This window comes from Suillus subalutaceus (assembly GCF_016647625.1).
Source record: "Suillus subalutaceus strain FC151 chromosome Unknown DFJ58scaffold_25, whole genome shotgun sequence".
NCBI lineage: Eukaryota > Fungi > Basidiomycota > Agaricomycetes > Boletales > Suillaceae > Suillus > Suillus subalutaceus.
The window spans coordinates 1-253,127 of record NW_024540274.1 but is presented as its reverse complement, the minus strand read 5'-3'; the positions used below and the strand labels follow the sequence as shown (position 1 = coordinate 253,127).

The window sequence follows — 253,127 nt, the reverse complement described above, 5'->3', positions numbered from 1 at the left end:
GCTGAGCTCCGCAATAAGTTCCTTGCTTCGTGCAATGTACTGTTCAAGCTTCAGCTGCTTCTGAAACATCTCCTGTCGTGTATTTAAGGGTGCCGCGGGTTTGAGCACCGTCGGTTTGATGCTATCTATTGCCTCGGAAATGAACGTGACAGCAAGTTCTTCCAAGCTCCTAGTCGAAAATCAGTGTCAATAAAATTCTAAAAAAGGCAGAACAAACGTTGCTGACGAAACGGTGGGACTGGGTTGCGCAGGGGCAACATCACCGTTGACAGCAGATGGGGCAGGGGGAAGTGTGGCAGGATCAGTGAACATGGAAGAGGAGGAGGTTACGCCACGAGCATTCGCCTTGTTCTGCTTACTTTCATGAACGAGCCTTCGCAAGTTCATTTCATGTGCGATCTTGTCCACCGATGGTTCGTGTATCGATGGTTCGCGTGGCAAGGGTACTGGTAGTTGTAAGGGGGAGCCGGAATCGGTGGAAGTAGATGCGAGAGGATTGACCATGTCGAAATGTTCCATATTTTGTGTAGTTGCACTAGAATCAATATTTTCTCCGAGTTCCTTTTGGGGAGCGAGTGACACAACCGTGGCTGAGTGTGAATGTTCTACTGATTTGCCGGGGGGTGCTTCTGTAGACAAGAGAGACGATGATATGTTAGAATGTAAAGTGGAATCGGAGCAGATAGGTTGCGGCTCGGGAGGTATTGACGAGGTAGTTGTTAGGACCTCTGCAGGCTTTCTATCGTGTTGTTGAGAACGTGCGGCCTCTGAATTCAACGCAGAAAGTGGACCATTGTCCATTGAAACAAAAGCCGCTGCAGAATCCAAGTTCACATCCGTAGGGTCCACCGTCGCACTTTTGTCTCCAGAGACTTCACTTGCCGATAGCAAATCGCCGGGCATGCCGCTCGCCACTACTGGCGAGGACATTTCCACATCCTCCCCTCGGTCATCGTGATATATGACGAGCTGAGTGGAGTGTGGCCGTGAAGATGCAATAGACAAATGATCCTCGTCATCGTCCTCTTGGATAAAATGACCAACCCCAACATCAACCTGCGAGCCACTAGACACCTCAAAACGCACAGAAAAATCATCGAACGAGAACCGACGTCCACGAGGGGCTGGCACATCGATGGATGCCTCTTCCCGCTCAGTAGATGGTACGCGTCCTTGTTCCTCGACAGTGGTATTTCCACTCGCTGCAACTTGTGCGCCACTCGAACCTGCCTGAGGATTCGACTCAACCAGCTGCTTCCGCTGCAGCTTCTTCTTCTGCTTCTTGCTCAACTGAGCAATAGGCTCGTTTATCTTTCTGCTCCCATCCTCCACTTCGCCCTCCTCGATCTCGCCAACGCCAGCGTTAGAGCCTACCCCCGTAACCCTATACCACCACGCCCGAATCGCATGCTTTCCCTTCCCCTTTAGCTGCTTACTCTGAAATGCCCTCCGCGCAGACGCAGAATCCACAAATTCCACCAACGACTTCCCGTTCTTCGTATCCACATCGATACACACTGGCTCTGCTTCCCCTGCATTCACCGCCCACTTGTGCACCCACGACGGGTTACGGAACCGCGTCGGGATGCTGTCTAGCACAAGCGTACATGAGGGGTTCGGCTGCGAGGCGAGGTGCTTCACATACGTCCCCGTTTTACTGTTTGGGTCTACCTCCGGTGCATGCCCGATGTGGAGGAGCTTTGGCTTTCGCATTCGCTCTGGGAGCAGCTTCTTGGAAGAAGGCGGTTCAGGCGTTGAAGAGTCCGAGCGATCGTGGTCATGGTCAGCATCGGTGGCTGATATGGCTTGATATCCGTTGGACTGGCTGATACCAGCAGCAGTCATGGATGCATCAGCAGTTGTGGAAACATCGGCAGCCACAGGAGCAAGCCCACTGGACGATGTCGGAACTGTAGCACCTCCAGCTGCTGCAGCGGCGTATGGATCGACAGGAGTAGGTGCTGATGCTGGTGCATATCCAGCGGGAACAGTCGGGACGGGTACGTACGTATATGCTCCCGGGTTCGAATAGTCAGGATACGCTATGACATAGGTGGGTAGAGGCGGAGGTGGTGCAACAGCCATCGTCCCATACTGCGTGTGCCACGGCTCGGACGGTTCTGCTCCAGTATAATAAGGAACCGGAGCGCCTGCGAATGCAGGATTGTACGTGGCGCCCTGTGACTGTTGCTGCTGCATTTGCGGAAACGATTGTGGGGCAGGCGGAATGGATGTAGGCTGCCCGTCAGCGTAATTGTTAGCTGGCTGTGTTTGCATCTGGGGATGACCAGGCTGCGGTACAGATGATGCAATAGTGGAAGGCCCGGCATATCCATTGCTCGCAAGTTGCTGCTGCTGTTGCTGCATGGCCCGTGGCGCAGTCGGTAGTGTCCGTGGTGCAATGGGTGGAGTTTGAGGAGCCAGGGTCGGGGACCGAGCTTGAGCTTTAGACGCGAGCCAGCTACGAGGTCCTTTAGGGGGACACGCGGCAGGCAATGGAGGACTGTACGGAAGGTTCGACCTAGGACCTTGAGGAAGTGCAGGCAGCCGCACCGGGCTTTGTGATGGCTTCGGAGGCAACGGGGCGGTAAGGCGTTCCCGTTCTTTGCCTTTCCTACTTGAAGCGAGCGCTGCCCAAGGCCCTTGGCTGATATTCGCAGGGCCGGTCGGGGGTGACGAGCGATTTGGGTTGCAACGCACAATGCTGCTGGGACCTGAAACCTCGCTGAGGAGCTCCAAACGTATGCTGTTCTTTTCTCCATTTCTTGTTTAGCTTACTATCACCTTTGCTCGGTGGCCAGCCAGTCGCGTAATGCTGGGATCGCTGAAATCCAATACCACTGTCCACCCGTTTGCGTTTCTGACCAACCTCAAGACACACAGGTTCCACTCGACCTAGAGCGAAGACTATCTGGGTGAGTGAAGGACGCACGCTACAACGGCACTCACCGTCGAGGCCGCGTCCTAGACCGCGGCCTGGGCGATAGCCCATATTCAGGGCCATAGCGTAGCCCTTGCTCGCCGTGGAAAGCTCCTCTGAATTACCATCTGGTGGAGTACGCGGTCGATCATTCTGGTCACTGTCCACAGAATCCGAATCAACTCGCAGCTGGAGGTCTATCATAGCTTCGTCCTCATCGTCTGAGATGACGATGGGAGAACTGATAGAACCGACACCTTGAGTGACCATGGTACGGTCAGTGGCCTGAAAGGTAGATGAACTGTTTGGTGGTCGGGAACCAAGATGTATCGAACTAAGAAACGTTCTGAGAGTCGATCTCATGGGTTCGTTTAAAGTCCGCTACTGAGGGAGGCACAAGCTCAACGGCGAGCACAAAACGCAGATAACATGCAAGAAACACGTTGTTTGGAATATTATAATCACTACAGTCAGCCGCAAGCAGGACCTCCGAAAACGTGACTTCCATTCGGATTACAGTAACTGATCGGCTTAAAGCTCCGTCAGACAGCCGCAAGGCAGCTAAAAATGCGGAAGGATGGAACAGTGCCGCGCAAGTCGAACCAGCGACAAAGGGTATTTCAGTACACTACTTGTGCTTGCCTTCCCCTTGGTCTCGTTGTATCAGCCCCACTCCGACAATCACACCGTCTGCGAGAACATCAGCCACTTTACGACCTTCTTTGGCATGATGCTCTGCTTGTTTAATAAATTCGGCCTTCACAGCCTTTGCGCGCGCAATCTGCATAAAAATAACATGAGTTAAAATACGGCAGACACCACGAATACTCACCTCTTTCGTATGGTGGAGGCACTCTAGGTAATCATCCGCCTGCAGACGGCATTGACTAGGCGCGTCAGCTTCAGCGTAACACTGTGAATATCAACTGTAAGAAGTCAATTTCAAGAACGGGTACTCTCGGGTATTACTTTCGAGAATTCTTGCCAGTAAGCAAAACACCGCGAGCGGCCTAAACACGATATTGTTCAGCATTCGACATAACCGACTGCGAATAATGCACACCTCCAGTGTAACTGAAACCTGACTGTATGCAAATAAAATGTTAGGGGAAAAGCTTGTCATTACCAGACGACACACATACCGCCATCGAACTTGGGGAGGAGAAACGAGCGTGACTCGAATGGATTCCGGGTCACGGTCACAAGCACCTACGCAGTCACAAATTCTATCATTGCACCGCCACGGCCCACGCTACATACTAGCCCAAAGTTGAAAGCACTGCTCTTTGTTTCAATCCACAAACAATGGCTGATCAAGCAGAATTGGTTTTTGTCAGGAGCTTTGTGAAAGTTATCGGAGCTCAGCCGATTGTGTACAGTGACGACTACAATCAGCCCCCACAAAATTCACTAAAGAAAGTCCCTATCCTATCAGTGCGTGTTGGACTCGAGGGTCGTGTTTCATGGCATGTTCTTACGCGAAACTTATTTCAGGTTGAGCTCCCCCCTGTTCCAGAACGTAAAGGAGAGCCTTCTACACCGCCAGGTAGATTATCTTCACGTCATCATTGATGGCCATCTAACCAGAGATCGCTAGCTGCATCAATCAGCATTACGTTCAAGTCGACAAAGCCTCCGCAGTCGTTCACGCTTGCCGTGCAGCCAACAGATACTGTGTCCGAAGTTAAAGCCTTGCTTGCCTCTCAAGCGAACGCACCGCCCGCAGAAGCACAACGGCTTTTACTCAAAGGAAAGGCACTTGCTGACGCAAAGCTCCTCAAGGAATACGGCGTGAAAGAAGGGGACACTATAAATTTAATGCTTAAACCCGGGTTCGAGTGGGATCCTACTAAATCTCCATTCCCGTCCAACACTTCACCAGTAAACATGAAACCTTCCAATATTCCCGAAATACAAACACCGCAACCGAAACTAGCAACAGGGCATAGACATACACGCACGCCCTCCATCGTATTGTCGCCATCACCATCAATCGTGTCTCTCGAGCAGGAGGGCAAACCTCACGACATTGATCTGACTCTTGACACGTCTATACCCACCGCTTCAATATCGCGCGCAGCGCGGTCAAGTTATCAGACTGTTATCTCCGAGCCACCATTTTGGGATCGCCTGTACTCTTTCTTGAGGTGAGTCAAATGATTGTGTATACGCAGATCGTACCTAAACATATATCATCAGAACGGAATTCAGTAACGATAGTGATTCGCTCATCGCTTTTGAGGACTTCCTCCGAGCAAGCAAGGGAGGGTTGACAGCCAGTGAAATCGCGAAAATCCGTGATCATGTGGGCGTTGTCGGGATGGCGGGCACGTAGAGTAACAAGCATCTCTCGAAAAGTTAGTTGGGCTTCCGCATTGCGTACTTGTCTCGATAATTCGCCTTGATCGCGGCTTACCATGAATGTTTTACCATAAGTTGGGAGGAAATCCCAATGGGCGGCGCAATATCAATTGTGGATAATGGAAATTTGCCAGAAATTTGCCAGAAAAGGTAATTTTCCCCGACCTACTAACTTGTCTCGACAACCTCCGGCTAATGCGAATTGAGCTGCTATTGTTCTAGTAGCTTCGCGCTTGTAATCGACGTTTCACGGACTTGTAGAACGTGAACTTCCTCCCAGTATGATGATGGTTGCCTTTCAAAAGCCCACCCGCAGCTTGAGCGTAAGTACGTTCATATCCGAGTCGCACCCAGGCAAGGCCGCCAACCTCCATAATCTGCGACAGTGCTGCACAGCCTTACATTTACATATCATCATGTAAGGCAACGTTCAACGTTCAGCCACGGTGGCATATATACCCTAGAGAACGCAAGCAGGGTTTTGACAAATGTGATCTTCGAGTCAAACTGCCAAAAATTAGCGGAACATCCGAAAGCATGCTCTGAGACACATGAAGACAGGTCACCATTCAGTCCGACTAGAACCACCCGTATATTCGAAGGAACATAACTTTAATCACAACGGCTTTGCTCGAACAAGAACATCTGTAGGTGGTACAATCCCACGTATTCATACGTCACGCTTTACAAAATCAACGATAAGGGAATTTGATTCAGGCGTCAAGTAATGCCGCAGTAAGTCCAGCATGGGCTCATATAGACAGATTGCATCCCTTTTTTGCAGGGAAGAGGGGTATCGGCGCAAACCTCCAAGCAGATCTGAGCGTCATCGGCGGGAATTGCGTTCAACCCGGCGAAAGCGGCAAGAACGGCGAAGTAGATGAACTGAATAGGGTTCATGGTACCTGTCATAACCATGCTTTAGTGATGGTGATGAGTACTAGGAAACTATCCACCGACAAAAGCTTGGTTGTGTGAAATACGCAGAGTTGCTATGGCAGGTACTAGAAGAGCTCTATGTCGATTTCAGTGATATGCGAATAATGTAGTCGCTCACTGTAACGAGGTGTTCGTTTCCGAGGCTGTTGAAACTCAACCACGTTGAATTTATATTGTTGGTGCTAGAGCGACGGGGCAGACCTCCGGAGGAAGTTGGCACCCTACAGTAGGACATTTGCGAATTCAGTGATATCACTGATATGACACAATGCACCGGCTTTAGACTAGATAGTACTGACCGACATAGTTTGGCGTAGTACGACATACTACTACATAGTCGCACCTGGATCTTGATCTCTGACACTACGTTGCCAGAGGAGCCGCTTGTAAAAGGGTTTCGTAAGCTGAGGGTCCCTCTTTTATAGTACTCGTGTCCACTAGAAAGGCTGGTCATAACGGTTCATGGCTGTCTCGGTTTCTTTGGAATGGCTCTCTCTGACAGAGAGAAAAACTATGTCGGAGGGTGAGCAAAGCACATCGGTCAAAGCATGATATTACTGTTTACCGTATGTAGTGGGGAGGCCAGTAGCTTGACTGGTCAGTGGTGGATGGTCCTGGTCAACAGTGCCTGGCATTGTGTGACAGTAACGTGACCATTATGTGACTTTCGAGTGTCACGGTGCGATCGCGAAAGATTTGTCGTCTATTATGCACATTGCGCAATGCGCACGCTATTCTAGCTATATGGACTCGATCATGAAATCCCGAAGACCAGTCGAAAGACTCGTAGTCTGGTCGGTTTCTTTGTCATCTCGGGGCATCGGGCCTAGACTCACAAGACTTGTTCGTCTACGGTAAGGATTACCCTCAATCTACAAAACTTCTCCATCGATGGGTCATAGATAGTGCAAGGATCGCCGTATCCCACGGAACATCGTTTCGCCCGATTTATTAACTCCCATTGAACAAAGGCTTAAGGAGAGACTTTCTAAGTAGAACTCAGACTCCTACCGGCATCGGCGGGTGTGTACTAAGAGAACCCCCGGCATCCGACCAAACACAACCAAGCTTTGTTTCCCCGAAGCCCAACAAATTTCGGTAAATCGTCGGCTTGGTTGTATTTGGTCTGTGACTGTCGGATGTCGGGGGCTATCTTACACACCCGCCGATGGGTAGGAGTCTGAGTAGAACTCCTAGAGGAGTACAAGCGGTAGGGGTAGCGGCAGCCCCCTGACGAGAGCTTTCGCAGGCTCGAAACCGCTGCCGATCCGCTTTACTAACCCATGTTAACAGCGCCCTACCCAAGGTGCGAAAAGGGTGGTCAGTCTAGAGCCATTCCGCGCAGATTAAATTCTATGCCGCCTTGTTCCTCGGCGACTTAGAAACCCATTTTCGTGATCATGCATTGATGGCCGACCGACCTGTTACCACTCCGCCACCATTCGGCTGCCAAGCCGCAGTACCATCGTCAGCAATGTAACGTAAAAAGACCTCGGAAACCTCGTCGTCTCTGAGCATCACCGTCTCGCCACTCGACTTGTCCGTGGACCGTGGTATAGTAAGTATAAGCCAAGCTGCTTACTTAGTTCCTTTTCCATGCATGGCTCTAGGCTTTTGGTGCTTATAAACCACTCCAAACCCCTGAATTTGACTCCTTCTCCACGACCATCATCTCATTCATTACTCTACCGCATACGAACCATGACCTCTACAAAAGACACATCGGGCCAGAGTGACATCAGTAAATTGAAGACGGAGTCAGACGGTTCCTTCAAAAGAGCTCCGTCAAGCTTCAGGAACTTCATTGAGAACGATGGCAAGTTCCCGCCGGAGAAAGGTAAATGACGACAGTATATTTGTCTTGTTGACAAGCTCAGTCGACATACAGGAAGATATCATCTCTATGTATCTTATGCATGCCGTCAGTGATAAGATTGTGATATCATGCAGTCTCATCTTGACTGAACATTCCTCAGCTTGGGCTACGAGAGCTCTTATCACTCGGAAGCTGAAAGGACTCGAGGATTTCATCCGTCTGTTGTCATCAATTTCGTGCACTTCATGAGTTTATACTACCATTTTGTAGCTTTTTCTGCGGTGTCCCCTCACATGGGTGCGCAAGGCTGGCCGTTCAAGAATGCAGATCCAAGTTGGGCGGATGCAGATAACGACCCAGAACACCCCAATTTCCAGCATATCAGAGATCTTTACTTCCTTGCTGATTCGAACTATGGTGGAAGGCATGTCTATTCCCGTCTCATTTGTCACTGCTTGCTACACTGTGATCAGATTTACGGTCCCGGTCCTGTGGGACAAGAAGCTCAACACTGTTGTCAACAACGAAAGCTCTGAAATCATTCGCATGTTCAATACCGCCTTTAATCACTTGCTTCCTGCTGACAAAGCGGCGATTGATATCTATCCCGAGGCACACCGCCAGGAGATCGATAGTATCAACGAGTGGGTATATGACACCGTAAACAGTGCGTCTGAGTCCGTGGGTATGGCTTGTATTGATAGCATCGTGCACTGCAGATGGCGTGTACAAATCTGGGTTTGCACAATCCCAGTCAGCGTATGAGAACGCCGTTTATCCCCTATTCAAATCCCTCGACCGACTCGAGGAGATACTCAAAGGCAAGGATTACCTCGTAGGCAACACTCTCACCGAAGCGGATATCAGGTTATTTGTCACTACCGTACGTTCGATCTTAAACGCGCCTATCCTGCTCTAAACCTTCTATTTCGCTTCAGATCCGCTTTGATCCCGTGTACGTAGGCCACTTCAAATGCAACTTGCGCGACATCCGTCACGGGTACCCTAACATCGATCTGTGAGGTTTCATACATCTTCGTAGGATTCCCGACAGACTCATGTTCTATAGCTGGATGAGGAAGTTGTACTGGAATAACGATGCTTTCAAGTCGAGCACCAAGTTCGATCACATCAAAGAGCATTACTACTGGTCCCAGACAACGGTGCGTTGTGCTGTAGGTTCTTTTGCGTACCCATATTCACACACAGCAGGTAAACCCCTCCAGGGTAGTTGCCGTTGGCCCAGTCCCAGACATCGAGCCTCTGTAAAGTTTTATTGCAGCGATAGTCTTAAAGAAAGACTCCATGTAGCACAACAAAGTCTATGTAACAGTGTCCTGAAACTGAGTACTAGTGTATGTATCGTAATGGCCGCGCGTTTTGGTTCGCCAATATGAAGTGATAGACGACAAGTAGAACAAGGGAATGAAGAATGTGAATCGCACAACTGACATAGCCAGTCCAAAAGTTCCCAATCAGTATGATTGTAGTGAAGTGTCAATAAGCAAATTCGCTAGAAAACCACAATGATGCCCATGGAGAACCCTATCACAATTGTCGAAAAAATGACAGTCAGGTGTTGACAGCCTACAGGAGGTGCCGTCGGTAGGGCAGCTGAAGAACCTGTCGATTTTGTCGCGCCCGTTCCTGACGATCCGGAAGCACCCTGTACAAAAAGAGGACATTGCTGTGAGCTATTCTGACCACTTAATATTGAGGACGATTGTGATGCGGAGAAAGTTGCAAGGCTAAGTGCGGAGGGGGAGGTGGAGGGGGAGGGGGAAGAGGGGGAAGCGGATGAAGTAGAGGAAGTGGAAGTGGAGAATGAAGCATTTATAGACAACGACGACGAAGTTTGAAGAGACGAAGAAGTCGTTGGAAGAAACGAGGAATTCGGAAGAGAGGATGAGTATGCACTCGCAGAACTCGACGAAGAAAGCATGGAACTTGAAAAGTTCGGTGAAATTGAAGTGGGCGTCACAGACGCCGGAACATCTGAAGATGTGATGCTTGTAGCAAAAGAAGTACAAAAAACACTACCATGGTGCCCGAAGCACGAGTGATGATAGTGGGAAGTGTGATTAGTACCCACAGTTGATGCTGGCATGCTTGCTGTGGATGTGATCCCTCCAATCAAAACACCCTGGCCGTTACTGATTGTGCTAAAGAGAGTGCAGCTGGAAGAAGAGGGTATTGGATGCGCAGATGGTGTGACAGGCTCCCCTTGGTAAAACGTGGACGTCCCGTAGACACCCATAGGCTTCGGAAATGTTCAACTATAGAAATACGCATGAACGAAATTGACACTGACCTCAGCCGAGTCCCCCAAGCACTGCTCAAACACCCCCGCAGAGTAATTAGCAGGCATATTCCACTCGCACCCCATGACGTCATATATATGCTGGCACATTGTCGGTGCATTTACCGCGGGCTTGCAAGCGCGGAAGCAGAACTGATCAGCCGACACGAAATTCTGGGTGCGTAAAGTAAGAACTTAATCAGGACGCTGTGGCGGTCTGTCCGAGCGATCGTTAAATTACCGTCCACTCGTGAATTTGCTCCAACGCGCCGAATGCGCTAGAGAACACGAGACCGCCAATAGGATTGCCGTTACCATCTGCACCGTGGGGGTCAAGCTCTCCGCCAGCGTCGCCGGCAGGAATGTTGATGTTCGTGAGATTGCCAACACCTGGGTTTACGTTGGAGTTGTGGATGATTAGTTTGTAGTATAAAATGTACCCACCTGTGACCTGAATGTAGTCTGGAGTGACTACGACGTGCGCACCAGTGATGGAACCGTCTGGGATCAGTCGTGTTCCGTATCCACTCTGAGAGAAAATTACTATGTCGTTTGGAAGACTAAATATAGTAGCAAATCACCTGCATGCACCATGCTACTTCGATTTGCTGCGGGGGTTACACGTTTTTTCTTCGCAGTCACTGAACAAAGAAGTGAAGCATACGTACCTCGGTGTTCCCGATGACCGAGTCAGGGCCTGGCTGAGGAGGCGCCCAGACACACCAATCCTGAACAGTGTTAACTGGCGACATGCTAAGTCAAGGTCAAGGTCAGCAATTGGTGGCGCACGATAGGCATTCTGGCACTCCGACGTCTGATTGTAGCCAGTAGTGCAGTTGTTGTAGCCTGTCTCCCCCTGCTCGCTCTGATAGGGAGCGTTTGAAGGCAAATAAGTTGCCGAATACGTAGGACTTTGAGCATAGCCTGACAGGGTCAAAGACAGTGCCACGAATGAGACAGAATGAAACATGGAGGACGACACTCCTGGCGAACAAACGGGAGAGAAGGAAAAGAGAGAAGTTGGACTGAGCGTTATCCTGCAAGCATGGTAATAAAACGCCTGCTTCTCACCTATACTGGGCAGGGACGTCTTCGAAGTACACCACGTTCAGGCGTGTTTTTGACATGACGTGAGGCTGGCGCCTATACAAGCACGTTAGTACATGACCGAGTGACATCACGAACATTGCGAGCTTTGACCTTGGCCAATCATTAATCGAGTTCAACCTTGAATTGGTCATTGTCAGGCGCGCAGCTTGTCACGGTGGTCTGGGCTAGTCTGGGCTAGACAAACAAGGTAAAAAAAAACTGTTGTCGAGCAGTAGATCTGACCATCATTGAAGGCACTCAACTGTCTAAAACAGGGCCCGGATTGACTTGTTCGAACTTCGACAAGACCAAGATCCGTGACGCATGTAAGTTCAAACACAAGTTGAAATGGTCACTGTACCTGCTAGCCCGGGTGCGGTGTACGGCTATTTCTAAGTTGAGTTTTGGGATGTCATTATACGGCATGGGTAGCAGTATTCAATGAAAAAGCTTCTAAAATAGCACCTCCAGAACGAGCCGCTGATTTTCGACCATGTAAGTATGTCACGGTGCGGCCCGATTCTGAATTTCTGATTACATTGCAGCGTGTGCTCAAGAAACGCCGAATAAGTACTATCCGATGGTTCCGGTGGTTCCGGTTAACCATGTAACCGATAGTAGAACTTTAATTATCCCGACATCTTTCGCCCTCTTACTAGTTTGACATTAACTACCTTCTGCCATCCGAGTCTGCCAGGCAGAGCCGGTTCTACCTGGCAGACCCTCAAAATGCCGAGCGGACGAAATAGGCGAATGTAACGAGATATTGTACTGGTGGTAACCAATGCCGGTACTGTACATGTCAGCGTCTGTAAATTTAGAGAGCTTACACGGATTAGATTGTTAGTATTTGGGTATTTGAGACTGAGCGATAGGCGAAATTTATTCTATTCTGCCCGCGGAAAGTCTTCCATGACATCGGGATCAATAATATTGTCGGTTTGAATAAAGAACTTGCACTCGGGCACTGCAATTGAAGAGAGTTTACTAGTAGGCCGAGGCTCCAAATTACTGCTCGGGGGTACCTGCAATGGCTCGGAGAGCCTCACTAGAGTCCATATAACTGAATCCTACAATCTGCATACTCGGCGCTCGCTATCGCAGCGTCTAGTAAGATCCGGTACGTAGTAATTATACTTTGTTAGTACTAGATCCCATGACCGGCCCTAGGCCTCACTCTCTCTCACCGATATTCAGCTGCAGTGTAACGTAAGAACATAATGTTATTCAATGGTCTTTTGCATAGTTCTAATAGTTATCATGATCAATGACACGACTTTGCGTAGCGAATGTATTACAGTTGACAAAAAGGGAGGTACTACCAGGCGACGAGTACGGTACCATTTAACCCCCCTCTCTATATGGTGTTAGGTTGGCGTGGCGGCAATATGATATAAAAGACACTAAATTTCAACATTCCATCATTCAGCGTAAATAGGGTCCTTTATTCGTCTCGTCATCGTTACTCAGTCTCCATCACTGGTTCAATTCTAGGCTTACCGTCAGAAATGTCGTCCAATCTACTCAATGCTATCAAATCCCTCGTGCCCCTTCAGTTTGAAGACCTCAACTACCTCTCGGCTCTGCTCCTTATACCAGTACCCATCTTGTTGGCCCATGTAATTCCTTATCTCAGGGATCCTTACAACCAACGGAGCATACAAGGGCCATTCCTTGCGCGCTTTTCAGATATCTGGCTAGGTTGGGTAGCGAGTCAAGGTCATCGCTCAGACGTTGTACATCAGTTGCATAGCAAACACGGTATGCGCATCTGACACTCGAGCCACATGAGCTTTAGCTCATCTTCCTGCCCATAGGAACCTTCGTACGTCTTGCACCAAATCACGTCTCTATTGCCGACCCGGATGCGCTGCAAATTGTATATGCCCATGGCAATGGCAGCCTGAAATCCAACTTTTATGACGCCTTCGTTTCCATTCACCGTGGTTTGTTCAATACTAGGGACCGCGCTGACCATGCCCGTAAGCGTAAGATTGTCTCTCACGTCTTTTCGCAAAAGAATGTTTTGGAGTTCGAGCCTTCTGTTCGTCTCTATGTTGGCCAGTTCATGAACCAGTGGGATCGTTTGTTCGACGAAGCCCTGAAAAATCAATCTGGCGCCGAGGGAGAGGGTGGTTGGTTTGGTAAGGGAGGCCGTTTGTGGCTTGATTGCCTTCCATGTAAGTAGTAGCTGCTGCGTCTCAATTTCCAATATCAGTGACTTATGTTACGTCAGGGTACAACTATCTGGCGTTCGATATCATCGGCGACTTGGCATTCGGATCACCGTTCGGAATGGTCCTGAACGCCAAGGACTCTGCGCCTGTTGCTGTTTCACAGAAAGATGTCATGAACTCCTATGGGTCGCAGAATGAGTGTGCATACGTCGATATCCCTGCCGTTCAGATCCTTAACGATCGTGGAGAGTTCTCGGCTTCTATGGGCGTTCTACCTCCCGCGTGGCGATCATGGGTTCGTCTGCTTCCCTGGTACCGCAAAGGTGGAATAGCTGTCAAGAATTTGGCTGGTCTGGCAGTCGCTGCCGTCGCCAAACGTTTCACCACTCCAACGGACCGCGTCGATCTCTTGAGTAAGCTGCAAGAGGGACGCGATGATGAGGGAAATCTCATGGGCAGAGAAGAGCTCACCGCAGAGGCCCTTACTCAGCTTATTGCCGGTTCCGACACTACTTCCAAGTAAGTCTTCCAGCTAATCATGGTCGACCATCTTCCCCATTCATTTCAGCTCGTCATGTGCTATCACATATTACCTTGCTGCCAATCCTCCTGTACAACATAAGCTCCAGAAGGAGCTTGACGACGCCCTTGGCAGTGAAGATGAATACGTTTCGACATACGAACAGGTCAAACGTCTACCTTATCTGGAAGCTGTTATCAATGAAGCCTTGCGTCTTCATTCGACATCTTCCTTGGGTCTCCCTCGCATAGTTCCTGAAGGAGGTTTGACCATCCAAGGCATTCATTTCCCACAGGGCGCTGTTTTGAGCGTTCCAAGTTACACGATTCATAGGGACACCAAAGTGTGGGGAGAAGATGCGGGTGTATTCCGCCCAGAGAGGTGGTTTGAGCGTGATCATGCCACTCTGCAAAAAGCCTTCAATCCGTTTTCCTATGGGCCCAGGTACGTGATGTTTAATGTCATGCGATCACTGTCCGCTGATGTTGACCACCTAATCCTCAGAGCATGTGTGGGACGCAACCTTGCGTCCATGGAGCTATTAATTATCATCTCCTCTATTCTCCGGCGCTACGAATTCGTCCTGGCTGACCCGGATAAAGTGGCACGTTCCTTCCATGCTAGCCCTCTCACACGAACTAACTTCATGACCTAGTTTGACACGCGGGAAGGTTTTCTGCGAAAGCCTGTGGAGTGCCGGGTGGGAATCAAGCGTCGGCAGTGATGAAAGGAAAGGTAGTATACTCACGCTTTCTTTACCTGTTTTGAGAGTTTATCCGCAGCTCTTTGTTTGTTGTTGTTCGCTGCTTCCTTGTACGATATCCTCCAACTGCAGCTGTAATTAGGCTTCTTCCACGGTACACTTGAGCAAACTTTCAGTTATGGGCTGATTCTATTCTTGTTTTGTTGGTCCGCTCTTAGCCTGATAGCGACATCGGAGTGGAGTACATATATATCACAGACCCCTCCCATCACCCTCGTTCCGCGCTCTCGCCCTCCACCTGTGAGACCATCGTCTCCAAGGCAGTGGCGGCCAAGGTGGGACGCATGTCTGCAGATACTTATATAACTGAGCCTATAGTATATCTTGAACATATCACATCTAATCCCGCCTCAAGGCTGCGTGCAGTGCCCCACTTTATCTGACTGATAGCCTCGCGCCATGCGACGGCACCATGGCCTCAACTAGTCAAACAAGCACGTCCCCACAACCTTCTAGCACCACCAATTCTTACAACAATAATCAAACGATGAGTATTTTCACCTCAAATGGATCGCCAACGCTAGTAGTCGCGTTTCTGGTGATCGGGCTGGCTATGGTGACCATGGGGGCATTGTTTGGGTGGAGAAGGATGCGTAGAGAGAGACTCTCCGTACAACCTGCCAGGCCAGCTCGGGTTCGCCTAGGGAAGAAACCGAATGTGTTAGGAGAGAAACCCACACTTTGGGATATGTGGACGAGAAGAGAAGAGGTGATGATCGATTTAAAATGGGAAAATCTAACGGTGCGTCAAGCTCCGCAGTCAGTGTAGAACATGGTGCTCATTTGCTATTGGCTCGCTGGTGGCTAGCCCTTTTGCGCCACGCTATTCCGTCCGACAGAAGAGCCTCCTCGGCCGGTCTTGAAAGCCGTCGAGCCACAACATCAAAATCCACCCCGTTCATCTTCTGTGAGGCCTCCGAGGGTGTCTCCTTTTAGATGGCAATACTGTCGACCCACGGGTTCTCCACTTCTGCCCCTGCCAGAGTCACAAGCGCGTGAACTTGGTGACATGTCTGGACGGCCAGGGTCAGGGGCTCCCTCGCTGACTCGGGCAAAGGGCCCATCCGTCGTGATGGCATTCACGATTGCTATGCCGTCGCCTAGTAGGAAGCGCGACAACATGACCGCAAGCTCTGAAGCATTAGACCGGGCGTCTACGCCAGAGCTACTCCATGATACAGAGCTGGGAGAGTACTGCATTGGATCAGTGGAGGTGTCGTGCAGTGAAGATAAATGACAGGGTTGTCATAGGACTGCTTGGCTTTATCTTTTTTTTGATACCTGATCGTATGCTGTAACTTATGAATGTATGACACTTACCCTTACCTACCTATCTGAGCCATAGGGTTTATTGTTGCTGTATCGTTAGCACAGACTTTATGTAAGAGGGATTTAGAACTTGCTTAACGGAAATAGCGGCTGTTGAAGGTTGCATACTAAGCCCTGCAGATTCTACACGAGTTGTCTTCGTGTCTTAAAGGTGTCAGTGAAGTTGTGAAAGCTAAATAGCACAGCCCCAAGTTGTTTCAGGGAATTGGCTTCAGAATCGGAGAATCACTGTGGTCAAGAAACAAATCATATCTGATTTCAAATTCCTATCGTCAATCATACCAGTGTCGACAAACTACAGTAAAAGTACTACTTCAACGTTCTACGTTGACTCGGGGAACAATACAAGGCTATAAGTGCAGAGGCTATAAGTACAGAATTCGAAAGTGATACACGCGCGCGATAACGCTAACGCATACGTAGAACAAAATATACACGATGCTGGGACACTAACAACACACACCTGACGAGTCGAGGAGGAGTCTGGCATAGTAAGATAAAACTGCAGGTCAGCAAATTAGTTCATAATTGAATCTCCATAAATCAATTCGCCACGCTCTCATCAGCGCTGCTGAGAGAATATGCTAATTGGGGACGCGGGGTCTGAAATCGCGTGACAGCGTGAGGACCACCTGCCACTGCTCTCTCCTCCTGACCAACGAGGTCAGTCCAGCGAACATGGTCGTTGAGAGCAGACAGTCCGCTCGGCGGACACCCGCTGAACGTGTGTATTCGGGGTATAAAGACGCCCTGCATCGCACGCGGTGTATATCTTCAATCCGGCTGCGCTGCTTGAGCGACATGCCCTCCCACTCATGCACCCGCAGAAGCTGGTGGAGTGTCTCATAAATCGCTTCGAGCACATCCTGCACTGTCACCCCGGTTGGGTTACGGGCTACTATCTCCCATTCAGGGAACAATAAGTCACAGACAAGGCGCAACTTTGGAATAGGGGGATTAGTTGCAAATTGTGACAGGTGGGATGACAACAGAGGCGTGTTTCTTATTTCTGCGGAACGCGTTGGACGGTAGCGCACATCCCATTCTATGGGGACTTGTGCATGATAGCGCTCCCCGCTGGAAGAACCAGTAAAGAGGGGGTTGAGCTTGACACCGTGCGTACGAGTTATGGGGGTAGTCATGGTGGGTGAAATGTGAAATGAAGTTTGGAGGGCTGCGGGCAGGACAGAAGTAAGAGGTCGAGTTTTATACATGATGAAATATTCCATACCTGGCATTGATGCCTCGCGGCAGTGATGATTAGGGCTCCACCGCAAAATGCCTTCAGATCCCACAGTCAATACCAACAAAAGATAACTTACTTGCCTCTTCGAAGAGCGCGCCGCGCATTTCGCTAGAAAGAGGCGACGCGTATGCGCCTTGTCCAAGTTTGATGTCTCTATATACCAGAAAGAGAAATCGTGATTAATAGCCACACGGCGTTCTTGTTGTAATCACATTAGCCACAACACGTTGTGATCTTAAGTGTGTGAAATGGTGATGACAGACTGCGGGGAAGAAGGGGGAAGAACATGCTGTATTGCTATGAAAATGAAGAAGGCAGAAGCCGCTGCCTTCTAGAAAGCGATGTCGGGCATAAACCGAGCCGAGCCGAGCGGAGGGGACACAAATTCTCCGCGAATGCAAGACTTTGTAAATGTCAGAGCCTAGCATGAAACTTGCGAAGCCATCTGAGATGCAGAAGAAGATAGATTGAATCCAAATACAGTTAAGGATGACGCACGTATACATCACAGATATGTCGGCTTTGTCGGGCACAATCACACAAGGACGGCAGGACAGAGGAATCGAGTCAATGGGGCGCGGGTCCGATGAGTATTGTGACTCCGAAAACATGAGTCATTTGTGGAGAGATAAGTTGGATTAAATTGTACTATGAATGTCGGGCGGCGCCGTTTTTAAATAGGGGGAGGCGCGATCACCGTGGAGAAAGGAGGGAATGTTGAGTTCAGGGCAGAGTTGCCAGTTCGAGAGGGCACACGACCCTGGATTATTAGCAGGATCTATCGGATGGTACCGACTTGCTGTATGCTCCAGCTGATGAGGACGTAAACACAAGGCATCAAAGTTGTCAGATCAAAAAAAGACCATGTGATTACCCTTGAAAGACGCTCGACAGTGATAGCTCAACATCGACCCATGTAACTGTGCGAACGAATGGCTAGCATTTGCGCCTCATATTTCAAGCATTGCAAAGTGGACAAAACACAGTCCAGAATAGCAAAGAGTCCAAGACTATAATGGTGCAACAATTAATACACCCTTGTAAGGCACGTCAAAGTAGAAAGATAGCACGAGACACGTAGCAGTCGTAAAAATCAGAACAAGCGCCACGGCTACTGCGAGTCCAAGTCATGATAGTACACGTTCGATGTCCCAATAACGATCTCATACAATGATCCGTGCTTCTTCAATCCCACACCTTTCGACGAAGGTGAAAACAGGTCTGGCGGTCGCGGCATGGCTATCAAGACCGAAACCTGAAGGAGAGATTGATCCACCGGGAGCTCTACCCTTGAATGATTCAAAAGTGGGGGAACAATCACTTCGGGTAAGGTGGGAGGAGAAAAGAGATAGGTTATCTCAGGTGGTATGCGGCCGATAACTTGACGTTTCCAGAAAGAAGGTCTCGGCGTTTGGCTGTGCGGCGGCGGTGGCAATGGCATGTCGTACTTTTCCGTTGCCAGCGGCTGTGAAGGTGAGAGATGATCAGAAGGACATAGGCACCAACAAGTAACGGGTGTTACCTGGGTGTCCCTCCATTGTAAACAGCCCTGACCCAGCGAAGCCCATACATCCCACAGTGGAGGCTTCCGCATATGCCTCCTCTGCGAGGGGATGTCAACCTGCAACATCTCATCGATCGCCTGGCGCCGTATGACCAGACGATGCCATACGAGTCCACTAATCATGAACAAGCCGAAGATTGACAAGATACTGACAAGAAAGCCAAAGAGTAGAGAACCGCTATACGACGTGTCTCCATTGCTTGTCGAACTTGAGGTCGAGGTGGGAGCGGATGATAACGTCGATGAAAGCAACGAGGAGTACTGGCTCGTCGACGACGCAGTCATGGTTTTCTTCAACGACGACACCTAAGCGTGGGGGGCATTCCCAAGGCGAACGGATGCATAAGTATGTAACATACGATGCTGAGCGTGAGCACGACAGTGCCTCCCAGAAATCGGGTACTTTTGTCTCAAACTGATCGATCGACCCACGTGACATGATGCTTGCCACCAAGACTTGACCAGGACAGTCTGAGACGAACGTTCTGGTTCAACTAATGAGATGACGAAAAGAACAGGAGGCGTAATAGAATACAACAGGGTAATATTGTTTACAATTTTACGATGCCGTAAAATAAGATAAAAATGAAACCTTCCATCACCAGTTGAGATCTGGAGCGAAAATGCCAGTAAACCCGAATGACCCTAAAATACACTAAAACCCACGCACCGTGTTGAAGCACAGCTCTTGCCCGTTCTCTCCTCCGGACATCATCCAGAATCCCCGCAACGTGTCTGTCTAGCATGTCGACGTATGGCTTGAGACTTGTATGTTCCCAGTCTGAATCAAAATATGAGTGAAAACAACTGGCACAGTGACAAGTAGAGCACTCACTTGCACCCTCGCCTGCCTTGTCGAGTTCTTGAAGAAGCTGCATAACTGTGGGAACTGCATTGGGGTCGAAATTTTCCACGCGGTTCGGGTCAACGGGGACGCAAACTCGGCCGGTTTTAGGATGCACACAGAATGGCGCTTTGAGAAGATGGTTTCGGTGCTTGGATACTTCGGCATCTAGGCGTGGATATGTATATTGCAGAATAATGTCTTCCAGAGCGGCCAGATTTCGGGCCTGTGAGGCGTCAAGAATGGCATGGATAGCGGGAGTAAAGCACATACACCCGTACCCTTCACCTCAGCCTTCAGCTCGTCCCATTTCTTCGACGATTCGATACCGGGCTGATTCTCCCACCGCTTCTCAAGGGTCTCGACAATTTTCTTGTCCGGAACCAGTTTAAGCAGCGTTCGCCAGCCGTCCTCGGATAGGAAGCATTCTTGGTCATCCAACAAGGGATACCATATCCTACTCCCTTCATCGCGCGCATGCCACAGAGAAGGTGGCAGATCTCCTGGGTGGCTCTTCGTGCTCATGCCTCTTACATTCACCTTCTTCGCCATCTCCTTACCTCCTTCGATCACAGTGAGCGCCCCAACCACAGCTCTACGTAGTTCGTCGGTAAGCCCCATGGCCTCGTCGTCGCTGACCCACAAATGGATACCACGACGGCCCGAGTATACCCATAACAATTGATGATATCCAAATTGTGTGCGCAAGGCCGAGTCAAGGACGCGTACAGCGTTGGCGATGAATGCCCAGCAGCGCTTGCATATTCCTGCTGAGGTGCAGCATGTGCGCACGCCATCATAATCAGTCATATCGATATCAAACACCAGCTCGCGCTTCAATGGGGTGAAGAGCTTCCCCGACTTTACAGACCGTGCCAATTTCCGTTCGCTTGGCTTGCGTGTTGTTAGCGTGAAAGCCAGGGAGATCGAAAGATAACTCACCCGAGATGAGTACATGGGTCCGATCTCGAAGCGCGTTGGATTGAGTGCGCACACCTGCTTTTTGAGTTCTTCTGCGTTCGAAAAGCAGTTATAACGTAGATACACGTCTCCCTGGAGAGTAAATGCGAATTCGCGGTTTGTAAATAAATCCTTTGGCGTGTGTTCCTGGTTGAGCCATGTGAAGATGGATTTGAAAGGGTACAGCATGCGGTAGAACTGGAGCATCACTTCCGGCGAGGTCTCCGCAGAGTCGGCCATTGTTGAACGAAGGAATAGCAAATCAAGGTGTGCACTGTTAACCGTCGATACTTACATGTTGAGTGACAAAGAGCACGTGAGGAAGCGTCACGCGTGCAAGTCACACACACTCAAACCTTTGGAAACAAAACACCAGCTACTAGTAGTGTACCGTGCCATGACTATTTCAAGTCTCGGTTTTTCCATACGCAACACAACGAAAATTTGCATATCATATGAACTGACTGCGAATTTCGAAACGAATGGATCAAATCAATATTATGACTTATACTTACATGCACTCCACATATGTGCGAGATACCGAGCAAGTAACAGAGCCGCAAGTTACCCAGTCAATATTGAATCTACTATAGAGGCAGAAGTCAATATTCGCAATCACGATCGGAATGTGCATTCATAATCGTCCAGCTTTCAGTGCATAAATAGCTTCCATGTCGCTTATGAATGCATGACAAGCTGAAGATCGAGTGTCCAAGGACTCATTAATTTCATTATCATTCCACCATCTGCTAGCATGTCATTGCCAGAAATCGGGATTAGACTCGTTGGATTGAATCGAAGATACTGAGTGACGAGTGTCTGCAGCCTTTCACGGTGCTACTGTCGAACACGACGTAGTATGTGTTTTGGACCTCCAAGTTGCAGTAACGCAGGATCACAACATAAACCACACTCCTTGGAGCACTGTCGGTGGCCTTGCATCATAAGGAGTAGGGGCAATCCTTGTCCAGAACTTTTGTGGCGATGAAATGACATAGAAAGGTCATAGCGATGATCCTAGGAAGTTGTGCTGCCAATTAAATGCACTGACCTATACCAACTCTTTGAGGCAACGACGTACCCTTGTATACCCAAAGTTTATCATTCAAGCTTCTACTAGAGTATGGTGTTGGCATATAAAATAACACCCACTAAACGTTGTGTGCAATACAGAGTCAGAGGCATGCCCAGTGGCATCGCTTGCCGACTTGAACATCAAAGATCACAGCGTGGGTCCTAGGTTGATTTGCACCTCTTTCGAATAAGGAAGTAGAGTCCGTAGGAAAGACAACAGAGCCTCGATGACTGAAGGGTGTAATCTGGCATCAACGCGAGAAAAGGGATGACTCTAAGCATTGAACATCAAGGACAGAGGAAAGAGGCTAGCCGAGAGGATTTGGAGTCGGGGTAGCTGGAGCTTGTCGATCTAGTCCTATTTTCGATGCTCCTTGAAGAATTGATCCCAGCAGAAGTTGGAGAATTTCTTGTTGACGGTGCGGGGCAAGTGCGTTGGACGCAAATATGTCGCTCTAACTCTTCTACTTCCGGGCGTGTATGTCTGTGTATGTGGCTGAGTTTGACCTTCAGCTTGGACCACTGAATGCCACCACTGATCAATAATGACCGTCTCTGAAGCGCAAACACGGCAAGATGACTTGAAATTCACGGAAGATACACAGAGCGTAGAGGTTATCGATGAAGAGCCCGGAGACGATACGAACTTAGATGCGACGACCAAGAAACAGAAAGAGAAGGAGCCGCAGCGCGAGCGCGAGCTGGGGAAGTCAATCTTACCATTCTCGAGAGTGCAGAAGATAATCAAAGCGGACAAGGTACGTGTTAATGGATCCTACTGAGGTGTTGTACAGCGTCATGCAGCATTCCAGGAACTTCCAATAGTCGCACGCGACGCGACTTTCTTAGTCTCACTTGCCACCGAGGAATTCATAAAAAGACTTTCAGAGGCATGCCAGAAACTCGCGGAGCGGGAGAAACGAACAACTGTGCAGCAGAAGGACGTTGGTATGTCTGGAGCGTGCCATGTCAATATTTCATTTCTCAGTTTCATTCTCTCACAGCAAGTGTAGTGCGGCGAGCAGAGGAATTTATGTTCCTTGAGGGTACGTTCCTCCCGGGCTTGACCATCTCCTTCTCTTTTCATAGCTTCGCATATAGAGATCATCGCTTTTCAACGCACAGAACCTCCACAGAAACGCAAACCTAAAGCATTACAGAATGCGGAGAGCCAGAGTGAACCAACAATGCTCGATAAGTTTGTTGCTAGAGGAGAGGAGAGTCAGGAACTGGATAATACACCCCCTCCGGATGTTGTCATGGATGAAGATGGGACAATGTATGCAGGATAAATGCGTAATCTATGAGGGTAAGAATCCTCGGCCCGATTCTTTTTGAAGACATGACTACCCAGGAGCGGCTGACGATGGTAAGTACATTCCCTCACATTACATGATCAAGGAGGGGTGTGTAAGTGTGATTCCTTGTAGTTGATGGAGTACTTGACTACTGTTGATGTTTCTCAAAAGCATGTGCAACCACCAGGGCCGTATAGCCTCTTGCATGGGCGTGCCGGAGCGATCCTCATCACGGCGTCACTCAAACGCTGTGCGCGTCCGCCATGGTCATGATCAAACAAGTTCGCATTCACACCGTGCACTAGTCCATTGACACGCTCAGTGACTACCGTTCTCATCACTGATTTGCATCTATATATACCATACGATGATTCTTTCCTCCTCAAGACCTTCTCGTTTTTCTGCTCGTTCTGATTGTTCTGGTTCCCTTTCGCAAAATTACAACTATCTTTCCATATCTCTCCTACTGTAAACCATATAAAATGTCTATTGTACTTACCCCCTACTGGTCGCCAGATGAGGGCATCCAGAAGCTCAAGATGGAAGCACGGGGTGCGTTTGGTCTACTCCATTGATACCCATACCTCATACGTGAATTTTTACTGCCTTTAGCTAAAACCCCAGCTGCGCCAGGCCTTACGCCACCAGTTTTCAGTATGAAAGCTCAGATGGATCGTACCCTTCTCCAATTACGCGCCAGGACATCCCCTATTGAGAAATATACCTTCCTCGCGCAAGTCAAGCAAGCAGATGTCGAGGCCTTTTACAAGCTATGCCTCGAAACACATGCCGGTATGAGGACAATTGGTGTCAGAATCTTTGGGAACTACAATCAACTATTTATCCTCAGGAAATCACACCTATAATTTACACCCCAACTGTCGGTGATGCATGCCTACAGTACTCGAAAATCTACAGAAACCCCGAGGGTTTGGTAATGAATACAAATGCCTCATGGGTCTCCTTCGCTTAATGAGTGCTACAGTTCATCTCTCTCAAGGACAAAGGCAGAATTGGGAACATTCTGCGCAATTGGCCCCTTGCGAATGAGGCTCGGATCAGCGTTGTCACGGATGGTTCGTGTAATACTATTTGGTTAGATGATCAGTACTTGATAACATGCACCAGGTTCACGTATACTTGGGCTTGGTGACCTTGGTGTAAATGGGATGCCCATTGCCGTTGGAAAACTCTCTCTTTACGTCGCCGGTGCTGGGTGCGTCTACCCCTAGTTTTATTTGTGTGACCGTCCGACTAATTGACTTTAGTATTCGCCCATCAGTCCACTCTCCCCATCACGCTTGACCTTGGAACTAACAACTCCTCTAATCTTTCCGACCCCTTGTATCTTGGGCTGCGCCAGCTCAGGCCCTCTGACGCGGAATATGATGCCTTCATGGATGAGTTCATCACCGAGATGAGACGCGTCTACCCTAAACTCTTGGTGCAATTCGAGGTTCGTTCATATTCTTCAAATTTCTATTCTAGAGACATGGACATTCTCATGGGCGATAGGATTTCTCCACTGACCATGCATTTTCCTACCTTGAGCGTTTCCGTAATAGTCTCCCACTGTTCAACGACGATATCCAAGGTACAGGTGCTGTTGTCCTCGCAGGGTTGCTTTCCGCTGCACGACTGGTCCCCATCCCGCGCAACGAACATAGAATCTTGCTATTTGGCGCGGGAAGCGCTAGTGTAGGTGTTGCTAAGCAGCTTATGAGCTTTTTCACAATCGCTGGGATGAGCGAGGAAGCGGCCAGGAGTCAAATCTGGCTTGTAGATTCGAAGGGACTCGTTTACTGTCGGCAGGGAAGGGGTTGCTGACTACAAAATGTGTATGTCCCTCTTTTCTTTGGAGATGGTTCACACCTAACGAGCTACTGCCAGCAGATTTCGCAAGGAGGCATTACACAGGTCCTCCAATGAAGGACCTTGCAGAGATCATCAAGTATGTGAAGCCAACTGTGCTCCTTGGTCTCCTCGACAATCACGGTATGATTCAAACATATATTCTGTATTCATCGTCGCGCTCACTCTCTTTCAGGGTGCTTTTACCCCGGAAGTCATCCGTCAGATGTCGCAGAACACATCTCGCCCCATCATCTTCCCTCTCTCCAACCCTGTCCGTCTCTCAGAGTGCACATTCACTGAGGCTCTCATACATAGCAACGGCACCGCAATCTTCGCAAGTGGCTCACCATTTGGAAGCGAGGTCATTGGTGGCGTCAGGAGGGAAGCGGGCCAGGGTAATAATATGTACATCTTCCCTGGTAGGCTCTCTCTCGTTCTATGCCTGTATCTAAGCTGACTGTTGGATCTCAGGGCTTGGTTTGGGTGCGATACTGTGCCGCGCCAAGAGTGTGACAGATAGTATGGTAGAAGCGTCTGCGCTCGGATTGGCGGGCTCTCTTTCGTGGGATGAACGGGCCCTAGAGCTCGTGTACCCCCGTGTCGAGCGCATCAGGGAGATCAGTGCACACATCGCTGTCAAAGTGATACGGGCAGCACAGAAGGCGGTATGTCTAGTCATCGTATGATCCTCGAAAGCAGTCAAAAGTTTACCCCCATTTTTAGGGCGTGGACAACTCGACAGATCTGAAGAGAATGGATGATACCCTTTTATTAGAGTTTGTCAAGGGCAAGATGTGGAACCCCTAAATGTTTCAAGAAGCTGTAATACTTGGTATTCTGTGAATAGATTGTCAGGACGGTTTTTTGGGTCAGTGAGCAGCTTTTGAATTCAACAACACTAAATACACAAGTTGCGATCACGCCTTCGATGTGCCCCCAGTCGAAGGTTGCCTTGTGGCACTTGCCTCGCGACCGATGACGCGACCGGATTTTATAAAAACAGCTTCTTATTGGTCCCTAGATCGATGATCCGCCACTGGCAGGCTTGGGGTAAAATCGAAGAACAGTTACGTCCCATGACATATTATTATGATGGACTTGGCAAGTTCAGGTGATCAGCCTCGTGCAGAATTCCGTTCGGTGATCTCATAGGCGAGAGTGGCATGGCAAGCTCTTCTCGAGTTGGGGCTGGTATAGGTAATCGGGATGTTTCACTGTAGATAGTGACTGATGTTGATTTCCCCTTCAAGGCCCCATAAGTCATGAAAGTTGTCGTGTAACAGGTTGCGTGCAATGCAAAACACCTCTTAAGTGCGTTCTGGTATACCACGCGCCGTGCACAGCAACTGAGTTTTGTTGCTAGATTTCGTATCAAGTTGTCGTTCACTGATCAGATTAGAATGCCATGAGGGAAACTGGTAGCAGGCTTGAGAAGATCCGTTACAAACCTTACTACAGTCTTCCAAAGTCTCGAAGAAACCAACGGAAGACTACTCCAAGAACCAATCCAACCTAGGAATGCTGATCTATGACATAGGTAATACCCGGGAACACAATTGAATGAAACTTACTCCAGGGCGGATCTAAAAAATGTTCTGTAGGAGTCTGGAGAACATCGGGGTCCGGGAGATCGAGGTACTGGGCGGTTGATGAAAACACATACATAAATTTTGGGAATCAACAACCACTGCATTTGATTATAAGAGCTTCACAGTATTCATGACCTATAGGGCCAGAGGACAAATCTAAATTAGCCGATCACCTAGTAGGCCAAGCTCACCAAATAGAACCGCATAGTCAATCATACACTTACCACTGTGGTACAAAACCCCCACATTACTCGGTCCGTCAGCCTTTCCTCGAGGCTTCAGATACCATTGCCAGGCCGCAGGGAAGATGTAGATCCGATGCCCAATCAGATTAACGACAATTATTATAACAAACCTACTCACATAAACTTGTCTCCACATTACACAAGCCTAATCAGATCAGCCGCTGCTCTAATTTCGGCAAATTCGCCTTCCTTGATATCGCCTACAAATTGACGACAGAGCAGCGACTCAAATGTCACTGTCAACAATAAATCTTTCGGAATGTTCGCAAATGACAAATAGTGTCAGTGAGGATGTTCAGCTGTGGGTATGAAGATTGGGACCTGCGAATGAAAATAAATTAAAAAGGAATCTACATGTGCGTGGGGCGGAATCATCCTGAGTCTACTGGGTGCGTGTTTTTCTAGGCTGATGCTCCATGACATCACTGGCTACTTGAACAGCAGACCCGGGGCCCATGTCATCCCTCGCACACCCGTGAGAAATCGGAGTGTATGTCCGGTAATGAAGATAATGGTTATGATGGCGACAGTTGTACGACATACGACTTTCTACGAGGCCAGTAGCAGCCCTGAATACTAGGAATAAGATTTAGTTGGGGTTTATTCAATGGAATGGGAGAAATTCGGGTTAGTTGATCAGCCTGAGAGTGGAGGAAATGTAATTTCCCAAAAAGGAGAATGACGTAGGCTTGTGGCGCGGAGGGTACCCTGTTTTTGTTCGTGTGGAGCTCATCTGTAAAATGAACGAAACAGATCCAAGCGCACAGCTCAGAAACGTTAGCCGTTGTTCTTGTTCCTAATTTACAATACCCTTAAATTTTACTTTTCAGATCTTCTCGCAGGTCGAGCTCACTGTTCTCTGCGTCCTCCGGTATACTTACTAACCTGGCAAAACACTTCAGCACCATCAATTTTGTAGCAACCGACGCGTTACGCGGGCGATAAAGCCGCGACGCATCGCGAAGCCCATACCCTAAAATAAATATAAACCCAAGCCAACCATACCCTTGCAGCCGTAATACCAGCGCCTTCCGCTCCAGATGGCGTCAGCCCCGCCTCTTTCTGTGCGTTCATCCCCTTACCTTTTCTCTTTCTCTTCCTCTATTGTCTAGGTGCTAATGCCTTTTTTATCTTCCTCTTCTCTTCACCTATCGCAACAGGGTTTTTCTGCTCCTCATTCTTCTGAGTTCCTGGGTCCCACAAATGATGACATTGAGGCTGTCATTCAAATGGCCACATCATCTAGCAATTCTCAGGATTCCCGCCAGCTAGTCCCACTACGAGATACCCGCGCTCAGTTGTTCATTGGCAATGTATGGTCGTCTGTAGACCCTCCTGAATGCTGTTCGGCTCTAACCGAATATTGCAGCTCCCGTATCGAGTCCGTTGGCAGGACCTCAAAGATCTTTTTCGTCGCGCAGGCACTGTCTTGCGTGCTGATGTGTCACTAGGTCCTGACAATCGCTCACGAGGCTATGGTACTGTCCTTCTGGCCACCGCGGAGGATGCAGGAAGGGCAATTGACATGTTAAATGGTTATTGCTGGCAGACCAGAGTCCTGGAGGTGCGCCCCGACAGGCTTGGCGCAAGTGTCGATGAAATGGGCGCCACCCTCGCAACCAGAGGCGCGAATGGGCACCCCTCAGGGTTCCCATCTTCAGCCAATCCATATGATGAAAACACGTTTGGACAGGATGTGGTAGGTGGCACTGGAATGAAAAATCTCTTTGTGGGTAACGTGAGTCTGTCAATCTTCTTCCCTCTTTTCCTCTTTCATCGATACTCCCCCCTTGTGTATGATCATCATGTGAGATTCGAGTTTGTACAAGTGGCCTTCTACCATTACCACCTCTGGATATTACTTTCTTGGGTCATCTTTTGCTTGCGGTGCCACAAGTGTCTATTTGCTCACCTTTCTTCCACTTCAGCTTCCCTTCCATATCCAATGGCAGGATTTGAAGGACCTGTTTCGTGCCGCTGGTGCTGTTGCTCGAGCAGATGTCACCGTTGGGCCTGATGGGCGCTCTCGCGGGTTCGGAACAGTCAGCTTCGTTACGGAAGACGGTGCTGAGCGCGCGCGCAGGATGTTTGATGGGTGCGTTGCTGCCTTCTTCATGACGTACGATGCGCCTTCCGGGTTCATGTGCACATCCCTCTTGTTCACATTTTGACCATAAAATATTTTCGCTGTGTAGTGATGTGGCATGTCGCGGCACTACACTCGATATGAACCCTTCGATGCTTTCGTGTTTTGTTAATCGATTCTGGCTCATGTGCTGATTGTTCGTGATTATTGATTATGATCTATTCCAGGTATGAATTCAATGGACGACCATTGAAGGTCCACTACGATAAATTCTCGCCGTCTGCAGCTCCGGTACCTCTTGTTGGCGCACAAATACCAGTCCCATCCACTCTATCACAGTATGCTCTTGCATCTCACTTGCAATCCCTACAACTAGAGTCCCATCGGTTGGGACGCCAACAAAACGAACATCTATCTCAGCTCAAACTCGATGGGGTGTTGCATCCGCAATTAGATTCTTTAATGCACCCACAGTTGGATTCGCTTAGACGTGCTGATCTAGACCCCATAACATCATCTCAGCTGGAAGTCCTGTTGACTCACTCAATCGCGCCATCAAGTTCTCGATCCTCCGACCCTTCTCTCGGTTCAAGTCCCCTTACCCCCGCCCCCCTCACTTCTCCTACACTCATGCACACTCAGTCCCTTGCGCCATCAGCAGCCCATTCACTAGCACCTACACCCACCCATCCGCATTCGTTGACAAGCTCGCCTCATCTAGGGTTCTCAAACAATAGCTCGACAAACTTCGCTCCCCTCGGCCTATCTCTGGGTGCCGACGCGCTTACCGCCAAGTTGCCCCCACATTCGGGTGTCGCTGATTCCCTCAGCTTGAAGCTAAACACAGACATGAAGCTCGGGAGCGATATACATCTGCTATCATCAAATAAATCACGGACATCGAGCTCCAGCTCGCAGCGTCCAAGCGTCTCTGCGGGCTCTTCGCAAGCGCAAAGCTATACCACATCGACTTCATCGGGGTCGTCACGGCCAAGCTTTAGTACAGCCTCATCATTGACTGATGGTACAAACTTCTCCCAGCGGCTCTCGTTCGGTGCGTCGCAATCCCAGCGACCGTCGTTCAGCTCTTCGACATCCCAACGCCCCACCTTTAGCTCCACGTCTCAGCGCCCGTCCTTTAGTGGCGGTTCTGCGCGGCGCCCTACATTCAGTGCGAGCTCGCTATTGAACGAGCCATTCTTCGATGGCGAGCAAGAGGGGCAGGGGTCTGTGGGCCATCCTGTCAGTATGGGCACGTCGCGGGAGAACTCGGGCTCGAGTTTGAGCTCGACATTTTCCCTACCTTATACACTGACTCGTCCTAAGTCGGATATAGGCAGTGATACCGCGTCAACGTCCCCTCCGGCGAGCGGGGGATGGCCAAGTATAGCGAGTCCCCGGCAGAACTCGCCTAAATCTGTCATGCTTGCGCATCCGATCCTCAGTTCAGACTTGTCGAACAAGTCTCAATCTATGTGGGGTGCTTCAGAGGTTGAGCCAAGCCAAGGATCCACGCCAGCCAAGTTTGAGGGGCCAGGAAACACCGACGTCACCACGACCGCACTTGGATCTCTGTGTTTGCGAAGGTCCAAGGCACTGGCTTCCAAGGCTGCAGAGAAAAACAAAACATCTTCACTAAATCTGAAGTCTACATCTCCACCTCCGCAGAAGCCATCTCAGGCATCCTCCCGCCGACAACCTGGACCTATTGCGCTGCCTCCTCCATGTACATTTACACTCCCACATCCACCGGTGCTGTCCCCATACCTTCCGCCCCACCCACAGAGTCCAATGTATCACGCTGGCTACATGCCATCTCATCCCATGAGTCCGTTGCATCATCCGGGTGTGCGCAGCCCTATACATCACCCCCGCGATAAGCCCGCTCCATTCCCCTTACCATATGCACTATGGTGTCATAACACCACACGGCCTGCCTCCCATCACACCAAGCATGCCGCCATTTACATTCTTGCAGCCAACAAACGGGCGTGCCAATACCACAGAGCAGCAGAGCTCAAATAATGGGAATCACCAGGACCAGGCAATAGAAGGCCGAACAGAGGCTCCCCCACCATCATCCCCATACCACCTTCCGCCGCACTCCCAAGTTCCGTACACGTCGCACCTGCCTTCGCACATGTTCTCCCCCGGAATTCCTCTTTCACCTGGGATCATGGTGCCCATATCCACCGGGCACCCGTCATCAGTGACAATGGTGCCGTTGACGCCTGGTGGAGTACCGATGACGCCCGGCGTGACGATAACACCTGGTGCTTTTTGGCCGCAGGCACCGTGGATAAACCCGGCTCCGGGAGCCCCTGTGCATGCAGACGAACAATGGCACAATCATGGTCATCCCCCGAACTCTGGGGGCGATTACTTCCCTCCGCAGGGTGGCCCGGATGATGATACAGGTTACTTCCCACCCGTTTACAGCATCGCGAAAGAGATATTTAAAGAGGGAAGTGAATTCCATTCCACTGAGCAGGAGGGAGAGAGTCAGTCGAAGGATTCCTCGCCTTCAAGGATGGTTTCTCCTGTGCCTAAATCGGTGCAGGAGGGACAACATGTTGAGAGCGACCGCAGGTACAGGGAAGCGCGGCGGACGGTGTCACCCCAACCAAATCGGGTTGCAACAACAGAAGGGGGCCATGTACCCCGAAGGGTGGGCCTAACTCATCGGTCGGATTCAGACCCCTAGCAACGGGAAGGGGCAGAGCTGAATCAATTTGCACTGCGGGATTCTCATTTATTTGTAGGTTGCAAGTCGGGGCAACCTGGGTTTCATTTGTTTTTGCATTGTAGTACATCTTTAGCATCATATCTACTGGAACATCTGTGCATACCTATATTTTCTTGATTGTTGATATCGTTTCCTAATTCATAACCTTGTACTATCACCTTGTACTACAAGTACTACAAGGTCAATATCACCCCGTACGATTCCTCCATGAGAATTATTAGTTATCAGCGCCACGCTTATTCCTGGCATGTCCTGTGTCAAACTAGTCTTTATTTCATCTTGCGTTGGCAAATAACTGCTAGTCCTCTGTGACTTCAACCCGTCCCCGCTCACCATATCGGCGTGGATGTTCATGCCCAGCGTCGCAGTCAAATCTCATCTGGTACACCATTCCGGGTATCAGTGGATGTGAGTGGACCAGATCGAGGTGTCAATGTGCAGAGGTGGAATCTGGCTTTTGTCACTGTAGCTGTTGTCCAGGGACAGTTGACACTTGAGCTGTACTGATCGGAGTCGAAGGCTTAACTTCGTTCAAGATGAAAGACAGTGGAAAAGGACAACCAGAAGCGGAGGACTTCAAGCGACGGCGATCCCGCTGAAGCAGGTTTCCGCTGATCCGTGTCGTTTGGTGCTTTTCTTCGCGAAGCCTCTACTAAGTGAGTCATTCTCGTCTAAACCTTTTTTATATGTGTTATTAAACAATATTATTAATGTTATAGACTGGACGTTCGGGCTTTCATTGTGGCTGACAATGAGTCAATCCTAGCGGTCCAGATATTATCCACGCAGGTTCTAGTTATGGGGCTCCAATAGAATTCATCCTAAACCATCCGTTGTGAAGTTCTGCCATCCAGGCGCGACCAATCTGCCAAATCAATAGAGCTTCAAGTTTCTGCCCACAATAATGTTTTCAGGATATAAAAGCAAGCTCTGTCTACCTCAGTAGTTCAGAGTTTCCTCTGCGAAGCTTTTATCACTTTGTATACATCATGCACATCTCCTTCAAGTTTCTCGTCGTCGTTACTACTTTGGCAGCATGCATGTCTGTCACTGCCGCACAGTGCAAACCTACCTTAAAGATCTGCGATACGAACAATAATTGCTGCAGTCACAACTGTGCTCCAGTGAAAGTGAGTATGAGTAGCTTGCTTTGCATCCAGTATCCGACCCTGTTGCTCACCCCTTGCACCTCGCAATATCAATAGCCCGGCGGTCAGAAAATCTGCCAGTGAGACTGCTTACCGATGGGCTGGCAGCCCGTCCATGAGCACATCTGGACAGTGAGTCGTGTTTCCGCTTTCGCATTGGTGCTGTGGCTGATGGCACAATATGTAGTTCGTTGCTGAATCGGTCGATATTAATGTGGTTGTTCTTGGAGTCTGTTGTTTCCCCTGCTTCGTGGGCAATAGAGGCGCCTTTTTGATTAATCTGAACACTCAATATTGACTTACTTTACGTGGGGAGCGATTTCAACGTCCAGAATTGTGCTGCATCATTCAGAGATTCAGAGCTTGAATATTCATCGGCGAAGTCTGCATTATGTGTATAGCGGCTGTAGCAGTCGAGGCGGGAATTTTGACCGCCGCTGATGGGCGCGTCAAACTTTGGACATTTTTAATGTCCATTCGACATCGTCTCACCACCCAACTTTGTTTGCGGGAAAAGTTCAGTTTTCACGGTTGTTCTTGCTGAGCATTCGCTCATGGATGAATTCTTCAAGGTCCATCTTAAGTAGTCATAGCCAACTGGCACCAGAACATATTAGAAATGTTGATGGTGCGGATTCAAAACCTGCCGACAAATGTCTTATCGCAGCCTTGACATTCACGCATGGACAGTTCTTTGGAAGTTCATCTCAACCTGTGAAGCGTACTGGCCTAAGTGATTACCACAACAGAACCGAAATCTGTTTCTCTTGGACTCCGCAGGTTCGAAACCTGCCGACAAGTTATTTTTCTCTCAAAACACCCTGATATTCATTCATAGATGGTGTCGTCGGAGGTTCTTCTAACCGGTCTTAGCTAAGTGGCTTCCACAACAGAATCAAAATCTGTTGCTCTTGAGCTGCGCAGATTCGAAACCTGCCGACAAGTTATTTTTCTCTCGGAACACCCTGACATTCACTCATGGATGGTTTCGTCAGAGATTCATCTATGATCTAACTGGTCACCAGAAGGGGACTTCAAGCGACGACAATCCTGCTGACGCAGGTTTTCACTGGTTCGCGTCGTTTTGTGCTTTTCTTCGCGAAGCCTCTACTGAGTCATTCTCGTCTAGCCTTTATATATATATATATATATATATATATATTATTAAACAATATTATTAACAAGGACTCGCCTTCGGTCGGCTTTTGTACGATACACTGTGTTCACGGTAATGAGATGGGAGCGATGTCAATTGAGTTATGTGAATAGATACATGTATCTCTTCGCGTTCTCACTCTCGACAATGCTGTATACAATGACTGTGAGCAAAAGGATCCGTTCGCAAGTCGAGCACAGTCCTTCCTAGCGTCAGTCCTTGACAATCATTAAAAGTAGTTGCATATGCGAGTCGCAGAGGAAATTGTCTTCAATTTACTGTCCAGGATGAACGGTTTGGATGGAATGAGAAGTTGATGCGGGGAATGCAGTGGCTTTCCATTGTATTGAGTAGTTGGACTTCGACGAACCGACGATGCAGTGCAATCACGCGCACGCGCGCGTTTCTGACCAATCCCTTTTCTACCGAGAGGTTTCGTTGAATGGCGCAAATGCAGTTTTCTTTGAGATCCATGCGATGAGGAGGTACTCCAGGATGGGTCAACAATGCGAGATAGTCCGGGGTGTGTTCTGGTGCATTAAATGGTGTGTGGTCGGCTTCTTTCAGGCTGTCCGAGCTGAAATAAGATTCTATGTCCCATCAGTGGAATGTGTGGATGATGTCTGTCTGGGATACTTACCAAAATCGCCGGGCAATTTCTCTAGAATTTTGTCGTTGAATTCGTCGACATAGATATTGAGAGGGGAGAGGAATGCGCGCTAAAGACACGTCTCGGCGTCCTCGAGCATGTGGCGGGAAGAGGAAGTTAGTAGTATCCTCGAATTTTGTGGTCGCTACTATGAGTGCGAGATTCTGTCGATTTCCGGAGCAGTCTTCACCAATCCCGTCCACGAAAGCTGTGAATTGCGGGTCACCCATGCTTCGAATTGCAGTGTTGAGAGTCAAGATGCGAATGCTATTCCATAACGCTGATGACTTTGCTGACGCTGCGAGAGTGGCTGTCTCTCCTGCTCCACTGACAATGGGGCCTACTTGCCGAAAATCTCCCAAACCTATGAAGGTAATTCCTCCGAATGGTATTGCTGGTCCAACCACGCCATGATGGCAATGAGCAAAGAGCAGTAAAAAGGAGACAGAATCATGAGCGCAGAACAACACAACATGACGTGATGGACACTATAGGACCCGATGCCGGCGGTATCTCGTGCTTAATACATGTAATATATAAATAGATAAGGACTCCCCTGCGGTCCGCTCCATGGGTCGACCGGTCAATCATAACGCTCAGCAGGTCCAACTCTTATCTAAACCTTGTTAAGTAGCAATGTAGAATCAATTGATTCCATTTTTGAGTGAGATGATTAGATTATATTCACGAACATACTACTAGTACGTATATATGATCTACTCTATGGAAAGAGGGAAAAAGAAAGGCGGTGAACGAATGGCCAGTCGCCCACTAAAAATATTCTTTTACCGCTGTGCTTGATCGGAGGACGAGCTCGAGTATACTATGGTTGAGTAGGTTCAAGTGCTTGTTTTCTTGGTGGCTTCTTTGTCTTGGCTCGAAACTGTATAAATGACCTTGTTGTCTTAGTACAAATAAGTATCTGCAAATCATATTTTGTCTGTCTTCTTGTGGAGTCGGGGATTGGCGCTTACGCCGCTACGATCATCTTACAGTCCGAGGTATGTAACAATAAACAAGGTACATACACAGACTCATTTAACCACCGCAATTCGCTGCATTCATATGATAAGAGGATCTTCCCGCTTTTGTGAATTTGAATTCCGAAGGGAATGACCCTGCGCGAATGCCTCCTCCAACCTCAACTCCTCCGTATCCTTGGGACTATTCGTCGGAGGGGCATCGACGGCTTTAAGCTCCTCCATGGAGACAGCACGGCGTTTCCCAACAAAGATCCTGCCCCCAGGTGCATCTTCCAACGAGCGAACAATGATATCCTTCTCGAAGAGATATTTGATGTCTTCCAGTGGATACCCAGTCGTCTCGGGTATGAAGATATATACCCATGCTGCCATTATAAATGAAGCAACACCGAACACGAGATAAGTCCCATAGGTTATGCGGTTCAGCATGATAGGCGTGATTTGGGCGATGACGTAGGTAAACAGCCAGGTAGTCGCAGTTGCGAGGGACATGGCGGCTGTACGGAGATGGCCTGGGACAACTTCAGAGCCGAGGACAACGGGAGTAAAACCCCAGCCTATGCAGAAGAAGACGCCGAAGAGATATGTGGCGACAATGGAAACGTACGTCCCTGGCACAATGCCATGGTTGGGGTGAGCACCAGCGTACCCGCCAATCCATAGCATCATCAAGCCCTGCGCCAGACCACCATAAATCAGGGACCTCTTCCTACCCCAACTTTCGATGACGAAAGCAAGAGTTACCCATGACACGACGAAATTTACGACACCGTATACTCCAGTAGCAAATAGCGTTGAAGAAGTAGATGAGAAACCGAGGCCGGCAAATATTTCAGGGGCATAGCAATTAATTGCGTTCGTGCCAGACCACTGCTGGAAGAAGGTGGCAAGAGATGGGATAATGCAGCGCAGAAATATGATTTTCGACTCTCCCATCTTGCGGAATTGTGTGAGCAGCGGCAGTCTGTGCTTCCCGATGAAATCGGCGCGAATCTTGCTGAGAGTCAACACGACAGCATCATCATCCCGATCCTTCCTCGCAATATATGCGAGGGCTGCAGCCGCTTCCTCATAGCGGCCGCGTTCCACAAGCCAACGGGGAGACTCGGGTTGAAAAGGCATAAAAAATAGCAAAAGTGCCCCAGGTACAATCTGGGCGATAATGGGCAACCGCCACTGCATTTGTCCTGGTGAGATATTGAGAGAAACGCTGTAGTTGACCCAAACTATACACGATCAATTCAAATTGTCACAGGTCTGGAAGTGACACCCACAAGCCAGCATATTTCCAAGTTGCACAGCAACCTCGATGCTGCCGGTGCATCGACCACGTATGGCTCTCGGGGCACATTCAGATACGTATGTTGGCACCAAAGCTGACGTCAAACCCACTCCCACACCGCCGAAGAAACGGGAGAAATACAAAACTTTCAATCCGACAGCCGGGGACGTTCCAATTCCAGCTGTTGACTGGATGATGCTTGCAATGAGGTAGATAACTCCCGAAGCCAATAGAACAGGCTTTCTCCCAAATCTACTTGCAAAGTAACTCGAAAATAATGCCCCAAAGCTAAATATATGAGTCTGATTGTGGTAAGCGGGAAACTGAACTGCACTCACAATCCGCCCCCTTGCAGGACCGAAGCTATATTCGCGCTCAAGCTAGCGCGTGCAGAGGCTGATTCCGATGACAGACCGAAATATTCTTGAAATGATGGCAATGCGAGCACGCTGCCTATTAGATCAATCTCCCAACCAAAGCGGACAAATCCCATGGTTGCTGAGAACGCAAGAAAGTAGGCATTGCGGTACTGAACGATATCCTGAAGCTCCCTTTTCAAAGTCGTAGCCATATAGAGCAGAGAGCGTAATGTCATGAACAGGAGGGTGTGCGTATCTCACCCAAAGGAGAGCGTGCAATGCCCCATATCATAGTGTGAATGGCTGTCTTAAGGGATGCCAGCTTCGAACTGGCAAACCCCATTTGTACACTGGCTGCACTCGGTATTGCTACCTGCGTGCGGACTGTCCGGACATGCAAAATCGACAGCTATGGTTAGCTTCCCCACAACTTTCTGAAAGGACCTTAGTAACCATGCCTTACGCATGATTAGACTATTTGAAGACGAACGAAGCTTCATTTGAGCTGGCGATAACAGTCCTTGTGACCCCAAAATTTGGCCGGTCATTAAAATAGCGCCTAAAGTCATGAAAAATAGCGCAATCGACTTCTTCTACAACCTCAAATATGATTCTGGTATTAAAAATGAGAAAGGTATAAAGTTCAACTCCGAAAAAACATTAACTCTCACCTGCTCGTGGCGCGCTCGAAAAAGACCCAAGCGAAGCACTCCGTTGTCAGACCATGACAATTCCGAAAATGAAGACCTAAAGGGTGAAGCTTCGGAGAACAACTAGTCTGCTTGAAACGCAGCCCCACCAACTGCGAGGATCTCCCCACATATAAAATGTCGAAGCTCCAAGCAGGTGATGACGCTGCAACTCCAATTTTAGGCACTTACAATATTGATGTTTCTGGGAGAATATCAACAGTGTTCAAACGATCATCCAATCAAGCCAAGGTACGAGCCTGGAGAGTGGAGCTTTGAAGAACAACTCTACGTTCTGTTCGAAACGCAGCGCCGCCACCTGCAAGGAATTCCTCATATTTGACATGATACAACTAAGAGCAGGTGATGACGCCGTGGGTCCGATGTCAGGAACTGCCAATAGGAATATTGATGTGTCTGGAGAGCATTAACCGCGTCTCTGAGGTGCGAACCTGGAGAGTGAAGCTTTGAAGAGCGATCCTGCGATCTGCTCGGAACGCAGTGCTGCAACCTGCCAGGACTTCCTACATTTCAATCGTCTGAAGTTCCTGGAGGTGATGATGTTGCGACGCCGATTTCGGGCATTACCGAAAGGAATGGGAGAACATTAACAACGAGCATTCAACAAGTACAAGGTGCGAACCTGGAGAGTGAAACTTTGAAGAGCATCCCTGTGATCTGCTCGAAACGCAGCGAAGCCAACTGTAAGAATATCTAGAACAGCCTTCTAGAGACTATCAGAGGTAATGACGCTGTGACTCCAATTTCAGTCATTAATACCTTGGTGACCTTTCTCGGAGAACATTAATATAAACAGCAAATACCCAACTAAGTAGAGCTTCGGAGCACGATCCAGCGATCTGTTCGAAATGGGGCATCATTTGAAAACAATGGTAGGCGATGATGCTGCAACCTCGATGAACGCCCGATATTATGCGCTGCCCAAAGGAGTAGGATTTGGGGCAGCAGGCGATGTCGGAGGCACTGCATTGAGTGAGTGAAGTTTGGAAGGCACCGATGTCATCTGCACGGATCTCTTGAAACAAACTTGTTGCTGGGCATCAGTTGCGAGCCTACGACTCCAATGGAGTGATTACGAGGGTGACAAAGATAGCGGAACTGACAAGGATACATGGTCTGTACGTTTGTTGACTAGATCTGTATTCTGGGAATGGCGCACACCGCAGACTCAGATGTGTAAATCTTCAATAAATGGAAGACACTGAGACGCACCAATAACGAACTAGATCCACTCAGCACTGGTGTCATATACGGGCAAAGGCGACGAGACGCTTCCGTGAATAGGAATCAAATAACTCCCCCATCATAGCCTTTTCGTTGTTTGCCCCGCTCTTTAGACTTCGCATCACGTCCCTGTCTCCGTTTGGATGGACCTGACTGTATCAGTGATCAATTCAGTTGATTCGTTTAAATCAGAGAAAACAGAACGTACTTCAGATATACCGGTAGCATTTATCACAAACTCGCCAATCTCTCGCGAGACAAAACTGAAAACATTTGAAAGTATCACTGGTTCGTTGAAATGGCCCATTAGCTAGGGTTTATCGATGGGCCGGGTATGAGGAGGTTTGTGTTGAAACGAATGTAGAATCAACAAACGTAAATAACACGCTTGTCGCGTCTTGTTTAGTTGGTCCACATTTCAATCTGCCCCAGTCATCGTCTTTTCTAGCCTTTGTCAATTCATATATCTTTTCAATACTTCCTCCTGGTACACTGGAGAACGAAGGTGCTTCATTTCCATCTGGGAGTGCTCCAGCTGCCCCATCCCTCATCCCCTCTTAAGTTGTGCAAGTCCTATCGTCACCGACAACGCAATCCGTCCAAACTCTTCCCTTCCCACCCACATCATATCAGTGTCCACTGCCGCCAAGGCACCTCCCTTCCTTGCGGCTACTCCGAGCATCTGCACAGTAGCTATTTCCAAGGGCAGCTCGATATGGCAAATCATGGGGAGAACAGATTGATGAACTTGTTCAGCGCTGCCTCTATTCCCACGCATTATCATTGTTTGATAATTTAGACAAAGTTCTTTTACCAAACAAAGTTTGTTTTCAATTATACATCGAGTGACAGACATAACGCCATCTACCTTCTGAAGGATCAACAACGAACCCACATTCGCATCTTCACGCCGTGTCCCAGTTCCGATTAGGAAAGTTCGATGACGCAATAAATTCTTTCATTGAGCTTGATCGACGTCGCGGCAAATACTGCAGCGGTGGCGCAGCATTTTCCTAGTGTCCTGTTTGTTTGCGTCGGTCAGATTTGTGTTACGTTCTTTGCTTTCGGCTCTCTTCGTGATCGTCAGTGACAATGCGCCTAGCAACGTTTAACGTGTCGAGGCACTTGTTTCTACCATGTCCTCAACGCATACTTCCATCCGCTGTCGTGCTGAGACGCACGCTCCCAGTCCTTGCTCGCCGTGCTAATATTTCTACTGCCGATGAACGAACACTTATCCAGGATGCAGTGTTACTTGACTCTCTAATAGGGCCTTTATCAGGCCCCGACTTGAAGACTTCATCGCTATCAGATATATTACCTCCCCCCCATGCCCCCAATTCAGAATTCAACTCTAGACGCTTCACAAATGCTCATTCCGCCAGCATCCGATCCCCTTCTTTATTTCCTCGGATCTTTCCTGCTTAACCAAGAAAAGCGTGCAAGGGCAGAGCGCATCGTCCCCGTCCCCTCCTTTATATTCACGCTCTTACCCGCACGCCGCCGCTACCTATCCTTCGCCATGCTCTCATCACTGCTTCTCCCGCTGTCAGGTGGATATCACAGAAGCGCTCAGGAAAGAACGACGTGAGACCTGCTGTGCTTCCAAAAAAAAACAGCATATAAGGGCAATTGTTCGTGCTGTACTAGTCACCAGCAAAAACAAGAGTGGGAGGACGGTGGAGGAGCGTTTAGCACGAGAAATCATTGCTGTTGTTAACGGAGACAGCAAAGCTAATACTGACAAAGAGCTGGCACACAAACAAACTGTGGTCAATAGGTATGTGCAACATCAACGTCGGGTAACTCTCATTGACACATGAGGCGGCCATCATGCAGGGGCAATGCGCTCGTGAAGTGAGGATCTTGTATGCTCACCGTATTTCCCCCCTTACTGTAATGGACTGCCGAATCCAACGCAGTCTAATAGCATGGCTCCCCAGCTTCTTTAATATGACGCAGCGAGTATCATACCATTTCAGCAATTCTGATTTGGTACCAGGCAGAAGCGCTGGGCGATAAGGAGATGAACGTGTCGGGAAATCGTGTACTAGCTGCGCTTTAGAGCTCATTGAATGCCAGTAGTCATCCCACGTGAGTTTGCAGATTATTCAAGCAAGGGTTGACTAACATCACAGACTAGGTATTGATGAGAACAAGTGAAGGCAAGTGATCGGCCGCGATTATCAGTGCACTGGCATGCGGGTGACGGCTCAATGATTATCAATGTCGTTCAAAGCCAGCTCGACCTAACCATGGAATCTTAATATTCTGAAAGTTTGCTGAAGAGAAACAAATTTATCGCGCCTGTGATGCATCAATTAATCAGTTTGACATTTTACCACCTTGAGGTGAGTGTTTTTGAAGTCGCATTTGCGCAATTTACTTACGTGCAGCTGTTATGCCGGATATCACTGCTACTTCTCGATGATTCATACCTGCAGACTCGCTTGACTCCTGATCATGTTTCTCGCTGGCCTTGCTTAATTGGCAGACAATGACCGGTCTGTGCGATACGTGTGCAGTACAAGGACTTTGACTCGATATTATCTGATGCGAAGTCCACTAATACTAGAACCGATTTCTATGACCGCAGTCTGATGAGTCGCAGATATGTCGGAGTGGCATGCTCAAGTATCTTCAGCTGCTCATGCATTGTTGCAGGCATCGTCACTTTAGCCAATCACGGAGTTTCGGGAGTAACTGTCACCACATATGAAGGGACTCAGTTGCACTTACAGGGGGAGATATTGGCCCTGACACTCAACTTAATCGTCACGATATGCACCGAGTCCATAAGCTTCGTACACGGTATCTCATTGCGCTCTGCGCTAGCCTCAGAGTCTCAGCTTCGTTTCAATACCAATCTGCGCCTTGCTTAATGGTGTCTCGGTTATCCTCTTCATTATATCCTACAGCTCAGCCTCATTCGTCGTATGTGTCGACCTTCAAACGACGTCACACACATGTGGAGCAAGGTATTGCTTACCTCTCCTCTTTTTAAGCGTCGCACTCGTGCGAGCAGTCAAGCCTTGACAACCATTAAATGTAGTTGCAAACGTGAGTCACAAAGGAAACTGTCTTCGATTCACCGTCCATGACGAACGGTTTGGATGAAACGCAGAGTTAATGCGGAGAATGCTATGGCTTTCGAAAGTATTGATGAGTTAGACTTCAATAAATCGACGATGCAGAGTAATTATCCGCACGCGCGCGTTTCTGACCAAGCCTTTTTCCACCGAGAGGTTTCGTTGAATGGTGTAAATGCAGTTCTGGTAGAGATCCAGGCGATGAGGAGATACTCCGGGATGGGTCAACATTGCAAAGTAATCAGGTATGTGTTCTGGTGCACTCAATGGTGCGTGATCGGCCTCTGATGGGACCGATATTTTTCCGCGCATTCAATAAATGGATTCCGTCTTCCGCAGAAGCCGTGTTAGCGCCAAATGTGAATACATTTACACGAATATCTCCGATTTCTGGAGTGGCGATGAATCCGTCATAGGGCCAGAAATTAATTTTATCGATCTGATATCTGCTTCCGTTTTGAAGACCAAGAACGCCGTGAAATGAAGCAGAGGTCGCCATAGTACTGAGCAAAGAGCTGCAAAAAGGAGACGGAGCATGATAGATGCGTAACAACACAGCACGTCGCAGCAGACGGAAAGAGCTGTCGGAAAGAGACAGAACGCAACAACTTGAACACAGCATGACGTGATGGACGTCATCGCCGGCGGGATCTCGTGCTGATATATGTTGTAGATAGACCAATGGACGTTCGGGCTTTCATTCTTTTTGTGTAACGTGGCTGACAATGAGTCAATCTTAGTGTTCTTCAAGTTATCATCCACGCAGGTTCTGATTCTGGGGCTCCAATAGATTCATCCTCAACTTTGTTTGCGGGAAAAGTTCAGTTTTCACGCTTGTTCTTGCTGAACATTCACTCATGGATGTATCCTTCAAGGTCTATCTTAAGTTGTCACAGCCGACTGGCACCAGAATATATTAGAAATATTGGTGGTACGCACTGCGGATTCAATGCCGACAAATGTCTTATCGCACCCTTGATGTTCACTCATGGACAGTTCTTCGAAGGTTCATCTCAACCTCTGAAGTGCACTGGCCAAAGTGATCACACCAACAGAATCCAAATCTGTTTCTCTTGGACTGTGCAGGTTCGAAACCTGTCGACAAGTTATTTTTCTCTCAAAACACGGTAACACCCTGATATTCACTCATGGATGGTTTCGTTGGAGGTTCATCTAACTGGTCTTAGCTTAGTGGTTCCCACAACAGAATGGAAATCTGTTTCTCTTGGACTGTGCAGGTTCGAAACTTGCTGTTCAACAGGTTCGTTTTTTTATTGGAACACACCTTCAAGATACGCTCATGGATTGTTTCCTCGGAGGTCCATCTCAACTACGTCCTGGCCATAGTGGTTACCACGACAGAATCTAAATCTGACAGTGCCGGCGCAGGTTCGAAACCTGCCGATGACAAGGTTTCCCTCGCTATCTTGAAGGTTTCCCATCTTAACTGGTCTTATGAGCCAGGTGGTTTCCACAACAGAATCAAAATCTGTCAAACCTGCCGACGGCAAGGTAGTTTTTCCCTACCAGAACATACTTTAACATTCGCTCATGCACAGTTTCATTGGATGTTCATCTCAGCTGGTCTTAGCCAAGTAGTTACTGTCAATGCAACAGAATCAAAATCTGTTCCTCTTCGACTGCACAGGTTCGAAACCTGCCGAATGAGCCGTCTTTTTCTATCGGAACACACCTTGACGTTGACTCATGGATGGTTTCCTCAGAGGTCCATCTAACTGGTCTTAGCCAAGTGGTTACCGCAACATAGTCAAAATCTGCTTCTCTTGGAGTTGGTTCGAAACCTACTGACAATATTTTTGTGGTGTATAGATCCTCGGAGGTCTATCTTAACTTAGTAGGCCCAGTCATTGCGCCGAAACCTCTTTTATGTGATAGTCTGTCGATGGCTTCAGCTTTTCTTCAGAAAGTTTTCATCCATAACTTATAGGCGTTCAAAGATAATTCGACCAGAATGCGATGCCGAGAACTTAAACACCATTCATATGCTGTAGGTGTTGATTCCATCAAGCTTTTTGGCTGTTTATTCGCTGTAAGTTATTCTTTGTTCATCGCTCTCAATTGTTAATGCACTCACGACCCCAGATCTGACCAACCTTTGCAAGTTACGACCACTGGTAAACATGTATTGCCCGAGCTTTCCACTTCACTAAGATTCAGATGATGTGAACTTGGCAGTGGCCCTTCATCGGACAAACCTCTCGACGGAAAGGAATGTCATCTTCCGACTACTAGTAAATCCAGCCCTCTAAGTTCAACAGTTGTGCTTATATCCATTGTCAGAACCTGTCTACTCATTCTCATCACACATGTAGCACATTGTCCGACAGCAGATTTTCCGCAACTTTCTCGATTGTTGCCCTAGCTCGCTGATGATGCACAATTAGTATAACTTTGATGCATTCTCCGAATGATAGTACGTGACATTAGTACTTGTGGGACAAGGTTGCTGCGCTCGGCCTTGATCTAGTACTGTTCGTCTACTTGATCTTTCTGTACACGGCCATCGCCAGGAGCTGGCTTGCCGCCTCCTACTGGCATCGTGTGTGCAATCGAGACCCGTCATTATTGCATCGGTCTCAGCACAAGTTGATCTTGCGTCGACGCAGACTAATATTTAGACATTGACGCGCCTAGTACATTCCAATTTGATACTACTACATACTTCGTCCGCATGTTTCGAGTCCTTCATTGCACGGGTCCAGGGTTCAGCGCTACGTTCCACAGATCAATCTCGCTTTGACACGCTGTCCTGAAGATCCTGGTCAACTTCTTATAAGAAATGTACCTCCAGCTCTCATAATTATTCTTGAAGAAATCTACGTAGAGATAGCGTCAGTTGAGTAGAGTTACATGGCACAGTAATTCCTTACTGATTTGTTCGGTTGTGGACTTGTAGTGCTTGGCGTTCTCGACAACCCAGAGTTTGTACCATGTAGTGTCTGGAAGCATGGTTGGATCAGTTGGAGGCTCGTGCACTGCTGGAAGATGTTACTGACCTTGGTGGATAGCATTCTGCTGAAGGTCACGAGCGATCGCATAGTACGACTAACGATCGAGTCAGCGATTGGTATAAATTGACCTCATGTAGGATACCCCTCACGAACCTGAATGCCAGGGACTTGAGCGAGCAAAGAGACGACCCAGTTCTCATCCTCCGCAGTGTCAGAGATGAACTTTGTGTACCTTTCAGTCGCCTTTTCCCGCTTGGCAGCGAAGACGACTGTGTCTGGGATGTTCAGCTTATCAGCATCGGTACAGGTTTGGAGGGCGTTAGGAGCCCATTGCGTCAGTGTGTTGTTGAGAGTCCTGGTCAATTTCCCGTATATCGTTGGGTTGGGGGCTTTTGCTGCGCGATCGGCATTGTATGCTATGAGTTGCACGCAGTAGAAGAAGTCTTGCTGTGTGTAGAGAGTGGTGAATCACGGTGTGAAGCATCGACAGGTATCAAGTAACGTACGATCATGTACCATTTGAAACCATCGAGAACGGACTGGTTGTCTGCGCTTGCAACACGCATGTTCTCGACGAAATCATTGTGAAGCAATTGGTTCCAAAGGTCTTGGTTGTCCCGAATGAGACGATTGACGAGGTCCCTGTGGATATGAGGTGAGCACGGTGAGCCGATATAAAGTGCGAGGACATGCTCTTCGGGGATATCGTCATTGAGACCTGCATTGAGTTGGCCATCGTGGCTAAGGTCTTGCGCGGCAACATCATGGTTAGTCGCTGACTCGTTGAGACGGTGGTTTGCTAGGGCGGGATAATCTGACATGGTGATAGAGTTTTTGGGAGTGGATTGAAAGCGAAAATTCCTAGGGCATTTATACGTGCATGAAGATCGCGGGGGCGAATAACTTGCTACTATCCATCAGAGGTTAGGCTACCTTGAACCTGGTTCATCAGATGATCCGGATAGAAACGAAGTTCATAACTGCTGGATAAGTCACTCAATCCGAGACCAAACCCTGCATGAGGTATCTCCCTGCCGGGAAGCCTGTCATTTGGGAGTAAATGTGCCTGGCCGGCATCGGGGTATGGGGGGACCGTAAACCGCGTTGGATGACATTTTACGTCTGTTGACACACAGGGGAGTATATTGCCGTTCAACGAACCGAATATGAGATTGTAATGCACCGCGAAGTATCTACCTGCAGGTGCAGGGAAGCTCAAGTGGCAAATGAACCTTGTTATCCGAGTATGGCCTCCGAATTACCAGGGTCTGGGATCATGAGCCGAATGTGGGGTTATATTTTGCAATAGCGGGGATTAATGTGCCCATTGTCCAGGGAACCGAATGAACGATGTAATGATCACCTCGTGCCCAAGCCAGAACTAAGGACGGCTTTTGATATCACCCTTACTCGATAGATCTGATTGACTTTTCATGAGGGACGTGACTAGTATGCAAGATCCTGATAGAGACTAACCGATCACTACTGCCAGACTCCAGTGAGGGAGCAAAATTGGGTAGTCGGATGGGTTTTGGTCCGTGCGCGGGCGCCTATTATTGCATTGTTGCCCAAAAGCTCACTGCGTCCCCACAGACCTGTGCACGTATCCACCGTGTTAGTGTACCATCATCGATTAAGATCTGAGTCACAGAACCCTGCTGAACATCGGATGAGGATACTAAGTACTAATAGCAGTGGCATACTATGTTTAAACATGAGAGTCGTAGTAGATGACACGGATCTGAGTATCTTCGAGTTAACCCACATACTTCCAGTTGGCATCCGACGTCCATAGTGAATCATGCCAATGCATTATTATCCTTGCATCATTTGACTGTCATCTCGGATAACACTATCACCAAGGATGTACTGCATACCGCTGGCCACTAGTGACGCTCACCATGGAACTCAGTACTCATGAGGTTCACGCACTTGACAGGTTCCCGATCGAAGAGTAGATTAAAATAATGTAAATGATACACCTAAAATACAACAGCCCATGCTGTCCAGCGAGACAACAGTAGTAGAACAATCAAGGATAAGCCTACTTCGCTGATGAGCTCGAGAACTGCAGATGTAATGGTGAGTAAGAGAGATAGACGATATGAAGGTGGAAAGATCTGACCTTGGTGACACTCTTTGTGCCTTCCGAGATGGCGTGCTTGGCAGTTCACCAGGTAGAATAAGTCGTACAGATGTTTGGATCTCCCGAGAAGATATCGTCGATTTTTTGGAGTAAGCGGCGAGTTCTGGAGGGAAGGAGTTAGGAATGATCAATAGGATGATCGGAGAGTACATACTAGATGCTTCAGTTTGCGATGCGCTCGAAATGTCGTTGACAAAGGAGTTGAGGATAGCATGGCCTTGTTGGAGATACCGGTATCAGGGTGCACTTGTCTCAACACTGGGACCAAAGTCAGACTGGAAGAGTAAGAGATGTCGATGGAACATACCCTTGTAGATGTAACTGGAGTAGGTCTCCTTGCGAACTTTACGGCGCTTCTTCTTCTCACCATCAGCCCCCGCAGCGGCGGCAGCAGAAGTCTTGGTAGCCTTCTTAGCCTTGTCGGTAGTCTTTGCGGGTGCCTTTGAGGCAGCAGTGGAAGCAGGGGCCTTGGAGGCGGTGGTTGAGACTGGTTTAGGTGCCATTTGATGAAGTTGGTGGTGGTGGGAGGTTGTTGTTGAGATGTGAGGTAGTGTGAATGATTATCAAAACTCGTTGGGCGTTTGTATTTATCGTTTGTGACGCGTGTGGTCTTATTTGGTAACCCGATCAACGCGTCCAAAAATCTTTGTTGATCGCTGAACCTTATTTTATAAAATCACGTGTGCCCAGTATAAATACAAGCGGCCATTGATCGCGGCTCCCCTATTTTATCCTCGTCCTTCATCATCGCCGTCGTCGTACTCTGTACATACACTCTCAAAACACTTTAACAACCCTCTTCAATCAATCTATCATGTCTGGCAAAGTCGGCGGAAAGGCAAAGTCTGGTGGCAAAGCCTCTGGTGAATCTTCATCCAAGTCTCAATCGCGTTCCGCCAAAGCCGGTCTCCAATTCCCCGTCGGTCGTGTTCACCGTCTCTTGAAGAAGGGCAACTACGCACAGCGTGTTGGTGCTGGAGCACCTGGTAAGTCCATCACTAAATTCAATCCCTCACGCGTTTGTTCTAACTTGGTTCAAAGTCTACCTTGCAGCCGTATTAGAGTACCTCGCCGCTGAGATCCTGGAGCTCGCCGGTAACGCAGCCCGCGACAACAAGAAGCAGCGTATCGTTCCTAGACATTTGCAACTCGCCATCCGAAACGACGAAGAGTACGCAAACATTTCTCAGTCATTCCGCAGTGTCTAACTCGCTTTTTCCATAGGCTGAACAAGCTCCTTGGAGACGTTGTCATTTCACAGGGTGGTGTCGTTCCTTTCATCAACCCTGAACTTCTGCCCAGTAAAAGTGCAAAGGGCAAGAAGGAGAGCCAGGAAGTATAATCTTATTCGATTTATTTTCGTTCTTCGGTGTAGGATGTATTTGTATTTTTTTTATAGTACTCGGTCTTATATATCATTTTCTCACTCTGGAACAGCATCTCGTTGATCCTGTTCTCCTAATACGTGGGATGTGTACATGGCACCAGCGCGTCTGATTTCCGTGGCAGTCACGTGCCCGTTTCTCGTACCACAATGAAAAGTCTGGGCTTAAAAGAGTCTTTTAATCCACGTCGTCCACCGCAGTGGCTGCCGTTGCAATTTCCAGGTCGTTTCTCTCATTCTGTCCCAAGTCACAAGGAAACGTCCAAATAACATAGAATTCGCAATGGGAAAGACACGATCAGGAAGCGCGGATGCAGCTCCCGAGCAGCCCTCACCAAAGCCACAAAACAACTTCACGAAATGGATGACACGCATAGTTGCATTGCTGCTTCTTGGTGCAACATTTACCTGGCTTGATGGCAATAAAGGTCAGTCACTACTCCAACTCTTCTACCGCATCAAGTGACCTCGACTACAGGACCGGTGGTATGTCCTAGAGCCCAAGTTCCTCCACGAGCTTGCCCAAGAAGCCGTCCTCGTCTCACCGAATGACCCCCAAGGCATGATCACCCACATTCTCACCAACCTCACCTCTACATACCCACAACTCGACTCCCCTGCCATCTCCCTTAACATGAACGCCTCTGAGTGGGTATTCAGCAACGCTGGAGGCGCAATGGGCGCAATGTACATCATCCACGCGTCTATCACTGAGTACCTCATTATTTTCGGTACCCCCTCTAGGCACGGAAGGACACACGGGGTTGCACACTGCAGATGACTACTTCCATATTTTAGTCGGCGAGCAGTGGGCGTTCAAACCAGGTGCGTTGGAAATGGAGAGGTACGGCCCTGGGGACATGCATTTCCTCCCGAGGGGTACTGCGAAGCAATATAAGATGCATGAGGGGTGCTTTGCGCTTGAGTATGCTCGGGGTACGTGGTATTTCGAGATGGCATTGTCGTTTTGTCTCAATTTTTTTTTGGAGGCTGGATCCCGTTGATGATGCCCTTTGGTCTTGCGGATACTTTCACGTCTACCCTAGATCTTCCGACGTTATACCACACCGTTCGCATCACGGGCCGGGAGATGATCAAGAACTTGCTTGTTGGCAAGATATGATTGATATAAGCTATATGAGACATGTTGGTTTCTGATGACATCTGTGATATGTTATAATACCCCTAGACAGAGATCTTGTGCTGGTCGTTCTACCACGCGGTAATGCCATTTATTAGGAACCTCGTATATACTTATTGTTCGCTGGCAGAATTGTGCGAGCCCTTGGTATCCGATGTCTAATCATCCATCCTGCTTTTTATTGTAAGGTGCACCTGAGACATTGAATAAGCCCCGACTTCGATTGGTGAGCATGCCTGTAGTTGAGGTTGCTTTAAGTGCAGATGTATTTAAAGAAGAATCATTGGAAGGTAACGAGTCGACTAGTGACTTCGCAACAACTTACGTGAGAGAGGTATATACGAGAGCATGATTACACCACAAGAATATCAGGGTAATATCTACAACAGCTTGATGTACAGTGAGGGTATAGAATCCACGATCAACGACTTGTAAAACCAAAGCAGACGACAGAAATACAACATAGCAGAACTACACACCAATATGAATGAAAACTATCCTCTGCTCAAGCGGCACTTTTTTCCTCACAGCGTTGGTAGCCCGGTTGAGTGCCCAGGCCGCCTTCGTACAGTCCATCACACCATCCTTGAACATCTTCTCGTAGAAAGCTTCGACAACGTGTTTTGCGACAGCGTCATCGACCACCCACAGCGTGCCAATGACACTCTTGAACCCAGAAAATTGTAGTCCAGCTGCGAGGTGGATGACTTCGTCGGGTGTCTTCTCATCACCAACAGCGGTATGACAAGCCGACAAGAATGCGAACTCAGCATGAGGAATGTCTCTCTCCATGATATCAAGCAGCGTCAGAGGTTTGTCTCTCATGGCGAAACGTGAATAGTAAGGCTGCTCGCAGTCCTGCTTCCCATGACAAGCGAGGTGAATCCAAGTGTTGCGTTGCAAAGCGTCGAGTACACCTGCTCTCGTGGCGTCGTCGCCAGAGACAGTGATGGGGTTGGCCGTCGTGGGAACGAGCTTGCGGACGAGCTCGAGCTCGCTGTCGATAGTAACGAGCGCCTTGCCTTGCCCTGCGCCGGGCTCACTTTGTCCAATCACAGCGAAGGACGGAGTGACACTTGTCTTCATCATCTGTCTAGATCTGATTAGAGCCGAAAGTGTCGGCGTGTAAGAACAGATGTAGACGTCTTCCAGGCATAGTTCCCGCCCACGTCCGTCTGCCTTCTTTCGAAAGGGGTGAGCTGCGTGGAGAGGAATAGAAGTGAAGGTTCCAGTTGGACACAGCCAGATTCGAGAGCCGCTCTTACTTTGAGATCGCGTTGGAGAACGATGACGATGAGCAGCATAATGTCGTCCCATACTGTCTGCAAGAGGACTTGCAATTCCTTCCTCGTCTCCTCTGGACGCATACAAGATGCAATCCGTATTTTCCTGGCAAAGTCATTCTTGAGCTTCTCCAGATGTGTGAGAGTGATGCGCGGGAAGCTAATGTGGTGGGGCTCTCCTGACGTCGGGACAATGATGGCGCTGCAGGAGTATTGACTCGCAATGAGGATGATGACTGGGCCATGACGCGCTGCGGCTTGCAAGTCTTCGTATGAAGGCGGGAGCAGGAACCGCGAGAAATCTTGAAGATCACGGATTTCAGCTACCGCTGCACCCCACTCCTCCTGAAGTCTCCTGTACTGTACTGCTGCTCGATCGGCAGCAGCTCTGTCAGCACTGCCGACGGAACCCTGAGCATCAGACAGGTGCTCGTTGATCTCTGAGAGCCTGAGAGCTAGTTCCGGACTCGCAAGCTTTAGGTCTTCCAGCGGTGTCCTGAGTCGAGAGGCCAGCGACCACTGTAGGCCGCGACCCTGCTCCAGGAGCTCAACTGCTCGTCGCAGATCGTCACGACGTATGGCACAAGAGGCTGCATCGACTGGCAATGATTGTGCACCGCAGAAAGTGGTTGCAGCCTCACGCCGTGAGATAACTGATGATCGCGTCATCATGTGGTTGTCGAAAAGCTCCAAGCATATTTGGTATGCTTCAAGCGTAGAGTCATGTTGAGAATTTTCAGCTGCGTCAACCCAGCACAGAGCTATTGCAATCCGGTGGGGAAAGCCTTGAGTAGGGTGTCTCGCTCCCAGTCTGAAGTTATCTACAGCAAGCGATAAATCAGCAGGGTTGTTCTGTATCCGGTAACGAGCCACATATGCATTCTTCAGCACCATGTAGCTGAAATATCTATCTGGGTGCAATGAGGGTAAAACCACCAATGACTTTTGGCAGAGTCGAATGGCCTCCTCGATATCTTCATTCTTCCCAGTTTGGTTGAAACGAGAACGGAGCCCCGAGCTCATATTGAAAAGAGCTACATGGTGAAGTGGGTGGCCATGTTGCTGTAACTGAGTCCCGGAACAGGTCGATGGCCTCGTTGAGATACTCGTTGGCATCCAATTCATTATATATAGTTCTGAGTGTGCTGGCAAGGTTGTTAAGCGTGTAATTACGATTTGGATTCCCGGGCGGGCACAACGTCAGTGCCTCGCGCTGGAGGTTGATGGTTCTATCACGATGGTTGTGCCCAACAGGGTGCAGGCGCAGCACTTCTTCGTACAAATATATGGCCTGGTTGAGGTCATTGGAATGGCCTTGGTGATTGAAGCGATGATAGAGTGACACGGCCAAGTTATTCAAGTAGAAATCATGTCTAGAATGTTCCTCAGAGCACAGAGAAACAGCTTCATGACCACGTTCTATGCACTCGTCTAGATCATCAATGGTGCCGCGTTGTTGAAAGCGTACCATGAGAACCCATGCAAGCTTGTGGAGTGCTTCTGGACGGTGTTCGTTGCCCAAAGGACAGAGCTCGAGCACATTTCGTCGAAGGCGAATGCCTTCATCAGATGCGTCAATTGGAAATCCGTTGCATAGGCGGACCACACGATCAACGTTATGCATGATGCTACGAAGGTAGGTGCCCTCTGGACAGAGGGCCAATAGCTTGCAGAACAGTTGCACGTATTCATGGATATATACGGCAGTGTTATCCTTGCCGTAGCGCCAGATCAACGCTTTAGTGAGGTGGTATATAGACAATGGATGATCGGGATGGCCCTGCGGACGCAAGACAAGGGCTTCGCGGAACAGAGAAGTGATAGACTCAATGTCTTGAAAATCCTCGTGTATGTAGCCTTTAAGGCGGGCCCACGCGAGGTTGGTGAGAGCCGCTGCCTGGTCAGGATGGCCGATCAGACATTGGTCTAAGACCAACTGAAAATGCTGTACGGCATCGTTCAGGTGAGAGACCGTCTTGCTTGTCACGTATGTGGCAAATTGTTCATGGCCCGCATCCGTGTTTCGAGAAAGCTCACATTCAACGATGGACTGTAGCAGGTGTTCCGTTGACAAAACCAACAGCACAGAGGCTGATGTCACTCACGTCAAGCAGTGCGCTGTCCTGATTGTCGCAAGGATGTAAAACAGCGGCCTTCAGAGTAAGGGAAGAGTGATCGCCACAAACGGGCGGGAAGGAGATGTCTACGAGTTGTGAATATATGCGCGTGAGGGAGGAGGGTTACTTACCGAAAGGCTCATTTCCATGATCGAGCAGCTCATCCCACGATGTTTTGACTTTTCCAACGACTTCTCCATTGCCTAGCATTCGACCGAGCTCGTATGAAACCCTGATCTCCAGCGATAACTCAAGCACCTCGAGCAATGATCTACAAATAGATGATCAGTCCTAAATCGCATATGAAAATCATTATAAACTTTACAAAATTACGATATCGTCCAATACTCCAGATTTGTCGGATGATACTACTCGGATGGCTGATTTCCAGCGCCTCCTCGAATCGACATTAATGGACACGTAAAAGCCTGCAGGTATGCGCTCGGAAGGAAGTGGAAGATTGTTTATCCTGATGACTGTAGTAGGGCGAGGATAAGGCACAAAACGCATACGAAGGTGATGTGACCCACGTTCAAGTCTGATATAGTGGCCTTCCCAGCTACCGGGCATGATGGTGGAATGGCGCATAATGACAAGGAGGACAGAGGGTGGGCAGAGTGGTGGGTGGAATGCTAGTGGTATGGGGGTAGGGATATGGGAACTGTAAATGAAGTTCAGGTGAGGAGTGGTTGAGAGTTCAGGTCATGCTGCACGTGTATTTCCATATTGTCGAGGGCTGTTCGGCACAATAGACGCTTGTATGATTGCACTTATAAGCACGGAGGCTGAAATATCACCGGTCACCAACCAGCATTGCCATTAGCGGGGTGCAAAAGAAGTAGACAATAATGTCAAGGTCAATCAACAGCGAAAGCGGTAAATCGTCGTTGAAGAGGACATGCGAATCTCAGAGCATCTCTCGAACCAGATCTGTTTATCAGACGTATGATATATCGAGCACAAGGCTAAGGCAAAATGCAGAACCCGGTGTGTTTCATAGTGCAAACAACATTGAAAAACGACAGATCTAGACAGAAAACCCGATGCATTCTATAAGAGTTGAGTCTTAATGCCATGGGGGAGAATGTTCGAATACCAGGTGTGTACACGGGACGCACTTGAGTGCTTAGCCGCATCAGCTCATGATGAAGCACTTTAAGCGGACTTTGAAATCCACGGCACTGGCCATCAGTGAATTCATGCTTGAGATTGTAGGCGTGTGAACTATAGAAGAATTTAATTCTGCTCCTGCTAAATATAACTATTTACACTGAGAATTTTGACTTCTTGGTACAGCCATGGATACCAGCGGATGTAGACTATGATGAAGAGTTTTTGACAAGATCATGACATTGGGTCATCATGCATCATGCCTGGCTAGGGATAATAGAGTACTTACGTCAATGTTTCAACCTTGTGGGGTAATATCATTTTCTGTTATCAGTGCCATGGAGCAAGAAGGCCACATTCCGTTGCACAGCAGCTAATTGAAAGCGAAGGTGCTCAATCTAGAAGGAAATCATGGTAAGTGAATGGTAACATGTAGATGTATTGAACACCGACTTTCACAGGCGTTACGGGCCTCACTTAAGGTCGAAATTTGAATATGTTTGATAAGAATGTCCTACATACTGTCAAATGGAGGAAAACAAAAAAAAATGGTACTGGACAAGTACAAAAATTGAAATTTAGTTACGGTAGTGCAGTAACATATCACGATCATGCTGTTTCAGTATAAACCCATGTCCTCACACACCATCTGGCCAATCAATACCAGGAGATATGGAGGTAGGATACCTGACCTCGCCTTTGTGTCCAGCCCAGTCAAAATCGATCAATTGGACTTTGCCGTCCTTTGTAATCATGATGTCTGGCTTCCAAATATCACCAAAAACAAATCCCTGCTCATGACTGTAATCAATCGCTTTTGTGAGGTAGTGGTGAAAATTTTGAGGCAGTTTCGATACACTATAGGCTGTCATTCCGTCCACGTATTCCATGACCACCATCCGCAGTGTGCCATATGATGGCATGTCAGATGAGATATTGATTAGTCCATAGTACAAGAGCTTCAGCGCGAACCCTGCTTCAGCCATCACATTGTGGATGTCCTCACCATACCTGCTGACAAACTTCACGACGACATTGATAGGGTACGCCCCAACTGTCTTTGCCAGGTAAGTCACACAGGAATAGAGTTTAAAAGTCTGGTTAAGTCCGGTCTTTTGCCTTATTTGGAGGCAACCGGACCAGGACTGATAAAGACCGATATTTTAGTCTTTTTCGGTCCTGCAACCGGTTTTGAACCGGTTGCAACCTCAATAAGTCCAATAATAGTGTAGTACCTTTCAGGACCTTTCCAACAGTGGTCTGATCATGTAAAACAGTTAAGATTTGAGAGAGATATGAGCATTTTAAGAATACACCGCCCTAGAGCATGAGGCAAATATGAAATGTGTTGTGATTGCTTAAGTGGCTTAACAAAAGTTGTGCTTGAAGTCTAGACGAGTCTAGGACTAATCTTATCTTTTCAATAGGTTCACACATAAGCAAGGTATAAGCTTAACAAAAATCATTATCAGGCTTGTATTTGAAATATGAAAAATATGAAAGTCATTATAAGGCTTAGGTATCCCAACACTAATTGTAGTCCTAGTCTAAATGACTCTATTGCTAGTCTCATCTTGTCAAACATTCAAGGTTTGGGCAAGTTATAAGCCAATCTTTAATTTTTATGCCAACATCCTTCAATTTTGTGAGCCTTTCTGGTAATGCTCATATCTTTTTCAGATCTTAACTGTTTGACATGACCAAACCACCATTGGAATTGCCTGATTGACTACTATAACCCTACAACCCTAACCCTAACCCTAATACCGGTCGCAACTGGTTTTTATCGGTTTTCAAATTTTCATAAAGGTAGGCAACCTGCAACTGGACTTTTTCTGAAACCAGGCAACTGCAACTGAAGTCCAGTCTTTCATCAGGGAATTGACCCAAAAACGACATAGCATTATAAAGCTCCATCTAATATAAAATTCATATAATCTCTAATAATCTCTATCATAATTGCACTCAGCCTGACAAAGCTTTAGATAGGCAAGGTTCCGCTGGGGAAAACCACCAATGATACAATTATGATACACATTGCAAATATCTGTCATCCTTGACAAAGGTTTATAATGTCAGGCTGCCTCAAACAAAACTGTCATGAAATTGCCAAAAGTCTTAACACTGACACTCATTTTATCATTTTATATATCAAATCAAATTTTAATTGGGGTTGGGTGTGTACATATGTGGTATTGATACAGGAGAGAAGAGAGACATAGTAGAATAGAAGGTAGAGAGACATAGAAACATATCAGTTACCTGCCTCAAGAGAGAAAAGAAGAACCACCAGGAAAGGCCAGGAAGACCAGAGAGGAGGACCAGAGAAGGCCAGGGAGGAGGAGGGCCAGGGAGGAGCCATGAAGGGCCAAGGAGGGTCAGCCTGAGGGAGGAAGGCCAGGGAGGAGCCAGGGAGGGCCAGAGAGGGTCCAGGTAAGGTCAAGGAGGAGCCATGAAGGGCCAAGGGGGAGAACCAGGGAGCAGGAGGCCATGGAGGAGCCATGAAGGGCCAGGGAGGACCAGGGAGGACCAGGGAGGACCAGGGAGGACCAGGGAGGACCAGGGAGGACTAGGAAGGACCAGGAAGGAACCATGAAGGGCCAGGAAGGAGGGCCAGGAAGGAGGAGGGCCAGGAAGGAGTCATGAAATGCTAGGGATGAGTCATAAATAGTAGGGAGAGAAGGATGTTGGCCTGAAGGGCTAGAAGAGGTGCATAGTTAGAGTGTGAATGAGATGAGAGAAGACAAGTGTCGAAAAATGTGAACCACAACTTACATAAGCATCATGTGACATGGCTCCTGTAGTGCAATGTCATGCAAGCAGTGGTAGTAAAGATCAATTGGTAGAAAATTGTTGATACAATTATAAGACATGACATATCTACATCAGAATGTTGGTTTTTTTTGTAATCCTTGTTCATTTAATACCAATTTGTCATACTTATTAACAAGCTTTATCTTTGTATATAACCTTATATAATTCAATGGATTTTTGATTTGATTTTACCAACTAAATCTAGGGAAAGCAAGTTTGTGCCAATTTTAAGATGGCCAAGACACATCAAGGTGATATGTCTGACATAGTCATATCTTAATTCATATATGTGTGGCACCATGATAATGATATCTAAGGCTAAAACATGACATGTAATAATGATTATTGATTACCAATTATATCCAGTCATATCAACTTCAGGTTGATTTCCTGATGTTTAAAGTCCAGTTTTGGTCCAGTTGCCAGTCTTTTTCAGTCCAGCAACTGGACTTTAAAACACTACACAGGAAGGGCAACTTTCAAGGGGCTCTTGATATGTGAATCCCACAGAATTTCCATCACATATGTAGGTATTTGGGGTAGGGAAAAAGTGAGAGTGTCGAACAGGATGTGATATGTCATAGAGCGGCTCCTGGAGCTTGAAGATATCGTCATACCATTCTTTGAGCATGGTAACTGATTGTTCGAGTGTATGAATGATGCGAGCAACTCAAAGGCATTGATCGTGGTCGATTACAGAATGGGCCGGGATCCAGATGAGATCTGTAAGCTGTTGAATGATGCATTTCTCTGTAAGAACGGCGCCCAGAATTGCTAGCCAGGGTCCAGCATGAGCAACCAAGAATGTAGGACAATTGCATCTTAAATGAAGTTCCGAATTCTATGTAACAATTAGTAAAGTGAGCTTCAGAGTGTTGAATTGTTGTACCTGCTGACTTGAGATGCACAAAAAGGAGAAAGAGGCCTGGACCGCAGGGTCCGAACCTCCATCTCTGATCCCGTTCTTCTCCTCATTTACAATCAAGCATATCAAGGTATGCTGATGAGAAGTAAGAACCGAAGCATCGGGAATGCATTTGCCATCATGAGTGCACGCATGAATGAAAGGCTCTCCGATTACCTTCTCCAGTAGAGAAGTAAGATTCAAGTTTCATGCATGCTCATTTGAGTGTATGGTTGCAAATCTACACATGAGCTCTTGAACGGAAAGTAGTGTCTCCTCAGGTACGTCATATGTAGGATTAAATGCTTTGCTTGAGAAGTAAGTGAATGCTGGGTTGAATAACTCAATCGGTAGCACATGCATGTCAGCCGGGTTGTGTTCAGTGCAGCGGCCGTCATATATTTTGGTAAACCCAGACCTGGCCTGGATCTCGCGATATTGCGTGGATTTGGCAGCTGTTGAAGGGTTGGGACCAATGGTTCCTAGGTCAAGAACGTTCTTGAACTCTTTTAGTGGGCTATATTGTGAGCGGGTCAACTTCAAGAACAAGTCAGTATAATCTTACCTGTGTTAAGCCGCACTACAATGTTGGTTGCGTCTTCAATCATGGTAACACCAGCACCCCCAAACTCGAGTAACTGCACTGAATGTTATGATAATATGGATATGCTCATACTCTGATCCATCCATAAACACTTTGGATAGTTGAACCATCAAATTCAGCCGTACGCCACCCTTGACTTGATCCCCAATCGTGTTGAGTAAGTGCAGGTCGTTCATGTTGATCTTAACCTTTCACAGTATCAAATCATCAGTATCAAATATTCAGCATCAACGACTCACCTGCCATAACACAAGAGAATCAGTATCAATACAATCAAGTTGATTCTTCTTCTTGTCCTTGATAGCATCCGAAGCCATACAGCTAGAATGATACATCCAAACTGGACTATAGCCCTAAAACTGGGATACATCATTCAGTCTAACTATCCATGATCCACATGGATATATCCCTTGGTAGATCCCAAATGCTAGCATACACAGCCGCATTTTGCGCATTTTTGAAACTCAGCCATACTGTGCCTACATCAGTTAAAAATACATTGCTTCTCATATTAGGGCCTTCCCATTATCCCCACACCGCATTTTTGGCCACCTACTGTGGGAATTTCCCCACTACACCAAAAACATCACCTATTTTGGGAATCTCCACAATATCAATTATTCCCACACCCTTTCCACTTCACTGCAGCTTCACCACCACACCACAATAGGTCCCTGTGCATATATAAGTAGTAGTTTAGTATATATGTGTATAATATAATGTAATAGACCGCTTTTTTGTCTATTTGTGTGCCTACTCCTACTCTAGAGTCCTTTCAACATAGGATAGGATACAAAACAATTTCGCATTTTTGCCCCTTTGATAGGGAAGTGTTCTGGAATGTTCAGAATATGTTTATGAGGATATATGAGTAGTTTTCCATCTTTATTTGACCCCCTGAAGTGTCCTACATCAATAGATATAGCACATATGCAAGAAATCACAGAATATCTTTCCATTTCATTATTTCTAGGTGAACATATTCGGAAAAATGATTCCTCGGATCTATTCAACAATAGAAACAATGTATCAGGAGCCCAGGACTACAGGATAATCCTCTGTTGCATAGTGTGCCCTCCTTCTCCTGGTGGTCTACCTTGTGTGAAATTTTTTCCTGTAGAAGCGGACCTAAATTGAGGTGAGGGGTCTATTTCTATGTATATCTAGAGTAGATCTATCATATAGCTAGCCCAGGACACCCATAGGATCTCTCTACAGGAACAAAAAGATAGAAAATCGCATTTTTGACATTTTTGATGTTTTCAGTATCTTACCCTTGCATCTATGATCCAACCTGTTCATATATCATTAGAATAGTGTATATACTTACTTGTATGATGGAGATCAGTTCAAAATAGGTTGTAGGTTTGAGATGCTGCATATGCTTGCTATTTCTACTGATAAGGGGTCAATACCTTCAAAACATCGAACTTTAATAATCAGAAACTTGGAGTACATTTCAAATATATTCAGTATCATACACATAAATTTACAGAACAATCCAATAAGAATTGAGTGCTGAGGAAGCGAAATAGATAAGAAATTGAGTGTGGGAAACTTCAAAGACCCAAAACATCGAAAATGGTCAGTTGAGTAGTAGTCAGACTTTAATCCTAGGTCAACACACATTTACACTACATCCCTTCCACCCATCCTCTACCCTCAGGGCAATATGTAGTATAGCTTCCTTAGGTAGTTTACTATCCATCCTACATAATTTTAATGAAATCTTCGACCTGTATCAGCTATAAATGTAACTTTGTGTCAAAAATGACAATTGTCACTTTTCACACATATGTTCTTTTGCCTGTCATTCAGTCAATCATTCATGGATCTTTATAAAATATTAATCATATCATGAGGGACATATATGAGAGGTATCCCAGGTCTCTGATCACTTATCACAGGCTTTGCTATCATATAGGCATCTAATCAATAGAAAAGCCCCGTTACATTATATCTCAAATTTCCACCCTATATCTAGCTGATCCTTAACATGAAACACATATTTGAATGTACTACTGATTATATATGAACATGGCTGACCAGATGTGCAAGGGTAAGATACTGAAAAACATCAAAAATGTCAAAAATGCGATTTTCCATCTTTTTGTTCCTGTAAAGAGATACTATGGGTATCCTGGGCTAGCTATATGATACATCTACTCCAAATATACATAGACATGGACTCCCTGCCTCAATTGAGATCCGGTCCTACAGGAAAAAATTTCACAGGGGGTAAACCACCAGGAGAGGAGGGATGCACTACACAAGAAGATCTTTCTCTATGGTCCTGAGCTCCTGATACATTCTTACTACTATTGAATAGATGTTGGGGACAATTTATCCAAGTTAAGATAGCTAGAAACCAAAATGCGAACCTGTTTTGTGTTTTCCAATATATACACTGTACCTATTGATGTAGGGTGCTTCAGGGGGTCAAACAAAGATGGGAATCTCTTCATATATGCTTCTAAACATGTTCTGAATATACTGGGATACTTCTATATCAAAGGGGCAAAAATGCGAGGGTGTTCTTTACCCTATCCTATGTTGAATGGTCCCTAGAGGAGGAGCAGGCCCATAAATGAATCGAAAAAGCGGTCTATTATATTATATTGTACATATATATACTAAACTACTACTTAGATACAAGGGGGGGCTATTGTAGTGTAGTGGTGAAGCTGCAGTGGGGTGGGGAGAGTGTGGTGATAATTGATATTGTGTAGATTCCCAAAATAGGTGATGTTTTTGGTGTAGTGGGGAAATTCCCACAGTAGGCGGCCAAAAATGCGGTGTGGGGATAATGGGAAGGCCCTAATATGAGAAGCAATGTATTTTTAACTGATGTAGGCACAGTATGGCTAAAAATACAAAAATGCGGAGTGTGGGAATGATGTGGAAGACTGCAGTCCACCAAAGTGGGTATGTTTTTTGAATTACCACATGGAATATATCCTGGAATGACAAAAGGCTGAGTTTCAAAAATGCGAAAAAATGCGGCTGTGTATGCTAGCATTTGGGATCCACCAAGGGATATATCCATGTGGATCATGGATAATTAGACTGAATGATGTATCCCAGTTTTAGGGCTATAGTCCAAAAGGATATATCCATCCACCTACATGAGGTGAGCGTCCTTCAAATGGCCCACAGTGTTCGTGCTTTCAATATCGACAGGACAGACTTATTGTGGGTCATCCCCAAGGACCCAACAATTGAGTGAGAGTGTCTTGGACATGAATGTTTGAACAGAGAGATGAACTGTAGCTACGAACACTTGTTAGCTGCTGAGTTTATGGCCGATGTGTTCAACCATGCGCGTTGGTCACGTGATTTGAAAGTAATTACACTTCGTACTAGTTGGCTACTCTCACAAATAAAAATCCACGAGAGTCCAATTGTTTGGAACTCATGGTGGGCCCAGTGGTGGCCTGGAAGTGAGTGATCGGCAGAGAGCGATTTGACTGGGGCACCGCTACAACCGTGGCCCGCGGGCCAGGGTGTATCCTGACCACAGCATAACTTAGGAACTGTTGTGAAGACAAAAATAAATGACTACAGACACACATATGCGGTCCGCAGCATGATCTGTGAGATGGAATGCCACTGCAGTATGCCTCCAGATGGCCATAATGGACGTCGTACAGGACACGAGGTAGAAACGAACATGCTTCTACCACATGGCGTAGTCCTTCAATATGGGGTGAACATTCATTACTTTGCAACCAAAACGACCATGGACATGTCAACCTGCGTGTTATTATCATCTGAAGGCTCCACTGCATACACAGCTCTTGTCAATGCTGGCCTATCTCCACGTCTCTTCCTCGAAGTTGAGGCAAAAGAACGACTTCTTGAGTGGAAGAAGAAATGGGAGGAGGGGGAGAGGAACCGCGTGTCACTAGAGGATAAGCTGAAGAAACTTCAAGTTGAGGCGGAGCAGCAAATTTCCGCCCCAGACAAGGACACGAAAATTATCTGGCTTATGAACACACTGAAAAAAGCCAGCAAGGAAGCCGATGAAATCCAGATCAGGTTACTACTGGAGCAAAGCGAGAGAGAAAAGGTTCAGCAAGAACGCTCCAAGCTTGAAGATGCGGTTCAGAAGCTGCAGCAAGATCTCAGCTCATATCAGCAGCAGCTGCTGATGCGAGAGAGTGAGAATAGAACCATGAGGAACGAGCTGCAGGCCCTGCAGACCAAATTCAACGACCAAACAGTCCTTCTTAACGACTGCACACGGAAGCTACAGGGTGCGCAGGGATTCCTGAGCAAAGCCGATACGCTGGCAGAGCAAAGTCGTGCTTATTCAGGTATGTCTAGTCCTTCGGTTTGCAATTCACGAGAACATCATACGGTTACATACGCAATGGTTAACTCCAAAACATATGCATAATTCAAATTTTGACGAACATGAACTGATAATTGCCTCTTTGCAGGCGTGCACCTTTGATAATCTCTTCATGTATCTAATTCGTGATTTGTGTCCTATTTAATTCTTTCCAAATCACACCTAATGCTTTTCTACACACCGAACACTCCCAACCACCACCAAACCTTCAGAAAGGACGAATTCTACGTGCTGTTGAGCTCTGCAGGCCCCGGAGTGATTACACCTCAGGGACGGAATCAACACCTCCATGGAGTCCGTGATCACGCAAGAGCACATAAAGTGCTCGCGGCTCGTTTTAAGGGGATCAGCCAACATATGGCTGATGCGCTCCTGGTGAACCCTTGAGATCTTGGAGTGCGTAGGGTCTCAACATTTCGAACGTATTTGTGTGATTGATGGATGTGTTGTGCCATGCGTAGTATGTAGCAGCTGCGATGAATTGCAGGTTGGCTCTTTTAGAGTAGGAGAAAGCTTCAAGGCACGCTGCGTTACACAAGGTCGTGGCGGCTCACACCTCTCACAGGTAGACTGTAGTCCTTGCCGGGATACTGCTCTAGCAGGTCAATGGCCAAAACGCCGTATGTCAGAGCCTATACATCCCCAAAGATAAGCACAAGGAGCTGCATGACAACGCCCGGAAGCGTTTCTTCTTGGATGTGAGTGGTGGATGAGGGATATGGTACCGACAAAGACATCCCTGCTCCTATTCTCGCCTCCCTCGATTGACAAAGCTGCAAAGGAGCATGGCGACGTCAAGCTTGCGGTGTACCCAGAAGTTATTCTCACGACTGCCATTGGACGTGGCAGCCAAGCAACGCTTGCAGTTAGCAGGTAACGTCAGGGGAGGAGTCGAAGAGGTATTTGTGAGTCACGGCATAGAACATGTTTCACCTTGAGATGCTGTCGTGGAATAGGTGTCGAGAACATTGATCTACTCGTGCCTTAGAGTTTCTATAGACCAACTTGAATAGTTATTGTTTTGTCAATGCTGGGAATTTGGAGCAAAGCGAGCTCGATCCGTACTTGCCTTGCCACTCAGGACACGGCCGAATCCTCGGTTTATAGGAATAAAATACGTCAAATACTCGAGCAATTAACGAAGTTGCAAAGACTCTTCTAAGCGTACTAGATATAAAGAGGGGATGCTTGGGGTATGCCTCACAAAGTAAATACAATATCAAGGTAATCTTACAACAGCCTTTAACAGGTACACCGATGGGATGAAAGAGAGAAAATCAACAACTCGAAAGCCTATACCAGACGAAAGTGACACGACATAGTATAACTACACACCAATATGAATGAAAAGTATCCTCTGCTCGAGCGACACTTTCGTCTTCACGGCGTGTGTAGCACAATTGAGTGCCCAGGCCGCCTTCGTGCAGTCCATGACACCACCGTCCTCCAAATCCTTGAACATATACTTGTAGAAAGCTTCGATAACGTGTTTTGCGACAGCGTCGTCGACCTCCCACAGTGTGCCAATGACGCTCTTGAACCCTGAAAATTGCAATCCAGCTGCGAGGTGAATGACTTCGTCGGGCATCTCTTCATCGCCCACGGCGGTATGACTCGCTGATAAGAACGCAAACTCGGCGTGCGGAATATCTTTCTCCATAATGTCGAGCAGCGTCAGAGGTTTGTCTTTCATGGCGAAACGTGAATAGTAAGGCTGCTCACGGTCCTGCTTCCCATGACAAGCGAGATGCACCCAGGTGTTGCATTGCAAAGCGTCGAGTGCACCTGCTCGCGTGGCGTCGTCGCCGGAAAGAGTGGTGGGGTTGGCAGTCGTGGGGACGAGTTTGCGGACGAGCTCAAGCTCACTGTCAACAGTCAAGAGAGCCTTGCCTTGCCCCGCACCCGGGGAACTTTGCCCAATTACAACAAATGACGAAGTCGCACGTTTCTTCATCATCTGCCTAGATCTGATCAGAGCTGAAAGTGTCGGCGTGTAAGAACAGATATAGACGTCCTCCAGGCATAGTTCACGCCGTCCGTCTGCCTTCGTTCGAAAGGGGTGAGCTGCGTGGAGAGGAATGGAAGTGAATGTTGCAGTTGGACACAGCCAGATTCGAGAGCCGTTCGTTACTCTGAGATCACGCTGGAGGACGATGACGATGGGGAGCATGATCTCGTCCCATACTGTCCGCAAGAGGACTTGCAATTCCTTCCTCGTCTCCTCTGGGCGCATAAAAGATGCAAGTCGTATCTCCCTCACAAAGTCATTCTTGAGCTTCTCCAGATGTGTGAGAGTAATACGCGGGAATTGAACGTTGTGTGGCTCTCCTGACGTCGGGACAACGATGGCGCTTGCATGAGTATCGACTCGCAACGAGGATAATGACTGGGCCATGACGCGCTGCCACTTGCAAGTCTTCATATGAAGGAGGGAGTAGGAACCGCGAGAAATCTTGAAGATTGCGAATTTCAGCTACCACTGCTCCCCACTGCTCCTGAAGCCTCCTGTATTGTATCGCTGCTTGGTCAGCAACAGCTGGGTCAGCGCTGTCGGCAGAACCCTGAGCATCAGACAGGTGCTTTTTGATATCTGAGAGCTTGTGAGCTAGTTCCGGACTTGCAAGCTTCAGACCCTCCAACGGAGTCCTGAGTCGAGAGGCCAGTAACCACTGCCGGCCACGGCCCTGCTCCACGAGTTCAACCGCCTGTCGTAGATTGCCACGACGTACGGCACACGAAGCTGCATCTATTGGCAGTGATTTTGCACCACGAAAAGCGGCTGCAGCCTCGCGGCGAGAGATAATCGATGACTGCGTCATCACATGGTTGTCGAATAGCTCCAAGGACATTTGGTATGCTTCGAGGACAGAGTCATGTTGATGTACCTCAGCCTCCTCAACCCAGTGCAGAGCTGTTTCCAGTCGACACGGAAAGTCTTGAGTGGGATATCTCGATGCCAGTCTGAAGTTCTCTACGGCCAGCGACAGATCGGCGAGGTTGTGTTGCACTCGGTAACGAGACAGGTAGGCATTCTTCAGCCACGTGTAACTGAAATACCTGTCAGGGTGCAGTGAAGGAAAAGCCAACAAGGACTCTTGGCAGAGTTGAATGGCCTGCTCGACGTCTTCATTCTTCCGAGTGTGCGTGAAATGAGAGCAGAGGGTCGAGATCAAATTGTGAAGAATTTTGTGGCACTCTGGATCAACATGCTGTCTTAACCGAAGCGATTCGCGATAAAGATCAATGGCCTCGTTGATATCTTCGCTGGCTTTCAATTTGTCGGATCTAATTTTGAGCGCGAGGGTAAGGTTGTTGAGCGTGACGTCACAACGTGGATGCCCAGGGGGGCATAAAATCAGTGCCTCGCGATGCAGGCTGATTCCTCTGTTTATGTCATCAATGTCACCACTTCTATTGAAACGGGTGAGGAGAGCGCCCCCTAGGTTGTTCAACGAGTAATCACGAGATTCGTGCCCAACAGGGCGCAGGCGCAGTGCTTCTTCGTACAAAGAGATAGCTTCGTCGAGGTTGTGAGAGATGCCTAGATGATCAAAGCGGGACCGGAGTGAATAAGCCAGGTCATTCAGGTAGGAATCGCGTTCAGAATGTCCTTCAGGGCATAGAGAAACAGCTTCACGATGACATTGTATGCACTCTTCTAGATCAACAATGCTGCCGCGTTGTCGAAAGCGTGTTATGAGAGCCCATGCAAGCTTGTCAAGGGCTCTGGGACGGTCCTGATGGCCCAGAGGACAGAGATGGAGCACGACTCGCCGAAGGTGGAGGCCTTCATCGGATGCGTCTATTGGAAGGTTGTTGCATTCACAGATCACATAATCAACACCATCTGCCCCTGCCGCGATGCTACGAAGGTGGGAGCCCTCTGGACAGAGAGGCAGCAGATTGAAGTACAGTTGCGCGCATTCCTGGATATAGACGGCGGTGCACTCTTTCCTGTAGCGCAAGATCAACGCTTTAAGGAGGTGATAGATGGATAGTGGATGATCAGGGTGACCCTGCGGACGCAATGCAAGGGCTTCACGGAAGAGGGCAGTCGTAGAGTCGATGTCTTGAATATCCTTTAGACGATAACCCTCAAAGCGGGAACACGCGAGGTTAGTGAGAGCCACTGCGCGGTCAAGATGGCCGATCGGACACCGGTCCAGAACCAACTGAAAATGCTCCACAGCATCTACCAGGTGAGAGACGGTCTTGTTTATCACGTATGTGGCAAATCGTGCGTGGCCTGCATCCGTGTGTCGAGCAATCGAGCATTCATCAATGGACTACGGTTGGTGTTCCGTCACATAAGCCAACGGCACAGAGGCTACTGTCACTCACATCAAACAGTGCACCGTCCTGATTGTCAGAAACATGTACGACAGCGGTCTTTAGTGTGAGGGAAGGGCGAACATCACGGACAGGTGGGAAGGAAATATCTGCAACATGTTAATAGGTGTTCATGAGCGAGAAGCAAATCACTTACCGAAAGGCTCGTCTCCAGAATCGAGCAAGTCCTTCCATGGTGTTTCAAGTTGTCCGATGACTTCACCATTGCCTAGCATTCGATCGGCCTCAAAGGACGCCCTGATTTCCACTGATAATTCGGGTGATTCGTGTGACGATCTACAAACGGATAATCAGTCCTCACATCGCATCCAAAAGTCTCCACTTTACAGGGCCACAGCCTCAGTGTCGTCCCACACTATAGATTTGTCGGATGCTAAGACTCTGATGGTTGATTTCCAACATTGAGTCGAGTCCACATTGATGGATACGTAAATGCCTGCAGGAATGCGCTCAGAAGGGACTTGAAGATTGTTTCCGCCGACGACTGTGGATAGAGCGTGAGGATCACAAAGCGGATACGAAGATATGGAGTGAGTGGCGCACCTTCAAGTCTGATATACTGGCCTTCCAAATTACCAGACATGATGGTGCGATGAAGCAAAACAACAAGGATCGAGGATAGGTTGAGTGGTAGGTGGAGAAGATGGGGGTTAGAGATATCGCGGTTGTGAGTGAAGCTTGGTGGAGAAGTTGAATGTCCACGTGTATTTCTATGTTGAGGTCAGTTCGGCACGATAGACTTGCGATAGACGCTGGTAGCCTGGTATGATTGCACTAAAGTTCTTCTTGAGTATTTTAACTTCGCTTCTTGGCACAAATGCAGATCAGCGATATTTACTATTCGTCTGAGCCCAGAAGTGTCTCATTGATTGTATACACTACACAAGTGCAGTATATGGATCTGTTCGTTGCCGAAGGTCGAGAAAGTACTGATGCGGGCAGCTATGTGGCACATGGTCAAGACAAGGTGGACGCAGTGACAAAGGCCGTGGAGAATATGGACATAGTTATAAAATATAAGGAGATGCTTGATTGTCTGATCCTCATGCGGGATGTGTTTGTGTGTCGAGAACTAGCGAACTTGGACGGTGACAATGAAGAGAGCTAAAAGCAAAGATACGTATGCTGCACCTGTATTAAAACTAATGATCATTGGCGTGTGGGAGGGATGTACAGCAAAGAAAGAGCACGAGACGAGCCAACAACGGAAGTAGGTTTATCCGTACGCTTGTTGTACCTGGTGTGGCAGTATTGGTATCAGGAGCAGGAGGTGTCGTGGACGTCGGTGCGGCAGCATGCTGGGATTGCGATGGTAATGACTGAGCCTGGCCTTGTGATTGGCCGTGTGGCTGCTGTGTTTGTGTTACCGTCCGCGGAGGTAGCGACTACTAGTGTCTGTATAGAAATCATCGAACTCCAGTTATTGGAAATAAACCCGAATAGATACATACCCGTTTGTCCCGCGTTGCAGCAACTTCAACGACACGAGAGAAAACAGATCGCCTTGGACGCTGCTGGAGTTCGGTTGCTTCATGAATATTAGAGGGAGTGCGGCGAAATAGCGTCGAAAGGTGGGCAATGAGCACACTTGCATTCCCAAAAGATGGTGCGAGAGGGCGGCGGTGGCGGGAATTGTGGCGGGGATGGGTAGAGGAACGGTTACCGTTTGTTGCGGAGGACTGAGATCAAGAGGTCAAAACAAGAAGTGATTTTGAAACGCTACTAGTGACGCACATGGTTATATCGCACATTAGTACTATCAAAAAAGCCAGATTGATAATCCTCTTCGTCACGTGTGGCATCGGTCTAGAAAGCCGATGCTTACAGCAATAGAACAGGCCGAGAAATACGCCACGTACGTCTATCAACTCTACAGCCTGCGAGGACATTAGCATTGTGTTATCAAAAAGTCTCGGGATTTAAACGCACATCAGGAATGGGCAGTAATAGGTCTTTGAGACCAGCTTCTTTGAGGACGGCGAGAACGTCCCAGACGTACACATTGTTGTTCTCGCCACCAGTGACTAGCAACTCTCCATCAGCTGAAAAAGCTGCACATTCCACAGTAGTACGGTGTTTGTGCTGAAGGGGTAGTCCAACTGGGAGGTTGGTGTCGAGATTCCACAGACGCGATGTTTTATCATCTGACACACTTGCAAGGAGGCGGTCGTTCCGAGATAAGGAGATGGCACGGACGACTTTTGTGTGACCTTCAAGAATGGCGGTCTGCTGCCAAGTGGTTGTGTCGAATATCCTGATCGGGCCACGGGAGGCAGAGATAAGTCTCTTTCCGTTCGACACCCATGCCAAACTGAAAACTGCTTGATCGTGTTCGAGTGTGTCAAGCAGGTTGCCCGTCTTGGCATCCCAGATTTTCACCGCATGCTCATTGTGTCCTCCTGTGGCCATTTTTGTTTCATCGGGCGAGTACATCACCACATGCACAGGACTCGTGCCCGGTCTTGATTGGACCGATGATGGTTTCTTCGCTATTGATATTCCATACTCTTGCTGTCCCGTCCCATGACCCGCTCACGACCCGCTCGCGATCGGCACTCCAGCACACTGACAGTACTGCCGTAGTGTGCCCTGTCAATTTAGCGATGACCTTCCCCGTCTCGACATCCCACAACCTCACTGTCCCGTCTGTGCTTCCACTTGCAACAGTGTCACCGGTCGGAGACAATGCTATTGTGCACATCGCCTTCTTCTCCCCCTTATCGCGCCAGCCCTCCCCAATCTGTGCCCCGCTCTCCAGGTCCCATAGTCGGAGTGAGCCGTCCCACGAACCTGTAATGATACGTCGTCCCCCAGGCAGGTGCACAGCACCTCTTACCCAGTCGGTATGGCCTTGCAACTTCTGACGGGGTACGACTATCGGTGTCTCGCTGGTCGAGGAAGACATGATCGGCACTCAGAGTCTCGACTGCAACAGATTCTGGACTGCGGTATGCGGGAAAAGTAGCCTAAGGTATCGGAATTAAAAGCTCCGGGCTGTCCGGCGAAGGCAAAGATTGCTAGTGAGTTCGATGGGCCGTTCTTATTTCACATCAATGCTTGTCAGGAGCGCACGACGCATAGTTCGTGAGACAGCTTACTTACAACAATTCAGTCCTAACCAACAGGACGGCTTCGGGTCGTATGTAGGTGCTGCTGAGCACGTGCTTTGCGGAAATCCAAAGTCGCTGGTAAGCAAGCGGTCAGCTTCGCTTTGCAGATTAGCATATCGCTCACGAGAAACGCCGTATAGGAATTCTCACCGATGTACTGTAATCAAAAATGCAGGGTGTTGACTGTTGGCTGAGCTGAGATAGTAGGAATAGTGAAAGATGCCATCCGTTCGAGTCGTCTTTTAAGGTGCATCCCATGTGGTATCATCGTGTTTGCTTTACAGCTAAGCGCCCAGATCTGATATCGGCAGCGCCGGCATATGCATTTTTTCCATACTGAAGGTGCTACGTCGTCGGTTGTACATTGTAGGAGAAGTGTACGGACCCTGGAATGACACGCTCGACATTTGCATGCTTCGAAATTCGAACGCTTCAGTCGGCACAGCAAAAACCAGGCATGAGGAGATTGGTTAATTGATCACTAAGTCGATCCAGGCTTGGCCGCTTTTGCAGTTACAGATGAGAGAGGTATATGCGAGAGCAAGATGACCACACCGCCAGAGTATCCGGGTAATATCTACAACAGCTTGATGTACAGTGAGGTAGAGAATCCATGATCAATGGCTCGTAAAACTATACCAGACGACAGAAATACAACATAGCAGAACTACACACCAATGTGAATGAAAACTATCCTCTGCTCAAGCGGCACTTTCGTCCTCACGGCGTTGGTTAGCGCGGTTAAGTGCCCAGGCCGCCTTCGTACAGTCCATCACACCATCCTTGAACATCTTCTCATAGAAAGCTTCCACAACATGTTTTGCGACAGCATCCTCAACCACCCACAGCGTGCCAATGACACTCTTGAACCCGGAAAATTGGAGTCCAGCTGCAAGGTGAATGACTTCGTCGGGTGTCTTCTCACCGCCAACAGCGGTATGACACGCCGACAAGAATGCGAACTCAGCGTGAGGAATGTCTTTCTCCATGATATCAGAGGTTTGTCTCTCATGGCGAAACGTGTCACATCAGACCGGTCGACAACTCAACCGAGAGATCATGCAGACGGCAGCTTTCATTTCGGATTCCTTCGATTTCGCTCGTAAATCTGAACAGAGGCAAGTTCATATCCTGAGGCGGTGAAGAAATGTATTTGTGGAGTATCGATATTCACCATGACATCTTTGGTGGACGACAACTCCATCCTGGGTACTAATACTGTTAGCATCCTGCGCAGCCTATATACATCTTGACCGCATCGAGTTCGAATATGGGCTGGAAGAAATGTGCGGAGTGGAGAGGGAGCGCGGGACACTGTCGAATGATCGTTGTAGTCATCAACATAGTCCTTTATTACGTATGGGAAGATGCACAGCACATAGCGCTGGTCGCAGATATGAGCGCTTCGTCTACACAGCAATGAAGCTGTAAAGCAAACATGAGGATGACACATGAGACACAGCCTTAAAAACGCCATGAACGAACGAATGCCCAACTTCCTCAACTCCCAACCAGACACTCGTTGATATCCAGTGATTACGCACCAGGCTTGTCTGAAAGGTGTTTCCTGTGAGTGATACTCTAGGCTCCTCTGTCGATTGAAGCTGACGACTTGCTTACCAGCGACCTCGGATACCCAAAAAGATCTGTTGCACATCATCGAATCTAACAGCACCTGAATACGTCGTCGTCCAAAAGCTGTCTTGTGGGAGAGGATTGGATATTGAATCTTGTACAGACTTGTCTCGTGCGTAATGGCGTGTGCGGTTCTTACAACTATCAAATTGAAAATAAAATAAAATATAGGCCCCTCGACTCACCAGAAGCCATTTTCGTTGCCATATAATTGGTCTGATTTCAAGATCCCGGTAGACTTCTCGTATACACAGGCCACGACTTGGCATAGTTGAGATTCCGAGCGCGGAGCATGTCTTCCTCCACCAGTAAGACGCCAGTAATCACGCCACGCCACACGATGCAAGGTCATACCGACTGGGTAAACGGTGGTGTGCACTTACCTGGCAGCCGACACATTATGACATGTTCGTCGGACGGCTCACTCCGACTATGGGACCTAGAGAGCGGCACACAGATAGGCGAGGACTGGCGACATGAGAATAACGTAGGATTGCGATCCATGGCATTGTCTCCAAACGGGAAGATGATTGCAAGCGGAAGCAATGACTGGAAAGTGAGGTTGTGGGACGTCGAGACGAGGAAGGTCATTGCCAAATGGACAAGACACACCGGTGTTGTGTGCACATTGTGCTGGAGTGCAGATGGTGAGCGAGTAGTGAGTGGATCCTGGGATGGGACGGCAAGAGTTTGGGATGTCGACAGCGGCAAAACTGTCCTGAAAATCAAAACCGGACATGGTTTGGTGTGTGCGGTGATGTACTCGCCTGACTCAACAAAAATTGTGACAGGTGGAAACAAAGAGCATGCGGCAAAAATCTGGGATGCGAAGACGGGCAAGCTTCTCAACGCACTCAAACACGATAATGAAGTTCGCAGCTTGGCATGGTCGTCGGACGGAAACAAGCTTTTCTCCGGGTCATACGGCCTGATTAGGATATTCAGCACTGCCACTTGGCAGCAGATTGCCATCCTCGAAGGTCATACCAACCTTGTCTACGCCATCACCTTGTCTCGAAACAACCGCCTCCTTGCAAGTGCATCAATCGATTCAACAGCGCATCTATGGAATCTCGACACCAACCTCCCAGTCGGACCATCCCTCCAGCACGAAGAGGTTTTACACTCCGCAACCCTTTCCGCTGACGGAAAGGTGCTAGTCACTGCTTGCGAAAACGAAAAACGCGTACACATGGGACGTTCACGCTATCCTCAACGAAGCTGGTTTTGAGGACCTACTTTCCATTGATACCAATGTTGTGAGTGTCAACATATTCGCCCGCTCTCTCTCGCTGACAATGTCTGCTGTTAGGCTCCAAAAGACAAATTGGAACAGAAGGCATCTCAAGATGATTCACGAATACAGCACACACCCCGCTCTTCACTCGATGACGAGTCGTTTTTGGAAGTACGTGCCGTGTTTACAATCCTTCTCATTCATTATAACAGTAATATTTCAGGCTGATGCTACCCAATGTCCTGACCAGTTTGGCGGTGTCGATGAACTCTCACCAACGTTCTTTCACGGCATGGAAGTCGATGTTGGTGTGCGTAACAAATTTCTATTATTTAATCCTTATTTAGACCTCCGTGCTCTCAGTCCTCCCCAATGGGTGGTGCACATCCCCATTCCTCTGCAAATGTACTTCTCGCTCGCCTTTTCTCGCTCCTCCACCGCTTTCGACCCGACGACGGTGAAACGACCGAACTTCCGCAAACTTCAAGGCCTTCGACGTTCCATCTACACGCACTCCTAGCTCGCCTGTCCTCACTTATTCACCGCTCTTCACCTGAAAATGATGCACCAGACGAACTTCAGCAACCCTCCACGCCTTCGCGGTTAGATCCACATGTGTTCCTAGCTCGGCTTTCCTCACTTTTCTCCCGATCTCGACTCGGCACAGATGAAGAAGCCGATTCCCATCCTACAACACCTTTGAGTTCACATTCAGATGCATTCATCAGCCGGCTGTCCTCACTCTTCCGCTCTCAACCTCACATCAACGAAGAAATCAAACTCCCGCAACGCACAAGTCGTCCTCGCGTTGTCGAAGTGGCTGCAGTGCAGGACAGGCAGGTATATATCTCCTTGGTGCCTTTACAATCGCCCTGGTTTAATGATTTCGGTTCAGGCTTTGGTTGTTGCTCGGCGGCCAGAATATGAGAAGGCAAAACGAGCACATCGGCAACAAACCCAATCGCACGGCCAAGCCCAGGCGGCGTCATCGCACACTCAGCCTGCCGATACTTCAACACCTCCTGCTCCAGGTACCAACACTACTACAGCAGGTACAGCAGCCGCACAGTCACCACCTATCCCATGGTGGGCTCAGATCGTGTTGTTTCTCTGCTGTGCATCTCCGCCACACACCAATGGTCATTAATACAGTTGATTCTGCACTTGTATTTCTTTCGTTATGTCTTTCAGTACACCATCAATCTTTTTTCCTCGTCGTGGGACTCGTGCAATGCATCGGACACGATCATGCTGATTGTTGTGAGCGAAGGACGGACGGTGTGCTTCTTGCTCTCCTTTGTCTCTTTCCCCCTACTTTTTCACAAAAAGGCCTGGATTAAACAGGAGTCTTCTACTATGACCCCAGTCATCAGACAACGGCATTACGACCGTGAAACAGAATGTCTGTGTTATACCTGACCTCGTGATCAAGGATCTGTTGAGCGCCATCTCGTAAGTCTGAATGGGTCTTTAGATGCATTCCGAGGGCAGACGCTGGATTTTTTCAGCGTTACGGTCATCACTATACATGTAGACTGTTAAAACTCTCAAGGTAGCTGGCTCTGACGCGTTTCACAATGATTAATGTGTACGACCTGTAGTCATCTTGGGCGTCTACAAATCAACAACTTATCTGGATGCCAAGTTCATCTCCGAACACGTTTCCATCCTTGTGCACTGTGAAGACACGCCATGGTTCGAATTTGGTTCAAGTGTATCAACGTTTCGTCGATCTAGTGGAAGATACAAAGCCCGGGACGTTCCGCTAGGTTATGTTTCGAACTCCGTCAGGACCTAATTACCACACCACCTACTTATGCCTTTCTCCTACCTTATCACCACTACGTATCATAGCTGGCTATAAACTGTTAGATGTATTGGATCGACATTGTGTAATATAGACTTTTGGTGTACTATAATACCGGCCAGTCTGAGAATGCCCTCTGAGCTCGCTGTGTGCGACAGCAAGTATGAGGGTTTCGGCAACGCGGTGGCACGGTATTACCGGATTTGGCGTATTTACGCGCTCTGTATTACCAGCTATAATGTCTTAGGCTTCTAAGTCACCTTAATTTGCTAGTCTGGACCCCCGGTTCTCACAAATGACACTTTAGCTCAATATAAGGGTGAGTAGGCGCCTTATGTACCGCTTTACTAAATTAGAAAGGTGGGAGAAATGGGTGCACATAAACACATGTGTTCGCCACCTTAGTATTTGATTGAAGGACTGACTCGGAGGAGAAATGATCCCGAACGAAGAGGTGTAAACCGAACGAATATCTAGGAGTAAGTAAAAGGGTGGAGTAGAGACGGAGGACAATAATAGAACATGAAGGAGTGGCACTGTGCAGTTGCTATTATTCATTGGGTCCTTCGATCACGAGACGACGTCTGGTGCCGACTGCCGAATCTGAGTAGTGCCTAGCAATAAGGTTGCGCAAAAAGCCACTCGGCTCTGTAACACGACGGGTGACTCCATCTGGGATGTTGCTCGTCGAGTCGCATGGATGGTTTGCGAAATGCATCCCATGACTCTTCCATTGATTCCCGTTGATATTCCACCAGCTCTCCATGTCCCGCTCGTGCTCCCATCCTTCGACGACGATGATGATTGGGACTCTCTTATGGCAGATCCCAGAGTAGAATTTATTGTAGGCCTCAACGAAGGTGCGGGGGCGAGTCGCGCGGCGCACGCAGTACACCAGAAGGCCGATGCTATCCGACCTAGAGCTCATGAGCTCACGCAACAGGCTCTTTAACAGTTCCTTTGCCTCCGCATCTGGTACTGTGCCTGCAGACCCCTCATTGAGACCTGGGGTATCAATCAGGACATATTTCCTGTCGGAAATTTCTACTGGGTAGCGTTCAGGGGTAGAAGTGCATCCATGTGCGTCATTGGATGTCTCCGCAAGTAAATGTTGGGTGGTTCCGTTGATGAGCGAACTTTTCCCTGAGCCGGCTTCGCCGAAGATGACAACATTTCTGTCCAGACGGCGCGTATGCTATATTTTATCAGTAGGGTTGCGCAGTTCAAGAAGTAGGCCACATACTTCGGGGATGCTCGATCGTGGCGCGTGCGGAGTTATTTTAATACTACGCTGTGCTTTCAACGTAAGAGATATGTCCTGGTTATTGATAGCCGAGAGGGTCACTTTGGGACCGGTGTGAAGGAACGAGGATATAGCTTAAGGCAAGGATTAAGGACTTACTGGACTGTCCGTCGCATCCGAGCAATTGTTCAAAAGTAGTCTCGAACGCACGTACATGCTCAGGTCCAGACTCGTATAAGGCACGAATTTCGAGGTTAATTTTTTTGGATGTGGGGGAGAAGATGGACATGAACCACTGGAGAAACTTCAGGGAGGGGGCGTGGATGTTGAGGGTTTCGTTCCAAGAAACGCTGTAGTCTGCCTCTGCAGCCTTGATGGTGGTGTTCCACCGGCCATCGGAGGTAGAGGCACGGACATAATAACCGATGGGCGTGCGGTCAGATGGAACAGAAGAGTTCGTGCCTGCTACCACTGCATGTACGGTGTGAGAAATGGACAACTGAAAGATGGTCTGAGCACTATACCTTCCAGAACTAAACCAGGTCCGCTACGCATGTTTGACATGGGTGAAAAGGGGCGCCAAGTAATTGACGAAGGAATTGGAGAAGATGCCAGTGGAACTTACAATATCGCGACATGCAAGCTATATGTAAATTCCAAATCTAAAAAGGCACCCCGCTTTTGGTTTAACCAGATTCACTTCAAGCCTTGGGCTCGTCTTTGCTTCGATTACGCACTCATCGACATCACCGAGTCAGCCCTATACCGTACATAGCAGTTTTGACGTAGTTGCAACTTCTACGTTGTCTATGAACGTGAGATTCGGTTTTCATTTCCAATTAGAGCTATAACTCACTATCTCTCTGAATAGATGGTTACTAATCAGATCCTCGAGTCCAGCACGAGTTTGCCTCGAGTTGTTCGAGAATCTGGCTGGCGCCGTTTTCAATACCACAGGGTCACGGTTGTGTCTGAAGGATCCGTGCAGGAAACGTGATTTCTTGCAAGTCTGCATTAGAATTTGGCGGGTGTACTTTTCAATAGTAAATACCACAGGGTCGTCTGAAGAATGGCGCAAGAAACGTGATCTCCTGCAAGTCCACGTCAGGATCTGGTGGGTGTCATTTTCAATACCACTAGGTTGTGTCCGAAGGATGGCGCAAGAAACGTGATCTCCTGCAAGTCTGCATCTGTCTTTGTCTATGATCACTGACGCGCGTCCTCGTGAGATTCAGTTTTCATTTTCAGTTGAAAGTTCGAACCATAACTTACTATCTCTTTCAAATTCAATAGGGTTACTAATCAAATCCTCGAGTCCAGCACGAGTTTGCCTCGAGTTGTTCGAGAATCTGGCGGGTGCCGTTTTCAATATCACAGGGTTGCGTCTGAAGGAACGGCACAAGAAATGTGATCTCCTGTAAGTCTGCGCCTGTCTTTATGACTCGCATCGGCAAACACCCGTTAGTAGCCGTTAGTGGGAGAAAGATATATCTAAGTTACTGGCTAATTAGTCAAAAACTCCGTATCATATATATATGGTATCATGCAGTGTAGTTATCCAGATATAAGTATCCTTTGTGCCATTATCCATTGGAGGTTGCGCTCGGCGAGCACACGAGGCCACTGGCAGCTGCAGTTGCCCGCCATCATAGAACTGCCGCTAGATCTAATTTATAAGGTACAATCTCTGGGACACCGATGATCCGAGTCACATTTTATTTCAGCATCGGCGATTCCAAGATCTTACTCACCTGTGGTTCCCAGGTACCTGATCTAATTAGACCTCATACCCAGTGAACACTAGACATTCTGAGACTAGTCACTACTGTAACCTGGTTTAATGGTTTCGGTTCAGGCTTTGGTTGTTGCTCGGCGACCAGAATATGAGAAGGCAAAACGAGCAAATCAGCAACAAACCCAATCACACGCCCAAGCCCAGGCTTCGTTATCGCACCCTCAGCCTGTCGATACCCTTCAACATCTCCTGCTCCAGGTACTAATACTACAGCAGGTGCAGCAGCCGCACAGTTACCACCTATCCCATGGTGAACTCAGATCGTGCTGTTTCTCCGCTAAGCATCTCCATCACACGCCACATGATGGTCGTTGTGAGTGAAGCATCATGACGATTCGAATATTGCTGACAGGACCCGAATTGTTCGAGATGGTATTTGATCTGGTTTGTGACGTCAATTTCAACAAAGCCGTGGGAAAGTCTTTCTTTAAACGGCGACTGCTGCTTCGACCACTGGGTAGTGGGAGCGCCAGGTCCATAACAAGACCCTTCAGAAAATGGGTCGGTGATTTCGTGTTGTGCTTGAGATACGAGTATCATGGCACCATCTTCTATCGCTATCCTTGGCGGTGGTCTAACCGGCCTTTCCGCTGCCTTTCACCTTTCACGTCGGTTTCCAGCAGCTCAGATCACTCTTCTGAACAAGGATATTCACTTTGGCGGATGGATACATTCTAGGCGCGCTAGAATCACACTTAAAGACGGTCGCGAAACCAGCGTGCTTTTGGAGGCTGGCCCGCGCACTCTTAGACCAAATTCAAAGAGTGTTCTCGAATTGGTGGGTAATAAGCTAGTCTAATACAACCTCCCTTTCGACCTTCTCATCGGGCACGTCCCAGACTAGATTAACCTTCTGGACCTATCACCATCTCTCTTAACTCTCCCGAAATCATCACCGGCCGCTCGGAATCGCTTCCTGCGTCTGCCTGGCACCCAAGGTCTCCTTCGCATTCCTTCATCTCCGTTTAGCCTTCTTACTTCTGGGCTCTCACCTAAGTCTTCTTCTTTGCATTCCCCCCTTGGCCATATCCTTCTTTCAGCTATCGCACGGGAGCCATTTCGCCCATGGAATAGGCCCCTTATGATTGAGGATGAGTCGGTTGACGAATTCTTGAGTAGGCGTTTCGGGAGCGAATTCGCAAGGATCTTCGGAAGTGCGCTCGTGCACGGTATTTATGCAGCAGATTCTCGAGAATTGAGCGTCCGCGCGGCGTTCCCGTCACTTTGGGATGCCGAGGAACGCGGTCGTGGCTCCTTGGTAACTGGGTTTCTCCGGCCGTCTAGAGTCTCAGCAACAGCGGAGGTCGACAACCCCCCATATCAGCTAGGGGAAGTATACGAGCAGATGCGCGGAGTATCTGTGTATTCGTTCTCGCAAGGGATCGGTGCGTTGGCAGACGCACTCTTGCGAGAGTTGAGGACACGTCGGAACGTGCGCCTACTTGGCGGAGTGTCCGCGACGGGACTCCGGATGAATCCAAGAACTGCGCAGTTCGAAGTACGCGTGTATCTCAAATAGATAGACTTTTGCTAATAACTACCTGTACGCAGATAACGACCTCATCTTGTGAGACGCTGCGCGCAACACACACTATTTCAGCTCTGCCTCTCCCGAGCCTGAAAGGGCTACTCTCACCCAAGACGCCATTGCCACACCTAACTGCAAATCCTTATTCGTCGGTGACAGTCGTGAACCTCGTGTTCCTTGCACCTCCAGGACATGCACTCCACCCCGTGGGATTTGGGTATCTTGTACCCCGAGCATCATCTGAACATGCGGAAAACGCAATCCTGGGGTGCGTCTTCGACTCCTCGTCAATGTCGGCACAAGAAGCGTCGTGGAGCGCGGATATTGTGAAAATGACTGCGATGCTCCGCGAGCCTGTGACCTCAATCCCTCGCCTTGTAGAGATGCTCTCTGAGCAGTTGGGCGTGCGTCTCCCTGACCCACTCATCGTGAGGGTGCATGACAACGCACATTGCATCCCCCTGCTGCGTGTAGGGCACCTCCAGCGCATGCGGGAGCTAAGCGGCGTACTTCGGGGCGAGCCGTGGAGCGGTAAGCTAGAGGTGATCGGCGCCGGCGTAGGGGGCGTGAGCGTTGGTGACTGCGTAGAAGCTGGAAGACGCGCGGGTAGGAGTTGGGCATAGGGTTTATTCATCGCCCTTTGGACTGAAACGGATGCTGTATGACTTCTACGTCAGGCGTGCGAGCTGGACGCTGAAAGGTTCCTCATAATTACCGCATACGTGTCCTTGTCATGTCACAATTACTGCCACTGACCTCACTAATTTTGGCCTATAGTTATCATTTAAACCAATAAGAGTAATAAGCGCTTGCACAGCGTCGAGCTGTTATTTCGGACGGGGCTGACCGTGAAAACAACAAGGTTTGACATGTTTGACACTCATTGTATCGGATAGGGCAGGGACGACATCCAATACGTCCGCAGTGGAATAAGCACCTCTATGAACCTATTTCTGCAGATGCTGTACTTTATTGTGACCTTTTTTTGCCAAAGTTTTCTTTCTACAAAGAACCAAGCTGTGAACCCTCGTAAGCGTCATTGCGCGCAGCCCCCAGGACCAGAAGGTTCCACTCGAACGGACCTGGCAAGTGTGCTCCCCTCATATAAGGTGGTTTATATGACTGGGTATCTGGTCAATTACGACAATCATCACATCCTCCCACTTTTATTATCCACCTTGCGCTGCGCCTTCTCGAGCTAAGGTTGTGCACAGTCTGCGTTTTTATTTAAACGCTTGACATACACATACCATGGAACGTCGTCCGTGTGCGTAGAACTTGTTCCTTTCTTTCCCGTCAGTGTTGGACTGAACGCGCGTTATCTTATAGTCGACCCATCCGAGTCTCCGCCCATTCCAGACCCTTCATCCGCGCCTTTCCCGTCATTTCCTATGCCTGTGCCTGTCATCAATGTGCAAATGCCTAGCCCTGACGCACCGTACGGACAGCCGTATGCCTCAGAGTATCCATACGCATCTGAATATCCATACACCCCCGAGCCCCCATCTGCTTCTGAGCATCTCGCCTCTGAACACCCGTACACCCCCGAGTACCCATATCCATTCCAGCCACCTCAGCAACCGTATCATGTCCCTCGCGTATCACTGCCACTTAACCTTGATCCGCCGCTTGAACCGTGGGTCCCAAATATACCGGGGCAGTCGGACGAGGAGGAAGTTGACCCCACAGCTGAGCCTGTGTACATTCCTACCACTGAGCATGTGCAGACAGGAGCGTCTGTTTCTCGCAGGCCATCCCGCGTACAGCGTTTGGCTTCCTTCTTGGGACTAAGGCCCAAGGAATCGACAGCTTCAGGTCATTCCTGAAATTACATGCATCAGGTACTTAAAATTATTGGCATAAATCATCGTAGCCTTCACAATGTTCAGTCACAGGTCGTCCTAGACACCTGGAGAGTCCATACGTATATATATCGACAGATTGATCTTCAGTTATACTGCTAGATACTTGTCATATGTACATGTTTCTTTTCATGAAGTCCAAGTGAAATAAGATCCACGTTGTAGCAGCGATGTGGTATGGAGTCAGCTTTGAAGCTTTGAAAAACCGCAGATAAGCGCCTATATATACTCCGTGAATTGGTTTGTGTGCAGGACCGAAAGCACGCTCGTCGTCAACTTGAATTGCTAGTAACGAATGATGTGTGAGTGAGTAAACAAAAGATGGAACATTAATGTTACACTCACCGTTCCTCGGAAGAAATCAGGTTCTGTATTTTGTGTGCTGTCATATCGACCTTGATCGGGGATCCCCATCTAGGTGACAGTGGTCAGTAGCGACAAAGAATGAGGGAGTGAGTACATGCACAAAGAACAAGATCGTTTTGCGTAGCCGCGCTGCATTCTTGTTGGAAAGTTGATGAATTGGGTGAGATGATAGCCTGGGAGAACATTAATGAAGACTTACCTATGGACAAATCGAGGCAGTTAGCCTTCGTAGTGTTGCTCATAGCATCCATCATGTGTTGGTGCGATTCGACGGCATCAAGTCTACCCCCAGAAAGGAGAGCATGACATAGTTTCTGGTATGCAGTTAGCCACAAAGACTCGAGGTTCCACTCGAAAAGCCGTCGAAAGCACGGGGGTAGACATGAAACTTATTTTTGGGTGTGTGATATCAACGTACCAGCGCCAAGTCCTCATACAGAGAAAGTGCTGGTTCTGACAGCAGCAGTGAAATGGCCGGCAGCTTCGTCGTGATGCACACCATCCAAGACATCAGTTCCTAGCTGAACATGAAGATACGCCTGACGTGATGTTGCGGAGATCAGTGTCAATGCGTGAACCTCGAACGATGAATCGATGAAACCCACTTCCACGACACGACATACAAGAGTATCGTTACTTGAACAAGTATCAGCTAGATCTCAGACGCGCAGAATTGCCTCCTTGTGTTCAAGTTGATCTGCATCAAAAAGTGCGATAGCCTGGAAACCTAAAACAAGCATGATGCATGTGTGAGCAGATTAACTTGCCTTCGTCAATAGAAGACAATGGTTTGTACTTAAATCTCCGTTCGTAAACACGGACGCGATGTCAAATGCTTTGATCCCATCTTAGTACCTCTTCCAGTCTGTGAATGAGGGCCGAAGGGTGATGGACTAAGTACGTGATGGCGTCAGTGTATCTCACCTTGAAGTTTGTATCATCAAGCGCGTTGTCCCAGTCATGTTTTCGCGCCCTGACGGAAGAACGATTGGCATATGAGCGGCAGTTGAAGTTGGCACCGGTAACCGGCGTAAATATATCGTTTTAGCTCTGCGGCGGCAGGGAAGTCTCCAGACTGTCACAATGGACCAGACATGCATTTAAATGTATTACAAACTGTTGTGTTTATGCGCGTAAAGCATGGTCACAAGTCACTTATAATAGAGAGCGAAAAACTTGGGCTTCAAGGGGACATACGTTGATTTTGTTACATGGGGTACCCTAAACACGACATAAGAAAATGGAAGGACGGAAAGTCAGATTAACCCAGTGACTGAGTACCGTGATGATCTAGAAAGACTCGGAGTTGAGACAAGTGTTCTTTGAAATCGCTTGGCAAATACGAACCAAAAACGCCATCACAAACGCGGACGGTCCCCCCTGGCTATTCGGAATATCCCTTGACACATGTCTATTACATTAACCCCCAGGACATGCATGAGGCAAATATTGCATCAACAGTTTTAGTTGTTTGTTTGCGGTATATAAATAAAGAAATTCTCTCTCATCCACTTGGATAACGAAGTCTAAATATAGATGTATCCGCTCAAAACAATAATCCAACCCCCAGAACCAATCCACTACTTTGGATGCCACTGATATCATTGATTTCGCCACGGGACCTTCGAATTCACACTATCAGCCACTAAACACACACCCAGGCTCCTCAAAACGTCTAATTTCTCTCTGTGCGTCGATTGACTCTCAAAGCAACACGTTGTCCACGTTGCACATTCTCTATGACACTCATGCAGTCAATGCAAAGAGAGATGTCAACGTTCTTTGATTGGTGGCGTCTCGAAATATATGCATGATGCATGCAAAAGAATGAGAGAAAGATCGCGTGTACAGGGTGCCCAAGATGCCTCCGCTGTACATGTGTCAATGTGATTATAACTGCGTCCCATCATTTCTATAACTCGCATGGGATCTGAAATTTGAACCCAGAATATTCTGCTGTCTGCACCAGGCATAAATATTATCCAAACGCCGATGGAGCTCTTCGTCTTGGTGCTACTGACTCGGAGTTCGCCTAATCTGATCGGACTTGACTCACGACTTCTGATCACACAATGTCAATGCCAAGTGACAGGCTAGAGCACAGGGTACTGAGCCATGTGGATAGGTTATCAAGTCATGTGGAACTCTCGGTATGTCTGAAATCTTGTGCTCTGCTGAACAAATAACAGGTGATTCATCGACCCCGAGTTTTGTATAGGAAACCTGAAGATGTACAACTAAGACCTGAGCAAGCAATTGCGCGGCGGGAAGCGTTCATGGCTCTAGCTTCCTTGAAGCGATTGGTTACAGGTTAGTGGAGTGTTTTGAAAACTACGGCCAAGTGATTGATGTTGTGAACAACCTCACAGCACGACTTGAATGAAATTTTCACGTTAATTTAATAGATGTGTTATGAATGCTAAGGTCATGATTGCATGATCAGACCTCATAGATGTAGGCATATCTAGTACTTGCTTGTACCTATCCAGATTGGGATTGGCTGACACTATCTATACGGACCCAGCCATCTTGTCGTTTCCGTCATGCGTTACTGCACGAGAACCAAAGTGATTGATTCCGACTTCGATAGGAAACAATAGGTGTTCAAAGAACCATAGGCAAACCTTGCGTCATTGCCCGGACCGGTGGGATCCTGTGATGCTACGCAAGTACTCGGGACCACCCAACGCCGGGCGCAAGATCTTTGGAGTTGTCAAACTAGGCTAAATTTCAATATTGTTCCCCAGGTCCTGTCATTTCGCATCTCCGCTATCATCTAGATGTTATATTTGGCCAAGGAATATAAAATCTGAACGACTGATGCGGGAATCATCCAAACTCTCAAATGACGGATTTGAATGAGCTCAAGGTTGAAGTCCTCTTGGACATCATCAACTCCTCTGCACGCAAAGCAATACAAGAATACAAGAAAAGCGGACATGGGGTTCCTGGTGCTGACTCGACCACTTTTCACCCCCTCGATCTGGCGACAGACACACTTGCCCTTAGGAAGGCAATTAGGCTGCTCGAAGGTGCATGCCATCAATTGAGTGCGGTATTGGCCCCCCCACAACACACGGTATACAATGTAAGTGCCGATCATATTTGACTTCTCCTTTGGAACTCATTTCCTTAGTTTGTTCATGATTACACTTGGGCATGCACAGACATTGCCATCAGAGCGCGCATTGCGGATGTTCTGGATCAACACCCGGAAGGTCTTAATGTGGATGCGTTGGCCGACGCAGTCAACCTCGACAAGACCAAAACTTTACGTGTATTACGAGTCTTAGCTCTCAAGGGTTGCTTTAAAGAAGGTAATATATGTCATGCTGCCAGTCCAGAATTTTCTTTGAAACCGTTGTTACACAGTTGAACAAGAAGTCTTTGCAAACACCCGACTCTCGCTCATACTCAAGTCAACGAGCAACGTTGGGTGTATGGTTCGGGTTCATAAAGACATCCCGAAATACGGTGCAAATCTCTATGACACTATGACTGACCAAGAATACGCAAGATCACATGAGGTCGACAAATCACCCCGACTATTTTCTCTCAGAAAGGAAGGTATAAACAGCGGCTACTGGGAAATGGACGTGAGTTTTGCCATCACACTGCCTTTCTCTACCTTAACATATTTTATAGGGTGAGACACGCGATGTGCGGGCGAAGTCATCCACCTACAGGCGACGACTCACATAATCTTATGCACAGATATTTCAAAGAGGCCTGGTGGGTCATACTGAGATCTTTGGCTCTTCTGCTGTGCTGCATCGTAAGCTATCACCTCATTCGGTCGTCAGAATGATTGTAAAGCATCTCGTAAGATTACCCTTGGGACACTGTATCATCCATGGTGGATATTGGATCTGGAATTGGAGGAATTTCCATTCCTCTGGCGAACATGTTCCCTCACCTCAGAATAACCAATCAGGATCTCCCGGGAATCGTAGAGCAGGCTCAAATTGTGAGTTCAGACATTCGGTCTATATAATTATTCTAGCGGACAAGTCATTGAAATTTGGTTAGGCATGGGACAAAGATGCCCCTGGGGCAATGCGCGACGGGCGCGTGGAGTTCGTGCCATTCAATTTCTTCGAGGAATCACCTGTCGTCGGAAAGGATGTCTACTATGTAAGTGGCTAAGTTTGTTCCCATTCAGCTTGATAATTTGATATAGTTGAGGAACATTCTTCACGACTGGCCCGACGCTGAGTCAACGACGATCCTCCGTAATATTCGCAAAGTAATGGGACCAAACAGCCGAGTGTTAATTCGTGAGTCGGCTGCGGTTTTCAACTGGTGTTTGCTTCAGGATCAATGTCTTGTGCTAGATGACTTGTGTACTCTTCCACACAGTCGAAGAGCCTGGCGTAGGAACTACCGAGTTTAGCAAGGTGAGTTTTTGAGCTTAGCCTGATAGTGTATTTCTGTATTCATCATTATAAGGCGCCTGAACCTATGTTATTGAACTTCGGGGCAGGCAATCACACAGCGTACCAACAAGACATGACCATGTGGCTTATTTTTAATTCCAAAGAGCGAACCTTGAACGAGTTGAAGATAATTGGGCAAGTTCATTCCATATCTGAATACTTGGCAATGGTTGACTTGTTACGATTCACGATTCACAGGGCCAATGCTGGTCTAGTAATCACCAGGGTTTATGACCTTGTAGGGACGATGGTCATGGAGTTCAGGATCGCGCAGGACTGATCCTGAATACAATTATGTGGAATCTATACTCTAATCTTCTTCAATCGATTACGCCATGAAGACGACAATGACAAGGGAAGCTCAGACTGACACCAGGATTTAAACAAGCGGTTTGCGCAGCAGCAGGCAATGACGGCTCGATGATACCATCGTTTGGCTGTAAGTTGATGTAGTGACTCCGGCCTGCCGATTGATGACGAGCATGACGAGTTGGACCCTGGACGATCTTCTCCTGCTAAGTAAGTACACGTATACGAGTGTAACAGAATGTCAGTATCCGCGTGACCGTTATGCTCGGGATCAGCCTGGCTTATACTACGAGTGGCGTACCTCGTCAAATTCCCCCCTTCTCGAGGACCTACGTCAGATTGGTTAATTTTATGCATAGATATTCAAAGAAGTATGATGGGCCATAGCGGTTTGCTGCATGGTGATGTCGGCCTCATGTACTTCGTTGGTTAATCGGATTGGCGATATCGACGTGTGAGATCACCGTCGCGAAAGGTCAAAAGGTCAAGAAGGGTGATGAACTTGGGATGTTCCGTTTCCGCGGCTCTACTCATTGCCCCGTTTTTCGCGGGGCAACTGAGGCGACCTTTAAACCCCACCGTCGGGACAGTGCAGGATATTACCGTAAACCAAACACCTGTGTACCTCGATCCCGTTCCCGACAGTACTTAGCCTGTCAAGGAATGGTATCACAGGTAGATAGCTGCTAGTTTCACGTTAAAGATTTGTACCTTGGAGTGGTGAATCATGTATGCCGTACATCATGTCTTACAACCTGTTTTTCGGTTTTGAATTGAATGCTATGTACTTTGTTGGGATTAGCAGGACCATAATCTGTATTCCTTCAAGCGTCGATCAGATATACGAGGGATGTCTGTTGTTCCCTTATGTATTCTGTCATTTGCCCCTGGGAGCGGTGACGGCGCACACCAAGATCTTATGGGGAAATATATGATGGTCCCTCAACGGGTTGAACGTCGTATAACAAGAACTGTCCGAGCGTGCCATTAATATTCTCGGGTCTGTACCAGAAGCAGATGGGACAAATCAGGTGGACATCCATATCGTTGGCGTGTCCCGCAATCATTGTTAGTGTGGGGGTTAATGGGACATCCTTTTCGTGTAATTGGATAGATCGATCCACCATACGGGTACCGCATAGACCTACGTACTGCTTGACTCCTGTCAAAGTGTCAATAACTCATATACGCTAAATCCACGCGACTGCGCATTTTCTGGGCAATGAAGGCAACAGAACTGCTACCTAAAATTAATACAAGGCTCCAGCGAGAGGACGGTGCACAGAACCAACAAACTATGTCACAATAAGACGAGCGATAGATCGGTACTTGCAGGCAAATACTCACCAACATATAGAGCGTGACGTTATGTATCGCGAGTTTATGCTTCTGGTCTTGCTGTCGTAAGGAGATATTTCTTGGGCCTGGGTTTTGCACCATTCTTCTTAGCTGCAACTCTTGCTTTTGCCCTTTGTTCTTTTGCAGATTTCATATCTTTGGGTGCAGTAGTGCGGAGTTGCTTGATATGAGTAGGAATCAAACATTTCGAAGAATTGGGCTGGACTGGAGGCACAAGCCAGGGTGCGCTGATTACAGGTACAGATTGAAGCATATCGCGAAAAATAGGTAAACACGGGGCATCTTCCTATTGAAGGCGTCAGAAGTAAGGATCCTGACATTTCAAACGCTTACATGAATGGCTATTACGGCCGCTCGTCTCAGACCAAGCGCCTGTGCAAGTGCGGACTCTGAGCCCTTTGGTAGGACGATCAATTTCAGGGGCTGTCGAGTTCCTAGAGGGTTAGATCCAGAGCGCGTAGAGTTGCATCCTGCTACAAGGTGAGGGATGTGATCCAACAAGATCGGAGGATTGACATCGGCACGGCATACGAAGACAGCAGCAATGGGAGAAGTGTCGGGGAATATCGGATTGGTATGAGACGTGGTAGTGAGTGTAACCGATTGTCGGACAGACTTCAACTGCGATTCAAGTCTCCTTGTCACTTCATTGATACCGATGGTCATGTGGCCCGACGACGGAGAATGTTTACTAACGGCCGGAGATGGCAAAGGAGTGGAACCCACGGAACATGCAGAGGTTTTTGAACATACCATCGAGTCTGGGCTCGGGTTTGTCCCCTCCACCGAATCTGCAATTTCCGATCGGGTTAGAGCTTTCCTAGCGCATGCCTTGGAAGATTTTCGACTTCCACTCCTCACCGCGCTTTCCACAGTTGTTACGAGTGTCGCGAGGAACAAGTTTTGCGCGTTTGACGGGATCGAGGGCCTAGCTTGAGATGTTAGACGCGTTGTAAGTTGGAGGAGATCAAAACAACCATTGTATTCGGAATGGATTTTCAAGGACACTTTTAAAAACTTCCTTTCGTTCTATGGTTGCCCGTGCCTTTGCACGATTTGACGTATGGGTGTGGCTCCGAGCTGCTTTATTGGACATCGGTTACACTCCAAAGGGATCAACCCAGTTTACCGTGACAATGATTGTTTGGCTGAAGTTTGGTCCTGTGTGAATCGCAGGGCATTGCCAAACAACTCGCTCGTGCTAATTTCAACTAACATAATATACTACTGCACACTGGTCATCCGCTCTTACAACAGAACCAGACCTAGGCTTCAAGTTGAACGAAGATGTCCCTTACTACGTGCTGTACACGATGCGATCGAGTGAACAATATCAGGCGTATAAGAATGATTCGGATCTGTTGTAAGCGCCTCCATGATTCTTGTATAACTTGAAATTTCATGGTTTAATTTTCACGTAGGTGAAACTAATCAATGGTGACGTACCACAAAATAATCAAATTCGAGGCAAGCAGAAAGTCTGAGATGCCTTGGAAATATCCATACATGCACAGGGTGCACAGGACCGCGATCTACATGCACCCGTGAACTTCAAAAGCTATTCGTTCTTAGCTTAGAACGGGATACGTTCCGCTCAAAAGCATTGGCGCACTGTAACGCGACTGGTTCGCAACGTATTGTTAGTAATTACCCGTGGACGCTATCCTCTGTTCGGTTTCGGCTACGTTAGCACCGCCACGCGATATAATTCGCATTGGAACATGCTGGACTTTCCGGGTGGTATCTTACCCAGCTTTAAAAGTTAGCATCTGTCATCTCCCTACCCTCTTCCACCGTCAAAGAATATGCTGAACACTTCATGCATCATTCATGGAACCTAGCCACATCAATGCTACCTGGGTTGGACTCGCGGGGGCCCAATAAGGAGAGGCCGCATCATTGCAGGCTATGCTAAATGCCAAAAACGTTCCGTGGCAACGTCTTGTAAGAGATGAAGACACATTTGTCAGTAGCGAGATCTACGAGTACGCTCACGGCATTTGACGTTCCCCATCTTTCTTGCGATGGCTCTTTAGGTACGACTACGGGTACTTGAATATAAACGGCTGTAGGTTTATTGCACTTATTCATGGAATGACGATCTTTCCACGAAGGCTAGGCGATCCAGCGTTCGTCCCTTGATCTCGACAAAGCACCCATATCTGCCTTGCATGAATGTCAGTACGTTGGAATACGTGGGGAGCGTTATCGCCACGTGCCAGAGTATTTCACAACTGGCCCTAGGCAAGAATTCTCGGATACGATCCATCAAATACGCTTTATCTCATGTTTTACAACCGGAGCCACGGCAATTATTATTCACCGAACTGCTAATATGTCGAGCCATTTTCTGCCACTAGGCAAGTACATTTGGATTTTCTTCTAGATCATGGGTGAGATTCCGTTCTCTGCACAATGTTTCTATTATATTTTATATCTCCATTTACTTCTCCTACACGGCGATACGTTTCTCACGTTTACTAGCCCTCTTTCCTGACCCTGTGCTCTTCCTGCATATCACAACGTTAGGATAAACTCACAACGTAGTCTGGCAGGCTATGGATATAAAGCTCGAGAATGCACTCCTTCATACTCAGTTATCCTTCCAGCCTCAGGATCCTTACAAGATATGCCTGGCTTGATTTCATCTGTTCGGCGCTTTGATCGCACTAACTTCCCAGAGGATGTCTGGGACGCTCTACGGGACTGGGAACAATGTCGCTCGCGCAAATGTGATCCTTCCCCACGCCGAAAAGGTTTCCAGTCACCAAGAGTTCCTGCCCGGTTCCGAGCAGTTTTGGCTGGTCTACTCGGAGCCTACACCTTCTAACATCAGATTTATACTATCCTGCACTGAGGGACCATTGGGCAAATACCCCCTTTTCATTGTTCCCGTTGCCCCCATTAGATTGACCCCCGAACTCCTCCAAGACCCTATGGAGGCGTTCTGCGAGGCGCTACTGAACGAGGTTGACTTTAGAAGGCAGAGGGTGTTTTCTGTCTTTTCTGTCGAACCAGTCGCCAAAGCGTTCGCTAGCGCATGGGAGAAAATCGCAGAGATCAGATGCATAGATGAACCATACTACGATGCATTTTTTTCAATGTGTACTCCTGAGACGTTGGTCCGCGATGGCCCTCAATCAACGGATGGGGAAATCGAATTACGTCTTGCTGTATCGCAGGATGCCGTCAAGATCTCTACATTGTGTCAAGAATTTGCCGAATACTTCGGTATGTCTGCTGTACCACTCCCTTTTAAGCAGGCATTCATCGATGAAAATCTGTAGCCTCCATTCTTTCTCTCCGACAAACAGGCTTCTGAAGAGGCTAGGCTCTTGATTGAAAACGGGCAAGTCTGGGTATACGAGATCAAAGAGGGAGGTGGAGAAACTGATATCGCGAGTATTGTCGCTGCCACGCGGCAGTCAGACACTGTTGCTGCCATCACAAAGGTCTACACGCCAGAGAAGTGGCAGCGTAAAGGACGTGCCGAAAGGTTGGTTCGCCGTGTCTGCAGAGAGTACGAACTATCGATTATGAGATCGTACTATGATGCTAACTTCTGCTCAACCAGGTTATTGAAGACGCACGAGCAAGTTGTGCTATACGTTGATGCCAAAAATACCGGAGCTCAGAGGTTGTACAACAGAGTGGGCTTCCGTGACCTTTGTGGAGAGACTCCCGAGCACTGGCTTGAAATTGGTTTTGATAGAGGCGAAGTCGAAGTCGGTCACTGGTAGATTTTAGCATATTGCTTGTTCCCCACGTTTATCTGACATTTTAGATCTTGTCTGTAGCATTAGCCGCCTTATCTGTCTGTCCCTGCACTGTATTAATATTGTTAATATTGTTAGCGTTTTGATTATTGTACATATACCTATCTCGACATGTTCAATGTAATTGAATCATTACTGTCTCCTTGGTTGAACTACTGGCCAGTCAAAGACTCGCGTAGGGCACGCCTCGCAACGAGAAGTCAGAGAAGGATTAGTTAAAACTGGTTTCAGCAGATTTGTTATTTCCAGTAATTATAACACATCCCCAAATTGTGGCTCCAATGACATCATGGCACAAAATTCTGGCTTTGGCGTTTAGAGATATCTTGTACACGTCATCAACTTTTACGGCGCATCGGGAGCGTCGTGAATGCCGTTCGCTCCTCAAAGTGAAATAAATGCGAGGAGACATCAATTGAGGACCCAGGGCCTTTGCAAAGGGTGTCGTAGCTCATCATAGTCCATGGTCGTGAGGGACATGATTCTGCACGCATACCCTTCGAATCGGGACAGCCACTGAAAGAGATAGTCTTGGATAAACTGTACTAAAATATTGACATTTCCTTTGATGATATGCTAGACGGACGGCAGAACAATACTGTCTGGGAAATTTGTCTTTGAAACGGCGATTACTCGATACAGGGTAATGATTGGGTTCCTTCCCGCACTAGCGCTCAGATCACGGACCGAGGGCGCGCAGAGACAAGTTCGGGATAGCCACCGATATACCCAAGTGCAACCAACTCAGTCAAACTGCGGGAGAAATCCAACTCGCTCTGCGCTCAAAAAGAAAAAGTTAGAAAGGATACACAGCAAAGCTTAGAAAAAGAAGGCGGACTTCACACTGGCAGCAAAGTATATTTTAACGGAGCATACGGACAAGATGGGGCGCACAATGAACATAGAACACTAGAAGCATAAGGAATTGAGTGCAGTTGAAAGTCAAATACAACAGATAGAAAACGATACGATATGGTGCTTCTCGCAATGCGGCGCTGGGTCAGGACAGCGAATGGGTTCTTCTAGCCTGAACCGCCAGCACCGTTGCTCCCTTTACGAGTCCTGACAACCTTATTTCTCAACGCTCGCTCCTTCAGTTCTTTCTCTCGCTTTTCTAGATCATGCTGCTCTAGTCCTCCTTCCTAAAAGTCATCATCAACGTTGGCTGAGCACAAGTAATCAAGAAGGTAAGCCTACGTCATCCCTGTCCGCATTATCCCACTTATTTCGCCTCGCTTGACCCTTGATTTTCAGTTCACCTCTGGCATTTTGCGGAAGGGGCTCGTCAGTGATTCTCAGTCTATCGACATCCATACGCGAGGGTGAAGGACTACGCCTTGCAGGACGCTTTCCCTTTCCGCCATCACCGGCTTCATCGCGAATAACTCGTCGTCTGACAGGCGAGCGAGAGGCGCTGCCCCGCCTACGAGGACTCGGACTCCTGCGACGGGCGTATCTCGGCGCAGACCGTGACTGGCTCGAAGCGAGAGAGGGCGAATGCGATAGCTTACGACGCTGAGGCGGGGGACTTCTGCTATTTCTTTCTCGCCCGAATCTCCGTGGAGGTGAGCGTGAGTAACTGGGAGACCGTCTCCGTCTCCTTGGTGGCGGAGGCGACAAAGATCGAGAGTCAACCGATGGCGAACGTCTGCGGCGGCGAGGAGAAGGAGTCAAAGAGCGGCGACGACGAAGGGGAGGTGAGCGCGTCCGGGATCTACGTGGCGGCGGAGGGGAGCTTCGGCGGTACACAGGACTGCGGGATCTGGAACGCCTCGGAGAACGCGAACGTCTGAGGGAAGGAGGCGGGGATCGGGAACTCCTTGCGTCAAATGGAGAGCTTGGAGATGGGGAGCGCCTGCGATGTGGCGGTGGACTGCGAGATATTCTGCGGCCAGGACGCTATACCGTATAAGTTTTGGAGGATCTCAAAGAAGCACGGAGTGGACTTACACCGCCACCGCGTCCACCCCAACCATTATCTCTGCCTCGGCCACCACCTTCAAATCCGCCCCTGCCCCTGCCTCTCCCCCTTCCGCGTCCACGGCCTGCACGTTCACCTCTTTCCTGGTCTCTTATCTCGTCGAGACGGACCCTCCTGTCTCTCTCACCTATAGCACGTACGTCACCCTCGCGGGCTTTGCGCATTTCCTCTTTCTTCTCCTCCACAAACGTTTGTGGCACGCCTGCGGGATGCTCCTGAGCTTCCAGCAGTAGAGACCAGAGAGCAGTCATGAACGAGGGCGTCGATGCCGTGAGGAAACCTGTCAGGTTTATTTGCATTTTCTTTGGGTCTGGAGTCTAATGGAAAATACAATGGATACGTAAAAGTCTTGGACATGTACTAAAAAAGCTTACGGTGTGATTTGGGTCGTCGAGGAGACCCATGGCATACTCGACGACCACTTCATCCTCAAAGCCAACGAGTTCTGTGACTTTTTTGGCGATCCATGGGCGTATGACGTTGAGATTTACTTTTTTGAGGTCCACCTGAGGAACGAGATGGGAATTAAATTGAGAGCGCCAGACTTGGGTGGTGCCGCACCTTTTTATCGAACTCTGGTGGAAATTTCATAGACTTCAACAACTTCAACTCTTTGTCAGAGAAGCGACGGTCCTGGTCTGCAGAAGTGCCTTTGAAGAATCCTGTTATTCAAGGCATGAGCAGGATCTCGGTGAAAGGACTCAGTGAAAGGAAACTTACCTGCATCGGCCATGACTTGACCAGAGCTTGGTTGATAATTAACTTGGGAGCGTCGAGGAGTGCTAGTGAATACTGAATGTTTGTACAAGTTTGGAAAGAACCTCCCACGTACCCGGCTAAGAAGCAACACCTGATTCAAGTTGACCAAGTCACGGCCGGTACTGCGCAGCTATTGATTTTCTCGGGAACGGTCAACCTTGCTTGAAATTCTATACGATGATCACTCTTGTGCCAACTACTGATGCACTCGATCTTTATGCAGCAGCCAAATAAGAGGTTGGATCTGTTCGAGAATTTACATTACCCTGAGGCTGATTTGCATTTTGCATGAGGACCTGGTACGTCTTGGCGATTCGGTACAGTCCCGACGGTTTTATATTCTTCTGCGGTCGAATTCTAGTGATGCCAAAAAACCAGACATATCATCAATGCAATTCCAAAACAGACCTCTGACCAACGGTCTAAAATTCTAGATTCCCAATTTGTCACTGTCTTGCAATATCGCAGACTCATCATGATAAGCTGCTCTCGGACTGCAGTATGAAACAAGTATTCAGTATCGAATGTCCAATAGTAAGCCGTCTCGGGGTTTTGGATATTCGGTCCGCTTTCGAAGGTCTCTGACACGCTGTGGTTGGACTGGTATGTCTTTGCGATATGAAACAAGTCACTCATCAGCAGGCCCGGGTATAAAGGAGGTGCAGGCGAGCACTTCATCTTCGACTCCTCTTCTGTGTTGTGCTCCATCCTCGCTCTCATCTTCTCGACGCTGTGCAATCACCTCGCACTCTCACCTCAAGCCGCTTCACGTTGTCATTATGATTGACTATACCAAGGCAATCCCTTTCGTCTTCGTCCTCGCACCTATCCAAGACGCACGATACGCTACTTATTCTGGTATAGCCAATCCAGCAGCATGCACCCTTTCGGCTTTCGCACAATCTTCTCCTGGTTCTGATGCCCCCCACGCCCTCAACGATTCATCCAGCTCAGACGACACAACATCAACGACGAATCAAGATGATACAACGTCACACACCTTCTCACCTTCATTCTCGTGTCGTGTTGTCGAGCTTTTCATCATACTTATTAGTCAAATCGGTTTCCTCGCACATCAATTCCTACGAATCTCTGACGTTGTTGATGTTCTCTCCTCCTCGTTTGCGACTCTCGAGCAGACCACCGACCTCGAAATCACGAACCTCTGTGCCACAATGGAGTTTGTCAAGCAAGATGTCGATTCCGTCAAAGATCAGACTCTTCGTCACGAACAGGTAATGGCTCTCGAGGCTAAAGAATTCGCCACCGTCGTCGCCAATCAGCAACGCCAAATTGACGACCTCGGAAAACAACTCCACGAGGAACGCGAACTCTCGAGAGATATTAAGAAGATTCTCGACAAGCTTACTTCTCGTGTCTCGCGCGACAACACGGAGCTTGACGTTTTCCGCGGGCGTCTGCATGACCAACTCACCTGCCAAATCAAGAACCAAATTCAGACGGAACGCGATGTTATTGACCTTCGCAAGGAACTCGATGCCTTCCACGAACGCCTGCATGGCCAACTCATCTCTCAACTAAAGGATCAAATCCGAACGGAGAACGACATTGCCGACCTTCGCAAGGATATCCCGAAGACTCTCTCTCTATACCACACGAGGATCTCAGCTCTGGAATTTGCGTCATCTCAAGCTAAACCGCCTCCTTCACCTCAAAGTGTTGTTTGTGACTCCGAACCCGTACGAAGTACTACGTTTGTGGATGCCAGCCCCCTTCCGAAGCGAGTTCTTCCTGGCTTTCAACATCTTCCTGCACCAACGAGCGCTGCACCGAAGAAACAAAGGTCAGGTATCTCAATCGCTGCTAGATCGCTTCGGTTCATTGATCGTGAATCAATTTACATTCGTACGTCTTCTCGTCCATCAGATGCGACGTCTTATTTAAATGACAGGTACATTTGCAGAACCATCCGCATTAGTCGGATCGAAGGCAGCTGGAATCCCCATGAAGTCCATCTCCCCGAAGATGCCACCGACAGTTGATTCCGTCAGACGTCCGGTTACTGTCAAGTCTTCAATTTCCAGGGTCCTGCCGAGCTCGAAGATTCCGACGCCTGGCACGAGAGTATCATCCGCGCCTAAAGGAGTCCTCTTGAAGAATCCCTCGTCCAAATGTAAGGAGTTCTCGCTATTATAGTTCACGATTCTAAAGACGAGACGTGCATAGACTCATCTTGTGATAACCGTGCACCCCGGGAGTCCCCGGCTCTCAACAAGAGTGGTAGTGCCACCAAGGGCAAGGTGCAGGAGCCTAGAGTTCCTTCTCTCAGGAAGAGCGGCAGTGCCGTCAAGGACAACACGAAGGCGCCTAAACTTCTTCAGAAGAGCCGCAGCGCTGCCAAGGGCAAGGCGCGGAAACTCAGTCAGTGCTCTTCTTCTTACCTCGCTTCCTTTGTCCTGACCCACTCCTTAGGTAACAACCAGGTGTTGCCTCCGTCCTCGTCTCCAGTCACTCCCGCCACTACATTGCGTGCCACGGACTCGACGTCCCGGCCCGACGACGCATCGCATGGCATTGCTAGTCAACCCCTGTCGTCGTCGCCATCCTTGGAAGCTCTGGATGTTGCTGTGCAACTCCACTCGTTGGGCGATTTGTGCGATCCATTGCCTTCTCTAGATTCGATGTCCTGGCTCGACATCGCATTGGATAGTGTTGCCGGTCAACCCCTGTCATCATCATCATCCTTGGAAGCTCTGGATGCTGCCGTGCAGCGTCACTCGCTGGGCGATCTACGTGACCCGTTGCCTTACTTGGACTCGATGTCCTGGCTTGATGAGTTCCACGAGGTTTCAAGTCAACCTCTTCGCCCGTTATCTTCCATGGAAGCTTTGGATGCCGCTGTGCAGCTTTCATCGCTGGACGAATTGTGCGGGACGATGCCCTCGCTAGACTCAATGTCCTTCCTTGACGATGACGCTTTTCCTGTCCCTCTCTTCAAGAGTATGTATTCTTACTGTTTTATGGGGATGCTCTGATTCGAATGTTTCCCCCACAGATCTTGGCCGGAATAAGGCACCAAGCATCAATTATTGCCACCGAGAACCTCTTCGCCCGTCACCTTCCATGAAAGCTTTGGATGCTGCTGTGCAGCTTTCATCGCTGGACGACTTTTGTGGGACGATGCCCTCGTTGGACTCGATGTCCTTCCTTGACGACGATGCTCTGACGATCCCTCCCTTCAAGTGTACGTGTGTCTTTTTTCCTTTTGATGTGTCTCTGATCCGAACGTTCTATAGCCCTTGTCCGGAGTAAGCCTTGAAGCCTACATGCTTATTTGGCTTCTCTTGGTATTCCCGCATATTTGAGCACTGCCAGTGTATCGATACATCCCCATTCATGACTTTGCTATACCCCTCTCATCCCCTCCCATTCCTCAGTTGCATCCCTATTTTTCTATTCTATCAGATACCATTTCTTCTCGTGTCGTTCCATTTGCTTGCTCTCTCTCTTTCCTTCTATCTCTATCATTTTCTCTGTGTTGTAGCAGTTTCTTATCTGTATTTCTTTCTCTTTATAGTATCCTCTATCTCTATCTCTACCGTTACTCTACGATTTCCTTTCTGCTTTATCATATCATTTTCCTCGTTTTCTATGATATCATGATCTAATATTTCTGCTGGAAAATGTAACCGTGCATTATGAGGCGCGTCGGCTTCTCAAAAGTTAGTGTTCATCTCTCAAGATCTCACGCGTCTTGAAGCTTCAAACTTTCAAGGCTGACATGCTTTTCCGCCGACATGATGACAACATGAATTCAAATTCACATACTTACTACGCTATTGGCATCCTCCGAGTCGTGGCACCACATGGGCGATTTTTGCATTCCTTGGGGTGCAGAAGCTATAGTCAGAACTTCCTCTCCAGGTCTACACCCACAAAGCAGACGTGTTGCACGGAAATGCAGACGCTTAGCCAGGTTGTTGAGAGGTGATCCGTCAGAGCACTGAGCCGGTTCCAGATAGATATATCTAACGGTTCCAGTTCTATGTACCTTAGCTGCCACTGTCACTGACTGTCATCCACCCTAGTTACTGACCATTTTTCTCTTTGCTACTTAAGGATGGCTAGACGCTACACCCGCACCTCAGTCTTTCTTCCATTGACTGAGGTGCGTATACCATTCACATTATACTATACATGATACTTACTAGCGCCCTACAGACTCGCGTTACCTTAGTTCTCGCTCTCTAACAGGTTATGAGCCCTGCCTAAAGGGTAGCGCCATCTTCTCCTCAAAATCTCTCATTCCCGCCGATAACACTCGGCTCTGACGTTACCATGTCGTCTTCGGACTCCCTTCCCAAAACTGAACGATATCCGCATGAGAAGCTCACCCTCGACGGATCCAACTATTCTCAATGGGCCACTGGCTTTAAAATGTGGTCCGGCGGCATTGGGCTATGGCCATATGTCAACGGCGACGAGAAGGAGCCATCCCCCCCAGCCACACTCACGGACGTGGATCAAAACATCATTCGCGCAGAGAAACACGCTGAACGAGTACAAGTCTATAAACAACGCCGACTTCTCGCCCTCAGCGCTATGTCCACGGCGATTGATGCGCAGGACTTCGTCCACCTCCGCGATATAGATGACCCGCACATGGCGTGGATTGCTCTAGAAAAGAAGTACCCTCCCCCAAAAGGCTATTCGATTCAATCAATACCTGGACCGCCTGTTCACCATTCCCAAGGCGCATGATAGTTCCTCCATCGCCCAAACTATGCAAACCCTCACCGTGCTAAAATCCGACCTTGCAGCTCTCTCTGTCACCACAGCAGTCGCACCCTCCACTTCCAGTGTCGTTACAACTGCGGCAAAGGACGAGTACAAGATCCCGGACGCGATCTTCGTGCACGTCCTGTTGCGCACCCTACCTGACTACTACGACCCCCTTCGTCAAACCCTTGTCAACAGCGATACTTCGCTGGACTTCAGCGATGTCGTCAACCGCCTGAAGACTCAGGAATTACACCGCGCTGGAACCAGTGGCAGTGACCATGTGGCCATGCTGTCTGGACATCGAGGAGGAAACTCCTCCAACCCCAAGACCAGTGATCGTGTCCCGCCGAAAGGTTTTGATGAGACAAAAGGAGATGGGTGGATAGTAGGATGGCGACCTAAGTGCGGCCATTGTCAAAAGGCCGGCCATGTCTGGGTACAGTGTCGCGCATGGCTCTCTAAGGACGACAAAACTCCAAAGTCAGCACCTCGTCCTTCCTCCCCTGCCACAACCGCCGCTAACCCGGTGCCCTCCCTGCCAGACCCAACTGACGAGTCTACCATACCACCTCCATTCGTCCTTACGCTGAAGGATCACTCAGCCAGTATCTCATCAGCCCTTGCTTTACCGGCTGGGTCCTTCCACGTAGACTCTGCCTCGACGGCTCACATGGAGCCTGAAATATCACGCTTTTCTCACTATACGAAACTGCGTGAACCTATCCGTGTGACCTTAGCTGATGAGCATGTGGTGTTAGCTCCAGGATGGGGTAAAGTGAAACTTGTACTGCGGTTTGGTGATTCGTTGACGGAACACGAGCTCGAGTTCCTGCATGTCCCCGATTTGCGCTGTACGCTCATTTCGGTATCCACCCTCGCCTCTGCTCGTATATCCTTCGCGACTACTTCTGAAGGAGGAACGCTGCGCTCTAACAACGGCAATGGGCCATACATCGCCCATGTGCACCAGAAAGACGGATTGTATCTGCTGGATGCAACGTACCATATGGTTGATTCCACCCCTGCACACGCAATGCTCACAAAGTCCATGCCTCCATCTCTTAATACGTGGCATTGTCGCCTTGGGCATGCTGGTTTTTTCGACCATTATGAAGGCCACGGGACATGTCAGCGGGATGAACATCGATGAGACCACCCTGCATCATGACGTCGGCGGCGCCGACACGATACATTGCGTGTCCTGCGTTATGGGAAAACATAAACGGCTTCCCTTTCCTACCATCGCACGCCGCGCTAAAGCGACAGCTGACCTCATTCACTCTGACGTTTGGGGACCGGTCAACATCACCTCCTCTACCGGTGATCACTACTTTGTGGTGTTCACTGATGACTACACAAGGTACTCCGTAGTTTACTTGATGCGTGCCAAATCCGAGGTCTTTGATCGTTTCCGGAATTTTATCCCCTGGATAGAAACACAATCTGGGGGGGCGCGTCAAACGGCTTCGCAGTGACAACGGAGGCGAGTACATGTCGAGGGAGTTTCTGGCCTACCTTGGGGAACATGGCATTGAGCATGAGACCACCATGCCCTACACTCCCCAACAGAATGGCGTCGCGGAACGCGGACACCAAACCATCGTCACCCGTGCACTCAGTTCGCACCACCTGAGTGGTTTCCCGCGTTCGTTCTGGGGCTGGGCGATTCTTAACTCAGCCCACATCAAGAACATGCTCCCTTCCTCATCTCTCGCTGGTCGCACGCCCTTTGAGGCGTTCTATGGTCGCAAGCCGGATGTTGGCTACCTTCGTCCATTCGGTTGCCTTGCCTATGCGCACATACCAGAGGACACTCGTCGCAAGTACGACTTTGTCTCTCGTCGCTGCTTCCTACTCGGCCATGTGCGGAATGCAGGCTACACTCTCTGGGATCCCTCTACCAAACGCGTCGTGCGTTCCCGTCACGTCCACTTCGATGAACACGTATTCTACGGGGATCCTGCTTCCTCACCCCTCGCTCCTCTCCTTCTTGACTCGGCGGATCTCCCTGGTGCCACTTCATCGGTGGGAGGTGTCACTCAGCCAGTGGGAGCACAGGCTGGTGAGCCACCGCTATCGACCCCTGCTGACTGCGTACCACAGGTGTCAGTGGGAGAACGTGACAACCCACCTGACCATAACGATCCGCCAACAATCCCTGGCCCAACCGAACAGATAACACTGCTTATCCCCCCACAGCAACCTCCAGTACCTCCTCCTCCTGCACCTCCTTCAGATGTTCCGCGTCGCAGCACTCGTTCACGCCAACCGGTACAAGCAGGTCATATCGCACCCTCTGGGACCAGCGCAACGGCCATACCAACGCGACGAGTTCCCGTCGCCGAACGCTGGACATATGTACCAGAGTCCTCGACCAGTCAGCACGACAATGACAGTACCGAATCCGCAATGCACACAGCTACCGAACCTCCCAAACGCTCAAACATAATCATACCCGAAACCATCAACAAAGCTCGGTCGTTACCTGAGTGGCCTCAATGGTCAGACGCCTGCAAATCTGAGCTGCAGTCAATGCAGGACCTCAAAACTCACAAACTCACGCCACTCCCAGAAGGACGCAAAGCGATTGGTTCGAGATGGGTATTCACGGTAAAAACTGACGAAGAAGGCAACATCACACGTCACAAGGCACGCCTCGTTGCGCAGGGATACACGCAAGTCGAGGGGATCGACTATACAGAAACGTTCGCGGCTGTCGCCAAGTACGACACGGTTCGTATTCTCCTCGCCCTCGCGGCGAAATTCGACCTTGAACTAGACCAGATGGACGTACGTACTGCCTTCCTCAACGCTGACCTCAAGGAGGACATCTACCTCAAGCAACCGGCTGGTTTTGAAGACCCTGAACATCCGGACTGGGTGTGGAAGCTGGAGAAAGCGCTTTATGGGTTGAAGCAGGCGGGGTATGAGTGGAACCAGACGCTGGATGAGTACTTGCGGATAGAGGGGTTCAGATTCGTAAGGAGCGAAGCTGACCACAGTCTATATGTCCTCCACGAGGGGGACAAAGTCATATGGCTAGTCGTCTACGTCGACGACATGCTTGCAGCGTCGAACTCTCGCGATTACCTGGACAAGTTCAAGACAGAGCTAAAGCGACGCTTCGACTTATCAGATCTCGGTCCCGCTCGCCACTTCCTTGGCATGCACATTACGCGCGACCGAGAGAAGAGGCTCCTCACCATTAGCCAGAAGGCTTACCTTGAGAAGATTCTCAAGAACGCCGGCATGACACTGTGCAATCCCGTCAGTACGCCTATGACACCTGGAGTAACCTTGCAGAAGGCCACTCGCCCCCCAACGAGTGAAGAAGCAGACGCCATTGCGTCGATCCCATATCGCCAAACTATCGGGGAACTCAACTACGCTATGCGAACCACTCGCCCCGACATCGCTTACCCAGTTTCATGCCTCTCCCGATACATGGAGAATCCCAGTATCGACCATCATCGTCAACTCAAACATCTTCTCCGGTACATTCGTGGAACTACGGATTTAGTACTTATCTTCGGCTCGTCAAACGAGGGACTCGTTGGGCACTCGGATTCGGACTATGCTGCAGATCGGGACGATAGCAAGTCCACCAGCGCTTATGTTTATCAACTCTTCGGAGGGCCCATTAGTTGGAAGTCGCAGAAGCAATCTGTGGTCGCTACCCTCGACCACGGAAGCCGAATATATCGGTCTATCGAACGCTTCACGCGAGGCCTTATATCTGATCCAGCTTCTACATGACTTCCGCCTCGACCCTGAACTCTACGACCCCGCACTCCTATATGGAGACAACCAGTCCAGTATTGCACTCTCGAAGAATCCAAGGTTCCACGAAAGAGCCAAGCACATTCGCGTCCACTACCATCTCATCCGTGACCTCGTCGACACAAACAAGATCGAACTCCAGTACAAATCCACCTCAGAGATGATTGCTGATAGTCTAACGAAGGCGTTACCTCGCCCAGCTGGGGTCCAGCATCGGGAAAACATGGGACTACGTCGTCAAGACCTGCCAGGCGCTCTGACGAGTGGGAGTGTTGAGAGGTGATCCGTCAGAGCACTGAGCCGGTTCCAGATAGATATATCTAACGGTTCCAGTTCTATGTACCTTAGCTGCCACTGTCACTGACTGTCATCCACCCTAGTTACTGACCATTTTTCTCTTTGCTACTTAAGGATGGCTAGACGCTACACCCGCACCTCAGTCTTTCTTCCATTGACTGAGGTGCGTATACCATTCACATTATACTATACATGATACTTACTAGCGCCCTACAGACTCGCGTTACCTTAGGTTAGCATACATGAACTAGTCTTTCTTCCATTGACTGAGACTCGCGTTACCTTAGTTCTCGCTCTCTAACACAGGTCCAGTACAATTGGCTTACAATTTGCAAATAGAAATTTTCAATTGAAAAAGAAGCTCGCTCTACGTGCGTGATGAGCGCTGCGCTGAGCCAGTAGACGTGGCGACGCGACTCCATTTGGTACCTAGCGCCAACGGTCGCGATAAGGCTATCACCGGCACCAACGTCCATCACTCCTACAAGGCCTCAACGTTCAACTTCTGCCACAGGTCCGCGCCCTCTCCATTTATTCCGACGAAGTGTTAGCACGGCTGCCCAAGACCATTGAACGACTTGTCCACGTCCGAGAGGGATGGTACATCCAGTGATTCTGGCATGTTGAACGGTGGATTCCGAATCCCCGTGGGCTCGCACAGAGCAGCTTCTCGCGGTTTCTTCCTCCCCCACTCATCACGGACCGAAGTAAGATGAATGTGCGAGCGTGGGGGACCTGGTGGAGTGGGTGGAGTTTCCTTGGTCATTGTACCTTGCTGATCAGATCGAAAGATCGAGAACGAGAGTTAACTATAAGGCGCGACATGTTTTAAACCTGAATATCAGTTCCCTCCTCCTTGCAATACATGCTCCAAGTGGAAGAACATGCCTCAATCACCGCTTTCAAATTCGATCGAGTCCAAGCAAGAGGGTGGGAACGGCAATAGTGTCTCTGACTCGGACCTGGTCCTTGCTGGATCGGAAGGTCGCGTTGGATTCAGAGGCCTTTTTGAAAATAAGTTCATGTGAGCGATTTGGAGATATGATGTGGGTATGAACGATGGGATACATTTGCGGCGCAGACTTGGTATATCGTTGTTCTCAACTCTTGGAGGATTCGTGAGTTATTTGTTGCAAGATAGATGACCGTTAGTAACACAATTGCCTTGTCAACAGCTCTTTGGCTACGACCAGGTGAGTTGAGCAATGTCTTCTTATGATAGCTAGTGTCAGGTACACGTCTGACTGCGCATCAGGGAGTCGTGAGCAACGTGCTTGCCATCGAGTCTTTTGGAGCGAAGTTTCCCGCGATCTACACGAATGCAACGTTGAAGGTAAGGGTAATATTCCAATAGATGCTGTACCTGTCTGAGTTCCACTACTTTTAGGGATGGTTTGTCTCCACACTTTTGCTCGGTACGTCAACGTGACATGCTGCAAGCGTCCGTCAGTTGATCCACATCCGCAGCTGCCTGCGTCGGAGCTAATGTGAACGGCCCCGTCTGTGACAAAGTGAGATCTATTATTTAGCGAGACAGTACAAGTTGTGATGGAGTACGACTCAGATCGGGAGAAAGGTAGACATAATATGCAATGTGGTGATCTTTCTTCTCGGTAGTTCACTCCAAGCAGGTGCCACGTCTCCCGGCAAGTTCTATCCCGTTCACATTTATCAGTTTTGCTGAATATTCTTTTGCTAGTTTATCTGTTTGCCGGTCGCGCTGTTGCCGGTTTGGCAATCGGTTCTTTGACGCATGTTGTTCCGATGTATCTCGCTGAGATATCCAGTGCCAAAATTCGTGGATCTTTAGTTTCTCTGCAGCAACTCGCTATCACATTTGGCGTGAGTGAAACATTCAGTACTGAGGTTATGCATTTAACACCACAAAATGTAGATTCTTGTTAGTTGTGCGTGGCAGTCTACTTTCATATATTCGTATGCGCTCATTACTCGAAGACTGGATTGCATATGGCACATCACATATCGGTGGGACCCGATGTGCTCCTGACATACCATACACCGGGGCGCTTTTGAACGGTAGACCTACGTTCGATCCTTACACCGATGTCCCTCCTGGTGGCTGCACTGGTCAAACTCAAGCGTCATGGAGAGTTCCCCTTGCGTTCCAAATATTTCCTGCTTTGGTGTGTTGACTATATCTTCTGCTTTCCACTCATACCTATGGAAGTGCAGTGTCTTGGCATTGGCATGCTCTTCATGCCATACTCTCCCCGTTGGCTCGTTGAGCGAGGCCGCGAGGAGGAGGCTCTGGAGGAGCTGTCGCGTCTTCGCCGGAAGCCCGCTGACAATCGTTTGGTTCATACTGAATTCCTCGAGATTGTGGCTGAAGTTCGTTTTGCGAGAGAGGTCATGAAGGCGGCATATCCTAATGCGGGGTCAGTCAGGCAGATAATCAATAAATACTTGGAATTGGTCTCTAGTTGGCCAAAGTCCAAACGTATAATTGTTGGTTGCCTTACCATGATGTTCCAACAATTTATGGTAGGATTTCAAATCAGTCTCTCTTATCATCTAGTGATTTGTGGTTTGCCAGGGGATAAACGTAAGTCGTGGTTCATCCTTCTGGAACCAACATCACTTACATCGCTGAAGGCTCTCATTTATTACGCGCCTACGAGTGAGTTTTACGAAAGATCTTAATTGTTGAATTTAGAGTTGACACCCCATCCACAGTTTTCGGCCAACTCGGCCTTGACCCAAACACTACCTCCCTATTTGCCACTGGTGTTTTTGGAATTGTTAATGTGAGTTCACAGTATCGACAATTTTACGTATATGCCTCCTGATTTTTTTTCCCAAGATGCTCGCTACTTTACCTGCTATCGTTCTTCTCGATAGTTTGGGCAGGCGGCCTTTGTTAATCTCTGGTGCCGCCGGATGTTTCATTTGTCTGGCGATCGTGGGTTCTCTTGTAACCGTTTACGGCAAGGACTGGGAAGCACATGCAGTAGCGGCTCGCATCGCCATTGGTAGGTGCACTGTAATTACCTACAGGATATGTTTAACTATCTTACAGTCTTCGTGTTTGTCTACGATGTCAATTTCTCTTACTCGTGGGCTCCGATTGGATGGGGTGAGTGGCTCGTCTCACCTTCTTCTAGGATTTAATACATTCGCTAGTAATTCCCAGTGAGATTTTCCCGTTGCACCTCCGGTCCACTGGCATCTCCATTACTACATCGACCACGTGGTTATCAAACTTGTGCGTGGTTTTATTACCCTCCTCCGTCTTTTTGGTGTTGATGTACTTTAGTGTGGTTGGGCTCATTACGCCTATAATGTTGAATGTGGGAGGGATGGCGTACTTTATCTTTGCCGGATTTTCTCTTGCCGCGTTACTCTCAGTTCGTACGTCAAATCCCAAAATCGTGTCAAATAATACGCTCAACTCGCTTTATAGTATTCTTCTTCCCAGAGACCAAGGGTCGGGTAAGTTTTTTGCGTACGCGTGTCCTGTCGGACGTGGCTGACAACGGTGCACAGACCTTGGAAGAAACGGATGCTGCGTTCGGTGATAATGTTACTGACAGGGACCGAGAACACATGGAGGGTATTTGCCGGGAGCTTGGACTGCCCGACCGGGCGCTTCTGAATGCATAGTGGCGAAATTTCTGGCTGGCACAGGTCATGTTCCCATTGAGTCGATTCATCCAACATGTATATTTTGCACTCCTTTTCCCCTTTGTACCTCAACATCATGACCTCCGCATGTTCTTTGCACGGCATCGTCAGTATTGAGAACGCAGCACTGTATGCTCCTCTTTAAAACGGCTTTTGAAGACGGGTGGTTTCGTGCCGTCTGGAACTCTTTATATCAAACTGTTCAGTTCCTATCGGTGAAACTATACTACGTGCGTAAGCACTATTTCCATTCCCGCCCTATTTCTATGTCTATTTCCAAATTTACCAGATGCTAAAATCATCTTCGCTACGCAAGATCACATCTAATTCTCTGATCAAATGACGACCTATCGCTCAATTCAATCGCGCAATCGTATCTGGAGCTGTTCCTGACTCCGAGTCCTTCACACTTAAAATTCAGGCAGCGGACACTGATTATACCTGAATTGGCTAAGGCAGTAAGTACTGGAGAATCACTGCTTCCTAAATCTTGCCAACTCTTGGGGACAAGAGTGCATGGGTGGATGGCGACCTCGTCCGGTTACTTTCTATCTGGATATACGGTAGTACGCTCTTAACCTTAACCCGAGACCTCTTCCCATTCCTTGAGCACGAGTTTGTAGTAACGCAACGCGACTGCTCCAGTAATTCAGCAATCACCCACAAACTGACAATATTCCACAGACGGAATATATAAGCGTTTAATGGCGCATAAAACCAGGAATTAAAATCCGGATCAGTGACTTTTCAAAATGTTCACCTCTCGCACCGTCAAGGCTGGCATGCTTTTCCGCAGATGTTACCACGCACATACGCACACCTATGGTGTTACTCTCGTGTCACCATGGGCCGAAGCTTATGTTTTGTTTTCAGTACAAGCCAAGCTACAGTCAAGTAGTAGTCTGCCTGACGTTTTTCCATAGGCTCGCGCTAATCTCGTAGCCAACTCCGAGGGGAGACCCAGCATGATTTCATTTTCCAGGAGAGCATATATGACAACCTAGCGTGCATGATTCAACTAGGTTGACATAGGGAAGAGTGATTAACACATTATATAAATACACAGTTGCTATCATCTCAATCTTTTTCAAATTCCTACGCCCCTCATCACTAAGCCATGTACCTGAACATAGGCGCCTATGCAAGTGTCAGGATAGTTCCATTCCGAGGCAGACGGTATTCACCTTATCCGCCAATTCGCTTGTATCCACATTGGCACCTGGGTCCGGACGCCCATACTCGCGATCGCGTCTCGCGTTATCGTACTTGTATGATACCCACAGCACTAGCGCGCAAACAGTGGCAAACGCCTCGAGGCCGCATGATACAGCGAAGCCGAGGCTGCACCGACAGCAATCAATCAACACATGCAGACACAGGGCGAGCGGAGAAGGACGGGACGCACATGTACTTCGGGCCGTCCGTCGAAGGGTATATGTGCGAGCCGAGGATACTCCCGCATTGCCCAATCGCCATGAACATCGGGATGCCCGTCGCTTTCTTGGTCTCAGAGCCGAGATTGTGTGCAACTGTTGAAAACGTGAGCTGTTGTGGAGATTGAGTGATAAAGAGCGTACACCATGCGATGATTAAGCCAATGGCAGTGTATGTCCCGCTCGTGATGCAGAACACGGCGAAGTATCGCACGTGAACATTGTTGGGGACTGTGAGCAAAAGAAGGTAGCCTGAAATGACATGAGGGATACTCTGAACATAAACCAAACTAGGTACCACCTACCAATAGCACCGACGGCGCAGGAACCTGCAACCGCCAAGCCACGATCTTGTATGCGATCGGATGTGTAGGACGTTAAACAGAGGACGACAGCAGCCACTGCATATGGTGGTACCGTGAGTAACTGAGCGAGCGCGTTGGCTGGAACGAAAATATCAACAAGGAAACCCTTCATCAGACCACAAGGTAATACACACTGTACCCAAAAGTCTCGATGATCGTTGGCAAGAATGCCGAAATGCTTGCGAGAGCGCAATTCACACCAAAGTAAATCATCCCGCCAGTGTATATACGCCAATCGAGGAGAGCTATCATGATGTGTTCTAGAGCAGTACAAGTTGATGAGGCCTCGCTGTAGTGCGAGGATAGTGAAATGGCTCGCCTTTTTTGATCACAGCGCCAACATCCGCGGTCGTGCCCCTGTTCATGCGTTCCAGTTCAATTTCTCTTTCTCTCGCATTCAAGTATCTTGTGCTCTCCGGTCGGTCAGGGAGCGCGAAGAAAGTCAGAACACCGAGAAGAAGAGCCGGGATTCCCTGAGAACAATTCGAATTGTTAGTCAATAAGTCTACAAGGGACAAAACACATCTAAATCACGCCTGGGACTGAAAATTAATTCTGATGGGTGTTTTATAGTATTCCGGAAAAGGCACTAAAAACACTAGTACCACTCGCATGCCTGCCTCTTAGAGGAAAGGTGCAATGCGAGACAGGCTAGCACAGCGAACATTGCGCAGTGTAAACGGGATCAGCATAGCGATCCTCCTGCACCTCTCAAAGGCCAGGGAGACTCGAAACATTGAGACACAACAAGATCCAAGAATGTAGACCACCGCAGCACTCGACCAGATAAATGGGAGTGGATCAACGTCTTGAATACCACTTGTCCCCTCAACAAACATGAAACACTGGTACTAACCTCAATAAGGAACAGGACTTTCCAGTCCCACTCTCCCCCTACACCAGCGATATATGGTCCGTACCCCACTTGCTGCACACCGAACGCGATGAGCCCACCGAACGCACCCGCGACCGCCGCAAAACCAAACCAGTATGCCATGCGCAAGCCCATTTCGGTGCGAGTGTAGAAGAACGCTTGGATGGTTGTGTTATGAGTCCCGTCTCTCCACGGGTCTATTGCGTGATGCATGACTTACAAAAATAGAGTGGAATTGCGGGGCCAAAGCCAGCTTCAAATACGCCAAGCCCAATGCGAGCGGCTATGAGACTTCCAAAGTTGAATGTCGTCGCCTGCAGAAGAAATAGCATGCATCATGAGTAACAGTTCGGGTTCGAATATGGCTAATAAAGAAGACAAAGAGAGTGCAAAATGGTTGAAGGTGATCGAGGCCAGGTAGATAATCAAACAGGGTAGTCTGCAAGGTTCATTTTATCTGCAGATAAGACAGGTCAAGCATCAAGTCATCAACACACGTCAAGGCTTGACCTGAATTTTACGGCAGAAACTGGCCGCTCCGACGCGCCGCTAACTTACTAGTGTTGATAAATACGTCACAAGAGGAATTGTTCATGGGGAAATGAAATATACGGATAAAGAGGAGCGGCAGTACGACCCACCATTAACGTGGAACATATACCCCACCCAACAGCCGCGCCCGCTATCCAATAGGATGGTGGAAACAACTTTGAGATTATTGTTGCAGGAACTTGACAGATAATCTGGGAGGTAACAAATCAAAACTAGGGCGATGAACTATAGTTGCATTACTGACATATGAAAAGAAAAATGCCGAGTTGACCCAATCGTACAGTATACCAGTAGGGTCGCCACCAAGGTTCTCCTGTGTGAGTCCCTGAAGGCGTGCATTTCCAAGATTCGTGCGATCAAGATCTGATTCACCATCAGTACAACATGCCAGCTGGCTATCATGATAAAATTTCGCGCACAAGCAAAGAGATAAAGCAGGCATGTTATGGGTAAAATCCTGCGGTCGAGCTTGCGCACGAGCCTCTTCTCTTCATCAGATGTGGCGATGGCTTTATTGCCGCCAGCGTCGCTTGTAGATTTAGTTTCCCTCTCATCGGAAGATGGGCGTTTTTCTTCGTCCAACATAGTGGGCCGAGGTAGACGGAGCAGTGACTTAAGCACGTGAGTAGGGTAAGTAGCGAGCTACTTCGCGATATTAAAGATGCTGCACGAGCGCTTGCAGGGGCAAGAGAGTAAGAAGTATGAGACCCGAAGACTTCAAACGTTTATAACGAAATCGCGCAAGTCATGTGGACTGTCATGCCAGTAGCCGCGGTATCTGTGGGTAGTTCAAAAATAAAAAACCAGCTAGCGCTGCATAATACATGGCAGCTGATGAGAAGAAATCTCACGCGAAATTCGTCTAACTTGCCCCGCTGACCCCGGATCAAACTTTGAACTATTCCTGGAGACTATCCCCAGAGGGCAATCTTTGTCGGGGAGGCATGGGCGCACGGGCAATAATTAACTGAGCTGCTCCGCTGCCTCTCCGGCTTCGGAGTCTTGACTGCTCCTGCGGACATAGTCATCATCCAGTTCTGTCGGTCTGAAGACATGCACCGAACTGCCCAGAGTCGTTGAAATTTCAAATGTCAGCGATATTGTATGCCAATAGGTACTTATTGCATGAAATGACGACATTCATCCAAGGCGATATAGTGTAGTGGTTATCACTCGGGATTCTGACAAGTGCTGATTTCCCGAAACCCAGGTTCGAGCCCTGGTATCGCCTTTACCTTTTGATTTGAAATTTCATCTCGACCCACGCGCTAACGTTTCCGACGTCATCTCAAATTTAAGCCCGACCAGTGTTTCTCTTAGCACAAAGTACTGTTGCCATTAATGTTAACCTTTCGAACGTCATCTCAAAACCCGACCTTGAGTGCTTCTCTCTCTAGTACGTAAGTACTTCTCGCCTTTGTTATGTAAATGTTTCCATTACCGCCTCGACACCCCCACTCATGAGTCATATAGCATCGTTCGGTTTTTCTATGCAGCGCACTATGCAATATATTTTACTCTGGCCTTGTGCTATTAGAATGAGTACTACGTCTCGAACAACCTGTGATGAGAGTATTAACATGTTCGATCTGCATCACGGCACACTTTGAGAGTGAGTGACAACACATCCTCCAACTGACATTAGCGTGTCGCTTTCACTTTTGGCTGACCTTGACATTGCCACTTGCTCTCCCGCTAATCATAGTTTAGCCGCCTCAGCGCTTAGTGCAAACCACACAAGCGCCCCAAACCACCCTCAACAACATGGAAATACATGTGTAACATTACCTGAACCCTCGACCCCTTCCTCTCTCACCCAAACTTCATCCACAGTTCCAATATCCCTGTCACCACCTTTTTCTACCACCCTTTCTGTCTACCACCCAACCCATCCTCGATCCTCGTCGCTTTACTTCATCGCACTATCATGCCCGGTAGCTTAGAAGGCCGATATATCGGACTTGAAGGTGAGTCACTCCACACCACCTTCGTATCTGTTCGGTGATCCTCGCTCTCTATGTCCAGTCATCAGTGGAAAAAATCTTAAAGTCCCTTCCGAGCGCATTCCCGCAGGCATCTACATATCCATCGACCTCAAGTCGGGCAGGCGCTGGAAATCAGCCGTCGGTGTCTTATCATCCGACGAATCTATAACGTGGCACGATATTGTGAACTTGTACATGTTCATCGAGACTTTCTGATGCAACTCAAGGACTGATCTTTTGTTTGTAGATCGTTAGATGCGTCGCCTACGTTATCAGTGGAGATCATGGCTTCCTTCGAGCTCGATCGCATGCTGGGTAATGGAGAGATTGTCGGAAAGGTTGAAATATCATGGGATGCGCTGCTCAATCACGGAAATGAGCCTTTCGGTGAGTAACCTCCTTCCCACTCATGTGCGTATACTCACATCTTGTAGACATCTCCTTCCCATCTGTTCGTGGCGTTCACCTTTCCCTCACACTAAAGGCCACAGTTCTACAACATTGCGACAATCAGGACAGCGCACTGCTTGACGTGAGTGACATTAGCCTCTGTGTTGTTCGCTTTTGTTGACGGAATACCTGCTATAGTCCATCGTTGAATGTCAGATTGCTCAAGACACGGATGCGGGCCATGAACAATTTGCCACATATGTGACAAGCAAGACGGTCTCTCACCTGAACGATGCTGTAAAGCATTTTCAGTTGGTCTTGGACCAATGTCCGGTCGGCCATCCTCACCGGGCAGCGGCTCTCACCAACCTCGCGTGGGCCCGCCTCACAGGCTACATTCGAAAGGATTTTCAAGACATCGACTGTACCACTTCTCTCTTCCGCGAAGCCCTTGCATTGCATCCGCAGGGCCGCCCCGATCATCCCTTATATATCTATCACCTGACCGAAGCGCTGAACTGGGGCCACGACTATCAACACACCACCGCTGACATCTGTGAATCGGCCCAACTTTACTATGAACTATTGCCCCTCTGTCCAGAGGGCACCTACCTTCATATGATCGCGGCAGGGGAAAATGGCGTCGATTATGTGATCTGCGCATGCAACAATCTTCCAATAGACGCATCTGATGAAGGCATCCACCTTCGACGAGTCGTACTCGAGCTTTGTCCTTTGGGCAGCGCACACCGTCCAAAAGCACTCGACAAGCTTGCACAGGCAGTTGAAGCACGCTTTAACGAGTGCGGCACCATTGACGATCTAGCAGAGAGCATACAACATCGTCGTGAAGCCGTTTCTCTGTGCCCCAAGGGACATTCTGAACGTGACACCTACCTGAATGACTTGGCCATATCACTTTATTACCGTTTCAATAACCAAGGCAACTTAGATGACCTCGATGAGGCCATCTCTTTGTATGAAGAAGCGCTGCGCCTGTGCCTTGTTGGGCACAGATCTCGTGATAATTCATTGATCAACCTAGGACTGGCCCTCCTCAACCGTTTCAACCAACGCGGTGATGTTAATGACATCATGAGAGCAATCAGCCTCCAGCGCGAGGCACTGACATTGTGCCCGCCTGGGAATTCATATCTTAAATCCGCGCTTAATAACCTTGCCGGCACGCTCCAAACCAGATATGAGAATTTGGATGCCAGCGAGGATCTCGACGAGGCCATCGACCTCTACCGGGATTCACTTCAGTTAAGGCCGCATGGCCATCCATGTCGCCATACAGGTCTTTTCAATTTGAGCTCGGCGCTCCGTTCTCGTTTCACGCAAACTCGGAAGAATGAAGATATCGAGGAGGCCATTCGACTCTGCCAAGAGTCATTGGAGGCTTTGCCTTCACTGCACCCGGATATATATTTTAGCTACATATGGTTGCATGAGGCCTACTTGTCTCGTCACCAGGTGCAACACAACCTTGCTGATTTGTCGCTTGTTGTAGAGAACTTCAGACTTGCATCGAGACACCCTACTCAGGGCTTTCCAAAACGCATTGCATCAGCCCAGAAGTGGGTTACTACAGCAGAGCAGCACAATCATACATCTGCACTAGAGGCCTACATCACATGTTTCGACCTTCTTGACGGTCATTTGGTAACACGATCATCGACAATTTCACGACGCGAAGCTGCCGCTGCCTTCAGCGGTGCTAGATCACTGCCTGTAGATGCAGCATCATGTGCTATCCGTCGTGATGATCTACGACATGCTGTCGAACTTGTGGAGCAGGGTCGTGGTCAACAGTGGTCGCTGGCCTCTCGACTCAGGGCTCCGCTGGAAGACCTGAAGCTTGCAAGTCCGGAATTGACTCACAGGCTCTCAGAGATCAACAAGCACTTGTCTGATGCTCAGGGTTCCGCTGGCAGCGCTGATCGAGCTACTGCTGATCGAGCAGCGATACATTACAGGAGACTTCAGCAGCAGTGGGGAGCGGTGGTAGCTGAGATCCGTAATCTTAAAGGTTTCTTGCGGTTCCTGCTCCCGCCGTCGTATGAAGACGTGCAAGCGGCAGCACGTCATGGCCCAGTCATCATCCTCATTGCGAGCCAATACTCGTGCAGCGCCATCGTTGTCCCCACATCAGGAGAACTACACCATGTTCAATTCCCGCGCATCACTCTCACACATCTGGAGAAGCTCAAGAGTGATTTTACCAGGGAGATACGACTTGCATCTTTTATGCGCTCAGAGGAGACGAGGAAGGAATTGCAAGTCCTCTTGCGGACAGTATGGGACGAGATCATGCTCCCCATCGTCATCGTCCTCCAGCGCGATCTCAGAGTACCGAGCGGCTCTCGAATCTGGCTGTGTCCAACTGCAACATTCACTTCCATTCCTCTCCACGCAGCTCACCCCTTTCGAACGAAGGCAGACGGACGGCGTGAACTATGCCTGGAGGACGTCTATATCTGTTCTTACACGCCGACACTTTCAGCTCTGATCAGATCTAGGCAGATGATGAAGAAACGTGTCACTCCGTCGTTCGTTGTAATCGGACAAAGTTCACCGGGTGCAGGGCAAGGCAAGGCTCTCTTGACTGTTGACAGCGAGCTTGAGCTCGTCCGCAAGCTCGTCTCCACGACGGTCGACCCTACCACTCTATCCGGCGATGATGCCACTCGAGCAGGTGCACTCGATGCTTTGCAACGCAACACTTGGGTGCACCTCGCTTGTCATGGAAAACAGGACCACGAGCAGCCTTACTATTCATGTTTCGCCATGAAAGACAAACCTCTGACGCTGCTCGACATCATGGAGAAAGACATTCCCAATGCTGAGTTCGCATTCTTGTCGGCGTGTCATACCGCTGTTGGGGATGAGAAGACACCCGACGAGGTCATCCACCTCGCAGCTGGACTCCAATTTTCTGGGTTCAAGAGCGTCATTGGCACGCTGTGGGTGGTCGACGACGCTGTCGCAAAGCATGTTGTCGAAGCTTTCTATAAGAATATGGTCAAGGGTTTGGAGGATGGTGATGAGATGGATTGTACGAAGGCGGCCTGGGCACTCAACCGCGCTACAAATGCTGTGAAGACGAAAGTTCCGCTCGAGCAGAGGATGGTTTTCATTCATATTGGTGTGTAGTTATATGTCGCATCTCTTTGATATCATACAGTTCTTCAGGTTATTCTCTTTCGTCTATGCTATACTTCAAGTTGTAGGAATTACCGGATTACCCTCTGTGTCGCACTCGTGCATGATTCAAATATTCATCCATCATCTGGGCCAGGTGAAATTGAGGCGGTCCTGCCGCGCCTGTGACGCGGCACTGACAGAGATGAGTGAATTGCCTTATTTGTGCTGTGTTGATTTAGGTTCGGTTTGAAATTCCATTCGGCTCATCGGGGCAGTGAGTGGTTGTACTTGCTCGCTCACCTTTCGAACGTCATTGATATCTCAAAACCCGACATCGAGTGTTTCTCTCCTCTGGTACTTCTCACCTTTGTTCATTACCACCTGCCACAACACCCTCGATCATCCTACTCCCAGGCGGCAGCACGCCACGTACTTGGAAGGAATGAATGGTATTGCCTTTTTTATTCGCGCGACCAGTACTGTGTTCCACCTACGGATTCCGATTGACTCTCCAGGTTTGACCCGCTCACCTTTCTGACGTCATCTTAATGACTTCGAGTGTTTCTCGCTGCGACAAATTCAATTATATTCCTTCCCCTGCATTACGTCAGACTTGTATAGCATCTTTCTTTTCTGTCCAAATCGTTTTCAGCCCATACAATTGGGTCCTGCATTTTGCCTTGACCTTGTGCTACCAAAATGAGTACCACGTCTCGAACAACCTATGATGAGAATCACAGCACACTTTGAGACTTGCAACATCTCCACCAATTGCTGACATTGGCGTGTCGCTTTCACTTTTGACATTAATGTTATGCTTGTTTGGCTGCTTCAGCGCTTAGTGTAACTACACAAGCGCTCCTCAACAACATGGAAATACACGTGCAGCATCACCTGACCTTCAAACCTTTCTTGTCCTTTCACCTGAACTTCACACAGTCCCCGTATCCCTACCCCCGTCTTCTTCTACCACTGGTATTCTGTCCATCACCCAGCCCATCCTCTCTCGTCATTCCACCATTATGCCCTGTAGCTGGGAAGGCCGATATATTAGACTTGAACGTGGGTCCCATATCGCCTTCGCATTCGTTTCGTGCTTCATCCTCACCCTACTACAGTCATCAGGGTAAACGATCTTCCACTTCCTTCCGAGCGCATACCCGCAGGCTTTTATGTGTCCATCAATGTCGGTTCGACGAGTCGCTGGAAATCAGCCATCCGAGTAGTATCATCCGACGAATCTGACGTGTTGGGGGATATCGTGATTTTGTAAAGTCCATAACGACTTTCACATGCGATTCGAGGACTGACCATCCGGTTATAGATCATTACGCAAGGTACCTGAATTGTCGCTGGAGATCAGGGTATCCTATGAGCTCGGCCGAATGCTAGGCAATGGGAAAGTCGTTGGAAAGTTCGAAACATTGTGGGATGAGCTACTCGATCATGGAAACGAGCCTTTCGGTGAGTAACCTCCTTCTCACCCATGCGCATCTACTAACATCTCATAGACATCTCCTTCCCATCCGTTGATGGTGTTCACCCTTCCCTGACTCTGAAGGCCACGGTTCTACATGATTGTGACAATCAAGACAGCGCACTGTTTGACGTGAGTGATGTCAGCCTCTGTGTTGTTGGCTTTTGTTGACGGAACACCTGCTGTAGTCCATCGTTGAATGTCAGATTACTCAAGACACGGATGCAGGCCATGAACGATTTGCCACATACGTGACAAGCAAGACGGTCTCTCACCTGAACGATGCTGTAAAGCATTTTCAGTTGGTCCTGGACCAATGTCCGGTCGGCCATCCTCACCGGGCAGCGGCTCTCACCAACCTCGCATGGGCCCGCCTTCAAGGCTACACTCAAAACGATCTTCAAGACATCGACTGTATCACTTCTCTCTTCCGCGAGACCCTCGCATTGCGTCCGGAGGGCCACCCCGATCATCCATTATCCATCTATCACCTCCTTAAAGCGTTGATCTGGCGCTACGGCAAGGAGAACTTCATCGCCGTCTATATCCAGGAATCGGCACACCTGTCGTGCAAGCTATTGCCCCTCTGTCCAGAGGGCACCTACCTTCGTAGCATCGCGGCAGGGGCAAATGGCGTCGATTATGTGATCCGCGAATGCAACAATCTTCCAATAGACGCATCTGATGAAGGCATTCACCTTCGACGAGTCGTACTCAAGCTTTGTCCTTTGGGCAGCGCACACCGTCCGAAAGCACTCGACAAGCTTGCACGGGCAGTTGAAGCACGCTTTAACGAGTGCGGCACCATTGATGACCTAGCAGAGAGCATACAACATCATCGTGAAGTCGTTTCGCTGTGCCCCGAGGGACATTCTGAACGTGACACCTACCTGAATAACTTGGCCGTATCACTCTATTACCGCTTCAATCACCAAGGCAACTCAGATGACCTCAATGAGGCCATCTCTTTGTATGAAGAAGCGCTACGCCTGCGCCCTGTTGGGCAAAAATTTCGTGATTTCTCATTGAACAGCCTAGGAACCGCCCTCCTCGCCCGTGTCAACCAACATAGTGATGTTAACGACATCGTGAGAAGCATCAGCCTTCAGCGCGAGGCACTAACATTGTGCCTGCCTGGGAATCTATATCGTGCTAACACGCTCAACAACCTTGCTGGCGCGCTCCTAGCCAGATATAACAAATTGGATACCAGTGATGATCTCGACGAGGCCATCAACCTGTGCCGGGATTCACTTCAGGTAGCGCGGCATGAGCGTCATATCTATCTTGTCGGTTTGAGCTATGCGCTCTGTACTCGTTTCACGCAAACTCGGAAGAATGAAGATATCGAGGAGGCCATTCGACTCTGCCAAGAGTCGTTGGAGGCTTTGCCTTCACTGCACCCGGGTAGATATTTCAGCTACATGAGGCTGCAGCAAGCCTATTTGTCTCGTTACCGAGTACAATGCAAGTCTGCTGACTTGTCACTCGCTGTAGAGAACTTTAGACTGGCATCACGAAATCCCACTACAGGATTTCCGGACCGCATCAAAGAGGCTATAAACTGGGCCCGCCAAGCAGAGGTCTACCGACACGACTCTGCCCTCGAAGCATACCAAACATGCTTGGAGCTTGTTGACAACCACATAATGACGCGATCAACGATTATCTCACGGCGCGAGGCTGCAACCGCTTTTCGCAGCGCCCAATCACTGCCAGTAGATGCAGCGTCATGTGCCGTATGTCGTGACAACCTGCGACATGCAGTTGAACTAGTGGAGCAGGGTCGTGGCCAGCAGTGGTCGCTGGCCTCTCGGCTCAGGACTCCGCTGGAAGACCTGAAGCTTACAAGTCCGGAACTAGCTCACAGGCTCTCAGAGATCAACAAGCGCCTGTCTGATGCTCAGGGTTCTGCCGGCAGCGCAGATCGAGCTGCTGCTGATCGAGCAGCAATACAGTACAGAACACTCCAGCAGCAGTGGGGAGCTGCGGTAGCTGAGATCCGTAATCTTAAAGGTTTCTCGCAGTTCCTACTCCCGCCTTCATATGAAGACTTGCAAGCGGCAGCACGCCACGGCCCAGTCATCATCCTCATTGCGAGTCAATACTCATGCAGCGCCATCGTTGTCCCGACGTCAGGAGAGCCACACAACGTTCAATTCCCGCGTATTACTCTCACACATCTGGAGAAGCTCAAGAATGACTTTGTGAGGGAGATACGACTTGCATCTTTTATGCGCCCAGAGGAGACGAGGAAGGAATTGCAAGTCCTCTTGCGGACAGTATGGGACGAGATCATGCTCCCCATCGTCATCGTCCTCCAGCGTGATCTCAGAGTAACGAACGGCTCTCGAATCTGGCTGTGTCCAACTGCAACATTCACTTCCATTCCTCTCCACTGCAGCTCACCCCTTTCGAACGAAGGCAGACGGACGGCGTGAACTATGCCTGGAGGACGTCTATATCTGTTCTTACACGCCGACACTTTCAGCTCTGATCAGATCTAGGCAGATGATGAAGAAACGTGCGACTCCGTCATTCGTTGTAATCGGACAAAGTTCACCGGGTGCAGGGCAAGGCAAGGCTCTCTTGACTGTTGACAGCGAGCTTGAGCTCGTCCGCAAGCTCGTCTCCACGACGGTCGACCCTACCACTCTATCCGGCGATGATGCCACTCGAGCAGGTGCACTCGATGCTTTGCAACGCAACACTTGGGTGCACCTCGCTTGTCATGGAAAACAGGACCACGAGCAGCCTTACTATTCATGTTTCGCCATGAAAGACAAACCTCTGACGCTGCTCGACATCATGGAGAAAGACATTCCCAATGCTGAGTTCGCATTCTTGTCGGCGTGTCATACCGCTGTTGGGGATGAGAAGACACCCGACGAGGTCATCCACCTCGCAGCTGGACTCCAATTTTCTGGGTTCAAGAGCGTCATTGGCACGCTGTGGGTGGTCGACGACGCTGTCGCAAAGCATGTTGTCGAAGCTTTTTACAAGAACATGGTCAAAGGTTTGGAGGATGGTGATATGATGGACTGTACGAAGGCGGCCTGGGCACTCAACCGTGCTACAAATGCCGTGAAGACGAAAGTGCCGCTCGAGCAGAGGATGGTTTTCATTCATATTGGTGTGTAGTTCTATGTCGCATTGCGTTGATATGGTACAGTTCTTCAAGTTATTCTCTTTCGTCTATGCTGTACTTAGAGTTGTAGGAATCACCGGATTACCCTCTGTGTCTCACCCGTGCTCTAGCCATCTTGTTTTCGCTTTCACAGTAATGTTGTCTGTTCTAGAGTCTTCAGTAAAGTCATTTGTTGCTCGATCACAACGCGTGTATTCGAATGTTAGCGATGTCGTTTTCAGCTCGGAAACGAGTTGACCTTCTAATCATCCTTCAAGTCCTTCTGGAATCTGAGTAGCTTATTCTCAATTTGAATTAAGTTCTCCGTTATGCCCTCTTCATATGACATGAATGCAGTAGCACTGTAGATCCGTCTATATTCATACACAGGCCTCAAGTTCCGTCGAGTTGTCACGACCACATACGATAACGATGTCTGTAGGCGCCCATGGCCCCAAAAAACATTGCATTGATTGAATATTGGGTGACGCGGCGACAAAACGTGTAATAACTACAAGATCCGTGTGATGAACTGCTGATTGTGAAGAGATACACCAAAAACTTCGAATGAGTACTGCCCACAGCAAAGCAGTACGACTACCAGTTAGAAGGCACCAAAGAACATATTTCATACCATTTTTCTATCCCCTAATTCAATTTGACGCTCAGCACAATATTACATGTGAATCCTCTGGTTTATGGACAACAAGTGTTGGCGATCGCGTGTTTGTGTTTAGGTGATTGGGACGGGACAGAAGGACATGATCTCTTCGTAGAGGAGCTCTTTGAGCTGTTCACGGCTGATATCGTCCTTGTGTACCGCCGAATACGATCACTATACATGCGCGCTTGTCAAGCCCAGTACTTACGGTCGAATTCGAAGAACTCTGGGTCGAGCGGTGGTGCAACTGGTTCGTCATCGGGATCGTGCTGAATCACAGGTAAGCTTGTGCGCGCGAGGAGCAAGAAGTACACATACATATGCTTCAAGATATGGGTGAGCCAAGACCTCTTCAACTGTTATGCGTTTCTTGGGATCAAATGTCTAAGAGAAGCTTGAGCTACCACTCAAATAGATGAGAAGATCGTAACTTACGAGAGTCTTCGCCAGGAAGTCTACAGCCAAAGGATTGGCTTGGGGAAGATTTGCGCAAATGGCCGGTGTTTGGGGAAAGGAAGAGCTCGGATATAATCTCGCGATCTGCGTGTGGTAATGGCGTAAAACTCGTCCAGCGTCGGTGTACCGAGAACATCCAAGATTGTGGTACCGAGCCCCTGAGATCATGTTGACGTTCAAGCAATATACTAAAGCTATTGACGTCTGGTCTGTGGGGTGCATTTTGGCCGAGATGCTTTCCCGGAAAACCTGTTCCCTGGTAGAGATTACCACCACCAACTCACTTTAGTGTAGCGACATATTCGGTCATAAACCCGGTTTCCGTCCCTGATGGTTCGGCGATCTTTCTTTACGGATCGTGCCAGCTCAAAGTTGCAGACCTTGAGATCACAGTTTGCGTTTAGAAGGAGATTTGAGGGTTTGAGATCACGGTGGATGACATCAGCAGAATGTAGAGTCTCGAGTGTGCGCAGGGCCTGATAAATGAAATATTGAGCGTGGTCATCTGAGAGGTCTTGCGTTCGGATAACACGGTACATATCTGTTTCCATCAGCTCCTGGATCACTGTGTGAAAGTTTGAATGACATGTGGGTTGAATGTCGTATTTTGTACGCACGATAGACTTCTTTGAAAGCGTCTAGAGAGGGAGGCTTGATGATGTCCAAAATTGAGATGATCTTCAAAGTTCTGACTGGGCACGTAAATATGACGAATGGGAGACGTGCTCACATTCTCGCTTACGCCTGCTTCACTGAGGAATTTGAGGAGTTTTAGTTCTCGCAGTGTCCGCAAGCAGAACATGGAATGATTGAAGGGTGCGATCTTCTGATGGCAACCTTGCGGCCACTGGGTCGGTGAACAGCCGAACAGACTCGGACGATACCATATGCGCCCTCGCCTACGACACGAGAACCTGATACTGAGTACCTATTGAGAGACATATTTTGTTAAATCAGATATATAAAGAACATGGATCACCCATAGTCGCTTCCAGTTTGTAGGCGGAAGAGATGCGACAATTTGACACGGCGGTATCTTAAGAAGTGATAATCTCCCTGAATGTGAAAACCGACGTTCAGACACAAAAGCTCTAGGACAGAGAGCCGCGATATTACAAACATGATCCCCGTAAGATATTCCAGGAAGACTACACATCCAGAGATTGCAGAGATGAAAGAGTTGGCGGTCTAATCGATTCAAATCGACGATCACGTTAACAGCTACTGATACAGAGTGAGAAGACCTATGTTCATGATCTTCCAAGGACTGACGCATATTCTGACAATGACGACGACACAACGGATGTTGATGTAACTGTCGAGCCCGCACTGAATAGAAATCTGAGAAGAATACGCGAGGCCTACCGGACACACGCATGCAACAACCTGCACAATCGACTATAAGTTGTCGGGCGAAAGTATATGCTAGGTTTGTCTGAAACACACCGTTACGCTCAGCTGCGATGAGAAAAATCGAAGGCCGCAAAGAACACTGCGGAACATGCGGCAGGAGCTTCGTTGTATTGAGCTCAGGGTGGAACAAGTCACGAAATTTTCTGCGCTGTGTGTTAGTCAGCTGTTATACGGTGACAATGTCAAGAATAGAATAGAAAGAAGAGCTGGACTTACAGTGCCCACGATGCACGATGTAGAACTGCTTACTGAAAAGTCTAAGAAGAGGTTGAGAACGGCAGAGTACGTTCCTGAACATGCAAGGGTCTGGCTAGCTAAAGGCGATCGCCTCCTCCATCTCGGCCAGAGGAGAGAGAGGTTAACCGTTATAGAGATGCGAATTACGTTATTTGTACTTTGTTGATTTCCCGTTCTGGTTTTTCCAACGTCATCTCAAAGTAACTCAAAGCCCGACCTCAAGTGTTTTTGGCCATGCATTCGACCCCCAAATGTTGCCTTAGTTAAATGTTTCCTCCACCTGCCATAACACCCTCGATAATCTTACCCCCATGGCAATCAGACTCGTATAGCATCGTTCGGCTTTTCTGTGCAGCGCACTATGCAATATATTGGATCCTACTTTTTGACTTAGCCTTGTGCTATTAGATTGAGTACTACGTCTCGAACAACCTATGCATATGATGAGAAGTAACGTGTTCGATCTGCATCACGGTACACTTTGAGACTCACAACACGTCACCCGACTGACATTAGCCTGTCGCTTTCACTTTTGATTGATCTTGGCATTGCTCTCCTGCTAATCCTAGATTAGCCGCCTCAGCGCTTAGTGCAATCCACACAAGCGCCCCAGACTACCCTCAACAACATGGAAATACACGTGTAGCATTACCTGAACCCTCGACCCTTTCCTCTCCCTCTCACCCGAACTTCATCCACAGTCCCCGTCCCCATATCCCTACTTCTCGTCTTCTCCCACTACTCATTCTGCACACTATTCAATCTACAATGCTCCGTGGCGTTCGTCGTTTGTTTCATCCCACAAAATCTATCAGACTTGAAGGTCAGTCATTCCATATCACCTTAGTGTTTCTTGTAGTCATCTCGCTCTACTTACAGTCATCAGCGGCAAAAATATCAAAGTCCCTTCCGACCGCATTCCCGCAGGCATTTACATATCCTTCAATGTCCATCCCAAGAGACGCTGGAAATCAACTATCGGAGTACTAGCATCAGACGAATCTGTAGCGTGGGGCGAAACCGTGACCCTGTAAAGTCCATCGCAATTCTCGGATGCAACTCGATGACTGATCTTCCGTGTGTAGATCATTATCCAAGTCACCAAAATTATCAGTGGAGATCAGGGCTTCCTTCGAGCTCGATTGCATGCTGGGCAATGGAGAAGTTGTTGGAAAGCTCAAAACATCATGGGATGCGCTGCTCGATCATGGAAATGAGCCTTTTGGTGAGTAACCTCCTTCTCACTCACGCACGCACATATACTCACATCTCATAGACATCTCCTTCCCGTCTGTTCGTGGTGTTCACCCTTCCCTCACATTAAAGGCCACGGTTCTACGTAATTGCGACAATCAGGACAGCGTCCTGTTTGACGTGAGTGATATCAGCTTCTGCGGTGTTGGTTTTTGTTGACGGAACACTGCTGTAGTCCATCGTTGAACGTCAGATTGCTCAAGACACGGATGCTGGGCCATGAACGATTTGCCACATACGTGACAAGCAAGACGGTCTCTCACCTGAACGATGCTGTAAATCATTTTCAGTTGGTCCTGGACCAATGTCCGGTCGGCCATCCTCACCGGGCAGCGGCTCTCACCAACCTCGCGTGGGCCCGCCTCGAAGGCTACATTCGAAACGATCAAGACATCGACTCTATCACTTGTCTTTTCCGCGAAGCCCTTGCATTGCGTCCGCAGGGCCACCCCGATCATCCATCATCCATCGATCACCTCCTTAAAGCGTTAATCCAGCGCTACCGCAAGGAGCGCACCGCCGTCTATATCCAGGAATGCGCGCAACTGTCCTGCAAGCTATTGCCCCTCTGTCCAGAGGGAACCTACCTTCGTAGCATCGCGGCAGGGGAAAATGGCATCGATCATGTGATCCGTGAATGCAACGATCTTCCAATAGACGCATCTGATGAAGGCATCCACCTTTGTCGAGTCGTACTCGAGCTCTGCCCTCTGGGCAACAAACATCGTCCAGAAACACTAGATAAACTTTCACGGGCTTTCAGCACACATTTTGAACAATGCGGCAGCATTAATGATATAGACGAATGCATACAACATAGTCGTGAAGCCGTTTCTCTGTGCTTCGAGGGACATTCTAGACTCGAGACCTACCTGATTACCTTGGCCCACTCACTCCAGTGCCGCTTTGATCATCAAGGTAACTCAGATGACCTCAATGAGGCCATCTCTTTGTACGAAAAAGCGCTGTGCCTACGCTCTGATGGGCACAGATATCGTGATTTCTCGTTGGACAACCTAGGAGGCGCACTCTCCAAGCGTTTCCTTCAACGTAGTGATGTTAACGACATCATCAGATCCATCAGCCTCCGGCGCGAGGCACTGACGTTGCGCCCGCCTGGGAATCCATATCGTGATTCCACGCTTAACAACCTCGCCCTCGCGCTCAAAACCAGATATATGAAATTGGATGCCAGCGAGGATCTCGACGAGGCCATCGACCTCTACCGGGATTCACTTCAGTTAACGCCGCATGGCCATCCGCGTCGCCACATAGGTCTTTTCAATTTGAGCTCGGCGCTCTGTTCTCGTTTCACGCAAACTCGGAAGAATGAAGATATCGAGGAGGCCATTCGACTCTGCCAAGAGTCGTTGGAGGCTTTGCCTTCACTGCACCCGGATAGATATTTCAGCTAGCGGGTGGCTGAAGAATACTTATTTGTCTCATTACCAAGCGCAACACAACCTCGCTGATTTGTCGCTCGCTGTAGAGAACTTCAGGCTGGCGTCGAGGCACCCTACTCAGGGCTTTCCAAATCGTATCGCAACAGCCCAGGACTGGGTTGCCATAGCAGAGCAGCACAGTCATACATCTGCATTGGAGGCCTACATCACATGTTTTGACCTTCTTGACGGTCATTTGGCAACACGATCGTCAACAATTTCACGGCGCGAAGCTGCTGCTGCCTTCAGTAGTGCAAAATCACTGCCTGTAGATGCAGCATCATGTGCCATCCGTCGTGACAATCTACGACGTGCTGTCGAACTCGTGGAGCAGGGTCGTGGCCAGCAGTGGTCCCTGGCCTCTCGTCTGAGAAGTCCCCTTGAAGACCTCGAGTCGACAAATGCCAACCTTGCTCACGAGTTCTCGGAGCTCAGCAAGCGTCTTTCTGACGCTCAAGCTTCCGCCGGCAGCGTTGACCGAGCTGCTGCTGATCGAGCAGCGATACATTACAGGAGACTTCAGGAGCAGTGGGGAACAGTTGTAGCTGAGATCCGTAATCTTCAAGGTTTCTCACAGTTCCTGCTCCCGCCTTCTTATGAAGACTTGCAACCGGCGGCACGTCATGGTCCAGTCATCATCCTCGTTGCGAGTCAATACTCATGTAGTGCCATCGTTGTCCCCACGTCAGGAGAGCCGCACCACGTTCAATTCCCGCGCATCACTCTCACACATCTGGAGAATCTCAAGAATGACTTTGCGAGGGAAATACGACTTGCATCTTTCATGCGCTCAGAGGAGACAAGGAAGGAATTGCAAGTCCTCTTGCGGACAGTATGGGACGAGATCATGCTCCCCATCGTCATCGTCCTCCAGCGTGATCTCAGAGTACCGAGCGGCTCTCGAATCTGGCTGTGTCCAACTGCAACATTCACTTCCATTCCTCTCCATGCAGCTCACCCCTTTCGAACGAAAGCAGACGGACGGCGTGAACTATGCCTGGAGGACGTCTACATCTGTTCTTACACGCCGACACTTTCAGCTCTGATAAGATCTAGGCAGATGATGAAGAAACGTGCGACTCCGTCATTTGTTGTAATTGGACAAAGTTCACCGGGTGCGGGGCAAGGCAAGGCTCTCTTGACTGTCGACAGCGAGCTTGAGCTCGTCCGCAAGCTCGTCCCCACGACGGCCAACACCACCACTCTCTCCGGCGATGATGCCACTCAAGCAGGTGCACTCGATGCTTTGCAACGCAACACTTGGATGCATCTCGCTTGTCATGGGAAGCAGGACCGCGAGCAGCCTTACTATTCATGTTTCGCCATGAGAGACAAACCTCTGACGCTGCTCGGACATCATGGAGAAAGACATTCCTCACGCTGAAGTTCGCATTCTTGTCAGCGTGTCATACCGCTGTTGGGGATGAGGAGACACCCGACGAAGGTCATCCACCTCGCAGCTGGACTCCAATTTTCGGGGTTCAAGAGCGTCATTGGCACGCTGTGGGTGGTCGACGACGCTGTCGCAAAACATGTTGTCGAAGCTTTCTACAAGAAACATGGTCAAGGGTTTGGAGGATGGTGATATGATGGACTGTACGAAGGCGGCCTGGGCACTCAACCGTGCTACAAATGCCGTGAAGACGAAAGTTCCGCTCGAGCAGAGGATGGTTTTCATTCATATTGGTGTGTAGTTCTATGTCGCATCTCTTTGATATCGTACATTTCTACAAGTTATTCTCTTTCGTCCATGTTGTACTTAAAGTTGTAGGAATTACTGGATTACCCTCTGTGTCGCACTCCGAGTCCCGTGCTTCAGCTATCTTGTTTTCACTTCTGCAGTAATGTTGTCTGTTCTAGAGTCTTCAACAAAGTCATTCGTTTCTCGATGACAACGTGTGTATTCGAATGTTCGTGACATCATTGCCCGCTGACTCTGCTCGGCGACAAGTTGACCTTCTAATAATCGTTTAGGTGCTTCTGGAATCTAGGTACCTTATTCTCGATTAAGCTCCCCTGTTTTGCTTTCCTTCATATAACATCAGGTCGCAAGTTCCGTCGAGTTGTCGCTATCACACGCGGTAACTATGTCTGTAGGTGCCCATGACCCCAAAAACATCGCATAGATTGAATATTGGGTGACGCTGGCGACAAAAACGTGTATTAACTACAAGATCCTTGTGATGAGTTGCTCATTGTGAAGAGATACACCAAAACATCGAATGGATACTGTCCACAGCAAAGCGGTACGACTACCAGTTAGAGGGTTCGTCATCGGGATCGTGCTGAATCACAGTTAAGTGCGCTCGAGGAGCAAGAAGTACACATATGCTTCAATGGATGGGTGAGCCAAAGCCTCTTCGACTGTTATGCGTTTCTTGGGATCAAATGTCTAAGAGAAGCTTGAGATACCACTTGAATAGATGAGAAGATCGTGGCTTACGAGAGTCTTCGCCAGGAAGTCTACAGCCAAAGGATTGGCTTGGGGAAGATTTGCGCAAATGGCCTGCGGTTGTGGAAAGGAAGAGCTCGAATATGATCTCGCGATCTGCGTGTGGTAATGGCGTAAAACTCGTCCAGCGTTGGTGTCCCGAGAACATCTAAGATGAAAGTGAGTTGGTGGTGGTAATCTCTACCGGGGAACAGAGGCTTTCCAGAAAGCATCTCGGCCAAGATGCAGCCCCACAGACCAGACGTCGATAACTTTAGTATATTGCTTGAACGTCAGCATGATCTCAGGGCTCGGTACCACCGTGTAGCGACATATTCGGTCATAAACCCGGTTTCCGTCCCTGATGCGTTCGGCGGTTTTCACAGATCGTGCTAGAAGTCGCAGACCTTGAGATCACAGTTTGCGTTCAGAAGGGGATTTGAGGATTTGAGATCACGGTGGATGACATCAGTAGAATGTAGAGCCTTGAGTGTGCTGCAGGATCTGATAAATGAAATATTGGGCGTGGTCATCTGAGAGGTCTTGCGTTCGGATAACACGGTGCATATCTGTTTCCATCAGCTCCTGGATCACTGTGTGAAAGTTTGAATGACATATTCTGTACACACGGTGCACTTCTTTGAAAATATCTAGAGAGGGAGGCTTGATAATGTCCGAAATTGAAATGATCTTCAAAGTTCTGACTGAGCACGTAAATATGACGCATGGGACATGGGCTCACACTCTCGCTTACGCCAGCTTCACTGAGGAATTTGAGGAGTTGTAGTCCGCAAGCAGAAGATGGAATGATCGAAGGGTGCGATCTTCTTGATGGCAACCTTGCGGCCACTGGGCCGGTGAACAGCTGAACAGCTGAACAGACTCGGACGATACCATATGCGCCCTCGCCTACGACACGAGAACCTGATACTGAGTACCTACTGAGAGACATATTTTGTTAAATCGGATATATAAAGAACATGAATCACCTATAGTCGCCTCCAGTTTGTGGGCGGAAGAGATGCAACAACTTGATACGGCGGTGTCTTAAGAAGTGATAATCCTGCTCGAATGTGAAAACTGACGTTCAGACACAAAGCTCTAGGACAGAGAGATGCGATCTTACAAACATGATCCTAGTCCAGGAAGACTGCACATCCGAATATTGCAGAGATGAAAGAGTTGGCGGTCTAATTGATTCAAATCGACGATCACGTTAACAGCTACTGATACAAAGTGAGAAGACCTACGTTCATGATCTTCCAAGGACTGACGCATATTCTGACACGGACGGTGACCAATGACCCACAACGATGTTGATGTAACTGTCGAGCCCCGCTACTGAATAGAAATCCGAGAAGAAGTACGTGAGGCCTACCGGACACGCATTCAACAACCTGCACAATCGACCATAAGTTTTCAGGCGAAAGTATATGCTAGGTTTGTCTGAAACGTACCGTTATGCTCAGCTGCGATAAGAAAAATGCGAAGGCCGCAAAGAAACACTGCAGGAACATGCGGCAGGAGCTTCGTTGTATTGAGCTCAGGGTAGAGCAAGTCACGAAATTTCCTGCGCTGTGTGTTATCAGCTGTTATACGGTGACAATGTCAAGAATAGAAAGGAGAGCTGGACTTACAATGCCCACGATGCACGATTTAGAACTGCCTACTGAAAGTTAAGAGGTTGAGAACGGCAGAGTATCACCTACAAAAGGAACATGTCATCAGCCTCCTCCATAGGTGATAGTAAAACAGACGGATATTGTAATGATCTCAGAGAGCTATGCATCAACTTACATCGTGCTCATCAGGTTTTACTGCAAGATGACGCTTAAATTAGTTAACTCGGCCTGCACGCGTCAAGAGTGTCGCCAATGATCTCTTGCAGAGCTGTAGGGCTCAGAGTACTAAACGTCGAAGTCAAATTGTAGAAAAATGTGAATTTGCATTCAGCTCATGAAATACGGATGTGCCTGACCACTCCACGATGTTTATCACTGAAGTTGACGTTAGGCTCGAAGCGTTCCTCCACGAAGGTACTAGTCGAAAACCAAAAGAACACAAACACTTTGACCATGTTCGGCGAGAAAGTGGAGGAGGGATTATGTCGCCGTTGACGGGGGGCGCAGCATGACCGGGCACTTGTATTGTAAGTCCGAATCGGAGAACTGCTAACTCTCGGAACAAGATCAAATCACACCTCGAGAAAATGGATCGTATTTTTGCCGGCATATCATCACAATCCCTGATGACGGAAGTAAAACTGTTGATCTACCTATGAAACAAGAGGGACCACAAGCACTGCGGTTTAATTGAGTGAGCTGAAAGGTCGAACGAGGTCATCGCTTTGTACACATTCAAAAAGTCACTGCCCACGGTTGAAAGGACTCATGATCGATCAGCAATAATCGATCAATTGGGGAGGAAAACTGAAGTCGAATCAATAGAAGCAACCTCAGCAAACAACAAAAGGCATGCAACATCACTCACCATGTCCGTCTCGCACAATAGAATGTTAGTCCCACTGGTCGCACAAGCTACATGCGAAGTATCAACACACGCATCACGGGACGCAGTGGCAGACACAGCCCCTTACCGGTAGTATACCCACATACGCGAATGCAGGATGTGAAGTGACGGGTGTAGTAGGTTGGGAAGACACCATGTTGGAGCTAACATTCCGTCAAGGATTTCGGTCCGGCCTATTATGAGATTGGTTAGTGGGTATTTTTGATGGGTCTTTCTCTTGGAGGGTGGGTGGCAGATGAGTGAAGGGAATAGAGGAGGGGATGGAAGGGATGTACGTGATAATACCTGAAGACCACCGAGTTTGGGAAAGGCGTGTGGACGAAAAGATGATACTATGTGGAGTGTATTAGTACTCTTGCCCTCGTTCATCCATCAAAAACGAGAAAGGAAAACGTGGGAGGGCAAAAGAGCAAGTTGAAAGTTGAACGAAAGGACAGACTGTTCCTGAGCATGCAAGGGTCTGGCTACAGTGCCTAAAATAATAAGGTTGAATTACCTTATTTGTACATTGTGAAACTCAGGTTCTGGTCTTTCCAACGTCATCTCAAAGCCCGACCTCAAGTGTTTTTGGCCATGCATTCGACCCCCAAACTGTTGCCTTTCTTAATGTTTCCTCCACCTGCCATAACACCCTCGATAATACCCCCGTGGCAATCAGACTCGTATAGCATCGTTCGGCTGTTCTGTGCAGCGCACTATGTAATACATTGGATCCTACATTTTGCCTTAGCCTTGTGCTATGAGATTGAGTACTACGTCTCGAACAACCTATGATGAGAGTAACATGTTCGATCTGCATCATGGTACACTTTGAGACTCACAACACGTCACCCAACTGACATTAGCCTGTCGCTTTCACTTTTGACTGACCTTGACATTGCTCTCCCGCTAATCCTAGTTTAGCCGCCTCAGCGCTTAGTGCAAACCACACAAGCGCCCCATACTACCCTCAACAACACATGGAAACACACGTGTAGCATTACCTGAACCCTCGACCCTTTCCTCTCCCTCTCACCCGAACTTCATCCACAATTCCCATATCCCCACCACCTTCTTCTTCTACCACTCATTCTGTCTACCACCCAGCCCATCCTCAATCTTCGTCGTTTTGCTTTATTGCACTATCATGCCCGGTAGCTTAGAAGGCCGATATATTAGACTTGAAGGCGAGTCACTCCATACCACCTTCGTATCTGTTTGGTTATCCTCGCTCTCTATTTCCAGTCATCAGTGGAAAAAATCTCAAAGTCCCTTCCGAGCGCATTCTCGCAGGAATCTACGTATCTGTCGATCTCAAGTCGGGCAGGCGCTGGAAATCAGCCATCGGTGTCTTATCATCCGATGAATCTATAACGTGGCGCGATACTGCGAACTTGTACGCGTTCATCGAGACTTTCCGACGCAAGTCAAGGACTGATCTTTTGTTTGTAGATCGTTAGATGCGTCGCCTATGTTATCAGTGGAGATCATGGCTTCCTTCGAGCTCGATCGCATGCTGGGTAATGGAGAGGTTGTTGGAAAGGTTGAAATATCATGGGATGCGCTGCTCGATCATGGAAATGAGCCTTTCGGTGAGTAACCTTCTTCTCACTCATGCACATATACTCACATCTCATAGACATCACCTTCCCGTCTGTTCGTGGCGTTCACCCTTCCCTCACACTGAAGGCCACGGTTCTACGTAATTGCGACAATCAGGACAGCGTCCTGTTTGACGTGAGTGACATCAGCTTCTGCGATGTTGGCTTTTGTTGACGGAATACTGCTGTAGTCCATCGTTGAATGTCAGATTGCTCAAAACACGGATGCGGGCCATGAACGATTTGCCACATACGTGACAAGCAAGACGGTCTCTCACCTGAACGATGCTGTAAAGCATTTTCAGTTGGTCCTGGACCAATGTCCGGTCGGCCATCCTCACCAGGGCAGCGGCTCTCACCAACCTCGCGTGGGCCCGCCTTGAAGGCTACATTCGAAAGGATTTTCAAGACATCGACTCTATCATTTCTCTCTTCCGCGAAGCCCTTGCATTGCGTCCGCAGGGCCACCCCGATCATCCATTATCCATATATCACCTTCTTAAAGCGTTGATCTGGCGCTACAGCAAGGAGCGCACCGCCGTCTATATCCAGGAATGCGCGCAACTGTCCTGCAAGCTATTGCCCTCCTGTCCGGAGGGCACCTACCTTCGTAGCATTGCGGCAGGGGCAAATGGCGTCGATTATGTGATCCGCGCATGCAACAATCTTCCAATAGACGTATCTGATGAAGGCATCCACCTTTGTCGAGTCGTACTCGAGCTCTGCCCTCTGGGCAACAAACATCGTCCGAAAGCACTCAACAAGCTTGCGCAGGCAGTTGAAGCACGCTTTCACCAGCGTGGCACCATTGATGATCTAGCAGAGAGCATACAACATCGTCGTGAAGCTGTTTCTCTGTGCCCCGAGGGACATCCTGAACGCGACACCTACCTGAATAACTTGGCCCACTCACTCTATTACCGTTTCAATCACCAAGGCAATTTAAATGACGTCAATGAGGCCATCTCTTTGTATGAAGAAACACTGCGCCTGCGCCCTGTTGGGCATAAATCTCGTGATAACTCATTGATCAGCCTAGGAGACGCCCTCCGCGTCCGTTTCAACCAATGCGATGATGTTAACGACATCATCAGATCCATCAGCGTCCAGCGCGAGGCACTGACGTTGTGCCCGCCTGGGAATTCATATCATGATATCATGCTTAATAACCTTGCCCTCGCGCTCAAAACCAGATATATGAAATTGGATGCCAGCGAGGATCTCGACGAGGCCATCAACATCTACCGGGATTCACTTCAGTTAACGCCGCATGGCCATCCACGTCGCCATACAGCTCTTAACAATTTGAGCTCGGCGCTCTGTTCTCGTTTCACGCAAACTCGGAAGAATGAAGATATCGAGGAGGCCATTGGACTCTGCCAAGAGTCGTTGGAGGCTTTGCCTTCACTGCACCCGGGTAGATATTTCAGCTACATGCGGCTGAAGAATGCCTATGTGTTTCGTTACCGAGTGCAACACAACCCCGCCGATTTGTCGCTCGCTGTAGAGAACTTCAGACTGGCGTCGAGGCATCCTACTCAAGGCTTTCCGCGTCGAATTGAAACAGCTCTGCGCTGGGTTCACACGGCTGAAAATTATCAACACGACTCTTCCCTCGAAGCATACCAAACATGTTTGGAGCTTTTGGACAACCATGTGATGACGCGGTCGTCGGTTACCTCACGGCGCGAGGCTGCAACCGCTTTTCGCAGCTCCCAATCATTGCCAGTAGATGCAGCCTCCTGTACCATTCGTCGTGATGATCTGCGACGAGCAGTTGAACTTGTGGAGCAGGGTCGTGGTCAGCAGTGGTCGCTGGCCTCTCAACTCAGGACTCCGCTGGAAGACCTGAACTCTGCAAATGCGGAACTAGCTCACAAACTTGCAGAGATCAGCAAGCGCCTGTCCGATGCTCAGGGTTCGGTCGGCAGTGCTGACCGAGCTGCTGCTGATCTAGCAGTGATACATTACAGGAGACTTCAAGAGCAGTGGGGAGCAGTGGTAGCTGAGATCCGTAATCTTAAAGGTTTCTCGCGGTTCCTGCTCCCGCCTTCATATGAAGACTTGCAAGCGGCAGCACGCCACGGCCCAGTCATCATCCTCAGTTGCGAGTCAATACTTGTGCAGCGCCATCGTTGTCCCGACGTCAGGAGAGCCACATCACGTTCAATTCCCGCGCGTCACTCTCACACATCTGGAGAAGCTCAAGAGTGACTTTGCCAGGGAGATACGACTTGCATCTTTTATGCGTCCAGAGGAGACGAGGAAGGAATTGCAAGTCCTCTTGCGGACAGTGTGGGACGAGATCATGCTCCCCATCGTCATCGCCCTCCAGCGTGATCTCAGAGTAACCAGCGGCTCTCGAATCTGGCTGTGTCCAACTGCAACATTCACTTCCATTCCTCTCCATGCAGCTCACCCCTTTCGAACGAAAGCAGACGGACGGCGTGAACTATGCCTGGAGGACGTCTACATCTGTTCTTACACGCCGACACTTTCAGCTCTGATAAGATCTAGGCAGATGATGAAGAAACGTGCGACTCCGTCATTCGTTGTAATCGGACAAAGTTCACCGGGTGCGGGGCAAGGCAAGGCTCTCTTGACTGTTGACAGCGAGCTTGAGCTCGTCCGCAAGCTCGTCCCTGCGACGGCCAACACCACCACTCTCTCCGGTGATGATGCCACTCGAGCAGGTGCACTCAATGCTTTGCAACGCAACGCCTGGGTGCACCTCGCGTGTCATGGAAAGCAGGACCGCGAGCAGCCTTACTATTCATGTTTTGCCATGAGAGACAAACCTCTGACGCTGCTGGACATCATGGAGAAGGACATTCCTCACGCTGAGTTCGCATTCTTGTCAGCGTGCCATACCGCTGTTGGGGATGAGAAGACACCCGACGAAGTCATCCACCTCGCAGCTGGACTCCAATTTTCGGGGTTCAAGAGCGTCATTGGCACACTGTGGGTGGTCGACGACGCTGTCGCGAAACATGTTGTCGAAGCTTTCTACAAGAACATGGTCAAGGGTTTGGAGGATGGTGATATGATGGACTGTACGAAGGCGGCCTGGGCACTCAACCGGGCCACGTGCGCCGTGAAGACGAAAGTACCGCTCGAGCAGAGGATGGTTTTCATACATATCGGTGTGTAGTTCTATGTCGCATTGCTTTGATATGGTACAGTTCTTCAAGTTATTCTCTTTCGTCTATGCTGTACTTAAAGTTGTAGGAATTACCAGTTTACCCTTTGTATTGCACTCCCGTGCTCCAGCCATCTTGTTTTCGCTTTCGTAGTAATGCGGTATCTTCTAGAGTCTTCAACAAAGTCATTCGTTGCTCGATGACAATTTGTGTATTGGAATGTTGGCGACATCGTTTTCTGCTGACTCTGGGACGAGTTGACCTTCTAAGCATCGTCCAAGTCGTTCTGGAATCTGGGCACCTTATTCTCAATTACGCGCCCCGGATCTCTTCATATGTCATGAATGCGGTATACCATGCATCCATTCATACTCACACAGGCTTCAAGTTCCGTCGAGTTGTCGCTATCGCCATGACTGTGTGTAGGCACCCATAGTCCCAAATATGATCACATAGATTGATATTGGGTGACGCGGCGACAAAAACGTGTAATAAATACAAGATCCGTGTGATGAACTGCTGATTGTGAAGAGATGCACCAAAACATCGAATGACTGGACAGTAAAGCGGTACGACTACCGGTTAGAAGGCACCAAAGAACATATTTTGCACATTTTCTATCCCCCAATTCAATTTGACGCTCAACACAGTATCACATGTGGATCCTCTGGTTTATGGACAACGAGTGTTGGCGATCGCGTGTTTGTGTTTAGGTGATTGGGACAGGGCAGAAGAACATGATCTCTTCGTAGAGGAGCTCTTTGAGTTGTTCCCGGCTGATACCGTCCTTGTGTACTGCCGAATACGATTAATATACATGCGCGCTTGTCAAGCCCAGTACTTACGGTCAAATTCGAAGAACTCCGGGTCGAGCGGTGGTGCAACTGGTTCGTCATCGATATCGTGCTGGATCATATGTAAGCTTGTGCACTCGAGGAACAGGAAGTACACATACATGTGCTTCAAGATATGGGTGAGCCAAAGCCTTTTCGATTGTTATGTATCTCTTAGGGTCAAAAGTCTAGAGAGGGTTGAGCTACCACTCAAAAAGATGAGAAGATCGTGACTTACGAGAGTCTTCGTCAGGAAGTCTACAGCGAAGGATTCGCGTTGGGGAAGATTTGCGCAAATGGCCGGCGTTGGCGGAAAGGAAGAGTTCGAATATAATCTCGCGATTTGTACATGGTCATATTAATGGCGTAAAACTCGTCCAGCGCTGGTGTGCCGAGAACATCCAAGATTCAAGTGAGCTGGTGGTAATCTTGCGCGTGACAGTTTCAGATCACCTGACTTATCATGTGTCCTGTCACACCGTGTCCTCTTGCCCTTGTGAAAACACTCATGGATGATGGAACCAACTGTATTGTTTCACCTGTGGATCAAGTACCTCTTGACTTTCGAGGATGAACCTGTTGGTGATCACCTTTCCGGCGTCATCTCAAAACCAGGTCGAGTGTGTGGGTTTTGTTTTCGACCCCAGTCTCACAAACTGTTGCCTATGATGTTAAATGTTTCCACGACACTCTCACGATCATCCTTCCACCTGCCACAACACCCTCAATAATCCTTCCCCCATGGCATCAGACTCGTATAGCATGGTTCAGTTTTGCAAATCGCTTTTACCGGACTATTATGAAATACGTTGGATCCTACATTTTGCCTTAGCCTTGTGCTACTAGATCGAGTACTACGTCTACATTGAGAGCAACATGTTCGATCTGCATCACATCACACTCTGAGACTCGCAACATGTCCTTCAACTGACATTGTCGTGTCTTTCATGTTTGACTGACAACTATTGACATTGCTCTCCCGCTAATGCTAGCCGCCTCAGCGCTTAATGCAACCATATAAGCGCCCCAGACTAGACAATAACATGGAAATACACGTGCAGCGCGACTTCAACCCTTCCTCTCCCTCTCACCTGAACTTCATCCACAGTTCCCATATCCCCACCACCGTCTTCTTCTACCACACATTCCGTCCACTGGCCACCCAGCCCATCCTCAATTCTTGTCTTTTTCTTTCATCACACTATCATGCCCGGTACATTAGAAGGCCGATATATCAGGCTTGAAGGTCAGTCACTCCATACCACTTTCGCATATGTTTGTTGTTCCTCACGCTCTATCAATAGTTATCAGTGGAAAAAATGTTAAAGTCCCTTCCGAGCGCATTCCCGCAGGCATCTACGTATCCGTCAATCTCGAGTCGGGCAGGCGCTGGAAATCAGCCATCGGAGTCTTATCATCTGACGAATCTATAACGTGGCGCGATACTGCGAACTTGTACATGTTCATGGAGACTTTCCGACGCAACTCGAGGACTGATCTTTTGTTTCTAGATCGTTAGATGCTTCGCCTACGTTATCAGTGGAGATCAGGGCTTCCTTCGAGCTCGATCAGATGCTGGGCAATGGAGAACTTGTTGGAGAACTTGAAATGTCATGGGATGCACTGCTCGATCATGGAAATGAGCCTTTCGGTGAGTAACCTGTTTCCCACTCATGCGCGTATACTCACATCTCGTAGACATATCCTTCCCGTCCGTTCGTGGTGTTCACCCTTCCCTCATACTAAAGGCTACGGTTCTACATAATTGCGACAATCAGGACAGCGCACTGCTTGACGTGAGTGATGTCAGACTGTTGTTCGCTTTTGTTGACGGAACACCTGTTGTAGTTCATCGTTGAATGTCAGATTACTCAAGACACGGATGCGGGTCATGAACGATTTGCCGCATACGTCACAAGCGAGACGGTCTCTCACCTGAACGATGCTGTAAAGCATTTTCAGTTGGTCCTGGACCAATGTCCGGTCGGCCATCCTCACCAGGCAGCGGCTCTCACCAACCTCGCGTGGGTCCGCCTTCAAGGCTACATTCGAAAGGACCTTCAAGACATCGACTGTATCACTTCTCTCTTCCGCAAGACCCTTGCATTGCGTCCGCAGGGCCACCCCGATCATCCATTATCCATCTATCACCTTCTTAAAGCGTTGATCTGGCGCTACCGCAAGGAGAACTTCACCGCCGCCTATATTCAGGAATCGGCACAACTGTCGTGCAAGCTATTGCCCCTCTGTCCAGAGGACACCTACCTTCATAACATTGCAACAGGGGCAAATGGCGTCGATTATGTGATCCACGCATGCAACAATCTTCCAATAGACGCATCCGATGAAGGTATCTACCTTTGTCGAGTCGTACTCGAGCTCTGCCCTCTGGTAAATGAACACCGTTCAAAAGCACTCTACAAGCTTTCACGGGCTCTCAGCGCACATTTTGAACAACGCGGCACCATCGATGATCTGGCAGAGAGCATACGGCATAGTCGTGAAGCCGTTTCTCTGTGCCCCGAGGGACATTCTGAACGCGAGACCTACCTGAATGACTTGGCCTACTCACTCCAGTCCCGCTTTGATCACCAGGGCAGCTCAGATGACCTCAATGAGGCTATCTCTTTGTATGAAGAAGCGTTGCGCCCGCGCCCTGTTGAGCACAAATTTTGTGATTTCTCACTGGACAACCTAGGAGATGCCCTACACACCCGTTTCAACCAATGCGGTGATGTTAACGACATCATCAGATCCATCAGCCTCCGGCGCGAGGTACTGACATTGCGCCCGCCTGGGAATCTATATCGTGATTACACACTTAACAACCTTGCCGGCACGCTCCAAACCAGATATGAGAAATCGGATGCCAGCGAAGATCTCGACGAGGCCATCGAGCTCTACCGGGATTCACTTCAGTTAAGGCCGCATGGCCATCCACGTCGCCATACAGCTCTTTACAATTTGAGCTCGGCGCTCTGTTCTCGATTCACGCAAACTCGGAAGAATGAAGATATCGAGGAGGCCATTCGACTCTGCCAAGAGTCATTGGAGGCTTTGCCTTCACTGCACCCAAGTAGATATTTCAGCTACGGGTGGCTGCAACAAGCCTATTTGTCTCGTTACCGAGTGCAACACAACTCTACTGACTTGTCACTTGCTGTAGAGAACTTCAGACTGGCATCACAGCATCCCACTCAAGGACTCCCGGCACGCATTGGAGGGGCTATAGAATGGGCTCGCCAAGCAGAAGTTTATCAACACGACTCTGCCCTCGAGGCATACCAAACGTGCTTGGAGCTTTTGGACAACCATCTAATGATGCGGTCAACGATTATCTCACGGCGCGAAGCTGCAGCCGCTTTTCGCAGTGCACAATCACTGCCCGTAGATGCAGCCTCATGTGCCGTACGTCGGGACGATCTGAGACATGCAGTTGAACTCGTGGAGCAGGGTCGTGGCCAGCAGTGGTCACTGGCCTCCCGACTTAGGACACCACTTGAAGACCTCCAGTCCACGAGTCTCCAGCTAGCTCGCAAGCTCTCAGAGCTTAGCAAGAGTCTTTCCGATGCTCAAGGTTCCGCAATCAATGCAGATCGAGTTGCTGCTGATCAGGCAGCAATCCAATACAGGAGACTTACGGAGCAATGGAGAGCTGCGGTAGCTGAGATCCGTAATCTTCAAGGTTTCTCGCGGTTCTTGCTCCCGCCTTCATACGAAGACTTGCAAGCGGCAGCGCGTCATGGTCCAGTCATCATCCTCCTTGCCAGCCAATACTCGTGCAGCGCCATCGTTGTCCCCACGTCAGGAGAGTCCACACAACGTTCAATTCCCGCGCATCACTCTCACACATCTGGAGAAGCTCAAGAATGACTTTGCCAGGGAGATACGACTTGCATCTTTTATGCGACCAAAGGAAACGAGGAAGGAATTGCAAGTCCTCTTGCGGACAGTATGGAATGAGATCATACTGCCCATTGTCATCGTCCTCCAGCGCGATCTCAGAGTGACAAGTGGCTCTCGAATCTGGTTGTGTCCAACTGCAACCTTTACTTCCATCCCACTCCATGCAGCTCACCCCTTTCAAACGAAAGCAGACGGACGGCGTGAACTATGTCTGGAGGACGTCTATATCTGTTCTTACACGCCGACACTTTCAGCTCTGATAAGATCTAGGCAGATGATGAAGAAACGTGCGACTCCGTCATTTGTTGTAATTGGGCAAAGTTCCCCGGGTGCGGGGCAAGGCAAGGCTCTCTTGACTGTTGACAGTGAGCTTGAGCTCGTCCGCAAACTCGTCCCCACGACTGCCAACCCCACCACTCTTTCCGGCGACGACGCCACGCGAGCAGGTGCACTCGACGCTTTGCAATGCAACACCTGGGTGCATCTCGCTTGTCATGGGAAGCAGGACCGTGAGCAGCCTTACTATTCACGTTTCGCCATGAAAGACAAACCTCTGACGCTGCTCGACATTATGGAGAAAGACATTCCTCACGCTGAGTTTGCATTCTTGTCGGCGTGTCATACCGCTGTTGGCGATGTGAAGACACCCGACGAAGTCATCCACCTCGCAGCTGGACTCCAGTTTTCAGGGTTCAAGAGCGTCATTGGCACGTTGTGGGTGGTCGACGACGCTGTCGCGAAACATGTTGTCGAAGCTTTCTACAAGAACATGGTCAAGGATTTGGAGGATGGTGAGATGATGGACTGTACGAAGGCGGCCTGGGCACTCAACCGTGCTACAAATGCCGTGAAGACGAAAGTTCCGCTTGAGCAGCGGATGGTTTTCATACATATTGGTGTGTAGTTCTATATCGCATTGCTTCGATATCGTACATTTCTACAAGTTATTCTCTTTCGTCCATGCTGTACTTAAAGTTGTAGGAATTACCGCATTAGCCTCTGTGTCTCACCCGTGCTTTAGCCGTCTTGTTTTCGCTTTCGCAGTAATGCTGTCTATTCTAGAGTCTTCAACAAAGTCATTCGTTTCTCGATGACAACGTGTGTAGTCGAACGTTCGTGACATCATTGTCCGCTGACTCTGCTCGGCCACGAGTTGACCTTCTAATCACCGTTTGAGTGCTTCTGGGATCTGTGTACCTTATTCTCAATCAAGCGCCCCGTTTGCTATCTTCATATAACATCAGGCCCCAAGTTCCGTCGAGTTGTCGCTATCACACGCGGTAACTATGTCTGTAGGCGCCTATAGCCCCCAAAAATTGCATAGATCGAATATTGGGTGACGCGGCGACAAAAACGTGTAATAACTACAAGATCCGTGTGATGAACTGCTGATTGTGAAAAGATACACCAAAACATCGAATGAGTACTGTCCACAGCAAAGCGGTACGACTACCAGTCAGAAGGTACCAAAGAACATTTTTCGTACATTTTTCTATCCCCTAATTCAATTTGACGCTCAGCACAATATTACATGTGGATCCCCTGGTTCATGGACAACAAGTGTTGGCGATCATTTGTTTAGGTGATTGGGGCGGGACAGAAGGACATGATCTCTTCGTAGAGGAGCTCTTTGAGCTGTTCCCGGCTGATATCGTCCTTGTGTACTGCCGAATACGATGAATATATATGCGCGCTTCTTAAGCCCGAGTACTTACGGTCAAATTCGAAGAACTCCGGGTCGAGCGGTGGTGCAACTGGTTCGTCATCGGGATCGTGCTGAATCACAGGTAAGCTTGTGCGCTCGAGGAGCAAGAAGTAAACATACATATGCTTCAAGATATGGGTGAGCCAAAGCCTCTTCAACTGTTATGCGTTTCTTGGGATCAAATGTCTAAGAGAAGCTTAAGCTACCACACAAATAGATGAGAAGATCGTGACTTACGAGAGTCTTCGTCAGGAAATCTACAGCCAAAGGATTGGCGTTGGGGAAGATTTGCGCAAATGGCCGGCGTTTGCGGAACGGAAGAGCTCGGATATAATCTCGCGATCTGCGTGTGGTAATGGCGTAAAACTCGTCCAGCGTTGGTGTGCCGAGAACATCCAAGATTAAAGTGAGTTGGTGGTGGTAATCTCTACCAGGGAACAGAGGCTTTCCGGAAAGCATCTCGGCCAAGATGCACCCGACAGACCAGACGTCGATAGCTTTAGTATATTGTTTGAACGTCAGCATGATCTCAGGGGCTCGGTACCACCGTGTAGCGACATATTCGGTCATAAACCCGGTTTCCGTCCCTGATGGTTCGGCAGTCTTTACTGATCTTGCCAGCCCAAAGTCGCAGACCTTGAGATCACAGTTTGCGTTAAGAAGGAGATTTGAGGGTTTGAGATCACGGTGGATGACATCAGCAGAATGTAGAGCCTTGAGTGCGCGCAGGGTCTGATAAATGAAATATTGAGCGTGGTCATCTGAGAGGTCTTGCGTTCGGATAACACGGTGCATATCTGTTTCCATCAGCTCCTGGATCACTGTGTGAAAGTTTGAATGACATGTGTGTTATATGACGTATTTCGTACGCACGATAGACTTCTTTGAAAGCGTCTAGAGAGGGAGGCTTGATGATGTCCAAAATTGAAATGATCTTCAAGGTTCTGAGTGAGCACGTAAATATGATGAATGGGAGACGTGCTCACATTCTCGCTTACGCCAGCTTCACTGAGGAATTTGAGAAGTTTTAGTTCTCGGAGTGTCCGTAAGCAGAACATGGAATGATCGAAGGGTGCGATCTTCTTGATGGCAACCTTGCGGCCACTGGGCCGGTGAACAGCTGAACAGACGATACCATATGCGCCCTCGCCTACGACATCGAGAACCTGATACTGAGTACCTATTGAGACATATTTTGTTAAATTAGATAAATGAAGAGCAAGGGTCTGGACACACCGACGTTAAATCTAACTTTCCTGGGTGCAGGTGGTGCTTGGGATGTCGCACCGTGTTTTGATTTTGAGGGTGCTGGAGCCACAGCTGGAGCCTGTTGAGCGTTTTCAGGCATCTAGATGGGTAAATGGGAGAAGGAGGGAACGTAGAGGAGTGGGGAACAAGAGAAAGACCTATAAGCGAGGCACAAAGTATAATCTTGTGTCGTGTAGAAGGTGTGTCCAAGTTTAGCGGTGAATAATAGGAAATAACAATGATTCGTGCAAAATGAATACAATAAGTTCTTGGGTTCCGATTGCCACCAAGACAACCAAGTTTGTTGTCAACTGCTACTTACGACATTTGCTATAGCGATAGCAGCAACCTCGTGCTCGACGGCCTGAGGCAGTCTGATAACAGTCTGCTCCTTCAAAGTGGGTTCGGCTTTCAAACAGGCTACGACGCTCAGTCCGACTACAAATCACTTTCAAAGGCCTCTTCCAGGTTTTTTTCGCCAAAATGAATTAGCTTCTGGTGTTCAATTGTCTATGATGGGTGCTGCGGATGCGAGGACACGCAATGTCTTGACTCGGATAACCACAAATGGGCCGCTGCGGATACGATGATTGATGTGGATTCAAGGTCACCTAGGTTTCGAGGCAGATTAGACTAAGCTCGTGACTATTCTAGGGTCCCAAGTGCGCTGTTTAAGCTATCGAGGTTGCCACTCGTGGGCTAATTGGTCTCGAGCCTAAGAGTATCGACAGTAAGTACTCCGAGTCGTTGTCCTGATCAACACGTGTTCACTGTTAACAGGATCGAGGCCTGGATATTGCCAATCTGTCTAGTTCTTCGTCCTTATATGAGCTTCCTGCGGAGATTATCCTTTTAATTAACTGGTAAATCGTTCAAGGACGGGGGCGGCGATGTGCGATCATAGCATAAATATGTATTCAAGCGACGTCATGCATATAACATGTCGACAGTTCATGATGAAATGTAGTCCACCCTAAATCCGACAACTGCACATATCCTACCGCCGTGAGCGCTTGAGCGTTGACAGTGGGCTGGCCTTACAAACCATTCACCACACACCAATGCGTGCCCAGAATATGTCTTCTTTCAAACGTTTACTCCACATACGATCCTCTCAAGTAGCATCATCAGCGTAACCTTCTTTGTCGGTAGCAGAAGAGTCCTTCGTACTCGAACTTAGCCAATAGGCCTGCTCCTCAGGCTCTTCATTCATGTTTTCATCAATCTCACTCTCATCTCTCTTCAGATGACCCTCATCTGTTCAGCACAATTTTCTCAAAAGGATACGTCATGGCATGGGCATCCAGTGGTGTGACTGGTGTCGGCCAATCCCCTCCAGCTCTCGCAAGGTTCACTTGTCCGCTACCACTGAACTTCATTGTCCCTCGTGGTATTGGCGTAAGGAACATCTCGTTTGTAAATCTCATTGTTGAGAAACAACTTGCCAAATCCTCTTCCGGTGCACAATCAAGCACAATCAAGCATCGTGATCCCCAGCTTAATCTGATACAGCAAGTTAACGCAATGATTTCCAGCGGGCTTGTGTTCTAATTCAAAAATAATTCACGTGGGCTTGGACCACCCCGCTATGAATAACGCGGCCTATCTAGATACTGACAAGATTTCTACACCGTCAAGAATTTGCCAATGCTACTTCGGTATGTCTGCTGCACCACTCCCCTTTAAGCGAACATTCATTGATGAGAATCTGTAGCCTCCATTCATTCCCAGTTCCGAACAAGTTTCTGAAGAGGCTAGGTTCTTGATTGAACACTTGTGGGACTTGCTGAAAGGTTGGTTCACCGATGCCCTAGTGAAGACACACAAGCTCATTGACTCGCTCAGGAACAAAGGTACACAATCATTCATCGAGTATCCAATCGGATTACCTGATCCCGGGCTTAATTTGAACAAGGTCATTGAACTCCGTCGTCGGGCCGCTCTTGTGTTCTATCCCCTGACCATCCTGATCGATCCTCGTCCCTGAACGACCTCAGCATTAGCCTTCAAGACAGATTCAAGTAGCTGGGTATTTTGGCTGACCTAGATGAGGTCATTCAATTCCATCGAGCTGCATTGGCGCTCTGTCTCCCAGGCCATTCTGGTAGATTCTTGTCTCAACGACCTTGCCGTCAGCCCTTGAGTCAGAGTTGAGTAGCATGGCGTCCTAGTTCACCTGGATGAGGCCAGCAAGCTCCGTTGAGCTGCGTTGGCACTTTGTTCTCCCATCCAATCTCATCGATCCTTGCCCCTGAACAACCTTGCCATCGCCCTTCAGGTCAGGTTCGAGTAGCGGGGCGTCCAAGCTGACCTGGATGATGCCATCGAGCTCCATCGAGATGCACTGGCGTTCCGCTCTCTTGGCTATCTTAATCGATTCTCGTCTCTGCATGGCCTTGCCATCAGCCTTCGAGCAGCGAAGTATCCAGGCTAGATAAGGCCGTGGAGCCCTGGAGGACGAGAACGGAGAGCCCTGCGTAGGGGAGCTGGTGAGCCGGCTCTCGATCGACTCGGAGCATTGGGTGCACTAGCACGATGAGATATCGGCGAAGAGACGCGTGAAGGCAAGGGAGCTGGAGAGACCACACGAGAACGTGGGCGCGGAGGTGGCGATGTGGCACGGAACGCGGATGACTCTCTTACTGTAACTGATGCTTCCGACTTCTTTCAGAACAATGATAATGCTACGGCTATCGGGGAAAAGCCCTACCAGGGTGAACTTTTATAGCTCGAGGGCTATCAATGTGAAATTGCGGCACGCTTGGTCGAAATCGCCAAGAACAAGTTGAAGCATCACAAACTTGAAAATCCTATACCCTTCCTGGCGCTGGGTGAAACTTGCGCCTTCGACTTTCGAGCTGTCTTTGGTCAACACGCACTGGCAGTTGACAGCTTGCCACTTCAAGCTTTGAATAACGCCGTAGATGGACATGATGATTGAGATTAGTTATTGGGGAGGCAAGAGGAGAATACGAGAAGTAAGTTGGTCTAATCTGATTGTAATATCATCTATATGCGCGTTCCTCAGGGTAATACGGGCTTGGCATTCTGCTGTCCCGGGCACCACACGCGCTCCTATTGTAACCCTGTCTCGCCAACTCGTAACCAGTCATGTGACTACCACTCTGGAACTTTCATCGCAAAAGGAGATGTTCCGCTCGTTTCCGCCCACCAAGAACAGCACCAAAGTGGCGACGCGCGTGCAGTAAATACTTAAAGACAAAAAGTAAATCACATTATGCAGTACATAGATGAATGCGAAGCAAATCACGAACCTAATCACGTGTATTAGACGCCTTGATCCGACAGCAAATGAGAACGAGCCAAATCATCGAAATGCGCACGTCATCATGGGAAAATTGTCAATCGAGTGATGAAGACTGGGTGCAGACACCGACAAAAAGACTCCAACTGGATGATGCTGAGCAGCGGTAAACCAAGCCCTAGATAATCCGCGATACTCAAACAACCTCCGAAACAGAAAGGAGGAGACGACAGACACACCATTGGCATCATCAGCTAAGACTCTAAGTATTTGCTGATCGGTTACAACAAGAGAAACGGGGAGGAACGAGTGCGAGAGGAGAGCTCACAGCGGACGACGAAGACCCAGCCATTGCAACAGATCGAAAGTAAGCAACAAGTCCCTCAAAGCAAGAGTCACAGAGGTTAACTTCAAGGACTGCAATACGAGCCCCTCAAAACAGGACTGAGCGTGAGAAGTCGTATACATATAAACCAAAATGAGCGGGAGATCGTGAGGCGGAGGAAAAAAATCCACATACCTGTACCCTGAGACGGGTCCAGGAGGGTCCGGAACCCTTTATTACTTGTTGACCCCATCACTCCATCACCTCGCTTTCAACGTTCGGAGTCAAGCAGACTTCATCGGTGTTGATAACTTGGTCGGAACACTCAGCAGTCGATTAAGATACAGATCACAACTGCCGATCATCATCTATCTTGCTGCGGTCGATCCTAGTCGATCACTTAAACATATCACTTGCCCTCTTGGAACGTTCACCCTCTATTTGCTTTATGACAAACTCTACCAATGTTGGAAAACAGAAGAAGGCCTTGCTCATCGCAGTCCAATCTGTGCATAAAAAAGGCTTCCTTCCTTTGCAGCATGCTCACGAGGGACGCTGAATCGCTCAAACGCCTCCTTAACGGTGAGGTCGTACCGTCTCTTGGACCTGGATTATTCTTCTGAATCTGGATCTTCATTACGATGTTCACAGATAAATTCAATTACCCTAAAGCGAATGTTGTCTTGATGAAGAATGATGTGAAGGTCCCAAAAGATCTCTGGCCCTCACGGGACAACATAGTAAGGACACTCAATGACTAAAGCTCGCCGAAGTGACTAAATTACCGTTTGGCAGCTCAAGGAAATCACTCAATTAGTTACAAGTGCATCCGCAAATGACTATTGTTTCTTTTATTGTAAGTGAGAAGTGTCTCGTCAGTTCGCAAGTAATCAGAATGGAATGGACAAGATACCGGTCACGGAGACCAAGTAACTTGCAAGCACAACACGGAAACAGATGGAATGGACGAAGGCTCTCGTATGTTGACATTAGGACGAGATTTCGTGTCGAGACCAAGGATACTTCGTAAGCACTCCGCCCTTTCATTCCTTGAAATGTCTGACTCATTTTTGTATGATCATCAATCAGCAGTCGTCAAACCAACAACCTCTACCGTGTGACCGTGCGGGGAATCCTTCGCTGATGTTAAATAGCATTCTTACAACTGATCCCCAGTTTGATGTGAACGAGGTCATTGAACACCGTCAGGCTGCCCTTACGTTCTATCCCCCCTGACCATCCTGGTCGATCCTCAGCCCTGAACGATCTTGGCATTAGCCTTCGAGACAGATTCAGGCAGCTGGGTCTTTTTAGCTGACCTGGATGAAGCTATTCAGTTCCATCGAGATGCATTGGTGCTCTGTCCTCCAGGCCATTCTGGTAGATTCTCGTCTCTCAACAACCTTGCCGTCAGCCTCCGAGTCAGAGTCGAGCAGCGTGGCGTCCTAGCTGACCTGGACGAGGCCATCGACCTCCATCGAGCTGCATTGGCACTTCGTTCTCCTGTCCATTCTCATCGGTCCCTTGCCTCTGAATAACCTTGCTATCACCCTTCGGGTCAGATTCGAGCAGCAGGGCGTCCTAGCTGACCTGGATGAGGCACATTGAGCTCCATCGAGATGCACTGGCGCTCCGCGCTCTTGGCCATCTTAATCGATTCTCGTCTCTGAACAGCCTTGCCATCAGCCTTCGAGTCAGAGATTCGAACAGCGGGGTGTCCAGGCTGACCTGGATAAGGCCATCGAGCTCCATCGAGCTGCGTTGGCACTCTGTCCCCCCTGGCCATTCTCGGCGACCATCATCTCTCCAAGACTTTGCTATCAGGCCTTCGAATCAGGATTCGAGTGCAGGGCGTCTTGGCTGACCTTTCGAGGCGATTGAGCTCCAATGAGCTGCGTTGGCACTGTACCTACCCCCCCCCCCCCCCTCACCATTTGTGATCGGTTCCTCATCTCTGAATGGGGGGACCTTGCCCATCAAGCCTTTCGTCCACAGATCCAAGGGAGTGGGAAGAGCCGCACGCGAACTGGACCTAGATCAAGGCATTGAGCATCACACGAGGGCTGCACTGCTGCAACTGCCCCCACGCATTCTCATCGAATCCCTTGTTTCTCAACAGCTTTTCCATCAGCCTTCAAACTCAGATTCGGGAGCAGCGGAGTGTCCAGGGCTGGAGCCTGGATTGAGGGCCATCGGAGCTGCCCAGCGGAGGCTGCACTAGCGCTGCTATCCCGGCTGTTCATTGTGATCCACTCGTCCTGGTCTGAAATGGAGCTTGCCATCTGCCTTCGAGACAGGATTTTAAGCAGCAGGGCATCTTGGATGGACTTGAATGAGGCCATCGAACTCCAGCGAGCTGCACTGGCGCTCTATCCTCCTGCCATCGTGATCCCTCATGGCTGAGTGACCTTGCCATCAGCCTTCGAGATAGATTCAAGCAGCGGGTCATCTTGGATGACCTGGACGAGGCCATCGAGCTCCAGCGAGCTGCATTGGCGCTCTCCTCCCAGACATTCTGATTCCATGTCTCTCAACAACCTTGCCAATAGTTCAGGATAGATTCCAGCAGCGGGGCATCCCGTCTGACCTAGAGGAGGCCATTGAGCTTCACCGAGTTGCACTGGAGCTCCGTCCCACGGGCCACTCCGAGCGTTCTTCGTCTTTCAACAACCTTGCCAACAGCCTTCGAGACAGATTCCAGCAGTGGGGTACCCTTCCTGACCTGGAGGAGGCTATTCAGTTCCATCGAGCTGCACTGGCGCTCTGTCCCCCGAGCCATTCTGATCGATCCATGTTTCTCAACAACCTTGCCATCAGCCTTCGCGTCAGATTAGAGCAACGGGGCATCCTGTCTGACCTAGAGGAGGTCATTGAACATCACAGAACTGCGCTGGCGCTCCGTCCCATAGGTCATCCAGACCGGGCCACATCTCTCAACAACCTTGCCAACAGCCTTCGGGACAGATTTCGAGAATTGGGGTGTCCTGGCTGATTTGGATGAGGCCATTAAGCTCTATCGAGCTGCACTGGCACTCTTGTCCTCCTAGCCATTTCGGCCGAGCCCTCGTCTCTCAACAACCTTGCTATCAGCATTCGAGATCGATTCGAACAGCGAGGTGCCTTTTCTGATTTGAATGAATCCATTGAGCTCCATCGTGCTGCCCTGGCGCTCTTCCCCCCCTGACCATCTTGATCGACCCATGTCCCTAAACAATCTGGCCAACAGCCTTCAAATAAGTTTCAGTGGAGAGGGCGTCGTGTCTGCCTTGGATGAGGCCATTGAGCTCCATCGAGCTGCACTGGCTCTCCGTCCGTGGGTCATCCAGACCGACCCTCTTCCCTCAACAACCTCGGTCTCAGCCTTCAAGATAGATTCAAGCAGCGGGGTGTCCTGTCTGACGTGGACGAGGCTATTGAGTTCCATCGGGCTGCATTGGAGCTTTGTTCTCCCGATCATGCTGACCGATCCGGGTATCTTAGCAACCTTGCCATTAGCCTGCGAGACAGGTTCGACCAGCAGGGTCTATCATCAGACTTAGACGAGGCCTTTAGTTGTTATTTGCAACTCCCTCAAGTATCTCATGAGTCTCTCGTGGCGATCTTCATGCTGCGAAGACATGGGCCGCTTTCGCAGAGGAGCTACAGCATGGCTCTGCATTGGTCGCATATCAGACCGTACTGAAATTCCTGGATCAGCATCTCGCTATCTTGTCGTCTTCTTCACGCCTTTTCGATGTCGTCAGGGAGGCAACTTCGTCCCTTGCTATAGATGCTTTCTCGTGCAGTATACGTCATGGTGCTTTGATGACTGCTGTCGAATTGGTGAGCAAGGCCGTGCAGTTTTCTGGACCCATTTGGCACAGTTTCGCATACCGCTCGATGAAATTTCTGCCTCAGGTGCTGCTGGCGAAGCTTTAGCGGACGAGTTCAAGCAAATCAGCTTTCGTCTTCGTAAACATTAGACACATCTACCGAAGACCAGTTCCCACAAGTCCAACAACTGACTATGCAATGGGATGATGTCGTCTCACGCATTCGCACAGTGCTGTCTGACTTCTCCCAATTTCTCCTCCCCCCTCTGTTCTCTGACCTTCGGAGGGCGGCAGAAAATGGCCCAGTCATATTGTTAATGCAAGCAAATACAGTTGTGATGCTCTAATTGTCATCAGTAGCCAAGATCCCGTCCATGTTCCACTCGATATCGGACGAACCGAAGTCTCCGAGTTGTCATCAGAGTTCCAGTCCCTCGCAGAGCGTGTTGGTTCTTCCCATCATCAACTTGAATTACCCAAGATTGTCGGCATCCTACGGAAGCTTTGGTTTCGTATCGTTAGTCCCATAGTTTCAAGCTCTTAGGGGTCTTATTCAGCCCGGCTCACGCATCTGGTGGTGCCCCCACCGCTGAATTCACGCTACGTCCTCTACACGCTGCAGGACCCTACAAGAGGAAAAGTCATAATTTGTCTCATTCTTCTATATATCCTCCTACACCCCAACCTTGTCGGCACTCATCCGCGCAAGACCGCGGGTGTTTCTCGAGATGTGTCCCCGCAACATTTTGTTGCCATTGGCCAGGCCAACCCGGACAAGGGAAGGGACTCCGATGTGTCGCTCCCGAGTTAGCTGTTGTCGCTGAGCGTGTCGCGCCCATCGCGTCCTTTACACCGCTCGCGGACAGCGATGCAACAGTCCAGGGAGCACTTGATGCATTAGACCGAAATCAATGGCTTCACTTGGCCTGTCATGGGGTGCCAAATCGACAGCAACCATTTGAGTCTTCATTTGCGATGCGTGACGGACCTTTGATGATCAAAGACATCATCCGGTCTCACTGGCGGGATCCAGAATTTGCATTCTTATCAGCCTGCCACACTACCGTGGGGTGATAAGTCGAGCCTCGATGAGGCGATCCATCTCGCTGCAGCAATGCAGTTCTCCGGATTCGCAGTGTGATAGGCTCCATGTGGTCTGTCGACGACGAGGTTGCACGCCAGGTTGTGTCTGCTTTCTATGACAACCTGGTTGATGGTTCGGGGAGGTTGGATTGCACACGTGCTGCGGTATCATTGCACAAGGCTATGAAGACGTTGCGCAATAAGATTCCCCTGGAACAGCAGATCGTGTTCATTCACATCGGTGCCTAGCTTCTTGAGACTTGTTCGCCATATTTTGGGTGTATTCTCTGTAAGTAATATCATACCCTATCGGCATACTACACGCTCATACTGCATCTAGATATCGTTCGCTCTCTGAATCATTCATGCAGATGAATGACTTTTACGGATACTTGGACATTGGCGTTTACAGTACACACTCACAATTCGTTAGTAGTCGTTCTCGACTGCATTCCAAGCCAAACGCTACCGAAGTCGAAGTCGATGGTCCCAGCACATAACTTTCCTGCGTCACATCTCATTCATCTGCTTTCGCTCGCATTGTCCTGTTGCTCTCAGTATTCATTCATCTGCTTTCGTTTGCATTGGCCTGTTGCTTTTATTCGCTGGTTATTCCACCGCTTAGTTAATATTGATTGTGGAAGTTGATTCCCGACTTCACGCGCGCACGAAGTGGGGAAGGTTACTATCACCTGATTCGGAATGCACAATCGATGGGTAATGCACAATGCACTTCAGAGCTCACAACTCAACACCTATTTCATTCGGAACAGCTGTAGAACAAGTATTAGCATATTCTCAATAAACCTACCAATTCAAAATTTTAAAATCGACGTTGTGGAGCCTTCCCAAGATGAAACATTGCACAAGTGTACCTACAATGAGTGATTTTTGGACACTAAAATGAAGATCCACCCAGATCCCATTAACCTATCAACATAGAAACTTCAACATATATAAAATACACCCATTCTGAATCTACCCCAGGTGTTTCTATGTCAATAGACCGACAGCGCAGCGTGCTATTCACGATTCATGAGTGCAGCGTGACAGTCAGGCTAAATCAGGAAATCACACTGTCGGCTTGGTTGAGTCTCCGCTTTGTTGCATTTGGCAGAATCGGTGGCGTTGTCAAACGGTGTGGCTTTGAGCGCTGTCGGACTTTAGATACTCTTGTGTATTGGCGTGTATTGGCCGTGGTGCCGCGCGTGACATAGCGTGACGAAATTGTGCATTTCTATTGTGTTTTCGACATCTCAACTTCCGCTGCTGCCGCTGCAACAAGCTCGCAACAAAATAAAAAAATTCTTGTTGGGCCTAATGCGCAGAGACCTAAGGTATACACTACAGTAGATCCGATACGAATATGTGTTGTTTTTGTGTTGCTATTCAGCAATGAGTGTAAATTGTGCATTTCCCGTCGAATGATAGTATGTCATATGCACGAAAGGTCCAGGCACCTGTATGCAAATGCGCCCCTGAAAAAATTCCTTTTTATAACAACTTGGGTTGAATTCAGGCCTCTTCCTTTGGTTTGGTTGCATTTAGTATGTAAGCCATGTCTTGTCGCTCTCTCCCCCGTCCTCCTTGCTGTCTCTGTCCTTCCCTGTTGCAAGTCATCTCCTGTGGTTGTCGCTTGTTTGCTCATTATTTGCTCAGATCTCTCACAATCACGTCGCCGTTTTTGCGCAAGAGTCCTTGCACAATGCACCCGCGCACACGTGCTTAATCTTGGCAGCTTGATGACTGTGGGCCACCCCATGATGTTGCACACGAAATACCCTCATACTCAGTTTTTTATGATCCCTTGTATTACCCAATGTATCATTGCGATGTTCTTGCCATGCATAACAATCACTTTCTGTGCATGATAACAGCGGACCCTTGTAATTCATGCCTTGAGCTGCCAAATCTACCTTCCGCCGACATTAATATTGCTGGCGGTGAATTGCAAAAGGATTTACAAGCCTTCCTCGATTTCGTTCGCGGGGAATGTTTGTCCATTGCGGCGCAGGATCATTACTCTATTTCTCAACACTGACTGCATACTACGCCTCCATTGCAAAATAAGTTACAAAACATTCCTCCGAATCTCGCTTGTGGGGAATATTTGTCAATCGTGGTACATTATTTCTCGCATTAACGGTAAGTACAGTACTAGTGTCAGGTCATCGGTTCGAGGGTCCTTGGTTGTATGGTTATGTTATTCTAGCACCTGCCTTGAACGCAGCGCGGCTCATATACCCCTTTGTCCGACATTTCAGCTCCAACGAGCCTCTCTGCAGTGGCTATTTACTCTGGCGATATACTCGAGCCGAAGGCAATGAGACCTTGTCAACAGTGGAAGCGGATTTCATGAATATTGTGGGCTGAAGGCCGCAGCCTGTAGAACAAGCCACGGTGATCAGGACATCGCTTTACTCTGGTACTCTCTAGGTACTATCATGAACGGAGCCGATGATCAATCATTCCTTTTACGAAATTCTCGGCAGTGACTACTACGCTCTGACTCGTAGCGGCACTTACGGAGAGTCGTACAATGGCGTAATAGGACCTTTCGAGACTCAGATCGAAGGATGAATTATCTTATCAATCTAATAATACACCCATGGTAAAAAAGAGTTACATCTTTTTCCTTGCATTAAACGTGTCAGATGAATGCACAAACCCATTTAGGCAACTTTCTCAGATCAGAGGGTGTCACAGGCCCAGTACTAGTCACTGCCGAGAAACCTCGTCCTATAGACAAACATTCCTCGCGAGCGAACGCGAGGAATGATGATGGCTCCTTTTGGATGGGAGTGCCAGAGTGGATCAGACTTGTATTAACTCTGTATGGTTGGCCAATATTGAATTACCTAACACGATTCAGGGGCGTGTATGATGCTCGGGACAGCAGAATGCTAAGCCTGCCTGAGAACACATAAATGATGTTACGACGTCAGGACTGAAGCCCAACTCACTCTCGCCTTTTCCTACTACTTATCTTCCAAACAACGAATTCAACCATGTCGATGCACGGTCGTGTGATAAACGTCAAGTATGACGAGCCTTTGACGTACGACGACGGCGGTGACGAGGTCAGTGGGTAGCTAGGGATGAAGTTCCGGCCCTGGCGCTGACGAGTGATATCAATAGTGGACCGGGAAGTATAAATGGGACGAAGCGACAAAAACGTATCTGGTGGTGATCAAGTTCCCTGGCGAGGACGCTTACTTGGGATGGGACGTAAGTCTCTGCGAGAAGCGGTTCCGATGCGAATCTCACCTCTTTGCACAAATTTGCAGGAGAACATGGAGATCGTCTCGACCGACAGTGAGTACTGGTGGAACCTGTTCATAACACAAGGCAAATTAGCGTGCGTATCAGGGTGTTAATCAAACCTATTTGCTGATGTAGACATGAGTGATGTAGGTTCCGGGTCCCCAACAAGTCCGGGTCCAGTGAGGGTTTCTACACCTTGCACACGGAAGCTGATCTTTCGGTGATACTATTCACTGATTGTTGTACCTGAATACTGTCACTGCTGACACTTGTTATGCACTTGCAGATGATCCTCAAGTACCACGTGGGGGACCCCACTGATGCGCAGCTGTGGACGTTGTCAGATCCTGTCAATGAATGAAGGAATGAATACTTAAGTTGAAACCGAGAATTTGCTTAGCTGTGTCGAGTATATTAGTGGAATGAAACCTTCCATTGTTGCCGAGATTACTGTTTTGTACGATTTATCTGCACGCCAAAGACTCAGGCTATACTACCTCCCTTACAAAAGTCCAACGTTGAGTGTAAGTGCACGTATGGCAAATGAGTCTACCGGGCTGTGAGGCCTAGGGGCGGGCCATCCTGCTGGTCTAAAAGTCAGTGATTATTATATAGTGGAGGATGAGCGCACAGTAGATTTTTTACAGTATATAACGTTAACCTGAGGTTTCCGAGGTCTTATCACGGGCCGCATGCTGCTGCCAGTGGTACTACCTTGAAGCACTTACATAACTGTAATACCCCCAAGTTGGAACAGGTAACACATCACCGCCCGCGAGCGAACACGAGGGGTGTCAGTGATCATCGGCTCCTTTCGCAATGGAGGTGCCAGCATTGAATTACTTAACACGATTCAGGGGCCCGTATGGTGCTCGGGACCGCAGAATGCTAAACCTGCCTGAGAACACATAAATGATGCTACGACGTCAGGACTGAAGCCCAACTCACTCTCGCCTTTTCCTACTACTTATCTTCCAAACAACGAATTCAACCATGTCGATGCACGGCCGTGTGATAAACTTCAAGTATAACCAGGCTTTAACAGACGACGACAGCGGTGAGGAGGTCAGTAGGTAGCTAGGGATGAAGTTCCAGCCCTGGCTGACGAGCGACATCAATAGTGGACTGGGAAGTATAAATGGGACGAAGCGACAAAAACGTATCTGGTGACTATCAAGAATGATGACTATGGCACTTACTTGGGATGGGACGCAAGTCTCTGCGAGAAGCTGTTCCGATGCGAATCTCACCTCTTTGCACACATTTGCAGGACGACATGAAAGCCAGCATGACCAACAAAGTGTACTGGTGGAACTTGTTCACCACACAAGGCAAAATGGCGTGCGTATCAGGGCGTTAATCAAACCTATCTGCTGATGTAGACACGAGTAATGTAGATTCCGGGTCCCCAACAAGTCCGGGTCCACTGAGGGGTTCTACACCTTGCACATGGAAGCTAATCTTTCGGTGACATAGTTCATTGACTGTTGTACCATACTGTTGCTGACACTTGCTATGCACTTGCAGATCATCGTCAAGTACCAAGTGGGGAGCCCCACTGATGCGCAGCTGTGGACGTTGGCAGACAATGAATGAATATTCAAGTTGAAGCTGAGGATTTTGCTTAGCTGTGTGACATGTCCATTGTCGAGTATATTAGTGGAATGCAACTTTCAATTGTTGCCGAGATTGCTGTTTTGTACAAGCGATGGTTTGTCTGCACGCCACCGTGACTGGGAGGAGACGCTACCTTCCCTGCCAAGGCCATATCACAGGTTAATTTCTGACGCGCGCTGTTTCAAGAGATGTTGAGGCTGCCATTCGATTGGTCTCGAGCCAAGATTATCAAGAGTTCCCTACCGAAATTGAGTGATAGACCATGAATATTATGAATGTTCTGATGAAGGACGAGATACCAGGTGTTACGATACCTGGGAGTATCTCCCGTATATTCCATGGCACCATGACAGATTATGATGAGGTGTAGTCCAAGCCAGTCCACCCTAAATTCGACAACAAGTCCAGATAACTGCACATGTAGGTATACAAAATCTAGTCTACCATGAAATAGATGAGTAGCGGGAGTATGTAGGTACACTATCCTACTTACAAACGATTCGAGCTCTACCGCACGCCCCCAACGCGCGCCCAGAACATGTCTTCTTTCAAACGTACGATTTCTTTCCACGTACGATCCTCCCATGTCGCGTCACCGGCATAACCTTCCTCGTCGGTAGTAGAAGAGCGCTTTGTACTACTTGTGTCGATAGATTTCCCATGTGTGCTGGAATCCTCAGATGCACGCCTGGTTTGGCTAGCTTCGGAGGATGGGTTGACAACAACGGCTTGCGTGGTGGGGGGAGAAACATCTGCGGACGCTCGCTTTTCGGGATACGGATGTCTGTTCATATTCGCATCAGGTAAGGGGTTGGAGGTTTCGGTGATGTCATGCTTGGTTGTGGAGGGCTCTACAGCGTCCTCGCCCGCCACAGCTTTCTGTTCACGGGGAGAAGACGCTTTGTGTTCTTCTTCCTTCTCAGAAGCAGGCGCATCAATTTTCGATGGGACCTCATCTTTGCTAACTTCAGCCGAAGGCATTGGAATTCCTTCCTTTGCTTCGACCTGTGAAGCAGTGGGAGGTATAGGAACTGCCCTTCGTGCGGGAGCTCGCCTGGGGACGGGCGGAGCACTATTTGGTACAGGTGAAGTGGCCCTAGAGGATGAGAACGGAGAGCCCGTGCGTGGGGGAGCTGGTGAGCCGGCTCTCGATCGACTCAGAGCAATAGGTGTACTGGCACGATGAGGTATCGGCGAAGAGACGCGTGAAGGCAAGGGAGCTGGAGAGGCCACACGAGAACGTGGGCGCGGAGGTGGCGATACGGCACGGAACACAGGTGACGTAGGTGTCTCTGGCAGGGGGATGGTGTGTGGGGAGGGTGGGCGTTCTGGCTGTAAAGCCGGGGCCTGGGGCTGTGTTATTGTTTGCGGAGAAGACAGATCCGCGGAAAATGGGCGAGCAAAGGACATTTCATCAACGGGAGTGGTGAATGATTCCTGAGAACCGGACGTCCCAGGTTCAGAACCAGCGTTTCTGTCAGTATCATTTGAAACGGCAGCGGGTGTGTCGATTGAATGGCCACGCCCTTCACTCCTTCTGGGCAGGGGAGGAGGTGATTGAGCAGGTGGATGGGGAACAGAAGGGTGGGCAGGTGGTGGCGGCGGCGGCGGAGGTTTCCTCGCAAGTTTCTTATCCTTTTCCTCGTCCTTCTCCTTCTCCTTGTCTTTTTCCTTCTCCTTCTCCTTATCTTTTTCTTTTTCTTTCTCCTTCTCCTTGGAATTTTCAGTCCAGCTAACAGCCCTCTCCCCAAGCGCGCTCGCCATCTCCCAAAGCCGCCTGCGCCGGGGAGGTACAGGAGGCTTCTCACTAGCAGGGATCGCAGATTCGCTCGCAACCGGAGAAGAGTTCTTTTTACTTGACTCTTGGGTATTTTCTGTCCCATTCGCAACCGAAATCACAGGCTTCTTATCGGGTATAACAGGCTCCTCCTCCCATATACGCTCGATGACGCATGTGCGGACGAAAGCCCACAGGGAACACGTACTTCGGAGGCGCAGGAGACAGTAATTGGATGTGCACAACGGATAGGGTTGTTGTGTTTGAGCAGAGTTTGTACGGGTTGCCCCCATGGGGTTCGCTGACGGCCTGGATATGGGCAGCGTCGAGGTGGAAGGCGTCGAGGTGTGAAGTGGTAAAGAGACAGGCGCGATAGCTGGGGCAGGGGTGGCAGGTGCCAGACGGAATACGTATACTTGCTCGGGCTGCTCGATATCTGCGTCATGTCCCACATGACTTGATGAGGAGTTGGAAAGTGCATTCTTGAACCAAAGGTTGCCATTCGTGAGGCGGCTATTGTTGCGGCTGCGCGTGAAGGACGCAAGCGGAGAGATTGGGGGTATTTCGTGCGATTGGGCACGTACGATTGCAGCACCGCAAAGGGCACATGAAATGGAAACGGGTGTGTTCGTTGGGGAATGGGGGTACAGCTCCTGTACAAGCGATGAAAATGGCACCGGCTCAACAATGAGCATCCCCGTGTGGATCGCTGCTAGAACGGACCGCCGGGAGAGCCAGTTTAATGAAGGAGCCAGGTCTAGCCGGACGGTCGGTTCTCTAAATCAGGATGAACAGATGCATCGGAGAACAGGACGCGTAGGTCACTTACGAATCCTCCGTGAGCAACCGTGCAAGGAAGGGTAGACCAAGAAGTGTGGAGATAACAGGTGAAGTAACCTGTGAGACCCGTAGGCCCCGAAGGTGCGTCACAAACGCAATGAACTCTGCGTAAGGGACATGCACTGTCACCAAGCGCATTTTCCGTACATCTCCCGGATACTGATGAACCGCGTCCCGCTCAACCCACTTGCCCTTGGTCATACTGAGTCGCGCCTCCTCCGCCTGACGTTCAGCATCCTCTTTATCAGCCTGCAGAGCCTGCATCTGGGTCTGCATCACTTTGACAGCTTCCTCAGCTCCCTTTAGCGCCTCCTCCGCCTCGCGCCCCTTGCGTTCGCTGTTGGCCCGCGCCAATCGCGCTTCTGCGACCATCGTGTTCGCCTGGTGAAATAGCGATGCACTAAGATCATCGAGTTCCTTCTCAATATCACTCCTAGCCGTCTCTGCTTGCCCACGCTGGGCAGCTTCTTCCGTCGCACGTTCCATAAGCCTGTTCAACTCAGCAGTGACATGCTCTTTCTCGACGAGCAGCCCTGTATCGAGCGCAGCGAGATGGTGGGTGCGCTCGAGCTCAAGCGATGAGACTGCGACAGTCGCATTTCGCAGAGAGCTCTCAGAATCGTGTAGCTGATCTTCGAGGTCGGAGACGCGGTCGTAGGACTTGACGAGCTTGCTGTTGAGCTGGGTGACTTGCGAGAAGAGATCGGTGACTTGGGAACGGAGGGATACGATTATTTGGGCTTGGGCATCTGAGGCATCTTGGTCTTTTTGGTGTTCTTGGTCGATGGGCTCGGCATTGATGACTGTTTCGTGCGTTGGCTCTGTCGATGCCATTGACGATATGCTCAAGACGTGGCGGCGATCGTCAAACTTGACCAAACAAGAATTTTGCTGGTGTCGCCTAGGAACACGATCAAGTACTACATACTAAGGGTTAAACTTGCTTTCATAGGAGCCGCTAGCTAAGACTTCACATCAGCAAACACAATGAAAGCCCCTGAATTCATTAACCAAATCACTACCAAAACACGACAGCAAGTAAAACAAACGAGTACGAGGGTGGTTTTCATATTATATTACGTCCACCACGCACGTCTACATGGACAAAAGCAAATGAAATAAGCTTAGGACAACAAGTATACCACGCAGATGAGCACCCCTCACCCCTCCGAACCACCATGCACATATGTTCTTACTGTTTGGGGGGTGGAGGGCCGCCACGACCCCGAGGTCCACCACGGCCCCGGAACGAACCCCTGGACTCGCCGTTAGGCGCGCCACCCCGTGGCCGACTGACAGGCCGGTCGCCACGCTCCTTCCTGGTCTCAACGATGATCCGGACACTGCCCTCGGGACTATCGAAGCGCAATCCACCCTCGCCACCAGAGTTGGTGGGAAGCGAGGCAATGATTGCTTTCTTAGCAGCATCAAGGCTGTTGAACTCGAGGAAGGCACAAGCTTTGCTGCGCACGATCTCGACATCCTTGACAGTACCAAAGCGGGCCAAAAGGGTTATCAGTTGCTGTTGCGACACGACCTCAGTGACACCCTAATGACAAAATGTTTTGGTGAGCGACATGTATGAATGGTTAGGGGGAGGCATACCTTGACGAAGCACTGGGAGGTTGTGAGTGCATTGGCAGAAGCGATGAGCGAGTGAGGGTGCGAATGTGAGTGCTCTCTCCGTGGAGTAGGAGAAGGGGCACTGCCAACCGGTGGTGCTGGAGATGCTGCAGAAGCAGGGACCTCGGACATCCCTTTTGACTCAGTAGCTACCTGTGCGCCCCAGCGCTTAGAGTCGGCGGCAGCAAGGCTGGCCCACGTTTTTGGTACTGCAGGTTTTGGCGCAGGGGCTGGTGGCTGAGGAGCGGGTGCCTGTTCAGGAGCTAGTGGTGGGGGTAACCAGAGCGGGAGGTGCAGGCACTGGTGGCGGCGCAACAAGCGGTGGAGGAGCAGGCGCTTGTGGCGGCGCAATCAGAGCGGGGGGTTCAGGCTCTGGCTCAGCTTCAGGAATGGATGGCTCAGGAGTGGGCTCCCGTTTGATCTCAGGCTCGTGATGGATACCGTTGACCTCAACTGGAGCACGTTCGGGCTCAGGGGGTGGGGAGATGGGTTCAGGTACCATAGTGGTTGGCTCTTCGACTTCGGGTTCAGGAGCAGGGGGCGGGGGAGTTGGCTCGCGAGCTGATTCAGGTGCAGGTTCAGAAGGTGCAGTAGAGGAAGCCTCAGGTTCGCTGGCATCATCTTCGACGGTCTCCTCCTTCAGGAAGCGGAAGATGTCATTGAGGACGAAATAACCGTTTGGCTGCTCTGCAAGGAAGAAGGTCTGCACGAACTTGCGCCAAGGGTCACCATGATTTGACATTTCACCGATGACCTGAATGATGATACCACCATTGGCACTAGACTGGGCGTCGACTGAGTGGATGTAGACCTTGCAGTCATCGAAGCCAAGAGAGGTAATCTTATTATGGATTTCCTACGCGACTTGTAAGATTTTAAGAGGATGAATAGAGAGAATTAGTACACACCTGCTGGCCAAAACATGCCTTGACATCCTCGCCCTCTGTACCATGGATGAAGGTTGAGGTTTTTGTGTAGAAGCAATGCAAACGATTGGGCTGCTTGTTAACAAAAGTGTAATACTGAGGAACAAATTGCCATCCGACTTCAGAAGGAACGACGTTCTGATGAATCTGAGAAGGAGATGAAGTAGCGGATGAGCTGGTCATTATGAGGGAATGATGCTAAAACTTTTTTTTATAAATAAAAGGACTGAAAATCAATGATTTTGATACTGACCTGAAGGGAATCAAAAGTGCGTGATGATGAGGAGTCTAAAGATTACAACGAACAGACGCAAGCCACGTTAAATCACTGGCGGGAGATGCGAGAGACAGCGTAGAACACAAAAACCACAACAGTTCAATTTTACACCGGTATTTGCCGATTGCTGACAAATCACGTGGCGTTCCGTTCCCGCACATTGTCAGTTTCAGATTGCGGGGCACTGTGAAATATTTCAGCCCGGCTAATATTCAGAGTGAATGACCTGACCCGGTGGGTCACGCTTCTAGATGCTTTTCTATTACTAGGCATTTCGCATCAACAACTCGAGATTTAGCGTTGATCGAGCAATACACGGTGCAGCCTAATCGACGGTAAATTTGGAATTGAACGCAATGAGCATCATGTGAGCCTTGCGGTGGGTAGCGAATATTATTGCCAAGCAGAGCTTGGAGCCAAGTGGAGAACAGGTCTGACAAATAGATTCACTTGTCCCAGTGGGGCAACCGCTCCAGGGGTCTTATCCACTTCGATATAGGTTGGTCGAATCCATCACCTACTTAGCGCAGCAACGATGCAAGCCAGTATTTCTCCAACGCTTCCTCTCCTGCTGTTCTTCATATTTTCTTTCTGTTTGTCCAATAATGGCGTGCACGCCTTCGGAGCAGGCAACATTCCTTCGTAAAGCAAAGTTCATTCCCTTTCTTCTTTCATTGACGATTTGGCAGATATGCATTTGTCGAAGGCAAGGCATTTAGGCACGGGGATATCGTAGGCGATCTCCAACTTGATCGAGTTCTGGCGTACTGATCATCGCGCTGTCTAGGAGGATACACTTGCAGATCTCATAAAGAAGGGGGTTGGTGGATTCGCGCTCTCCAGTCTCATCGGAAAGGGTCCAAAGTTTGGTGGCCTCGACATTAAGCGCGTATACTTTGGGTGCATATTTGCAGATGCCAACTTGTATTTCTTCGTGATCTAACCCATCAGCATATAGCAATTGGTTGAGAGATTACAGTCAGGTAATTCAACTCTTCTAATGTTTGAAAGTGCGGCAAGTTCATGACGTTTGATAGGCTGTTGACATCAGTACACTGAAGAAAGTGAACTTGCAAGTATGTTGTGACAACTGCCCACCGATGTTCATAACATCATTCTACGAATCTCCAGACGATCCTGAATTTAGTTATGGTGCTCGGGTTTATGGTATGTGCGATTGCCGCCCCTAAAACTTGCTCTCACTCTATTTTAGGCCAACGGGTATGCTACTGGCGAATTTGAAGTCACGCCAGAGAGACTCGGTGCCTATTTGCCAGTATGTGCCCCCTGGCATATCTACCACACGACGTATTAACGCGCACCACACACAGACAGAACATATTGATAACCCGAAAGGTTATGGAGAGGGAGAAGACCCTCGGCAGTACGACCCCAGACTACGCGGCCCTGTCCACGTACATATTATTTTTTTACCTATCACTTACCCTACTCACCTGTATCATTCTTGCCAGCCTGATGAACTCGCCATCGATCCGCAGACGGGAATGAAAAACTATATCGCAAATGGTTCGTCTCTTCACCAGGATTTCCTTTTGACTTCGAGTGGCTCACAGATGTGATAGAAAATGGTCATTGGGATACATCCAAGGCCCTCGTGCGCAGAGTACTCCAGCAGTGCATTTACCTCGGCAGGAAATACAAGAGTTCTGGAGATAACGCGGATCAATACGAGGCGTTTAGGCTCCTTGGACAAGCTGTAAGTTGAACATTCATCTAAAAATCTCTACCTGTGACGCATATATGCACCGAATATGTGGGATTACTGTGCAATATACATTGCGGCATACAGTCCTGCCCGTCGCTCATCATCGTTGGTGTCTTCCGTTTTGCTATGAACAACTCACATTGGTTTCATTGCAATACTAATTAATCTCATCGAATAGCTTCACACCCTTGAAGACTTCTCTGCACACTCCAATTTCTGCGAGCTTGCTCTTGTTTCCATGGGACATACCAATGTATTCGTGCATGTTGGTGATGCTGTACGAGTGCGCGCACACAATGGAAAAATGGTCGCGCCAATCGTTACAGGTGAGTATTTTCACGCTATGGCATCGTTAAGAAATAACCCCGCTCACTGGGCTGCTATCTAGGGACCTTCGGATCGAGTGACTTTATTTACAGCTTGCTTGGAGGTAAGCACAGATGATCTTTCATCGTAATAGCAATTAATTGAACTCGCATTCGTGCAGAGGCTACCGATCACATCGTGAGATACATGACTTTGGTATATTAACACATCAAAACTTCTCACTTTCGTTCTCTAGAGTGAGGCTTCCGTCACGGAGCTTAATAAAGAATTTGATCGTGCACGCTCCAAGCCTAATTCATCGAGTGACATGCTCCGCGATGCTTTCCTCAAACTCCCTGGTGGAAGCGGCGATAAGATGGGTCGCGACATGGAAGGCATCCAGCGCATGCGCGCTGGGATAGAACGTGGTAATAAGCGCCCTGGGGATATGAGCCCACAAGAACTGCATAGCGTGTTGTGGCAGGTGTTGAGCTTCAGAGATTCCGGTACGCCCTTGATTTGACGCTCCTCACACGGTATCTCACTCTTTCAAAGTTATGAAAAGTATATCGGGGACGTTAGGTGAATTTCGTTTTTTATGACAAGTTCCCCTGGTGCTGATGGATGCTACAGAGAAGATCCCTGGGCTCAACTCGGTTATCGAGAAAATTCAGGATTCAATTTCTGGTCGGTTCATCATCGATTCGTTGATGGATAGGCTGTACTGATGGCTTCTCAACAGTGTTCGTTTTCACTACTTTGGAGGTAAGGAATTCACCGAAAATGTGTCCTCTCCGCTGCAGTCGCTGATTACCCGGAATGTAGCCCTTTTTGAGGCCGATAATGCAGACCGCGACGGCCGGACTATCATCGGCCTCATCAGAGGTGATCGATAACCATGATCAATATGAGGTGAGTCAGAGTGTTTGATTCGCGAATACTTCCGTATCCCTCCGTGTTTCGATCTCGAGTGGCCCCGTTTTTGGCCTCGAAGCTCGGCTGTTGTCGCATTATTCTTAACCTTCATTCGGAATATCGCTTATCGATCTCTCCCTTCTTTCTGATTTTGATGTCAACATCAGCTGACGTTTCTTCCTCTGACAGGTGTTCAACGATCCGTATGCTGTGAGTTCGAACAACATCGACACGTGCCGCAATAATCTCTTATCACCCCTTTACCCCACAGAGCGACCCCACACATTCTTTCCTTAGCAAAGATCACTTCGTACGTAAACCCCGTTCATCCTCATCTCGAGGAGCTACGCAATATTACTTATTCACCAAATGTAATGCTTCTAGAATTTGATCCTAAATGAACCTGCCGGTAATATCGCAAAACTCATTCTTGTGAGTTACTTTCCCAACATGAAACAGAGCTGTGTTCAGTATTGTTTGCGGATAGAAACATACCGTCAATTTGGTTACGAAGGCCTGGGATGACAGTTCATTGAACGTGAATCAGGTCACAGATGAGGCTTTGCAGTGCCTGTATGTCCCTTTCCTTTCATATTCTTGGCACAGATCGATCATATCCGCAGCTTCCATCCCGACTTCCAACAGTCTTCTTCCGTAATCCAGCGTGATATGTTGGAATACATGAGATCGTGGGTTCAGAATCTCGGGCATAATCAGCACGCCATACTTGCACGTCTTACGAAGGAATCAGTGAGAGCGCAGGACAACACTCGGTTAGCTGCCGATGGGAGTGCTCCCGCTTCTCATGCGCAGGCGCAGCAGGGCATTCAGGGTCTCGTGCATGGAATTCCCGGTGCTACGCAGATGCAGGGTCTGATGAACATGGTGGGTGGATCTGCAGGGACGGGACGAGAGGGCGGCCAATCCAGTGGGCAGCCGGGTTCTTACTACTCAAGGCCAGAGACAATCGCCTCGTATGGGACTGTGCAAAGCACCAGCTCGAGCTACGCGCCTCCTTCGGCCCCGCTAGCACCGTCAGCGGCGTATGCCCCTAGTTCGTATGCACAGCATTCACAGAGCGGGTCATCATTCCATCCGCCTCCTGCCCAGAGCCAGTACGCACCGTCCTACGTGCAGCCGTCCCCTCCCACGTCGTCGTTTGTCAGCGCGAACAGCGCATACATGCAGAACGTGCAGGGTGCTCCTGGTGGGTACCCAATCGCTACTTCCGGCGGATATCCACCCCTGTCGCCAAATGTTCCATTTGCAGGCGGGTACCCGAGCGCTAGACCTACAAGCGGCTATCCGCCGCCAAGCACTTTTCCACCTGCAGGTGATTACTCTATGTCACACCGTTCGCGCATAGGCGATTACTCGCAACCATGCGGCCCACCTCCAGATGGGTTCGGTCCGGGTGGGTTCCCTGACGAACACCGTGGCACCCACGGTCATGAGTTCCCCGAAGCACCGGTGTATGGTGGCCGTCATGGACAACATGCGTTCGATGACGATTATCGGCGTGGGGATGGAGACCAACAACAGGCTTCCTTCCCGTCGCCAGGAGGCCACCCACCGCGAAATGATCCGTATGATAATAGGTGGTGAAATACTCGAAGGGGCGAGCAAATGAATGCATGTTGAATGGTGTTTCTTGTGTTGTATAACACACGGATTTGGTGTCTGAATCGCACAACATGCCGATTGTATCACTGTATATTGTAGATGAGTAAATTGAATGTGCCACCATAAATTTCTCGAGATAAGTTAAGGGGTATGTGAAAGTCGCAGTGTCTTTTGAGAAAACATGATGAAAGAGCGTGGAATGGAGATAAATGAGATGAATACAATACCAGACTGTGATTGCTAGAGTACAATGTATGTGATTATGGTGATGTTGCTATAGTAACAAAAATGCCTGCAGGAGAAAGGAGCGCAGAGGCAAGTATCATCAGACACTGCTTTTACAGTGACAATTCTTCGCGGTCCACGATTGTCATCAGCCCAGACACATTCTGTACTCGGTCCAAGGCAACTGGTTTTTGAGGATCTGAAAGGGACGATCGCGAAGCCGAGGCGTGATAGCGGACCTAGACAAATGGGATGATTCAGGATCTCAGAAATCCAAATCAGACAAAGAACCCATGACGAACCTGAACTTTAAAAGATCCATGTCGTCTGTCCCTGGGGACACGTATTGAACACTCCCAGCTGATTCAAAGCATAAGCAATAGAAACGCAGCAGAGCGCCACAAGCTCCACACACCGTTCGTCTACCAATACATTTGCACCTATGTTCTCTGCTCTCTCGAACAAGCTTGCTCTCGACCCCCTCAACAGCTTGGGAACATCCACTGCATCTCTACAAAAGAACAGGTCGTTCTGCACCAGCGGTATTTTGCGTTTTGACGTAGCACCCTCTCCTCGCAGTAAGGGGTGAGTCTGTGGCTCGCCGGAAGTGGAGTCAATGGATTCAGTCTTTGACGTGCTCCGTCGTAGTTTTACGAATGCATTGGTGACGGTCATCGTGACTCTGATGGGGGATGGCGGAGACGATAACATGTTGGGTATAATGGTATTATCAACATCGTACAGAGTTTTAGGTGTGCTATAAGTATACTGCCAGCTACGGCTAGCGTCGGAGTTTATATATGACTCCAAGGCAACCTCGGAAAAGTGCCTTTCTCTTTCACAATCCAGATAGCAAATTGTGTTTCACCCGAATCGAACAAAGATGTGAAACCCTCATTCTAGTCGCAACCGCCGAGTGCTACGAAGCCCTTACAACAACTACAGTGTCAAAGAATAGTTCATGATGATTGGGGAGTTTCTTTCAATCGGTATCTTCCTTGGGCGGCAATCACCCCTCGTGTTTGGGGCTGACAAGCGTGGCATTCACACCATAGGCCACAGCGTAAATGCCACGCTTGTCGCAGTCCCGATGAGTCAGGCCGAGACCTGCAACTGCATGGCCAATAGTCTCAAAATCAGTTAATACGCATCGTGCCATCATCATTAAAACCTTGTAGGTTGATGGTTCAAACATTCATCTGTCACCATGATCGAGCTTAGGCTAAAATGAAATCCAACACGTCCTTCGACACTTTTATGGAAATGATAAGACGTAGCTTCTCATGCGTAAGCGATGTCGCAGCTGCTCACGCACTGCCAGTGAGCGCTGCAAACCTACCAAGTACCGCCCATGATTGGCCCATGATAAGGAAAATACGTAGTAAATCCTCGTGCATCAAGGCATGTATCATGAACCGAAGCCGTTCCATTCCTCTGGTTCTTCATGTACTTTTTTGTGCACCAGCTTTCGCTTGGCGGCGGCAACTAAGTCGTCCCCGGCTTCCGATTTCTTGAGGCCCAACATGGTTTCATGAACTATACAACGCAGTAAGAAAAGGGGAAAGACTTTGATCCCAAGGACTTACCATCTCCCGATATAATGTCGTCAGCGATCGGTCGGCTTCCAGAGGTGATGTACCTCGTCGAGACACCTCGGCTAAGGAGCGGCTGGGACATGAGTTCTTTCAATTTGGCTTTCAAGAGCGCCATCTTTGCGTCATTGTTCTTTTTCCGGTGCTTTGATGGGTTGCTTTCATCATCGGATTCGCTAGACCGACTTGTCAGCATCATCATTTTTATTACAGCGGGATGATCGTTCACCTCAAAATATCAGAATCAAGCTCTATCTCCATCGCTTCCGCCGTTTCCTTCAACCAGTTTCGTTCATGATGCTGTTTCTTTATTTTGTGTTGCTGAGAATCGAATTGTCGAGCGAGCAAGATACGGTTCTTGAGCTTATCAAGAAGGGTGAGCTCTACTGTTATCTCAGGGATATCTGTGTCTTCTAATGGTGCGTGTGTTGAATGTACGACAAGTGAGAAAAATTGCCGTTACTTACTACGACCCAGGCTTGCTAACAGTGCCCTTACCACTCGACGCTCGTCGGGGGCACACATCAACAAGCTAAAACCTTTTTGCATCGCACGAGCAGTACGCCCGTTGCGGTGAACGAACACATCAGTAGAACGTGGTATCTGATAGTGAATGACATGGTCAACGGCAGGTATGTCAAGACCCCTGGCAGCAATATCCGTAGCCAGGAGAACAGCATTTGTGGTTGCTTTGAACCTGCGGCATTTGTATTAGCACGGGTGTATTCAATGTCTACGGTGGACATGAAAACTACCGATCAAGATTTTTGAGGCGCTGGCGTTGTTCCATTTGAGAATGGAGAGGAAAGGCCTTAAGGTTCAGGAGCTCCATCAATGGACTGAGGCGCCTGATACCATCAATAGACGATAAGAACACGAGGGAACGGCCAGGGTACCGTAACAGGAAGTAGTACAGGTATGCATCCTGTGGAGTATGAAACGCTATCCACGCACGTATGTTTGCGCACGCACCTTATCTGTGGAAAGGCACTCAATTTTGCTCTCCTTGAGTGTAGAAACCATGCCTCCCTCGGGGCTGATGTCGATGACAGCGGGATCTGGGTCACGAAAGTCAAGGCGCAGAAGAAGGTCGTCTGTCGGTCGTTTTGTTTAGCAACGATTGATAGCGCTCGGAAATGAGCATACCGAGTGTGCTAGCTGGTTTGGACGATTTTTTATAGCCCTTCTGGCGACAACTTCGTTTCAGGTTCTTCTGGAGATCCTTGCTGAGAGTAGCAGAGAACACGAAGGTTTGCAGTGCATCCACAGGGGTAACCTCAGTGTTCTCTGCACCTTGATGAGCATCGAGAGAATCCCCCGGGGCTTCAGGGGGTTCAATTTCATCTTCTCTGGAGTGGAACATGTCAACATCTCAATGACTACAAGAATATCACAACGCATACTGGGATTTTCGAATCGTGAGTCGCAGGATGTTGTCCATTTCAGCAAAATGTCCCGCTTCGACCATACGATCGGCTTCATCCAGTACTAAGAATTTCAGCTGGCTGATTTGTCTTGCTAGTCCCTCATCCTGGACGAGAATGTGTTTAATCTGACAAGGAAAATTGTAACGCATGTCACAAACCTCTTCTAGAATGTCCCACAGCCGACCTGGCGTCGCTACTAACACGTCAACACCCCTGTCGAGTATACGCCGCTGTTTTTGCGCCGACATTCCGCCGACTATGGCAGCAATGCTGACGAGGGGCGGAGTAATATTTTTGTGCTGTTTTTCCTTAGCCTCGGTGTTTCTAAGATTGACATCTTGTTCGGCCTTTGTTTCGATAACTCGTGCGAACACATTGAGGTGATCAGAGACCTGTAGGGCGAGTTCACGGGTGGGAGCTAAGATAAGCGCCTGGAGTTTCCGCTTAGTCCTTGGCGGGCGGGGATGTGATAAGATACGGTGGAGAATGGGAAGCCCATATGCAAGCGTCTTTCCTGATCCCTGGAAAGTATACCGTAAGAGTAGCGAAGACAGTGATGACAATTAAACGAACGGTTTCTGCCACTCCAACGATGTCCCGCCCATTCAAAGCTATCGGCAGTGACTTGGCTTGTATTGGGGTGGGTGTAACAAACCCGCGCGAATTAATAACCTGTAAAAGATGAGAATGCATACAAAAAGCATGCCAATTGGGCAGCAAAGACTCGGCTGAAGGGAATCGAAAGGTCAGAAAACCAGTAAGATCACTTGCATAATAGACAACGCACAGTCAAACGACACTGAAGGATTCAGTAGTTCCGAGCTGGCAGAAGATGACACGTCTGCCTCGGGCCCGGTGGCTTTTTGTTTTTGTTCAATGGTTCAAGGACCTAGAGTAGCGCTCATCAATGTCCATCTGATGCTCTGCGTCCTGCCGCTCACATTGAACTTCATGACTCTCCCTCCTTCTGTATCCTCGTACACCACTTCCACATTTTCCACTTCTTCCAGTTCCAGTATTCCATCGTCACCATCAAGGCCAGTCTCACTGGGTCGACGGACAGCCTTTCCAAGGCAATCCGTCCAAAGACGTTGGCTGCATTTTGAGTCGTTTTCTAGATGCTGAAGGGCCTGCCTTAGCCTTCCGTTTCACAAAAGCAGGTTTTGATTTGGAGTCTCCAGACATCTAACTGCTTTGCACGTATTACGTGTACGCGGCGTATGTTCTGCTCGAAAATTGCTAGAAAACATTGGATATCGGCAAACTATCATAGGACGTACGTTGTTTGGCAAAAGCTTTAGAAATAAACAACCGCTTTCAGCCGGTCAGCCTAATCAGTTATCATTGTGGGTCCCTTTCCTTTTTACCAAAACTTTCGAAGCACTTCTGAGTTGCACGACAGGTATGACGATAATTAGGTTTCGCGCATATCTCAAAAATATCTGCAGTTAGTTTATAATCTACAAACGAGTCGGCAGAACAGTCGGAAGTGTTACTATTGTTACTCGCTTCGTTGCATTGGGTGTGTGGTGTGTATGTCGCGTTTTCCCTGCCGAAGCTGAATGTTCACCTCTGACATAGCGCATTTATCGGTGTGATGGGTACGCTGCGTGATTTGCCCGTAGAATTGTGGCGTCCGATACTAGCATCGCTCGTCCAATCGCCTGGGGTTCTCTCGTCCGACCGACAAGATCCATTCTCGGAAGTTCGGGACATTGTCATATTCTTGAACCGCGATGTGAAGACTCACTCAGCACTCCTTTTGGTTTGCAAAGTGTGGCATAACGTTGTCACAGAGCTTACCCATGAGCACCTTCACTTGACATCGGCAGAGCAAGTAGTTGTCATCGCCAACCGCTTGGAAGAAAGTCGCAGGCATTCGCTAACAAACCCTTTGGGAGCGTGCACTCGACGGATTGACTTGCAACTGTCGAACCCGTCCGATCAATGCTTAAACGCACTTGTGCGAATCCTGCGGTGTACGCCAAACATTGAAGTTCTAATCAATAGCAACTACTACATGGCGATGAATCCAACTTTCACTTTCCATATCACACCACCTCAGGCTCAGACGCGAACGGAAATTATAGATGCCCTCATAGAAACATGCTCAAGATCACTACGACGAATGGAGTGGACGTCTAACGAATATCCCTCTTGGAGTGACCTGATGCGCGTGCTTCGAACGGCTACTGGCATAACAAGCCTGACGCTCGCGAATATATATGGCAACCTCACAGAGAGACCATCCGCATCACCTTACTTTACCCAACTTAAAAACGCTTGTTCTCGGAGATAGTCCTTCGTTCTCGCACGCGTCGCTGGGCAATGTTCCCTTGAATGCCTTCCTTACGATGCTCTCCAAGTCTCCGGAGCAACTTCCGTCTTTGCAAAGGCTGGAGGGGTTTTCCCCCTTCAGTCCAGACTTCCTGCGAACCCACGGATCAAAAGTGCGCATTGTCCGCACCGTCGCATTCACGCCATTACTACATGAAATCATCGCAACTTGTCCGAACTTGGACACTTTTGTCACTATCTTTCCTCATCACATTCTGGATCTGCTATCGCATCCTTCACTGAAGCGGATTGGCATTTTCCCCATCAGTGAGGATCCTGTTGGCGTCCCTCAAGCGATATTCAGCGCGTATATCATGAAGCCGCTCGAAGATCTCTTGTGTCAGATCGATGAGTCCCAACTTCCGAAACTGACCCAGGTCCGGATTCGTAACGTTGGGACTCTAGCGAATATTACGGAACACCCCTTGTTTCTTCAGAGGTGGTGGAAACGCTGGGATTCAAGGGGTGTACGTTTTGACGACAAGGATGGACAACCGTTTCGCTCTAGTATCTTCAGGTACAGGACTACACATTCCGTCGTTGCATTACACTCAAAATCCCTACAGGGAACCACAGCGTACTCAATAACGTGCGTCGACCATGATGCATATCCTAATCTAGAGCCTCGAAGTGTTTGAACCAACTTTCCCGCATTAAGTTGGCATATTTCTTTCATTGGCATGATACCACAGCCATTATATCTTGATTTGCTGTACATATATAATTTGGTGACATTTGTCGTGGAACATTTTAGGGTACAGATAATATGGCGTTTTCACTCTCGTTCGACATCAGGAGACAGGAATGAGCGTGTGGCTAGTTGGTAGTAGTTGTGAAAAGAGTCCATCAATGTCCAAGAATCTAAAGGAATGTGAAACGATAGGTGAGTCCAGAAACTCGAGTACCAGACTACTATGAGTGTTTCCCGTCCTGAAAAGAGTGTGGGGCAGACTAGCTGCGACAAGGGATACTCTGAATGTCCAAGAAAAGAATCTAAAGGAGTGTGAAGAGACAGGTCCCGATGACCAAATCTACGAGTGTTTTCGGTCTTCAAGAGAGTGTGGGGAGCTGACCGGCTGTGACAGTGGATATTCAGTGATAATTAGTAATGAGCTGTATGCGACGCTTACCAGCAGCGCTGAAACATTGCTTTGGGAATCAGTTGCTTCGAGGAAAGAGATTGACGACCCTGGTCCGTTTAACTTCACGACCGGAGTTCTGAAAGTACCGCGTAGTGTCGAACGACCAATGCAAACTTCCGACAATCCAGTCTGCAAGACCGCCAACGTAGATTGCCACGTCCTTGTCAATCTTGGGACCCCAGGAAGGAATAAGCTCGCGATTCTCATTGAAGCGGTCGATAGACTGCTTGCAGAGCTCGCCAACGAAGTCGACGGCACACTGGAGGTCGAGGCACTCCTCGTGCATGACAACAGATATCATATTATGGGTATCTCCTTTGGACTGTTCCACGTTATAGGAGAAGATGTCCTAAACTGGGAGTTAGCGCGAGAAAAGCAATAGGCTGAAATGCTTGCATTTGACCAAGTGACTAGGTCGTTGGCGGCCTCGCCGAGACTCTGGATGATCGGGTGCTCCATGACTTCGTCGGGTATGTCGAGATTGTTAGCGTATTCGATAAGTGCCCAGCAGGGCTTGCATCCGCTGGTATCGCGACGTAGGGAGATATAGGACTCGAGGTCAGGAATGACGCCTTTAGCCCGGTCGATGGCTTGCACGTGCACAGCTTGGAAGAAGAAGTTCATTGTCTCTATAAAGCGTCTGCTCGTTCCACGCGAGGCGGTAGGAAGCATACGTTTGTAGAAGCTGTAGTACACTTAATTAGCCTGCTCGTGGTCAAGAAATGAATTCATACTCCTTGGTCATTCTATTCAATCGGGCGGACGAATAGTAGTCGTACGGGTGATGAAGTGAGTTCAGCACAACATTTGCAATGCTTTTGGTCCCAGCCTTGTCCATGTCAAGTCTGAGAGGTTGTCGAGGTGGAAGAGATAGTTCATGAAGTCGCAGCAGACACGAAGCTGAGGGAATCCCGCGTCTGGGTAGCACATAGATGTGAGTTGACCAGCCTTGAGTCCGTGAATCGCCTTGCGCGACCTCTGGCTGAGGTTGTCTCCACGAAAAAGCCACCGCTTTGATTCAGCAGTAGCCTGTTTGTGGTGGCGGTTCATGCGTAGCTTGAAATCGCAGTGGGGAAACGAGGTCAGGGAGGATGAACTTGGTGGGGAGAGCGGCGACGATCGACATCTTGAGTGAATGAAGGTTTCTAAGGAAAACAAAGCTAAAGGAGCGACGAGAACGTTCTATGAGAGCAAGATCAGGAGGAACGGGAGTGAGATGAGGTCCGTGGTAGGCTGTGGGTTTTGATGCTGAGTAGGAACCCAGTTAGATTTGAAATCAGACCCGTGGACTGAATGAAATAAGCTTTTGTTTGCTGGTTTGAGAACATTAGACTTGTCCTAGCATAGAACGAGCATCATAGCGTTATATCTGGCGCATCATGAATCGAGGCAGTCACACTACGACATAGGGGGAAGGGAAATGACGCTGAGCGTGCAGTAGGATTGCTAATCGAGAACAGTCGCAGAACTTCACGTCAGGTGCACCGCAGCACTGATATGGGCGCCCTAGAGGGCTTGAAGTGCTCGAATATGGAAATTTTGCAGCCCTTACTCTTTCAGCTAGATGATACAAGCTGTGAACTGTTGGAAACCCCTTTACAAGAGGCTAGACCCAATTCAGGAGAAGGAGATGGGGTAGAAGGTGGTATAGTCCACGATGAGACATGTTCTATCTAGTGTATCATTTGCATTCCTCGTTTCAATAGATGCGGATAGAAAATGTAGCGACTCACCAAGTCACTCGAAAAACACGGAATGCCGCGTCCGACACAGGACGTAGCATATGCTCAATTCACAACCGGTGAAGCAGGAAGTGTTGCCCTGGGCTACATGTAAAGTTGTACTGAGTATGACTTGCACTGTATGGGGGCTACCTCTTTGAAATTTATATTAAAAACCATGTATACGTACGGTCCGTGTGGACAACTTGGGAGAATGTTCCTTGTCACCCGATTACGGACACACACAGCGAGTCGTACAAAATACATACCATGCTGCTCCTGATGTTCCTGCTTTCCTTTAGCCCCAGTAGCCTAGCCCAGTAGCCTAGTTCAGAACAGAAGCAATAGTTGCAAGCTAGATTCAAAATAATTTCAAACACTGTGAAGAGTGGTTTTTGCCAGTCGATAGCACTCGCCAGATGATTAAACATTTTTCAACTTTTGGAAACGACTGGAAGTAAAAAAGGCTCGTCCCTGGAACTTCGAAGAGCGGCAGAATTTGCAAGCGGACACTGCGCGGCGCGCACAGCAAAGCAATTTCCTTTTTTGTCAAGTCATTACGTTACGCAGATTGGCACTTTGGACAGAAACTTGTAAGACACTCAAAGGCACATATATATATATTCATCATGACCACCCGTATTCCCCTCCAACCGCCAAACGTCAGCACCCGACGATCTTTAAACGCACCCCCAAGAAGGTTTTTTGGCATGCGGAACGACACTGAAGAGCACGACGACCCTTCTGGGCTAGAGCGTAGCACAAGACGGGCGTCGGGCGGTCAGGACCATCGAAGGCAGAGTTTTCTCTCCCGCTGGAGGACGAGCACTGACGTGGAGAGTGCTATTAAGTCTCCAATGCTTGAAAGACCTCCAATACCCAACGCTCTTCGCGGCAGCGAGTCCGACTCCACTCCGTTACCGGCATTATCTATGATTGTGCTATCCATCGTAAGTCTCTGCACGCACCTTCGTGATATGACTGATAAAGCGCCAAGACTATGCTTGGAGAGTTTCTCTCTGCAAATGTCGCCATGCCGTTTCTCCTTTTCATGGTCAAAGGTGCGCCATCATATGCGGCATCGTAGCTGTCCGACTAACGAACTTGAATTCAGGGTTTGGCGAGATCAGCGACGAAGCACAAATCGCCTTTTGGACTGGGATACTTGGTATTCTTGCTAACCATCTTTAGTATTTGACTTTCTCTAACAGATTACCACAGTGTCTGCGTTCTTCTTGACGCAGTTCCTGACCTCATTATTATGGGTATGTCCGGTTTCCTTCTTCTGCACTAACGTTATTTACTTAACTCTGATTCGGAGCAATAGGCAACTGCAGCAGATAGACATGGTCGTAGATTGGTGCTGACATTGTCCTTGTTTGGGAGTGCAGTAACGGTGTTGCTTTTTGGGACGTGCACATCCCTGCGGCAAGCGATCGCAGTGAGATTGTTGCAAGGAATTTTCGCTGGGGCTGTCGGAGTTGCACGCGGATGCGTTGCTACAGTCACGGACATGACGAACGAGGGGAGAGCATACGCTATCATGGGGCGAGTACCAATCGCCTGATTGAGATCCTTTTGCTGATATTATGACCAGATTTTGCTGGGGACTTGGTGGTGTGGCGGGCGCCATCATTGGAGGGTCATGTGAGCGCCTTCTGCAAAGGCATACTAGTCTTACTGACGATCGATTAGTTGAGAAGCCCGCAGACAAGTGGCCGAGCGTGTTTGGCCAAGTGCCGCTACTAGTGGAGTACCCGTACCTACTCCCGTGCGCAGTGGCTGCCAGCATCACATTCACAGGTGCGTTTTCGGAAAGCTAATATCACGCAATCACTCACTTATTCCACAGGGTCATTCCTGTCCCTGTTTCTGGGCCGTGACGGCGGACCGCGGGATGGCGCAATCCGTCTACCGCTAGAAAAGCCTGAAGATCGACACCCGACCATTCAAGAGGAGGATATCACCATCCCCAGCACCCGCGACAATGCTCCACAGTCTGGCTTGGTGCACTCCATTACGCGGAAAGTATCCAGCCAATTGTCTGGTTATTTCGGATCTCGAGATTCAGTTACCGCACAGGAAACGCCGTCATTACCAGTACCACTAACGACATCCACATCACCACCAATGGACAACCCGCGCAACTTCTCGAGGATCACCCGCACCAATGGATCCGCATATGGTTATGGGGGAGGCAACAGGGCGACAAGCACAGTCAGCACGACGACGCTTGGTGCGAGGCGTGTGAGCACTGCCAGCACTATACGAAGGAGGCACGGAAGTGCATTCGAGGGACCGGCGTCACTCACGGATCCCGGCGACCTCAACTTTGCTCAGAGACTATTAATGGCAAACGAGAACGCCGTAACAAACATTGCTGATCTTTGGGTGGCAGCGGCAATGAATGTGGATAACGACGAAACATTCGAACCTGAGCAAGACCTAGATATGAACGTCGACTCCGAGTATATTGAACATGATGGCATTCCAAGTTCCATCACATCATCTCCTGTGCATCGAGGGCGTTCCGTTGGTCGTAACCTCGCAAGCGCAATCGGCAGTCCAGGCCAGCGCTCATCTGTGATAACATTTGGGCAATCTTCACGCATACACTCAGCAACGTTGGGTTCTCCCGCACTGGACGGGGTACCGTTCACACTGCGTTCCCCTTCGATTTTCTCGCACCCTGGAGTGCGTACGCCATCCATCGTCCTCGATGCCCAGGCCCGTGTTCAAGAGTCCGCTGGTGACAATTCACTACTGCCAATTATGGAACATGGCCAATCTGTCACAGAGTCAGAGGTTCCCCCAGCGAAGCCTCCATCGTTGACCTCGCAGCTGCCTCTGGTTGTCATCTTCCAGTATGGTTTGCTAGCGCTTCACAGCACGACACACGATCAAGTGTTCTTGTCATATCTTGTTACGTGCGTAGTCTGGGTAATACTGTGTGCATCTTACTGACCTCTAATCAGCGACTACGAGTCGGGGGGTCTGAACCTCAATCCTGGGCACTTCTCTCAGCTTAGTATGGATTGAGTTACTGGACCTGAAAGCTATTTGCTGATAGTGTCCTGCAGTTGCTCTCATGTGCCTAGCACAGATTGTATACCAGTTTTATCTCTATCCGTATGGCCACTTCATCTTTTGATTATCGCTCTGCTGACTTAGTGCTTTCAGAAACATTGGGCAAGTCTTTTCTGGCTCTTTTGTAGATCGCCCCCCTGATAGCACTTACTCATAGACCCCCTCGAGGGCGTTTCTCCCACCTTGCAATGTTTCGTCTCGGGTCCCTGCTATTTATACCGGCATACCTTACTGTTACTATGTATCGGGGTTTCGCAAGTTCTAAGGACGAAGGAAGTTTCGTTCTTATGGCAGGTATGATGTGATTTTTTTTATCCCTCCTTTTCCATGGCTGACTCCTTTATGTCAGCGCTGGCTCTGAGCACGTGAGTGACGTCTGGACAGTCTACCTGAGCATTGCTGACACGTATGCAGAGCTGTACGTTATTGTGGAAATACGTTTGGTTACACCGCCATATCCATCCTCCTTAATTATAGTGCGTTTATTGAGCTTGTGTGAGAATGAAGTTCTCATTGACGGTGTCTATAGTGACACCCCCACATGCCGTTGGTTTTGCAAACGGTGTCGCGCAAAGTATAGTCAGTCTCGCACGTTGCTTTGGACCTGTTCTTGGCGGATACGTGAGTACTAGTTCTACGCTCTGGTGGTACAATGACATCCTCACACGCACAATGTAGCTTTGGGCGACTGGCATCAGAGACGATCCGTCAGGATATCCTCTTGGATTCGTGGCATGTTCGGTCGTATGTGCGCTCGCCGTTGCACACAGCTTTTTCATTCGTTGATTCGCCGCCGACTTCGTTGTCTTGAAATCCCTGCCAGATAGAGTAAACATTATACTGTTTGTATGCATATGATGATCCATGGCGATCACTTTAATGGACGATACGTGGGTTGTTGATCTGTGTGGCTTGGTCGGCGTATTCATGAGCAAACAATGGAACCATACAGTATAGGACTGGCATTTGAGCCAGCACCATCATCTGAGCCACCACACGCTCGATACTAATACTCATTGATCCACCACTTTTGACTTTTGTAGCCTAGAATTGTTACAAATACCTTTACGATTTGTTTTGAGACTCGATTGCGCACCATGCATGAAGATACGCTGCCAGTGAATCGGAGTTGTCCAGCATGGCACGCAGCCACCTAACGTAATCGGAAGGTGCACTTGGTGAGCAAAATGCACAACGGCAAAGCGAAGTCACGATGCAAGACTGCCAACGTACGCCGATGCGATGCGTTCAAAATTGTTTTTTCACTGACTGCCCTGACTCATCATATCGACAATGGCGGCACACCCAGAAGTTTATAGTAGAGTCTCACCAGGCCTGGCCATTCATAACCGAGACGGCCGCTTTTCACTGGCTGGGTCAAGACCCATGATTGGTATATACAGCACACCTGATACCAGTCCACTACATGATGAGTCCTGGGTTGAGGGACCTGGCACATATTTTAGAACTGACCGATCATGAAGCAGACCAGTCTCGATTAAACATGTCTGTTGAGTCTCCACATCTCTCGAGTCCGTCACGGTTTCCTCGCAAATTTTTGCAGAAAGTTCTATCCCTAAGTTCCATCAGCATGGCTGTTGATCCTCTCCAGTTCCTTTCCCTTATTGCCTTCCTCTCCGCCCTTGAGGCTCGCGGACTCGTGTCTCTAGCCACTGGTCTGACCGATATGACCATCTATTTTCCGCTCAACAGACTGTTGGACAGCACTTCATGCGGACCGTCAAACACTCGCACCTCCGCTTCCAATATTGGCTTCTTTGATCATGCTAGTGAAGGTTCCATACAGGATCATTCCACTCCAGACTCTGGCTCTCCTTTGGGTTTTTCGGACACGACATCTTCCACTGCATCTTTTCCTCTGCTCTACCAGTTTCTCCTTATCTTCTCAGGTCAACTGGCTTCTATCTCACAAGACATCTTGTCTCTGCGTCGTTCTGTTGCCTCGCTCGAGTCATCGCTGTCTGCAGTTGAGGATCAAATCACTTTGCTTACCAACGCTCATGAATCGATTTTGGCACAGTCCAAGGATGAATCATGCCAGACCCATACCATTGCCAAGGCGTCGTCCGATAGTGAGGAACTAGGTCAACAATTACACCACCCGTCTAGCATTATGACCACCCAGCAGGTTCAAATGAGCGCGCTGCGTGACACGGTCTGCGCGACCCACGTTAGTCCAGACCACCAACCACTTGCTGAATGCACGCGGAGTTATAAAGATTTCGACGCTCCCCAGCAATGTCTTCGTGCTCAATTTACTACTCAGATTCAGGATCACATTGAGTGCAAGAAAGACTACGCTGCCTTGCGTCAGGACCTACAAAAACTCTCGGACTTGGCCTCGATCAATTATACCAAGACCAATGTATCGTTGGATCACCTTCGTAGTCAGATCGTTGACCAGGTCAAAGACCAAAATCGGACCGAGAAAGAAGTGGCACTCTTGCGTGAACAGATGACAAGGAAATTTGGGGCGTTTCAGTCCAGAGTATCTTCTCTTACATTAGACGCGATGAAGGTACATCATAGCGTTCAATTATCGGACCAGGCTGCCAAAGAAGCTCGTCGGACAAAAGCGATGGCGGGGGTGAGCCGTCGTATCATGCAGCTTCAAGGTATGTGAGCTCCACTGATGAATTTCATTCTGACGCTCACATGCTCTTACGACATCTGGACTCAACCCGCGGCGTGTTCTTGGCTAATGTAGATACCGTCCCACAGAATAACGAAAATGGTGCGGTAGTTCCGCCCCCATGTTCTTCACCAATTTCGGTTGGGCACTTCCAGGTGGATTTCTTCGATATGTCGACGTCACCGTTCTTTCATGATTGTTGACAAGTGCTCGTTTTTTTGACCAAAAGGACTCTGACGTATTCAAGGCTTTGCCACCCTGTGTCCAACGGATTGGGACTACCGCTCCTTCCGACACCAAGGTACTACATTCACCACCCCCATCTCGGCAATACATAAATTGCAAGGGTAAGAATTGATCTACTTCTCATTCACGGAGTTGACGCAACACCATAGAAAATGTGGATGGTATTCATTCTCCTTCCACCAAAATGGCTTTCCGTCAAGAGGATGCCGTTGAGGTTGGCATCCTGAGGAGGAAACAGAAAGGATCCACAATCACTGCCTTCCAACCTAAGGGTGCGTTTCCCCTCTTGCTAGACCTTCAGATTAAGCAATAGAAAGTGCCTTGTTTCAATTAATCACAGTTGTCAACTGGATGCCGATGCCTTCGCCGTCGTCACCAGCACTCTCAGCAATACAGCGTGGTCATGTCTCTGCGTCACGAATCTTTAAGCGTACGTACCTGAATTCTGTTGATTGTCAAAGCAGTGATTTAATGCACACGCAGCCGGTGACTCAGACTCGGAATACCGTAATAAGAGCCTCTATGCTTCTCCTCTGAACAGCACCCGCGCCCGCACCCGAGGATGGATATAAGAGCCGATTTGCCATTTGCCCATCCTTCTTTGAAACCTGGCGATAAAAAAAGTGTTTTTCATGTTGTCCTGCGTTGTAATATTGTTTATGGTCAATGACGCATATATAGGTAATCATTGGACTCGTTTTTGTGCGCTGCTGGCACCATTGCCAATAATGTCTTTGTACAGAACCTTGACGGAACCTCGGGCTGCTACAATTGAATCTGCCCGACATGATTCTGACATCTGGCAGTGCCCTGCCACGTGGTAGAACGAAAGTTTTTTGCCCAAGACACTAACCTAGTTCAAAGTTCTTTGAACGGAAAGATCTGCTGGCGAGCGTACTAAGGTGCATGGCTACAGGTGAACAAGGTTGCAGCAACACTGAGTAAGGCGGAATATAACACATAACGAGCACGAACAAGTGCAAAAGTACTGGTGAAATGAAGGGAAAGAAACCTGTAGTTCTCAGCCAACCTTCTGGACATATTGTGCCAAAGAAAGAAGGCGAAATCGACGAAAGCTTCGCCGACCCGAGAGCTCGGCGGATGCCTTGCCACAAGCATGACCCACTTTCCTCCAATTAATACGTTGCCCTTGCAGATCGCTTCTCGAGCTGTGGTGGGTAGGTGTCCATCGAAGATTGGATATGCGCAGTCAGACGTTTTATAACTCTGTGCGGGTCAATTCCACGCGGAGACGCCTGTTAATAAAATGCTTTGAACGCCCATTTCTACAGTAGTAATGCCGCAAAGAAGCCGTTCGACATCCTGTTCTTCGGTCGCGACGAATTCTCTTGCAACGTCTTCAAGCAATTGCACGACGCCCGAGGTAAGTGTAGCTCATAATATGGGCAATTCAAGGTTCATGTTGACCAGTAATGTAGATGTTTGGCAGTCCATCTCAATTGCTACTAATCCAGACGTGAAAACTGGTCGACGGGGTTCTCATTTATCGATTTGTGCGTATGCAATGTTTTTCATGGCGGCAACATACCTACGGCTGCTTCAACAGCTCCACTCAAACTACTTGGAGAATCTCTCGAGGTTCCGGTTCACACTATACCACGACGAAAGGTTGACTTCAGGGGTTGGATGGTGCGCGTTACTTTCTTTCTTGCTGAACCGGCCTCATGTTCTACACAGCCTCCCCCACCATTTACGAGTACCGACGAAGCTCACGTCTCCGTCCCTGCCAGTGAAACTCATCTTCTTGTTACTGCTTCCTTCGGGCGTATTCTCCGCCCTTCACTCCTACGTCTCTTTCTGCCGGGTCAGCGACTTAATGTTCATCCAAGCTTACTGCCTGCATATCGAGGTCCGGCGCCCATCCAGAGAGCTTTGATGCGAGGAGAAAATGTGACAGGTGTGTGCGTCATTGATATGATGGAGAAGAAGGAAGGAATCGATGCTGGAAGCGTGTGGGGCTGCGAGAGAATGGCGAGTAACACGGCGAGCAAATAATCATGCATAACTCATTGTACTGTAGGTTGTTCCAGAAAGCGCGACATTTCCTTCAATGTCCGTGGAGCTGGCCCGGACCGGAGGAGATTTACTTGTCACGGTGCTTCGGGATATGTTACTAGGAAGGGTGCGTCTTCGGAAACTTGGCTGATTCTAGATGTTTACGCTTCTACCAGGCCCGTAGCATCCCGCAACCTCCCGTCTTATCTACCACCCCTCATGCTTCTGCAATATCCGCTTCCGATGCACAGGTTGATTTTACATCCCAAACTGCATTGGACATAGTCCGACTTTCTCGCGCCATCTCACACCAGCGTCCTATCACGACTACAATGCCCGATGGACGCACTCTTCAGTTGCACCATCTCAGTGTCTCCAGGAGCCATGATGATTTAGGCCCTGTTGAGCCTGGTTGGGCAGTGTATTCGCCACGTACACACACGGTACTCATAAATTGTGCTGACAGAGAGTGGCTGAGTGTTTTAAAGTTAAAGACCCAAGATCGTGCGCTTCTGGCTGCGAAGGAATGGTGGAATGGAGTAAAGGGGCTAGGCCTGCTACACGAGGGTATGCTGAAACTTCTCTAGAGAGTTCTTTCATATCGGTGTATCACTTAGTCTTAGAGAAGCACTTCTCGAGCGCTTGTTACGGGGCCAGGCTTGATTCATATTCAAGGAAGCACGCTGCGCAGTCCGGCAAAGGTCCGCCACAGTCCCGGGTCTATGGATAATGATTGTCACTGAAGTGCCTCGTGGGGATGCATGTGGTTCAGGATCGATTTAGGATTGTATCGGCTACAACCCTTGAAGAAGTGTGCAGTAGGTTTGTTCAAGTGGGTCTAATCATGTATTGAAAGCCCTGCAACCCTTGAAGAAGTGTGTAGTGGGTTTGTCCGATAAGTGTGAGCTTGGTCCGATCAGTACGCAAACATGAATAATTTACATGTAATGCATCACCTGCAGTAAACCTGCAGGGGTTTGTGATATCTATTAGGAACCGCCGATAAGCTCCCTTTCAGTATGGCCCATAAACGATCTCGACAGTATGTCAGAGTAGTACTTATCTTTGCGCACATTAAAATAGCCCAACAGCGGCAGATCGAGTTGAGCACATCGATGCAAACCGACTTCGGATACCACTTGCAACTTGAACGAAGTAGGCTATGTCCCTGGATCTGTCAAAGGATACAAATTCAAACAATCTGATCACCAGCGCTTGAGGAAGACTTGATGATGATGATCGATGACTCGTCTTGACGACGACGACATAGTGTCACGGTCATGAGATGCGTTTGTCAAGTTTCGTTTGACGCGACGCGTCTCTTTGTTCTTGTTTGTTCATAATGGTCCTGGTCCACTGGTCACAGTAATAGTCCAAGGTAGTCCAGACAAAGAACTCGTCTACCAACTTAAATTCCCAATACTCTGCACCTCATCCCTCATCTTGTAGGGCTGTCTGAGCCACAAACACTCAATTATGGGAATATCTGGGCTTTTACCGTTACTGAAATCAATCCAGCTTCACCGACACCTCTCAGACTTCGCTGGTCAAACACTTGCGGTAGATGCTTATGTCTGGCTTCACCGAGGCGTATACGCCTGCGCCACTGAGATAGCCACTGGAAAACCCACCACAAAGTTAGTGTTTCTCTGCTTGTCCGGGGGCTGTTCGCGGTTGCTTGTATGCTCACCTTCTCACCTAGGTATGTTGATTATGCTATGCAGCGTGTTCGCTTACTGCGTCATCACAAAATTTGCCCGTACATTGTGTTCGACGGTGGGCCACTCCCGGCCAAGATGGGCACAGAGACTGAGCGCAAGCAGCGGAGGGAAGAAAACCTTGCAAAGGGAAAGACGCTGGCATCCCAGGGAAGACACAAAGAAGCCCGGGAATACTTCGTTAAATGTGTCGACGTAACCCCTCAGATGGCGTACCAACTCATAAAAGTCTGTTGCCAATCCTTAGGCTAGACATTCGTCTGATATATTCTTTACTTTAGGCCCTGCGCGCAGAAAATGTGTCATACGTGGTCGCGCCGTATGAGGCTGACGCTCAAATGGCATATTTGGAGCGCATTGGTCTTGTGGATGGTATCATCACCGAAGACTCAGATCTGCTTGTCTTCGGATGTCGAAAGGTGCTCTTCAAGCTGGACTCTGTTTCAAGTACTATTGTCTCAATTTCGAGGGACGACTTTGGATCCGTGACTGCTGCTGAAGGGGGCATATCACTTCTTGGATGGTCGGACGCTCAATTCAGGGCTATGGCCATCCTTAGCGGATGTGATTATCTGCCGAGCATTCCGGGAGTTGGGCTAAAGACTGCCTGGTCATTGCTACGGAAGTATAGGAGTGTAGAGCAGGTCGTGCGGGCTATAAGGCTTGAAGGGAAAAAGTCTGTGCCAAAAGGGTACCTAGAAGCATATAGTCTGGCGGAGAAGGTGTTTTTGCATCAGCGTGTTTATTGCCCCCTGGATGAGAGGCTGGTTAACTTGACGGACATCCCCCCAGGAGTTGAGTGGGGCGATAAAGAGGAATCGTATATCGGAGGGTCAGTCTCTGAACAATCACTCGATGAAGACTCTAGCACTGATTGATTTCTCTCAAAGTGACATGGAACCTGCCTTGGCGAGAAAGCTGGCTCAAGGGGACGTTGATCCAGTAACACTTCTACCGATGATCGATATCAATTCGAGTTTCGTACCTCGCACAGTGAAGCCCCTCCCCTTTCAGGCCAACATTGTTAATCGGCCTAGCTCAGTCAAAGGAAAGGGCAAAGCAAAAGCCGAGCCTGAGAGTGGTGGATTGCTTACCTTCTTCGGTATTTTCCTCCTCAGTGCCGATGATATCCGCATGTTTGACAGTATTCCCACAGCTCCAATGCCAAAAGCTACCCTTACTCGTAGTAACTCCACTCCAACAAAGAGAACAGCAGTGTCTGGTAAAGGTAGCGGAAAGAGGACACTTGTCGATATACTTGATGAAGACCTCGCTGCAAAACGCATAAAACCAAATCAGGCTTCGTCTTCCACAGACCTTTCTCTTCTCACACATTCAAGGTTTTTTTCCTCTCCATTAACGTCAAAACAACAGGTGGAACAAGCCGCAGACGATTTGATGCCCAGTTCACGTATCCCATATCCCCTATCTGACAAAGAAAACCTCCCCGATCGTGCCGATAACGTTATTGTGGTCGAAGAATTGGACGAAATTCTTGATGAGCCCCCGGATCCCGTCACACAAGAAGACGGGTACCTGTCACCTTCCCCATCCTACTTCCGATCGGCCACACCTGATCTCTCTTCACCTGTACGGCCGTATAACCCCGCACGGCATGATTATGGCGACGGAGACGACTTCGGCGCGGATATCATCCCCAGCCCCACGGCAGTGAGAACAGTCACGCGTGCCTTGCATCAATGTTTACCGCCCAAGAGAGACAAAGTTAGTATCCTCGTTCGGGAAACGCCGCCGCCGATGAATGGTATGGATGAAATTGAAGGACCTGACTTGCGTGATATTCTCAACATTGAAGCACCTGGAGATATCGATGGCATCGATGATGACATAATTACTCTAGCATCATCATCTTCTGGACCTATTACTCCGGAAGACAGCGGTACGAATGACGAATTTGACATAGATGGATCAGCTGAAGAATATACAGTGACCGAGGCAAGTGCACGTGCAAAACGCACAGAGATAGTCGCCAACGGGTGGTGGAATAAGTGGGCCCTGAACAAGGACCTACGCCCTTCAGTTCGTATTAACTTTCCGTGACGATTGTTATCGTATTTGACATGTCTAATCGTCCACAGAAGACTACCGTGCTCAGAAGGTGCGAGACCACGATCACTCCAGATGGCCGGCAGCCTGGCCGCCGCACTCGGCTAGGATCTGCACCGCCTAAGGTTAGGTTTCCATTGTCTACCGAAGTAGCATCCAGGGCTGGAAGAACCCTGAAGGCTGTGGGAGGTACGGGGATCAGTAATAGTCCACAATTTGTGATCGGTAAGTCGTCTAGTCTCGGCCAAGAAGAGCGGCAAAAGACGATAGTAGGAGATCGGCTTGAACAATTTAGGTGTGTTCAAGTACTACTATCGTAAGGTACATTAATTTACTTACTACATGAACCATTCATTCGACAGGTGCAAAGCGCCTTAAGGTTGAATCCACTACATTCTACATTCACGCTCGTTATTTCCGATATCTACTTCACGTTCATCACTGTATATAATTTTTAGTCGGAATGAGGAAGGTCCGAGATGTCGGATTAGAAATACATGAGGTCGCCGAGCATCCAGTTAGGTACTAGTTTGCCTCCTGGTTTAATTTCTTCTAGTATTTAATGTGTTTATGTTTGTGCGTGTAGGCGGCCTGTAGCTTAGTACCTTCACATTAATCCGTTAATTAAAGCGGAATCTAATCAATGCGTGGTATTGGAGTTTGCCCGAGCGATTGAAAGGACTTTTTTCATCAGTAACCGTCAATCCGTCGGCGGTACCAAGTCAGTATTACGCGATTCCGTTCGTGAACTTCTAACTAGTGCAATCGGAATACCGTTTGTTGGGCTATTTGCGTTTGATAATCTCAATCGTGTTCCGGATTTATGTGCCATCATCAGCTAATCAGCATCTCTACAGGTCTTCGAAAAGCAAAGTCGGAATGTTATTGCAATCGTCAAGACTCACAGCGAACGTTGGGCCTCTGCCACGCAAGTGTCGCGGAGTGTAAATTCCTAGTCACGAAAACACTACATCAACGACAATGAGTCGCTGAGACTTAGATCGGGCGAAAGCCCGTGTAGCCGTCCCCCCGGTTCCAGAATGATGGGGTATAATTACCCACCAATAATTCTGGTTCTGGAGCCTTACGACGCTGATTTTTTTTGCAGCCGTTGGAAGATGTTATGCAATGTTATTGCCTCGTTGAATATGGCCGAATGGTGTCAATGATTGCTTCAGTTGATTGCAATTGGTATCCAGGGCTGTTTCCGGAACGATGGTATCAATATGATGAATCTCGACAAGATTTTCTCTTTGGGTTGGATCACTGAGGTTTCATTCATAACTAATAAAGGACATGGAGCGTCAAATAGGGCTAGTTCTCAAAACGAAGGGGGGGTGGACTTTTTCTGATTCTGAGTACCCAAAGGGTGCAAGCCACGTCTCTCAATTCGTTCATATCACCCCCGCAAGATCCAGACGCGAGCCCTCATGTTTACTGATGGACACGCACGCAGAGCACACGCCTTTCGGCTTTTATCTGACTACAGGCGAAACAAAAAGCGGCACTCTTCCTCACATAGATTCCTAACACTTCCCTGGACGCCCCAGGGTTAGAAGAGCTTATTTCTCTGAATTTATCTTTCGCGCTTTCCCTCCCACGGTACAAAAAGGTAGTCGACTACTCTTAGAGTTTGTGCGTTCGTTTGTCCTTGTTCCACTTCCTAAGCTCATGCCATCAACTACTTAGTTCTATGGGAGGCCAAGGGCTCGTGCCCCAGCTTCTTGGTCCGATAGTCATGCCGTTCGACGGCACCGAAGAACATCTATTACCGGACATCCAGTCATCCCATGCTCGCTCCTACAGGCAATATTCCTACCTTGGTGACGGCGACATTTCTCCCCAAGGCCTAAGTGTACACTTCATGGCTTCTTGTACCACCAACGAGCCTGAAGTGAATGATCACCAACAGCAATTGTCGTCTTCTTCACAGTCCGTTGGATATCCAGAGTCCTCCCAGAGGACAACCTCTGCATTCCCATCCTCTGCGCAGGTACGGCCCTCAAAACTTCGACTATTTCACTTCTTCCACGTTTCTATCATCTCCGGTCTCTCGTACTAGCCATCATGCCTCCCACATTGTCCCCGGTTGCAGGGGATGGGTCAGTGACCAGGATGACGAGCAACTAAACCCAACAGCTCGTCTCGACATTCAACCACTGGACTATCCAGGCAGCCAAAGTCCCACCGGGCGGGAGCAAGTGTCACCGGACAGCGCATCTACTGAATACACATATCCTGACGACTCCGACATAGAGACGGGTCTCGTCATGTCCCAGATGATGGCCCATTTCCAGATTCATACGCCTCCCCCGAATACGGGCATGACGATGTCCGTAACTGACCAGGAGCTACCCATACCGTCTGTTATGACCTTTCGGTTGGGTCGTCAGTCTCTTAGGCCAGTCGCGGACCCGGACAACGCAAGGATTTTGGAAAGCTTCGACGACCCTGATGAAGACGCATCGGGGGAATCGTGCGAATCGTCGTCGTCGCCTTCACCTCCCATTTTGTCTCCCAGCTCTTTTTATGATGGGCCAGCAGCAGGAAGCTGCGGAAACGTCATAGAGAGGGACACAGTGATTGGGGTGGCTTCTCCCAAGGAAGGGTGTTCGTCATATCTTCCCGATGTGATCACTCCTTACGGGGGTCCCAACGGAGACATTGACTCCCTCGCTCCACTAAATACAACCCCAAGAAGGAGAGGATCGTCTAAAAGGTCGAAAATGCACCAATGTTCCATCTGCCTGAAGATATTCCCGCGCCCAAGCGGTCTGAACACTCACATGAACTCCCACTCGGGAGCCAAACGTGCGTAGTAGTCCAGCAAATCGCTCTTTATTTTTGACTTTGCAGTGTTCAACAGCCTACAAGTGTCCGGTATCATCGTGCGATAGACACTTTGCAGTCCGATCTAATGCCAAGCGTCATCTGAAGACACATGGCATTAACCCCTCTTTGATGGAGAGTCCATCTCAGGGAACCAACTTTATGGTTGGGTTTGAGGAGCCTCTCGTAAATCACCATGTTCACGATGCCGGCCGGCCACCAACAAGACTCAGGTGGGTTCCGCACAGCCTTGCCACGAGGGCGCAACCCGTCACTGGGTGGATCGGCTCCCAATCATCGGGTGGGGACGAATCGAAAAGAACATGCCCTGTACTCTCAGTGGCGTTGCCGGCAGGGGCGCCCTCGTCGTCATTGAGCCAGGGAACAGCTTATCATTATGACGATAATAATGATTATGCTGAGGCGGGTTCTCGTCACTACCACCCCAGTCAGGTCCGTCTTCGCCCCGTTCGGGGGTTAAATCGCGCTGACTTCTAGTGGGGTAGAACGACTTCTCCAACCCACTCAACCGCTCCACAAAATAACCGTTCCCTTTGATTCGCACAAGACCATGTACTTATTTACGGGAGGCTCGATGTCTACCTACTAATGCGAAGACTGACCACACATTGATTAGTTTTGATTAAATATTAGGTGTTCGATGCACGGGTTACGATCCAAGGATCATTAGCTAGCACTTGTATTCTAGAATTCGCTGCAATGTTAAATTACGGGGTTTTATGGGGATGTTTGGACTTTGTCGACCTTGCTTGAGCTTTCGCCTGACGGTCTCTTTTCATTTGGCCAGCGGTGCGGTCCATACACCACACGATTGACGATTCCGATCGGAATGTCGTACAGCTCAGGGACAACATCCGGATCCGCGGGTTTGAAATGCTGATTTGCGTCTAGCGCAGGAAGGTGTATTTTGGTATCTACCTGCTGTTTAGACTCCTAGCGACATATATTATGTTCGGAAATTGCTCACCAATGAACGTGCTGGGGTCAGAGAAGGCTGGAGTACGTGCGATGGTGATGGCAAAATAGACAAAGTACGTCAAAAGTACGACGACAATGGAGTATGCCGGGAGAAGCAGAGTCCATTCCCTCGGTATGATGCGCAGTAAGGGTAGTTTCTCATGCAAGAAGTTGCGTGACTCACCTACTGGGATACCATTCCACGCCCAGCCAGACAATATATTCATCCGGGAGTAGGGCCCATAGCACATAAATGACAAACACAACGGATGTAGAAGTCCAGGCTACAAAACCGTAAAATTCCGGTGCGCGACTGCGGTGCTCATCAGGTGGTTCTGGAGGAAATGGAACTACTGGAGACGTGGTCTCCATGTGCGCTAAACGCAAGTGAGCAGAGCGCTGTCAGAGGTTGGGAATAATATTAATAACCTGGAGTCGGAGAATAGACGCCCGTTAGTAAGCCTTAGTAAGCCCGTTGCGTCTTTGTCTACGATCATCGTTAACTGAGCATTACTCGCGGATCTGCAATTGCGTTTCTTAACGTTAACCGAGCCGGCTTGTTGGACCCACTTCCATTTGCTCGACCAAACATTGATCTTCGCTCATATTTTGGGTCAGGCAGAACTCATGTCGATCGTTCAAAGCACTAATAAAAGAGCGCTCCGCAAAACGATCACCACGACCCTTCGGGAATTATCCCAGTCCGATATTCAGTCGCAATGTGACTCTCAAATACTAAATGCTGAGCTACTGACGACTAACATGCTTTCCGTTGGAAGCACAGGCCATTACCGAAAAAGTCCTGTCGCTGCCAGCATTCCAGCAATGCAAGACTGTCAGTTGTTATCTCAGTATGCCGGCAGCCGAGGTTCAGACGACCTCTTTGATCCTGAACATTCTTGGTGATCTAGGTGGGTGACGGCGGTCCATACCCCAGTTTGATGGCATGTGTTTATACAAATTATCAGGGAAGACTTTGTTCGTTCCTAGCATCACATCCAACAATGGCTATATGGACTTTGTGCGAGTATACACCGAAGAGGACTATCGCAGCTTTCCATCTGGTTTATGGGGCATTCCGGAGCCGACACCTGAGTGGTCAAGTAAAAAACGCCAAAGTAGTGCGTCAAGTTTATGTGCAAAATCGTCATGCAGGCTCACTGTTGCTCAAGTTTTCGATGCAGACTGCAACAATCTGGATCTAATCCTCGTGCCAGGTGGGTATGCATGAAATTGAATCAACGCGATTCGTGGATATCACTCTCTTTCGCTACAGGTGTTGCCTTTGACCGATCATTCTCGAGGCTCGGGCATGGAAAGGGCTACTACGATCGGTTCATAACATCATATTCTTCCTCTAATGGGCGATCGAAACCATTACTAGGTTGGTACATCATGGGCAACGCGGAACTACATTCTAACCGGTAATCTCAAGTCGCTTTAGCTTTAGAGCAGCAACTTTTGGAACGTGGACAAGTGCCGATGTTCGACCATGATTGGAAGATGGACATGATTATCACACCTGACAAAGTTATCACTGCACCTCAAGATTAAGATGGATACCAAGATCCGTGAAGAACAGTGGAGAACGCTTCATGCTCCATGTTGTGCTGGCGACACACCTGTCATCAATTATCGATGTGGCATGCACGGGCTGCACTTACATAGATCATATTGGTGCCGGGCCTGTCCTGAAGGGTGCGTAGGAGATGAAAGAAGCTGTACTACTCTGTCACAGAAAGTTAGCACTGGATACCATCTAAGTAAACCTTGTCTTGTCTTGCCCTGTTGTCCGTGATTCTGGCACAATTGCCAATCGATAGGATCGGCCGTTTGGTAGATAGGTTGAACCTGTGCATGAGTGAGCAATGTGTGACATTGTTGTTTTGGCGAGCTTACCTAGTTGTGGTACCATCACAGCCTTTGCTCCTGTTTCAAAGTTTCCAGGAGAGCCATCAGCATTGAGCAATTTCGTTGACATTTGGGAAGTTGTGATAATCTGTGATTGGAATGAGGCGACTGATTATGGTGAAGCGCTCTTGGCTCTCACTGTCAGATTATTCAATGCACTTGCTTGCAAAAATACCTGATGGATCTTCTCCAGCAGCGCTGTCCGTTTAGAGGACTGAACATCTGGATGAGATAGGAACGGAAATGAAATTGAATTGAGAACGAGAAGCCCCGTCTATCTGACTATTCACGTCTGGTTTTGACGTTATCGATTGGCTGCGTACCTTTGTGTGAATTTCAGATAGTAGGTTGTGTATGAATATCATTAGATCCGGGAGGGTATGGAGGTGCATATAACGAACGAGGTCCTGGTAGTCAGCGGCTGCGGAGGAATCTATTATTATTTTATTATTATTCCTCCGGCGGGAATGCGTGACGTGTTGCGTACTACCAAAGGTTTTCTTGATCGTGGCAAGGCTTGTCATATTCTGGGTATCTACACCCCATTTCTCAGAAAGGTGGAATGACACGTCAAACGTAAAATACATTACCAATAAATATCACCTCCTCGTTTGCCTCGACGAAAAATCGAGTATAATCTAGTGCAAGAGTTTCTTTAAAACTGCCTGGGGGTCCAGATATTTCTAGTATGCGTCCCCTCGGAAGACCGCCACCGAGAGCCGTGTTTACAGCTGGGTAGCTGCACGCAAAAATCTGTGATCTAGATATCAAGGAAGCCAAGGATTGACTCAAAGGCGGTCCTGGAGGCCGCTGTGATGCGGTGATTATGGATTGCGAGTCGGAGATATCAATCCCCAGTTCTGCGGGGTTATATCTTCTTCCAGCCAGATCGGCGGAAATGAACATGCTACGCACCCTTAGAAAGAGCTTCCACGGAAGTGGTGGAGAGATCTTCGAGTGTTTCGTAACCTGCGCGTCTTAGCGCTAGTTGGGTTGAGGACGACAGGTTTGGGTTGAGGAAGATATTCCTGGACATGCTTGGAACCTGGATTCAAATTACGGTATAGGTTCGATGGCCGTCCGCGGCAGCTCTTGTCGTTCGTTATTCAGATGACCGATTACCCCTCAGCACTCAGCTGCAGGAAGGACACGCTTCTTCTTTGTGACATGGTCCTACAAATGTTAAACTCACGTGAGCGGTCGCGTACATAAATACAACCAAACCCCTCGCGGACTTTGCCGTTCTTTCTTGTTCTCTTTCCATCATCGCTGCAGGTTTCGTGTCACTTACGACGACAGCTAGACATCGCACTCTTCCTTTTTATTTCTTGTCGAGCACAATCGTTTGTTTTCTATCACAGTATTAGCCCCATGACTCGCGATACATTTGCCATCAAGGTTGAGAATATCCCCGAAAATGGTTGGTCTAAATAAGCGGGAAAAGCTGGTCTAATTGTAAACGTAGTCAACTTGAAGGACGTCGAATCCATTTTCAGTAGCGCTGTTGGTTCGTATTCTCACCTTCCTGTTTGCACCAGATCGCGTCATATATCCCACATAGGTCCCATCCAACGTGCGGAGATTCATCGCGATGGAATAACTACGCCGCACTGCGTGCTATGTTTTCTTACACACGATGCCTTTAAGCAAGACTTGTATGCTCCCACCTGACTGTACCAATTGACCACATGACAGGAAAGCTCTGCGGATGTCTGGTTACAACATCGGTGGTTCCTCCATGTGAGTGCTTTCAAATACGGGGAAACTGAGCAGTGCATATATGCGCCATTCAAAGTACCGTGACACCCGCCGGTAACAAAACGTCGTCTCCAAGCACTGGCAAGAATTCAGATGCGCGCCGAAATCTCTACGTCCTCGGTCTACCCTTTGATCTCACCAAGTATGCATAATCTTGGTCCCACACCTTGCATGCTCACGAAAAACTAGGCCTGAATTTTCCGCTCTGTTTTCGCGTTTCGGCACTGTCATGCACGCCGTGATTCTCGCTACTGTCGATAACGCATCTCGCCGTCGCGGGTTCGTGGTAATGTCATCTCATGAGGAAGCCAAACGTGCGATGAATATGCTCTCGCGAACGCAACTAAAGTATCAGATCATTTTTTTCGAAATTCAAAGCTCAACTTACTGACACACCTTAGAGGACACACCCTTGATGTATCTTGGGCCGTTGTACAACGATCTCAAGGTGCGAGCTAAATCCAATCGCAAATACGTCTTACTTATCCTTCATGACAGGCTTCTTAGATGGCGCAGACAGGACGATGATGCTGGCATCCTCAAACCCTTTGTCACTTCCGGAAATGGAGTTCGATCGCCAACCCGCACCTCCGACCATTAGCTCGCCCAAAAACTGGAATATCTCGTTGGCACCTTCCTCGAAGTTGCTGGTATCGAACTTGCCGTCCCTTCTTTTTGCTCAGGCCAGTGACTTGCATCCTTTGTTCTATCCTTTCGGTCCCATCAAGGAGGTGAAGCTCATGGATTCTATCACGCTTGGCAATGGAACTACGAGCGCTCTGGTCGAATACGTGAATATCTTCAATGCTCAGGAAGCCAAAGACGCACTTCAACGACAATTCTATGGGACCTCACACCTGGAAGTCCGATTCGTCCAAGACAATATCCATCCGGTTGACTCTGCTGCTGCTGCGTATGCTCAGTCTCCCATGCTACCGAAAACATCTGACGCCGGACTTAATCCCTGTGCTACTCCTTTTGTCCTTGGATCTTGCCACTTACCACCCTTGGCTTCCGGTCTTAGCTGCGTTGCACACGATGCGTTTGTAAACGACTTCTACTCCCCACCTGGTCTTCCCAGCGATACCTTTCAAGCTGCCTCATTCGCACCTCACCCCGTTAGATATCACCTCAGGGCCCATGTTGCCGATACAATTTCCAGATCCAGCTCTGCAACGAGCTCGAGGTAAAACTGTTATCTTCAAATAGACAAAGCTAATCCCTTCGAAGCAGCTGGAGTAACGATATTCGCCCATACAGGCCTTCTCGTGCACCGTTCTCTTCCTTCACACGCGCGAACACACCCGCACAATTCACACCACTTTTCTATGCTTGATCGATCCACTTTTCTTCTGGATGGACTCACTATATCGCCCATCCATGCTCTTCGTAATTTTTATGCTTCAGTACCTTCAAGAAATGGACTCGGACTTCTTCTGGGCAAATAAATAGCACCCGTGCACTAGTCTTTATGCTATCGATTCTTGTTTTAAGTATGTCATTCGTATGTTTTAGTCGTCTTTTCGCTAAACACTTTGCAGTCTCGGAATTCCGTTTGTGTCGAGGAGACGTCATTCCATCCTTGTTGATAATAATTAGTAATAACGTCTGTCTTCCGTCTCCCTGTAGTCGCTGTTTTGTTCGTCCTGTAGGGGCTTGTAATCATGGGTTTTGTCCAGTGTATTGTTGACCTCAAGATAATAATAAGCGCTAGTGTGTGGCCTAATATCTTCAAATTCAATTAGAAGGCCGCTGCTTCAAGTTAGTCTCTAACAACCACCCTTACGGGAGCTCCGCTGAGCGTCCCGCACCATTCCTGCTCACACAAGTACCCAGTGTTCCAGGCAGCTTACCGCACTATAACTGTAGAACTTCAAAGGTGAAAAACATCCTTCCGAATGTCAGGAAACCAGGGCTTGCATTCACATCCGAGTCGTCCAACTGGCTCAAGACTTTTACAGAGACGCCTACTTTCTTCCGATTTACAGAAGGGATTTTTGGTGACTTCCCGATCATCATCAAGCAAGAGCCAGCAGCCCGATTCATTACCCAACACTGTCACGGAAGACATTGACAACTCGCAGGAAATTCATGCTCGTGTTCCATCCAGAACTTCGACCTTCCAACTCACTGGTACTAAGAAAGGCAACGTCAGTAATCCCTTTCTAGATCAACATGACTTAGAATCAGAAATTTGGATGGGAGAACCTCCAGTCGAGTCTCCAAGATCATACACAGTCGAAGACAAAAGGCCGGCGCCGTCAGTGGCAGGTGGCATTTCCAGCCCTCCTTTGAAAAAGAAATTCTCCCCTGTGGTTTCCCATGCTTTCAAGGCATCAAGCTCGTCTTCCAACACTCAGCCGCCTGTCACTGAGCGATCTGACTCAGGGAATTCTCCTACTCGAACACCTTCGAAGGTCCGCTGGGAGCAGCTACGGCAACATGTTTTGGCAGCACCTCGTCCAGCTTCGCCTCCTCCGTCTGCAGGGACATCTCAAAGTTCTTCTCGACCACCGACGCCCAAGCCATCTCGTTTTCCGCGGCTTGGCTTCCGACAGGTTGTAGAGTATGCACGCGAGGCTGCAGTGGACGAGTCCCGCCGATTTGCAGAAGAGCTGCTCCAAATTTGTTGGTCCTTTCGTGTCCCGGATCCGTCACGACAGAGCAAAAATGAGCGAGATGGGCCATTGGGCACACTTAGCTCGTTGCACCTCCCCTTCGTGTCGAGCACGACTCTGAACTCTTTCGCGACTGGGAGTACTATGGTGCAGACTCAGACAACAACTCAGAAAGGACTTTCTATTAAGAGGCCTCCCTCCACAGTGTCAGGAGGACAGAACTCCTCGCTTATCATGACGCTGCACGAGTCCATCCTTCGTTATGCGTCGAAGAACTCGAATTATCTTCCTCACGAAACTCTCGTTCTTTCCGCTCTGTTGATGCCGTTTTTATCGAGCGAGAGCAATCAGAATGTGGACGACGAGCGGTGGACTGCGATCGAAGCTTTCGAGGTTGCTGTCCAAACTTGGCAAGCGACGTCGGATGATGTACGTGGCATGACTGTGCGCCTTGCTTGTTCAGGCTGCTCACAATTTCTGTAGCTTACTATCGAGAGATGTATCTGGTGTTGCAACGCTGCGTCCATACCATCCTTCCTTCGGACTCGCGTTCTCAGTGTTCTTACATCACTCCTGTTTCCCCGCAGTGGCCCCATCGAGCTCCCGAGTGCCCATGCGTTCCTTTCTCTAGTCCAGGCGCTAGCTATAACGTTGCTCCAGATACAGGAAGATCAAGAAGTGGCTATTCTAAGAGACATCATCTCGAAACTTCGCGGCGGGACGTGTGGGAGCATAGCGGGCTTTCTCGCTGCAGCAGAGATCGATGGCTCTCCAGTGATGTTGGTCGGTGTGAGCCAGTCGGAAGTCAGGGAAGCCTTGGTCGCTGAAGCCTTGGTCCGGTGTCTCGACCATGGACCTCTAACCATGAAGCGCAAGGTCTTGCATGAACTCCTCCAGGTATAGCTTCCCTCTTTAGCGTGCCGGCAATAGCTGAGCAACCAATTATACGCAGGAATTTTGGACACCTTTACCTGTCTCAGGATCCTTTTCCCCTATGATTTCAGCTATCCGTTCTCGAGTTGTCATAACATTCGCTCATGCTGCAACTCTCCTGTGTGTGTCCGTAAAGTCGGAGCATCTGGACATGCAGAGCGTCTTGCATGTCCTGAAATCGCGTGTCATTCCTGAGATGACTTGTCTGACTGGGAAACGGGCATCGGATGCCCGCGCCAGCGTGTCTAGGCTCCTGATCGAGTTACTCTGCCTTGAGGGGGTCACTCACGAGATATCTGGCATCACTTACGGTCTCACCGTACAGTTACTGGAAATGTCTGAGTGGAAGACGTCGTTGGAAAAGATGATGCAACACTTTGTATGTGCCTCTTAGTATCACTCTGAAGGGAGATAGCTGACGCTTCCTCCTTAAACGGATTGCTGAGGGCGAATGGCCCACAATAATTAGAATTTTGACCGCACTCTTTCACTTACCGGATGAGCTTCGCGGTCAGCTGTTCACGTTGTCCATACCGTGTTTGCAAGAGGTGGGTGTTCCAACTCATTAACGATAGCAAGGTGTACATTTGATAAAATATCAGAGAATAGTCGCAGATCCACCACCTCTGGACTATCCGGAACTCACGGGTGTCCTAGACAAGGCATCACGCACATATCCCCAAGTGTTCTTCAAACCGCTTTTCACCTGTGCAGCATCTTCCAAGGCGCTTACGATTGGCCATCAACTTGGAGTTATTGCTGCTATCTCGGTATTCCTTCCCGACTTCTGGACAAGAGATACAGAGATGATATTGGTAGCGTTGATGAACGAACCCACTGCCATCTTACAATCTGGGTCCAAGAGGAAGTGGGCGCAAGCAAGGCTTGGGCAGATGATCATACTAGTTGAGCTAATTGCGTGTGTTAAGGCGGTATCACGAATTAGCCAAGACTTTTCGGTGAGTCGATCCTAAGCTGTCATATTTTAGACGGTACCGAACTTAGTTTACAGCACCCTAATAACTCGGTTGTTGCTCCAACCCAGTTTTTCAGTATGCTGGAAGCCCGTTTAGGTGTGTTATTAGAAGCGAAAGTGAGCAGAAAACACTTCGTTTTCGACGGATGGTCCATAGTCTAACTTACATCATACAGGAACGAGCTACTCTGCTACCACTCTCCATGCGCTTGTTCTACTTGATCTTGTTCACAGAGATTAGACTACTCACACGATCCGTAAAGCGGTATGCACTATCTTTTTCCCTGTTATAACTGAGGATTGAAAATTAGGAAGTCCGACTTGGCTACAATCAGCAATTGGTTGGTTGCTACAGTCGCATATCGGAGCTGTGGTGGACGAAGATGGGCCTCTGACTGTAGATGATGACGTCTTCAGTGACATCTCGCAAGCGCTGGACAAAGTCAAAGATATTTACGCCTCAGCACAGGACGGCCTTCGAGCATCTTACCAGGTAGAGTCTGCATCTCGCTTTGTTTTGCTTAATACTGAAAAAATACAGCGCCGAGGCACAGTACTCCTGTTTTCCAGCGCCAACGATGTTTCTGGGGACAATACTGAACGTAGGACTATCCTCATGGATGCGTTACATGAGAGAATGCTCTTGTTGTCGTCCCTTGGACAATCCCTCACCCGCCAAGCCCTCAATTTATTAGTGATGATTTCCGCCTGCCTTACATCAGAAGATTACTTGTTGATGGGACCTTCCTTGTGGGCACGATGTTTTGACTGGGCGGAACCGCAGACAGTGCTTTCGGTGCGTGCCCTACCTAGAATTACGAGCGATGTTTCTCACAGGTATCCTAGGCTTCTTTTCTAACCATGCAGTGTGCAGAGAAGGCCCCACATAGCATACTTGAACTCATCAGGAATGACTTGCGGAAGTGAGTGAGAACCTTACTTGGTAACGCATGGTCTTAATATTCGACTTCACAGTGAAGACAGTGCTGTGAAGATCACTGCAATCCAACGTTTGGACATGCTGGTGAATATGCGCTTCCAGATTCTGTCTCAGCCTTTTTTGTCGGATACGAATCGTCGTCGACCATTCAAGTTAGCCCGCGACCCATTGCCATTTGTTCCAACCGACATCGGTTCAAGCCTGTTCGTTCTAGAGCAGGAGGATGATAGTAATGAAGATATGCCCAAAGAACTGCGTAAACGCTTAGCCGAAGTGGGATGGTTAGATGAAAAACGACCAATGGACCAGAAACGCGAATGGGTGAGGACACCCTTGTCACTATTACCCAGTAATCTTCAAGATCGAAACGTTGGTGCCACGGAGCGCCTTCAGTCTTCACCCATATCATCCCCGACATCCACGCCAACCAAACCTCGTTCTAATAGTAACGTTTCTGATGGCCACCTCAGTAGACGATCGTCAGATCCTACAAGCCGTGGCGTCAAGCGCCGTGCGGTCTTTGTTCCTGCACTCGGGACTGTATTCCCTCAACTGGTCTCTCTGACTCTCGATTCTTGCATTGACGTTTCATGCGCGGCTCGTGACAGTGTTGTGGATTTACTACGGCATGACCCTGCTCTTCTTATTCGGCCCATCCTCGATTTGCTTGCCAGCGATAATGAAGAAGCTGCCACGACAGCTATCCGAGGGTTATTGCATCTAAATCAGCATCTCCCTCCTGCCATGGCTCATTATACATTCAACCATCTTGCTGGGTACCTTAAATACGTTGCTCGCGAAGTCACTTCGACAGATGCACTTCACAACTTCGCTCTCGCTGCTGCTCTATTGTCGAATCTAGTCATGCAAGTCAGCGAGATGTCCATCAGGGAGATTCGGCGAGCGAAGATGGATTTGTTCCTTGTTCCATCCGGGTCCTTGTGGTTTACCGCGTCGTCTCCATCTGGCCCCATGTTTCCGAAAGCTCTGTCTCTCAGTGAAAATCCATTCGAGATTCCCCCATCCTTGATGTCAATTACAATGATCCGCGTGACTCAAAATCGGTTGTTTCTGTCCATGTTGAAGCGAAACCCTCAGGACGTCCAAGTTATTCGGAAGACTATAGAGCAGATCGTTCTGCCTTCAACAGATGCCTTGTCAGCAGCACGCTTTCTGGAATTGCCAAATTTTATACCGCGACAGTTGTCTGCACAACGGGATGGACCAGAGTCAATCCTGACCACGATTTCCTTGGTGCTTTCGCGGAGTCATCTTCTGCTCATAGCCCAGATTTTCAGATCCATGTCCAGGCATCTTAGCGATCGTAGCGAGTTGACCGTCTTCATAGATGGTCTGAACCGGATCTTGCTCAGACATGGAGATGATATTGGGATTGTAAGCCAGTCGCTGATCGGTAAGCCAAGATTCTTTTCTTGTGGCCATGTCTGATCACAGATCTGATCTGCAGCGTTAATGGTGGCGAGTACCCGCTTCAGGCGTCTCTTTACGTCCGGTGGAGGTTATTCCCTCTTTATGTTATCTATCATGAAAGTGTATACGGAGCAAGAGCATCATCAGGGAATTCGGCAGGCTATCGAGTATGCCATCAGTCGCTTCTACGCTGTTCACCCGCAGGCATTCGTCTTCCAAACACTAGACGTTGTGGTACACGCCCTCTTGGAACCAACTTGCAATAGCTCTTGGCTGGTGAAGAACGTCTTTCGGATGCTGTCTTCACTGAATCGTGACAATCCGATGGCAGGTCCAGATGCTTCTGGCATTCGAAATATGAACAGACTGCAGGAGAAGGAAGCATTGATGGTCACCACCGCTGATGAGAAACCTCAAACATTCATGGCTGCCATCCGAAGGGTTGGTAGCCAGGATTCGCAACAGCTGATCATCAACCTTCCCGAGGAGTACGAGACGAGATCATTTGATATGGACAATCTCGTACGGTTGTTGTTAACTGTCATTGGTCATGACCCTTCCATCGCCAGAGCCCAAAATTTCCTATCGCTCCTAAGGTTGTTAACACCTGCACTGTACAATGCTTCCAGATCAGCCAGGAGTGTGCTTCGCGACGGCATTGATGCAGTTGGGACAATCATCCTACGTGCAGTCGCGAAGGCCAAGCTTCCTGAATCATTGACCATGCAATTGGTGGACGATATCACTACGGATGTATCACAGGATGAGGCTGATCTGGTGGACAAGCTTCACAAGAAAGCGAAGGCCCCAAGTGATCTCACCACTATGCGGATAGAATATCTCGGATTGGCGCTCGCTTTCGTTAAAGCTGGCGGCCAGCTGCCCAACACTGCGATGGAGAAGATTTTCGATATCGCGAGGATTCTTTTGCGAGAAGCATCGCACACGGAAGATAAGGTCGTGGATTTCCTATGCCAGTACTCAAAGGCCAGTCTTGTCGAACGTACACCTAGTTCCAAGGAAGCAATTGCACTTCTCGACCACCTTGCTCCTATCATGAACGCCTATGCGTCAACAATCAATTTCGCTGGTATTTACGAGGCCATAATTCATCTCACCTCTGGCAATCAACTCGCCAACGACATCACATTCTCTAATTTGGTGGTAACGCAAATCTGCAGGAGTGGGTTGGAGTCTCAAACAGCTTGGAGCTCTGAGCACAAGGAATCTTCCATGGTCTCGCTCCTTACCACGGCCATTTCCTTTCGAAAGACCGACGTGATTGCTGAGATCGAGAAACAGCTCCCATCACATAGATTCTTGTCCGGCGTCGTTTTCAAGCTTGTTCTTTCGCTCGAAACGTCTGCTTCAGCGTCGCCGGTGGGAGACCACGACGCATGGCTGCGTGCTGCCCGTACCAGTGCATGGTTGCGACTTCTTTCCTACGCGATGGCGGTTTGTGAAAAACCAGGCCGGTCCCGACAATCAACCTCCTCGCTAGAGCGAAGGAAATCTGACGATAAGCGTCGTTCTGGACCATCAAATAAAGAACAGGTCTTGACGCTGGTAGTTGCAATTCAAGTCATCAAGATGATTATCGTGAGAGCTGGAGATGACCTCTCTGCGTCCCTGCCCTCAATATGGACCCGTCTTGCTACTGTCTTTAGATCTCTGGTTTCTGATGGAGATGCGCAGTTTGCCCTTGAATCCTCTGAGCAATCTGCGCCACCTTCCCCCATCCATTCACCTCACCCGAGTTTTAGCATGACTTCAGTTGATCCTTTCAATGCTCAGGAGTCCTTTCTCACACCGTCGGTATCCTTCAACGCCCCCCGCCCGTCTCCTCCCCCGGGTAAACCACGAGTCATCGACTACGCGCTTTGGTCTCTCTTGGAGCTCCTTTCTCGCTACCGCACACCCCTCATACTCCAATTGAAGTTGCTCGCACAAGAAAAAGCCGCTATTCTCGACGAGCAGCTCCGCTGCTCCCAGAATGGTCCACATTACTCTTTCGGACATAGGCCTCCGTCTGTCTTCTCTAAGCCGAGGAAGAGATTATCAAGCATGCAGTCCGCTGTGTCGCCCTTCATCAGCAGTTCGCCGTCAGCTTCTTTTAATGCAGGCCATATGTCGCTACGCCCTCCCATGCTAGAATCCACGCCACGCAAGGCAGGGTTTGAGCGCAGCCCAAGTCCATCACCAGTCAGTGCCCAGCCCCGCATCGTTCACCTCGGTCCTACAACACCAGACTTGCATCGCTCAGCATCGTCTAGCGAGGATGTGCGTATGCTGACGATGTCAACAGTAGTGAAAACTACGTCTCTCGTGCGTGCCACATACCGCCGAATAAGGCTTGTGCAGGCATGTATGGGGTATGATTTGCTGTTACCACTGCCCGCAGCGTTCGAAAGGCATATGCCAGCTACATCTGAGATTACTGGCACGATGGATGGTACGATTGGGCTTGGAGGACATTTAGAAGGAGAAAGGAAGTGGACAATCAAGCAGGCAGTTGATGCCCTTGTGGATGAGATGCATGATCTGGAGCTTGAGTTTTGTGAACGGGAGGCGTGGAGGGAGGTATTGGACGAGAGCTTGGTAGTCTTAGAGCCTGATGTGAACGATAGTAGCGTATTTTGAGACGGACCGATAATCGATGACAAACAGCTTTACAAGAGTCTGCGTACTTTTTGAACTATATATGTTCGGGTATCCTGAAACACATTACATAGTAGCCATACAAGAAAGAGCCTACAAAAACACCACCGGGACAAGCTTTGACATCAGGTGATTTCAGCTTACAATACCAAGCCACCAAGGGCGAGCGCCACCGAAACGCCGAGCCACATGCTCATCGCACTGACACTCACGCCAATCAAGGCAGGCGCGCCGTTAATCGTACTAGCATTCGAGAAGGCGATGCTGGGCGTGTCCAACGAAGAGTTGGTACCGTACACGTAAGACGTATCAGATGCACTGGGCGTGGTGGGGTCGTTGCACTGTACTGAGACAGACTGGAAGAGCGCATAGAAGTGGCCTGCAGAAGAATTTCAGAGCTGTAGGGAGGTGGAGGGCGAGGCTCAGAAAGACGTACCAGCGGAGACATAGTCGGGGTCGTTCCAGTTGATCATGCCTCCGGCCCATTCAATCGTGCCTTGAGGCTCGGTGGAGATACCGCCCGGCCAGATGCTGCAAAGGGAGGTGTCAGATGTTTCTCCGTAATTGTATGAACTGCGTAATATAGAAGAAAGTTGCAACAGTTGGACCACACCAACCCAATACCTATACCCGATACCCCAAAGCAAGAAGCGTAGAATGAATGGATACCCACCTCAATTGAATGCGACTGGGTGTGTTGGGGAACTGGACTACGCCTGTCGCATTGTTCGTAGTCTGAACAGCTGTAATCGTGCGCGTCACGTTTCCGTCGACCAAGAAGGTCAGCGAATCAGGTTGCCAGTCGATCTATCGGAGAGACGAAGTTAGTATGTCCTAAACGCGTGCGCTTTCGTTGCTCATGAACCGAGCTGTAAAAGCGTACGTATCTTGTTCGCCGAAATAGGGAATCATGCATGAAAGCGATTGGCTGGGCAAAACCGAAGACTTACTGTAAGATCATGCCAGTTGGAATAAGTATCCGTGAGACCAGTTTCAACTACACCAGCGGTTTGTGCAGCTTTTGATAGCAATGAAACCGGGTGTGGGCGGAGTATAGATTGCGCATGAAGAGGGACAGTACATCAGCACATTCCGCATGATTGACGCAACTGTAAGAAACTTACGAATGACTCCCTCCCAGAAATAATTGGTCTGTCCGGTGGTCGTCTGATTGCCAGGGAATTCCCAATCGATCTCATCTTTAATGCTAGACATTGTGATGAATGCGGTAACGACGCCTGCCCAGCGGCCAGTTTTTACTGGGTAAAAAAGAGTTGTTAGCGCATTTTGATCCGAGACAAAAGAGAAAGAAAAGCGAAGTCACAAGAAGAGTGAACGAGAAGGGAATGAGAGATTGCACTACACAGCCCCTTGAAAAAACGAACACTCACATCTAGCTGTGACTTGACCGTAATGTACGTATCTGGTTGAAGACAGAAGAGTACCGCCACCGGTTTCAGTGAGGAGGACGGCAATTGCAGCCTCGCCGTCAGATGTAGTATTGATAATCGATCCCTGTTCCACAACCCAGTCTGGAAGTAACAAACAAGAAGCGCACATGAGTGTAACCATTAAAAATAATTTATCCTAAGACTGACCATACTCCGAGGCATTCCCGTTGAAGTAGGTATAGTTACTAAGAATGCGAGAGGTATCTGAAAGCGTGTACTAAATAAAATATTAAATTGGCGTTAGATCTACTCGCGTGCAAGAAGAGTATATGAACAGACGTTGGCATTCTCACACATAGGGCTAGGATTGCATGAGTTGAGAGTGTTAGACGCAAGGGGGTTGCACCCTCCGAGACAGTACTAAAGATTGACAAGATTGAACGGCATGCTGAGACGAATAAAATAAGACGCACATATCCATCACCGCAGAACCCGTATTCACCTAAGGGGAGTTTGAAAAATTGGCCTATAAATTTCATGTGACAGAAGATGTTGATTATACGACGCACTGCAACAAGGATACTGGGATGAACATAGGTTCGTTGAGTTGCTACACAACATTTGGAGCCAAGTCAACCTTGCGCAATAAAATTTGTAACAGTGGGAACCGACCAAGTAGCACCCTGTTGTGCCGCCTGTACCAAGACAGCGGAGGTAAGGAAAGCAAGTGCAGAACTAAACAGGCAAATTTGTTTCATTATTGTGATATTGCACAAGAGAGCGTGATGGGAAACGAATGGAGAGGAGGAGTAATCCGCCTGAAACAGAACTTGAACTTGAAGAAGATGAAACGATGATTCAATGAGCGTACGCCCAACATAAATATTATTATATTGTTGTGTTGCAGCATGCCGTGATGCCGAGTACTAGAGTATACCATAGCAAGACAAAACAAAGTAGCTGATATTTTGGGATATTTTAGATCACCGATTCCCGGGAGGATCAAGACTTGGCAAATGTCCAGTGTTAACAGTGACTTTGTCAATTCCTTACACTACCGCCTCTTACAACCTCAACTTTATCCCTGCTGTATAGTTCTAGTGGATAATACCGTTTGTCCAGTCGCGCCATTCGTCTTAATCCCCACTCATTCAACTTCTTGCCCACTCACAAACTTCTTTTTAACGCTTCTACCCGCTTTCTCTCGTTACGCTCTTTGGCAACCTTTCCTTGCTCCCTGCCGGTCCCTCGCCTCGTCAATGTCGCTTCAGTAATGTTTCCAACTGAATAATTTTCTGTCCCCAGCAGCCAAGACTCTTGTTATTGTGGCTATAACAACGTCCGCCCTGATTCTGTGACTGCGCCCACATCGCATTGCCACCTTGGTCGCCACTCACTGCTAGCGCGAGAACTCCGCACGTGGTCACTAGTGTCAGTCCCACTCCGAGTCGAGACGGCGTGGAGACAGTGACCAAACTCCAAGTGACCCACTGGGTAAATCAGCTTGGATCAAATCTCTTCGTCTCACCTACAAGGCTGTTTCATACAACGTACAATCTCATTACGGACATGCCCATGGGTACACGTTCCTTCGGGAACATCTATTGGTACACACGCCAGTTAATTAGTAAACATTAATTTGTGCATAGCAAGACAAAACAAAGCACCTATGTTACACTGATATTTTTTAGATTATTTTCAATCCTGAAGGCCTGAAGTTTAGGCATATGATGATGCGCACTTTTTCTAAAAAAACAAATGAATATCATCAGGTTCAGTGAAATGGAGCTTTGGAGCCTGAGGCCTGGGCCTGAACAGCCGTAGCCTGTCCACGACGCGTTCTTTCGATTGCCGGAACTGAGCGGGATGGGAACATTTCAACATTCCTTTTTTATGTTGTTTTATTTGCAAGTCCGTAGATCTCGCGACGTGCCCAAGGCTTTCCTTGCGTCTGGGTGTATTTGTGCCCATTTGGTCACGATTGAGTAATAGCACTCCTAGTAAACCCCTATTCTTTGACTGTAAGCTGATCATCAACGTCGTAAGTAAATGGTTTTCATCAAACATAATATGGAAATATTTGATCATAATGTGCCTAGTGCTGAACAATCGTGGATGCCATTTAGATGGCTTCAGTGGATCTCTTCGACGGACATGCAATATGTGGGTCTCAGAATGACATTTCATCTCAGCTGCCCCATCCCCCATCTGTGCGCTTAGTCGAGCGAAGTTTCATTGAACAGCACTTCAATGCCGCAATTGACAAGGTCGGCGACGACAAAATCAAACAGGAAATTTCCACAACTTTTGAATGGGATAGGCAGAGTATGCAGCTTGTACGTGAGACGTGCGATGCAGCGATTCTCTCACATCGGTGGTTGGTGGAAAGGGAAGCAACACTCAAAGGGGTGGCGAATGGTGAAGCCCCAGACAACGAGTTGCAGTTTGTATCATCTGGCGTGTGCTACATTGATAAAAGAAGTAGCGACAAATCAATTCACTCGATGTTTCTGTTGCACAGGTCGCAGGCCAGAAATGACTCTGGCGTCGTTCAAGCCACCCCAGTCAAATGTGACGCATCTCTGATACATCAACTCCAGCACACTGTTTCTTATGCGGTACCTATACATGTCCCTCATCGTCACCTCCGAGTCATTCTTGATGTCATCCCTGTAAAACTTACGCAGCTTAAAAGCTTTCGTCAAGTTGTACAAGTTGCATGTGATGCAGTAATTGGTGAGTGACTTTGAGTTTTCTGGCCGCTAGATTTTTATAATATATTCGAAGCTCACCAAGGCGCATTCACACTCTGTGGAGTTGCACGTCTTTGTATTAGCATATGCAACATTATGTTGCATGGCCAAAAGAACATCCTCATGGACTGGGATTTAGTAACATCAGTCGAGGAACCCGAGTCGGGGCGATCTATCCGAATTGTAAGTACTTTCTTACTCTATCGTCTCATGACTGATCATGAAGTGATGATGGATCAGGGGACAGTGCCTTTCGTGTCTGCTAATCTCCTCACAGACAAAAATTCTCTACGAAATTTCCAGGACGATATGGAGTCCGTGTTATGTCTAATTCTATGGCTCGCCCTCCGAATCTGTACACGATCATGCTTTCCGAACGACATCCTCGGCCATCCATATACATCAGGAAAACCACCGGTTCCTTTTTTAACTTAATTTGTCACTTAATGACGTGAAAAGTGACATTAAGTCATTTGAGTGAAAAAGCGTGAACCACTTAATTAAGCCCACTCCATCTCTGAATTTTCGCTTATTTCACACTTAATTCACTTAAAAAACCAGATAAAGCGGCACAAGCCATTCATAAAAAAGGGGGCATACACGATAAGCGTAAAATTAAGGAGACTCTCTAATACAAAAGTCGAGAGCCAGCTGGGGGTACAGGAAAAATGGCGGACATGTGGGGGCAAAAATGGTGGTGAAAATGATGATAGTATGACAGCGGGATTCCACCGGCAGCGTAGTAGAAGAGACAACATCCTACAATGATGAATGTCAGTTGGATGAAACTGGAATGACAAGTACTTACAAAGCATAGCACGCTCATCGTCCTCTGACTCGTCGTCGTTAAGTGAGTCCTGCGGTGATTCGATGGCGTTGTTTAAGGCAGTACAAGCACGCTGTCTTAATAACCGAGGGTCTTATATAAATACGTGTAAGAATGTAATGACACCACAATTACACTGGATAAGACTTCTTGCCAGTCCTCGATTAACACGGTCTACGACTTTTCTTCTTTCGTGGTAGATAACGTGTGAGTTCTTGGGAGGCTCGCTAAACCAATCAGTCAGATTAACTTAGCCGGAGCTTTATTATCTCTGATTGAAACTATGGGATTGTCTAGGATATACCGTCTAGACACTTGAACTGGTTTCCTGAATATACGGTTAACTGTTGAGAAGCTGGTCTCAAATGTGACTACGTGGACCAAAGCTCATGTTGGTCAATATACAAATACCTGGTGAGAACGCTGGTCTCACAAATAACAACAATGACAAATAAAAAAAACAATGACAAATAACAACAATGACCAAAGCTCGTGTTGGTCAGTATACAAATACCTGGTGAGAACGCTGGTCTCACAAATAACAACGGTGACCAAAGCTCGTGTTGGTCAGTAAACACTACGTGGTGAGAACACTGGTCTCACAAAACTGGGTTTCTATCACAAGAAACTTACGTAATCTCAAGGGAAACACTTTCCCTGCACTTGCCTGGACAGTTCTTACAAAGGAAATGGGCTTTGTAAGCAGCAATTTGTTCAGACTGAAGCTTCTTAGGTGAGAGTTCAATTTGCTCAAGTGGGAGTTCTTGAATGCAACAAGTGGGAGATCTATTTTTTTGGGGGGAGAATGGGCTCTCCTTATATACATTTTGTGTGGGAATATTATGTAAGTAAAAAGGTGATGTAATGACTTCAGAATGTGAGAAGAATATTCCAAAAACTGGAGCAGAATGTTCTAGCAGGTGCAAAAGAACATTCCAGAATATTCATGGTGGGATAATGACATCATTCTGAGTCACTATGAGTCACTATGAGTCATTATGAGTCATTGGAATGTTCTAGCAAATTCCATGGAACATGACATCATTATGACATCACTATGATATCATATCTTTCAACCAAAATACCTGCAGGAGTGTAGGTGAAGTCCTATGACATCATTATGACATCATACCCTGTAGGTACAATTTTATGAAGCATCTGATTAGTCAGAGCATCCTAATAGAAAAGTAAAGTAAAGAAACACTAGAGAAAACAACTCAGAAATAATGGAATAAATAATAGTACACAATACGCGGGCTTTTTAGATAGGTTTTTGTTAGGCTTTGAACTTTTCTCTATGGGTTTCTCTAGCCAAAGTGAATAAGCCAAAGGAAAGGCAATACCTTAACCTTCATTTTGCTTCTCATATCAACTAGGTCATTATGTGATTCCCATCTCACATATGACTTTTCTTCAAAACATGGTGGATTCATGAATCACTGAGGGAAAACTGAAACTATTGGACCAAGGTTTGATACCAAGGTATGGGTTGACTAGTCTGAGGACTAAGCTAACAGACTTTGTCTTTTAGGGGGATACCTAGTAGTCATGTCCATGCATGATTCCCAAATCATGCAGGACAACGTGCCATCTGTACTGTGGTCTCTACATACCCAGCAGGCTTGCTCGAGATAGACTTGATGAAAGATGCAGTGACTTTGCCCCAGCGAGCCGCTGAAAACAAAAACGGGGCATTGGTCATCTTCCCGGTGACCTTGTTGAGGACTTTGGGTAGTTTGATGACGAGTTTACCTCTGCAACTGGTCGCCAATATATCCTTGACTTTCAAATTTTTGTTCGCGAACATTCCCAGGGCACGCTCGATCTAAAACAAGAATAAGTGCGAATTAAATTATTCTCAAATCAAACTTACTGCTGCAGCACAAAGGGCAATAACACCCGACATCCTGATGGCCCTTGTCGCAAGTGCGTGTGTGTCGAGGTCAGGAACGTCAACATACCCACTAATGGCGTTAAGATGCGCTGTACCCAACAGCTGTAATACAAAAGGAGAACGGTACGTCGTGAGGGGGCTTGGCTTGTCAGGGTCCTCGAATAGGAATGCATAGTCTGCGAGAAGGTGGGTGGCAAGTTGAACAGAATCGCAGTCAGAGTTTCGTGACAAAAAGTCCACGATAATGACCAGGCCCGTCGAGACGAAGTTGCTGCGCCATTCAGAAATTCACTGCGCAGTCTAATTACGAGTACAGTCAGTAAAGCTTGATATAAAATAGGAAACTTACAAGGGAATGAATCACGCTGCCATGAACAATAGTGATATTGAGCTCCTTGAATACTGCATTGAAAATTAGCTGCGCATGAAGGAGAAGAATGTCGTCTGGGATAGTCCAGAGGTCTTCATAACTTCCGGCCCATAACATAACGGTAGGAAGATATTTCTTTGCCCAGCGTTGATCTACCTGCAACGTGGCAGGTAAATCAACGTTACGATACACACTACGAGGTTTCATGTTATCTGGCACAGTGTCCACGTTGAGCTGGCGTTTGGTGCCGTGGGCACGTGCAGCGGATGCCTCGACTTTGATTTTTTTGGGAGCAGGTGGTTTGCTGTCACTGGCAGGGACAGCAGTCACAACCGATACTGATGTCTGTACGAGCAGTCAGAGTGAGTGCGATTAAATTAAGTGTCCTTACTAAAAATGTTTTGCGCGGATCTTTCTCCTTCTTCACCTCCACTGGAGGCTCGGGCTCGGGCTCGAACATGTCTTCAAAATCGGGGCCTTCGATATCCATGGACCAGTCAGACACCATAGACTCCTCGTCGTCATTGAAGACGTCATCCACGCTAGCTTTTCGCTTGAGGGTCCCGCGATTTTCGATCTGCGTGAATGGAGCCCGAGGCTCCTGCGAGTACCGTTCCTGTTCTGTGAATGAAGTCACAGAATCATCATCCGACTCATACGCTGGTGGAGCATTAGGCTCGTTGAAGTCCATGTTATCTTCGAATATTGAGGCCACCTACAAAGCAAATAATTAGCGCGCAGATACTACTAATGATCAAACAGTGGCACATCACCTTCGATTTCCCCTTGCATTGTGCAATAGTGGCCTCGCGCTCCAACGTATCATCGATATCATCTGCAAAGTCGCCAATGAGGGCTTCTGCAACAGGAGCTGCAGGCTTGCGAATTGGGACCTGTGCATCCGAAGTTGCCGCAGTGGAGGCAGTGCCTTGTGAGAAAATTGATGATGGAGGCGCTTGAGTTGGAAATGAGGTGCTGGATGCGCGGGACATGGGTTCTGATTTTCCAGGCTTGACTGCCTGAAATCCAATTGGTCACCCGGCCACCCAATGCGAATTTTTGAGTGGTAGCATTGAAACTGGAAGTGAGATTGAGGAAATACAATGTTGATTCAGTGAGGAGTAACATTGGATGGTGAGAGAAGGAAGCCTTACGGTGCTGGTGTATCTTTCCCATCAGATACATGTGCCACGTTATTGGCGTTATCACCTTCCAATTTTGATGATGGTTCATTGATCTTCTTTTGCATGTTACTGATAGCATCCTTTATCAGCACCTTTCCACCTTTCTTTATTACCTTCCTCTTATTCGCGCCTGTGGTTCCATCCTCCATGTTATCGGTGGCCTCCATGGTCTTGACAGCCTCCACGGTCTCGACAGCCTCCCAGAGGTCGTTTGCCTCATCAGCTTCCAACATGTTGTCAGTATGATCACCACCACTCCTTGCTACAGGTTTAGTCGCCTTACGAGCCCTTGGCTTGGGCCGAACGGTGTAGAGACTCGCGTTTCTGCAGGCACATATAGGCACATTTCGCACCTTTTCACAACTCATGACAATTGGCCTTCAATGCACGACTCGCACCATCAGCTATATTCGACTTCTATCATGTCCCTAGTCGTTTTACACATAACGCGCAGTTTTCCCGCGAAACGCGCCATAGGCGCGGTACTTTCCCACACAACGCGCAGCATTCCCACACGCGCACCTTGCGCGCTTTCTCGCGCTTAAGCGCCCTGCATCGCCCTTCATCGCCTATCATCCAGGGACGTCCATCTATGTCCATCCACCTCATTGGTACGTCATATGCCTTGCCTCATGGTTTGTAACAAGCATTGCAGCGCTATTACATGTCATTACGTATTTTTAGCGCTTACTGCTCCTATCCCTTCCGCTTCCGATGCGATTTCCATAGTATAAAGTTTGCTGACTTACTACTCCATCATTATTACTCCCCTTTGCTGTACTTCCCTCGCTATTGGGTTTTACTTTAAAGTAGTAGTCACCACTTGGGCGCACTTTGTGTTTCCAATGGTTATCCTTATCCGCCTATACTAGACCTTTATCCGCGCTCGTCATAACACTCGCTCTGCGTTTGCACTCGCTTTGCACATCCGCTTCCTTATCCGTTTCCTTATCCAGTATTTTCCGCACAACGCGCGCCTTAGCGCTCACGTTCCCACGCTCGCGCTTACCTTAGTGCGCTCTCTCGCGCTTCGCGCTCACTTCGCTTTTCTTCTTCCGCTTTCGCGCATCCATCGCACTACAAGGGTCTTTCTTTCATCTGGTTCTGTGTTCAGTAGCAGTCCCCTTTAGGGTCAAACGTTCTTGCATTCTGCGAGTATAGCAGCTAGGCAGAGCCAAGACTCACTTATACTGGTTGAGCATTTTTAGATATTTCATATCAGCCCAGCCAGGTTGAGATCGCCTCAACGGGGATCGCCTTTTTGTTGAGTAATTCTTCCTGCACTTTCTCCATCTCATTTTGCATACCAGCCAAGCGCTCCAGCCCTTTTTGGACCTGTGCTTCCTGTGCTTCCTGTGCTTCCTTGAGGGCAAGGTCGTCGGCGGCCTTTTGCGCTTTGGTATGCCTCTTGATCTTTGCGTCAAGCACTATCTGGCCAGGCCAAGTGGTTGCATTTGATGTACGGGTGCGACGGGGAGCATTTTGGGTAGACATGACTGAGGGGATGAGTTTGTGACTTAGGAAATAAGATGAAGGGCAAAACTTTTGCTGGAGAGAGACAGGCGGGTTTGGAAGTTGGAAAAACTCGTAAGCTCCCAAACAAGTATGTACACACTAATCAGACTCTGTTACACAGTACATTGAACTTATTAGGGTCATCACGCATTTTCGGCCGGCTCTTCAACTTGACTACCATCGGATGCCCAAGGCTGCTCGCAGGGACCACAGCGCCCTTCAGATTCCATGTGGGTACTTGAAATGCAAACACTACTTTAAGACTCAGGCAGGGCGCAAAAAGCACTGGAATGCTTCGCACCCAACATTCATATCAGCTCCTACCACCGGCGTCTCACATACTGCTACAGTCGAAGACGAGCCCGAAGAACCACACAACGACTTCTTTGCAGGACATGATGACTTCTCCGCAGGCTTATTAGATGCGGGTCAGGCTCTCGATGAGCCTGATCATCTGGACACGCAGTTTGTGGGGCCGGGTGATAGATTATACCGCAACTATCACCCGAAACTAAATGGTACATTTCTTGGTTCTTTTCCAGCTAGTTAGAATTAACACGGGTATTCACACAAGCTTGTCCTTGTGATGCGACAGGTCAATTCCTTGAAGACGGAGCATCCCCAACGCCACCTCCAAGCAAATCACCTGATGACTGGACTCCATACCGGGATCGCGTCGAATTCGAGACTGCCGAATTCCTGTACACGCGCAACCAGATGTCTGCCGGGGACATCAATGTCTTATTGGATCTTTGGGCTGCAACCCTCCTGAAACATAACGACAAGCCGCCGTTTGCAGACTGCCGTGATTTACATAAAACCATTGACAGTACACCGGTGGGTGATGTCAAATGGCAGTCTTTCAGGGTCCAGTACACGGGGGAGAAGCCAGAACACAATGTACCACCGTGGATGGGTCAATCTCACGATGTTTGGTATCGAGATCCCCATGAGGTCATTCAAAACATGTTGGCAAACCCTGACTATGCCACGGAGATGGACTACCAGCCCTACCGTGAGTTCTCAACTGACAATGATGAACGCCAATGGCAGGACTTCATGTCCGGCGACTGGGCCTGGAACCAAGCGGTATGTTCTCTTTTCTTGTTTCATGTCACTATACACGCTGATGATCTTTGATAGGATATCATTGCCAAAGATCAGGATACAACTGGCTCGACCTTTGTTTTGGTTATACTCAGAAGTGACAAGACGACAGTTTCAGTGGCAACTGGCGCTAACGATTACTATCCACTGTATGTATCAATCGGGAATGTTCGTAATAATGTCCGGCGTGCACATCGTGACGCTGTTGCCATCATTGGCTTCCTGGCTATGCCAAAAAGTAATATTCATCCTACTACTATTGTTCTGTGCTAACTACAGCTGAGCAGCTACAAAGGAGCATGCCTCTTGCCCAAAATATCGGAAATATCGCCGGCAACTCTTTCATTCCTCTATCTCGAAGATTCTTGAGAACCTAAGACCCGGCATGACCAAACCAGAGGTTGTGCGCTTTGGTGACGGGCACTATCGGCGTGTAATCTATGGGCTTGGGCCCTACATTGCCAATTATGAAGAGCAAGTTCTATTAGCGTGTATAGTGCGCTCTTGGTGTCCAAGGTAGGTTCCTAGCAGTAATTGTAATGTATCTTCCACCTTACCATTTTTAATATACAGGTGTATGTCACACCGCAAAAATTTGGACTCTGAGTCGTTGTGTTGCAATCGTGACCATACAGAAGCACTCGTTGAAGAAGTAACCTCTACTGATCTATGGGACGAGTATGGGATCATCAATGACCTTGTCGTAAGTCATGAGTCTTCTCGTAGAACTGCAGTTGATAGAATTTAATCCCTGCTAGCCATTTACAAATGACTTCCCTCGAGCTGATATCCATGAACTTATCGCACCGGACCTCCTACATCAATTGATTAAAGGGACCTTCAAGGATCATTTAGTTGAGTGGGTTGGAAAGTATCTGCACCACGTGCATGGAAAGAAAGGAGCGGAAAAAATTCAAGATGATATAGATCGAAGGTATGTCCTTTTGTCTAAGTTCGAAGTTTTAAGGCTCACGTCATGGAAGAATCGCTGTGGTTGCTTCATTCTCAGGTCTTCGACATTTTCCACAAGGTCGAGGATTCAAACAACGGACCGGCGATGATTTGAAAGCGCTTATGAAGGTAAGTTATTTCTAGAATGTCATGACTGCCAGACTAACAACAAGTCCAGGTTTATCTACCTGCCATTGAAGGTCACGTCCCAATGGATGTCGTGCTCACGTTTCGTGCATTTCTTGAATTCTGCTATCTCGTATGGCGTAATATCATCACGGAATCCACGCTGGTTCAAATCCAGAATGCTCTCAACCGATTCCATCATTACAGGAAGATATTTGAGTCCACTGGCGTTGTTCTCACATTCTCCCTCCCTCGACAACACTCTTGTTCCCATTACATCCTCCTAATCCGACTGTTTGGAGCACCCAATGGCCTTTGTTCCTCGATCACTGAGACAAAGCACATCAAAGCCGTAAAGGAACCATGGAGGCGCTCAAGTCGCTACAAAGCCCTTGGTCAAATGCTGGTGACAAACCAGCGCCTTGATAAACTTGCAGCCTCGCGCATTGATTTCAAGAGCTGCGGGATGCTGAATGGCACTTGTCTGCCAGAAACGCTTCGAGCATTAAGTGAGTTTCTTGAGCGCTATCATCTTCATTGTTTACTTGAAATCTATACTAGAGCGGTTGCGGTTAAATACAGAACCTCATGCCAACCAGCCCGATCAACCCAATGAGAGTAGCATTCTGCTACTCCCCGACCCCGATATCACTATACAGGGCAACAATGAAGAGGGTGAAGTTATCGACGGCCCAACATTGGTGCAGGCCCATGTTCAGTTGGCAAAAACACCCCGTAAGCCAGCTTATATTTGATTGTGAATACCTTGTTTTTAATTTTCAACATTGCGCAGAACGCAATCGCGCACGAACTGTACCTGACTTATCTGCGGAATTCACTATCCCCCATCTTTACAACCTCCTCCGCCGATTCCTATTCGAACAAGTTAACCCAGATGACCAGCGGTCTCCCTTTGAAGTCCCGCTTGCAAGTTGTCCTCGATTCAATGGCAAGATTCAAGTCTTCAACTCCGCATCTTTGACATTCTATGCACCTAGCGACCGCAGTGGGATTGGTGGCATGCGCCGTGAGCATATTCGTGCTTGTCCTCTTTGGAGAAACGAGGCACTGCGATATGACTGCGTGTTTGTGAACACAGATGCAGGTGTCAAAGGGATGGGGGGGATGGAAATAGCACGAGTGATGTGTTTTTTCTCTTTGACATTCGAGGCAGTTTCATACCCATGCGCTGTGGTGCGTTGGTTTGACAAAGTTGATGATAGACCCAACGAGGACACTGGGATGTGGATAGTGCGACCTTCGTATGATGCTGACCATTCTCCATCAGTTGGAATCATCCACATTGATTCTATTTATCGCGCTGCACACCTCATCCCAATCTATGGAACACATACCATCCCACAGGACCTCAAACACTACGACTTGTATGATGCTTTCAGAGCATTCTATATAAACAAGTTTGCAGATCATCATGCATTTGAGATCGCATCTTAGGTAGGACTGTTTGACTTGGGACTGAAATAATTACTGAAAGACTAACTACAGACACTCTTTTGATGCGCTCACATGCTCAGAGGAAGTGCGGCCTTGTTATGCTTGCAGATTTGTTCGTACCCCCCTTCGCTTTGGCACACAGCAGTACTCATTCACCACCTCACAGAAGAAAATGATCCGAACTGGTGTGGTCTTATTGCGCCTCCTAGGTTCTATCCATGCGCCCCCTCATCTGCCTATGCATTCCCCATGCAATGGCACCCACCCACCGTCCTGAAGAATATGATCCGAACAGGTGCGGCCTTGTTATGCTTGCAGATTTGTTCGTACCCCCTTCGCTTTGGCACACAGCGGTACTCATTCACCACCTCACAGAAGAAAATGATCCGAACTGGTGTGGTCTTATTGCGCCTCCTAGATTCTATCCATGCGCCCCCTCATCTGCCTATGCATTCCCCATGCAATGGCACCCACCCACCGTCCTGAAGAATATGATCCGAACAGGTGCAGCCTTGTTATGCTTGCAGATTTGTTGGTACCCCTTCGCTTTGGCACACAGTGGTACTCATTCACCACCTCACAGAAGAAAATGATCCGAACTGGTGTGGTCTTATTGCGCCTCCTAGTTCTATCCATGCGCCCCCTCATCTGCCTATGCATTCCCCATGCAATGGCACCAACCCACCGTCCTGAAGAATATGATCCGAACGGGTGTGGCCTTGTTACGCCCCCTAGATCTGTCTGCCCGCCCCTCTATGCATCCCGCCATCCGGAAGAATATGATCGGAACAGGTGCAGCCTTGTTATGCCTGCCAGATCTGCCGCCAATTGAACGTACATATTCTTCACCCATCCGCTCTTCCTCGTTCATGCCAATGCCATATGCCATTCGTGTGCATCTCTTGCTCGTTCAGGCTCTGGAAAACAGATACCTTTGCCACCACAACGTTCTCGCCACCGTCGACCACTCATGACAGTGCCTTGGCTTCTCGGTTTATCAACAACAACGAACGGCGTGCCCCTCCTGAATCATCGACTCGGACTTCTGTTAGTTTTTTTTCATACTATTGAGTTTTTAAATTGAGATTTACAGCGCGAAACTGCTCATCGTCAGGTTGATATGTCAAGGCCACCTCCTAGCGCCCCAACCCCAAAGCCCGGTATGTTTTACATGAGTGTTGTTGTGACTACTGCTCCTTACTTACACCCACAGCCCGATCTCGATGGTGCCCATGACAGAGATCGTTCAACTAAGATCCCTGCTGATTCACATCGGCAAACTGAGCGTGTAGTTTCACCTGTACGCCCTCTATTGTGTGGAGATGAACTAACATGATAAGATGTGGGTCATACCTTCAGCAACCCGACGATTACGCCACGCCATGGATTCAGGCGAGTAGTGCTCGATTCCAGCGGCCCAGAAAGCCTCTCAACCTCCTCCACAACCCCACCCTCGCCCCAACTGCCTCATCCACCACATCCGGTGGCATGTCTAGCCAATCTGCCTCAACCAGCCGCCGTCGCCCTCATCCTTGTCTACGATAGACCTGTGGTGTCGTTTCCACAAGATTCGGCGCTCAGACTAACTCCTGTTGATCACACTCGTCAGTGATCGGCCATCTACATAGCACGCAGGCCACCTACAGGATCGTGAGGGCCCATCGTTCTCACAGTTGAGCGTGTTGTAGGTGAGTGGATGCTCAGCTTGTATTGTTGTCTGTACTTACTGATAGTATTTGCCAAATCGGCCTCTCCCGACACCTTCTTCTTTCAGACAAGCACCGCTTTCTAAAGCGCGGTGCTTCTGTACCACGCACGACCTCTAGTACTACACCAAGGTAAGTAATGTTCATGCTCATTTATACTACATACAAATGACGCAAAACTACTACAAGACAGCTCGATGTGCTTGGCCACCCTTCTGCGAGTGGTGTGCATGTTTGCTACACCTGCATGAGCGCTTGTTACGATGCTTTACCTTCGACGTTTGAACCACGACTCGGATTAACGGCGAGGAGAACGGGTGACTTAGTACTACTAGTACTACTACCATTTATCACTTATTGTGTAAATACAACTTTTCTCGCTTTTTTGGTGGTCTGGACTTGTGAGCCTAAGTGTGTCTTAATGCGCTTTCGCAAAAGTCAATTAAGTGGGAAAAGCAGTGTTTTCAGTTGGATTTATTCCATATTAAGCATAAAAAGTAACATAAGCGGGAAAAAGGGACCGGTGGTTTTCCTGATGTAGTTTGTGGATGCAACAATGCCTCAAATTCCATCACAGTTGCAGTATCATGAAGTTCGACACGTCAACTTTTTAGGGCCATGGCGCTCTTGATTGCTTCGTGCAAGAGTTAGCGGACGTGTTCGCTTCACGGTACACCGTACTAAAGGAGGAAGACTATGAAGTGTATAACGCGCATAAGGATAATGAGAGCTCCATCGCGCACGAACTGCTAAAGGGGAATGCCGCAGCGAAGAAGATGTCTGGCCTTGAATTGCTGAAGTCTCATGCGGGAGTCATCCAGATCCTCGACAAGCATCTTTCTGATGAAGCAAGGTGGCTTCGAGTTTAGAATGATCATTGAGCAGCGGATGCTTCTACAACAAATTCAAGTCGCAGTACGTGTCAAAGGATTGACTCATGGCTCCGTCGGACTTCATGCTGAAGCTGCAGGATTTCCATGGGATGAATACAAGTCTCGCCGTTATCTCCCCTCCAGTGTGAACTTACCATGCTTTTTGCTACACCATTCTCTTGTACGGCCGATTTCTTCATGTCATTACAACATCTATTTCTTCATCTCTTGAATAAATCCTTGTGCGGCAAGGTCGCAGACGCTGGATAGGCTAGTGCAGAGACTTTGAAAACTAACAATGATGATGATGCTTTGTATTTGACTTTCTACCCTCACCTGTGATCATGGCACCACCCATGATTGGTCGTACATAAAGATCTAAGAGTACGGACAATGGAATAAACTTCAACAAAGTAGTCGAACTCCTCGAGTTTCAACTTGAAGATCACGACAAAGCCCCCAGTAGCTTTGTTGACAATTTGCTATTTTATCAGTAAATAGGAATGATACTCTGGTGAGTCTGGTCGACAGATTATTGCACTCGGATCACCTGACTTGACGCGCGCACGTCATGTCGACCATACAACTTTAGTTGTCAATGGTCATGGCTCGTCTGTGATTTCTGCACTATGCTCGGATGGTATATCGGAGATACAGAACACTATATATACTGTACATTTACACCACGATTGCGATTGCCCTGTCGCTGAAATGTTCAGGCGATGTCGACACACGAACCTAATCCAGTCAAGTGTGTCAGTGTCTTCACAGATGCATCGGGGAATCGCGGGACAATGCGGCAGGGAAATTTCTCCGGATGACTGAAAAAAAGAGAGATCAGCAGACTACCCTCGGGAATAAATGAGATTCTACAAACACGATGAGACCCGTAGTGAACTTCGGAACGACTGGGATGTCTATGCCATGTTCATCAAGGGCATTGTGGACTGAGAACATGGCGAGGAAGCTCGTGATCGCGATCCAGAGTGACGCGTCCACGACATACCGTCCCACACTGACCAGCGGTTTTCAACAGAGCGAAGAGACTGCATGAATGTATGCTCACCAGATCCGACGACCCCAGCCAAAGCCTAAAGGCATTGTGTCGCTGGTGAGCGACCCATCATCATGAAGAAATCTTTCCGGCTTGAATTCATCAGGACTGGGGTACTTCGTTTCATCGTGTGTCATTGCCCTAAAGGTTTGGTCATTTCGATACATTCAGTATTAAGGAAGTGAGAACTTGCCATGTATTTGCAAATAAAACAACCCCTGACAAACTGGGTCGTCAGCAGCCATTGGTCGATTAGCATGGTACATTTACAAACCTTCAGGAATGAAGTAGCCTTTGTAGATGTCACTGGTTGTTGTTGTGCGCGGGACGCCTAAGTACGTTATCAGAGGAAGGTAATAAGGGTGACGGTGAAACAGACCAAATGGAACCACGGGGTGCCACCTGAATGTTTCACGCAAAATAGCGTCAACGTAAGGTAACGATGGTCTATCATTGAAATCGGGGAGTCTATCTTTGCCAACGATTCGATCAATCTCTGCTTGCGCTTTGGCTTGTACCTCTGGATTGAGCACCATAGCAAGAATGAACACGAGTAACGTGGAAGTAGTCTGGGCCGAGGGCAAGATGATTACCCCGGAGAATGCAGATCAGGGCGATACATACCGTCTCAAATCCCGCTGAAGACACAGAAACAACAATAAGTATCAAGGGGATAAAGTTCTGTAGCTTGAATACCTGCGAATGTCATACTAGCAGCCTCCTTGACTGCAGTTATAATGACAGCGTCGTCCTCTGCAAAAAGCTTCGTCTTGCTCAAGGTATCAGCCACAAAGCAAGACATCGTGATGCCGGTAGACTATGTGTGGTTCATCAGTTCATTGCACCTCTATGGATGGGATGATTCACCATTCTCTCTTCGACCATTTGAAAAGGTATCTCCTTTATATCATGGCCTGCCTTGAGACACTCTAGTGATGCTCGCTTGAATGTGGCACCAGGGAACCAGCTGGGTAGCTTCAAAACTAAAATGACCGCTGAGGTAATGACAGGCCATTATTGCATGTGCAGACATACGGAATGGGAATGTTTCGAGTATCACAGTAACACCTGGCGTCAAAGCTGTGTTTGTCCGATTCAAGTACCTTTTCATGTTGTAGGCGATGGGATCATCCTTGGCTTTCGGTTCATAATCATATATCATAGGCAGTATAAAGGAAACGCTAAACCTGATGAAAATCAGCCTCAGCAGGAACCAAAATAGACTGTTACAACCAACATCTCAAAATGTCTTGAATAGTCGCTAGGGTCCTGTAGAACACTGAACAACATTTTGTGGGCGGAACGCAGTTGCACAGCATGGTAAGTGGTTATTTCAGTTTGACGAAATGCCTGATGAAAAATTCGTCGGTGAAGGCGCCACCTGCTGGAGTTCAGACACTGATCAACACAACAGAGAACAATCCATTACCTGTCTCCATATGGCATGAGCACTGGGTTGAAGTCCGAAGCGAAGCTGACATCTTCGTCATCGATGTGTAGCAATACTCTAACATGCTGACTCACTGTGGGTAAACGATGGACTGGGGTCTGTCCGAATATATAGTAGAACGTGCTTCAAAGAGGTCTTTTGCAACCTCCTCAGAGTTAATCACAACCACAGGCTTGTTGAGGAGACGAGCATAAATGATGTCGCCTGTAGAAAACATGAGTACCAGTCTATCATGAACAGATCTTCATCATGATGTGCTAACCATATGTGGATTTCCAGGCATTGAAAGTCAGCCAAGGCTGAGCGGTATCGAGACTCAGAACATTCCCCACTATTGGGAGGGGCATAGGACCAGGAGGGAGTGGGGGACCCGACTGCTTGTCCCGATATTTTCGGTAACAACTGAAGATAACCAGCGCCAAAGCTGATGTGGTCAAGTAAAGTCTGGATCCATCGTCGAGCATGGTACGATGTATTTCTCTGGTTTTTAATGGATGGTGGTTGAATTGTGCTAAGATATATAGCACTGAGAGTCTGAGAATGAATTATGATCCATAACGGAGCGATAGGAGCCTGTAAACAAACTTCTAAGTCCGGACACCCTCCGAATCACGGCATTCAAACGACCCTAGACTCCACTTAACGTGTTCGCTATGTTGCGCCCAGCCACTCGCACCCCGCATTGTACATATGGTGGAGTGAGAGAATGAGTAATGGTGAAGTAGGGCCGGCTACGAGTGTGTTGGAGATCTGGTGCTCATGCCGCACAGCCCTGAGACTTGAAGTGCTGGCAGTGGGAAGGAGCAGGAGTGGTGACAACTGTCGAGTGTTCTGGGCAGAGAGAAAAGAGATGGGGCACTCGCGAATACAAGAGTTGAAATTTTTGGCAAAGGATGGTGCACGAACCGACAAAACTGCCACGAGACTTGAGTAGAACAAATATTAATGACGACATGTAATGATGTACGTATATAGTTTGAACAAATGAAGATACAAAAAAGGACTCGTATCTTTCCGACGAAGTCGTTTGCAGCAAAATATTAGTCTTATCTTCAAGTTCGCGTTCGCTATCACTCACATTTCCTTTTTCTTGCTGGCCTTTTTCGCCATTGGTCAAGTTTAGAGTAGGACTCCGAGCCAGAGACGAGTGGTATAGGGCTCAGTGAGAAATGCCAATTATAAGCTGGTTAATAATATGAACACCGGAGAAATTCAAAGTAATAATTGTTAACAATCGTATGTCACAAGCAAGGGCTACTGAAATGTTGCATATTACAGGGGATATCGATGATCGATGATAGTAGTCAACATCACAAAGCTTTCTTAGCTCGCTTAAGCATCAAACAAACAAGTACAAATGCGCTCCGACGCGACCGACCTAATAACTATTAGTTTTAAAAGAAACTGAACACGTCAAGATGGCACCTACGCCTGCAAAGAAAAAATCTAACGATAGCATGACGCAGAAGAGCCTCATGAACTTTTTTGCGAAACCCGGCCTGTCAAGTTCAGTTGCAGTAGCAAAGAACGCGACCAGCGCCACGCCAGCGCGAAAAAGCTCCACTGTACCAGCGATTCAAACTTCCTCCGGGTCGACAAAGACTTCCTCGGCTGCTAAAACAAAACCGAAAATTACTCCCAAGACGCCAGACTCGAGACCATCTTCCGACATCGATATCGATGCAGAGAGCGGCAAGGACACTCCACCGACCTCAGACCCCATTCCCATAGATGTCGACATGTTATCAGACGACGAGAACGCGTCGGTCAAGAAGAGCGCTAATGTGAGCGTTCTAAAATTACTTCAAAGTGCTGTGCGACTTTTTCTGACAGTTCAACTTCCCTTGCCGTACAGACGCGCCTAACGAAACGCAAGATTGTTCTAGCTGACTCGGATGAGGAGGGCGAGGGTCTTTCAGGGAAGGGCACGACACAAGCTACATACCGCACCTCATCCCCCGAATACTATGACAAATCCTCTCCTTCACGTGGACGCGCGAAGAAACCGCGTATCGCGCCTACACCCTCAGTTCCCACTTCTGATGAGGAAGACGACGAGGACGCAGACGTGCGCTCGCACTTCTCATCCCGCTTGAGCAAGTTCCGCAAGTTGCCTGCCAAACGTAAGTAGCTGCATGCTCAACCCCAGTTTTATCTGAACATGAACAGCATCTAAGAAGAAATCGAGAGCTTCTGATGACGATGACGATGACTTTATTGTTCCTGACTCTGACTCAGAGCACGAGCGTTCATCGTCACGCGCATCCTCGCGTTCAAAGTCGTCCAAATCTGTCGCCTCGGACGACCAGTCTGGTGAGGAATCAGGTGCCCCAACAAAGAACTCTACGAAGGCAAAGCGTCCGTCCGCGAAGAAATCTGGGGCAGCTGGCGGTGAAACAGGAAGCGGGACTGGACTGGGAGGAAATACTATGTTCTTGACGAAGGCAGAGCGGCGCACACAAGAGAAGAAGACCGAGAAAAAGGCCGCCGAGGATCCGTTCCTCTTTTTGGTCGATGTACGGGATGTGAGTGATCCTTTTTAATAACTTCATTTCAAAGAGATGTATCGCATTTTTGTTCAATGTCTCACTCATTTATGGAGGGCGGAAGCATTTTCCAACGCACACATGCATATATATGCATAGAAAACTCATCCATGTTATATTCCCCTTCGATTGAATGGGTATATGCCAGTCTTCATCTTCTCTTCTCGAGTACCATCTAGTAGCTTCATATTGCTAATACGGTCTACAGAAAGACGGTGTTCGCCCCGGCGAGCCTGGATACGACCCGCGCACACTGTACATCCCGAAGAAATCATGGACAGAGTTTACGCCTTTTGAAACACAGGTGCGGCTGTTCTTTTTCTTTTATTTTGACGCTTTTGCGATGTTTTTACACAGTTTTGGGAGGTACGTCGGGATGTAATACCTTATAAGGGTGTCCTTGACGCTTGTTATTTCTACAGATCAAACAGGATCACTTCGACACTGTATGTGTTAATTCAGTTACTTTTGAATTGTGTTAACGTGTGTATTTCCTACTAGATTTTGTTTTTCCAGAAAGGGTGTGTTATCTGTTCGTTCCCTTCATGCTGATGCTCATGGCCATTCCGCCTGTAGAAAGTTCCTAGAGGTGAACCAGAGGCATTACTCGGAAATTTTATGTCTGTACTCACCCACACCTAGCTCTATGAAGATGATGCGCGGATCGGGCACCGGGAATTTGACTTGAAACTCACTCAGCGCGTGAAGATGTCCATGGTGGGTTTCACTGCCCCATTTTCCTTTGTATCACTTATGCACGACTTGTTAGGTCGGCGTACCTGAGACAAGCTTCAACTTTTGGGCTGCGTGAGTCCTTCCTCACAATTGTCATTGATTGCTCATTAAGCCCCACAAACTAGCAAATTCCTCGGCAAGGGTACGTGTATGTTGACATTCTCCGCATGAACAAGTTGAGCTCAAAACTTGGATACAGGGTATAAAGTCGGCCGTGTGGATCAAGCCGAGACGGCGCTTGGCGCTGAGATGCGCCTTGCAAAGGACAAGGGTAAGGGTAAGAAGGGCACTGGAGGAAAAGACAAAGAGAAAATTGTTCGTAGGGAGCTCAACAAAGTATACACAAACGGCACGCTTGTGGACGAAGACCTCCTCACAGATGAGCAAGCGGGGCATTGTATTTCCCTGTGCGAATCTGCCGACGGGAAGGATGGCATGAGCAGTTTCGGTGTCTGCGTCCTCGATAGCGCCACGAGCCAGTTCAGCTTAAGTGCATTTGAGGATGATGTATGCACGACAAAGTTGGAGACGATGATGAGACAGCTTCGGCCAAAGGAAGTCATCTTCACCAAGGTCGGTCTGATCGTCCTCATATTACCCAACTTTCCAGAATGATTATATCTGTTGTAACAGGGGAATCTTTCAGTGCAAACGACGCGCCTACTGAAGTCTATCCTCCCCGGGTCTTGTTTGTGGACCAGCCTCCGCGACGTCGAAGGGTTTACTTACCCGCAGACGATTAATGAACTGAACAGTATGTTTTCTGAGGCTAATGCTGGCGGGGAAGATGCGATGGATGGAGATGCCGAGCTATCGAGCGCTGTCCCACAGTGTATTCGTGACATGGCGGGTTACCGTGCCGCGATGGAGGCCCTGGGCGCGCTGATGTGGTGAGTATTTCGGACATCCCAAAGATAATGCAGGACATGAATGCTACGTCTAAAAATAGGTACCTCCGTCAGCTGAACATTGACAAAGACCTTCTTACGATGCGGAATTTTGACGTCTATGATCCAATGAAGAGAGGAACCAGCGTTGTGCTAGATGGGCAGACGCTTGCCCACGTTGAGGTGGGTGTCATTCTGTTATTCAATGTTAGTCTTTCCGGCAGGCAATGATTGATGTGGTGGTGCAGGTTCTGCTCAATAATGAAGGTACAGAAGATGGATCATTGCATAAACTTCTGGGAAGATGCATCACGCCGTTTGGTGGGCTTTGCGTTTCCATTTCTTCTAGAAGGTATTGAAGCACCATGCAGGCAAACGACTGTTTAGGATCTGGCTGTGTGTTCCTTTGCGGGAAGTTAAAGATATTAATGCACGGTACGACATTCCTTAGGGTTAATGACGTTGCGACAGTGTTAATATACTCTTCCGCAGCTTGGATGCTGTGGAGGACCTCATCTCACACGCAACTTTCGAGCAAGAATTTACCGAACTCGCAAAAGGACTCCCCGATCTGGAGCGGATCGTTTCCAGGATTCACGCAAATAACTGCAAGGTCAAAGATTTTGTCAAGGTGCTTGCGGTACGTATCTTCCCGTGCAAAATGAATTTGTATTGTGGGCGCATCAGATCCGTGGATCAAGATTTGGACTGCATTTGAATCTGGCCTTTTGAACCATCCCGCTTGATATACCGCCCTCAAGATCGGTGCAATCTCTGATGTTAACTCCCTTTCGTCTCCTAGGCCTTCAAGAAGCTTAGCCGCGGCCTTGCGAAGCTTGCCGACAGCTCTGAGTCATTCGATTCAAAGACGATCCTCGGACTTTTGAGATCAGCACCAGATCTGACTCCCAATCTGAAGAACGTAGAATCGCGGTTTACTGTGGACAAGGGTATGTATTACCGTGTTTTTCGTGGATCACTCGGATTGTGTCCCTTATTGTTCGTTCCTTGTTACTGATGATAAGATTTTAGAAACAGATGAGCTGCTCCCTGTTGCGGGCAAGGATGAGGTGTATGATGAAGTTATGTGTGAAATTGAAGAGCTTGAGAAGGATTTAGACGCGCAACTCAAGAAGTTTGAGAAAAAGCTTGGGTAGGTCTTTACTTCTCGAGAAGGCAGTTTGCGCTGATAAGTTTGATACAGGCGCAATCTTACGTGGTGGCATAGTGCTCAGGGGAACAAAGTCAGGATTCGCTTTTTCGTAATAACTAATATTCATGGTTGTATCTTCTGGTAGGAGATCTATCTAGTCCAGACCAAGGCGAACGAGAAAGAAGTCCCTAATGACTGGGTCAAAAGCAGCGGTACCAAGGTGGGTAAATCAAGGTACGTCTTGAGAACATAGCTCACCGTTATACGTCAGGCAGCTACCCGTTGGATCGTGCCTTCCCTTCAACCTACAATCCGAAGTCTCAAAGAAGCACGCGAGAACCGCTCAGCGGCGGTAAAGTCCTTCAGAGGACGTCTCTATGCCGAATTCGATACTGACCGGGGCACGTGGCTCCGCGCCGTGCGTGTTCTCGCCGAACTTGACTGCCTCTTCAGCCTTGCGAAGGGATCCATCGCGATGGGCGAGCCAAGCTGTCGGCCTGAGTTCGTGGAAGGCGATGCTGCCTTCATCGAATTTGAAGAGCTGAGACATCCAACACTGGCGAGCTTGCGGGAGGGCTTCGTTGCGAATGATGTGAAATTAGGCGGCGATCTTGGCAGGATTGCGCTGTTGACAGGTCCGAACATGGGGTTAGTCAGAATCATCTTTTTAGCATGGGTTACTTACATTGTATTATGCGCAGTGGAAAATCCACGGTGGGTAGTTACACCACCCCAGAGATTTGTTTTCATTTTTTTTCTTAGGTCATGCGCATGACAGCCACAGGTGTCATCATGGCGCAGTTGGGCATGCTCGTTCCCGCCAAGTCAGCTCGGTAAGTATTTGTTGTTACCCCTTTGACAGGATGCGTTCACTGACACCAATGCAGACTTTGTCCGATAGATGCTATTCTCACGCGGATGGGTGCTTATGATAACATGTTTTCCCATTCAAGCACGTTCAAAGTTGAACTGGATGAGTGGTGAGTGACGTCCCTCAACTTGGTATCTCGGTTATAAACGAGGAGTAGTTGCAAGATCTTGCGGGATGCCACGCCTAAATCGTTGGTAATCCTTGATGGTAAGCTATCATCCCTTTTAAACGGATATCTTGCTGACCCACATTCGAGAACTGGGAAGAGGCACTTCTACTTATGTAAGAGAAGACACCCCTTTCTTCGAGACCCACTATTGACGGCTCTTTATTCAGGATGGTATGGCAATCGCCGGAGTATGTCTCACTTGCATATCATGGGACTTTCTGATTATGACCTTGTACGACATTAGGCTGTCCTCCATGAAATTGCCACCCGCACCCTTCCACTAGCATTCTTTGCAACACATTATGGCTCGCTCACCGATGATTTTGCCTATCATCCAAACATCAGAAACATGCACATGTCTACCATGCTGGACGACGAAAAACACGAGGCAAGTAAGCTCTATACCGTGTATTGCTGGTCGATTAACACTTCCGTAGCTTGTCTTCCTGTACAAGTTGGTTGATGGTGTCGCATCTTCGTCCTTTGGCACACATGTAGCCAAGCTTGCAGGCGTGCCCGAGGAGGTGGTTAAACGCGCTGAAGTTGTGTCTGAGGATTTCGCGAAACAATTCAAAGCCAAGATTGACGACCGGAAGAAGAAGTCGCTGGCATCCAAGCTACCTTTGGTCGTTCAAGCGGACTTTACTTATCTTTTAAGCCTTGCCATGGGTAATTTGAAGCTGCCAGACGATCCGTTCAAGCAGCGAGAACTGCTCAAAGGACTCAAGCAGGCTGTGCGTTCGTATGTCAGTTCGTAGTTTGCGTTGTTCAATGTTGATTGCTTTCGATATTTGCTTTCTCTATACCCCACACTACTTAATAGCACACACTGCTCGTACATTACTTGGCACCCAGCACTTCACATACCGACATTGACATTTTTCGCTGTGCATTCACTTTGACTGGAAATTGCTATGTAACATAAATTCAATTTTCAGTGAATTAGAAAAACATCAGAAGTGGCGGTGCCGGTCACTTTGACCTAGATGTTCACTAACACCGTGCAGCCGAGCATCGTTTCTCTATTCTCTTCTACGAGTAGCGAACCTCTTTCCCTATTTTCACAGCAGACAGATGTGTCTCTCGCCGCAGATTCATTCATCCATTTTCTGAACGATGCGTCCTCCCTACCATCTCCGTCTCCACCGGCCGTTCTCTGCTCGATGCCAGCACTCGATGACAATGATGAACCAAATATTGGCTATGGCCTACATCAAACTGTCCTTCATATCCAATCCCCAACTCTCCGGATGACCTTCATCCAGTCCCCACCTAATACAGATCCCAGTGACAGAGAGTTAGGTTTAAAGCATAAATGGCTTCATTTGCAAATTCGAAACGTGGGCAGGGAGTGGTCTTTTGAAATAGGTATCGTTGACAAGTCGGGGAGGCGCGGTGTAGTTCGCTGTTCTACATTTCAGGTGCATGACATTTATGATTTCTCCCGTTCCTCGGTATCAACCTTCAATGCAGACCCTGGTGTAATATGCCCATCTACTGACTTCTTCTTACCAGAAGGAACCCAAACTTGCAATATCTCCTGTTTCGAATGCGCAACCGGTCCTTCATCTGCCTCTTTCATTTCCACAGCCCTCATCTCGTCCCTTGACAGCATGGTCCACAATTACGCTCAACCTTCCGTCCTTGATACCCCACTTTAGCACACTTGCTAGCATGAATCAGCTCGATGACGACGAAGGCAGTCGTCATGACATTAATCGTTCAGCGACAAATATCCCCTGTTCCTAGTGGGACATATTCGCACTTGGCGTACATCAAGATTTATGCGACATGTCGTTTACGAAGAATATGGTTAAGTGATCTTCTCCTAGACTCACAAGTGCCATGGGAGTTTGAATTATATGGGGCTTAGATGGATCATGTGGTTGCGCAGTCATCTATTAGATTGCGCGATGATGCGGTGAGCTCAACGTAAGATGGGGATCCAAGTCTAGTGATGATTCAATGTGTTTCCTAGAAAAGATATATTATTTATCGTGATTGTCCCTGTGACAGCGTCAATCGCAAAAGCGTTGTATATCTGGTGCCCTTGTTCTACACCGATGATCATGGACCTTATACCCTCACGCTGCGTATACGTGTTCCCCATCATCATTCTCGATTGTGTGACTATGTACTGAAATGGGCATAATGGCAACACGACGCCTGCCAGATCTGCCAATCAGGTGAGTCAAGGGAAGAGTCGCGTTCAAACTTCAGTTAGACGCTGCGCGGTAACCGTTGACCTCCTGATACATTTTTCATTCGTTATCAGATATGGTGCTTCTGCTGACAACTTTTTTAAATCTTCGTCGTTGTTACCCCAAGACAGTGACGGCACAATGTACAGTAGTACCGGTGCCTTGCAGTCATGTTTTAATAGCCCCTGTAGCTGCGCTGCCACATAAGTATCTTCGACCCTGTGATACAAACTAGTGAGGATACCGCTGGTGAACCACGCTGTGGCACATCCCACGACTGCATTCACATGATGTCTCATTACATTTCTGCAGCAAGATATAGTTCTGCACGTGGCTCGAAACGATACGGCAACATATCAATCAAGTGCGTTTCATTGATAGTCTGGGTTCCCTGATAGAAGTAGGTTAGGTTTCCAGCTTGTGGCGAGGTAGGTTAGGTTTCCAGCTTGTGGCGAGCTCAGTCTTCCCGCGCATGTAAAAGAAAAGGACTCGCCCACGAAGGAGGTATACAACATCCGTCTTTAACTAAAACGAGATGCGTGCATCGTATTCATTACTCTGTACGTTTGCGTAACTGTGGCAAGAGCGTGGCGGGCTAGGCCATTCGTGGATAATCCTGAGGTAAACTTCCACCGGCACAGGGGATTCGAGTCTGACATCTGACAAAGTTAGAGCTTGGGTGAGTATTTCATGATTACGTAGCTGACAAATATTGAACCCAATATCGCTGAGTTTGAATTTCAAACTTTCGTCCGGCAGGCAGCGGTAGCACCGTGACCTGCTAGAACTCATCTAGAACAAATCATGGCGGATGCATCGGAAATTAAAGATGTCCTTTACGACGCTCTGGAAATAATGGATGGGGGGCTAGATTGCGGAACGAAGCAGAGTGGAATACGGCCCACTGAAGTTTAATATCGCTTCAAAGGTAACAATTCTGATTCTCGTTGGCATTGAATATTGAGTAATGACTGATGAGTCTCAGGTAAAATTGTAGGAAACGAAGGTTTACCTGCTCACCAAATCGCGGTGTTAATGCTGCTTGTTTGCCACTCGCAGGCCCCCTGGGGATCACCTGTTTCCACTAGCGCTGTTCCTTGCCAAACAAATCGAAAGAAATGAGATTGATTTGAGCGACAAGATTCAGAAGGGTGTGCACAATGCAACCCGTGATATACTGAGATTGTAATTTTATCCTATAGTGGTGAGGTTGTATTCTTCCATTATTGCTTGCAGCTGCCGCTTTGCCCGATGATCGTTCTCTTTCTAGGTCATCCTTGGAAACCTTATGAATAATGTTCTGTGGAAGGAACCCATGTAATTTTATTCAGAAATGTCATGTCCACCGTGTAAGCTACGAACGGAGACGAGACACAGCACAAGTCCTGTCAGTGAAATGATCGCGTAGCCCTGATCTGTCACCAATCCCGCTGTCTGTCAGTTGTCTCTCGGGTGCCCATCCGCCAGTGGCAGCTATGACATTAATTGTCGTCCTATCAGACCTGTTGCACTTCGGCGGTTCTCATCCCGTCCTAGTCACGACACTAACATCATTCCTTGTCAAGTTCGCCGATGCCTGGGTAAATATCCCTGCGGGGAAGTACACTTCCTAAATAACCTGGAATTGGACGCGGGAATTGACTGGGTGGAGTGCACGGAGACCTTAGATGACACCCACAGATGCACGTTTGGAAGGGCATGCTGAAAGGGAGTGGGCTAGTATTACTCTCCCCTTCTATTAGCTAGTACGTTCTTCTCGACATCGGACAGCCTGCCCCTGCAGCTAATTGAATTTGTCTAAAGAGGGGACAATATTAATGCTTTTGCATGTTATCATTTCCGTGATTTGAACATAATCTTTTATTTTAGTGGACAAGACATGAGTTTACATGTTAGTAATTTACGTGAATGAAGGTGTACTCCGATCAAGAAATTACTGAATTCCGCGACCACATGTTTCATAATGCAGATCTCCCTATGCTTTATTTGCGTTTTGGCTTCAATATTGCAGCTAACTTTGAGTTTACCCGATCTTCTTCTGTTCCAGGCCATGTGTTCGCGGGGAGCCATCGCGCCCCAAATTTCTCAACACTTCGTTGAAATTAAACTTATTTGAACTCAGTGACCCCTCCGAGACCAGGATATTGTGAGCCCGAAACATTTTTTGCTCTTCAAACTCTTCAATAAGTAGTTTATGACAAATAACATCGTACAGTGGATATCCGCTGTGGCCTCATTGGTATGGTGATATAGTATAAGCTGCCGGTATATTAATCAAGGCAGCTGGGGCTGGTAAGCCAAACAACAAAAAGGATATAGAAGATCGAATGCACGAAGAATAAACGAATAGACCCAAGCTCGATAGAGCGTAGGTGAATTAAGTGAATTAACACAGTTAACACCCGCTTCATACGTCTATCTCCCCCTTATCGGCAATTGCTCGACAGCCCAAGAATGATGACGCGAATCACGGTGAGTCCGGGTAGTATCCACCCGACATGAATCATGTCATTGTCGCATGTCAAATGCATTGCGCAAAATGTAGTGCCGATAGTTGAGGTCGCTGCGTGAACCATGTGGCACCCCTGTGGGAGATCATGGCACCTTCAGCCCGCCGTCATTCTCACCACCTACGGGGGATGACACCACAGCAGTGACCGACGCGACGGTCGTTCCGTTTGACGTAGTGGACTCGGTTAATAATAGTGCAGCTTTGGGAATAGTGGCAAGTAATGGTGGGGGTGCTGAGATACCTGGGGACGATCCAGAGCTGATGGTCACATTCCAAGAGTACCGGTGATGAAAACTTTTCTTCTTCCGCACACTCGCTGAATAAGCGGCTCTCATTGCTTGTGTAGCATCGCTAGTATTGCTTGCGAGACTTGATGATGAACTACGCGTAGCAAGAGCGTAAGACGAGCCTACGGATGGCACAGGAGACGCAGGGGGCGAAAGGGATGGGAATACAACCGGGTGTTCGACGTGAACTTCAGAACCAAAATCCGAAGACGATGAGGAATCCGAAGGCGGATATGCAGAATGCCACTCGCCGGAGGTAGGAGGCTCATCAGCTGTAAGAACAAATGCGGGGAGAGTGAGAGGGAAAGAAGTGAGGAAATCTTCGGGAGGGCGAAGGCATGGTATGACTACAGGAGGATATGGAGGATCTTCTGCATCTGGGGAGGATAGGACTTCTCTGCGGGCCACCCACATGGCTAAATTTGTAGTGCATTGACAAGCGAATATCTCCATTTCTGAGACAGCAGACATATCAGACACGTAAAAGGGCAGTAATAGAATGCAAATACCAGGAACAGCTTGTGCGACAAGGTCCATGAGTGGCTTGGCGTATGAACCTATAAAGAATATCTGTCCTCGGACCTGGTCCAGCGGGGATTCGGAAGGCGTGACAGATGGCGGTAAACTCCAACGCTTCTCTAGCGATGCTTGATAGGTCCATTCAGCCATGAGGGCATCTGCCCAGTAATGCGAGACGCCGGGCGGCCGACTCTACACCGCACGCAAATTAGAATGATGTAGAATATAGATGACGAAAAAGAACGAACAGGATTGCTGATGTCTGCACACTTTATTATTGCCTGGCAAAGCAGTAATTGGCGCCGATCCAAAGAATATTCTTTACCGTCCACAAGCGATTGAAAATCTCTCATGAATTGATAATGGACACTCATATCCGTAGCCAGTACAATACCAGCAAGCATTTTCCGGAAACCAGAGTCTGGTCGATCCAAGAGTTTCCCAAGGCCATGGTGTCGCATTGCTTGTATGAGGAGGGCACAGTGCATCTGTTCAAGAGCTGACTTGTTATCATACACATCAGATAAGGGCGCTTTCGCATTTTTCTGCGAATGGATGTCAGGTGGTGTTTTTGCAAGCTGCTGTGTAGATCATACCATGAACATATTCGTCAATCCGGGATGACCCACATCATGTCCAATGGCAGCAATAAACAGAGCAAAAAGACATGTGTTGTTGAGATCGAATACGAGACGTCCTTCCCTTCCCAGTTTGTTTGGTCTCCATGTGCAGTCGTCACTATCCAACAATATAGACACAGGAGGTACGACACCTGCCGCACACAGGAAGGCCTGGGAGGCCTGCATGACATCTACAGCATGCTGAAAATTATGATAACTGTTATGTCCACAGTACAGGGGCTGCATATGTTTCAAGAACACGGAGATATCATCTGTCTGAGTGATAAGAAACGTCGTCACAGACACAAAATAAGACTGACCGAGGGAGACACCTATATCCTCTCGCATGAACTCAATTCGGAACAGGCTTTCAAACAAAATTTGTGCGCAGAAGAGGACTTCCTCCTCAGGTAGGTTCTGCGGTTCGAAATGCCAACTATCAAGAGACTTGATGAGGTGCGCTCGCGTATGAGCAGGTATCACGATTGGAGAGCTGATGAAGGGATCGGTTAAATGACTTAAATGTGACAGAAAAGGACATTACATGTCATGTACATGGTGACTGACGGTAGTCTGGGTGTGGTTGTACATATCGCTAAGTAGTTCGGCATAGCTATTATCAAACAGTAGTAAGAACCTCTCCGATCAAAAATATATGAAAATAAGGCTTACCGAGTCTCTCCTTGTTCATCTTCTTCCCATCCACCCCACCCATGACCTAAGCCTTGGTTTTCGAGTGCAAGCGCCAAGCCGCCGACGTCGACGCTTCTTCGGCGCCCATGACAATATTCTTCGTTATCAAGCATGAACTAGCTGAACTTGATGGCGATGGCGGAAAACGAGAAGTAGATAAAAAGTTAAGGAGGTGGCCAGTGATTTATGTTGCTGACAGACTACCAATAGCTCGGATTGCTTCGCTCGCGTGGTCGTGGTTGTTTTGACAGATCTCGTGGCCATCGGGTCTCGTGGTTCTCGCGTGGCGGATTTTTTAATTCTCCGCCACATTTTCGGTCCGATTTCCCGAACATGCCCTTGTTGTTATTCGAGTCCTTGTTCAAGGAAAAACTATAAGCCCCTCTTTCGTTCCTGCCACCACAGACGCTTAACCGCATTCTCTTGTGTTTGAGGTCATAGCACGATTTTTTACACCCGCAAGGACTTGTTCCTAGAACGGGAAACCACACAGAGACCGTGACACGATGACAAAGACTCCTGGGAGTTCGTGAAACACAAGAGAGTGAACACGCCTAGGACTCTGACTTTAGGGTAATCCCTGACATCGATCTCAAAAGAGCGCCTGCTTCTCTCGAAGCAGCCAGCATGAATAAGAACTGCGCCCGTGCTCGATGCTAGGCCAGAGGGCATCAAGGTGTGGGGATAATTTTATGTGCGCGTCTGTCTACAACTAAACAGTTGCTTTATTAGCAGTCAATGCCTGTGACTTTCAGTCCTTTTTGTCTGCGTGTCAGGCGACAATTTGACCATTACTTGCAAGAAGTCAGTCAGTGGGACATTTACGGCATTGGTTAAAAACACAGGATTATCACCGACAGCGGAGGAAATGGGCCAAAGTGCTTAGTATTCCGATAGCTCTATGAAATTCGCAACTTGAATAAATAACGGATCGCCCAGATCGCCCAGATCGCCCGATGATCGCTTCACTCACCGTCAGTGTCAGAAATAATTATCCTGTTTCAACCTTGGTCTCGTAATTTTCTGAACTGTAACCCATCGACTCGCCTTGGTCCGTATTCCAGCAGCATATCATCACCCTCTTTATTCCTCATAAATCACCACCGAAGGTATGTCTCTTCGTCCGTTTCACAAATAGCTTTTTTTTGAGCAACTTCAGGCGACCTTGTGCCCCCCCCCCTATTTTTTTGAATGTCATATATGAGCTGTGAGGTATTATTGCCATTTTCTTGGCTGGCCTAGACTGACATTGCCCGTCGCATTCCCGGCTACCTGCCTTTAACAGCGGATCGTATCTTGATTATTATCGTGAGTGTTGCAAGGCACTGAATCACCAGCAATCGGGCGCATGCCATTGACATCTATGGGCCGCTAGTTCTGCGCCACTGTTCACACGACACGACTTACCGTAAAGTCGTGCTGATAATTAAGGCATGCAAGGTAACTTGTTGAGTTGCCGAAGCTTATCGGGCAGTGACCACAACGCCCAACAGCTCCTCTTTCTTGTCCTCTCTAGCCGCGTCATAAGTCCTTGCATCTGTGGGGTAGGTAGACACCCTCCCCGTATTACAGTTTAACTTGTCTGTAACTGACTTCAATGCATTTTAGGTGTGCTTCCGCACCTTTTAGAAGCATTGCGACGTCCCGTCCTTTCTCCCTCGCCACAAACCCATTTCGCGCCTTCTGCTGTCGTTATCGAAATCACGGAGCGCGTGTTGTATTCTGTTTCAGTGCCACCCCAGATCTTCACGGGTCAATGAGGATGTATGACCTGTCAACCATCTTCGAACGCACTCAATCGAAACAATGCAGGGTCTGTCTGTCTAGAATTCAAGACAGCGGCAAGCGGCGATACCATTCCATTGAACCTTAACAGATCGCTGAATGACTTGGCATCAGATGCTTGGTGCACAACTTTGAAGACTCACTGGAATCACTTCTACCATTGAGTTAGTCTAAGCTTACGCCCCACGTTGTAGAACACGCCGGCTTCGGACCTTCACGCGGGTTAATCTTATTCGTCGTCCCCGTGGGGCGTAGCCCTATGTCAACAGTCAGTTCATGTTGTACTGTATCATGTGCTAGTCAATGCTAATAACAATATTAATAAACAATGTTCGTGGGAGCACTATGATGTCAGTCGGGCCTTTGGTCGACCTGTCAAAAAAGAGGGTTCAACATCCTCAAACAAATCATTCTAAATCACATCCACCTATCTACCCCAGGTTCTAGATGATTCGGAGTGCACCGCCTTAGACCGCGTTGATGCTTCCGAGTCAAACGTTTGTGAATAAGTAGTCAGGGATAGATAGTAAAGTCCGTGTGCTTCTCTACTATCATGATTGGCGCTCGGATCATTCCTTCTCTGAGATACAATTGCAATACTCTGCTGGATAATACATGGACTCATATCTTCGTACACCCACATGTTACAGACTTTATGAGTACTTTGGCGCTTGTGCCATACCAAAACAGTTACCAATATCAATGTTCTCACGAGCGCGTCGTGCCGTACACACTGCACGGAACACCAAACGACCTCGCGCTCACAGGGGAGACACGACGGGGACATATGATCAACAACACGACAAGCATACATACATGCATTATATTTATAATTTCAATTTTATCAGCTATGAATGAAATTAATCTTACATCGCCTCATTGTCGGTTCATAACTGCGGGATATGGTCTAGACCGTCATCTGGAATTGAGGGCGCTTCAGATGCGTTCTTATGTGGTTCGACATATATACACATATGAGATTGAAGCTTAAGGACCCTGCAAGTCTTCTTCATGGATCGGTGTTCTGAAATATGGTACGAATCGCCACACGGCGGCGAGAACGATTAGAGGATCGGGTTTGACTGGGGAAGCGAACTAGACTGCAGCCACTGGCAGGAAGTTGTATGAATGACAGGTACTTACGGTACGGTGGCGGAGATACGATCGATAAGGTGACGTGAAGCGGTACGTGCTCCGGCGGCATGGAGGTTATGCAGAACTTCGAATGCAAGATTGGACTTGTGATATGTCTGACGTGTGATTCGACAATGAAATGAAGACGGGCACAGAGAGGGTTGTTAGCTCAAAGTTACGGTATGCGATCTCATGAAAGATCGGGATGTGGACATTGCAGCAAGATGAACAATATGAGTATCATAGGTATCATATGATTTTGCAGAGTATATTACATGCGTTCCAACCTGCCAGAAATTTAATTTGAGTTCTGTCCGTGAGCGAAGAACGACCCAAGACAATAAGAATGATCAAGAAAAAGAAAATGCAACAGTAAACGACGTGATGAGCAAAGTAAAACAAGCAGGGATGAATCACTCCAGCAACCCTCAAATGCGATAGATCGGCAATCGACAGTGGTAGCAACAGTGATTGAAAACGTTACCCAAGACTTGAGCGCTACGAGCTCGTCCGTCCTTTGATTAATCGTCATGGTAATGCAACGTGGGTGTACTTTATATCATGAATGGTGCTTGTAGATTGGCGGGAATCGACCAACGTCGTGCCATAGATGAGAGTGACGGAAGGTTATCAGTGGAAGAACCGCAGCTGCCAGAGCCATGGAGTGTATATGTGCCAGAATACTGCAAGCAATTAGTAAACGATGATTGATATTAGCTAAAAGCATACCTCTGAGGCAGACATATCCAGGGGCGTTCTTCGCGACGAAGTGGAAGACAGTGAAGGGGAGTGGGGATGGGAATTATATGACCTGAGTGATGGCAATGTATACGAATGACACGACGGGTCGTTGGTGGCCCAGCTATTATGTGAGACCGGGGGGTAGGAGAGGTCGGAGTCGTCACCCTCCGCCCACCTCGTGTTTTCGTCTGGGCCAGGTTCTGGGACCTCTATGAGAGTCTGAAGGTGTGAAGGTGCTTGTTCCTCGAGTTCCTCGTCAGAGTCGCGGTATCCAACGTCGAGTTGAAACTCGAAGACCTGAGGTTCTTCGTCCAACGGGCCTGCATCCTCCCCCATCCAGGTACTCATTGCCTGACCACCACCCTCATGCATTGAGAACGGATTGAGCCGAAATACACCCATCATTTTGCGCATTGCCTTGCTTGCTTGGGTCGCGCGCAAGGGCACTTCTGTTGGGGGAGCTAATGAGGTGCTGTCCTGCGCAGCTGGGACAGCGGTAGCAAATTCCATGACAAAGCAATCGGCGCTTGAAACCTCATCTTGTTCGAGCTTGACTGGAGGTGATCTGGACGATGAAGCTCTAGAAGAAGTACGTGCAGAAGGAGATGTGCTAGTGACTGTAGGAGGTGGTAGTGAATGCGATGGAGTACTTCTGTCATCGTGGATAGTATAAAGAGTTGCACCCCATGAAGCATCGTCGAACTTGAAAGTGGAACCTGCCGATGGGGAGCGGTGTTGGAGTACTTGACGTTCAAAGGATGAAGATGACAATCCGGATGATAGGGATTGAGGAGATGTTGATTGTAAGTGACGCTGGGAGGGTTCTGTGTAAGCAGACTGTTGATAGCCACCGTGACCGGAACCGGGGTGGCGCAGATTGACTGGATAAGATGGAGAGGATGGTACAGGAGAGGAGGAAGGTACAACTTCATTAGACCAATTATTGAGCAAATTCACGTTCCAGGAAGAAGAAGTAGAAGAATAATCATGAGGGATTTCATTTTGTGATCTGGATTGGTAGTTCCAGTGAGCAGGAGCTAAGGAAATGGAGTCATGTATCTGGTAAGACTGTCTCTCGGTTTGTTGGTGAAAACGTCTGTCGGTAAGGATTGGATAATGATCCAAAGACATGAAGAGAGTTTATCTTAAGCGGAAGCGAAAGGGAGAATGAGATAGTTTGGAGGATGACAAGTGAATAGAATGATATAGTTGGTGAAAGGGTTTTGAAGAGTTAGGACGCGAATTTAACTTGAGAAGGGTGCTCTATAAGAACGAACGGAAAATGAAGTTTGAAAGAAGTTCAGAGAATGAGATCTTAGTATCCGACATTTGACATCTGATGTAAAGAACGGGAGGAGCGTATGCAGGGCGCCCAGATCTAAAATCTGGATCGAACTCGTTGCAGAGGCACGTCCGAATGGAAGTGTCTTGTGTGAAAAAATGTCAACACATTCTGGGCAACAAGCCCTCGCCGTGACGGAATTTCATGTTATAATAAACAAAAAAAATATCCGTCTCAATATTTCATTTTTATACACCGGAATCTTACCAATTGAATCATAAACCCGGAACTAGCGGTGAACTACTACCCAATAGGCTTGAAATCCCCGTTCGTTGTCGTATACTGCTCCTCACCGTTAAGTCGGTGTCCATAAAAGGAAGTCTTCGTATTGGGATCCACATACCACCAGCGTCTAAATCTAAAACTTCCAAATCCGATATGCTTCTCCGGTCTCCGATGTTTACCGAAACCGGTTATTACTCCTTGCTTTAAATTAGACGCCCAAACTTGCATTGATATCTATCATGTTATCATACCATCTCACTATCCTATCAAAACTTTACCATCTTTGTCATATTACCATCTAAATTGCTCATAATCCCACCTTTTGCACGTTTACGTCCTATCATGGACTAGAAAGGAAATCAGCACCCGCCTTTCTTTGCCACCACAAACAAAAGCGCTAGATTCAAATATAAACTATCTGACCTCGACCTCGGACCTCCTTCCCGGTGTATCTTTCTTATTCCCCAAATTCAATGATGGGGTTTTCAAGATCTGCGCTAGCTATGCTGTGTTCACCGCATCGCAAATTTAGACCGGATCGCGTGCCGCAGCCGAGAGATGCGCGTTCGTCAAAAGGCACAGCTTCCTATCCTCGATTCTGCCAAGCTCCTGCTCCTTGAAGCTGATTAGCACCATCGACGGAGTGTAAATGTTTCGTCCTTCATGGTACCGATACGGTTCAGCGACACTCCATATCCCCGATGTCACTCCCATCCCGTGTGAAACGACCTAGCATTTACTTGGAGTACGCCACCGCAGATCGCCTTTTGAATCAATCCCCTTCGGCTCGCGTCGTGGACTCTAGGGCAACCACTCGCATCGAATCGTAAATCCATCACCTCAACCGTGATCCCTTCCGTTGGCTATCACGAAATAACCGATCTTCGCCACCCGTATTCATAATTTTATATTATCACATCGTTATTACCAAGCATTGTCCTTGGTTCCATTATCGCCATAGTAAGTACTTGTATTGTCGGGATGTCGGAAGTTAACTGATGATCTTCGATCTTAGCTCTTCAGGTGCTAACCATGATCTGATAACAATCGCTTCCTTTTCATGCTGTAAACTTTTTTCTCTCGAACCATTTTATTCTCTATTATGTGATCTTGACATTGGAGCCGTCGTCGTACGAATACTCGTGTTTTGGCCGTAAGACCTAAGTGAATCGGTCATTAACACACAACGACTACAAAGAATGGATCATTCGAGAAAATGTCCTGTTTGCACGTTCCTGCTCCCCATGCTTTCAACCAATCATGTGCAGATCTGCCATGCATTGGGCACATGCCTTGATCTTCGGCATCAGCTGGCCATCCGTCGTAGTCGTGCCACTCCTACGTCATCGTTCATGGTTCAAGATTAGTACTCTCTCGCCCCCCTGTATCATATCCGGCGCGTTCACCGAGTCTTAGATACCCTGCCGTGATCCGCCGTGACACCGGTGCAACTTGTTTTTTTCTGTCATGCACACACTGATGTCTCCTTGTTCAGGTTCCTTGCCAAGCTCGGGCTTCCAACCACCGGTACCTTTTTTTCTGAACCCCTCTGTACAATCTAAATACCGGCCGACGCTATGGTGCCACACATGATTTCTGTCCATGTGGTCACTGTCCTCGTGCTCGGATCGGCGGTGCTGCAATGATGACCATGCCGCCGCAGCGCCCCGCATAGGTTCAGGGTTGAGGCTTTCAAAGCTCCAGCGGGCTGCGCATCGATCACCCTTGACCTCTTCCCATGATGTTATCTTACTCTCAAGGAATGAGGTATATGACATCAATGTTTGTTGCAGTTTTTTTTGACCGGAGAGATTACCAGGGGAGGCGACAGTAAACCGATCCGTGTGCTTCGCGTGTATTCACGTGTTACCCGTTTACCCTCTTGGCCGACCGCGGATATCATGGTCTCCCATGCGGCGGACCACAAGCGCTATTTACAGTTATGAATAGCGCTCAAACCTCGATACTTTATCTCCATACTCTATCTGGCGGGGATAGTCCACCGAAAAAGTCAACGATACAGACAAATAAGAATCCTCGTCCCGTGGAGCACGACATGAAATCCTGCAGAGTGGTATTGATCTCTTACCGGATATTCTCCCGTCAATCATAATCTTCAACATGGTTCGACTGCCGTAAAATACGATTCCTATGCCGATCACGATCTCTCATATCCTTGGTGTTTGACAGTTACATACGGTCTCAAAAAGGAGGTTTCCTTACCTTGACGGATGTCCCTATCTGAACAAATCTGTACTCTATCCCCACCCGCCTTATTCGGCGCGAAGGTACCTGAAAGTCGGCGGCGATGCTCAACGTTGGTTCAAAATGATCTGCGTTGACCACATTAAGAACGCTGAATCCCCTCGAGGCGCCCGCGGACCAGGCTGTGTGTGATTCGCTACCTCACTCAGTTGCCGATGATGTTCTTCCCCCTTGTTATCCGCATCGCAGATTGATATCGTTGTCCTTGTTTCGTCACCTCCGGGGGAGTTTCAGGAGGCCTCAGGAGACCTGTGGGTACCTGATGGCATTCAGATCCGCGGATCATCTTTTGGGACTGCTCTGCTGACCTTTGCTCCCAAGTTACGCTGCGAAAAAAATAAAACGACAAAAAAAAGTTTCAGCTTCATTCAACGGGAAGCTTTGGATTAACAAACGTGTCTGAGATGTATTTCATCAGCCCCGACGGCGAATAGAATATTCACTCACGCCGATGCCGGTTATGCTCCGATACATTGTACTTTAAGACGTTAGCTGGTCATAATAATATTCTCCCACCGTTTGTTACGCATACGGATCATGACTGCCACACGAGATGAGGCTTAGCACCGACTATCTATTAACTTGATCTTTGGGTACGCCGTTCAGCGCGTTATGAACTCTGCTTAAATTTTCAACCGGGAGGGGAGGATCGAAAGCTGCCTTCTGTTATGTTGTGTTATTGTGTGGAAGTGGACAGTCCGCTTTGAGCGGTTTGTACGTGCATCATGATGGCTTCCAAATACTAGTACATACAGCCTTCCAAAGCTCTAGGAAAGCACAGGAACGTTGCGAGACTAGTGCCTAACGTTTGTGAGTAAGGAAGCAGCCCAGAGGCGTCCTGATTTTCTCGCGTCCTCATCGTGGCGCCTTTAGTTCGAGACTGTAAGACGCCGTGCGCATAAGCTGACAGGCTTTCAAAGAATACAAGCGGCTGTACCTGTGGTTACACATCAACATCTGAGCGTCTCGTTCTTGAGCCTCACGACCGCTTCGGTGGGCGTTAATTTGAGTTTGAGTTGAGTTTTGAGGCATCGCAAATGTTTAATGTACCTAAGGTTGTATATCCGACGCTGGCGTTCACTCCGAGCTTGTCGCTGCGCAAGAAATATTGAGCCTCGGGACGCTCGCTATGCAACTAGAGGGTTCATTTTTAACGCGTTGACACGCCGTTACTCTTGGAAGCTTGATTTTTTGACCTCGAACAGAACTTGGCAACCAGGTGATCACTAGGTCCACGATAAAACTGATGTTCAACGAGGATGGTCGTCGATATCAAAGATAATGATAAGCGCTAAGCATCCGCGGATAACGAAGAACGCATTCAACGTTGCAGCGCGTAAGTAAAGTTGTTGTTCGGATATACACCCTTGCCTCTGTCCCAGATATTGGTCAGCTCAGCCTAGACTCCGCTGCTAGATGATCGCAACTCACATCACGGGTGCCATGCAGGTGCGTTTGTACAGCTGTGCAGAATTAACACCTGGAATCTGGATGCACATGCGGCGATGACGTCAAACTTCAAGATAATGAGTTCGCCGTGACCTTGCGACATCACCGAATACGTTTGTACAGCTGAGCTGGTTTAGCTACTGGGTGCATATGGGATGATCGATGATGCATGACGTCTCACTTCAAGATAAATTCACTGTGACTTTGCGATGTCACCGGGACATGTACGCTGTTCGGTTACGTCATAACGTCTTACCACAATTTGCGCGTCCAATGATTCGTCGAAACCCCGTCCGACGTGGGTGGGTCCGTCAGCATTACATTTTCTAGCGTGACTTGAATACCAGCGTGGGGTCCCTGTTTAGATGTAAAACGAGCAGTTCAACGACCTAGTGTGGGCTGTGGTAGCCACGAGGTCGTTTCATTTTGAAGTTGCGTGCAGTACACGTCACATCTGGGAGATGATCCCGACTGAAGGTTTCTGAGGACCCGAATGGCCGCCGCAGCGGTGAAAAAAGTCGCTTAAGCCCAGATTGTTGTTTTCTGGTTTTCGGGCCTGGCTGTGGCTGTGGAGTGCCGTGGCTGTGAGTGCTGTGGCTACGGACTGCTCGGCCGTGAGTCGTGACTCCATGTCTGACATGAACATCCAGAACACCGTCCCAGACTTTGAATGAAAGCTTGAACTCACATTCCTCGTAGCACTTCCATTGACAGCCGCTTTTACCCCCCCCTGACAGGCTTTTTAATGCGTCAAAAAAGAAAGGAGAGCACGATCGCGATCATCACCCATTCGTTGCCCCAAACCTAGGATTATTTGCATCGGCGACGTTTACAAAGCTTTCACCTTTCCTAAAAACCTCACAAGCTCCCGTACCACCATCTCTGGCGCTTCTTGTTGTACCCAATGGCCTGCCCCCTCGATCAAAACGAAATCCTCATCCTGCATGCCTCCCGCGCCGCTACACATCACTTCTCGCATCTTCCTCACAGCCCCTGGAGTTTGATACACTCCCCAATCCTTGGCTCCTGATATAAACGCCGCAGGCACCTCCACTCGTCGCCCAGCTAGAGCACGTAGTTGAGCTATCCGCTCAGGGGGCGGAGGCGAGAGTCCGCTACGATAATGATTAAGCGCACCCTGGAAGCCAGTGCGGCCGAATTCAGCAGCGTATACTCCCCCAGAGACTTCGTCACCTCTGGGCCATGTAATTCGGGCGTCCATGCGAACATGACGAGCAATGACGTCTGGCATGCTTTCGTGCAGCGGCACTGACGTAGTATTCTGGGAGAGTAGCAAGGTCCATTGCCAGCTCACTGATGCTGGGCGAAGGTGATAATGCAGAAGGTAGGGGGTGTGGATCATTTCCATCCCAATTGCCACTCTTCATGTAGATATAGCCGCCGAGAAAATCGTACAGAGCCTTTCCCCCTTGACCAAGCATGTCCGCATTGGCAGAAAGAGTAGAAAAGTATGCCGTATAGTGCTTGCGTGGAGGTTGGAGCGCAGCAAGCGCAGTGGCAATGTCAGTACCCAAAGAAACCCGTTCCTTCGCTTTATCATCTCCACCTTCGCTACTCGCTTGAGACAAGGGTGGACCAACGCCCCCAAAGGGTGCGCTCATGAACACGACTGATGCAAATAGTTCCGGATGCGCGACAACGCAGTGTCCCGCAAGACGAGACCCAAAGTCATGCCCTACGAGCATCGCAACGGATGAATATCCGAGCGCTCGTACAAGGGAACAAACGTCATCTACGATATTGAGCATATGATACGAGGAAAGCGCATCTTCGTATTGCACTTGGCTGGCACTTCCGAATCTTGTCAGCGTTGTTCGCCCATAACCACGCAAGTCAGGGGCGACAACATGATAACCTTGATGAGCGTTGGCGATAGGCACCAAGACTTTGCGCCATGAGTAAGCAAGTTCTGGAAAGCCGTGGAGAAGGAGGATCAAGTGGCAGGGTGTGCTCGATTGATTGCTTGTATCTGGAAACGCTTCCAGGATATGGACGTTCAGACCATCGCGGTCACTCAAGGTGATGTACCGAGACGTAATTTGAGGAGGGAGATCAGGTAAGTCGACTGGCGTTAGTGTTGTGTTCATGACATTTGATTTGAGTATTTCTGCCCAGGGAACCCTTTACCAGTCAGTTACAGGGTTTAGTAAATGGAAAGGTACAAGCTCCAATGACACCTCGTTGATAAGATTGGACAGTACCCTAGAGCCTTAGTAGGTGCATCCAAGTCTTGATAAGTCGATATCCAGCAGACACGCTATACTCACCTGCAGAACGGACTCGGGTTGTTGCACTGGCGTGGCAATATAGAACTTGATATATGATTAGCCTGGAAGAAGGGACGTATTCTTATTCTGCTGCGGAGCAAAAACACCTGATGTTCCCACGTACCTGATCTAATTAGACGTGACAGCGAGGTTTGACGGACGGGTCTAAATCGACGTGTTTTTAGTTGTTACCAGCCAAATGAATAAATACTGGATACCAAGCGCCCTTACAGTTCTTGAAAGAAATACTAAAGACGAAGTCTCAGCGTCCGAGAGAGAACTGCTATGACATTAACAAGACCTAAAGACGAAGTCTAAAGGTGAAATACAGTAAGACAAGGACGGCGGGGAGGAAAGACGTGATACATACCTCAGCGTCCGAGAGAGAACTGCTGTCAGAGGTATGAACGTACACAGAAGACGAGCTTATAAGGTAAATTACGTAAAGAGTCCGTGATGACGAATGATGACGAATCTAAGTGTCGACGTTGTACTCTCAACACACCCCCTCAATGAGACACCAAGGCGAGACCTGAACGATGCTGAACCTTTTGTGAACACATCCGCGGTGTTCTTATGGGTAGAGAGCCAGATGGGGAGAAATGTGCCTTCTTCGACGTGGCGCTGAATGAAATGGTATCGCAAATCGATGTGCTTTGTTCGGATGTGATTGGCGGCCTCTTTCGAGAGTGCGATGGCTCCTGCGTTGTCGGCGAAAAGTTGTAAGGGTAATGTGAGTGGGACACTGATACAACCGAAAAACGACTGGAGCCAGAGTCCATCTTGTATCGCTGCTGTTAAGGCCATGTACTCTGCCTCTGTGGACGAAAGCACATGAGTCATTTGCTTTTTCGTAGAGTGTGATATAGGGCCACTGTTGTAGAACCAGACATAGCCTGAAACTGAGATGCGGTCTTCGGGATACAAAGCCCAGTCAGAGTCACTGAACCTGTGGAGGGTGGCATTCACACCGACACCCCCATAATGGATGTGCAGCCCACAGTGCCTGAGAGGTAACACAAGACATGTTTCGCAGCTGTGTAGTGGCAGGGTTTCGGCAATCCATTGTTCCGAGTGAGGCGCATCACAGTGTGAGCGATATCTGGACGAGTGTACATGGTGAGGTACAGGAGTTCACCAACAATCTTACAGTATTCAGTTTCTAGGTTGTCAACATGTGGATGCAAGTCAGTCGGGCGTCCGAACGGGAAGTTTGGATCCATTGGCAGTGCGACAGGGTTACAGTGAGACATCCCATGTTCTTGTAGAAGGTAGATGATGTAGTCCTCCTGGTGCATCCACAGCTTGTGCGTTTGATGGTCACGAATGAATTGAATGCTGAGATATTTTGTGATGGGCCCAAGATCAGTGATTCCGAATCATTCCACAATTTTCAACTTTGTCTGGTTGAGAAAAGTGCGATTGTTCGCACCTGCCAGTCCATCATTCACATGCCAGGCGATGATGCAGATGATTCTCACCCCCTCGCCATTGATATGGTCGAAAATGAATACTGCATAGTTGGCGTCACAACAGATGAACCCTAGACTGATGAGCACCGCTCTAAGAAGCTCATACCAGTCATATGTGGCCTGCTTTAGGCCATAGAGGGAGGACAGTAAGAGCCCATTCAGCAACCGACATTTGCCCATGTTTGATACAAATGAACAAAATGTGACGAGAATGGCATTGAAGCCGATGTGATGGAGTTTTAATGGTCAGCCTATGATAAGTGCATGTATCTCTGTCATATGATAAGGAGCTATATAGCTATGGATCCAAGACTCACACACCCACTGTTTGCTAACCCTTCTAACCCTTTTTTTCTACAGAGACCTCTCATGACCCCACCAGTTCAACCTGCAGATCAGACTCACCCCCACCAGGCTGATTTAACGTGACAAGCTGCAGTTCACCAATGTATTCTGCGCTATGTAGCGCTTCTACTCAATATACTGCTTGCTGCCTCAGTGCAATTCCTCCTGCTGCAGATTCAAGATGTCAGTGGCCCTGAGCCCTACCATACATCAGCCCTGACAGGGCAAGAATGGGTTATGGAATTGATTGTAGGGCATCCAGAACGCACCCGCTGTGAGCTTGGCGTCAATGTCCACGTCTTTGCAAGCTTAGTTGATGACCTTCATGGCCTCGGTCACACTGATTCACGCTACGTTTCAGCTGGAAGAACAGCTAGCCATTTTTCTGTACACCTGTGTGACAGGATTGACTGTTAGACATGTTGCAGAACGATTCCAGTGCTCGAATGCTACTATTTCTAAGTTCGTGATTTCGTATATGTCTCACACTTCAGCTTATTCCATCCCATAGATATTTCCGGAAGATGCTAGATATATTTGCCTCCCACCCCTTCTACACCACTCATGTTCACCTTCCTCCTGCTGATGCACCTGTCGCCCGCGCAATTCGTGACAGTCAAAAACGATGGCCATACTTCCAGGATGCTATCAGGAGCCATCGATGGTAGCCACATTCATGCATTCCCTCCCTCAGCCACCCATCACCTGTACTACAACCGAAAAGGATTTGTCTCTCAAAATTGTCTCTTTGTTTGCGACTTCGACCTCAATTTTATGTTTGCACTAACTGGATGGGAGGGATCTGCGACGGATGCACGGCTCTGGGATCAAGCTCACATTGATGGTTTAAAAATTCCACCAGGAAAGTGTCTCCTTGCAGACCTAGGCTTTCCCTTGTGCCGACAACTGTTGGTCCCTTATCGTGGTGTCCATTACCACCTTGCTGAATGGGGTTGTGCTTCTGTCAGGTAAGACTTACAGCTCTCTTTTGCAGTCCGGCTCATCCAATAATGTTTTAGGCCTCTCAACAAGGAAGAACTATTTAATCTTCATCATGTGTCTGCTCGTAACATCATTGAACATATTTTTGGTGTGGTGAAGCGGCGCTTTCGCATACTCTTAGTATCCCCAGAATACAAAATCACCATTCAAGCTCGCATTCCTACAGTGCTCTGCGCTCTTCATAACTACATATGCGCCCATGACCCAAATGAAGGGCCTCTGCCTCAGAGAGCCATCTTCAATGACAACCCCGCCATTCAAGTACAACCAGATGACACGCGTGATGATGATCAATCCAGGTCATAATTCAATCGCCGATGATGCAGATGCAAATGCATTTCGTGATCGCATGGCCACGGAGATGTGGGGAGACTATCAGAGGATTTTACAGGAGCGCGATTTAGAAGACAGTTTTTCATCAGTTGGACATAGACAAAGAACCGGAGGAGGAGGAAGACATAGATGAGTACTATGGGAGCGAGGATGATGCTGACAATGATCTTTAATTTCACAATGTACTCTAGTGTACATTGTGCTACAACAAAAACAAAGATGATGTGCTGCATATAAACATGCTGATGAAAATGAAGGAAAAGTGCAATGAGCAACAGAAATTACAGCGCGCCAAAGTCCCCCCTGAGAGCCTGATGGATAACAGATTGTAAGTAAGGCAGGCGATTCTCAGGCCTACTGGACACATAAGTGGTGCATGTCGATGGGCTCCTTCCAAAGACAATCATGAGTGTGACCTTGTCCTCTGGTGTGATTTCTTCATCATCTTGCATTATGGCCAAAGCCTGTGATCTCTCATCTGCCACCTGACTTTCATCCGTGTTGGTCATCGACGTTGACAGACTGTCTGTCAGGTGGTTTATGGCACTTTGAAGGTACATAAACGCCTGCAGTATTGCCTAGCCTTGGAATTGCATTGACTAGCAACATGTGACATGGTGCTGCCACCATGTGCCAAAAGCTTCGGCTTCTTCTCAGAGCTGGCGGAATCTATGTGCGACATAGGAGGATTGGGTGGTGTTACCAGAGAAGAGCATGTCAGAGTGCGAACATTTTCCGGTGCTGGAGGCTGATACTGAAGACAGGGGAAGGAGGCATGTTCATGGAACTGCTGCTGACAATTCCAATGTTAGCGGATGGGAGGGCAGACATGACCATATCCCATCCAAAGCCATCTGCATGTGCTGGGCTAACAGGTATGTTGTGAGGAGGGGGCACACAAATAGCAAGACCAATAGCATTGCTGCCCACCTCAGTACTAGCAGTGCTAGGTGCTGATTGACTGGCCATGATGCTGGCAGATGTGACAACTGCTGGTGACTGTGCAGCTAATGGAGCCAGGTTATAGGCAGCAGCGCACATGGCGCCACTCCCATTCGGCAGGATCTCCTCCATCTTGGGGAAGAATTTCCATCTGGAGTTCCTGAATGATCTCATTGCCTAAAAACAGGTAAGTAGCCAGAAACCAAAGTGATACGTGTACACACCTTGTTGCTGTTGGACTCGAGGAACTGAATCCACTGAGTTTCTGCTGCTCCCCCCACAATGTTCACGCCGGAACTCGTTATCCCAGTGGCATCCAGATCTGTTGTGATATCTGTTAATGGTGCTGTGGATATTTTTGAGCTATATAATAGGATCGTGATTAGTGATGGTGAGCGCTGATCTGAGTATGACACACACATATTGCCATTTACCCTTGCAATGTCCCCCTGTCTTGGTTGGGCCATGTGTCGTAAACTGTGTGATCACTCTTGCAGCCTGGTTGAAGACATTGTTCTTGAATCCTCCTTCTGCGACCTTTGCTTTTTCAGAGATCAAATGATCCAGGAAAGCAAAGATCTCATTATCATTCCATTGAGCGTTGGGTGGCCTCTCTGAGGCCATTGGTGAAGTAATACAGAAAAGTTTAAACTGGGTACAGATTATGATGGCAGATACAGTTGTGAAGATGTGTTGTCGCTGCTGTTGACTGATTTTGTTAAGACCGTACTCAAGTAGTATCAGATCCGAAGGGCTTCGGCCTCAGCTCGTGCGCTGTGCCCCTTTCCCGAGTCTTGCCCCTTATTTCAGAGAGCTAAAGTATCGCGTCTAGTTGAAACGGATAAGTATTGCAATGGATCCGTTAAGACTTCCGGATATCGAACGTATAGAGTAACGGCCAATCCGGATCGGATCCGGACTAGAAAACTAACGGGTGAGGACTGTCCGAAGACAGAGGCGGATATGTAGACTATAGGAATCTATCCTAAGTCTCGGAGTAGACAAGAGTAGCATACTCAAGTCCGGATGGATAACGGAGGGACTCAGAGTCCAGACGGAATGAGTGCAATCTAAGATGATATTCGAACTGATCTACTACAGCGCATATACAAAGGTTTATATACTATGGATAGCTAACGGAATGATCAATAAGCAAAGGTGCGAGGCTATGTATGAAAGTATAAGCAAAGTCTAAGTGGAGCGTATTGGTAAGTTGGATGGATCACGAATCATGAACCGGGAATGAAGTACAAGTAAAAGCGGATTCGTAAGTGTAGCGGATCAGTAAGCATAGCGGATCAGTAAGCATAGCGGATCAGTAAGCATAGCGGATCAGTAAGCATAGCGGATCAGTAAGCAAAGCGGAAGTAAAGGATAACTGGTATACCGGTGTACAGGAATACCGAAAGGAGATGAACGATAGTTAGAGTTATATGAACAGGAAATGAAATAAGAATCAAAGCGGATCTGTGGACCGGACGATGGATATGTTCATCGGATCTGGATCGGATCTGAGATCCAGATCATCGGATCTGTAACCGGATATATGGTATATGACAGATTTGACGCTTAGGAGTAGAAAGACTGGTCATAGTCAGAAGGAGAGATTATTTAAACTCCATCACATCGGCTTCAATGCCGTTCATCATCACATTTTGTTCATTTGTATCAAACATGGGCAAATGTCGGTTGCTGAACGGGCTCTAAGTGTGCAACCAGATGTTGCTCATTGGATCGAGTCGCTCAAAACCTGGAGGCTGACGCATGAAGATGTCTTCTTGCAGTTTCCCCCACAGGAATGCTCTCCTGGTGTCGAAGCAGTCAAGTTCCCAGTCGTTGGCTGCAACGTAAGCCAATAAGATGCGGATGGATGTAGATTTTGCCACTAGTGCAAACATCTTCCCAAAGTTGACTCCCAGAATTTGAGAGAAACCTTGCGCCACAAGTCTCACCTTGAATACTGGTCC

The 253,127-nt window shown here is 48.5% G+C and overlaps 86 protein-coding genes and 1 non-coding gene across 87 annotated transcripts in view; 45 read left to right on the top strand and 42 right to left on the bottom strand.

Moving 5' to 3' along the window:
- The window catches only part of DFJ58DRAFT_636845 (uncharacterized protein), a gene marked incomplete at both ends in the record, with an annotated part of 234 nt that extends 66 nt beyond the window's left edge, over positions 1-168 (bottom strand). Inside the window, one exon of the mRNA XM_041381295.1 lies at positions 1-168. This exon is cut by the window's left edge and continues 66 nt beyond it. Coding sequence (XP_041246579.1) covers positions 1-168 — 168 coding nt within the window.
- Positions 45-2,491, bottom strand: DFJ58DRAFT_226514 (uncharacterized protein). Its single transcript, XM_041379340.1, has one exon. It carries the CDS (start codon positions 2,365-2,367, stop codon positions 187-189), a length of 2,181 nt encoding a protein of 726 aa, XP_041246578.1. The 5' UTR covers positions 2,368-2,491; the 3' UTR covers positions 45-186.
- On the bottom strand, positions 2,492-3,416 carry DFJ58DRAFT_226558 (uncharacterized protein). Its single transcript, XM_041379341.1, has one exon. The coding sequence runs from the start codon at positions 3,281-3,283 to the stop codon at positions 2,615-2,617; it is 669 nt and encodes a 222-aa protein (XP_041246577.1). The 5' UTR covers positions 3,284-3,416; the 3' UTR covers positions 2,492-2,614.
- DFJ58DRAFT_775166 (uncharacterized protein) lies at positions 3,362-4,103 on the bottom strand. Its single transcript, XM_041389418.1, has 5 exons — positions 4,063-4,103; positions 3,984-4,005; positions 3,890-3,930; positions 3,753-3,833; positions 3,362-3,701 (listed from the first exon to the last, which is right to left on the bottom strand). The coding sequence occupies exons 1-5, from the start codon at positions 4,066-4,068 to the stop codon at positions 3,549-3,551; spliced, it is 303 nt and encodes a 100-aa protein (XP_041246576.1). The 5' UTR covers positions 4,069-4,103; the 3' UTR covers positions 3,362-3,548.
- Positions 4,104-4,148: 45 nt separating this feature from the next.
- DFJ58DRAFT_775165 (uncharacterized protein) lies at positions 4,149-5,411 on the top strand. The gene is made up of 4 exons (XM_041389417.1): positions 4,149-4,354; positions 4,415-4,466; positions 4,518-5,067; positions 5,120-5,411. The coding sequence occupies exons 1-4, from the start codon at positions 4,226-4,228 to the stop codon at positions 5,253-5,255; spliced, it is 867 nt and encodes a 288-aa protein (XP_041246575.1). The 5' UTR covers positions 4,149-4,225; the 3' UTR covers positions 5,256-5,411.
- Positions 5,412-7,655: 2,244 nt separating this feature from the next.
- On the top strand, positions 7,656-9,305 carry DFJ58DRAFT_743931 (glutathione S-transferase; the record flags this gene model as incomplete). The annotated part of the gene is made up of 9 exons (XM_041387284.1): positions 7,656-8,057; positions 8,109-8,141; positions 8,197-8,253; positions 8,307-8,460; positions 8,510-8,703; positions 8,756-8,919; positions 8,975-9,054; positions 9,106-9,199; positions 9,249-9,305. The coding sequence occupies exons 1-9, from the start codon at positions 7,817-7,819 to the stop codon at positions 9,303-9,305; spliced, it is 1,074 nt and encodes a 357-aa protein (XP_041246574.1). The 5' UTR covers positions 7,656-7,816.
- Positions 9,306-9,549: 244 nt separating this feature from the next.
- Positions 9,550-11,305, bottom strand: DFJ58DRAFT_656736 (uncharacterized protein; the record flags this gene model as incomplete). The annotated part of the gene is made up of 8 exons (XM_041381935.1): positions 9,550-9,723; positions 10,129-10,296; positions 10,348-10,509; positions 10,577-10,725; positions 10,780-10,864; positions 10,917-10,943; positions 11,004-11,077; positions 11,125-11,305. 8 exons carry the CDS (start codon positions 11,303-11,305, stop codon positions 9,550-9,552), a joined length of 1,020 nt encoding a protein of 339 aa, XP_041246573.1.
- A 1,455-nt stretch (positions 11,306-12,760) lies between these two features.
- DFJ58DRAFT_775115 (cytochrome P450) lies at positions 12,761-15,239 on the top strand. The gene is made up of 7 exons (XM_041389416.1): positions 12,761-12,854; positions 12,919-13,185; positions 13,242-13,604; positions 13,661-14,120; positions 14,170-14,565; positions 14,626-14,725; positions 14,777-15,239. Exons 2-7 carry the CDS (start codon positions 12,933-12,935, stop codon positions 14,843-14,845), a joined length of 1,641 nt encoding a protein of 546 aa, XP_041246572.1. The 5' UTR covers positions 12,761-12,854; positions 12,919-12,932; the 3' UTR covers positions 14,846-15,239.
- Positions 15,240-15,374: 135 nt separating this feature from the next.
- DFJ58DRAFT_681050 (uncharacterized protein) lies at positions 15,375-16,376 on the top strand. Its single transcript, XM_041383213.1, has 2 exons — positions 15,375-15,626; positions 15,693-16,376. The coding sequence occupies exons 1-2, from the start codon at positions 15,438-15,440 to the stop codon at positions 16,119-16,121; spliced, it is 618 nt and encodes a 205-aa protein (XP_041246571.1). The 5' UTR covers positions 15,375-15,437; the 3' UTR covers positions 16,122-16,376.
- A 71-nt stretch (positions 16,377-16,447) lies between these two features.
- Positions 16,448-17,425, bottom strand: DFJ58DRAFT_775110 (uncharacterized protein). Its single transcript, XM_041389415.1, has one exon. The coding sequence runs from the start codon at positions 17,353-17,355 to the stop codon at positions 16,798-16,800; it is 558 nt and encodes a 185-aa protein (XP_041246570.1). The 5' UTR covers positions 17,356-17,425; the 3' UTR covers positions 16,448-16,797.
- An 830-nt stretch (positions 17,426-18,255) lies between these two features.
- DFJ58DRAFT_226219 (uncharacterized protein) lies at positions 18,256-19,644 on the bottom strand. The gene is made up of 2 exons (XM_041379339.1): positions 18,982-19,644; positions 18,256-18,924 (listed from the first exon to the last, which is right to left on the bottom strand). The coding sequence occupies exons 1-2, from the start codon at positions 19,306-19,308 to the stop codon at positions 18,571-18,573; spliced, it is 681 nt and encodes a 226-aa protein (XP_041246569.1). The 5' UTR covers positions 19,309-19,644; the 3' UTR covers positions 18,256-18,570.
- On the bottom strand, positions 19,525-21,146 carry DFJ58DRAFT_775106 (prim-pol domain-containing protein). The gene is made up of 5 exons (XM_041389414.1): positions 20,810-21,146; positions 20,141-20,761; positions 19,859-20,093; positions 19,694-19,804; positions 19,525-19,635 (listed from the first exon to the last, which is right to left on the bottom strand). The coding sequence occupies exons 1-5, from the start codon at positions 21,065-21,067 to the stop codon at positions 19,622-19,624; spliced, it is 1,239 nt and encodes a 412-aa protein (XP_041246568.1). The 5' UTR covers positions 21,068-21,146; the 3' UTR covers positions 19,525-19,621.
- Positions 21,147-22,446: 1,300 nt separating this feature from the next.
- Positions 22,447-23,193, top strand: DFJ58DRAFT_656761 (uncharacterized protein; the record flags this gene model as incomplete). Its single annotated transcript, XM_041381938.1, has 4 exons — positions 22,447-22,659; positions 22,714-22,849; positions 22,906-22,947; positions 23,003-23,193. 4 exons carry the CDS (start codon positions 22,447-22,449, stop codon positions 23,191-23,193), a joined length of 582 nt encoding a protein of 193 aa, XP_041246567.1.
- A 488-nt stretch (positions 23,194-23,681) lies between these two features.
- On the top strand, positions 23,682-25,860 carry DFJ58DRAFT_715209 (malate dehydrogenase; the record flags this gene model as incomplete). The annotated part of the gene is made up of 11 exons (XM_041384106.1): positions 23,682-23,751; positions 23,812-24,008; positions 24,050-24,133; positions 24,185-24,275; positions 24,328-24,419; positions 24,482-24,655; positions 24,715-25,018; positions 25,093-25,166; positions 25,247-25,472; positions 25,525-25,718; positions 25,777-25,860. The coding sequence occupies 11 exons, from the start codon at positions 23,682-23,684 to the stop codon at positions 25,858-25,860; spliced, it is 1,590 nt and encodes a 529-aa protein (XP_041246566.1).
- Positions 25,861-28,226: 2,366 nt separating this feature from the next.
- On the top strand, positions 28,227-29,243 carry DFJ58DRAFT_656747 (uncharacterized protein; the record flags this gene model as incomplete). The annotated part of the gene is made up of 3 exons (XM_041381936.1): positions 28,227-28,625; positions 28,816-28,982; positions 29,201-29,243. Coding segments are annotated over 3 exons (609 nt in total), but the record flags the coding sequence as incomplete, so codon positions are not given.
- Positions 29,244-35,685: 6,442 nt separating this feature from the next.
- Positions 35,686-37,771, bottom strand: DFJ58DRAFT_775071 (general substrate transporter). The gene is made up of 4 exons (XM_041389413.1): positions 37,595-37,771; positions 37,276-37,545; positions 36,930-37,225; positions 35,686-36,881 (listed from the first exon to the last, which is right to left on the bottom strand). The coding sequence occupies exons 2-4, from the start codon at positions 37,506-37,508 to the stop codon at positions 35,734-35,736; spliced, it is 1,677 nt and encodes a 558-aa protein (XP_041246564.1). The 5' UTR covers positions 37,509-37,545; positions 37,595-37,771; the 3' UTR covers positions 35,686-35,733.
- Positions 37,772-40,254: 2,483 nt separating this feature from the next.
- Positions 40,255-41,098, top strand: DFJ58DRAFT_775067 (uncharacterized protein). The gene is made up of 4 exons (XM_041389412.1): positions 40,255-40,480; positions 40,664-40,829; positions 40,850-41,010; positions 41,070-41,098. The coding sequence occupies exons 1-4, from the start codon at positions 40,323-40,325 to the stop codon at positions 41,089-41,091; spliced, it is 507 nt and encodes a 168-aa protein (XP_041246563.1). The 5' UTR covers positions 40,255-40,322; the 3' UTR covers positions 41,092-41,098.
- Positions 41,099-41,997: 899 nt separating this feature from the next.
- On the top strand, positions 41,998-42,245 carry DFJ58DRAFT_775064 (uncharacterized protein). The gene has a single exon (XM_041389411.1). The coding sequence runs from the start codon at positions 42,013-42,015 to the stop codon at positions 42,232-42,234; it is 222 nt and encodes a 73-aa protein (XP_041246562.1). The 5' UTR covers positions 41,998-42,012; the 3' UTR covers positions 42,235-42,245.
- A 3,175-nt stretch (positions 42,246-45,420) lies between these two features.
- On the bottom strand, positions 45,421-46,112 carry DFJ58DRAFT_656654 (uncharacterized protein; the record flags this gene model as incomplete). The annotated part of the gene is made up of 2 exons (XM_041381928.1): positions 45,421-45,738; positions 45,798-46,112. 2 exons carry the CDS (start codon positions 46,110-46,112, stop codon positions 45,421-45,423), a joined length of 633 nt encoding a protein of 210 aa, XP_041246561.1.
- Positions 46,113-47,335: 1,223 nt separating this feature from the next.
- On the bottom strand, positions 47,336-47,940 carry DFJ58DRAFT_715207 (histone-fold-containing protein; the record flags this gene model as incomplete). The annotated part of the gene is made up of 4 exons (XM_041384105.1): positions 47,336-47,359; positions 47,428-47,590; positions 47,632-47,695; positions 47,745-47,940. The coding sequence occupies 4 exons, from the start codon at positions 47,938-47,940 to the stop codon at positions 47,336-47,338; spliced, it is 447 nt and encodes a 148-aa protein (XP_041246560.1).
- Positions 47,941-48,148: 208 nt separating this feature from the next.
- On the top strand, positions 48,149-48,899 carry DFJ58DRAFT_775057 (histone-fold-containing protein). The gene is made up of 3 exons (XM_041389410.1): positions 48,149-48,423; positions 48,479-48,608; positions 48,662-48,899. Exons 1-3 carry the CDS (start codon positions 48,252-48,254, stop codon positions 48,777-48,779), a joined length of 420 nt encoding a protein of 139 aa, XP_041246559.1. The 5' UTR covers positions 48,149-48,251; the 3' UTR covers positions 48,780-48,899.
- Positions 48,900-49,004: 105 nt separating this feature from the next.
- On the top strand, positions 49,005-50,141 carry DFJ58DRAFT_775055 (ERG2 and Sigma1 receptor like protein-domain-containing protein). The gene is made up of 4 exons (XM_041389409.1): positions 49,005-49,249; positions 49,319-49,508; positions 49,537-49,757; positions 49,811-50,141. The coding sequence occupies exons 1-4, from the start codon at positions 49,105-49,107 to the stop codon at positions 49,942-49,944; spliced, it is 690 nt and encodes a 229-aa protein (XP_041246558.1). The 5' UTR covers positions 49,005-49,104; the 3' UTR covers positions 49,945-50,141.
- Positions 50,142-50,256: 115 nt separating this feature from the next.
- On the bottom strand, positions 50,257-53,932 carry DFJ58DRAFT_743917 (CHAT domain-containing protein; the record flags this gene model as incomplete). Its single annotated transcript, XM_041387283.1, has 6 exons — positions 50,257-51,051; positions 51,096-52,263; positions 52,328-53,295; positions 53,351-53,448; positions 53,494-53,633; positions 53,688-53,932. The coding sequence occupies 6 exons, from the start codon at positions 53,930-53,932 to the stop codon at positions 50,434-50,436; spliced, it is 3,237 nt and encodes a 1,078-aa protein (XP_041246557.1). The 3' UTR covers positions 50,257-50,433.
- Positions 53,933-55,110: 1,178 nt separating this feature from the next.
- On the bottom strand, positions 55,111-55,506 carry DFJ58DRAFT_656728 (uncharacterized protein; the record flags this gene model as incomplete). The annotated part of the gene is made up of 1 exon (XM_041381934.1): positions 55,111-55,506. A coding segment is annotated over one exon (396 nt), but the record flags the coding sequence as incomplete, so codon positions are not given.
- Positions 55,507-58,397: 2,891 nt separating this feature from the next.
- Positions 58,398-59,111, bottom strand: DFJ58DRAFT_725252 (uncharacterized protein; the record flags this gene model as incomplete). The annotated part of the gene is made up of 4 exons (XM_041385214.1): positions 58,398-58,696; positions 58,756-58,828; positions 58,887-58,982; positions 59,034-59,111. The coding sequence occupies 4 exons, from the start codon at positions 59,109-59,111 to the stop codon at positions 58,398-58,400; spliced, it is 546 nt and encodes a 181-aa protein (XP_041246555.1).
- Positions 59,112-62,039: 2,928 nt separating this feature from the next.
- On the top strand, positions 62,040-63,252 carry DFJ58DRAFT_225894 (uncharacterized protein). Its single transcript, XM_041379337.1, has one exon. It carries the CDS (start codon positions 62,381-62,383, stop codon positions 63,191-63,193), a length of 813 nt encoding a protein of 270 aa, XP_041246554.1. The 5' UTR covers positions 62,040-62,380; the 3' UTR covers positions 63,194-63,252.
- DFJ58DRAFT_225895 (uncharacterized protein) lies at positions 63,253-63,665 on the top strand. The gene is made up of 2 exons (XM_041379338.1): positions 63,253-63,544; positions 63,610-63,665. Exon 1 carries the CDS (start codon positions 63,314-63,316, stop codon positions 63,533-63,535), a length of 222 nt encoding a protein of 73 aa, XP_041246553.1. The 5' UTR covers positions 63,253-63,313; the 3' UTR covers positions 63,536-63,544; positions 63,610-63,665.
- Positions 63,666-64,243: 578 nt separating this feature from the next.
- On the bottom strand, positions 64,244-68,356 carry DFJ58DRAFT_912467 (CHAT domain-containing protein). Its single transcript, XM_041395275.1, has 7 exons — positions 68,337-68,356; positions 68,042-68,272; positions 67,826-67,982; positions 67,635-67,774; positions 67,490-67,587; positions 65,626-67,434; positions 64,244-65,564 (listed from the first exon to the last, which is right to left on the bottom strand). The coding sequence occupies exons 2-7, from the start codon at positions 68,079-68,081 to the stop codon at positions 64,476-64,478; spliced, it is 3,333 nt and encodes a 1,110-aa protein (XP_041246552.1). The 5' UTR covers positions 68,082-68,272; positions 68,337-68,356; the 3' UTR covers positions 64,244-64,475.
- Positions 68,218-70,215, bottom strand: DFJ58DRAFT_775025 (quinon protein alcohol dehydrogenase-like superfamily). The gene is made up of 8 exons (XM_041389408.1): positions 69,652-70,215; positions 69,428-69,597; positions 69,358-69,375; positions 69,233-69,304; positions 68,950-69,177; positions 68,885-68,893; positions 68,514-68,850; positions 68,218-68,284 (listed from the first exon to the last, which is right to left on the bottom strand). The coding sequence occupies exons 1-7, from the start codon at positions 69,929-69,931 to the stop codon at positions 68,641-68,643; spliced, it is 987 nt and encodes a 328-aa protein (XP_041246551.1). The 5' UTR covers positions 69,932-70,215; the 3' UTR covers positions 68,218-68,284; positions 68,514-68,640.
- Positions 70,216-71,309: 1,094 nt separating this feature from the next.
- On the bottom strand, positions 71,310-71,687 carry DFJ58DRAFT_869844 (CHAT domain-containing protein; the record flags this gene model as incomplete). The annotated part of the gene is made up of 2 exons (XM_041394283.1): positions 71,310-71,615; positions 71,676-71,687. 2 exons carry the CDS (start codon positions 71,685-71,687, stop codon positions 71,310-71,312), a joined length of 318 nt encoding a protein of 105 aa, XP_041246550.1.
- Positions 71,688-74,151: 2,464 nt separating this feature from the next.
- Positions 74,152-74,523, bottom strand: DFJ58DRAFT_775004 (uncharacterized protein). Its single transcript, XM_041389407.1, has one exon. The coding sequence runs from the start codon at positions 74,467-74,469 to the stop codon at positions 74,239-74,241; it is 231 nt and encodes a 76-aa protein (XP_041246549.1). The 5' UTR covers positions 74,470-74,523; the 3' UTR covers positions 74,152-74,238.
- Positions 74,524-75,837: 1,314 nt separating this feature from the next.
- Positions 75,838-77,094, bottom strand: DFJ58DRAFT_725246 (uncharacterized protein; the record flags this gene model as incomplete). Its single annotated transcript, XM_041385213.1, has 4 exons — positions 75,838-76,482; positions 76,531-76,631; positions 76,690-77,001; positions 77,055-77,094. 4 exons carry the CDS (start codon positions 77,092-77,094, stop codon positions 75,838-75,840), a joined length of 1,098 nt encoding a protein of 365 aa, XP_041246548.1.
- A 1,674-nt stretch (positions 77,095-78,768) lies between these two features.
- On the top strand, positions 78,769-80,761 carry DFJ58DRAFT_681020 (uncharacterized protein). Its single transcript, XM_041383212.1, has 3 exons — positions 78,769-79,103; positions 79,170-79,823; positions 79,877-80,761. The coding sequence occupies exons 1-3, from the start codon at positions 78,864-78,866 to the stop codon at positions 80,474-80,476; spliced, it is 1,494 nt and encodes a 497-aa protein (XP_041246547.1). The 5' UTR covers positions 78,769-78,863; the 3' UTR covers positions 80,477-80,761.
- Positions 80,762-81,104: 343 nt separating this feature from the next.
- On the top strand, positions 81,105-81,679 carry DFJ58DRAFT_725244 (uncharacterized protein; the record flags this gene model as incomplete). The annotated part of the gene is made up of 2 exons (XM_041385212.1): positions 81,105-81,120; positions 81,183-81,679. 2 exons carry the CDS (start codon positions 81,105-81,107, stop codon positions 81,677-81,679), a joined length of 513 nt encoding a protein of 170 aa, XP_041246546.1.
- A 3,206-nt stretch (positions 81,680-84,885) lies between these two features.
- Positions 84,886-86,925, top strand: DFJ58DRAFT_912462 (O-methyltransferase-domain-containing protein). Its single transcript, XM_041395274.1, has 10 exons — positions 84,886-85,169; positions 85,218-85,398; positions 85,454-85,677; positions 85,727-85,741; positions 85,796-85,856; positions 85,909-86,048; positions 86,111-86,215; positions 86,262-86,362; positions 86,421-86,478; positions 86,531-86,925. The coding sequence occupies exons 1-10, from the start codon at positions 84,927-84,929 to the stop codon at positions 86,795-86,797; spliced, it is 1,395 nt and encodes a 464-aa protein (XP_041246545.1). The 5' UTR covers positions 84,886-84,926; the 3' UTR covers positions 86,798-86,925.
- An 876-nt stretch (positions 86,926-87,801) lies between these two features.
- On the bottom strand, positions 87,802-89,324 carry DFJ58DRAFT_774982 (uncharacterized protein). Its single transcript, XM_041389405.1, has 4 exons — positions 89,163-89,324; positions 88,519-89,113; positions 88,174-88,471; positions 87,802-88,121 (listed from the first exon to the last, which is right to left on the bottom strand). Exons 1-3 carry the CDS (start codon positions 89,279-89,281, stop codon positions 88,208-88,210), a joined length of 978 nt encoding a protein of 325 aa, XP_041246544.1. The 5' UTR covers positions 89,282-89,324; the 3' UTR covers positions 87,802-88,121; positions 88,174-88,207.
- A 1,545-nt stretch (positions 89,325-90,869) lies between these two features.
- Positions 90,870-92,103, top strand: DFJ58DRAFT_905180 (uncharacterized protein; the record flags this gene model as incomplete). The annotated part of the gene is made up of 3 exons (XM_041394944.1): positions 90,870-91,427; positions 91,473-91,705; positions 91,760-92,103. 3 exons carry the CDS (start codon positions 90,870-90,872, stop codon positions 91,923-91,925), a joined length of 957 nt encoding a protein of 318 aa, XP_041246543.1. The 3' UTR covers positions 91,926-92,103.
- Positions 92,104-93,860: 1,757 nt separating this feature from the next.
- On the bottom strand, positions 93,861-94,608 carry DFJ58DRAFT_656610 (PWI domain-containing protein; the record flags this gene model as incomplete). The annotated part of the gene is made up of 3 exons (XM_041381926.1): positions 93,861-94,259; positions 94,317-94,448; positions 94,504-94,608. Coding segments are annotated over 3 exons (636 nt in total), but the record flags the coding sequence as incomplete, so codon positions are not given.
- A 235-nt stretch (positions 94,609-94,843) lies between these two features.
- DFJ58DRAFT_774977 (uncharacterized protein) lies at positions 94,844-98,355 on the top strand. The gene is made up of 6 exons (XM_041389404.1): positions 94,844-96,567; positions 96,626-96,835; positions 96,889-97,083; positions 97,135-97,662; positions 97,718-97,906; positions 97,959-98,355. The coding sequence occupies exons 1-6, from the start codon at positions 95,226-95,228 to the stop codon at positions 97,979-97,981; spliced, it is 2,487 nt and encodes an 828-aa protein (XP_041246541.1). The 5' UTR covers positions 94,844-95,225; the 3' UTR covers positions 97,982-98,355.
- A 5,934-nt stretch (positions 98,356-104,289) lies between these two features.
- Positions 104,290-107,306, top strand: DFJ58DRAFT_225565 (D-xylose-proton symporter). The gene is made up of 20 exons (XM_041379336.1): positions 104,290-104,545; positions 104,603-104,639; positions 104,697-104,714; positions 104,777-104,854; positions 104,909-104,936; positions 104,989-105,032; positions 105,086-105,167; positions 105,221-105,363; positions 105,416-105,428; positions 105,478-105,665; positions 105,715-106,023; positions 106,076-106,084; positions 106,135-106,159; positions 106,216-106,286; positions 106,343-106,511; positions 106,559-106,615; positions 106,663-106,744; positions 106,796-106,890; positions 106,943-106,971; positions 107,026-107,306. The coding sequence occupies exons 1-20, from the start codon at positions 104,406-104,408 to the stop codon at positions 107,140-107,142; spliced, it is 1,734 nt and encodes a 577-aa protein (XP_041246540.1). The 5' UTR covers positions 104,290-104,405; the 3' UTR covers positions 107,143-107,306.
- An 804-nt stretch (positions 107,307-108,110) lies between these two features.
- On the bottom strand, positions 108,111-111,211 carry DFJ58DRAFT_905178 (major facilitator superfamily domain-containing protein). Its single transcript, XM_041394943.1, has 12 exons — positions 110,807-111,211; positions 110,632-110,750; positions 110,477-110,578; positions 110,056-110,149; positions 109,818-109,993; positions 109,281-109,434; positions 109,096-109,221; positions 108,902-109,039; positions 108,741-108,848; positions 108,569-108,692; positions 108,348-108,504; positions 108,111-108,300 (listed from the first exon to the last, which is right to left on the bottom strand). The coding sequence occupies exons 1-12, from the start codon at positions 110,970-110,972 to the stop codon at positions 108,274-108,276; spliced, it is 1,491 nt and encodes a 496-aa protein (XP_041246539.1). The 5' UTR covers positions 110,973-111,211; the 3' UTR covers positions 108,111-108,273.
- Positions 111,212-111,535: 324 nt separating this feature from the next.
- On the top strand, positions 111,536-111,618 carry DFJ58DRAFT_t64. Its single transcript has one exon. It is a non-coding gene; the product is annotated as a tRNA-Gln (tRNA).
- Positions 111,619-114,924: 3,306 nt separating this feature from the next.
- DFJ58DRAFT_774939 (uncharacterized protein) lies at positions 114,925-115,303 on the top strand. Its single transcript, XM_041389402.1, is given in 2 exon segments — positions 114,925-115,217; positions 115,228-115,303. 2 exon segments carry the CDS (start codon positions 115,013-115,015, stop codon positions 115,272-115,274), a joined length of 252 nt encoding a protein of 83 aa, XP_041246538.1. The 5' UTR covers positions 114,925-115,012; the 3' UTR covers positions 115,275-115,303.
- Positions 115,304-117,167: 1,864 nt separating this feature from the next.
- Positions 117,168-119,988, top strand: DFJ58DRAFT_225456 (uncharacterized protein). The gene is made up of 3 exons (XM_041379335.1): positions 117,168-117,373; positions 117,421-117,518; positions 117,575-119,988. Exons 1-3 carry the CDS (start codon positions 117,295-117,297, stop codon positions 119,825-119,827), a joined length of 2,430 nt encoding a protein of 809 aa, XP_041246537.1. The 5' UTR covers positions 117,168-117,294; the 3' UTR covers positions 119,828-119,988.
- A 352-nt stretch (positions 119,989-120,340) lies between these two features.
- Positions 120,341-120,778, top strand: DFJ58DRAFT_774894 (uncharacterized protein). Its single transcript, XM_041389401.1, has one exon. The coding sequence runs from the start codon at positions 120,532-120,534 to the stop codon at positions 120,769-120,771; it is 240 nt and encodes a 79-aa protein (XP_041246536.1). The 5' UTR covers positions 120,341-120,531; the 3' UTR covers positions 120,772-120,778.
- A 529-nt stretch (positions 120,779-121,307) lies between these two features.
- On the bottom strand, positions 121,308-122,488 carry DFJ58DRAFT_869786 (kinase-like domain-containing protein; the record flags this gene model as incomplete). The annotated part of the gene is made up of 7 exons (XM_041394282.1): positions 122,361-122,488; positions 122,248-122,308; positions 121,915-122,195; positions 121,610-121,879; positions 121,493-121,558; positions 121,383-121,443; positions 121,308-121,348 (listed from the first exon to the last, which is right to left on the bottom strand). The coding sequence occupies exons 1-7, from the start codon at positions 122,430-122,432 to the stop codon at positions 121,308-121,310; spliced, it is 852 nt and encodes a 283-aa protein (XP_041246535.1). The 5' UTR covers positions 122,433-122,488.
- Positions 122,487-123,406, bottom strand: DFJ58DRAFT_774891 (uncharacterized protein). Its single transcript, XM_041389400.1, has 3 exons — positions 123,077-123,406; positions 122,996-123,016; positions 122,487-122,945 (listed from the first exon to the last, which is right to left on the bottom strand). Exons 1-3 carry the CDS (start codon positions 123,131-123,133, stop codon positions 122,559-122,561), a joined length of 465 nt encoding a protein of 154 aa, XP_041246534.1. The 5' UTR covers positions 123,134-123,406; the 3' UTR covers positions 122,487-122,558.
- DFJ58DRAFT_869783 (uncharacterized protein) lies at positions 123,270-127,360 on the top strand (the record flags this gene model as incomplete). Its single annotated transcript, XM_041394281.1, has 7 exons — positions 123,270-123,325; positions 123,850-124,103; positions 124,160-124,310; positions 124,366-124,505; positions 124,557-124,647; positions 124,710-125,900; positions 125,950-127,360. 7 exons carry the CDS (start codon positions 123,270-123,272, stop codon positions 127,358-127,360), a joined length of 3,294 nt encoding a protein of 1,097 aa, XP_041246533.1.
- Positions 127,361-128,272: 912 nt separating this feature from the next.
- DFJ58DRAFT_725230 (uncharacterized protein) lies at positions 128,273-128,707 on the bottom strand (the record flags this gene model as incomplete). The annotated part of the gene is made up of 3 exons (XM_041385211.1): positions 128,273-128,368; positions 128,420-128,576; positions 128,613-128,707. The coding sequence occupies 3 exons, from the start codon at positions 128,705-128,707 to the stop codon at positions 128,273-128,275; spliced, it is 348 nt and encodes a 115-aa protein (XP_041246532.1).
- Positions 128,708-131,784: 3,077 nt separating this feature from the next.
- Positions 131,785-135,858, top strand: DFJ58DRAFT_743901 (CHAT domain-containing protein). The gene is made up of 7 exons (XM_041387282.1): positions 131,785-132,102; positions 132,161-132,311; positions 132,368-132,507; positions 132,555-132,652; positions 132,708-132,837; positions 132,866-134,661; positions 134,720-135,858. The coding sequence occupies exons 1-7, from the start codon at positions 132,063-132,065 to the stop codon at positions 135,665-135,667; spliced, it is 3,303 nt and encodes a 1,100-aa protein (XP_041246531.1). The 5' UTR covers positions 131,785-132,062; the 3' UTR covers positions 135,668-135,858.
- Positions 135,859-136,116: 258 nt separating this feature from the next.
- Positions 136,117-136,840, bottom strand: DFJ58DRAFT_774820 (mitogen-activated protein kinase; the record flags this gene model as incomplete). Its single annotated transcript, XM_041389399.1, has 4 exons — positions 136,117-136,451; positions 136,502-136,562; positions 136,612-136,660; positions 136,752-136,840. The coding sequence occupies 4 exons, from the start codon at positions 136,838-136,840 to the stop codon at positions 136,366-136,368; spliced, it is 285 nt and encodes a 94-aa protein (XP_041246530.1). The 3' UTR covers positions 136,117-136,365.
- Positions 136,841-137,491: 651 nt separating this feature from the next.
- Positions 137,492-141,488, top strand: DFJ58DRAFT_912452 (CHAT domain-containing protein). Its single transcript, XM_041395273.1, has 6 exons — positions 137,492-137,735; positions 137,794-137,944; positions 138,001-138,140; positions 138,188-138,285; positions 138,338-140,234; positions 140,275-141,488. Exons 1-6 carry the CDS (start codon positions 137,696-137,698, stop codon positions 141,297-141,299), a joined length of 3,351 nt encoding a protein of 1,116 aa, XP_041246529.1. The 5' UTR covers positions 137,492-137,695; the 3' UTR covers positions 141,300-141,488.
- Positions 141,489-141,680: 192 nt separating this feature from the next.
- DFJ58DRAFT_905176 (kinase-like domain-containing protein) lies at positions 141,681-143,633 on the bottom strand. Its single transcript, XM_041394942.1, has 7 exons — positions 143,337-143,633; positions 143,087-143,280; positions 142,974-143,034; positions 142,338-142,921; positions 142,221-142,286; positions 142,111-142,171; positions 141,681-142,059 (listed from the first exon to the last, which is right to left on the bottom strand). Exons 1-7 carry the CDS (start codon positions 143,446-143,448, stop codon positions 141,974-141,976), a joined length of 1,164 nt encoding a protein of 387 aa, XP_041246528.1. The 5' UTR covers positions 143,449-143,633; the 3' UTR covers positions 141,681-141,973.
- A 1,005-nt stretch (positions 143,634-144,638) lies between these two features.
- On the top strand, positions 144,639-145,425 carry DFJ58DRAFT_869771 (uncharacterized protein; the record flags this gene model as incomplete). The annotated part of the gene is made up of 3 exons (XM_041394280.1): positions 144,639-144,834; positions 144,987-145,006; positions 145,063-145,425. 3 exons carry the CDS (start codon positions 144,639-144,641, stop codon positions 145,333-145,335), a joined length of 489 nt encoding a protein of 162 aa, XP_041246527.1. The 3' UTR covers positions 145,336-145,425.
- Positions 145,426-147,477: 2,052 nt separating this feature from the next.
- On the top strand, positions 147,478-148,775 carry DFJ58DRAFT_869767 (uncharacterized protein; the record flags this gene model as incomplete). The annotated part of the gene is made up of 4 exons (XM_041394279.1): positions 147,478-147,520; positions 147,590-147,678; positions 147,734-147,794; positions 148,217-148,775. 4 exons carry the CDS (start codon positions 147,478-147,480, stop codon positions 148,474-148,476), a joined length of 453 nt encoding a protein of 150 aa, XP_041246526.1. The 3' UTR covers positions 148,477-148,775.
- Positions 148,776-149,206: 431 nt separating this feature from the next.
- On the top strand, positions 149,207-152,333 carry DFJ58DRAFT_912450 (uncharacterized protein; the record flags this gene model as incomplete). Its single annotated transcript, XM_041395272.1, has 12 exons — positions 149,207-149,323; positions 149,493-149,804; positions 149,848-149,975; positions 150,165-150,445; positions 150,525-150,760; positions 150,921-151,063; positions 151,108-151,267; positions 151,373-151,466; positions 151,514-151,820; positions 151,863-151,976; positions 152,083-152,122; positions 152,205-152,333. The coding sequence occupies 12 exons, from the start codon at positions 149,207-149,209 to the stop codon at positions 152,331-152,333; spliced, it is 2,061 nt and encodes a 686-aa protein (XP_041246525.1).
- Positions 152,334-155,984: 3,651 nt separating this feature from the next.
- On the top strand, positions 155,985-156,800 carry DFJ58DRAFT_743894 (uncharacterized protein). The gene is made up of 5 exons (XM_041387281.1): positions 155,985-156,162; positions 156,219-156,263; positions 156,368-156,438; positions 156,495-156,564; positions 156,625-156,800. Exons 1-5 carry the CDS (start codon positions 156,091-156,093, stop codon positions 156,691-156,693), a joined length of 327 nt encoding a protein of 108 aa, XP_041246524.1. The 5' UTR covers positions 155,985-156,090; the 3' UTR covers positions 156,694-156,800.
- Positions 156,801-156,990: 190 nt separating this feature from the next.
- On the bottom strand, positions 156,991-160,263 carry DFJ58DRAFT_680998 (proline-rich protein). The gene is made up of 2 exons (XM_041383211.1): positions 159,321-160,263; positions 156,991-159,268 (listed from the first exon to the last, which is right to left on the bottom strand). Exons 1-2 carry the CDS (start codon positions 160,163-160,165, stop codon positions 157,222-157,224), a joined length of 2,892 nt encoding a protein of 963 aa, XP_041246523.1. The 5' UTR covers positions 160,166-160,263; the 3' UTR covers positions 156,991-157,221.
- Positions 160,242-162,232, bottom strand: DFJ58DRAFT_774749 (uncharacterized protein). The gene is made up of 5 exons (XM_041389398.1): positions 162,134-162,232; positions 161,863-162,084; positions 161,235-161,810; positions 160,937-161,206; positions 160,242-160,880 (listed from the first exon to the last, which is right to left on the bottom strand). Exons 2-5 carry the CDS (start codon positions 162,061-162,063, stop codon positions 160,524-160,526), a joined length of 1,404 nt encoding a protein of 467 aa, XP_041246522.1. The 5' UTR covers positions 162,064-162,084; positions 162,134-162,232; the 3' UTR covers positions 160,242-160,523.
- Positions 162,233-162,621: 389 nt separating this feature from the next.
- Positions 162,622-166,812, top strand: DFJ58DRAFT_700267 (heterokaryon incompatibility protein Het-C-domain-containing protein). Its single transcript, XM_041383570.1, has 23 exons — positions 162,622-162,799; positions 162,847-162,889; positions 162,945-163,057; positions 163,116-163,140; positions 163,195-163,233; positions 163,289-163,324; positions 163,371-163,433; positions 163,489-163,684; positions 163,741-163,874; positions 164,062-164,209; positions 164,272-164,313; positions 164,371-164,387; positions 164,446-164,695; positions 164,745-164,771; positions 164,823-164,876; positions 164,932-164,954; positions 165,015-165,101; positions 165,294-165,314; positions 165,376-165,414; positions 165,489-165,536; positions 165,592-165,677; positions 165,728-166,158; positions 166,375-166,812. Exons 1-23 carry the CDS (start codon positions 162,693-162,695, stop codon positions 166,707-166,709), a joined length of 2,364 nt encoding a protein of 787 aa, XP_041246521.1. The 5' UTR covers positions 162,622-162,692; the 3' UTR covers positions 166,710-166,812.
- DFJ58DRAFT_774736 (uncharacterized protein) lies at positions 166,813-167,702 on the bottom strand. Its single transcript, XM_041389397.1, has 3 exons — positions 167,368-167,702; positions 167,255-167,312; positions 166,813-167,191 (listed from the first exon to the last, which is right to left on the bottom strand). The coding sequence occupies exons 1-3, from the start codon at positions 167,661-167,663 to the stop codon at positions 167,066-167,068; spliced, it is 480 nt and encodes a 159-aa protein (XP_041246520.1). The 5' UTR covers positions 167,664-167,702; the 3' UTR covers positions 166,813-167,065.
- Positions 167,703-168,116: 414 nt separating this feature from the next.
- Positions 168,117-171,270, bottom strand: DFJ58DRAFT_774734 (ATP-dependent RNA helicase). The gene is made up of 13 exons (XM_041389396.1): positions 171,033-171,270; positions 170,913-170,971; positions 170,809-170,860; positions 170,545-170,699; positions 170,130-170,492; positions 169,948-170,075; positions 169,691-169,893; positions 169,517-169,638; positions 169,300-169,469; positions 169,012-169,241; positions 168,774-168,957; positions 168,539-168,720; positions 168,117-168,488 (listed from the first exon to the last, which is right to left on the bottom strand). The coding sequence occupies exons 1-13, from the start codon at positions 171,154-171,156 to the stop codon at positions 168,361-168,363; spliced, it is 2,100 nt and encodes a 699-aa protein (XP_041246519.1). The 5' UTR covers positions 171,157-171,270; the 3' UTR covers positions 168,117-168,360.
- A 926-nt stretch (positions 171,271-172,196) lies between these two features.
- DFJ58DRAFT_725214 (uncharacterized protein) lies at positions 172,197-172,896 on the top strand (the record flags this gene model as incomplete). The annotated part of the gene is made up of 2 exons (XM_041385210.1): positions 172,197-172,825; positions 172,875-172,896. The coding sequence occupies 2 exons, from the start codon at positions 172,197-172,199 to the stop codon at positions 172,894-172,896; spliced, it is 651 nt and encodes a 216-aa protein (XP_041246518.1).
- A 570-nt stretch (positions 172,897-173,466) lies between these two features.
- DFJ58DRAFT_715191 (isoprenoid synthase domain-containing protein) lies at positions 173,467-174,576 on the bottom strand (the record flags this gene model as incomplete). The annotated part of the gene is made up of 5 exons (XM_041384104.1): positions 173,467-173,799; positions 173,862-174,135; positions 174,185-174,279; positions 174,345-174,506; positions 174,529-174,576. 5 exons carry the CDS (start codon positions 174,574-174,576, stop codon positions 173,467-173,469), a joined length of 912 nt encoding a protein of 303 aa, XP_041246517.1.
- A 1,172-nt stretch (positions 174,577-175,748) lies between these two features.
- On the top strand, positions 175,749-179,163 carry DFJ58DRAFT_774725 (uncharacterized protein). The gene is made up of 16 exons (XM_041389395.1): positions 175,749-176,121; positions 176,169-176,232; positions 176,286-176,339; positions 176,393-176,436; positions 176,499-176,719; positions 176,769-176,818; positions 176,867-176,974; positions 177,024-178,098; positions 178,147-178,199; positions 178,252-178,300; positions 178,352-178,360; positions 178,416-178,552; positions 178,608-178,623; positions 178,673-178,734; positions 178,788-178,879; positions 178,937-179,163. The coding sequence occupies exons 1-16, from the start codon at positions 175,801-175,803 to the stop codon at positions 179,042-179,044; spliced, it is 2,463 nt and encodes an 820-aa protein (XP_041246516.1). The 5' UTR covers positions 175,749-175,800; the 3' UTR covers positions 179,045-179,163.
- A 290-nt stretch (positions 179,164-179,453) lies between these two features.
- Positions 179,454-181,771, top strand: DFJ58DRAFT_774721 (uncharacterized protein). Its single transcript, XM_041389394.1, has 7 exons — positions 179,454-179,487; positions 179,568-180,894; positions 180,987-181,066; positions 181,141-181,258; positions 181,307-181,429; positions 181,498-181,587; positions 181,641-181,771. Exons 2-7 carry the CDS (start codon positions 179,685-179,687, stop codon positions 181,727-181,729), a joined length of 1,710 nt encoding a protein of 569 aa, XP_041246515.1. The 5' UTR covers positions 179,454-179,487; positions 179,568-179,684; the 3' UTR covers positions 181,730-181,771.
- Positions 181,772-182,274: 503 nt separating this feature from the next.
- Positions 182,275-184,087, top strand: DFJ58DRAFT_905169 (Formyltransferase; the record flags this gene model as incomplete). Its single annotated transcript, XM_041394941.1, has 7 exons — positions 182,275-182,339; positions 182,450-182,541; positions 182,597-182,671; positions 182,725-182,807; positions 182,856-183,149; positions 183,199-183,300; positions 183,350-184,087. 7 exons carry the CDS (start codon positions 182,275-182,277, stop codon positions 183,758-183,760), a joined length of 1,122 nt encoding a protein of 373 aa, XP_041246514.1. The 3' UTR covers positions 183,761-184,087.
- A 562-nt stretch (positions 184,088-184,649) lies between these two features.
- On the top strand, positions 184,650-185,769 carry DFJ58DRAFT_656691 (PIN domain-like protein; the record flags this gene model as incomplete). The annotated part of the gene is made up of 3 exons (XM_041381931.1): positions 184,650-184,810; positions 184,876-185,119; positions 185,173-185,769. The coding sequence occupies 3 exons, from the start codon at positions 184,650-184,652 to the stop codon at positions 185,767-185,769; spliced, it is 1,002 nt and encodes a 333-aa protein (XP_041246513.1).
- Positions 185,770-186,052: 283 nt separating this feature from the next.
- DFJ58DRAFT_656657 (uncharacterized protein) lies at positions 186,053-186,952 on the top strand (the record flags this gene model as incomplete). The annotated part of the gene is made up of 1 exon (XM_041381929.1): positions 186,053-186,952. One exon carries the CDS (start codon positions 186,053-186,055, stop codon positions 186,950-186,952), a length of 900 nt encoding a protein of 299 aa, XP_041246512.1.
- A 2,684-nt stretch (positions 186,953-189,636) lies between these two features.
- On the top strand, positions 189,637-190,332 carry DFJ58DRAFT_869689 (uncharacterized protein; the record flags this gene model as incomplete). Its single annotated transcript, XM_041394278.1, has 3 exons — positions 189,637-189,769; positions 189,825-190,057; positions 190,294-190,332. The coding sequence occupies exons 1-3, from the start codon at positions 189,685-189,687 to the stop codon at positions 190,330-190,332; spliced, it is 357 nt and encodes a 118-aa protein (XP_041246511.1). The 5' UTR covers positions 189,637-189,684.
- Positions 190,220-191,167, bottom strand: DFJ58DRAFT_774709 (PIG-P-domain-containing protein). The gene is made up of 3 exons (XM_041389393.1): positions 190,950-191,167; positions 190,776-190,894; positions 190,220-190,722 (listed from the first exon to the last, which is right to left on the bottom strand). Exons 1-3 carry the CDS (start codon positions 191,135-191,137, stop codon positions 190,526-190,528), a joined length of 504 nt encoding a protein of 167 aa, XP_041246510.1. The 5' UTR covers positions 191,138-191,167; the 3' UTR covers positions 190,220-190,525.
- Positions 191,168-191,246: 79 nt separating this feature from the next.
- On the top strand, positions 191,247-192,476 carry DFJ58DRAFT_224817 (uncharacterized protein). The gene is made up of 6 exons (XM_041379334.1): positions 191,247-191,486; positions 191,545-191,676; positions 191,734-191,886; positions 191,938-191,982; positions 192,042-192,149; positions 192,201-192,476. The coding sequence occupies exons 1-6, from the start codon at positions 191,393-191,395 to the stop codon at positions 192,317-192,319; spliced, it is 651 nt and encodes a 216-aa protein (XP_041246509.1). The 5' UTR covers positions 191,247-191,392; the 3' UTR covers positions 192,320-192,476.
- Positions 192,477-192,524: 48 nt separating this feature from the next.
- On the bottom strand, positions 192,525-193,712 carry DFJ58DRAFT_725207 (uncharacterized protein; the record flags this gene model as incomplete). Its single annotated transcript, XM_041385209.1, has 7 exons — positions 192,525-192,616; positions 192,665-192,764; positions 192,816-192,950; positions 193,000-193,109; positions 193,164-193,211; positions 193,267-193,536; positions 193,592-193,712. 7 exons carry the CDS (start codon positions 193,710-193,712, stop codon positions 192,525-192,527), a joined length of 876 nt encoding a protein of 291 aa, XP_041246508.1.
- Positions 193,713-193,922: 210 nt separating this feature from the next.
- DFJ58DRAFT_774686 (uncharacterized protein) lies at positions 193,923-196,117 on the top strand. Its single transcript, XM_041389392.1, has 7 exons — positions 193,923-194,183; positions 194,238-194,416; positions 194,472-194,576; positions 194,624-194,782; positions 194,836-194,882; positions 194,933-195,927; positions 195,976-196,117. The coding sequence occupies exons 2-6, from the start codon at positions 194,385-194,387 to the stop codon at positions 195,622-195,624; spliced, it is 1,035 nt and encodes a 344-aa protein (XP_041246507.1). The 5' UTR covers positions 193,923-194,183; positions 194,238-194,384; the 3' UTR covers positions 195,625-195,927; positions 195,976-196,117.
- A 245-nt stretch (positions 196,118-196,362) lies between these two features.
- Positions 196,363-204,090, top strand: DFJ58DRAFT_869677 (uncharacterized protein; the record flags this gene model as incomplete). Its single annotated transcript, XM_041394277.1, has 12 exons — positions 196,363-197,481; positions 197,536-197,949; positions 198,005-198,364; positions 198,432-198,533; positions 198,588-198,944; positions 198,998-199,078; positions 199,138-199,226; positions 199,277-199,454; positions 199,503-199,748; positions 199,808-199,884; positions 199,937-201,315; positions 201,370-204,090. Coding segments are annotated over 12 exons (7,005 nt in total), but the record flags the coding sequence as incomplete, so codon positions are not given.
- Positions 203,975-205,788, bottom strand: DFJ58DRAFT_774679 (glycoside hydrolase family 16 protein). The gene is made up of 8 exons (XM_041389391.1): positions 205,721-205,788; positions 205,589-205,658; positions 205,382-205,522; positions 205,115-205,249; positions 204,941-205,008; positions 204,664-204,797; positions 204,427-204,521; positions 203,975-204,369 (listed from the first exon to the last, which is right to left on the bottom strand). Exons 1-8 carry the CDS (start codon positions 205,736-205,738, stop codon positions 204,131-204,133), a joined length of 900 nt encoding a protein of 299 aa, XP_041246505.1. The 5' UTR covers positions 205,739-205,788; the 3' UTR covers positions 203,975-204,130.
- A 4,742-nt stretch (positions 205,789-210,530) lies between these two features.
- DFJ58DRAFT_725203 (uncharacterized protein) lies at positions 210,531-212,216 on the bottom strand (the record flags this gene model as incomplete). Its single annotated transcript, XM_041385208.1, has 6 exons — positions 210,531-210,785; positions 210,834-211,125; positions 211,147-211,154; positions 211,204-211,569; positions 211,616-211,939; positions 211,998-212,216. 6 exons carry the CDS (start codon positions 212,214-212,216, stop codon positions 210,531-210,533), a joined length of 1,464 nt encoding a protein of 487 aa, XP_041246504.1.
- A 158-nt stretch (positions 212,217-212,374) lies between these two features.
- DFJ58DRAFT_725202 (uncharacterized protein) lies at positions 212,375-213,902 on the bottom strand (the record flags this gene model as incomplete). Its single annotated transcript, XM_041385207.1, has 2 exons — positions 212,375-212,631; positions 213,716-213,902. The coding sequence occupies 2 exons, from the start codon at positions 213,900-213,902 to the stop codon at positions 212,375-212,377; spliced, it is 444 nt and encodes a 147-aa protein (XP_041246503.1).
- Positions 213,903-214,107: 205 nt separating this feature from the next.
- Positions 214,108-217,562, top strand: DFJ58DRAFT_715183 (uncharacterized protein; the record flags this gene model as incomplete). The annotated part of the gene is made up of 10 exons (XM_041384103.1): positions 214,108-214,441; positions 214,519-215,012; positions 215,067-215,268; positions 215,318-215,546; positions 215,604-215,733; positions 215,789-215,964; positions 216,014-216,110; positions 216,160-216,609; positions 216,767-216,842; positions 216,901-217,562. 10 exons carry the CDS (start codon positions 214,108-214,110, stop codon positions 217,560-217,562), a joined length of 2,850 nt encoding a protein of 949 aa, XP_041246502.1.
- Positions 217,563-218,025: 463 nt separating this feature from the next.
- DFJ58DRAFT_725200 (uncharacterized protein) lies at positions 218,026-219,107 on the top strand (the record flags this gene model as incomplete). The annotated part of the gene is made up of 4 exons (XM_041385206.1): positions 218,026-218,354; positions 218,477-218,609; positions 218,656-218,862; positions 218,922-219,107. 4 exons carry the CDS (start codon positions 218,026-218,028, stop codon positions 219,105-219,107), a joined length of 855 nt encoding a protein of 284 aa, XP_041246501.1.
- A 1,603-nt stretch (positions 219,108-220,710) lies between these two features.
- DFJ58DRAFT_700237 (cytochrome P450) lies at positions 220,711-223,571 on the bottom strand. Its single transcript, XM_041383569.1, has 14 exons — positions 223,230-223,571; positions 222,907-223,178; positions 222,719-222,848; positions 222,624-222,668; positions 222,432-222,575; positions 222,230-222,381; positions 222,062-222,177; positions 221,891-222,011; positions 221,819-221,832; positions 221,469-221,763; positions 221,388-221,412; positions 221,207-221,335; positions 221,018-221,155; positions 220,711-220,961 (listed from the first exon to the last, which is right to left on the bottom strand). The coding sequence occupies exons 2-14, from the start codon at positions 223,106-223,108 to the stop codon at positions 220,856-220,858; spliced, it is 1,617 nt and encodes a 538-aa protein (XP_041246500.1). The 5' UTR covers positions 223,109-223,178; positions 223,230-223,571; the 3' UTR covers positions 220,711-220,855.
- A 418-nt stretch (positions 223,572-223,989) lies between these two features.
- Positions 223,990-229,897, top strand: DFJ58DRAFT_774656 (DNA mismatch repair protein Msh6). The gene is made up of 30 exons (XM_041389390.1): positions 223,990-224,428; positions 224,500-224,767; positions 224,814-225,169; positions 225,399-225,494; positions 225,548-225,556; positions 225,613-225,636; positions 225,692-225,711; positions 225,767-225,779; positions 225,833-225,907; positions 225,960-225,997; positions 226,051-226,067; positions 226,125-226,498; positions 226,559-226,815; positions 226,875-226,995; positions 227,061-227,133; positions 227,184-227,247; positions 227,305-227,452; positions 227,615-227,762; positions 227,845-227,965; positions 228,017-228,056; positions 228,111-228,185; positions 228,237-228,613; positions 228,667-228,679; positions 228,728-228,798; positions 228,853-228,945; positions 228,994-229,043; positions 229,093-229,118; positions 229,173-229,193; positions 229,250-229,393; positions 229,443-229,897. The coding sequence occupies exons 1-30, from the start codon at positions 224,063-224,065 to the stop codon at positions 229,761-229,763; spliced, it is 3,819 nt and encodes a 1,272-aa protein (XP_041246499.1). The 5' UTR covers positions 223,990-224,062; the 3' UTR covers positions 229,764-229,897.
- Positions 229,898-229,976: 79 nt separating this feature from the next.
- Positions 229,977-231,353, top strand: DFJ58DRAFT_774648 (uncharacterized protein). Its single transcript, XM_041389389.1, has 4 exons — positions 229,977-230,426; positions 230,521-230,746; positions 230,838-230,926; positions 230,984-231,353. The coding sequence occupies exons 1-3, from the start codon at positions 229,992-229,994 to the stop codon at positions 230,876-230,878; spliced, it is 702 nt and encodes a 233-aa protein (XP_041246498.1). The 5' UTR covers positions 229,977-229,991; the 3' UTR covers positions 230,879-230,926; positions 230,984-231,353.
- A 1,997-nt stretch (positions 231,354-233,350) lies between these two features.
- DFJ58DRAFT_700232 (uncharacterized protein) lies at positions 233,351-236,088 on the bottom strand. Its single transcript, XM_041383568.1, has 7 exons — positions 235,817-236,088; positions 235,689-235,757; positions 235,465-235,637; positions 235,121-235,416; positions 234,773-235,069; positions 234,515-234,716; positions 233,351-234,460 (listed from the first exon to the last, which is right to left on the bottom strand). The coding sequence occupies exons 1-7, from the start codon at positions 235,948-235,950 to the stop codon at positions 233,802-233,804; spliced, it is 1,830 nt and encodes a 609-aa protein (XP_041246497.1). The 5' UTR covers positions 235,951-236,088; the 3' UTR covers positions 233,351-233,801.
- Positions 236,089-238,919: 2,831 nt separating this feature from the next.
- On the bottom strand, positions 238,920-240,925 carry DFJ58DRAFT_700230 (uncharacterized protein). Its single transcript, XM_041383567.1, has 2 exons — positions 239,486-240,925; positions 238,920-239,439 (listed from the first exon to the last, which is right to left on the bottom strand). Exons 1-2 carry the CDS (start codon positions 240,626-240,628, stop codon positions 239,311-239,313), a joined length of 1,272 nt encoding a protein of 423 aa, XP_041246496.1. The 5' UTR covers positions 240,629-240,925; the 3' UTR covers positions 238,920-239,310.
- Positions 240,926-245,437: 4,512 nt separating this feature from the next.
- DFJ58DRAFT_774636 (Alpha/Beta hydrolase protein) lies at positions 245,438-247,152 on the bottom strand. Its single transcript, XM_041389388.1, has 2 exons — positions 246,049-247,152; positions 245,438-246,023 (listed from the first exon to the last, which is right to left on the bottom strand). Exons 1-2 carry the CDS (start codon positions 246,884-246,886, stop codon positions 245,608-245,610), a joined length of 1,254 nt encoding a protein of 417 aa, XP_041246495.1. The 5' UTR covers positions 246,887-247,152; the 3' UTR covers positions 245,438-245,607.
- A 3,347-nt stretch (positions 247,153-250,499) lies between these two features.
- On the bottom strand, positions 250,500-251,784 carry DFJ58DRAFT_839246 (uncharacterized protein; the record flags this gene model as incomplete). The annotated part of the gene is made up of 5 exons (XM_041392513.1): positions 250,500-250,744; positions 250,777-250,972; positions 251,017-251,337; positions 251,385-251,523; positions 251,579-251,784. 5 exons carry the CDS (start codon positions 251,782-251,784, stop codon positions 250,500-250,502), a joined length of 1,107 nt encoding a protein of 368 aa, XP_041246494.1.
- Between the last annotated feature and the right edge of the window lie 1,343 nt (positions 251,785-253,127).

Bases quoted from the DNA above. Each gene is read 5' to 3' on its own strand.
- DFJ58DRAFT_226514 (XM_041379340.1), bottom strand. From the start codon at position 2,367: ATGCAGCAACAGCAGCAGCAACTTGCGAGCAATGGATATGCCGGGCCT.
- DFJ58DRAFT_226558 (XM_041379341.1), bottom strand. From the start codon at position 3,283: ATGAGATCGACTCTCAGAACGTTTCTTAGTTCGATACATCTTGGTTCC.
- DFJ58DRAFT_775166 (XM_041389418.1), bottom strand. The intron at 3,931-3,983 runs GTGTGCATTATT...TATCGTGTTTAG, and splicing joins AGGTTTCAGTTACACTGGAG to GCCGCTCGCGGTGTTTTGCT. The intron at 3,834-3,889 runs GTAATACCCGAG...TGATATTCACAG, and splicing joins ACTGGCAAGAATTCTCGAAA to TGTTACGCTGAAGCTGACGC.
- DFJ58DRAFT_775165 (XM_041389417.1), top strand. From the start codon at position 4,226: ATGGCTGATCAAGCAGAATTGGTTTTTGTCAGGAGCTTTGTGAAAGTT. The intron at 4,467-4,517 runs GTAGATTATCTT...AGAGATCGCTAG, and splicing joins AGAGCCTTCTACACCGCCAG to CTGCATCAATCAGCATTACG. The intron at 5,068-5,119 runs GTGAGTCAAATG...ATATATCATCAG, and splicing joins CGCCTGTACTCTTTCTTGAG to AACGGAATTCAGTAACGATA.
- DFJ58DRAFT_775115 (XM_041389416.1), top strand. From the start codon at position 12,933: ATGTCGTCCAATCTACTCAATGCTATCAAATCCCTCGTGCCCCTTCAG. The intron at 13,186-13,241 runs GTATGCGCATCT...TCCTGCCCATAG, and splicing joins TCAGTTGCATAGCAAACACG to GAACCTTCGTACGTCTTGCA. The intron at 14,726-14,776 runs GCACGTTCCTTC...TTCATGACCTAG, and splicing joins TGGCTGACCCGGATAAAGTG to TTTGACACGCGGGAAGGTTT.
- DFJ58DRAFT_681050 (XM_041383213.1), top strand. From the start codon at position 15,438: ATGGTGACCATGGGGGCATTGTTTGGGTGGAGAAGGATGCGTAGAGAG. The intron at 15,627-15,692 runs GTGCGTCAAGCT...GCTGGTGGCTAG, and splicing joins TAAAATGGGAAAATCTAACG to CCCTTTTGCGCCACGCTATT.
- DFJ58DRAFT_775110 (XM_041389415.1), bottom strand. From the start codon at position 17,355: ATGACTACCCCCATAACTCGTACGCACGGTGTCAAGCTCAACCCCCTC.
- DFJ58DRAFT_226219 (XM_041379339.1), bottom strand. From the start codon at position 19,308: ATGACTGCGTCGTCGACGAGCCAGTACTCCTCGTTGCTTTCATCGACG. The intron at 18,925-18,981 runs GTAACACCCGTT...TCACCTTCACAG, and splicing joins TACAATGGAGGGACACCCAG to CCGCTGGCAACGGAAAAGTA.
- DFJ58DRAFT_775106 (XM_041389414.1), bottom strand. From the start codon at position 21,067: ATGGCCGACTCTGCGGAGACCTCGCCGGAAGTGATGCTCCAGTTCTAC. The intron at 20,762-20,809 runs GTGAGTTATCTT...ACAACACGCAAG, and splicing joins GACCCATGTACTCATCTCGG to CCAAGCGAACGGAAATTGGC. The intron at 19,805-19,858 runs GTGAGTGCTCTA...ATTTTGATTCAG, and splicing joins CAAGGCAGGCGAGGGTGCAA to ACTGGGAACATACAAGTCTC.
- DFJ58DRAFT_775071 (XM_041389413.1), bottom strand. From the start codon at position 37,508: ATGGCTACGACTTTGAAAAGGGAGCTTCAGGATATCGTTCAGTACCGC. The intron at 37,226-37,275 runs GTGAGTGCAGTT...TCATATATTTAG, and splicing joins GTCCTGCAAGGGGGCGGATT to CTTTGGGGCATTATTTTCGA. The intron at 36,882-36,929 runs GTGGGTGTCACT...GATCGTGTATAG, and splicing joins ACTTGGAAATATGCTGGCTT to TTTGGGTCAACTACAGCGTT.
- DFJ58DRAFT_775067 (XM_041389412.1), top strand. From the start codon at position 40,323: ATGCGCCTAGCAACGTTTAACGTGTCGAGGCACTTGTTTCTACCATGT. The intron at 40,481-40,663 runs GTTACTTGACTC...TGCTTAACCAAG, and splicing joins ACACTTATCCAGGATGCAGT to AAAAGCGTGCAAGGGCAGAG. The intron at 41,011-41,069 runs GTATGTGCAACA...GCCATCATGCAG, and splicing joins AAACAAACTGTGGTCAATAG to GGGCAATGCGCTCGTGAAGT.
- DFJ58DRAFT_775064 (XM_041389411.1), top strand. From the start codon at position 42,013: ATGCACCGAGTCCATAAGCTTCGTACACGGTATCTCATTGCGCTCTGC.
- DFJ58DRAFT_775057 (XM_041389410.1), top strand. From the start codon at position 48,252: ATGTCTGGCAAAGTCGGCGGAAAGGCAAAGTCTGGTGGCAAAGCCTCT. The intron at 48,424-48,478 runs GTAAGTCCATCA...CTTGGTTCAAAG, and splicing joins TGTTGGTGCTGGAGCACCTG to TCTACCTTGCAGCCGTATTA. The intron at 48,609-48,661 runs GTACGCAAACAT...CTTTTTCCATAG, and splicing joins GCCATCCGAAACGACGAAGA to GCTGAACAAGCTCCTTGGAG.
- DFJ58DRAFT_775055 (XM_041389409.1), top strand. From the start codon at position 49,105: ATGGGAAAGACACGATCAGGAAGCGCGGATGCAGCTCCCGAGCAGCCC. The intron at 49,250-49,318 runs GTCAGTCACTAC...GGTATGTCCTAG, and splicing joins CTGGCTTGATGGCAATAAAG to AGCCCAAGTTCCTCCACGAG. The intron at 49,509-49,536 runs GTACATCATCCA...TCTATCACTGAG, and splicing joins GGAGGCGCAATGGGCGCAAT to TACCTCATTATTTTCGGTAC.
- DFJ58DRAFT_225894 (XM_041379337.1), top strand. From the start codon at position 62,381: ATGATCTGTGAGATGGAATGCCACTGCAGTATGCCTCCAGATGGCCAT.
- DFJ58DRAFT_225895 (XM_041379338.1), top strand. From the start codon at position 63,314: ATGCTTTTCTACACACCGAACACTCCCAACCACCACCAAACCTTCAGA.
- DFJ58DRAFT_912467 (XM_041395275.1), bottom strand. From the start codon at position 68,081: ATGTCTGGTAATTTGGAAGGCCAGTATATCAGACTTGAAG. The intron at 67,775-67,825 runs GTAAAGTGGAGA...ATCCGTTTGTAG, and splicing joins GACACTGAGGCTGTGGCCCT to ATCGTCACACGAATCACCCG. The intron at 65,565-65,625 runs GTAGCTGAAATT...CTTCATATGAAG, and splicing joins AGGAGCAGTGGGGAGCAGTG to ACTTGCAAGTGGCAGCGCGT.
- DFJ58DRAFT_775025 (XM_041389408.1), bottom strand. From the start codon at position 69,931: ATGTACTCGCCCGATGAAACAAAAATGGCCACAGGAGGACACAATGAG. The intron at 69,598-69,651 runs GTGTGTCAGATG...CCAACCTCCCAG, and splicing joins GAACGACCGCCTCCTTGCAA to TTGGACTACCCCTTCAGCAC. The intron at 69,178-69,232 runs GTGCGTCACTAG...TCTTGATCTCAG, and splicing joins CTAATGTGCGATATAACCAT to TCCTCCGCAACAAACGGTAA.
- DFJ58DRAFT_775004 (XM_041389407.1), bottom strand. From the start codon at position 74,469: ATGACGCCGCCTGGGCTTGGCCGTGCGATTGGGTTTGTTGCCGATGTG.
- DFJ58DRAFT_681020 (XM_041383212.1), top strand. From the start codon at position 78,864: ATGGCACCATCTTCTATCGCTATCCTTGGCGGTGGTCTAACCGGCCTT. The intron at 79,104-79,169 runs GTGGGTAATAAG...GTCCCAGACTAG, and splicing joins CAAAGAGTGTTCTCGAATTG to ATTAACCTTCTGGACCTATC. The intron at 79,824-79,876 runs GTACGCGTGTAT...ACCTGTACGCAG, and splicing joins CAAGAACTGCGCAGTTCGAA to ATAACGACCTCATCTTGTGA.
- DFJ58DRAFT_912462 (XM_041395274.1), top strand. From the start codon at position 84,927: ATGACGGATTTGAATGAGCTCAAGGTTGAAGTCCTCTTGGACATCATC. The intron at 86,363-86,420 runs GTCGGCTGCGGT...GTGCTAGATGAC, and splicing joins AGCCGAGTGTTAATTCGTGA to TTGTGTACTCTTCCACACAG. The intron at 86,479-86,530 runs GTGAGTTTTTGA...CATCATTATAAG, and splicing joins GAACTACCGAGTTTAGCAAG to GCGCCTGAACCTATGTTATT.
- DFJ58DRAFT_774982 (XM_041389405.1), bottom strand. From the start codon at position 89,281: ATGTCCAATAAAGCAGCTCGGAGCCACACCCATACGTCAAATCGTGCA. The intron at 89,114-89,162 runs GTTGTTTTGATC...ATCTCAAGCTAG, and splicing joins AATCCATTCCGAATACAATG to GCCCTCGATCCCGTCAAACG. The intron at 88,472-88,518 runs GTAAGCGTTTGA...CGCCTTCAATAG, and splicing joins CGGCCGTAATAGCCATTCAT to GAAGATGCCCCGTGTTTACC.
- DFJ58DRAFT_774977 (XM_041389404.1), top strand. From the start codon at position 95,226: ATGTCCAATAGTAAGCCGTCTCGGGGTTTTGGATATTCGGTCCGCTTT. The intron at 96,568-96,625 runs GTACGTCTTCTC...GTACATTTGCAG, and splicing joins TCGTGAATCAATTTACATTC to AACCATCCGCATTAGTCGGA. The intron at 97,907-97,958 runs GTACGTGTGTCT...AACGTTCTATAG, and splicing joins GACGATCCCTCCCTTCAAGT to CCCTTGTCCGGAGTAAGCCT.
- DFJ58DRAFT_225565 (XM_041379336.1), top strand. From the start codon at position 104,406: ATGCCTCAATCACCGCTTTCAAATTCGATCGAGTCCAAGCAAGAGGGT. The intron at 104,937-104,988 runs GTACGTCAACGT...CCACATCCGCAG, and splicing joins TGTCTCCACACTTTTGCTCG to CTGCCTGCGTCGGAGCTAAT. The intron at 106,616-106,662 runs GTGAGTGGCTCG...TACATTCGCTAG, and splicing joins GTGGGCTCCGATTGGATGGG to TAATTCCCAGTGAGATTTTC.
- DFJ58DRAFT_905178 (XM_041394943.1), bottom strand. From the start codon at position 110,972: ATGTTGGACGAAGAAAAACGCCCATCTTCCGATGAGAGGGAAACTAAA. The intron at 109,435-109,817 runs GTTAGTACCAGT...AATTGTTCTCAG, and splicing joins AAGTCCTGTTCCTTATTGAG to GGAATCCCGGCTCTTCTTCT. The intron at 108,693-108,740 runs GTACGCTCTTTA...CGTTTTCAACAG, and splicing joins TGGCTTAATCATCGCATGGT to TTGCACACAATCTCGGCTCT.
- DFJ58DRAFT_774939 (XM_041389402.1), top strand. From the start codon at position 115,013: ATGCGCTCAGAGGAGACGAGGAAGGAATTGCAAGTCCTCTTGCGGACA.
- DFJ58DRAFT_225456 (XM_041379335.1), top strand. From the start codon at position 117,295: ATGCTAGGCAATGGGAAAGTCGTTGGAAAGTTCGAAACATTGTGGGAT. The intron at 117,374-117,420 runs GTGAGTAACCTC...AACATCTCATAG, and splicing joins TCATGGAAACGAGCCTTTCG to ACATCTCCTTCCCATCCGTT. The intron at 117,519-117,574 runs GTGAGTGATGTC...CACCTGCTGTAG, and splicing joins AAGACAGCGCACTGTTTGAC to TCCATCGTTGAATGTCAGAT.
- DFJ58DRAFT_774894 (XM_041389401.1), top strand. From the start codon at position 120,532: ATGTCGCATTGCGTTGATATGGTACAGTTCTTCAAGTTATTCTCTTTC.
- DFJ58DRAFT_774891 (XM_041389400.1), bottom strand. From the start codon at position 123,133: ATGTTCCGCAGTGTTCTTTGCGGCCTTCGATTTTTCTCATCGCAGCTG. The intron at 123,017-123,076 runs GTGTGTTTCAGA...TCGATTGTGCAG, and splicing joins CATCGCAGCTGAGCGTAACG to GTTGTTGCATGCGTGTGTCC. The intron at 122,946-122,995 runs GTAGGCCTCGCG...CGGGCTCGACAG, and splicing joins TTGTTGCATGCGTGTGTCCG to TTACATCAACATCCGTTGTG.
- DFJ58DRAFT_743901 (XM_041387282.1), top strand. From the start codon at position 132,063: ATGCCCGGTAGCTTAGAAGGCCGATATATTAGACTTGAAG. The intron at 132,508-132,554 runs GTGAGTAACCTT...CACATCTCATAG, and splicing joins TCATGGAAATGAGCCTTTCG to ACATCACCTTCCCGTCTGTT. The intron at 132,653-132,707 runs GTGAGTGACATC...ATACTGCTGTAG, and splicing joins AGGACAGCGTCCTGTTTGAC to TCCATCGTTGAATGTCAGAT.
- DFJ58DRAFT_912452 (XM_041395273.1), top strand. From the start codon at position 137,696: ATGCCCGGTACATTAGAAGGCCGATATATCAGGCTTGAAG. The intron at 137,736-137,793 runs GTCAGTCACTCC...CTCTATCAATAG, and splicing joins CCGATATATCAGGCTTGAAG to TTATCAGTGGAAAAAATGTT. The intron at 140,235-140,274 runs GTCCAGTCATCA...ATACTCGTGCAG, and splicing joins GCAAGCGGCAGCGCGTCATG to CGCCATCGTTGTCCCCACGT.
- DFJ58DRAFT_905176 (XM_041394942.1), bottom strand. From the start codon at position 143,448: ATGCCTGAAAACGCTCAACAGGCTCCAGCTGTGGCTCCAGCACCCTCA. The intron at 143,035-143,086 runs GTGAGCACGTCT...AGAACCTTGAAG, and splicing joins AAGCTGGCGTAAGCGAGAAT to ATCATTTCAATTTTGGACAT. The intron at 142,922-142,973 runs GTGCGTACGAAA...ACTTTCACACAG, and splicing joins CGCTTTCAAAGAAGTCTATC to TGATCCAGGAGCTGATGGAA.
- DFJ58DRAFT_743894 (XM_041387281.1), top strand. From the start codon at position 156,091: ATGTCGATGCACGGCCGTGTGATAAACTTCAAGTATAACCAGGCTTTA. The intron at 156,439-156,494 runs GTGCGTATCAGG...CGAGTAATGTAG, and splicing joins ACCACACAAGGCAAAATGGC to ATTCCGGGTCCCCAACAAGT. The intron at 156,565-156,624 runs GTGACATAGTTC...ATGCACTTGCAG, and splicing joins ACATGGAAGCTAATCTTTCG to ATCATCGTCAAGTACCAAGT.
- DFJ58DRAFT_680998 (XM_041383211.1), bottom strand. From the start codon at position 160,165: ATGGCATCGACAGAGCCAACGCACGAAACAGTCATCAATGCCGAGCCC. The intron at 159,269-159,320 runs GTAAGTGACCTA...ATCCTGATTTAG, and splicing joins CGGTTGCTCACGGAGGATTC to AGAACCGACCGTCCGGCTAG.
- DFJ58DRAFT_774749 (XM_041389398.1), bottom strand. From the start codon at position 162,063: ATGACCAGCTCATCCGCTACTTCATCTCCTTCTCAGATTCATCAGAAC. The intron at 161,811-161,862 runs GTGTGTACTAAT...CAAGTCGCGTAG, and splicing joins AGGCATGTTTTGGCCAGCAG to GAAATCCATAATAAGATTAC. The intron at 161,207-161,234 runs GTTACCCCCACC...GCTCCTGAACAG, and splicing joins TGCCTGCACCTCCCGCTCTG to GCACCCGCTCCTCAGCCACC.
- DFJ58DRAFT_700267 (XM_041383570.1), top strand. From the start codon at position 162,693: ATGCAAGCCAGTATTTCTCCAACGCTTCCTCTCCTGCTGTTCTTCATA. The intron at 163,058-163,115 runs GTGCATATTTGC...ATCAGCATATAG, and splicing joins ATTAAGCGCGTATACTTTGG to CAATTGGTTGAGAGATTACA. The intron at 166,159-166,374 runs GTTCGTATGCAC...TTCCATTTGCAG, and splicing joins GTCAGCGGCGTATGCCCCTA to GCGGGTACCCGAGCGCTAGA.
- DFJ58DRAFT_774736 (XM_041389397.1), bottom strand. From the start codon at position 167,663: ATGTTATCGTCTCCGCCATCCCCCATCAGAGTCACGATGACCGTCACC. The intron at 167,313-167,367 runs GTGTGTGGAGCT...GCTTTGAATCAG, and splicing joins AATGTATTGGTAGACGAACG to CTGGGAGTGTTCAATACGTG. The intron at 167,192-167,254 runs GTTCGTCATGGG...CCATTTGTCTAG, and splicing joins ATGGATCTTTTAAAGTTCAG to GTCCGCTATCACGCCTCGGC.
- DFJ58DRAFT_774734 (XM_041389396.1), bottom strand. From the start codon at position 171,156: ATGTCTGGAGACTCCAAATCAAAACCTGCTTTTGTGAAACGGAAGGCT. The intron at 169,470-169,516 runs GTGCGTGCGCAA...CATACTCCACAG, and splicing joins AGTGCCTTTCCACAGATAAG to GATGCATACCTGTACTACTT. The intron at 169,242-169,299 runs GTAGTTTTCATG...CAAATGCCGCAG, and splicing joins CGCCTCAAAAATCTTGATCG to GTTCAAAGCAACCACAAATG.
- DFJ58DRAFT_774725 (XM_041389395.1), top strand. From the start codon at position 175,801: ATGACCACCCGTATTCCCCTCCAACCGCCAAACGTCAGCACCCGACGA. The intron at 176,340-176,392 runs GTATTCTTGCTA...AGATTACCACAG, and splicing joins CTTTTGGACTGGGATACTTG to TGTCTGCGTTCTTCTTGACG. The intron at 178,099-178,146 runs GTGCGTAGTCTG...ACCTCTAATCAG, and splicing joins TTCTTGTCATATCTTGTTAC to CGACTACGAGTCGGGGGGTC.
- DFJ58DRAFT_774721 (XM_041389394.1), top strand. From the start codon at position 179,685: ATGATGAGTCCTGGGTTGAGGGACCTGGCACATATTTTAGAACTGACC. The intron at 181,259-181,306 runs GTAAGAATTGAT...GCAACACCATAG, and splicing joins GCAATACATAAATTGCAAGG to AAAATGTGGATGGTATTCAT. The intron at 181,588-181,640 runs GTACGTACCTGA...ATGCACACGCAG, and splicing joins TGCGTCACGAATCTTTAAGC to CCGGTGACTCAGACTCGGAA.
- DFJ58DRAFT_774709 (XM_041389393.1), bottom strand. From the start codon at position 191,137: ATGGAGACCACGTCTCCAGTAGTTCCATTTCCTCCAGAACCACCTGAT. The intron at 190,895-190,949 runs GTGAGTCACGCA...CATCATACCGAG, and splicing joins GTGGAATGGTATCCCAGTAG to GGAATGGACTCTGCTTCTCC. The intron at 190,723-190,775 runs GTGAGCAATTTC...AACAGCAGGTAG, and splicing joins TGACCCCAGCACGTTCATTG to ATACCAAAATACACCTTCCT.
- DFJ58DRAFT_224817 (XM_041379334.1), top strand. From the start codon at position 191,393: ATGTCGATCGTTCAAAGCACTAATAAAAGAGCGCTCCGCAAAACGATC. The intron at 191,487-191,544 runs GTGACTCTCAAA...TTCCGTTGGAAG, and splicing joins GTCCGATATTCAGTCGCAAT to CACAGGCCATTACCGAAAAA. The intron at 191,677-191,733 runs GTGGGTGACGGC...ACAAATTATCAG, and splicing joins GAACATTCTTGGTGATCTAG to GGAAGACTTTGTTCGTTCCT.
- DFJ58DRAFT_774686 (XM_041389392.1), top strand. From the start codon at position 194,385: ATGTCTGGTTACAACATCGGTGGTTCCTCCAT. The intron at 194,783-194,835 runs GTATCAGATCAT...GACACACCTTAG, and splicing joins CTCTCGCGAACGCAACTAAA to AGGACACACCCTTGATGTAT. The intron at 194,883-194,932 runs GTGCGAGCTAAA...CCTTCATGACAG, and splicing joins CGTTGTACAACGATCTCAAG to GCTTCTTAGATGGCGCAGAC.
- DFJ58DRAFT_774679 (XM_041389391.1), bottom strand. The intron at 205,009-205,114 runs GTAAGTTTCTTA...TGCTATCAAAAG, and splicing joins TTTCTGGGAGGGAGTCATTC to CTGCACAAACCGCTGGTGTA. The intron at 204,798-204,940 runs GTAAGTCTTCGG...TCTCTCCGATAG, and splicing joins CCAACTGGCATGATCTTACA to ATCGACTGGCAACCTGATTC.
- DFJ58DRAFT_700237 (XM_041383569.1), bottom strand. From the start codon at position 223,108: ATGCTCGACGATGGATCCAGACTTTACTTGACCACATCAGCTTTGGCG. The intron at 222,382-222,431 runs GTTGGTTGTAAC...GATTTTCATCAG, and splicing joins TATTCAAGACATTTTGAGAT to GTTTAGCGTTTCCTTTATAC. The intron at 222,012-222,061 runs GTGAATCATCCC...AACCACACATAG, and splicing joins AAATGGTCGAAGAGAGAATG to TCTACCGGCATCACGATGTC.
- DFJ58DRAFT_774656 (XM_041389390.1), top strand. From the start codon at position 224,063: ATGGCACCTACGCCTGCAAAGAAAAAATCTAACGATAGCATGACGCAG. The intron at 227,248-227,304 runs GTACGACATTCC...ACTCTTCCGCAG, and splicing joins GTTAAAGATATTAATGCACG to CTTGGATGCTGTGGAGGACC. The intron at 227,453-227,614 runs GTACGTATCTTC...TTCGTCTCCTAG, and splicing joins ATTTTGTCAAGGTGCTTGCG to GCCTTCAAGAAGCTTAGCCG.
- DFJ58DRAFT_774648 (XM_041389389.1), top strand. From the start codon at position 229,992: ATGTTCACTAACACCGTGCAGCCGAGCATCGTTTCTCTATTCTCTTCT. The intron at 230,427-230,520 runs GTGCATGACATT...TCTTCTTACCAG, and splicing joins TTCGCTGTTCTACATTTCAG to AAGGAACCCAAACTTGCAAT. The intron at 230,747-230,837 runs GTTCCTAGTGGG...ATCTTCTCCTAG, and splicing joins TTCAGCGACAAATATCCCCT to ACTCACAAGTGCCATGGGAG.
- DFJ58DRAFT_700232 (XM_041383568.1), bottom strand. From the start codon at position 235,950: ATGCTTGATAACGAAGAATATTGTCATGGGCGCCGAAGAAGCGTCGAC. The intron at 235,638-235,688 runs GTAATGTCCTTT...TCCCTTCATCAG, and splicing joins AGTCACCATGTACATGACAT to CTCTCCAATCGTGATACCTG. The intron at 234,717-234,772 runs GTTCGTTCTTTT...CGTGCGGTGTAG, and splicing joins GTGCAGACATCAGCAATCCT to AGTCGGCCGCCCGGCGTCTC.
- DFJ58DRAFT_700230 (XM_041383567.1), bottom strand. From the start codon at position 240,628: ATGTCTTTGGATCATTATCCAATCCTTACCGACAGACGTTTTCACCAA. The intron at 239,440-239,485 runs GTATGCTTTTAG...AATTGCTTGCAG, and splicing joins TGGATATGTCTGCCTCAGAG to TATTCTGGCACATATACACT.
- DFJ58DRAFT_774636 (XM_041389388.1), bottom strand. From the start codon at position 246,886: ATGAACACAACACTAACGCCAGTCGACTTACCTGATCTCCCTCCTCAA. The intron at 246,024-246,048 runs GTGCCGCTGCAC...AAAGCATGCCAG, and splicing joins TCTCCCAGAATACTACGTCA to ACGTCATTGCTCGTCATGTT.